Here is a 211,593-nt window from a genome sequence, read left to right on the forward strand (position 1 = left end):
GGAGAGCGAGAGGCAAACCTCCAGTTGGAATATAAGGACTACAAAAGGAATATGTGTACAATGGTCGGGGAAAATTTTTTAGAGTGTTCTTCTACCTTGAATAAATCATTTTTAAAGGAACAAGAGGAAGAAGAATGTAGGAAAGAAGCCAATAAACTATTTCTGCCCTTCTTTTCTCCCCCTTTTCCACAATACTCACAAAGGCACTTACTATGGGAGATCTTGGTGGCATTCAAAATTTGCCTGGGGCAGCCACCCCAAAGCAGTGGGACTGAATCCTTTTGGAAGTCAGATCCTGTCTGCAGAGGTGATGTGAATGCATTTATTGTTTCTGTAGCAAAGAAGATGCTATTTGGAAACTAAGCTTTTGTTGAATACTTCAGACGCTTTCCTGGGTCTTCAGGGAAGTCTTCTCTGGGTTACTTTTTGTTTTTGAAGTCAGTAATGGACTCTAAGCTTCATTTCAGTTTCTCATTCTGCATTTGTCACTTGATCTCATTAGACTCCTGGGTCTCACTTGTATATCCGATTTAGACTTCTGTCAACTCTCAAGGCAGAGATGACTGCCTGTTGTATTTTACAGAATTTAGTAAATGCTAGTTGTGGGTTTAAATCAATGAGTCTTGCACTTTCTCATCCTGCAATTCAGAACTTTCAGCATCATACCAACAGCCTATCAAAGAGTCAATTGCTGTTTCTCTTCGGGTACTGTTACAGGAAAAGAACCAATTAGAACTTCTCAACTGCAGTCCCCTTGGACATGGCTGTAGCCCTTAGCAAAGGCAAATGAGGAAGTGAAGGAAGTGACTGCATGGTTGAGGGAACTAGTTAACCCTGAAGAGGTGTTCTGAACACTTGAGTCACAATCTGCCTGTCCTTTTTTGAACTCCCAACAGTATCCTGTTCTCAGAAGAAATAGCAAATTGAAATGGATCTGGCTCTAAGGGTCTCATGCTACTGGAATGGCATTGCAGCAGGATTTTCTTTAGAAACATTTAAGAATAAAGTAGACAAACTCACATTTTCTAGACTAGATGAGTTCTGTGATACCATGTACCAGAAAACATTTTTTGAGATTATCAATTTTCCTTATTTCTTTGCTTTTGACACACTCGTCTTGGTGTAAGTCTACTTTCTTAACAAAGGGTGTGTGTGAATTTGTGTCTATACATACACATGGTGCTCAGATTGAGAAATAAATCTGAAATACATTTTGAAAACCTCAAGTTCAAACCCTTTATTTTACAGGTGAGTAAACAAAATTAGACAGGAGAAAAAATATCTTGCACAATATCTAGCTAGTTATTAGTTGTGTGTGAGGGGTGTTCTGACTCTCAGTGCATTCAAATTGCATAATTTATAGAAATCTGGTTTTATGCATGGAATGGCTTAGAAATGGTGGAGGCATCACCCAGAAGCTTGTACTATAGTACAAGTTGGAAGTAATGCTACGTACCGGCCAAGTGCAGAGAGGCGTATGACATGGATGTAGAGCCAGCTGAAAGAGGAGGCACAGCATGCGCTATCTACATGACATAATTTAGACCATAAGTAAATCTTCCCAGTCCAAAAATATTCCCACTATTACTACAGTGGCCATCCTTTCCAGTTTGCCTAGGATAATCCTGTTTTATCCCTGTTGTCCTGGCGTGATTAACTTTTACTTTAAAACATCTCCCTGTTTAGACAATACATTATTCAGTCACACTAGCTATCAAGACAGTGGGAGAGACACCATTACTTTATGTCATATAGGGTTTTCAATTTCCAAAATCCCTTACACTCATTTAATAGAAATATTATTTAGAGGTCCAAAACATCAAAAAAGCTTATCATCTACTGAAAACAATTAGCAAGACAGGACTTGATGAATGTGAGGGAAATAATGAAAGAGAGTCTTTGAAAGGGAAGTCACAAGACCACCAAAGACAAACTCCTCCCACCTTCCCTGGTGCCAGAGCCAATGTCCAGTGTGAAGACTGGTCACCTGGCAGATGGCGTGGGGCCAACATAATGTTTATTGCTCGCCTACTTTAATAAAGAGACAAATCCCCCCTCATTCTCTAAGCTGAAAAAACCAATAGAAGTCTTAGAGTATTACCAAGGCCTAAGGAAATTGTTTTTCTTTAAAACATTCCATCAATGCTTTAATTGATTGTTTAATAGTTGCTCTTTTAAAATAATTTCATATGTATTCAAAGGTTTAATTTATTCATCAGGTTGCCCCTCCATCCTCATCTTTCCTTACAACTTTTGTTGCAGAACTTGTGCAATTTCTGTAGAAACTGTAAAGCTTCTCACACTCCACCTGTTTAACATGCACCTCTGTCCTGTGTATCTCTTGTACATGGGCAGCTGGGTCCAAAAGCCTGATTGGACTATAGGTGGCAGTGTACTCTTTCATCAGGAGGCAAATACTGTCAGGTTGACTGTCATTTTGTGATGTTAGCAGCCATTTATGCTCGTTGCCTAATTCAGGGATCAGCAAACCTTTTGAGTTCAGCTATGTCCTTACTGGATCTGTCCAGTTTGGAAAGAGGGGTGTTGAAGTCTCCAACTATAATAGTGGATTCATATTTCTCCTTGCAGTTCTATTAGTTTTTGCCTCATGTATTTGGATGTTCTGTTGTTTAGTGAATAGACATTAAAGATTATTATGTCTTCTTGGAGAATCGACTCATTTATCATTATGTTATGCCTCTCTTTATCCTGATAATTTTGCTTGCTCTGAAATCTGCACTGTCTGAAATTGATATAGCTACTTCCACTTTCTTTTGCTTAGCATTAGCATGACATGTCTTTCTCCATTCATTTAGTTTTAATCTATAGATCTTCTTTGACTTACGATGGTGTTACATCCCGATAAACCCGTTGTAAGTTAAAAATATTGTAAGTGGAAAATGCATTTAATACACCTAACCTACCAAAAAACAAAGTTCAGCCTAGTCTAGCTTACACACACTCAGAACACTTACGCTAGTCTACAGCTGGGCAAAATCATCTAACACAAAACCTGTTTTATAACAAAGTGTTGAAGATCTTATGTAATTTATTGAATACTGTACTGAAAGTGAAAAACAGAATGGTTGGATGGGTACAGAATGGTTGTAAGTATATTGGTTTTTACCCTCATGATCACGTGGCTGGCTGGGATCTGTGGCACACCTCCACCGCCCAGCACCATGAGACAGTATCGTGGCACATATCAATAGCCTGGGAAAGATCAAAATTCAAAATGCAAAGCATGGTTTCTGCTGAATGTGTATTGCTTTTGCACCATTGTAAATTTGAAAAATTGTTAAGTTGAACCATTATAAGTTGGGAACCATTTGGCTATGTGTCTTTAAAGTGGGTTTCTTATAGAGAACATACAGTTGGGTCTTGCTTTTTGATCCACTCTTGACAATCTCTGTCTTTCAATTGGTGTATTTAGACCACTGACATTTATTTATTTATTATTTTTTTTAATCAAAACTCCTTTTGCATTTATTTATTTATTTGAACAGCTTTATTGAGATACAATGGACATGTTACACAATGGACCCCTTTAAAGTTTACAATTCAATGGTTGCAGTATATTTACAGATACATGCAATCATCACCACAGGCAATTCTAGAACATTTCCATCACCTCAAAAGAAACTTCTCTCCCGTTTAGCTATCACTCTGCTAACTTCCATCCTCCTCCTCCCAGCTCCAGTCCCAGGCAATCATTAATCTACTTTCTGTTTCTACAGATTTCCCTATTCTGGCCTTTCATGTGAATGGATTATATAATACGTAGACCACTGACAGTTAAAGTGATCATTCATATAGTTGGATTAATATCTACCATATTTGTTGCTGTTTTCTATTTGTCGCCCTTGTTCCTGGTTTTGTCTTCCACACTTTTTCTGCCATCTGTGGTTTTAATTGAGCACTTTATGTGGTTCTGTTTTTCTCTCCTTGTTTAGTATGTAAGTTATACTTCTTTTCTTACTTTTTTTAGTGTTTGCACTAGCATTTGCAGTATACATTTACAACTAATCCAAGTCCACTTTCAAATAACAAATAAAATGCTTCGTCGGTATTTTAACCTCCTTATAACTACAAAATAATCCTAATTCCTTCATCTCTTGTATCATTGCCGTCATTCATTTCACTCATGCATAAGCATACATAAATATATATGTGCATACATAATTAATACAATGTGCTGCTACTGTTTTGAGCAAAGCATTATCTGATAGATCAATTGAGAGTAAGAAAAATAAAAGTTTTTGTTCTACCTTCACTTATTGCTTCTCCAATGCTCTTCCTTTTGTTACGTAGACTTGAGTTTCTGACATATATCATTATCATTCTTCCTGAAGAACTTCGCTCAACATTTTCTGCAAGGCAGATCTATTGGCAACAGATCCCCTCAATTTTTGTTTGTCTGAGAAAGACTTTATTTCTCCTACATTTTTGAAGGTTTAATTTCACAGGGTACCGAATTCTAGGTTGGTGGTTTTTCTTCTCTCAACACTTTAAATATTTCTCTCTCTACTCTTTTCTTGTTTGTATGGTTTCTGGGGAGAAGTTGGATGTAATTCTTACCTTTGCTCCTCTATCGGTAAGGTGTTTTTCCCTCTGGCTTTCTCAAGATTATTTCTGTATCTGTGAATGTGATATGCCTAGATGTAGTTTACTGTTGTTGTTGTCGTTTTTCATTTATCCTGCTCAGAATTCTCTGAGCTTCCTGGATCTGTGGTTTGGTGTTTGACTTTATTTTGGGTCAATTCTGTCATTATTTTTCAATTATTTCTTCTCTTCCTTTCTCTCTTCTCAGTGTGGTATTCCTGTCCTGATGTTATAGCTTTTGTAGTTGTCCCACAGTTCTTGGATACTCTGTTGCATTTTTTAGACTTTTTTCTCTTTGCTTTTTCATTTTGCAAGTTTCTATTCGATACATCCTTGAGCTCAGCGATTCTGTCCTCAGCCATGTGCAGTTTACTAGTTAGCCTATCAAAGGCATTCTTCATTTCTCTTATAGTGCTTTTATCTCAGCATTCCTTTCTGATTCTTTCTTAGAATCACCTCTCTGCTTACACTGTTTATTAGTTCTTATATTCTGTTTACTTCATTTGTGAAAGCCCTTATCGTGTTGATTATAGTTGTTTTTTTTTGTTTTTTAAAGATTTTATTTTTTCCTTTTTCTCCCCAAAGCCCCCCAGTACATAGTTGTATATTTCTCGTTGTGGGTTCTTCTAGTTGTGGTATGTGGGACGCTGCCTCAGCGTGGTCTGACGAGCAGTGCCATGTCCGCGCCCAGGATTCGAACCAATGAAACACTGGGACGCCTGCAGCGGAGCGCGCGAACTTAACCGCTCGGCCACGGGGCCAGCCCCTGATTATAGTTGTTTTAAATTCCCGGTTTGATAATTTCCAACATCGTGCCATATCTGAGCCTGCTTCTGATGCTTACTCTGTCTCTTCAAATTGTGTTTTGCTTTTTAGTGTTTTTTATAATTTTTCTTTATAGTCATACACGATATACCGGGTAAAAGAAACTGCTGTAAATAGGCCTTCAGTAATGTGGTGGTTAGATGTGGGGGCAGGGGAAACATTCTATAGGCCTATGATTAGGTTTCAGTCTTTTGTGAGTCTGTGGTTCTGAACTATGAACTTCATATGTGGGTCTCAGTCGCCCCTTGTGTTAGGTAGGATAGGCTGGTTAGTGTTGGCTGGTGTGGGTATTTCCCTTTTGTCAGTTAGGTTAGGCTCTGATAAAGTCCCAATAGTTTAGGCTCTGGTAAAATAGTTTCTCCCAAGTGCAGACTTTGTTAAGAAGAACAGAATGCTCTGGTGTATTTCAAAATGGTTCTTTTTCCCCTTTTCCTGCCAGAAGCACCTGGGGATTTTTCTCTGATATTCACTGTAGGAACCTGGCCTACCTCCTGGAGGAGGGTCCCCCTGTAACTGGGCCCTGCTGAAGTTTTTAACTCTCAGATTCGTCCACTCAGAGCCCTGACAATTCATCAGTTACAGTTCAGGTTCCTATCCAGGCCCTGGTTCCTGCAGCTGCTCCTGCTTGAGAGTTTCTGCTCCAGAAAGTTGTGATTCTCCGTATTGCCTATCTTTCACTCCAATTTTGGGGGCAGCAGTTTACCTTGTGATCATTTCTCTGACAGCTCTAAGAAGGGTTGTTGATTTTTCAGTTCGTTCAGGTTTTTACTTGTCGTTAGGACAGAGTGATGACTGCGAAGCTCCTTACATGCCAGACTGGAAACCGGAAGTCCATTCCCTTCCTTTTAACGCTCATTTAATCTTAGGTCTAAATAAGCATATATTTAATAATCATCTCCATTCCACTCTACCAGTTTCAGTTGTCTGAAGATTTGTCTCTAAGAGATGTCTCCAAATAAGCACATGGAGCCAAAATCCTCTTAGCTCTTACATATTGATAACACTTTGATCTTTTATTTTGAAAAGTAAATTTTGCTAATTAAAAATCCTTAGATTGCATCTTCTTTTCTATAGCATCTTAAATGTTTCTCCATTTTCTTCAGGCATATCACATTGCTGACAAAAGGTTTATGGGCAACTATGGCTGGCAGATTCTAGGTGATCGCCAATAATTTCTTTCTCTTGCTGTTCATGCCTTGTTTAGTCCTCTCCTCTTGAGTGTGGGTAGAACCTATGACTTGTTTCTAACCAATAGGATATGGCAAATGTAATGGGATAAGGTCACATTTCATCAGATTTCACTTTGGCAGATTGAAGCAAGAGTCTTTCCTTTGCTGGCTTTGAAGAAGTAAGTTCTTATGTTGTGAGAGGGCCTATGGAGATGGCTACATGGCAAGAAACTGTAGGCAGCATCTAGGAGCTGAGAGAGGCCCCTATCCAACAGCCAGCAAGAAGAAAATGGGGACTTCGATTATACAACCACAAGGAAATGAATTCTGTTAACAGCCTGAAGGAGTTTGAGAACATTTCTTCCCCCATCAAACCTCCAAGCTTAGCCTATACGTTGATTACAGCCTTGTGAGACCCTGTGTAGAGCACCCGGTTAAGCTATGGAGCAGAGAAGCCAGAGGGCATGGTTGGACACCTGAGCAGAGGGAAGCCAGTTTCGGGGGGAACAGAAGCCTAGAGGAGAGAAGAGTGATAGTACCAGAGTGGCTAGATAAGCTTGCGTTTTGGTCAATGGAAAAGGATGACAGGACCATAGTGTGGAATTAATTAGACGAGGGATTGGCAAACTTTTTTCTGTAAAGGGCCAGATAGTAAATATTTTAGGCTTCTGGGCTATATGGTCTTGGTCACAACTATTCAACTTTGCTGTTGTAGTTCAAAAGCAGCCACAGACAATACATACATAAATGGGCATGTCTGTGTTCCAATAAAACTTTATTGATAAAAGCAAGAGGTGGGTCAGATTTGGCCAATGGACTGTAGTTTGCTGAGCCCTGTGTTATACTCAAGATGCTGAAAGGAATTTCTTTTTAAAAAGATATTTATGGGAAATTGCAAACATATACAAAGTAACCAGAAGAGTTTAATAAATTCCCATGTATCATCATCCAGTCAACATAATAAAGAATCTTCTGTTATTTTTTAATCAATACTTTAATCTACCCTGACAATTATATTTTATAGATTTTTGGGGTAAAAACTACATACACTGAAATTCACAAATCTTAGCTATACAATTTTAAGAAATAGATACACGTATAGCTCACTCCCCCATTATGTGTGTCCATAGAACTTTAGAAGAAGTTGTTTTTAAGAAGTTATGTTACAGCGAATACCCTGTGTGGCCTAGAGACTCCAAGGTGGCAGTCAACCACAGCCTTTTGTCTAATTTCTCAATAAAAAGTTGATGACAATGTGTTAGAATGTATCCACACATATCCTGGCTTAGAATTTAAGATAGAAACAGCCATTGTTGGTAGTTGAACCAAGGTCTCTCAGAGTAGCCCACTATAGCCTTGATCAAAAGCTTCTGAAGCAATTGGAGTTCCATTTGACATGCAAGAGTTTGCCTCTTTTGTTTGGTTCATGTAACAGCTTTCATTTTGTCAAGGACTTGAATATTAGGCTCAGATTTGGCCTACCTGCTGACTGCTTCAAAGGTATCAGTGTTGCCCTGCCTCCCCTTATTAAAGATCGGCTCAATTAGAGGCAGGCGAATTCTTCATTTGATTTTCTCAATTTCACTGAAAAAGGTAGGATAAGAACCAAGTAAAATAACCCAAATCCTAGTTCTCTTTCCATTATATCAAATAGATGTAGATTAAATACACAGTCATCCATTTAGAAGGAATAAAGGATGTTTAGTGCCTTGGGGTAGTAAACATTCTCTAATGAGATGATACTATTAAAACGTCTCCTGCCCTCTGGCCTACTGAAGTCCTGACCATACCCTTTATGGACATAGAAGAGGTGAGGAAGCTTGACATACTCAGTTGGGCAAAGGAGGTGAAAGGGTGGAGGCTCAGTAAGAATCTCAGCAGAGGCAGAGAGAAAGGGAAGGATGCCTGCTTGCCCCATCCCCTCCCAGGCTCTCTTATAATGAAGTCTCTGTCCCAACATCCACTAACTAGAAAGCATTGTAATTTGCATCACAGGGGGAAGTTGATGTTAAGTACTTACTCTCCTAATAAGGAAGTTAGAACAGAAGAGCCCCAAAACTTTAGTCTTGGAGAATTCTCATTTAGTGGCTTGGGGAAGGCGAACTAGAGAGAAATGTCTGCCTAAGTATACTTTTACTCCCATAGTCATTGTGTAGTGTAGAAGCCTTCATGGAAATTGTCTGCCTCCTCCATGCTCAATTTCCAGAATTTTGACAGAGATGAATTGAATATTATTTGAAATGCTTTTATAAAGACAAAATGAAATCTGGTCAACTAAAACTAAAGGAAAAAATGCTCGAGGAAACTTGTCCCTCTTCAGTAAATATTCAATGACACATCTCTAGTCTCATTAATCACTACCAAAAAAGAATCAATATTTTACTTTATTTTTAAGTTTGCATCCATTTCAAAATCCCAACAGTGACTTGATTATTTAAATAATTTTATCTAATTGAGGCTAATTTTTAATAAGCCTCTCAAGTTTTCATGACAGGCTCCTGAATCAGCCAGTGATTTTATAAATTTTTATTGTTAAATTTGATAAAGATTGATTTATGTATTCCTCTGATAATATATTTGCAACAAAATGTCAAATAAAGCTAAATAAAACTAAAAATTAGTTTGATTTACTTTTGATATTTGCGTATAACTGTAACAGATACTATCAATCCCGCCACATCCTGTGTTATAACTATTTCACTGTGCTCAGCTTACTTCCATCTGCTAGTATCAGCATTTATGTGCCTGAAGGTTTTTTCAGAACCACATAAGCCAACTCTACCATGTGCATGACAGGCCAAGGGGACCATTGCTGCAGAATTAATATTTCCCAAATTGAAGAGTAAACCTCAACCAATGACTCGGGAATTTCGGCATAAACATTCCAGTTCCCACGTCACTATCACAGGGTACTTTTGAGGCAGGTGTTTTACATCATTTCCCAGTCATTGTGGTAGTGATTCAATAAGGCATCCAATCAGGGTTGCCTTCCCTTCAGTGTTAGATGCTAAAATGTCCACTGAGATGCCCCTTTAGAAAGGAAAGACCCATTACCACAGCTGCAGGGAATGCCGCTAGTGGACAGTCCTCAGCTATCAGCCCCATTTGAGGATTTTCCAGCTCCCTTTAGCTGGGAAAAAACTTCTTTAAGGACATACCTCTGTTGCAGGGAAGTTTGCATCCAAAGATTGATTTATGCAAGGGTAGAAAAACCTGACTTTCTCAGCCCAATTTGGCACTATTTTGAGGGGCTATCCCAGCTCTAGAATTACTGCAGGCTTGACTGAGGCTTCACCTTGGGACTGCATTACAGCCCAGTGTTTCCCTCTGCCCCGTCCTGCTTCCTTCACTTGCCTTCCATAGGTGTAGGTCCCAAGGGCACTCCTAAATAAACCTTCAGCATACTAGTCTCCATCTCAGAGTCTGCTTCCTGAGGATGCCAGTCAGTGACACCTTCTTTGTGTCACTTTTCCACTCTCCTATTTCTATCTCCAAAATTAACTGCTTGCACTCAAATTCTTGTTTCGCTTCTGCTTCTAAAGACACTCGTCATGAAAGTAGTCCTAGAGGTCAGACCCTCAGGATAGGATTCTGAAATTGGATTATTTTTCCAGCCGGAAGGCAACTAGGACCCCATTGCTGGTGGTGAATGGAATGGTGATACCCCTGTCATGCTGTAGCATCATGATTTCCAAGGCTTTCCCCTCTATGCTGCTGGGATGGCTCTTACAAGGTGGTATAGGAGGAATGGAATGCAGTTGCTCACGTGATATATCTAATATTTGAAACACGTGGTTACTATGATAATTAAAGAACTGTGGAATTGATATTAAGCACAATCAATGTCCTGAAGGAAGAAAGTGACAGACTCAAGTCAGTCTACCAACAGTTTGCAAGTTGTGAGAGCTAGAAGGCCTTTACGACAGTCTTTGAGGGGACTCTGATCTTTTGCAGTTGGAGAGAAAATTGAAATGAAAATTAGATCTGTGGCCTGATTATAAGAACAGCAGAAATACAGAGAAGGTTTCATTTCCAGTTCTCTTATTCTAGAGCCAAGGCTCTTGATAGGGAAGGAGTGAGATATGGGACCTGGAATCAGATCATCTACATGGATGTGCTTGACTGAGAACCCTGGTTCCCACAGTCCCCTGAATGTTCTGGGCCTGAAAAAGGGGCCTCTTCCCCTTACTACAGACTAAAAGTCTCTACTTGTTTACAGAAGAAGATGCAGAGGACTTAGCTGCCTCAGATGTCTCTCAATGATATTTTGTCTTTTCAATACTTGCCTCCTCTCCTTTCCCATTATGGTTTATAGGCCAAAAAATAGGGTCAAGTCTTAGCATGGCCTGACTGGAGATGTACTCTTCCTTCCTCATGGGAAACAAAGGAATTAATTGCCAACAGAACTATAAGATCTGGCATATGTGTATTAATGAATCTTGGAAGGAATAATTAAGATGATGGATAGGGGTGATAGTGGTGTAGAATATAAGGCTTATAAGGGAGAGTTTATTAAAACAGGGTCATCTCCCAACTCTGTATTTAATATTCTGGTAAGGACACCTGGATCTGGTCCTGATACAGTGTTGGTTCTGGATTGCTTCTGGAAACTTGGGGTGGGAGGGATGATGGCATATGGTAAATGAGGGAGAGGTGCAGGAACCGCTTTGGCAGAGTATTAAGGTGTGAGGGTAGAGATGGAGCTAAACATGAGGACAATAGAACAGAATTCCCTCTTCGATTCTGATCTAGTTATTGTCAAAGCTGAGCTTGCTATATGGCTCTATCCCTCCAGACCAGCCAGCTACATGGGGGCAGATTGATCATATTGTATTCCTTCTAAGAAGAAGTACATACCCCTAAGAAGGCACAATTTTTCTTTCTGGGTGTGATACACATTTTGAGTATGGGTATGCTTGCAGTACCTTGGCCAATACTGCTCTCTGAAGGCTCAAATTGCATCTAATTTATTATTATGGAATCTCATGTAACATCTCTCGGAGCAAAGGATTCACTTTATGACACAAGGCATGGGACACTAGGCTCATTATCTCAAAGTTCTAACACATATTGCATCTTTTGGAAGTTGCTGGATCAACAGAACTTTGGAATAGCTTCTTGTAGGCACAGCTAAGAAGCCATCTAAAAGATAACATCTGTGGCGTTGGGTGTTATCTTTGGCATGCCAAAGAGTGATAGTAGGGATGCTCCACCAGGTCCTAGCAGTAAGGAGATGTACTGGCTCCAGAGAATTTAAAAACAATAATCAACCTGACTAAGAGATGGCCTAGTTTTTATTATCACAGTGTTTAGGCAATTCTAAACAATGTCAGTGATAAAATATTCCTTCCTTTTGCTGGAATGAAACATTTCCACCATCTCCCCAATCCTTTGGGACAGTACTGGGTGTCATCCTTACAGATGGACAGTTTGGACAAAAGGCAAAATGCGTGAGGTCAGGAATCAAAGGGTAGAAGCAGGAGTGGTTCTGCTTACCGTTACTCATAGTAATCCACTTGCGTGATTTGGCTTCCCATCACTGCAACTTCAGATTCTGTTGGTCTAGAGATCCTGATGTCAAGTGAAAAGATGTTTCTACCAGAGTATACAGTAAGAGGTAAGCTAAAATTTAACTACCAGCTAGTCACTTTGGGGTCTTCAGGCCAACTGACCAGCAATTGCTGGAGTAATTGACAATAATCAGGAGGACATAGGGTTGCTGTTACTTAAGTGGGAAGGTCAAAGTAGTTCTAAAAATCAGGAGATCTACTAGGACTTCTACTTGATGCTTACATGTCCAGTAATAGATGTAAATGCGCCTTTGCAGAAACGATGGGCTGACAGGGAGTGGCAACCATGATCTCAGACCACTCAGGAATAAAGTTCTGGGTTACCCTATCAGGCAAGCAATGTAGATCAGCAGAAGTACCAATCAAAGGGGAGGGCAGAAAGATGTAATATCATAGTCAGTTGCAGCACTAGGAATGTAGCTTATCCCGCTAACCTTCCTGATTTTGCTAATCTTGTTTGTTTAGACATTCTGAATAATCACCACATTGAAGAACACTAACTGGTAGGAAGGAATTTAACATGGGCATGGATGGAACTGCATAGTGCAAGGGGTGGACTGTTGGAGGCATTGTCAATGCCCCATGCATATCTTTTGGATGTTCACGATTTCAGTATATTTGAGTGGACTTCCAACTGTTAGTGTTTGCATCTGTGCATGAAGGCTTTTTGCAGAATCACTGAAGGCTGCTCCGTCCTTGTGTGTGGCAGACTGGAATCGCCATGGATGTAGTACCCCACTCTTTGGGAGCAGCCTCAATCAATGTCTCTGAGGAGTTCATGTACAGATCGCCCAGTCCCCATGCCTCTTCGGTGAGATATTCTGAGACATGTATTTTACCGCATTTCTTAGAGTTTCCTTGCAGAATGAAGCTCCAGGAACCCACGGTAGTTGCTGGCTTAAAAATGTTGTCTTACTAGCTTTCTTCCCTGTGCAGTTCTTTTTTATTCCTAAGTGGTGTTCCCTGTACGTTTCAAATAAATAACCAAATCCTTGTCTTAGGATCTGTTTCTGTGGAAACCTCAACAACAACAATAATATTCAAATAAATTCTCTGAATTTTTTTTTTAACTTTGGGCCCAGGCAGACTGTGTGGACTTCTGTGAGTGAGCATTTCTCTCTGGGCTTTAATGTTCTTCATCTGATAAATGCAGATACTAATAAGATCTACCTCACTGGATGATTATCAGTATTAAGTTAATATTTGTAAAGCATTTAGATCATTACCTGACACACATGTTATTTGTTAAAATTAAATAATATTTAAAGTTTTCTTTTTTCTTTGGAGGACGTCCTGGGAAGATTTATCTTTAACACTAGTTTTTTTTCCTGAAGATTTTAGGGAGGGATATTTTCTGGCTACGTTAAATGATTGGCTTTCCTGAACCATGCAGATTTTTGTTAGAAATAACTTGATATGGGTACTGACAAAAATAAATCCAGATAATTTTTTTGCTGAGTCATGAAAAAAATATAGCATGGTTTCTATTTCATGTGCAAATTATCAAATAAATGAGTGAATTATAGAATTTAAGACTGGCTTCCTCATGCCTTGTTGGATAGATCTTTAATTCACTAGTGTGGATCCAAGTTATTTAAAATTTCACAGCCAGTTTAAACGTGCTGTGAACACCAGCAGGTGCTTTTATTGCTGTGTTTCTACAGATCCAAGATGGAAGTGGCCCTCAAGGCGTAAAAGTATCTTTGCATGTTGTAGGCATAAGAAGCTTTGAAATGCGTGGTTTGGAAAACTTTCCCTGGCAGGTGATAGAATTCTACATGCCAATAGTATTAGAGGGCTTGGGTAAGAGCCTTTAATTAGAAGTTTCCCTTTTCTAGAGCAGAAAGATAATAGATGCAATTTCATAACGCTAGTTGTAGAGTTACAGGAACTGTCTGAAATACAATACAGGGAAATCTCTGTCCTCGTTTACACGCAGCCCCAGACATAAAATCTGCCGTTGTAAACTCAGGTTTAACTCCTCTGACTTTAGCTGATAGTTGATGAGGTGGTTGACTTCAGTGTGATAGGTCAGGCTTGGTTTAATTTATTGTGTGACCCAGCTTGCTGGAACAGAGGAAAGTTCATTTGACTTGTTTTGGTTGCCTCTTGACAAGGTTTCCTGACTTCATTCCTAGCCAAGCATCTGAGCCACTTTCTTTCTCCAGTTGTTTTCAAGCATGCTGCACTGACAGCTTATCAATACGTCTTTTTCTTCTTTTCCAGACCTACTGCTACTTCATTCTACGACTAAATGGAAGCATCAAGCTACATGAGGACTTTCTCCCGTTTCCACTGTCCTTTTCCCTCAGCACTGGATCTCCTGGGACCTCACTGATGGCTAGTGATAACCTCCATTTACATATGGATGTTATGACCATGGTGTGTCTTGCCAAGCTTTAATTAAATTTTTTTCTGATTTTTGAAAGCAGCATAGACTTAAAAAAAAAAATCCCTAAGACACTGTGAAATATGGGATGTAAAAATGGAAAGTCATCCCTTATTCTTTCCACCAAGAAGAAGTTTTGGGTGTGTATGTTATGAGAGATCTTTCCCTATGAAAATATTTTAAAAGGAATTCTACTACATATTCTCTTTTGCAACTTGAATTGCCCATCATGGTTCTATATAATATGTACAAAGTTATGAAATTTGTTACTCCCTGAGACTGTGTGGGTTAGTTCATTTATCCTTTACTGGGCTTCTTCATTTGTGTTCCTCTTTCCCCTTAAAAATATGTTCACTAATTTTCGGTAGCAAGAGGACATGTAGTTTCAGTAAAGGGATTTCTTCATTGAATTCTAGACTAAGACATAGTGCTAAAAAAAAATACACACACACACACACACACAGAGTCAGTATTAAAATATTTAATAATAGATTCACTATAGGTGTTGACCAATCAAAACAGCTGTCAGTGGGGCTGGCCTGGTGGCGCAGCGGTTAAGTTTGCACATTCTGCTTTGGTGGTCTGGGGTTCGCTGGTTCGGATCCTGGGTGCAGACCTACGCACCACTTGTCAAGTCATGCTGTGGCAGGCATCCCACATATAAAATAGAGGAAGATGGGCACGGATGTTAGCTCAGGGCCAGTCTTGCTCAGCAAAAAAGAGGAGGATTGGCAGCAGATGTTAGCTCAGGACTAACCTTCCTCAAAACAAACAAACAAACAAACAAACAAAAAACAGATAACAACCGTAAGACACTTATCCTCTACAATGACTAAAAATTATTAATCGCTACACGAACATAAGAGAGAAAAACTTTTTACAATTTAAATGAAAGTTAACTACCCAAAGGTAATATCTGGCTTCATTAACTTCTCAATTTTTTCCATTATAACTTATCCTAATCCTATTCTTCTCTCTTTATAGACCTTTGCTAGACATGTAGCTCTTGTATTTAGCTTCAGCCTCATGCTCAATTTGGTTCGCAAACCAAAACTCTTCAAATTCCAGTCAATTGATTTTTCTTTTTGAGAATTTTGCCATTTTCCCTTTGGACAGTGGTTTTCAATAGCTTGCTATTTTTCCTCACAGGGGACATTGGAAATGTTTGGAGACATTTTCCATTGTCACAGCTAGGGGAGGGACATTCTACTGGGTTGAAAACCTTGTTTTAGGATGAGGGTGTCAGCTTCCAAGCCGATCCCCAGGTAGTTTTTAAACTTTGTACACATGCAACCACAATCACAGAAGATTTATGCTTGATCCCTCACTTTCTTTTTCTCCTCAAGATAATTGAGTTGAGTAGCTGCTTTGAAAACCTCTAGCAATGGCTAGGGAGTGATTGATTCCCCCACCTCAAGCCCATGTTGAAGTCCTAACCCCCAGTACCTCAGAATGTGACCTTATTTGGAAATAGGGTCATTGCAGATGTAATTAGTTAAGATGAGGTCATTAGGGTGGGCCCTAACCCAATATCACTGAGGAAATTTGAAGAGAGGGACACACACACGCATACACACACAGGAAAAACACCATGTGAAAATGAGGGCAGAGATCTGAGTGGTGTTTCCACAAGTCAGGGAACACCAAAGATTGCCAGTAAGCAGTGAGGAGCCAGGAGAGAGGCATGGAGCAAATGCTTTCCCACAGCCCTCGAAGGAACCAACCCTGCTGACTCCTTGATTTTGGACTTCTAGCCTCCAGGACTGTGAGACAATGCATTTCTGTTGTTCAAACCACTCAGTTTGTAGCATTTTGTTAAAGCAGCCCCAGTAAACACACTATTTCCTGCTGGGTTAGGTTTCATTTAAAAAGGGCTACTTAAATTATATATTAAAGATAGAAATGTAAAGAAATAAAGACTGAGGATTTTAACTCATTGTTTTTCTTATATAGCTCTTTGTCTCTCTCTGTTCTAAATTATTGTGTTAGGAGTTGTTTTCTCTCAATACCGTCTTAATCTTTCTCATCTTCCATTTTTACCACTCAGTCTGTGCTTCCAAGGCTGTCACTTCAACGCCTACTACTCAGACCTGACAAATCAACTCTTCCTTTCCAGCCTATTTATTTTCCTTCAATTAAGAAACCTCATTGTTTTTAGTATGCCATATTTTACCCCGTACACTCTTTGACAATATATTTTGAAACACCACATGGCATGTTTGTGACTGCTTTTCATTCCCAGCCATCATCCTACCCACTTGCTTTCATTTATCATTTATTTCAAACCCCATCTTTTTTGTCTATGCATAGAGGGATTGATTTTCCCAAAAGTCTAATTTAAAATATACTATCCAACCTTCCACTTATAATTTCATGTAAATATTATCATATTATTCTGAAATTTTTTCCTCCTCGACATATACTTCTGAACCGTTCTCTTAAAACCTCTTTTAAAAATTATATTAAAACACAAAAAAGCAAAAAAGAAGAATGGACGTGAAATGTTAGATGTACTTTTTGCATTAGGGAAAAAATATCTCTGGGAATTTAATGATTTTGTCTATTTGTTGAATCATACTCGCTCAGTGTCTAAGCTAATTTTAAGGCCAGCTCTGTTAATTATATAAGTCTTCAGTTTAAGAATGATTATACTGAGACAACCAGATTAATACACGGATACTGACTATCATGCAAAGTATACGATGTGATTGAGACTTTGGAAAGAAGAGAAAATATCAAGTGGTTTCACAGATACTCCAGTCCCAGTCAACAAACCATAAATCTTTAGGGTATAGACACCCTGTACTATAACCAACATTAAAACAATAATTCAGCATATTGGGTAATGTGTAAAATGAATCCTCTGATTTCCAATGGAACTCTCTGTTACAATATGATCAAGACCCAGTTATTGTTTTCTAGTCCATGTGTATGTTTAGTTGGTACATGTGGTAAAGATAGAATTGAACTAAAGGGTATGGAAGAGTTGAATACTCGATCAAAATCAGGATGTCAAAATTCAGTGACAAGATATCATAAGCACATCCATGCATCAAAATTCATGTATTAAGTAGCTTCTGTGTTCCTCAGTCAGGCATTATGGGCTAAAAAATACAAAGGTTTTTGTGGCCAGCCCGGTGGTGCAGTGGTTAAGTTCACACGTTCCGCTTCTTGGTGGCCCTAGGTTTGCCGGTTCAGATCCCGGGTGCGGACATGGCACTGCTTGGCAAAAGCCATGCTGTGGTAGGCGTCCCATGTATAAAGTAGAGGAAGATGGGCATGGATGTTAGCTCAGGGCCAGTCTTCCTCACGAACAAGAGGAGGATTGGCAGCAGTTAGCTCAGGGCCGATCTTCCTCAAAAAAAAAAAAAAAAAGATTTCGATCTTTCCTCAAGGAAGTTACCCTTTGTTTGGAAGGCTCAAGACATATACATGTGCAACAATTATTGAGAAAGCAGAGGACACATGACAGTTTTTTTTTAGATGGTTTATACAGCCTTCATTTCCTCTTTCAGAATGATGACACAAATTCACATGTGTAAATTAAACTTTCTGTCTCAAACTACCTGTTTAACTGGCATAGGAAACTCACATGCCAATAGTGGATTAATCTTTTTTCCTCCCAACTTTACCGAGGAATAATTGACAAATATAATTGTACAGATTTAAAGTGCACAAGATGATAATTTTACATATATATGCATTGTGGAATGATTACCAAGATCAAGATAATTAACACATCCATCATCTCACATAGTTAACTTTAGTGTGTGTGTGTTGTGGGAACACTTAAGATCTACTCTCAGCAACTTTCAAGTATACACAACTCTACTATTAACTATGATCACTACGCTGTATATTGAAACCTCAGAACTTATTCTTCTTATAACTGAAAGTTTGTTCCCTTTGACCTACATTTCCTCATTTCCAAGGGGTTCATCTTGTCTTTATTGGGTTATATCAATAAATACCGCTCCCCAACAGAGCTTTGCCGAACTGCTTTAGAATGCAAAATAAAATTGAAAATGATGTAGATATGTGTTATAATATTTATAATATATATTATAGCTATATAATATCTATATTATATAATGTGCACATAACACATATAATAGTATATGTGTGTATAATGTGTATATATATTATAGCATATAATATATATACACAAAATATAATTTAATATATATTAAAATTTGGATAAACAGAATATTTCAGCATTAAGGGAGATTAGGATAGTCCCCATTTCTATCTTCTGCCATTTTACAAATGAGGAAACTAAATGAGAGTGTAGCATTTGTGAGATAGTTTTGTATATATGTGGGGTACAGAGGGAGGAGAAAAGGGGGGAATATCCTAAATCCATGTTCTCACAGATAGAAAAGTTAGAGATTTAAGGTAAGTATGAGGAAGGGAGAGCAGGGAGTCAACTTGATGGCTGAGAAAAGATCAAATAGGAGGAAATGAAAGCATCAGAATTTGAACACCCATCTCCTGTCTTCAAGTCCTGTGTTCTTTCCTACTTCACCACAGTTCTGGAAATTTCTATCTAGAATTAAAATAAAGGAATTTGTTTAGGGAAGACTTGAATTTTCCCCAGCAGTGAGAAGAGCTAACAGTTCATAGAAAAGCTAGAGTGCCATTCTCTTTTCTAGATTGAACATGATTTTGTGTGGCCGGTACATGACTTAGAGAGAAACACGTCTAAGTCTGTTTGTTTCTGATGTTTCAAGGAATCTGCTTTAATAACCAAAGAGGGTTCCTCTGCTTTTGTTTAAAAGATGAACACAGCCATCATGGATCATGGAATTTTGCAGAGGTTTGTGAAGTCTGCTGGAGTAGACTTTATCTATAACAAAGCCAACCCTGAAACAAGCATTACTTTATTTTATTTGGAAAATTAGAATTGTGTCTCTGTAGAAAAGAGATATGAATCAAGTACAAGTGCTAACAATTAAGTAGAAATGAAGGACGTATTTCAGATTCAAATATTTGGAAGATTTTTAAGATTTTTGTTTTTATAGAAATCCTATTTTCTCACATTACTGAAAATCAAGGGTATAATTAAGCTAATTAGCATTTTAAAACCTGAAATAGTTATTGGTAAAAACAGTTTCTTGAAGGAACCCTACTTTGCCACACTTTGTTCATTGCTTTTGAAATATTTTCTATACAAGGAAGTAATAAAATCATACACCTTCAAGTATGTACTCCAGATCAAACTGTCCTTCCCTAATTGGTAGATGTCAGAAAGTTGTACATTATGAATTACAATATAATAGGCACATGTTCCTAGACATATATAGATGCACTCAACTTTTTTGCACATTTTTTTCTGGGCACTAAGAGAGATTTTTATGAACAGTGGAAGAAAGAAGATTGAGGTAAATTAGTGAACTTGTATGGCTTATCGAAGTTTTATGTCAAGACAACTTATTGAAGACTACTATAATTCTTTCTCTAGTCCGGGAAAATACAGAGAGTATTTTCCACTTGTTTCTGAGAAATGAATGCAACTTATGATGAATGTGACACAAACACTAGATTTGTATATACAGGAAGTCTTTGCTTTGTAGTGGTGTGAGACTGTAGGAATGACTTTGCAAGTTGAAATTGTGCAAAGTGATCTTAAAAATCAATGGGGAAAATTATGATTGCTCCATGATCTCCAAATATTTTTGTCAAAACATTAAAAACTCTCTTATTCTTGCTTAGAAACATATAGGGAAGTGGAAAAAATAGTAATACTAATATTTATTTATACCTTGGAATTTAAAACTTTACACACATTCAGAATTAACGTGTTGCATTTCTTTATAAAGACTTATCAAGACTACTTTTATGAGTGCTTGCCTTTTCCTTCTTGTCCTATAACATAATATAGAGTGAGTATCTTCTCTATGCCTTGGTGACTTGTCATGCTCCTTTCTAAGTATGGATCAGCTTCCAACATTTTATCTTTTGTGCTTTCATTGTCATGAAATATCCCCTAGAGCTCCTTTAATGGGAGCTTTCGGCCTGCATCACTTCCTCTGGGACATCTTAACTCTTTTCACCACAACTTTTCTTGTTCAGGGCAATAAGTTCACCTTCGCTAAGTTCCTTCTGTTGCATATCTAGAGTCTGGAACAGTGGAGACATCAATAGTCCCATGATCACCTATCTTCTAATCACATCCGAATTCACTTTCAACATTATCACTTTCTGTGCTTTCATCTGTTGGCCAATTCCCTCTTTTGATTATCCATTTTTGTAAAATGTCACATGGATTTATCACTGGGAGACAAGGAGACAACACAGCCGTGAACTTTTCTGTCTTTGCGTGAACAGGTGTGTGGTAACCAATCACTGACAGACCTTGAAGAGAATGATGTGATTGGTTACCCATCAAGATGTGCATTTACGTAGTGATTTGTGAACCAAAGAACTAGCATAAAGCTTTTACTTTATATAATTATTCACATTTAATATATCATGGTGACTAAAATTTGAACTACGTTGTTGGAGGACTGGTATTACTTAACTAAAACCATGGTAATTAAAATTCATGTGTATCATAACTGTGTAAAAACTGCTTATATTGACTAAATAGGACAATTACAAATTGTAGAAGAAACTGCATAATTTGTAGGAAAACAAATTTTCGTAATATATAAGATACATATATGTCTCAATACAAATTCATATATTGAAAAATAAGGACATGGAGTAGATCCTCAGAATTCTATTCTGTGTGTTGTGTTTTGTTTTATTTTTTCAGCTGATTATTTAAACTTGGGTCTGAGGCATACACAACCTCTGTGTATTTTCTGTGTATTTCTGTATTCGCACGTTCTGTGGATTTTCATTCTCACTGGCAGATTCCTAGCTGTTCAGGCAGGGGCCAGTGCTTTGCTTTAAAAATTCTAAAGATAGATATTTTGTCATATAAACTGATGAACTGTGGCCCAGTAATTGGCTTTTTCACCTTGCCAGTACTGTTGTATATAAGAACATTACCCAATTTAGTTATTAACCTAATACACTCTGTTAACTCGAGAAGATGTTTTTCTGGTTTCAAAAGAAACTGACTCCTAGCCCTTGTCTTTCCTGATCCTGGCCTTGTTTCCCAACAAATCTATTTTATCTACTCCACTGTGGTCTAGCAAATATAGTTGAGCAAAGCACTCAGTTACGTTTTGTGGAAGGATTTTCAGAGCACTGTGAGCTTTCTCTGTGCTCCATTGAGAGTGGCAAGTGCAGAGGAGGGGCATGGAAAAACCAAGGGCTGTGGAATCCATCCAAAGACTAGGGTGTGGACTCCAGTGTGGTCACCCACTAACTGTGATCTTGGGCAACTTGGGTCAGCTGTCTAAGCCTCAGTTTCCTCAATCATAATTGTGTAAATCCTTTCCGTTTCAACACCTACCACTGACTTTGTTCAGGATAAAATGCTGTGTGAACTTGAGCACCACCTCCAATTGATTGAGGATGGCTGCCCAGAGCACTCACTCCTTGAAGAAAAGCCAGAGGCTTTCCTGTTCAGTGCAAAAGAATTTGGCCATCGATTATTCTTGTCTGTGATGGTTTTACAAAAGAGAGTGGTAACGAAACTTCCGTGTATTCTGGACTATTCTGAAAACAGTTTATCCTTCTATGGGAGGAATTTATCCAGATGTTTGGGGCAGATAGCAAAATATATCTAATACTTCCAAGATTATAGCTTCCTAAGGTGACTTTTGTGAAGACAACAGCAATTATTTGGGTATAGTTCAGTTGGTATATTTGTTAAGATCAAACTTAATGGACAATCATACCTTGAGGAGCAAAATCATATTCATGTCCTTCTGTGTGGCCCACTGAGATAGTGCATGGTTCTAGTTTAAATGCACAATCTTGTCCAAGGGTGCTTATTTTATGTTAAGGAAAAACTAACTCCTAATGAATGTTCTTTTTGCTGGTCATTTGCTAACTCTAAGAAGAAAACACTAATATTGGGAGTCAGGAGAGTGACAAGAATTAAAATAAAAGCAAGTTGTTTGCATCTTGCTTTTCTCCAAAATTACTCATGGACAACCTTCATTGGCCTTAGACATGGGATATTTCATCAAACTGAATAATTTGCTGCATAAGATCTAGGAACTGGAGGAGGAAGTAGGCAGAGGTAAAGTTGGTTGGTGCTGGGTGGATGAGGCAAATGTTCTGGAACTCTCCCTCCTCCTCAACCAGTATACTCTTCTCTTTCTTTTCCTACCCTCTTTCCCAATCTTTCCTCATTCTTCTCTCTGGTCTTTTATTTTTTTTTCTCTGTATCCTGCCCTTCATCCCGTTTAATTTTCTCATTCATGTTTTTTTTTAACCTGTTCTTAAATCCACCGGACATTATATTGTCTGAGCTGCTGTGCATATGCCCCGGCTCACATCTGAGAGACTTAGCAAGGGCAGCTCTCTGTAGTTCAAGAGTGTGATTCCTCTAACACTTATGACACCTATCACGATGCAGAGAGCTTTTCTCACCTAATCACTGAGTTTCCATTCTCTCATCTCTAATACCAACTATAGGCTATTCCTTTCTTGCCTGTTCCCACTGTCTGCTCCAGGGATCAAGTGCACATTTAGACTTTAATGTTGCAGAGGACTTGGCACCAGCCAACATGAGTTGAGCCTCACATCGCTTGGTTCCTTTGCACAGATTTAAGCCATTAAACAATCTTTTCTAGACACTCTGGCATCACCCCCTCCTCTGTCTTACCATTTCTCCCTAGACTCTTTCACATGCTCAAAGTGGGAAATCCTGCATGGTACTCTGAACTTGCTGCCTGCTCGCCACTACTCTGGACTCAGACTAAGCCTTTGACTTCGGCCTCGTTTTGGTTCCTGGACAATCTTTATTCTTGCTGGTTGAAATCCTAGGTTATCCCTCCTTTGGCTTCTGATTGAAACACTTTTTCTTTTCTTTCTTTTTTTTTCTTTTCTCTCGGCCTTCTTCACCATCTTTGCTGAAATCAGGCTGGTCTCTGACTGATTCTTTTGTTTTCCCCTGCCAATTTTGCTTCAAACCATTGTTTTCACACATTGTTTAAATTGTGATAATTTTTAAAAAGCCTGCTTCAGTCTGGACTAAGAGAACCTGGATTGCTTTGTTCTGATCTCAGCACCTTTTAGTAGAGTTTGCCCCCAGTTCTGGCATTTGGGATGAATATGGTTTGAATTTTAACAAAACACGTTTTTTAATCCCGCTCGTCTGCCTCCCTTCTCTGCTGTTGTGCATTAGCTTTGTCATTTAGAATCTCAATTTTTCTGAAATCTAGCCTTTTAATAATTCATCCATGGTCATTACCGCTGCCTCACAGTACCAAGCTGATTTGGGAAAATGACAAATTCTACGCATGCCTGACCTTTGCGTTACATCTTCCAGAAAGGATCTGAGTATTAATAGGTCTCTGTTTGACGTTGGTTCTTTCCCACATGTTTAAAAAGACGTTCTATCTGCTGTTTTGTCTTTGGCGGCTGAAATTCTTCATAAACGTTTGTTAATCTCACCATTTTATGAAAGACTTTGACCGGATGAATCACGAGCCAATGCTAATAATGTTCAGATTGATGTGTGTAATCTGTTTTATAAAACAAAGATTTATTTTCACTTGAGAACTGTTGGGTTCTGTGTGTTTATAACCAGTAAAATAAACAATTTACTATATATTTTGTTCTCTTTTCTATTCTGAAGCAAACCTTCTTATGAGAGTATGGGTTTTGCTGACAGAGTAAATATCTAATGAGACGATTATAAATGCTTCTTTCACTGGATTGTAAATTCCTCTTAGGGCATGGGCCTTATCACTCACATTTTGTAAAGTGCCTGAAACAAATTCGGACCTTATTTAATACTTGAATAATTGAAGGTATTGATGAAAAAATTTTAAGTTTCAAATTTGGAATTAATGTACTGTTCCTGTTAAACATTCTTGTCTTTTTAAGTTCTGGTAAAATTATTTAAAGTTGAACATCATATCTTCCTCAGGAAACCATGGCTTAGCAGAAGATACAGTGGACTGGGATTCAGAAGATGTGGAATCAAAGGTTAACCTTGCTACTTTCTTGAACTTTCTGAACCTCAATTTCCTCAAATGTTAATGATATAAAATACCTGACTATGTTAGTGGGAAAAATGTATGAGACAATGAGAAGGTTTTTGGCACTGTGCTGGTAGGCACATAATAAATACTTTGAAAAATCCTAGAAGCTTCTTTCTCTGATTTCCACTTTCCATTTTTTAAGATATAAGAACGAAGATTTATAGATATTTAATTCTTCTCAGGAAAAATTATTTAATTCTACCTTTATAAAAAAATCTATCTTTGAGGCTGGCCCGGTGGCATAGTGGTTAACTTTGCATGCTCTGCTTCAGCAGCCTGGAGGTCAAGGGTTTTGATCCTGGGTGCGGACCTACACACCACTCATCAAACCATGCTGTGGTGGCATCCCACATACAAAATAGAGGAAGATTGGCACAGATGTTAGCTCTTCCTCACCAAATTGGAGGGACAATCTTCCTCACCAAAATAAATAAATAAATAAATAAATCTATCTTTGATCTTTGAATATCAGTGCAGTGGAAGGAATTTTTTTCGTAGCATGAAATTATCTAGGGGACTTTTGCATCTGGACCAAAATGATGGATGAATGATGGACCAAGTTTCTAGTGGATGATTCTATTGCAAAAAACAACTGTTAAAATTAGATTTAATACAAAGCAATTACTCAATTATTTGGAGAATGAACAAAAGCATTCTTGTGTACACACTCTCAGGAGGGGAGCATGGGGCTTTTAGAAGCAAGTTCCTCATTTTTTCATCTTTTAGCCTAGGACTAGGAACAGTCTGCACAGTTCCTGCAGTGGAGGCAGCAGTAACAGTGGGAAACATATCGGCTTTCTGGCCAGGGGAACCAGAAGACTGGAGCCTGGGAAATGTGGCCACTGAGGGGAGTAGGGGAATCCCAGAAAGGAAAGAGCCAGAGAAGGGATCCAAAATTTCTGTCTATCCACATATCTCATGGATCTCTGGACCATGCTTGTGTTGAACAGGCTCAGGGTGACTCAGTTAAAGAGAAAAAGTCTGAAGAGAGACGGGAGCTGTTGCTCCCACATCAGAACTTCAATTTAAGCCCAGCCAAAATAATTGCCAACTAAAATGAAAGGAATAACCTCTGTTGGAAAAAACACAACATTCAGTATCTCTACTATGTAACATTCCAAATACCCAGCATAAAGTCTAAAATTACCTTACATATGAAAAACCAAGAAAAAGGGCCACAGTGGCAAGAGAGAAGAAAATCAAATGAGCCAGACCCTGAGGTGAACCAGAATTTGGAAGTAACAGACGAGGATTTTTAATCAGCTGTTAAAACTATCCTTAATGAGGCAAAACTGAAATATGCTCCCAGTGAATTAAAAGATGAGAAATCTCAGCACAGAAATAAAAATGTTAGAAAAGAACCAAATAGAAATTCTAGAACTGAAAATTGCAAAGGTACAATAAATCTCATCAATTTGTCTTGAAGATCAAATGCACGTTTGGTAGCTCATCCAGGGTGGTGCCTTGTATAGATTTCCTCTACTTCCCTTTTCCTTCAGTCACTCATGATGATAACATGATAGTTATTATTGTGGGTCTAAGGTAGCTTTCAAACTCAATTCTTTAATTGATCCACAAGTTTTTGGCTGGAGCAGATATTATTATTATGATTTTGGTGGCTTAAACAGTAAAACTGTGTTATCTTACATATCTATAGGTCAGAAATCAGACACTGTGCTATGATCAAGGTGTTGGCAGGGCTGCATTCCTTTCTGGAGGTTCTAGAAGAGAATCCATTTTCTCGCCTTTCTGGCTTCTGGAGGCCACCTGCATTTTTGGCTCATGGTCCCCTTCCTCCATCTACAAAGCAAGCAACAACTAATTGAGTCCTTTTCATGCTGGTGTCTCTTCTGTTCTCTGCAGCCTGGGAAGGTTGTATGCTTTTAAAGACTCATGTGGTTAGATTGGTCCAACCTGGATAATCAGGATAATCTCCCCATCTCAAGGTCATGAACCTTATTACATCTGTCCTTTTTGCTGGGGAAGATAACATATTCACGGTTCTGGGGAGTAGGATGTGGACATCTCTGAGTGGGGATTGTTTCTCTCTCCCCCATTTCCTCCATTCTCTCTTCTTGAAATCTTAATAGGTGGCTATTGCTCTTCTATATCCCTTGATTTTTCTGTCATGTTTTCCTTCTCTTTGACTCTGATTTTTTTATGTCTTGTCCAATATTTTGAAATAAAATTTTTATTTTACAACAATTTTAGGTTTACACCAAAATTGTGACGATAGTATAGGAGTTTCTTATACTCTGCACCCAGTTTTTCCTACTATTAACGTCTTACATTAGTATGGTATATTTGTTACAATTAATAAACCAATGCTGATGTATTATCATTAACTAAGGTCCACACTATATTTGGATTTCCATGATTTTTCCCTATTGTCCTTATTGTTGTTGTTGTTGTTCCAGGATCCCATCCGGGATACTAAATTACATTTAGGTATCGTGCCTCCTTAAGCTCCTCCTGGCTGTGACAGTTTCTCAGACTTGCCTTGTTTTTGATGACTTTGAGAGTTTTAAGGAGTAATAGACAGATATTTTGTAGGATGCCCCTCAGTTGAGATTGGCAGAGGTTTTTCTCATGATTAGACTGGGGTTATAGGTTTTTGGAAGGAAGACCACCAAGGTAAAGTGCCCGTCTCATCACATTATATCTAGAGAAAATACTGTCAACATGACTTGTCATGGTTGATGTTAACTTTGCTCCCCTGGATGAGGTGGTTTTTGTCAGAATTCTCTGCATAAAGTTCCTCTTTCCCCCCTCTTTCTGTCTTGTCTTCTTTGGAAGGAAGTCACTGTGTGCAGCCCACACTTAAGGAGTGGGGAGCTATGTTCCACCTCCTCTAGGGTGAAGTATCTATATAGATTATTTGGATTCTTTTGCAAGGGAGATTTGTTTCTTCTCCCCGTTTATTTATTCAATCATTTCCTTATATCAGTATAGACTCATGGATATTTATTTTATACTTTGTGTTATAATTTAATATTGCTTTATTTATTTTGTTGTGCAACTATTTCCACCTGGCCATTGGGAGCTCTTTCAGTCAGCTCCTGTGTCCCTGTAACATACTCCATCAGTGTGGCTTATTTTTGTTTGTTTATTGGTTTCCTTGTTTTTGAGCACTTCCTTATTCTTTGTCACCACACGTTGCTACAGACTTATCTAGTATACTTCCTGCCCTAACCCTGTATTCAGCCATTTCTCCAAGGAGCCTTAGTTCCTTTCACTGGGCAACGGTATAAGAAACTAAGATCTTTGCACTAAATGTGTTTGTTACTACTGGTGTGTTGTTGCTTCTATAGAGGCCCTCTCAGCTGACAGAAAAGAGAAATATATGATATACACTAATGCTTGTGTATAAATGTATCTGTAAATGTTTCTGTAGGTAATCATCTGTGTCTATATTCGCTAAAGATGAGTTTGTACTGATGTCCCCAACTCTATTCCATCAGCACATGGAACATTCTAACCTACTCCCCTTTCTTATTTGTAACCTTCCACTCCAAAACTGAGAAACCTGACTCCCAGAAATACCATTTTTTTGAACTACTCAGCTTCTGTACTTCCTTTGATTGGTAATTGTACCCATATTTCCTCTGTAAACCACCCTTCTCGTACTCCCAGTCGAAATAGTTTAGTGAAGTCGAGCCTACTCAATTGGAGCAATGGCTGCATTCATTTACCTGGCCCTGGCTAACGAGCACAACCATTCTCCTTGGCTGTGGATGCTGGTTCTGTGGGAGACATGTAGTCCAGGTTAGTCCACATTTCAGGACTTCTGCTGGAGGAAGTGGAAAACAGAAATTATCTTTCTGTTGACCTTGGAGCTGTGATGATTCCCTGGAGAATTAGACTCTGTGAGGAGAAAGCATGCCTGAGAAAGATGCAACATAAGGGAAAAGTTGACCAAAAGATAGATGGAGATACCTTCCTGATGCTATCATCTGAACACCTGGATCCAGTTATACCTCCCCATGAATAATTTCCATTGTGAACCAGTAACTTCCCTATTTTGCTTAAACCTATTTGATTTGGATTTATGCCATTTGTAACCAGAATCTCTGAGCTCTTTACCCACCTAGATTTAACTGGATTTTATTAAATTTATGATCCTGACACACTGGAGTGCAACATACACATTAAGATAATATCATTTAATCCCACAGGTCTCAGTAAACCCTAAGTTAACCTTTAATCTATTGAGAGTTCTGCTCTAACGCTAGACTTTCTTTTGTGTCAAAACTAAGTAGAGAGCCAGCCCTGACGGCCTAGTGGTGCACTCTGCTTTGGTGGCTTGGGTTTAGTTCCTGGGTGTGAAACATCACTTGTCTGTCAGTAGCCATGCTGTGGTGGCAGCTCATATGGAAGAACTAGAAAGACTTACAACTAAAACATACAGCTATGTATTGGGGTTTTGGGGAGGAAAAAAAAAAGAGGAAGATTGGAAACAGTTGTTAGCTCAGGGTGAATTTTTCCCAGCAAAAAAAAAAAAGGTAAGAAATTAAGTCGAAATTTTATGGTGACAGTTAGCACTATTTTTAGTTCAGGCCACCAGAAAATAAAGTGCCATATCTGTTTTTAGTAGTTGAAGAAGAATGATAATCATTGAACATTTCTTCCCCCTACTCCCTTATGCATCTTTTGTTTTCAAACTACCATTTGTCTGAGAACATATAAGCTCTAAATGAATCATTTCCTTCTCATTTTCTTCTTTTTCAATCTGATGTCACTATTAAATTGATCACTTACAAAGAAAAAGTGGCAGTGACTCTGAGTTCTTGGTATTGTTTAGATCTCTGTTTGCTGTACGTTAACATCGAAATATTTGCTCTTGGAATTTTTAGAAAAACATCTTTAGGGCAATTACAGTTTTTTGAAAAGGAGGATGTTTACTGTCCATCTCTTGCTGCTGAGGCTTTCCCCCTAGCATGGTCCGGAGATTCTTGGCAAAGAGAAAATAGTTAGACCTCTGTGCAGCTCTTACCCTCAGGTGTAATGGATGTACCAAGCCTTAGAATACCTGCAAACCCATTTATGCCCACTTATGAGTGAAACTCTCCTGCCTATTAACCCTTGTGGAAAGACAGCCTTGGGACTTCTACCAATTTTTATGCGCCTTCTAAGGGAAAAAGTCGGTTAGATTAGGGAGAGTAACTGATTCAAGGTCAGTCTGTGTAAGACTGGCCAGAGTGCAGTTATCTGTGTGGTCTACTTAAAGGGGGGAAAAAAAGCCAATTGAATCCTCTATTTCAGGAATTTGAACTAAGTGTTAGTTGGCAGTGCTGTTTGAGGTTGAAAGTTGGGACGTGTGCCCATAACGAACAGCAACTGTGAATACTCAGAAAAAGCATGTTGACAGAGATGGAATAGATACAAAAGAGAAGCAGAGAAAGATACCACTTTTGACACCTTGGAAAAGACACTCCCAAGACAAAGGAGACTAATGGAGGATCCCAAAGTCACCTTAGGTGCTGATAGCATCCTAGCAATGCGCCCATTCCTGTCCACGGGTCTCCTTTAAATAAGTCCTCTTTTCCTTGAAGTTAGTTGAGTGGATCTCTGTTCCTTGAATCCAAAACACTAAATTATATTTTCAACACAAAATGAAATAACATGTTTACTGTTAATTATTTCTTCAGACTTCCCCAGTTTGGCTTTAACAGCAAAATTTGTGCTTCCTTTTATGCATAAATGAGCAAGTCCACAAATTATGTTCTTATTCAACAAAATTCTTTTCAATATTTTAGAATAGAACTATCTCAACTATTTCAGGCTGTTAGGGAAGTTTCTGTTGGAACCTTCTGTTAGGGAATGTTACAGCAAAGCACATATCGTATTTTTGGCCACAAAGTCTCATGTGATAAGTACATTATTTTTCAAATTTTTCTATAAATGAACTTAATTTGAGCTTACCCTATACCTAGTGTCAGAAAACTGAATCTGATAAATTCTATAGGCTCACTGACCTCAGTGTTTTGTCAGTCATTTCAGGCTCCCCATCCTAGGTGTTATTCACGGCTTAGGAGCGCTAGGCTAGGCTACTGCTACTGCCTGGATTCCCTGCCGGGTAACGTCCTGTGTGAATCTGCTATTGACGTCCATTCTCGTTCCCACTGAGATGTCCCTGCACCTGTTTTAGTCTTCTTATGGGTGGAACAGGCCAGTGCTTCTCAAACTGTAGTGAAGGATGATTTTTTCCCCCTAATTTTTTGTTAACCAATTCTAGTATGCAGCTCATATGGCATGCAACGTAGCACACAAATTTGAAATTACAAATTCGTTTATATCTTCTTCAAAAGGAGGGTCCATTGATAACACATTTGTATGTTGTGATCATATCAAATTGCCATAAAAGTTTCTAAACGCTTACTCTCAATTTCTGTACTTTTTCATCACAGACTCTTAATAAGCAGTTTGTGAACCACAATCCATCCATGGACCATACTTTGAGTGACACTGGATAAATTCATTCTTTTCTTTGGATTCCCTTGTCAGAACCTTGAGACACCACTTAAGTCATCAGCTCACTCAGCTACCTCGTGTACCCCTCTTAAAAGCATGGAAACTTTAGGATATTTTTTGGTATCATTCCTGTAAGAAACTCAGCATTCTTTCTCAGATGTTCTCTGCCTAAGTACTCGTCACCCCTGTGATGGTGGGGCATGGTGATGCTCCTCTGGAGGCTTGTCACCTGCCTAGGCTTCATCAGGAAGGAGGACACAAGTTCTCCCCTCTCCAACTTCTTTGCTCCTGGAGGTCCAACCTCACCTTGGAATTTGTCATAGCTAATCCTCACCTGGTTTGAGTTCTTGGGTGTGTGGGAACACCAGGCCCTTCTCAGGGACTTTTCAGCAGCTAAGCTCTCTTTATCTCCTCCTTTCTTAAATTCCTTCCTATTCCAGATTAGGCAACATTTAGCTAGTATTGAAAGTGGATGTAGGTAATAAACTGGCTCTTAATCTCTCTTATTTTTAGTCTTTGATTTATAGAATACACTTTATGCCTTTACTTCTTTAAGACTTACTTTTGAGAAATTAAAAGACAAACAAAAAATATCTTTTATTTTACTCCCTCAAATTTCCTCTTTGGCAAAACCTTCTCCCTGTAAATTCAACTGTCTATTTTTAAATCCGAAAGTCAAAACTTTCCCTCTGTTTCTCTGTATTCAGCTATGATGGCCCTTGGCCAAAGCAGCAGAGTCATTTGAATGGGAAGTGGTAAGAAACTTCGGGTAATTTCACAAAAATAACCCTGCTACCTGAGTATACATGCAACATGGAAAACGTTACTCATAGAATATAGAAATCTGCCTTTAGCAGTGATTTTCTATTTCTCACTTTTCAAAGGTCTAGACAATTTAACCAGAATTTTCAGGAAGGTGTGGCAGCTATAGAGGACCTGGCTCAGATCACCCTTCTAAAGCACCTGCGGCATGGGGCATAGCTGACTGACAGTCCTAGCTGCCACATCTTTGGAGGCACACATTCACATCAGGCCGTGCTTCCCTGAGGCTGCTCCCAGCTAGTGACTAAGTAACCTGGAGGTGTTAGAAGGATGAATTTCTGCAGTAGCAGGATTCCTCTAGTGTTCAGACTTGGCTTGGAGAGTCCCCCTTAGCCTGGCTGAGACTGTCTTACAACTGTGCTGCAGTCGGACGCTCTTCCTACCTGATCCTTCCTACCCTCTCTCCTTTATCAGGTGTGACTCCTGCACTGATGTATAAATTTTCTCTCCGCCTACTCCTGCTCTTTCCTCCTCTATCCTCCACAGGTTTTTCCATAAATACATCTCTTGCACTTATAATCTTGTCTTGACGTAGATTTCTCAAAGGGCACAACCTGAAACAGATTGGTAGCTTTTACAGCCTTTGAAAACCACTGGTTTGAGGCACATAATCCCCTTCTTGAAATAAAAGGTCATGGGAAAGGTCAAGGTGTAAACTCAGGTATAAACTATGACTTCCTGATTAAAGCGAGTCTGGGTTTCTCAAAGCTGGGTGAGTTCTGGGGGAATACCACGGGGCTCCTAGACTCTGTGGAAGAGTTGGCAATAATGATATTCATTACTGTTGTTATAGATGGAACTGGTGCATGGTGAAGAGCATCCATGCACTGTTCTAACCCATCTTAGGATCTAATGTGTTGTCCTGTGCTCTGAGCAGTAAGTAATTTGAGTCCTAATTGTTCTAATATGCATGTCATTGGGGGATTAAACAGTGGTGGCCCTTGGACAGAAATGTATGCCTAGGAATGAGCCTGAAATATTGCTTCCCTTCTCATATGATGGACAAAGGGAAGAGTTTGTGTGACGTACAATCCATGTTATTGGTATATCAGCCAGTTTGCTTTTGAGCTTCCTGGAACTATTGAAAATAAATTGCAGAATAATTGGGATACCTGGTAGTCTCTGTACGATAAGGTATAACATCTTGTGGGTCACCACCCCATTCTTGAGGTGGTAGGGGGTCATTCCTATGAGAAATAGGTCATTAATTTGATTTAAGTTTCACTACTTGTCAAATGTATATTTCTCCATGTGGAGACCTGTAAAAACTATGCATCTAACATCTTTCCCCATTTTATTTTGGAATGCCCAGAGATTCTTACAGCCAGGTAGGATGATTCGGGACACAAAGCCAATTACTTTGGCAGGTTGGTGCTGAGAGCAAGGACTTTACTGCCAGGATGATCATTGACTGGGATCAGGGGGCTCCCAAATTGTTCTGTTATGCCAAAAAACAGCATTTGGAGAACTGTGGGCATTAAAAGACAGCTTGGAAATAGAAAAGAAGGAAAGTAGATTCATCTCAAGTACTGAATAGGAAGGTTAAGATTATAGACCCAGGCTCCAAGTAAAGGGTATATTAAAGCAGAAGGCATAGAGAATAACAACTCTCAACTCAGGAATGTGTAGTGGCACCTGTGAGAACTGAATGCGTGCAACAGAAACTTGTCTCCTTCCCACCATCCCTCCCTCTGCTCTACCTCCCTCTCTCTTCCTAGTGTTTTTGTGTTGGAAGGAACTAATCAGACAAACCAGGACTAGGCTATTGTTTCTGCTTTTTGTGATTGATGTAGCCTTGGACAAATGACGTAATCTACATGCCTCAGTACCTTCTCTTTAGCGCAGACAATAAAACACGTTTGCAAGGTCAGTGTGGGAATACTTGAGAAAAGATCTCTGTAGTGGGATACTGTGAACTTGGTCTACTGTAATTTGTGTTTATACGGTACGATGTAGTACTCTACGGTAGCTGGGCTTTTAAAAAGAAAGCTTTTTGGTGGGCTGTGCTTAGTGTGTTTCAAGCAGAGGGCTGGTGTAGGTCTAACAGGTTACTCTAGGGAAGCGAATCTCGGCAGAAGCCCTGAGCCAAGTGGAAGTTGGCTTCATACTACAAAGGTCTCTAACAATTTCATTGCTTTCCTGGAATACTGCTAAAGGCTTAAAGGGTTCATAGTTCTGTAAAAGTCTAAGATGGTAGAATAAAAAGCCTTAAATGATTTAAGCCTTTCAGTTCCCTTTTTGGGATCTACCTCTTATCCCCCAGGTGCTCTGCCTTGATACTTTCATGCCAGTCTCCTCAATTTCTTCTGCACGCCTAAAAGGCTTTGCGAATTATGTTAATATGGGCCTCTACTTTACGGCAACTATGTAAAATGGCCACATCTGAGGCACAAAGCTAGTTACCTGGAGTCTGATGTCCCACCTGCTTTGTCCTGTGACTTTGATTCCTTTACACTGATGGTGAGGAAACTGAGGCCCAGCCAGAGGTCTTACAGTATACGAATGGAGGTGCCCATTTGAATCCAGGTCCATTGATTTAAACTTGGGTGATCTTCCCAGGGCATCATGCCTGGATTGTTACTTTGCCTTCTGATACTTGGTCTTCCAGGCTCTTTTCTGTCTACTTGTATACTGATCTTCTATTTTAACCCTCATTCTCATTCTTTGGGCATACTCTGATTGGTTGCTTACCATGTTTTGTCCTCTAACCCCTGCTTATCCTTTAAGACTGGCTTTGGTGTTCCTGCTCAAGTCCATCACACTGTTATCAAAATCTGCTGTGCACCTGTAGTCCTCCAGCACCCAACTGCGCATGTCCTAAGGCACACCAGATTTGCAACTTGTGCAACATTTGGAAATCTTTTCTCTCAGATCCAACACTAAATCTTTTTAACAAGGCTTCTCTCCATATAATTTCGATTAATGTAAACTTTTAAAAGTTACCTCAAATTAGAGAGAAATAATGTCAAATTTAAATAAAAGCAAGAGAGTCTAAAAACGTAAAAAAATTGGATTTAACTTTCTGGTAGACTATGAGTCAGTTTGGAAACACATTTTGTTATAGGGATAATTTTCTGTATTTTTGACCATATAAATTTATATTTACTTTATGCTTTAGTTTTGTAAAACGGTCAGCAGCAGAAACATGGAGAGTTGGAAGGAGAGTAAGTGACACTAGAAAAACATGGACTTTATCGGCACAAATATTGAAGCTATAAACACTCTTTGGAGGCTGTCTAAAAATCTGAATAGAAGACTCAGATCATATTATAAAAATTATGTTCCTTCCCCAAAGTCAATTACTAACTTAAAAAAAAATTAGAAAGATGATTGTCCCATCACACTTTATATTGAAGAGGAATAAAAAAATATTTTCAGACATGCCATTAAAATAGTTCAAAATAAGATATTGAACAGAATTTTAACAAAAAACTAAAATTAATACAAAATATAATTTGAACAGAAAAGGGAGAAAGAAATACGCTTATAAAATAAGGCCAAATATTAACTTAAAATAATTGAAACTAAGAATTTGTCTATTGCTTTACAGATTGCAACTGGAGATTACAGGGTATTATTTTTTATTAATGGAATTATTTTTCTACCAATTGCTTAATGGCTATGGACTGTCTAATAGAACCTGTTAATGGAATCCAGTTAGTTCAAAGGAAGTTCAAAGGAATCTCTAAAAAGCAGAAAAAATGCTGATTCGCTCTTTTATGCACTTGGAAGAAAGCAACAAGAATGATGCTTACATTTTAGTGTTTTGACATCCATCCAGCTTTTGTTTGGGTTTATTGCACTTTCCCAACATTGATGAACTTCCAAATGTCATAACCTCTAGCCGAAAGGAGTAGTTACCTCTTATTGAAACTTTCCCAACGTGGAATACAATAAATTGTTGGTCAATTTATTGTTGGTCAATTACAATAAAGGAAGGAGTTACAAGAAGATACGAACTCTCTATCATCTGCTCAGGTGACCATTTGTGGAGGGAGGAAGTGGAGGCAGAGAGGCAGGAGAAATTGCATCATTGACTTACTTGTTTTATACCAGAAGCAGAAGGGGTACCGAGGCACTTCTGAGACAAGCTTTCCAAAACCCTTTGTTCCAACGGTGATGTCAATATTCTGCTGCAATCTGTAGATGTTATAATCAAGAAATTCAAAATGCATAAACATTGAAAGTGATTATTTATTAGTTTGGTTCAACATTCTATTCAGATCATGTAAAATGTATATTCTGACCACAAATTCTCTGAGAAACTTGCCTTATAAAATGACTGAAGCTTGTGAAGAATGGACATGATCATCTAAATGACTTGAAACCGTTGAAAGTAAATCCTAAATAAATTCATAGAGATTTTTATCCTCACGTGAATAAGAAGAGGGTTTTCAGTCTACGTTAATAGAATATTTTACTCAAGTCATTAAAAAGGAAATTGGACAAAACTCCTTTCAAAGGAAACTGAAGGACCCGTTAGAGAGGTTTTAGCATTTGGAATGAAACTAAAGACTATCAGAAATTTATAAAATATTGTGTAGGCCTAAAAAAAGGTGAAGAATGGTAAAGTTAGATCCTTTCCTAACATTGGATTTTCTTCCTAAAGTGATGCTCAAAGTTCCTGTTATCCAAACCTTCAATTTGCATGGATATGCAGTACATTTAAGCATATGACAAAGAGCTTCGCTGATTCAAACTGGTTATCCCTGGTAGCGTCTTTACCAGGTTCCTGCGCAAAATATAACTGCTTGCGATAGGCTTAGACAGTGATTCTCAAACTGAGAGATTCGCCTCCCAGGGAACTTTTGGCAAAAATGTCTGGAGCCATTTTTAGACGTCAGAACTTGGGAGGGGGCGAGTGCTAGTGGCATCTAGTGAGTAGAAGGGATGTTACTAAAAATCTTACAGTGCGCAGGATAGCCCCTGCCAGTGACGAATTAGCCCAAAATGTGAATAGTGCCGAGACTGAGACACCCTGGCCTAGACCCAAACTTAGTATAGGCACTAAGGTGAAATAGGTGTAAAATCAAGAAGAATAAAGAATGGTTTTCAAGAATGGGATAAAACTCCCATTACAGATGACAATGTAGAGTCAGCAGTGAAGAGAGTTACCATCAACACTGCATAAATACACCTGTTTACAGCTTAATTCATAGCATTCTAACACATATTGGTGCTTCTGCAAAAACTTCATTAGTTGCACATATCTCTGATTTTCAGGCAAAGGATGAGCTTTTCGCTGGGGGAAAATAAACGTTTTATTCTATGTGAGCATCTTATTGTTCTATGTGAAGCATCAGAATGTGACTAAAATGGGCATTTCTATCTCTATATTTGGCAATTGACTTTGGCTTGGCCTAATAGCAGAATTTTTATATTCTTGATATGTCTGAGAGTGAAAAATTACAAATACGGGATTTAGAGATGATTTGAACAGATGTAGGACTATTGACATGACTCTGAAAATTTTTAGAAGGAAAAGTATTTAGAGCTGGTGAAAAAATAGAGTCAATAAAATGGGTTCTACCAGGAAACACATTATTTACATGATTTAACAGAGAATTTTGACCCTGAGACTAAACTGATGTTTCCTTAAAATATATTTATTACTTGAGGATGTGAGAGAGCAAATTTCCAGCTGATACTGACAATACTTTATAGTGGAGACAAGGATCATTGATATTCTTCATGTGGTGCGAAAAAGCGTACGATTGCATTTGTGTACCTTGAGTTACTAAGATAAGAATGTCTTTGAACTAAAGGTCTGTTGGCAGCAGAATTGTTCTTCTTTGGCCTTTGTGTATTGTTATCAATATATTTCTTTTGTATTGAAAATTTATTAAGACCTCTATAAGCACTCCTAGAATTATCTCCATTTTTGTAGAAATTCACAAGAATTAGATATTATGCATGAAAATATTTTATTGTAGAGGCGGAAAATCTGATCAAGAGGTAAATAGTATATTTGACAGTAAGCATTGTTGGCTTAGTTTAGCATTTATGTACTGTCATTAGAATAAAAAATAATCTATACGGTGTTCAGAATATTTGGAAAATGTACTAGGAGTCCACTCTTTCGATGTACCCTCTGGCCTTACCTGCCATGGACTATTGAACTATGACTTTTTTGGCACAGTAATAATGTTGTTTTCTCTAATCTTTGTGTTCCCTGTCCACCTGCCCAGTAAGAATGCTCTGCTTCCTATTGAAGACTATGCAATGTGTTCCCGCTCATTCCTCGTCTCTAACGGAAGGCCACGGATGTAGAAGATGGCACCTCCATAATATGGCAGAGACCTCTGATCTCATGAAAGAATAGCAAGCTTCCATGAAGGCTGTCCTACTACAATGATAGAAATGAATTCTCGTTCTAGGTATCTCCTTCATACCTGTGGAGGCTTATTACATAGCTATTCTTTTTAACATAGTATACTATAGTTAAAATGCAAATGTTAGGGCTGGCTCCGTGGCCGAGTGGTTAAGTTCCCGCACTCCGCTCCAGTGACCCAGGTTTCGCTGGATCGGATCTTGGACGTAGACATGGACATGGCATGCCACGTCAGGCCACACTGAGGTGGCATCCCACATGCCACAACTAGAGGGACCCACAACTAAAATATACAACTATGTACTGGGGGATTTGGGGAGAAATAGCAGAAAAAAATATGCAAATATTATTCTAATGAAGTAAGGCTTAGGGGAGTACATTTTTGCATTTCAGACCCAATGTTCAGCTTCTCTTTCATTGAAGCAAGTGAGCCCATTCGAACAATTTGAGAGTGGCTGTGCAAGAAGCAGGAAAGGAATTAGGTATCTTTAGTTTACATTTGGTGGCCCTTTGAAGTTAATAATCAGAAGCCCAAACCTAAGCTCAATATGTAAATCATCAAGCTATCATTCACATTTGCCTTGATATTTTTCTTCTATGTAGAAAGGTCAGCAGGAAGTGTTCACACACCTGAGTATTGGATATTTGAGAATTTAACCCCCTTTTAAAATAATATTGTATCATCTGGAGTCGTGGTATCCAATATGGTAGCCTCAGCCATAAGTGGCTATTTAAATTTAAATTAATTAAAATTAAATAAAATTAAAAAATTCACTTTCTCAGTTGCCCTAGCCACATTTCAAGGGCTCAATAGCCATATGTGACCAGTGGCTGTTCCATTGGACAGGGTAATTATAGAACATTTTTTTCATTGCAGAAATTTCTATTGAACATTGTTGATGATCTAGAACAAACTGTTGTTGGCAAAAGTCACTGAAATGCCAATAGTCAGAAAATGTCTTCTTTCATTGTTTGTGTGAGTTTCTGAAGAAGTTTAGTGAAAGTCTTTCAGTATAATGTTGCTATATATTTTTGTGAGAAACAACCAAATGTGATGGTTAATTGTATGTGTCAACTTGACTGGGCCACAGGTGCCCAGATATTTGGCCAAACATTATTCTGGGTGTGTCTGTGAGGGTGTTTCTGGATGAAATTAACATTTAAATTGATAGACTAAGTAAAGCAGATTGTCCTCCCTAATGTGGGTGGATATTAACCCCTTATCAGAAACGTGATTTGCAAATATCTTCTCCCATTAGATAGGTTGCCTTTTTATTTTGTTGTCGGTTTGCTTTGCTGTACAGAAGCCTTTTAGTTTGATGTAGTCCCACTTGTTTATTTTTGCCTTTGTTGCCTTTGCTTTCATTGTCAAATCCAAAAAATCATCATCACCCAATCAATAAAAGGTCTGAATAGAATGAGAAGCCCGAATAAGAGGGAATTCCTCCCCCTTGACTGCTTGAGCTGGGACATTGGTCTTTTCCAGCCTTGAAACTTCAGCTCTTCTTGGGTCTCAAGCCTGCTGGCTTTTGGACTGGAACTTACACCATCAGGTTTCCTGGTTCTCAGGCCTTTGGACTTGGACTAGAACTACACATTGGCTCTTCTGGGTCTCCAGCTTTCTGATTGCAGATCTTGGGAATCCTCAGCTTCCATAACTGCATGAGCCAATTTTTTTATAATAAATCCCTTTGTAGCACCTAGCACAATGTTGGGCAAATAGGTGTATTGTTGGGTGACATCATATATATGTATATACATCATAAAATATATATTTTATATATATCATATACATTATATATTACATATGATATATTGTGTATAGTCATTATAATTGAATTATATATAATGAATGTATATAATATATATATAACATATATAATAAAAAATGTGTATATATTCATTTTCTCTGGAGAATCCTAAAACACCAAGAGAGAGAAGGAAGTCTTTGGTAAATAATTGAAAGGTGAAGTTTCCCCCTTGGATTTTCTTTATTTTGTATATTAACTTATCAAGATCCAGCAGGGAAGTGATTCAGTAAGAGAGGCAAGGGTTTGTCTGTGAAGTGGAGAAAAGTGAATGGGGCAAAAACACCAGAAGCAACCAGGGAGAGTAAATATGGAGGGGAAGAAGACATGAGAGCTATATAATAAATTACAAGTTTGGTAAAAACTGGATTCCAGTTTTTGGTAAAAACTAGAAAAATAAAATTATGAGGCTGAAGATTATAAATCAAGGTGAATCTTGGGCATTTGAAAATATGATTGATTGTTCTTAAGATGCCCGCTTAGTGCCTCAGTGATTTTAAGAATCCCATTACATTGGTTAGAATAAAAATGGATGTAACTCGGTCTTTCTAAGAAATGGTTTTTGTATTCTTGGGCCTGAGCAGTCGATCAATGATGGAAGATTTGCAGCTCTCATTTAGCCTGCACTTTATTTTATACTGCAATTTAGCAGTGTACAAAAGATCATTGAACCATCAACATGTGCAAACAAATAAGCAAATATTCATTCTTTCTCATGATTGAGGAAATAAACGAGTGGTATTAATTACCTGGCTAAAGTTAATGAATGCAAACTCATTATTGTTGAAATGGATGCATGCATAGCAGAAGGCACATTTATTGAAGTCAACATACTTAATTACATTTGAAGTAATAAAGAGAGTAGGCATGAAGTCCAATGTCTCTTGAGCCTAAACATTAATTTTGATCTAATTTTCTTTTCCTTGATGTTGAGAAAATGAGAAGGCAAATAAAATTAAGAGACCAACCTTAACTTCATTAGCTTTGTTAACAGAGGATCGTAAGCTGTTTGTACCACGTGTATCCCACATTGTGATCCAAGGAAAGCTCACTTGATTTTAAGGCCAATAATATTATTATAGGAATCAAGGCAGCCATATGGCCTTTCTCATTCTACAAGACTACAGGAGACATATATAATGCTACAAGACACACAATGACAAGAGCAGAAGATGCATGGAATGTTGACACCATGGAAGGAGAGTGTCTTAGTCAGCACAGGCTGCTATAATAGAATACCATAGACAAGGTGGCTTAAATAACAGAGATTTATTTCTCACAGCCCTGAAGACTGAGAAGTCCAAGATCAAGGTGCTGGTACACTTGGCTCCTGGTGAGAATTCACTTCCTGTTTCGTAGATAGCTGTCTTCTTGCTGTGTGCTCATATGATCTTTCCTAAGTGTGTGTGTGGACAGAGAGAAAGGAAGAGAGCTTCCTCTTCTTATAAGGACACTAATCTGATTATGAAGGTCCCATCCTCATGACTCAATCTAAACCTAATTAATTCCCAAAGGCCCCACCTCCAAATACCATCACATTGGAGGTTAAAGCTTCAATATATGAATTTGGGGGTGGGCACAAACATTCAGCCTATGACAGAGTGTCTACTTTTATAACACTTAAGCTTTCGTCCAAGGACTTTCCTCTTCTTTTAATCCCTTTCTCTTATTCAAACTATGTCCAGACTTTTAATTTTCTTTGATATATACTCCTAGATACTTGCTGTCAGCACTGGGGTTTTATAATCTTGCTTAGTCTTTCAGGTATAGTTTACCAACTAAAATATGAAAACACCAACTCAGACTTCTTCATAGCACCTAGCACAATGTTGGGCAGATAGGTTAATTGCTGGGTAAATAACTGTTAGACGAGTAAATGAAGAGTGAGACCTCTGGTATTGATTATAACAGATGACTCTGGCTGGAATGGTATTTTCCCCACTGAGAAGGGGAAAAGAACCTATCAGAGAAATGGCCCACTAATCGTTCTTGTCACACTGCTTGACTATTAGAGATTCAGGTTCTGATTCAAATGAGAGTATTGATTTAGAAGGCCCCATCTAAGACGCCTTAGAAGATACAAGACTATAGTGTCTTTTTGAATCACTCTTTCTGAGCAGCATTTTCCATATTGCTTCATCCTTGGGTACAGGAATGTGTAGCTTCAGAGGGAATATAATTTTTGTTGCTTTTCTTCAGAAGAAATATTCTACCTTTTAAAATTGTTTCATTTATCTTAGCTTCCTCATAGGTAATCATAGGACTATGAAAATACGTAAGCATTTCAGTATGTCATCCAAGTTTTAACATTTCCAATTGGTAAAATAAGAATGCATGGGTAATCTTGTAGAAAACAAATAAGGAATGCAATCTCTAATGGAGCAATAGCAAAATGTTACATTGAAAAATAGCAAAAGTAAAGCTGAAACTGGTCTGTTTATCCTATGGAAATAAACCAGAAGAAAGTCTTTGAAAAAGTCACAGTGAAAGTCTAACTGAGCCAGATGCTCTGCTGTGAGCACATTTTGGCCTGGGATGTGCCGTCAAAAGTGAAAAAAGACAGTGATCCTTGATCACATGTGAAATGAAGAAGTTGTACAATGTTCTCCCCAAGGTCTGATGGTATATGTATCAAGGGGAAGAAATTAACATGTTGCCTGATATTAGAGGTTTTTATGCTCCACTTGTCTTTGCATTGAGTATTATATGACTTCCTACAAAGTGGGTAGTTTCTTGGTAGGTTTACAGCAGAGGCCTAAAGACATTTAGGTGGAGCCCAGGTTATGTCTATTCCAATTGGGTTAGTCCAGTGCTTCTCAACTGGGGACAATTTGGAGCCCTAGGCTCCAATCCTCAGAGACAGTTGACATTCTCTGTACACATTGCTGGAACCATGTGAGAGAAAGTTGCTCACATGATGCCCTGTCAATCTCAGGCACTTTTTCTTTCTTTTTTTTTCTTTTTGAGGGAGATTAGCCCTGAGCTAACTGCTGCCAATCCTCCTCTTTTTGCTGAGGAAGACTGGCCCTGAGCTAACATCCATGCCCATCTTCCTCTACTTTATACATGGGACGCCTACCACAGCATGGGATCCCTGATGAACCCTGGACCCCGAAAGTGGAATGTGTGCACTTAACTGCTGCGCCACAGGGCTGGCCCCAATCTCAGGTATTTTAATAGGTATTTCCTAAAAACAAGGACTTTCCCCTATGTAGCCACACAATAAGGATCAAAATCAAGAAATTAACATTAATGCATTACCACCCCAGTTCACAGACCCCATTCAAATTTTGCCAATTGACCAATACTGTCCTTTGTAGCAAAAGGATCCAAGTCAGAACTACTTGTCGTGTTTAGTTGTTGTGTCTTTTTAGTCTCCTTCAGTCTAAGACAATTCCCCAATTTTTCCTTAAGTTTATAACTTGGCACTTTTGAAGATTACAAACTGGTGTGTTTTTCAGAGCGTCTCTCAGTCTGGATTTGTTTGATGTTTCCTTGTGGTTAGATTAGAGTTATGTGTCTTTGGTTGGAATATCACAGAAACGGTATTGTATTCACTTTCCTGGCATCCTTTCAAGCAGTGCATAGTTTTGAATTGTCTCATCATTGATGATGTTTGCTTTGATCACTTGATAAAGGTGATGCCTCCACAGGAAAGCTACTCACTGTACAGTATTTCTTGGGGAAGTATTTCAAAACTGTGAATATTTCATTGTTTGTCAAACTTTCAATTTATTCATTTAAATATACGTGGACTTATGATATTTTATTCAATGGGTTATAATCCAATATTATCATTATTTATTTTTATGTTGAACATGTCTCTGATTGGCCAGTGGGCACCCAGTCAAGTTGTCTTTTGTATTCTTTTGACATGTACCTGTCCTTTAAGCACTTCCTTGGTTTCTAGTGTAAGATGTTCTATGCTTCCATGGACTGAATTGTGCACCCCCTCAACCCCAAATTCATATATTGAAGCCCTAACCCCCAATATGATGATATTTGGAGGTGGGGGCTTTGGGAGGTAAAGTTTAGATGTGGTAAAGAGGGCGGGATCCTCATGATGAGATTAGTGTCCTTATGAGTAGAAACCAGAGAGCGCTGTCTCTCTGTTGTGTAAGGACACAACAAAAAGACACCTGTCTGAAAGCCAGAAAGACGACTCTCACCAGGACCTGAACTGACTTGCACTCAGACAGTGGGGCTTCCCAGCCTCCAGAACTGTGAGATGTAAAACTCTGTTTTAAAGCCACTCAGTCTACAGTATTCGGTCATAGCAGCCTGAACGGACTAAGACACAAGCCCCATGTTGTGCGTTTCCCTGTCCCAGCCCTAGGACCCAGTGGCTATGCCCTCAGCTCCTCAGAACTCTGGACAACAGTACTGCTCTTACTGTTCCTCTGGACTTCACTTCATGCTTTGGGCTTTTTGCCCCAAATTTGAAAATCTATTTCATTCCCACAGGGTTCTAACTTCTGTACTCTAGATTAATATGAACAGAAATCCACATGAACCTAATTAACGCCTTGCAGGCAGTCACTGGGAACCTGTGGAGAAAGGAGGGAATTGGGGTGGCTTAGGGCACAGAGCCAAGGATTTCACAGCTTCATGGAGAGGAGATCACTTAAATATGGCCACCAAGTCAAGTGTGATGTTCTCTATAAGAGCCAGGGATGTTAGCAGTTCCAGAGACCACAGCACAGACCTTGCAGGTGTGTTGCCTACAAAGGAGACTGATAAGATATATTCTCTCTCCTCTTGGCTGCTCACTTTTGTTGTGTTTGTGTGATGGTGTAGCTACAATTTAATTAACTGCTATTTACCAGGCACCATACAAACAGATGATGTGTATTATCTCATTTAATCCACTTAACATTTCTATGAGGTGGGAATTATCACTCACACGTCCCCATTTTGTAGGTGAAGAATCTCATCTTAGAGGATGAAATGAAATGATTAGCTTGAATTAGCACAGCAGAGCCAGGCTATGACCCAGGTATGTCTGATTTCAAAGGCCATACTTTATTTCATAGGGCTCATACTTAACAATGCCTCCAACTGCGGCCCTACCTTTTTGTTTAAGATCATAGACCACGGCTATTGAAGAGTTTGGTTCTTTAGAAATTTTGAACTCTGAACCCCAGACTTATAAGCACTATGTTTCAACTGAGACAACGAGTTGCTTGCTGTATCAGTTAACTTTTGCTATGTAGTAAACCACCCCAAAACTTAGTGGCTTAAAAAAAACACATTTATTTAGTTCAGAATTCTGTGTGTTGGCAATTTGTTTAGGCTTGCTGGGCAGTCCTTGTGATCAGGGCCAGGTTCAACTCCTCTTGTCTGGACTTTCTCACATGTCTGGGAGCTTGGCTTCGACTATGGGATGATCTCCCTCCATGGATCTATCATCCCTCAGTAGGCTAGCTTGAGCTTGTTCACACGGTGGCAGAAGGGTTTTAAGAGGACCAAGGTAAGAGAAGAATGTGTAAGCACTTTTTTTTTGAAGAAGAAGATTAGCCCTGAGATAACTAATGCTAATCCTCCTCTTTTTTCTTTTTTTTTGCTGAGGAAGACAGGCCCTGAGCTAACATCCATGCCACCTTCCTCTACTTTATATGTGGGACTCTTACCACTGCATGGCTTTTGCCAAGCAGTGCCACGTCCGCACCCGGGATCCGAACCGGTGAATCCTGGGCTGCCGAGAAGCAGAACGTGCATACTTAACTGCTGTGCCACCAGCCGGCCCCTGTAAGCACTTTTTAAGTCTCTATTTGTGTCATGTTCACTAATGTCCCATAGGTCAAGGTTAGTCACATGGCCAATGCAGATTCAAAGACTGGAGAGATAGACTCCTCTATCTAGGGGAATCTGCAGCATCGTTTTGCAAAGGCATCACATTGCAAAAGCGTTATATTACAAAATTATGATTGCAGGGAGGGGAAGAATTTGTGATCATTTAAAAAATCTACCATACTTGCCTGAATCTGTCCAGTTCTTTTACAAATTTTTGGTACTTCCCATGAAGGAAAACCAGACAAAAATTAGGGATATCTCATAGAAAACATTTATCATTATTGAATATAGACTCACAGACATGAAGCCCTATGTCTGGTTGGTCAAGTAGTGCAAAATGCTCATTAGCCTCAAGCAAATGAAAAACGTTGTACTGCCATCATAAATACTCATGCTTCTTTACAAATTTCCTTTTTTAATTGGAAGGAACACTCTAAAAATTGTTTATAAGTCATGTATGAATTTTCACAAATGACTTATAAATGAATCCAGAAAGTAAAATACCCATTGTTCTAACATGCTCTGAAACCCAAGGAAGCTGCTTACTTGAGCTCTGGGTTTTCCCCATGGAGATTCAAAAGCAGATGATTAGGTAGTTTAGAAAAGCTTCGAGAAGCCAACTTCTTAAAGGAAATAACCATGAAATGTCCCTTTAGGAAGGAAAGTTACCATTAAATGCCATGGGATAAACAAATCACTATGACAAAAGAGAGATATTTTCTACGATGTGAAAAAAGAGGGATTTTCATCAAGATTTTGCACCTCTGACGTTTGGTGGTTACATGGCAGAAATGTTTTGAGTGCAGTGTTCCTTTTCTTTCACAGTGCTCTTGACTGCTACTGAGTCTGCTTCTCTCCTCCCAAAAGCACTAACCTATTTTTTTTTATCTTGACTCGGAAACTGAGGACCCATTCACATTACGGCCAGAAAAGTCCAAGCAGAAGCACCCTCTTCTCTCTGTAGAGGGGGCTTTCTTATTCTGGGCCAGAACTCACTTCCTTGAGAGTAATGAACTCCCTCATAATCAATCCTTGTCAACAGGAGACACTTTATTATATGAAATAAAAATAAAATTCCATACTGGATATATAGATAGTTTGAGGTATGAATGTGTTCTTTTGTATATGTCTATGGAAAGCCATAAAAAGGGATTACAGACAGAGAAGCAAAACTTTTCTTGACCTCAAATCAGAAATGAGCCCCAACAAAATTCTCAATATATATATACTATTATAGTCTGAAACACGGCTCTTCCAGTTGTTTTAACAACTGAATATGTACCTTTTTTCCCCCATAGCAAACAGTTTTAGGTTATGCTGTGGGAATTGTTGTTTTGGCAAACCTTGGCTTTGAGGTGTATGGCTCCTAAGTCAAATACATTTAATAATCATGGCCTTAAGATGATGAGTAACACGTTTGATATTCTCTCGTGGCTTTTGTGAGTCACTTATTGTTGGCTATGAGTTCATTTGCTAAACGCTAGTTGCCAAAAGCAAGTTTCCAGAAACTCACTTGCCAAATTCCATTCTCTATAAGGCATGTTTGTAGTGTGGCCCATTTCTGAATTGAGCAGAATTCACGTCGCTGAGGCCATGCCTAATCTCCATTCCTGCTGTCATGGCTGCTTTGTTCATGAGCCCATTGGACAATAACAGAGGTGGCTGTGGGAGGAATTTAACTGATGTCCACAGAAGGAGGTCATCCGATCCACCTGATTACAATGTATTGAAATCCTCCTCTGTCGAGGTCATCCTTTGCTGAGCATCACGTGAGACACAACTATCTTCACATTCTGTGCCTGTTCATGGAGATCTAGCCGCATACCTCTTACGCAGACCTCCTGGTCACCAATTTTCCTATTGTGTTTCTTTCAAGTCCCTGACCTTCCAGCCAAATCATCAGCCATATAGCCCAAGGTCTGCCTCCTTCTAGGCAAAATGAACGACCAGGTTCACTGCTCAAAATTCTGCCCACTGGGGGTGGTTTTCCCTTCACCACAGTCCTGCAGAGCTGTCCTAGAATGGGGCATAGGGTTACAGCTGTCCTCTTTCATGTGATGCCTGTGTATTATGCAGGACCATCTATCTACAAACCAAGCCTGGAATTTTTTATTCTTCAGACAGATGGTCACAGGGAACTTCATATGGGCCATAGGTGTGAGCTGAGAAAAAGAAGGCAAATTGTAGGAATAGGGCGTATGTGACTTACTTGGACTTTCAGGTCTACTCTAGTCCAATTTCATCTATACCACTTACATTTTATGATGGCTATCATAGTCAACTTTATATCTTGGTGGATTTGACAACACCTAGTTCATGATTGGTGGTTCAGATCACATGGTAACTTGGTGGCCCATGATCCTGTGATCAGTCTCTGTTAAAGCTCAATCACAAGCCAAATATCTATTTCTCAAAAGGAAAATAGTTATACACAAAGAATGGTGTGGCATTGCTTTACTCCCTAGAGGTCTGTATTGTATTTACTTACAAGAATCTGCCAAAGGCCCCATATAGCATCTTTATCTGCCACTCATACTTCAAGCATCATCAACACACTTCAAGCATCATCAAATCTGTTGGATCATGTAACTCAAGTGGTGGAACAGCTTCTATGGCAGCCTGGACCTGTTATAGAGCCTTCTTTTATTCAGGGCCCCATTCAAAAGTGGGAGCTTTCAGGTCCTTCAGTAAACAGATCAGAGTAGCATGCCCAAATGAAGCATATGTGGCCTCCAAAATCCAAAGAGGTTGACTAGATATTGTGTCTTTTCCTTCATGTTAGAAAGGGACAGATGCAGCAATTTGTTCTTCATCCTGGAAGGGATTTCATTGATTGGCAGACCCCCGAGATCTTTTTGGATTTATTTCCCACCCTCTGTCATGCAAGCGTCTTACTAATGTGTGCAGAGTAGTCACTATCTCCTCCCAGTCAGCACAGTTTCATTAATGTAATGGACCAGCATGATTCCGTCAGAATGAAAAGGCAATCAAGGTCCCTGGAGACTAGATTATGACATAGTGCAGAGAGTTGATATAGCCCAGGGATAGGACAGTGAATATATATTGCTGGTTGTACCAGCTGATACCAACAGATACACAAAAAGTAGCCAGCCCTGGTGGTCTAGTGGTTAAGATTCAGCGCTCTCACCTGTATGGCTTGGGTTTCTTTCCTGGTTAGGGAACCACACCATCTGTCTGCCACTTGTCACATACTGTGGCATCTGCATGTTGCTGTGATGCTGAAAGCCATGCTAATGGTATTTAAAATACCAGCAGGGCAACCCATGGTGGACAAGTTTTAGCTGAGCTTCCAGACTAAGACAGACCAGGAAGAAGGATCTGACCACCCACTTCCAAAAAAATTGGCCATGAAAGACCTATGAATAGCAGCAGTGCACTGTCTGATATAGAACCAGAAGGCGAGAGCATGGCAAAAAGACCAGGCAGGGTTCAGTTCTTCTGTTCACAGGGTTACTAGGAGTCAGAATCAACTTGATGGCACTAACAACAATACAAAAAATAACATTCATAAGATCAGTAGCTGCATAGCAGGTACCAGGGAATGTGCTGATTTGGCCCAGCAATGAAACCACATTTGGAACAGCAGTTGCAATTGCTTGATAACATTTATGATAATCCACTGCCATTGTCTAAGATCCGTCTGTCTTCTGCACAGGCCAAGTTAAGTAAATATGGAATCTTTGCTTAGTGAACTTCCATTGATCAATTCAGCCTCAGCTATCTTTATATTCCTGCCACCCTGATCTTACATTCTTTTTTTTTAAAGATTGGCACCTGGGCTAACAACTGTTGCCAATCTTTTCTTTTTTCTGCTTCATCTCCCCAAACCCCCCCTACACACAGTTGTATATCATTAGTTGCATGTCCTTCTAGTTGTGGGTTGTGGGAGGCCACCTCAACGTGGCCTGATGAGCGATGCCATGTCCACCCCCAGGATCCGAACCCCAGGCCGCCGCAGCGGAGTGCGTGAACCTAACCACTCGGCCACAGAGCCGGCCCCCCTACATTCTTAAGATATATTACCATACATATCTCAGGCTTCTAACAGTATAAATTGGTAAAAAGTCATGCAGCTCTTTTGGTGTGTATCACCTCTCTATGAGTCATACTTTGAATTCCATTCTTTGGGACCTGCTGAGATGTGAATCTAGTTACAGGTCCAGAAGTGTAGAGAGGTGGTGAACGTAGTTTATGAGGAGGACCAGAGGTCCTGTGTTAGACATCTACCTCCGGGGAGGTCATTACAGCTGCTTCAGTAGAGGAGAGACTATCTTGGAAAGGGATGGAAAGGCAGCTTCTAATGCCAAAGAAGGTTTAGCAAAATTTAGGACTTCACAGTTCCAGCTATGCAACTGCATTGCAGTCTGCCCATAAGTTCCCACCAATTTTCAGTGTCCCACTCCTGCCCAATTCATGACCTACCTTTAACAAAGAGACCATATGACACTAGAAATTTAGTTTGTGTTATAAGTTAGCCATGCACATATTACTCTGTGGGTTTTGTTTTTAGAAAACTGGGCCCTAGGCTAAGATTTCTATGGGGGTTAGGCTATAGGATATAGGAATTTCTTTTAGCAAAAACGTAGACATTTTTAGGCCCCTTATGAGAACTAGGAATTGAAAGCCCCAAGCTCCTCATTTTCTTTCCTCAATTTCTTTCGCTCATGTAGAGGCAACCAACCAACCCCCATTATACTCCTTATTTTCGCTAAAATACTATATGGCAACAAATATTTGGTCATCCAGAGTCTTGCCTTCTGTAGGCTCTTGACTACAGGTATCTGCAGGTGATAATTTGAGTAAGCGTTTTGGCGTAGTGTGCCAGAGACTACCAGTGTCCTCCTCAACACTGGAAACAGGGTTATTAATGCTTTTACATATCACCAGATTAGGGAGCCAATTCCAGGAAGCCTAGGAAAAATGAACCAACTCAGATAACTCATATTTAAGATTCTGTTCCAAAGGAACCACTCTTGACAGCAAATTCTATATCAGTCAGGGTTACATCAAGGAAGCAGAATATATACATAAATATATTTAAATAAATTTGATTTTACACAATTTTGGCAGCTAGTTAAGTAGTATCCATAAAGCTTGCTTTCTAGCTGATATTGGAATTTGAAGTCTGCAGGACAGGCCATAGGGAAAAGCCAGAGATATCTGTAAAGGGTGAGATATCTATAAATCAAGGAAGAGCAAGGAGAAGCTAGAACCCAGAAGCCAGAGCCAGAACTTGAGAAGATGGCTTAGAACTCACGTCAGTGCTTGCTGTCTCCAGCCTTGATGCTGTGGGTGCCCTTCAGGAGGAGTTGGCATCTTTTGTCATGGAGCTAAACACAACCTGGCTCAGGAGTCAGAGAAGCTGAAGGAGGAACCAAGTGAAAGTAAACACCATTGCCGGCCTGGCTGCTGTCCCATGCCAATTATATGAGCCCATAGATAAGCAATGTGTGTAAGGACAAAAGCATCCATCCTAACCTTCCGAACAAAGAAAAGAAATTACTGACATTTCACTTCCACTTCCTGAATGTCATGCAAAAATGTTTTTTCTGTTCCACCCTAACTGGAAACACAGAGAATGTGCTTCTGGGAAACATCGTTTAGCCTGGCCAAATGGACACATTATGAAGTCACCACACAGACCAAAGAAGAAAATACATCTAATCACCTCAATAAAAATCAAAAGCAGTATTTGACAAAATTCAACATTTATGCATGATAAAGACCATCAGTAAACTAGGAACGGGAGGAAGTAACTTCTAGCTGATAAAGAGTATCCACAGGTTTCTCTTCTTATGACAAAGAGCTGGCAAGGATATGTGCTATCACCACTACTATTCAACATCATACTGAGGGTACTGGCCTGCCTAATAAGGCAATAAAAAAAAATAACCTGTGTACAGATTAGAAAAGATGAAATAAAATTGTTTGTATTCACAGAAGATATGACCCTGTGGCTGTCTAGGGATAATAATTAGAACGTTAAAAATTGACATGACCCAATTGTTGATGTATCAGTATGGACATGGGCCACAGTACTAGATTAGGGTCTGTGAGACCCCCTCTGAGGTGAGGAATTAATGTTAACTTGCTGGATCACGAGGACGTGAAAGAGAGTCTCTGGGCAGTCTGGCTGGCATGCAGGTATGCAGAGGCTTGGGGCAGTGGCTATTAATAACAGGAATAACCAAACTAGTATGAATCAGCTGCCTATCAGCATTCAGTCTATGACTGCTATGCTTGAGGTGATTCACTTTGACTTTCTTCCTGCTGCGTTCACAGAACCAAACTAGTGCACAGAGATTCTTAAATAAGCAACAGAAGTTTATCAAATACAGAGGAGAAAAATGAAAGGTTTCATTGAAAATTTCTGGTCTTAGCTGGAAGATATGACCTACATATAAGAATCTAGTGGAATACCCATGGCAGAATGGTCATGCAGTATACACTTTACATGGAAGTGTGGAGGTAACCTAAAAAATGAAGTGCTTGGGAAAAAAAAAAAAATGAAGTGCTTGGGAGTGATGAGTTTGTTTGTAGGCATCTTTGAAAGTGATTTTGGGCTAGGTCTCAAAAAGAGGATATCTTAAGCATAAAAGAGGTGTGATCAAAATCATGTATCTCAAGGAATCTCTGACAGCAGTGTTGGATGAATTAGAGTGGAATGAGACCAGAGTCAAAGCAATTAGTTCCAACAAGTCAGGAAGAAAACAGCTCTAACAAGAGAAAACAGTGCCGGGATCTGGAACCTAGGCATTCTTGATTCTGGAAGGAGTGTACCATATCCCTTTCTCTATATTTAACCCCTGCAGACACCTAGAGTCTAAGTCTCTCTTCTTCCTGGAATCCCTGGGTCTCTTTGGAACATCCATGGAGGAAGAGCAGAGGCAGGGATATGGATATGAAAGTTCCTGTCCTTACTTTGTGACATTGTTCTGTCCTCTTTATCTGACATGTGATAAAAGATCAAAGAACTATTACTTGATAACTAATATACCTTAGCTGATATACCTTAAGTCCTCCCAAAGGATGAAACAAAAGGCTTTCAAAGGTCTTTCCCTTAAATGTGTAGATATGAACAGATACAGTCTTGTCTCAGGATTTCTAACAGTGATTTTCAAAATCTTTAATGTTCATAAAAATAATGTGGGCTGCTAATTCAAAATGCAGATGCTTGGAGCCAATCCCCAATTTACTGAATTTTAAACTAACTGTCTTGGTGATTCCTGTGTACACTAACGTTTGAAAATCGCTATTCAGCTCAAGCCGTTATGCCATCTGGAAGACATGTTTCCTTCGCATCTGCAGGAAATTCTTTCCCATTCAAAATACCCACAATGTTTACGCCTGACAAAAAGAACACAATGTTCACAATCTCAGTATATCAAAATGTCAACAGTGTTATTTTTTATATTTTGTGTATATTACAATGTTCATTATATACATATACAATCTGTATATAATGTTATGATAGCTGATTACTAATGTTTCTTGATGTACCAGGCACTGCACTGGGCACTTTACATACAGAAAAGTAATTAATTAATTTAATCCTCAAAACAACCATTTAGGGCATTTGTCAGTCTTCTTGGCCAGCATTTGGAACCTCTTCTTGTATTTGGAAAATATACTTTCTTTGGCAGAGTCTGCCCCTTGCAACCGAAGTTGAAAATGTCAGACACTGGCTTTCCCAGCATCCCTTGCTGCTATGGCTCATGCATATGATACACATTCCACTCACCAGATACATCTGCTCCAGAGTTAGAATCAGAAGCTTGTGACACAATGGAGGAGAGGCCTTTCAAATGTCTTATGACTATGGTGGTGGGAATATATATCTATGATGCTGGATAAAAGCAACTCTACTAGTTTTCTAAATTATCTTTATATTAAGGAAATTAATGGTCATAACTAAGTACAGGTTTCAGCTACCTTGGAGAAAAAGCTATTTTCAAAACTTCAGTAGCATCTTTTTGGGTAGAATAATTTGTGTAAAAAGACAAATGACTCTTAGTTTAACAGACCTTCAAACAACGTGAAAAAAATCTGGTAAGAGTTCTAAATTATTCTATACCTTCAAAAGAAAAACAACTTCATTTCTTGATCAGCTTTCACAATCTGACTTCTCATTGTTTCTGGTGTCCTTCCTTTCTAAACAATCTGGATCACTGAGGTGATGTTGGATTACAAAAGAGCTTTCCTGAGGCATAGGGTCTCATTGCTGGTGCCATCCTGTGGCATTTTAGTTAGGTTAGCTTTTTTTTTTTAATAGCCTAGTATCCAAGTCTACAGTAAGCACGGAGGAGTTGGCAAAGCCAAAGACAGATCATCAAGCATTTGAGAGAGGATAAAAATGTAGTCAAACGCAGATTTTTCCTGTTTTAGCTGATTATTTAGAAAGAAAAAGTGGGTAAGGAAAGAGTAAAAAGAAAGAATGATACATAGGACTCAAGACTGATGTGATTCATCCTCTGGTTTTTTCATTAAAGGAGCAACTGTACGTGAGAACAAACCAAAGTCCTCTGAATTCTAAATCTCACAGCAAAAAGCCCCCTCCCACACACAGCTGGCAACAGACACGCACAAACAAAATGCAGATTTCTTTTGTAGGAAACATCATCTCAGGTTTGTCTGATGCTTGAAAGATAAGCTCAATCCACTTCTAATTGACTGGAAGTTGGACACTCATGGCAGCCATAAATCATCCACACTTAGTAGGAGGTCCCTAAGGCAGGCCGCTGCTATTAGGAGACAGAAAAGAAATGACAGAATAGACCCAGTGAGGCTTCTATGTCTCCATGAAGGACAGACCAAATACTGGGGTCACAAGTAGTTCAGAGAGTGAGAGATTTTGAAAGAAATAATTTAATTTATATTCCTCAATAGTTATATCCTTTTAGCGAGGGATGTTACCGTCTGTCGCTTTTGATCATGGACACTTGAAGAAGTGGTAAATGGGGGCACGGGACTTGGAACTAATGAGTCCTGTTGCTTATAAACCTGAGCCTGGGGCCATTAAGGTCAGGGCTGGTGTCCTTGGATGGGCCTGAGCCTTTCGATCCATCAACATGCTGCTCTTCTATCGTGAAGGGTGGGCTTGAGAATCCAGTCTCCTTTCATTCTGGATCAGTGTTTCTACAAAAGCATCAAACCAAAGACTCACTTTTTTGTTTTGGAACCCTCTCAAAGGCCAAGGATGGCTATCATCATCAGACTCATACACTTCCTGAAGCCTCTGAATGAACTGTCTGTACATTTTTGTATGGAAGTGGTGGAGGGGTTTGTGCACTGTGTGTACCAGCCCAGAGTTAATGTTAAATCTTATATTTGTGTTAATTAAATTTCCTAATATAGTTCTATGGTAAGAAAGCTTGTCTGGCATTTCAGGTATGCTGAGAAAGGGGGTAGGTAATATTTCACTGTTAACATTCCAAAAAAATATTACTTAGGGGAATTTGTGGAAAAAGAATGTATTGCTGAGGATATTTCACTAATAGTTTAATCATTTTTGTCCCCTTGTCCTTTTGTTGTACCTGTTAAGAAAAGCTTTGTATCCCAAGCTTTTGTACCTTACATTATCTGTAATTTTTTCTAGGCAACCCAGGACCAGTAGAGTAAAACCTACAAATTCCTGATCTCTGATCAAAGCTTGGTCTTCAAGGTTGTCAGGCAATCTTTCCATATGTTTCTATTCCCATTCACCATATTATCGTTGTCGACTCTTTTTCATTCAGACTAAGGCCTCTGACTACCCTTTATTCTCAACCACTCTCATCTCCTCTCCCAATCACAGAAAAATTAGAGGTAGTCAAGGAACTCACCATCCCCATGCTCACCTTCTCTCCTTCTCCACCTCCAACCTACCATCACAATCGAAAACTATTCTTGTACCTCTGTTTTGGTATCTAGCTATACCTCCTGCATCCAAATTTCTCAGAGGTCTCGCTCCATCAGTTATCTCCTCTCTCAGCATTCTCTTGTTGTGTTATCGATGCTCTTGAGCCTATAAACACATTCAATCTCTCTTATCTTAAAAATAAGCCCCTGACCGCTCCTCACTCTCTAACTACAGCTATATCTATTTCTTTACCTTCATAATCCAGGTTTTTGGGGTTTTTTTAATTTTAAAGATTTTTTAAAAATAATTTTTCCTTCTCCCCAAAGCCCCCAGGTACATAGTTGTGTATTTTTAGTTGTGGGTCCTTCTAGTTGTGGCATGTGGGACACCACCTCAGTGAGGCCTGGTGAGTGGTGCCATTTCTGCTCCCAGGATCTGAACCGGCGAAGCCCTGGGCCGAGGAAGCAGAGCGCGGGAACTTAACCACTCGGCCACGGGGCGGCCCCAACAATCCAGGTTTCGAAAGGATAGTCTTAACTCTGTATCTCCATTTCTTTATTTTCTTTCACTTTTTAATTTTTGTTATAAGGCACCCTTTTTCAACATTTCATTCAATCTGCTCTTAGGAATGGCTTCGTAGTTGCTAAATTTAAATGGACATATTCTCAATCTTCATGCTTTTGAGTTTGCAATATTTGATACTGTTTATGACTTTCTCCTTCTTAAAATTCTCTCCTGTTTAACTTCCAGAACTCCATTTCTCCCAGCTCTCTAGACCTTATTGTCAGTCTGCTTCACGAACTCTTCTTCTCCATCCGTTCTTTGTATGTTGGTCTTTTTTCCATGGTTCTGTTCTTGGTCACCTTCTTTTCTCATTCTGCACTTTCTTCCTTGGCTGGGGCAGGGGTGGGGGGTACGGCGTGGCACAGAGAATCTTACCAACTCAGATTATTACAATGAGTATGAGTTAGCTGACTCTCTCTATATATGTATATACTGTTTATTTACTCTGTGACGAGGCTACTGTCAACCAGATCCTCAAGGCAGAAACCTAGAAATTTTCTCTGAATCATTTCTCAAGCTTTTTCCTCACCTTACCTCTAATAATATGCAACCAGATCCCAAGTCCTATTGGTTATACACCTTAAATACCTCTAGTGTCTAGTTCTTCATATCCATTCTTCCTGCTATTGTCTTCATTTAGGCTTTAATCGTTTCTCACTTGAAACACTGCAAAGTTCTTTTTAATAGTCTCTCACCTAGCAGGCTCATCCTTTCTGTCTACCACTTGAATAATTCTTGTATAATGTAAATCTGATTAGACCATCCACTTGCTTATAGTTTTCCATTGCCTCTCATGACCTTCAGGATAAAACCCAATCTTGATCTGGCCTTTGCCTACCTGCCCTGCCCAGCTTATTACTGTTCCCTAATTCATACAATGCTCTAGTTTTGCTAAACTTTGTGCAGATAGTTCTCCCAAAGTCATGTCTTCTTAAATGTCAGTGCCTTTGCACACACTTCTCTATCATCCCAGAATGCTCTGTCTGAGCATTTTCACCTGAAAGCTAAATCCTTTTCATCATATAAATACTCAGCTTCTGTATCTCCTCTGAGAAGTTTTCCCCAACACACTCAGTCTGGGATAAATGTTACTTTCGCATCCTTTCAAGAACCTCATGCCTACACATAGCAGAACACTCACCGTGCTTTGTTCCGCGTATTTGTCTATCTTCTTCACTAAACTGATATCTTCTTTGCTGTATTACTAACATCAGAAACAGTGCCCAGTGTATTACAGTTGTTAAAGACAGATTTACTGCATGAATGAAGGTAAATGCAGATAAAAGATAAATATAATGAAAGGAAATATAAAAGACTGAGTTGAAATTTAATAATGGATGTACAATTTTTAATCATTTCTTAAAAACAGAGCCTGGTTATGAGAAGGTTTTGCTGTATAGTGAAGTAGAATTCTCAGTTGTGAGGATTAAAACTCAGGATTATAATTCATTAGGGAGACAGATTTTTTAAAAACAGGTTTTCTTTTAATGAAGCCAGGTTTAAAAAATTGAATAGATTCTTCTCCCTCAGGATGGCTTATATATGTCTCATGAGACCAAGACAAGTCATCCTGGGATGTTGAGTTTTGAAAAATTCTTCAAATAAAAGAATTGCAAAAGCAAAATTTCATAGTGAAATTATTTCTCTTCCATCTTCCTGGCCCTGGATAAAGTAAAGTTTATGGTTCACTTTTTTTTTTCTTTTTTTAAGTTTGGATCATGGAACTTAGCCAAATATAAGACAGCTAAAACATTTTGTTAGTTATAAAATTTTGCTTTGAGTACTTGAAGACTTATTAAGCTACTCAAATTTTAAGACACTGGGAACTCACTTTTGTGGATTCTTGAGTATCTTGAAAATTTCTTACCCTGGCAGAATGGGTTTTACTGTTTCAAAGCAAACTCTGTTATCCTTTACAATGAATTCATCCTATTTTCGGTTTATGTGTCAATAACGAACACAGGATAGTACCAATAAGACCCACCTGTGACATAAGAACATTAATAATACAGGAAACACTTTGTGGCCATGGAGAGGGTCAACATTCATTCTTCTTATTCTGTGTATTTTTTTCTCATTTTTCTACTGTGGGTATAAACTGAAATGGTTCTTTGAGACCTACTGTTATTCCTAAAGTAAGATTTAATACTATAAATGTTTCTCAAAGCACTGTTTTAGTTGTATCCCACAAATTTTGATGTTTTATTTTCATTTTTATTCACTTCAAAATATTTTCTAATTCCTTTGAGACTTCTGCTTTTTATCCATTAATCATTTAGAAGAGTGTTTTAAAATTTCCAAATATACGGGGCATTTTCTATCTTTCTATTTTTGATATTTAGTTTAATTTCTTTTGTTCAGAAAACATATTTTGTATCATTCCAATTATTTTAAATTTGGTACAGTTTTATTTTCTTGTTTGTTTTTTGCTTTTTATAGTGCCAGAATGTGATTAATGTTGTTGAATATCCAATTCCAATAGGAAACAATGTGTATCCTGTTGTCATTGGACAGAATGTTCTATAAATATCAAATAGGTCAAGTTGATTGATAGTGTTGTTCCAGTTTTCTCTGTCCTCACTAACTTTTTGTCTACTTGTTCTAACAATTATAGAGAAAGGAGTGTTGATGTCTCCAATTATCCTACAATTTGTCTTAGCCAAAGGCCAAGAAGTGATTCCAATTATAATTGTGGATTTTTCCTTTTTTTAAAAATTTCCATCAGTTTTTACTCCATGTATTTGGAAGTTTCATCGTTAGGTGAATATACATACAGAATTGTATGCCTTCATAATAAATTGACCCTTTTACTGTTATGTAATATCTCTCTTTATTCTTTTATTCCTGCTAATTTTCTTTGCTCTGAGGTGAACTTTGGTATTAATATACGGGTTAATCCTGATATAATACATAATTAGTGTACTACATGGGTTAGTGTTTGTATGATATCTATTTCCTTTCTTGTACGTTTTTTCTTTTTTTTTTCAGGAAGATTAGCCCTGAGCTAACATCTACTGCCAATCCTCCTCTTTCAGCTGAGGAAGACTGGCCCTGAGCTAACATCCGTGCCCATCTTCCTCTACTTTATGTGTGGGAAGCCTGCCACAGCATGGCTTGACAAGCAGTGCGTAGGTCCACACCCAGGATCCAAACACTTGTACCCCGGGCCGCTGAAGCAGAACATGTGAACTTAACTGCTGTATCACTGGGCTGGCCCCCTTTTCTTGTATTTTTAACCAATCTATTTCATCACAATTACGTAAGTTTCTCGTAGTCAACATATAACTGGGTTTTATTTTTTTAATCTAATCTGACAATCTCTGTCTTTTAATTTATATGTTTCTACCTTTTACATGTTATATACTTATCAATAAAATCAAATTTAGGTTTAACATTTTATTATTTGTTTTCTGTTTCTCTGTCCCCCATTTCTTGCATTCTTTTGGATTATTGGAATATTTGCTGTATTCTATTTTAATTAACCTCTTGTATTTCTGGCTCAATCTCCTATTTTCTTTTCTGGAGTTATTTTAGGGTTTATATTACTCATACTTAATATTTCACAGTCTCCTAAAAGCTAACAGTTTACCACCTCTAGCAAAATGTAGAAACCTTTAAATCATTTGAGTCCCTTTTCCTTTTCTACTTATGTTATAATTGCTATGTTATGTTATATGAGAATTGGTCATTTCTTGGTTCTTTGTCTGTCAGATAATTTTGGATTATACCCTGGACATTTTGAGTATCATGTTGTAACACTTTGATGTGTTAACATCCTCTCGAGACTGTTGATCTTTTATATTGGTAGGCAACCATGCCGCTTAGGTTCTGATCTGAAGTTCTCTCTCTCCTTTTCTGGATGATGGTCTCAATGTGTGCTCAGTTCTCAAAGTTTTTGTTACACTATTTGGGTCTGCCCCGTTCCTCAGCTACTTGGAGGTAAGTCTGGGACTTGTGAAGCGGTACATAGAGTAGCTCAGTTCTCAAAGTCTTTCTTACGCTGTTGTGGGTATGTTCTGCACAGGCATCTCTCAGGGGTTAGCCTAGGACTTGAAGAGTGGCTTACATTGTAGCTCAATTTTTGAAGACTTTGCTGTGTTGTTTTGGACCTGTTCTGCACAAGTGCAAGCTGGCAGTGAGCCCTGGATTGCGTGGACCTGAACCCAGGCTGTGGTGGTGAAAGTGCCAAATCTTAACCACAAGACCATCTGGGCTGGCTATAAAATTTTCTTATAATCCTTTTAGTTTGAGAAAGGTTGGTAGTGATATCCTTTCTCCTTCTTTATTTTGTTAATATTTTTCTTCTGTTTTTGTTATCAACCTAGTTTCAATATTAAGGACTTTCTTTTATTCCCTTGAGTAGAAGCATTGCATCCAACTTATTAACACTACATTTTTAAAAAGTATGTCAATTTTAAAGTAAGAATGTCTAACATTCTATTGTTTAGTTCATACAGTTCAAAGGTACAGATAAGAGAATAAGATAGACATATGCAGCGTATTCATATGGGCGTTATATGGATATAATACAGACATAAGCAGTATTGTGTACTAGAAAGAGTTGTGGATTTAGAGTCTCAGAGAACTGCATCCTAGTCTTGAATCTATGCTCCTTATGAGGTTCATGAATTTGGAACAGTCACTCTCTCTTTGTTTGCTTTCTTTATCTCTCTAATTGAGCCAAAATAAGCTACTACTCAGAATTGAGGTAGGGCTAAAAATGAAATGATGTCAGTGAATGTCCCTTGAGAAGTGTACCCTCACATGAAAATTTAATAATCATCATTATGATTGTTTAACTTTTCAGACTTCGCATGATCTTTGCATCAAGTGTCTGCAGAACATTCACATTATGTAAGCAAATTTTAAAACCTCATTATACAATGCCCTTATTAATCACAGCAGCAATACTTAAATACTACAACAGTAAACTGTAGCAAGTCTGACATAATTTAAAACTTCAAAATTGGCTTCTGACTGTAAATAATTTAAGCATAGTTTCTTTTTAAACTGAGAGAAATTTTTTCACTATTTTTCAGCTTAAGGCAACTTTTACATCTATTCTTTCTTTTTGCTCATTCTTTCTTCTTTCTTCTTTCAGTATCTCCTTTTCTTTTTTTTAATCTTATACTCTTTCTCTTTTGCCTTCTCATTCTCTCTCTCATTCTTTCCTTTTTCCTTCCTTCCTTCTTACTCTTCTCTTGCTTGCTTTTGGATCTTTTCTTCAAAAGTATCTACTTCATGCTAGTTTTGTGCTGGATCGTTTGCTAGTCACTGGACAAGCAAAGAAAAACAAAACCTTTGGGTCTGGCCCAGTGGCGCAGTGGTTAAGTTCTCACATTCTGCTTTGCCAGCCCAGGGTTCGCTGGTTCAGATCCTGGGTGCGGACCTACGCACCACTTGTCAAGCCATGCTGTGGCAGACATCCCATACATAAAGTAGAGGAAGATGGGCACAGTTGTTAGCTCAGGGCCAGTCTTCCTCAGCAGAAAAAAGAGGAGGATTGGTGGTGGATGTTAGTTCAGGGCTAGTCTTCCTCAAAAAAAAAAAAAGAGAAAAGTAAAACTCTTGACCTCAGTGAACTTGTATCTTCCATGCTATCCATCTCCACCTGAAGAGTCTTCTAATGGTTCCCACACATCTTACCAGTTGGTCTGCCTGCAAAGGTAGAAAACAGTTATCCATAGTCATGCCCCTTGGTCGTGTTGTATTTCCACATCTTGGGATAGGCTTAGTCTCAATCAATGTTTTTAAAACTGCAGAATATACCTTGTCAGTGCATTAGGTATTAACCAGCACTTTAAAAACATGAAATAGAATAGTATATGACAGAAAATATTTTGTAACATATTGTGAGAGTAAGTATTGTTTTATGAAGGCTTTTTTACTTTATATTTCCTCCTATTTCTATATCAAGCCACATTCACAAATTTATGTGTGCACTGTTCATGATGCAAAATGTATTTCTTGCAGACCATGGTTCAAATGTGTGAAAAATAATCACCTACACTACTAAGATTCAGGGCCATTCCAGGATTTCCAAAAAGGAAAAGAGACAAACATAAGTGGTGATAGAAAAAAGAATTAATAGAAAAAAAGTCACTTTAATATTCACCTGTCTGAGCTAAAATTCTCTAGCCAGGTTGATTCTTGGTGCAATCACGATAAAATTGTTCTTAAACTTGTTTTCCAAGGATGTTGATCCGATTGGAGTTGAATATATACAACACAACACTAGGCGTGGAACACCCCTTGATGAAGAGGAATCCCAGGGGGCCCTTCGAATTAACTTACCTACTGAGAGAACATAGAGCCCACCCCTTCATCTTTAATATACAATGTAACAAATCTTATGGTCCTAAAATGGACAAAGTTTCCTGGAATTGAAATTCTAAGTTCTGAAAAGCCTAAAAATCAATATCACTTTTAACTATGGGAAGAACCATAACCAGTGAGCCTAATGGCAGCTGCGTTGAGCTCAAAGGGAAGCCTAAAGCTTCAGTGATGTTTCTTGTTATAAAAACTTCACTGAAGAGAAATATGTTTGTTAAAGAGTGCTATTTTGAAACACCACATTTTTGGGATTCTAGCATTCATATCTTCCATGGTGATAAATTTCTAATAGATCATTATATCTTCTGTAATACTTCCAAAGAATTTCATCATCTACCAACAATATTTCTTAAAGCTAAATATGATTTATACACTGTTGGCAAAGGAAACAAAAGCCTCCCGTAAATTTTTGAACAAGACATTTATTTATTCTCTTGTGCTGTAGCTAACAAACATAATACAAAATGTGATAAATATATCCTGAGAAAATCCTACTTGAAAATCAATTAAGAGTAAGCCTTCTGCTAAGACACCTCTGCCATACATTGATAATGATGGTAAAAAATGTCATCATCTTTTTCTTTAAGAAAAAATAAGAAGTCATAGTTATATTACAGAAATAGTTTCCACTAGAAAATCCATACCATTAGGGCATGCTTTAGTTTTCTAGGCTGCATAACAAATTACCACAAACTTAGCAGTTAAAACAATCAGATTTATGATTTCACAGTTCTCGTGAGTCAGGAGTTTGAGCACAACCTAACTACTGTGTCCTCTGTAAGGCTGTAATCAAGGTGTTGGCAAGGACTTGATTCTCGTCTGGCAGGTCAACTGGCAATGAACTTGCTTCCAAGCTCACTCAGGTTGTTGGTAGAATTCATTTCCTAGTGACTATAAGATGAAAGGTCCTGACTTTTTGCTGCCTGTCACCCCAAGGTTGCTTTCAACTACTGGAGGTCAACTGCAGCTTCTTGCGAAGTGACCTTTTCCATACATCCTCTCAGAACATAGCAGCTTACTTCTTCAAAGGCAGCACAGGAGATAAAGAAGGAGTCAGCCAACAAGATGAAATTTTATGTGATGTAACATAATTATGGAATATAACAATCATCGGAGTGACGTCCCTTAATCTTTGCCATCTTCTCTTGGTTTGAATCAAGATATTACCTGCCTGTAAGTGAGGGGCAGGGATTACATAAAGCATTAAATATTAAGAGGCAGGGATCATGGAGGCCGCTTTAAAGTCTGTCTGCATGAGGCAGGATCACTTTTGTCCTGTTTACACTAATATCCCAGGAACCTTGCAATGTGCCCAGGACAAAGGATGTAGTCAGTGATAAATAAATGAATAGATGACTCAGTTATTACACTCATTACAATTTATGTTATCACGCTACTTGTTTGACTTGACACAATATTAGAAAATGAGTTTTTACTTAAAAAACCTTTTAAGATTAGTCTGATGCCGTCATTCCCTCCAAACAACGACTTTATGTTTTTTCTTCATTTCCATGCTTTTAATTTGGGTGCTCAATACCAAGATAAATAAGACAGTGAGTATGTGTTCTGTTTAAGTGTTCGGCAGTTTGGTTATAAGAGATCGATAAGCATAATTGCATTAATTGTGCTATTTCCTATAAAACATCTAGATAAAATAATTACTACTATGGGTAATTACAACCATTAAAATACATAATATTCAATTTAGAGCAACATTTAAAGAAACAGATATACCATGTTACATTTAGCTATTAATTCATGTAAGAATTAGTAAGCATTTATATTCCAGGCATTGTGGTAGCTGTTAGGAAGTGTTGGGAGATAAACAAATCCTGCCCGTTTGGAGCAAATGCTTCTTTGTTCTTCCCCATTGGAATGGGTCAGTGTGGACAACCTCAGATTTTTGGGGGGCATGAAAGACATGCTGTAAGATTTATAGCATGGAGAAGTAGAGCAGAAGGGCCATCCCTGTGGGTAGCTCACAACCAATGGGGAAAAAGCACAAAAGGACAGAGCTACACATTCCCATTTCCTGCTTCCAACTCAACAATCAGAGAATCATTACATCTCCCGTGGGAAGGGTAAATGAGGGGGAAGAGGAAGACCACTGATGTTATATAATGGAGATTTTATCCACCCAGAAGAAACATCAGAAGTGGGGAAGAATGAGGAAGCACTCCTCCAACAGGCGGGATCATTGTATTTATCATGCTATTTTAAAAATTGTCTTTATCCTTTATTTAACTCATTTTCCATGAAATGAGGTTGAATAGATGAATCTCAATCTGAATCTTTAGTAATGTGCCCATTATCTGAATTTTTTCTGTTAGTTCCTCAGTTTCTAATCAGTATTGTTGATATCAACCATCCCTTCCTTCTTTTGCATATTTACCTTTACCCCAATTTTCACAAAACCAAGGAAAAGCACCTATTTCTTTTTAAGACTTAATAAGGAAAATGTCCTGTGTATTTCTCCAAGTTGCCCTACTCTGCTTTTCCCTTGTTTCTCTAAGCAACAAAAGACGAAAGAAATTGTGTGTTAAATAATGTTTTTGTTCATAAATATTCCTGATGTTCTCTTCAATAATATATCTCACTTGCAGCTGGCTTTAAAAGTTTATCCAATTTTTCTCCTTTGCTTTCATAATTAATGCCCAGTCAACACAATTAGTTTCCTAACCAATAACTCTATTAAATACGCAGATCCTAAATTTAACCTACTCTGCATTTATACTGCCAAATTTTAAAGCATTAGTCTTAGAATATCTAAATAGAATATCAAAAACCAAAATTTTTTATTATGGGAAAAAAATAAGGTCTCCATCCTTTCACTATTCTTACATTCTGTCAGAATAGTAGAACGAAAAGGAGAATCAGATAAAAAACATAACTCCATCTTTAATGAAATTAAGAGACATCTGAAATCCCAAAAGATAAAATAAGAATTTAAAAGCAGGGAAATGGGGGAAGACATGTATAGAAGATGCCTATGACTGAAAATCTCAGCAAATCTGAGTGAGCATACTTCTGTTTACAACAATGAAAACACTATGTGTGGACTCACAGTGAGAACTTCTCTAGATTTGGTTATGTTCAAAGAAAAAGAAAAACAGACGAGGCAGAGTGGAATGAAGAATTATCCAGATAAGCCTCATTTACAGAAACGGATTGTTATTGCTGCAATCAGACTAGAAAGACTTTGGAAACAACCCTACAGCTGCATATCTTGTAAGCTTGGCAGAAGTAAACACTGAGAAAACTCACATGACACAACCTTGGTATATAAGGAAAATCTTCTGCTAGCCTAGAACGTAGCATTGGTCCTTCCTCCACATAAGCCTCAGGCATATTGTTGATTCATCAAGAACTCACTTTATTTAAAGACAAGTAATTTAAAAAATGAAACAGTCATGATGGATATGCAAACTGAATTCAACAGCTCATTAAAGCAATCATACACCATGAGCAAGTGTTATTTATTCCTGGGATGCAAGGATGGTTCAACATATGCAAATCAATCAATATGATATGCCACATAACAAAATGAAAGAAAAAATACACGATCATCTTGACAGATAGATAGGAGAAGCATTTGACAAAGTTCAACATAAATTCACCATTAAAACTCTCAACAAAATAGGTGTAGAAGGAACTTATCTCAATACAATAAAGATCATATATGAAAAGCCCACAGGAACACCATAATCAATAGGGAAAACTGAAAACTTTCCCTCTAAGATCCAGTACAAGACAAGGATGTTCACTCTCACTACTTCTATTCAACATAGTACTAGAAGTCCTAGCAGAGCAATTAGCAAGAAAAAGAAATAAAAGCCATCAAAACTGGAAAGGAAAAAGTAAAATTATCTCTGTTTGCAGGAGACATGATCATATATGTAGAAAACCCTAAAGACTCAACAAAAGTAGTGTTATACCTAATAAACAAATTCAACAAGTACAAGATACAAAATCAAATACATAATTCAGTCACGTTCCTATACACAAACAAGGAACTATCCAAAAAGGAAATTAAGTAAACAATTATATTTACAATAGCAACAAAAAGAATAAAATACTTAGAAATAAACTTAACCAAAGAGGTGGAAGACTTGTACACTGAAAATCATAAAATATTGAGGAAAGTAAATAAAGAAGACAGAGTTCAATGGGAAGACATCTCCTGTTCCCGGATTGAAAGAATTAATATTATTAAAATTTCTGTACTACACAAAGTGATCTAGATTCAGTGCAATCTCTATCAAGAGCCAAATGGCATTCTTCAACAGAAATTTAAAAAAAACCCTAAAATTTATATGGAACCACAAAAGATTGAATAGCCAAAACAATCTTGGACAAGAAGAACAAAGCTGGAGGCATCATACCTCCTAACTTCAAAATATATTATAAAGCTATAGTCATAAAAATAGTATGATAGGCTGGCATAAAAATAGATACATAGACCAATGGAACAGAAAAGAGAACCCAGAAATAAATTCATGCTTCTATGATCAACTGACCTTCAAGGGTGCAAGGACACACATGGAGAAAGGACAGTTTCTTCAATAAATGATGGGAAAATTGCATAGCTGCATGCAGAAGAATGAAATAGGACCCTTATCTCACATCAAAATAGATGAAAGACTTAGACATAAGACTTGAAACCATAAAGCTATTAGAACAAAACATAGGAAAAAAGCTTCTTAAGATTTGTCTGGGCAATGATTTTTTGAATACGACACCTAAGACACAGGCAACAAAAGCCAAATAGACAAGTGGGACTGCAACAAACTGAAAATACATAGCAAAGGAAACAATCAACAGAGAGAAAAGCTAACCTACAGAATGGGAGTAAATATTTGCAAACTATATATCTAATAAGGAGTTACTATCAAAAATATATAATGAATTCATACAACTCAAAAGCAAAAAGCAACCTGAGTAAAAATTGGGCAAAGGACTTAAGTAGACATTTCTTTACAGAAGACTTATGAATAACCAACAGATATATGACAAAATGCACAACATCATTAATTATCAGAGAGATGCAAATCAAAACCACAATGTGATGTCACTTCACACCTGTTAGGATGGTTATTATCAAAAAGACAGAAGATAACGAGTGTGGCAAGAATGTGAAGAAAATCCTTGTTCACTGTTGATAAGAATGTAAACTGGTACAGCTATTATGGAAACAGAATGGAGGACCCTCAAAAAATAAAAAATAGAACTACTTTATGATCCAGCAATACCACTCTGGGGCACGTATCTGAAAAAAATAAAATGATTATCTGAGAGAGATATCTACACCCCCCTCCATGTTCACTGCAGCATCATTTACAATAGCCAAGACATGGAAACAACCTAAATTTCCATTGACAGAAGAATGGATAAAGAAGATGTGGTATGTATATGTATGTGTGTATATATATATATATATACACACACACACAGATATATATGAATATTATTCAGCCTTTAAAAATAAGGAAATCCTGCTACTTGCAAAAACATAGTTTGACTTGGAGGACATTATGCTAAGTGAAAAAGCAAGACACAGGAAGACAAATGCTGCTTGATCTCACTTATATGTGGAATCTAAAATTTTCAAACTCATAGAAACAGAGAGTAAAATGGTAGTTTCCAGAGGCTGGAGAAGAGGAGGAAATAGGAAGATACTGGTCAAAGGGTACAAAGTTTCCTTATGCAAAATTAATAAGTTCTGAGGATACAATGTACAGTAATGTGAATATAGTTAAAAATACTGTATTGTAAACTTGAAGTTTGCTAAAAGATTAGATCTTAAGTGTTCTCACCACAAAAAAAGAAAGAAAAAAGGGAAATGGTAACTATGTGAGGTGATGGATATGTTAATTAGCTTGACTGTGGAGATTATTACACTATATATATATATATATATATATATATATACCAAAACATCAAGTCATATGTCTTAAATATATGCAGTTTTATTTTTCAATTATATCTTAATAAAAAAGACAAAAAGAGAAATAAACTAACAAACTCCTGAAAAAAAGAAAAGAATTCAGAAAGCAAATTGCAGACCAAAAATAAAAAATGTATCAGAAAATTATTGTCACAGAATAGATCAAACTTATGACAACACACGTCACCATGAGTTCAAAAATTAAGGTGAAGAGGGGCTGGCCCCGTGGCCGAGTGGTTAAGTTCGCGCGCTCCACTGCAGGCGGCCCAGTGTTTCGTCGGTTCGAATCCTGGGCGCGGACATGGCACTGCTCGTCAGACCACGCTGAGGCAGCGTCCCACATGCCACAACTAGAGGAACCCACAAAGGAGAATACACAACTATGTACCGGGGGGCTTTGGGGAGAAAAAGGAAAAAATAAAATCTTTAAAAAAAAAAAAAAAAATTAAGGTGAAGAAATTTTTACTGAAACAATTCAAAATAGAGATGCAAGACTTCAGGAAAGATAAGTGAGATAATCAAAGAAGATAAATCATGAGTGGACAAAAGTCAGAAAATGATAGAAGAAGTAAAAGAGAAATGTCACAAAAATAAATTGAAAACAACATAAAGCAGAATAAATTTACTTAACTTTCAATAAGAGAGAGAAGACAGGAATAAGGAAATCAAGCAAAATGTAATGCAAATGAAGATGGAGTTAAATATTAATATAGAGAAATGATAGTTATGACAGATAGGCAAAGACAATGCAACATACATGTAATTGGTGTTTTTAAAGAAAAGAATCAAAATAATGAAACAAAAAATTGCATACATTGTTGAAGAAAATTGTCAAACATTCATACTTGAATTTAAAGATTAAAGGCACATTTAGGTCCTGGGGAAAAAATGGAAACATAGCAGTCAACGAAAAGAATATTGCAGAAATGCTTATTAGACTTAAAAAGATATAGAAATAGTCCCCTGGACAACCAGAGAAAAACATTATGTCACATATTGGGGGAGAGGAGAGATAGATTAGTAATTTTCAACCGTAGGAGTACTGGAGCAAAGTCCTCAAGGATGGAAAGTGTTTCCCAATAATTTCATACTTGACAAACTGTTGTTATTCCAATGAAGAGATAATAGAAAAATATTTTAAACCTGCAAAAAATCAGGAAATTTGTCTGACATATGTATATATCAGACTCGATTCCCTGAATATAGTAAATATTTATTTTTAAATGCCTAAGTAAGACTCACAAAAACTAACCATATGCCAGGCCACAAAGAAAACCTCATTGAATTCCAAAAGGTAACAATAGTAGAGATAACATTCAACAGTCACAATGCAATAAAAATAGAATTTAAGAATAAAGTTATAAACCAAAAGGTTTTTCATCAAGGAAAATAAAAATTCTCTTAAGTTAAAAGGAAAGACAAACAAAAATTCCTGAATATCTAGAAAATGATGATCTAAACGTCACAAAAGAGCATTGAAAGGAAATTCCATGGACTTAAATGTTAATATAAGAAAATTAAAAAAAATTAATTAACTGACTCAAGACATCTGAAGAGCAATAATAAAATGAATTGGAGCAAAACAATGATGGAGATAAAAAAGGGTAAAAACAGAAGAAATAACGAGTAAAATCAAAAGCTGTCTTAAAAATAGTCATATCATGACTTTATCATGGTTATCTGTAATAGAGGGAGAAAAGTCAAATATACACAGGCACACCCAGACACAAATGTCAGGACTGATTAACATCAGAAACTGAAGAAATTTAGTGATCCATGGGAAACTACTTTGCTCAAATCCATGCAAATAAAATTGAAGTCCAGATGAAATTAAAAATTTCCAGGAAAACATAATTTATTAGAACTGGTCCCAGTAAATACAGAATACCTATAAAAATGCATTTTAATGGGAGAAATATGCCAAGTTTTACTCCCACAAAAAGCAAGAATTCAAGATGTTTTCATTGGAGAATGCTACCAAAACTTTTAAAGAGAATACAATTCTGAATCATAGAGAAAGAAAGACAATTTCCAAATTCTTTTATGAAACAAGAATGACAACAATTACAAAACACAATAATTATAAAACAAAAGTAAATCTGTAGACTAATTTAACTTATGAATATTATATGTAAACCTTTCACAAGAATGTATATTAACAAATGTCTAAAAGTGTGCTGGCATATTGTGTTGGGAGGTAGTAAGGAGAAAGGCTCTCTCATGTATATCTGGTACTATTGAAAACTGATTTTGGACTATCTATGAAAATTACACACATGTATATCTTCTTTGACCCTAAAATCCACTTTAAGAATTTATGCCACATCTACAGATATTTTTGTACAAAATTACATACAGGCAAGTTTGTTCATTGCTGCATAACAGTAAAAGATAGAAGCAGCATAAATATTAGGCTTAAATTGCCTTAAATGAATAAGTTTCTGATAAAGCAAATATGATATCTAATATAATGGATTATGGTGAAACTTTATGAATAGGTAGCTCTGCATGCATTAATTTGGATAAATATCCAGGGTACTTTGAAAAGTGAAGAAAGCAAGGTGGAGAAAAGTGTATAGCTTATGGCATAAGTTGTGAAAAGAAATGTACATAAGCTTGTTGGAAGGAAAAAGAGCACACTAATAACTGTGATGCATAAAGGTGGGGGAACAGGGCAGAGAATGGTGGAGAAGAGTGGATCTGGCAAGAGGAGAGATACTTGTCACTTCGTTCCTTTTTACAGTTCTTGATGTTTTAACTTTGTGAATGTGTTACTGAAGAAAATACAAATAAAAGATAAGCAGGATTACATCTTAATGGCAAACAAGGTTGAATTCAGGAGAAAAGCTTTAAATTAAATAAAGGAAGTTTATAATGAGGGATGCAGTCAGTAGTATGCTGGAAAATGTTTTCTGGAGGAAAATTACGCATTATTTATATACATAAATTACGAATTTTACTGCTATAAAGAATGTTTAGTACATAATTCACAAATAACAACAAAATATATAATACTTTTTGTTGTAAATCCACCTAGCCAATTGATTCTCACAGAAAACTTTCATTGATTTTTGCCAAACTCTAAGATCCATAGTCAATCTATGGTTGTAATCCAACAATAAATGGAACTGTATCCCCATCTCCTCACTTGTTTCCCAATAAATGTGCCATCATTAAATCTGATATGTTAGCTACTGTTAAATTATTTCTTGATCTCCTACAAATGATACTAATTAAGCAAAAACATCTTCAAACTTCAGCACTATATATGACCCACTTTTATTTTAATCAGTATTATTAAAAAATTTATCCATCAATTTCTTAAGTTTAAATCAGAAGTCAGCCTGTGGTCCAAAACTAGGCACCTGTTTTGTTAACAAAGTTCTTTTGGAAAACAGCCACTCCCATTTGTTTACCTATTGCCTAAGGTTGCTTTTATGCTACAGTGTCAAAACTGACAGGCTACAAAGTCTAAATATTGACTGTCTGGCTCTTTACAAAAAGTTTGCTGACTTCTTGTCTATACAGTCAAAAATAAAATATGCCTGAATGATGTCAGCATCATGGCAGAGTGAGACGTTCCGTTTGTCTCTCCCCTCTAAATTACAATGAGACAGACATCCATTGACAAACATAGGATTCCCTACTCAGCACAATAGGATGCCTAAGAGATCCAGGGAGCTATACATCTAGCCTGGGGGAGGACTAGACCCCTGGGTAGCAGGGCAACTATGGGAGTTGTCCCCTCTGCCACTCCTGGTGGCAGCAATCCAGGATGCAGATCCTCATGCAGTGGCCCACATGACTGTGAGTGGAGGTGAGGGGGGCCCAGCCCTGTGCACCCAAACATCCGGGTGGGGGGGGGGGGAGATGCAATAGCCTGCACACATGCACATGCTCAGGGGCATGTGCACATGTGCACAAATGTCTGAGGAGTGGCTGCAGCAGTGTGGAAGTAGCCCTGCCCTATGATGGTCAATGGAGTAGTAGCACAGGCAATGGCCCAACCCACACAACTTTGAACATACAGGGCAGGAGCACCCAGCCTCCAGTGGTGGCACCCCTGACACCAACTCCACCAGCAGTGGGGGCTGCATACAAGTCCTCAGATCCCTGGGCCCCCACTAGTGACAGCAATACCTGAAATCCCAGTACCCCTGGCAGTGGTGCAACCAGCACCCCCTGACAACTGGGGAATAGCAGAGGTGGTGCAGGGGACAACTGCATCTGAGCCCACAGAGAGCCAGTGGAGGAACACAACAACCAGGCAACCAGAACCAAAGTAACCAAAGCCATACTCGAATAAGAGAAAGTGATTCTACCACAAATGTGCTAGTAGAGGATCAATTCATCAAACTCCATGAAGAACCACATTAACTCTGCAGAGCAGAAGGAAAATGACAACTCTCCAGAAACCAAATCCGAAGTCATAGAAGTTTACAACCTAATTGACAGAATTCAAAATAACAGTCATAAAGAAACTCAACAAATTATAAGAAAACTCACAGTGACAGTTCAATGAGCTCAGGAATAAAATAAATGAACAGAAGGTATACTTCACCAAAGAGATTGAAGTTCTAAAAAAAGCCAAATAGGAATTCTGGAGATGAAGAACACAATTAATGACATAAAAAATAGTGTAGGGGGACCAGCCCCATGGCTGAGTGGTTAAAGTTCTGCATGTTATGCTGTGGTGGCCCAGGTTTGTGGGTTCAGATCCTGGACAGGAACCTACTCCATTCACCAGCCACACTGTGGAGGTGTCCCACGTACAAAAAAATAGAGGAAGATTGGCACAGACTTTACTCAGAGCTAACCTTCCTCAAGCAAAAAAAGAGGAGGATTGGCAACAGATGTTAGCTTAGGGCAAATCTTCCTCAGGAAAAAAATAGATAAATAATGTAGGGCCAGACCCAGTAGCATAGTGGTTAAGTTCAGTGATCTCCGCTTTGGTGGTCCAGGTTCAGTTCCAAGGCATGGACATACACCACTCACCATGCTGTGGTGGTGGCTCACATACAAAAAGAGGAAGATTGTTGGGGGCAGGCCCAGTGGTGCAGCAGTTAAGTTTGCATGTTCCGCTTTGCTGGCCTGGGGTTCACTGGTTCAGATCCTGGGTACAGATATGGCACCACTTGTCAAGCCATGCTGTGGCAGGTATCTCACATATAAAGTAGAGGAGGATGGGCATGGATGCTAGCTCAGGGCCAGTCTTCCTCAGCAAAAAGAGGAGGATTGGCAGCAGTTAGCTCAGGGATAATCTTCCTCTAAAAACAAAAAGAGGAAGATTGGCAGTGGATGTTAGCTCAGGGTAAATCTTCCTCAGCAAAAAAAAAAAAAAAAAAAAAGCACAAAAAATAGAGTAGACTTTATGGAGGAGAGAATTAGTGACCTTGAAGATAGAAACATAGAAATGATTCAGGCAGAGGAGAGAGAATCAAGATTTTTTAAAAATGAAGAAATCCTTTGAGAAATATCTGACTACATTAGGGAAAGTAACATAAGGATTATAGATATCCCAGAGGAAGAAGTGAGGGAGAAAGGAGCAGAGAGTATTCAAAGAAATAATAGCTAGGAACTTCCTAAATCTGGGAAGGACCTGGACTTACAATTACATGAAGCTAATATAACTCCTAATTACATCAATTCAAAAATATCATCTCCAAAGCATACAATATTAAAACTGTCAAAAGTCAATGGTGAAGAAAAAATATTCAGGGCGGCAAGATAGAAGAAAATAAACATCAAAGGAACCTCTATTAGTCTTTCAGCAGATTTCTCAGCAGAAAACTTAGAGGCTAGGAGAGAGTGGAATGGTATATTCAAAATACTGAAAGACAAAAAGTAATACCCAAGAATACTCTATCCAGTGAAATTATCCTTCAGACATGACAGATAAATAAAAGCTTTCCCAGACAAGTGGAAGCTGAAGAAATTCATTGTCACTAGAACTGTCCTATAAGAAATGTTGAAGGGGTCTCTCATATCTGAAACAAAAAGGCAAAAGTTTACAAAGCTTTGAGCAAGGAGACAAACAGACAGGCAAAATCAGAAAATTTCAGCTCTCAATCAGAATAGGTTAGCAAACAACTATAACAGAAATGATAAAGGGAAAGAAAGCATCAAAAATAACTATAAACAATTCTATTTGGTCACAAGCTCACAGCACAAATAAGAATGATTTGTGACAAGAAAAACATAGAAAAGAAAGAGGAATGGGGTGGAATATGCATAGGCTAAGGGAGATAACAGACTATCAGAAAAAGGACTGTCTCATCTATGAGATCTTTTATACAAGCCTCATGGTAACCACAAAACAAAAACTCAGAGCACAGTTATAAATCACAAAGAAAACTTAGAAAACCATCATAGAAAACCAGCAAATGGAATTCACAGAAGAAATACAAGGAAATATAGAACAACCAGAAAACAAGATATAAAATGGCAGTATTAAACCCTCATGTATTACTAATCACTCTAAATGTACATGGAATGAACTCAGCAATCAGAAGACACAGAATTGCTGGATGGATTAAAAAACAAGACCCAATAATATGTTGCCTCTGGGAAACATAGCTGAGCTCCAAAGACAAACATAGGCTCAGAATGAAGAGATGAAATATGATATTCCAGGCAAATGGCAAGCAAAAGAAAGCAAGTGTAACTATACTTATATCAGACAAAGCAGGCCTCAAGATAAAAAAAATGGCAGAATGGTTAAGTTCCTGTGTTCTACTTTGGCAGCCCAGAGTTTGCTAGTTTGGATCCTGGGCGTGGACTTACACACTGCTCATCAAGCCATGCTGTGGTGGCATCCCACATAGAAGAGCTAGAATGACCTACCATTAGGATATACAGCTATGTACTGGGGACTTGGGGAGGAAAAAAAAAGGAGAAGATAGGCAACAGATGTTAGCTCAGGGCCAAACTTCCTCACCAAAAACTATACTTAAAAAAATAATAATGAGAGACAAAGATGGGCATTATATAATTATAAAATGGAAACTTCACCAAGAAGACATAATATTTATGAATATATATGTACCTAACACAGGAGCACCAAGTATATAAAGCAACTATTAACAGACTTAAGGGGGAAACTGACAAAAACACAATAATAGTAGGGGACTTTAACACCCCACTTATGTCAATGAGTAGATCATCCAGACAGAAAGTCATCAAGGAAAGACTCACCTTAAATGAAACACTAGATCAGATGGACTTAATAGATATATATAGAATATTCCATCCCAAAACAGCAGAATACACATTCTTCTCAAGTGCACATGGAACATTCTCAAAGATAGGCCACATGTTGGGTAACAAGGCAAGCCTCAAGAAAAGATCATACACCATGATCAAGTGGGATTTATACCAGGGACACAGAGATGGTTCAACATCCAGAAATCAAGCAAGATGATACACCATGTTAACAAAATGAGGAATAAAAGTCACATAATTATCTCAATAGATGCAAAGAAAGCCTTGGACAAGATCCAACATCCATTTATGATGAAAACTCTCAATAAAATGGGATTAGAAGGAAAGTACATTAACATAATTAAGGACATATATGACAAACCCACAGCCAACATCATACTTAATGGTGAAAACCTGAAAGCTATTTCTCTGAGAACAGAAGCAAGACAACAGTGCCCACTCTTGCCACTCTTATTCAACATAGTACTGGAAGTTTTAGCCAGAGCAATTAGGCAAGAAAAACAAATAAAAGAGATCCAAATTGGAAAAGAAGAAGTAAAACTCTCCTTGTTTGCACATGACATGATTCTATAAATAGAAAACTCTAAAGGATCCACGAGAAAACTATTAGAAATAATCAACAACTATAGCAGAGTTGCAGAGTACAAAATCAACACACAAAATCTGTTGCATTTCTATACACTAATAGTGAACTAGCAGAAAGAGAAGTCAAGAATACACTCTCATTTGTAATTGCAACAAAAAGAATAAAATGCCTAGGATTAAATGTAAGCAAGGAGATGAAAGACTTATACACTCAAAACTATAAGATATTATTGAAAGAAACTGAAGAAGGTATAAAGAAATGGTAAAATATTTTATGCTTATGGATTGGAAGAATAAACTTAGTTAAAATTTCCATATTACCTAAAGCAATCTACAGATTCAATGCAATCCCAATCAGAATCCCAATGACATTCTTTATGGAAAGAGGACAAAGAATCCTAAAATTTATATGGAACAACAAAGGAACCTGAATAGCCAAAGCCATCCTAAGGAAAAACAAAAAAGCTAGAGGTATTACAATCCCTGACTTCAAAATATCCTACCAAGCTACAGTAACCAAACAGCATGGTACTGGCACAAAAACAGACACACAGATCAACAGAACAGAATTGAGAGCCCAGACACAATACCACACATCTGCAGACACCTAATCTTTGACAAAGGAGCCAAGAACATACAATGGAGAAAGGAAAGTCTCTTCAATAAATCTCAAAAATAAATAGAAACTGGACAGCTACATGCAAAAGAATGAAAGTAGACTGTCATCTTACACCACACACAAAAATTAACTTAAAATGGATTAAAGACTTAAATAAAAGATCTGAAACCATATAACTCCTAGAAGAGAATACAGGCAGCGCACTCTTTGACATTTGTCTTAGCAGCATCTTTTTGGATACCATTTCTACTCAGGTAGGGGAAACAAGAAAGAATAAACAAATGGGACTACCTTAGACTAAAAAGATTTTGCAAGGCAAAGGAAACCATGAACAAAATAAAAAGACAACCTTCCAACTGGGAGAAAATATTTGCAAATCATATGTCCTACAGGGGGTTAATTTCCAAAATGTATAAAGAGGTCATATAACTCAATAACAAAAAAGACAAACAACCCAATCAAAAAATGGGCAGAGGATACGAACAGAGATTTTTCCAAAGAAGATATACAGATGCCAACAAGCCCATGAAAACATATTAAACATCACTAATTATTAGGGAAATGCAAATCAAAACTACAATGAGATTTTACCTCATACCCATCAGAATGGCTATAATTAATAAGACAAGAAACAACAAGTGTTGGAGTGGATGTAGAGAAAAGGGGAATCTCATACACTTCTGATGGGAATGCAAACTGGTGCAGCCACTATGGAAAACAGTATGGAGATTTCTCAAAAAATTATAAATAGAAATACCATATGATTCAGCTATCCCCCTACTTGGTATTTATCCAAAGAACATGAAATCAACAGTTCAAAGAGATTTATGCATCACTATGTTCATTGCATCATTATTCACAACACCAAGACGTGGAAGCAACCCAGGTACTCATCAATGTATGAATGGATAAAGAAGATGTGGTATATATATATATATATATATATGTAATGGAATACCACTCAGCGATAAAAAGACAAAATTGTGCCATTTGCCACAACATAGATGGACCTTGGGGGCATTAGGCTAAGCAAAGTAAGCCAGACAGAGAAAGACAAACACCATAGGAATTCATTCACAGGTGGAAGGTAAACAAACATCTGGATAAGGAGAACAGATTAGTGGTTACCAAAGGGGAAGAGGGTGAGGGAAGGGTGAAAGGGATAAAGGGGCACAGATGTATGGTGACAGATAAATACTAGACTGTTGTTTGTGAACCCAATGCAATATATACTGAAACTGATAGATAATAATGTACACCTGAAATTTACACAATATTATTACACAATAAGCCAATATGACCTCAATAAAATAATTTTTAAAAAACCCAAAACCAAACCAAAACAAAAACCCCACAATATATAAAGCTGTCATTTGTAGCATTTGCTGAGTTCTGTGGTGTAAATGCTCCCAGCATGGCCTATTTTAAGCTGCTGCCATGATGTCACTACATACAGTGCTGGGAAAAGGTATGTAATAGCATACTATTATATAATATTTTTATTACACAGATAAAATAGATGTTAAAAAAAAACCCTCAAGAATGCAGATAAATAGTAAAAGGTAGTAAAATAATTAGAAGATGATGACTTTTGAGTATTTTTGCCTTTGTTTTTAATATAGTGTATTTAGTTTATATAGTTTAATTTTTTAAAACATTCACTGTATTCAACCATGGGCCTGCAAAATTCCTGAATGTTTAACAATCAGCCCATGTGAATGCCAGCACACCACTGAGTGCAGTATAAGCAGAAGATTTTTCTGTTATAAACCTCTATGCATCGAAGAATATATCATCATGTATAAAACAAAAACTATATAAAATAGAAGCATACCTTTTCTAATCCATGAAGATCAAATGGACAAAAAAATAAAGATCTAGAAAAACAAATAACATAACTAATAAGGTACATCTAATTGACATGTAATAATAAACTGTAGACCCTAACAACAGTGAATACGTCATCTATTCAAACCCCCACAGAATATTTACAAAAATTAACCATCTATTGGACCATAAGGCAAATCTTAATAAATTTAAAAAGTAGAAATATTACCAAAAATATTCTCTGATCTCAAAGAAATTAAGTAGAAATTTTTTACAACATCAAAAAAATATAATCATCTTGGAATTAAAAAATATTTCTTAAACAATTCTTGGAAGAAAAATTAAAATTGAACTTATAAAATATGTAAAAAAGAATGTTATTAAAATTTATTAAAACCAATGGGATATAAGCAAAATAGTGCTTAGAGGAAAGTTCAATACCCCTAATAGAAAATTAAAGTTAACTTATCCAAAAACCTGACCTTTGAAGGAAAAAGAAGCAATAAAAAAATCCATTTTTAGCTAAATTAATCAGGACATAAGGAGAGAATGCAGAAATATAGCAAATAAATAAGGAAGAAGAAATCACAGTTAATCAAACACAATTATTCATTCAGAATCTATGTGGTATCTGCATGGACTAATCTCTCAAGAGAATCTGTTATTTGGGACTTTATGAAATCAGGAAAAAAACAAAAGACAGAAATGAAAGGATGGAAGGAAGGAGAGAAGAAAGAAAGGAAGGAAGGATGGACAGAAAGAAGGAAGGAGAGAGGAAGGAAGGAAGGAGTGGAGCGGGGGAGGAAGTAAGAAAGAAATTGTTGAGAATTATTGAATTTACTATCACAAAATCAATGCAGTGAATTTTGTTCACTACACTGTATCTGGGCTGAAATAAGTATTAAATAAATATCTGCTGAATGAATAAGCAATATAATTCTCTGTCCACAAGTTCTAAAGGCTATGAAGAAGATGCTGTTACCAGTCTACAGTTCCTTCTCTTTGAACAGCTGTTGACTCGCCTTTCCCAGGTCCTCTAAGGGCAGTGTCAGGGTGAGGTCCTCTGTCTGCCTCCATCTGATGATGTCATCTTCAGCACTTGTTAGAAAAGGAAGGCACCTGGATCTAAAGAATTAGAATCTCTAACATTGGTGCCTGAGTGTTAAAAAAAAAAAAAAGGTGCTAGAGTGATTTTTAGGAGCACTAAAATTTGAGAATCATTGCTCTAATGAAGTAGTTATTAGAATAGTCATGAAATATTTCTGCTTTTCTGCCTCCCAGGTATAGGGTAGAATTGTACTTCTTGGTCTCATATATTTAGGTCAGACCACGTGACCTATTTAGCTAAGGTAATGGTTCTCCATCAAGGGCATTTTTTTTCTCATTTTTTTTTATTGTGGTCATAATAGCTTACAACATAGTGAGATTTCAGCTGTATATTATTCTTTGTCATATACCATATAAGTATGCCCCTTCACCCCTTGTGTCCACCCTCCACCCCCCTTCTACCAGCAACCACTAACTCATTCTCTTTGTCTGTAAGTTTGCTTATATTCCACATATAAGTGAAATCGTATGGTGTTTGTCTTTCTCTGTCTGGTTTATTTCACTTAACATGTCCTCAAGATTCATCCATGTGGTTGCGAATGGGATGATTTTGTCTTTTTTATGGCTGTGTAGTATTCCATTGTGTATATATATATATCACATTTTCTTTATCCAATCATCCATCAATGGGCACTTGGGTTGCTGCCATGTCTTGGCTATTGTGAATAATGCTGCAGTGAACGTAGGGGTGCATAAATCTCTTTGAATTGTTGATTTCCAGTTCTTTGGGTGAATACCCAGTAGTGAGATAGCTGGGTCATATGGTAGTTCTATTTTTAATTTTTTGAGAAAGCTCCATACTGTTTTCCACAGTGGCTGCACCAATTTGCACTCCCACTAGCAGTGGATGAGGGTTCCCTTTTCTCCATAACCTCTCCAACATTTGTTGTTTTTTGTCTTGGTGATTACAGACATTCTAATGGGTGTAAGATAGTATCTAAGTGTAGTTTTGATTTGCGTTTCTCAATCAAGGGCAATTTACCCCATGCCCCGCCCCAGTACATTTGGCAATGTCTAAAGACATTTTTGGCTGGCACACTGGGGTGTGGGGATGTGCTCCTGGCATCTAATGGGTAGAGGCTAGGGATGTTGCTAAGCACCCTAAAATGCACAGGAAAGCCCTTTTTGCGGTAAAAATGTTATCTGGCCCAAAAGTCAATAACGCTGAGATTGAAAAATCCTGGGCTACTGACTTGTGAGCTGAAGTGCTATTTATCCATTTGGGGCCATATATTAAATTGCTAGTGAGAAAGCCTCCAGGCCAATGTTCCAGATTGATAATTTCGTATCATTAAAATGATTGCAATCTCTTTGTAGGTGTAATTTCAGAGAATAGATATTTCTACGACTTACATTTTCATTCTCTGGGCTAACACACGGGCACAGCAGTGATGTGAAAACTTTATGGTGACAGGGGCCTGTTGGCGAATCCTTTATCCTGATTTTGTAGGATCCTCACATGGGCACCTTGTCTGACCTCTTGTCTCTGTATTAAAGTAGAAAACGGACATTTTCTCCATTTTAAAATCTCCTTTATTATCTTTGCATGACTGAATACTTTACTTACGTAAAGTGCATTGGCATCATTCTTCCTTTGACCAAATTAGGTTAGGCATTAATTTGCTGAGTAAGGGGAAGTCTCCAGGTTTAGAGTCTTAGAGAAAGGCACAGGGGGTTGAGGTAAACTTGCAGGATCACGTGGTCCACCTGCCTTTGTGGTGTATCAGTGATAAAGTGCGCTCACACTGTGTCCTGGCCCTTTCATGGTCTCAGGTGTATCTTAACTTTGCCTCTGGGAAATTCTGAGAACAAAATGTCACATATGTATCTTATAAGTTGATCGATACTGAAAATTTGTACAACAGTGTCCTTAATTACCATTATTGGAGCATGACTCTTTTAACTCTTTGTGATTTATGCAGAAATACTAATTTCATAGAATGTTTTGGCAGAAATTTGATATTCTAAATCTTACAAAAATAAAAGATGCACTGGTTTTTTAATTTGCGCTACCCCTTTCCATTTCATTGCTTCCAAAATTTAAATATCGTGGAGTACAGAACCAATTTTACAATGCAAAAAGAAATTTAACAAAGTTTAAAATCTGGATGTTATTTTATAATCGAATTTCAAAGAATCCTTTTTTTTCTGTGTTTTAAGAGAAGTCTGAACTCCAATTCTGATTTCAATTTAATTCAGACAGGCAAATTCAATGGCAAAAGAATGTGGAACTAATTTCTCTCTTCCTGTGTGGGAGGAAAAAAAAAACTGTTGAGAGAGGGCAAATGATCTGAGGATTATAGGGTAAGAGGTCTTCAGAAAGAAGAACTGGGGAAAAAAAAAAAAGAGAGAGAGAGGAATTTTGCCAGTTCCTATTTTGCAATCTCTCTTTCATCTGCCTCTTTATCTCCGATAGCACTTTTTCATCCAAGCTCAAACGCTTACTGCCTCTTTCTGGGAAAGAAACAAGAAAGTCAGAGCTTTTCCCATCTCCAATCCTTTCTGCAAACTGTGCCATGAGGTGTAATTCCAACATGAAAACCTACCAGGAGCTCCTTTTTGCCCATAAAATAAATTGAAATCTGATCTGACCAGTTCTAGCCAATTTTCTCTCTCACAATCCCAAAGTAAAACGATTTCTGCAGCCAGGCCTGTGTCCCCCATCCCTTTGAATAGGCTTTTATACCCATTTCAGAACTCCCAGCCCTCAGTTCATAGGACTGACCCCAAATCTGTCCCGTCTTGGTCTCCCTCCTCTCTGAGCAGTTCTGGCCTGGAACTATATGGAACCTTACACTGGAATTAGTTTGTTGTTGGTGTTATTTTTTGTTTTGATTTTTCCACTCAGGGGATAGGAATCATGTTTTACATTTCACATAGTCGAAGTGCTCGGCACAGCATATGCACCCCAACTCTGGGATAGAGAACCGGACTTAGCTCTGCCGTGTCCTCCTGGCTGCCTAGAAGCACTCCCAGGAGGCCTAGCAAAGGAGGATTATGAAGCAGGGCTCCTTGAGTCTTATCCTCCAGAATCAATTAATCCCAAGAGCAGAGTTCTGTGAACCTGGGAATATTAACACATGGAGAGTTCAAAAGACATTTTCTCAGTCTTTGCTAGTTCAAGGTGAGAGCTGCCTTAAATTCTTTTGGGAAGAAATAGGAAGAAATAAAGAATAAAGAAATAAAGGAAGGAAGCAGGAAGGAAGGAAGCAGGAAGCAAGGAAGGAAGATCCTACTTTGTACTTTGGAGGGTTGGCTAAGGAAGCCTCGAGTGTGGGAGTTGTCTCTTTTTACTAGGATTCTTTCAGACAGATCTACAATGAATTCAAACTCTGCATCTAGCAAGGGACCCTAGTCAAGTAGATATCACCCCTGCTTCCACGTAAATCCCATTAAAAAGATCATTCTGATGCTCATATTAGGCCTGTGAGAAGAGGAATTAATTACTGTATTAATTTATATCCTGCCCTAAAGTATTTAAGGTATCTTTAAAAGATGTATTAAATATAGCAAATTAACAAATTGGAGTCAATTAGGAAGCTACAGTAAGGAGTAAAAAGGAGGTAAGGATCTCTCTTTAACTACCGGAGAGGTCCCCTGTCTCTCACATTTAGCCTTTCCCGTTTGCGAACAGCTGCTGTTTCTCTTTATCCCTCTGGAGAGCACCAATACAATCTAGTGATACCCAGCGATAGCGCCACAGCCCTTGCAAGCCTTGTTCCCCCATATCTTTCAAAGGATGGAAAAATTATACCTGAAAGAGCATTTTCCTTCAATAGCATGTTTTTCCAGGTTACAACCAGTGAAACCTTCAGCAACTGGGCTGCCACCTTGTATCAGGAACCAGTGATGGCCTAAATACTACCCAGGAGAGAGTCCTCTTTGCGAGGCGAGGCCTCAAACTCCATTTTACCACCTGTTTTCTCAGACTACTGTCAATACCACATTGATCAGTTTCATCTGCTGAGAGGCAAACACCCAAGATGGGATTAGCCATCCAAGAAATTTCCTGAGGAAATGCCTGTGAAGGACAATGGGGAGGCAACGGTAATGGGCAAGGAGAACCTCCAGACTGTAATGCAGAGTCTGACACCTGTGGAAAGAGAGGGAGAAGAAAGGAGGATTGGATTGGAAGAGTCTCAGACTATGGCATGGTTTTAAGAAAGTTTTGTCCAAGCTGAAGGGGAGGCCTGGCGTCAAAGGCAACCACATGAGGAGTCCCCCATCTCCTGCCTGGATCTCTCTTAGCTCCCCACCATGCAGCCTTGGGGAGACGTGACCTCAGCAGGAAAGCAGTGGTGGATCCAGAGGAATGGCAACTGGGAATGTCAATCAGCAGTGCGTTTCCAAGGCCCCCAGAGGTAGTAAGATCTGTGTTATGGAGTATGCCATCTCTGGCCTAGAGGCTACTGTATTTGAATCTTTGGTGAGTTGAACATTCAGGATAATGAAAGTTTATATATTGTTTTGTTTTCGTACAAATAGGTCAATATTACATTTTATAGCCTGGTTAATATATGACATTGAACGCTAATGTGAAGTATGTCTGTGTATTGCCAACAGATTATCTTGGACAAGACATGAGCCATTTTAGAGCTCAACATATCTCCAAGATTTTGAGCTCGGTGAGTAGCAGGATGGGTCATATGCAAAATCAAGACCTGAGGGGTTAGGCACAGACGAGGCAAAGGAAGCAGTGAATATCAAAGAACATACACATATAAACGAAACAAAGAAAATGATAAAACAAAGACTTTTGAAAAGAGGAAATTATAGAAATGCAATGAACATATTAGACACCATTAAATTTGTAAAACAATTTCTTTTTCAGTTTGGTTGCATAAGAATTCATAATCAGATTTCTGTGACATTAATAGGTAGCCTGACTTTTCTGCCTTTGAAGCTTCATATCTTTATTATAAGTCCAATTTTAAATGAACTGACAAATTAAACATGTACTAGAGGACTGTTCATGACATAGCCTACACCCCAAGTTTGTTTTTCTTTTCTTTTGCTGAGGAAGACTGGCCCTGAGCTAACATCCATGCCTGTCCTCCTTTACTTTACTTATGAGATGCCTATCACAGCATGGCTGGCCAAGCAGTGCCATATCTGCACCTAGGATCTGAACTGGTGAACCCCAGGCCGCCAAAGTAGAACGTGCAAAGTTAATTGCTGTGCCACCTGGCTGGCCCCACCCTCCCAAAGTATTTACGTACTATTTCTACATTCTGACATTAGAACCGGTATTTTCCCAGAAATAGAAATTTGCTATGAATTAAGATTTTTGTGCCACACAATGGATGCTACCACTGGATCTTCAAGATCAGCACAGAAGCTGCTCGTGTTTCAATATTTGCTTTATTCTTGTGTCTATGTGAAGTGGCAAGGACATTTAGCGAATTTCAGAGACAGAAGTAAGAAAAGTAAAATAATTGTAACTTCTCTAAAGCTGTGAATAAAAAGCACTCTGTATTACGTACTAGAAAGATAACGTCATTTTCATTTTTTTTTAGGAAGATTAGCCCTGAGCTAACATCCACCGCCAATCGTCCTCTTTTTGCAGAGGAAGATCAGCCCTGAGCTAATATGTGCCCATCTTCCTCTTTTTTATATGTGGGATGCCTGCCACAGCTGGCTTGATAAGCGGTGCGTACATCTGAAGCAGTGAACCCTGGGCCGCTGAAGTGGAGTGCGCAAACCTAACCACTCTGCCACTGGCCCGGCCCCAAGTCATTTTAATTTTAAAACACAACTGAAGCTTGGAGAAGTTAAAGATTGGGAAATAAAAGGATAAGCTTCCTCCTTTCATTATTTAAAATGTGTTAAGAAGGGATTTCTAGAAAATTGAAAAGAAAAACAAGGTTATCATAAACTTCAGAAATAAGGAAGGCAAAATTACAGCTGCAGGCAAGGGCTGCAACTAGATAATGGGAAAGAGAAGGCAGACTCTCACCTGAAAGTCAGTGCTGTTCCTCTACCCTAAACTGCTGAAATTAGAGAATTAGAAACAGAAACAGGAAGTCCTTTGGGGAAGCTGGTCGCATATGAGAATCAAGCAATCCAAAGGTGATTATTTAAACTGTGGTCAAAGTCATCTGAAACAATTATTATATGTCAGAAGTGTCGTGATCTCTGTTTCACAAAGAAACCAAAGACGTTGGTGAGTGGTGTAGAACTGCTTCTCTTCCTGGTAGGTAGTGATTAGAGAAAGCAAGTTACCCCCACATTCTCTTCTGCTGCCAACTTATGAGATGGCCATACACGGCCAGTGACACTTCTGAGGCTCTGGGACACATCTTTCTTATTTTAGGGAAGAAGACTGATGTATAGGAGGAGCCTAGCTTCCTTGATGATGTCCTTAGTAGATTATAAATCCTTTGGGCCGGGCCGTGTATGGTCATCTTTTTCTCCATCTCCCTCTTCTGACTCCTAGTTCTGACTCCTACTACAGAGTAAATTATGATTTATTATCTGTTTAATAAATGTGAAAGGAAGTTGGGAGCATCATAGAGAAAAATCTAGTCTGATCTTCTTGTTTTGTCAAGGGGGAACATGAGTGGTTTGTTGTTGAGTGACTTGCCCATCATCACGTGGTTAGGCCTAGAAGTGTTAGGGAAGAATGTATTCATTTCTAAAAGGAAAGAAGGCAGTAACTTTGATTGAAATGCAAGGGAGACCTTCATTGTTGTGTGCTATGCCTATTCAATATTCCTGTGCCTACAGGACCTTTCATAAGCAAATAAAGTAGGTATTGGTGTGAAAGGGCTTATATCTGAAGCAAAGAAAAGCTTTCACCCCATTTTAGCACTCACCAGCAATATTTCTTGAAAAATTTTTTACCAAAGGGAAATATTAGTGATTGAACAGTGAGAAACCAAATGAAAGATGTATTTTGCTAAAAATTTGTTTTATTGAAAATCAACGCAGCATATGAAAAGTTTATTAGAGCTTATATTATCTCCTTCAACTTGCCTAGAATTATATTTAACATCCATGGGTATTAATTTATATTTGTTAATTATTAGAACTTAATGAAATTCTCCTGAAATAACATTAGAACTTCTCATTTTGAAGTATGGCATTTTCAGTCTTGGTTTATTTTTTCTCTCTCTTTATCAAACACGAAATGAACTAATCCTTCAAATCATTTCTTACTGTCTATGGATACATACTTGTTGCTAATAAAAATTACTTTTTCTCCACATAATGTGTCAAAATTTATATATCTGTTATGATAATTATAAGTCCATATTAAATATTAGGTGAATATGAGTGACTATAGAAGGAGAGCTAGCATTTATGTATACTAAGCATGTGTGTGTTTACATTTATGCATATTATGTTCTATGGTCTGTCCTAGGTTTTTTATACATATGATTTAATTCAACTCTTTACATCAAGCTTTTATATGTGTGATTATCTCCCTTTCATAGATGAAGAAGCTGGGGCTGAGATAAGTTAATAATTTGCTTAAGATTGCATGTCTAGGGAGTGACAAAGTCTTTCTTATAAGATCTTTCTTCTTCCCTAGTCCATATTCCTTACAGTAGGCCAAAAAATGTAGATGAGACCTTGGAAGAAACATACAAAGAAATAAAACTATGAGTACTCTAAAAAGCAGGTCCTGATAACCAAAAACTAATTCCCTTAAAACATCTGATTTTCAATGTCCTATGTTTAACAATAGCTTTTTCTCCTCTTCCTGTTTATTTCCCCTTCTCTCCAGTGATCTTAATTATCTTTTTCCCATCACCATGGGTTCATAAGAGCAGCTGACATAGACAAGATGAAAGTGTAACAGGATCTAAAGGTAATTAGGTCTTCATCCATGAAAGACAAGTTCAGAGAAATAGACCTGATGAAAAATGAATATCACACACTATGGGGAAAGCTTATCAGCTGTCATAATGGTAAAAGAGATAACTGAGGTGGAGGTGGGGAGCTGAAAATTATATTTATGTGTGTATCCACACATGTCAAATAATTCACATTTTTGTGTTTATTGGATGAGCCAATGAAAAAAATGAGATTTGTTGTGCTCTATCAATTTTGTTGCCAGATCAGATTAAATCGTATCACAAACAGGAAGATAAAGCCCTTCAAGGTCTACAGCTCCTTGTCAGTCACCAGCTGATTTTTAATATGTTCTCTTACAAGTAAATTATCATGGTTCAAAAAGTGAGTGTAATTGAATGACATCCTGTTAAAGTAAAGGAAGGAGGATCCAAGCAGTGAGTCTGAAAGGTGGAGGATAAAGTTGAACAGAAGATATGAGACCATAGAGGATGGTATGGTATAGTTTGTAATAATGTCAATGAATAATCTAAGTGTAGATGGGAGGGGGTGTGGCATAATGGCTGAGGGGTCTCTGCGGTCACACTGCCAGCTCTGCTCGCTCATTGAATTGGAAGACCTTGGAAATATTGCTTAACCTTTCTGGCTGCAATTTCCTTACCTAAAATGATGTTAATTGTAATTATGGTGATAATCAAGTGAGCTAATTTATGTTAAGTCTCAGGATAATGCCAGACATATAATAAATGCTTGATAAATATTAACCATTTTTATTAAGATCAGGAAGAAGTAGATCAGGAGAAAACAGGCCCTTGCCATACTCTGAGAAATTAATGGGCAGTGAGAAGCATTTCACTAAAGCTGCTGAATTTACACAGTCCTGTTTTATTTTTTTTTCCCTCCAGAGTCACTGCATACATTGAAAATAAAGGGATCTAAACAGTTGACGGCTCAATGTAGTAAGCCTATTGGTTCTTCAGAATATGGCCACTTCAGTGGTATATTTGAAAAACAGAAAATACTCTCATTAACTGAAGATAAATTGATTTTCAAAGTAAAATCTGCTTACTGTGATAGTAAAAACAAACCCTGTCACTTTGGGAGTTTTTTTAGTACTTAGGAGTCATTATTTAAATACACACACACACACACACATCAACACACTTATTCCTTTTACAGTGCCCTGTAGAGGGGTAATTGGATTGAACTGTAAAAGTTAATTCAGCTCAGGGGAGACGTTGATACTGGTCAAACCTTCTAATAAAATTAAAAATTTATTTGTGTTCCCATGCTCATTATTTATGGGACTTTTGGCACTATAGAATTAATAAATCACTGTCCAAAGACTCACTTTGTCTTTAGCAACTACAATCTATAAACACTGCTCTTGGCTACATGCTGAGAAGGGGAAAGCTCTCGTGAGTCTGGTAAGGAAAGAAAAGGACTCCTACTTGAGCTTTTGCAGGCAGAAAACAACCTAGATTTGATTTTGAGATATTGGGGGGATTGATCTTTGAGGTCTACCTGTTGTCTGGTTTTGCATCTGTCCCCTTCAAGACAAAAAGGATACTCTATGGCAAACTTGGTTTCACTTGTTCATTTTTCATTGAGTATTGCTTATGGCACATATTTTGATGTGCATCTTTTGTGTGTGTGAAAATATTCTGTGTATTTATAATGAAAAACTTATGCACGTGAAGAGAAGAAAGAAAGAGAATTTGATTGGAATCAAGAACGCAACCACTTCCACTGTGCCTACTGTTACCTCCCAGTTCCAGGCCTTCCCATCCCCGGCCAGGATTATTGCAATAATTGGGACACTGGGTCCCTCCTTCTACCTTTCTCCCTTAGACTATTCTAAATACAGCTGCCTTTAAATGTAGGTCATCTCACTTCTCTGTTCCAAACCTCCCTAATTCAGAGTAAAATTCAAAAGACCATATCGATCAGGCCCCTACAACCCCTGACCTCCTCTCCTACCTCTTCCCCTCATTTGTTCTCTCCAGCCATACTGGCTTTGTTGCTGTTTCTGCCCTCGGCAGCTCCATTCCGACAGACAGCCATGTGGGCTTTATCTAAGTGCCACCTTATCAAAACAGCCTTCCCTGACCACATTGTGTACCATACCAAGCCCTACATGCCAGCAGCCTTTACCCCCTTTATCCAGGGTTATCTTTCTCCATAGACCCTGTCACCATGCGTCATAGTATATATTCATTCATTTATTTGTTTATAGACTGTCCTTTTCAACTAACCTGTAAAGATCCTGTGGGCAAAGACAGTGTTTTATTCACTATTCTATCCTTAATAATTAGAATAGTGCCTGGCTGACAATAGAAACTAAATATTTTTTCTACGAATGCTTGAAGCCCACTTGTTCCTACTCCTAAAAGATGGAATGAAGCCAATTACTTCTTCCTGACTTAATTTCTCCTAATGAGATGGAGCTAAGTGTTATGCAGTCTCTGTTATTCAGAAGAGTAATAATGTCTGGAGGTTTGCAATGCTTAGTCTTTAAGTGCTTTTAAATTATTGTTCCAGTAGGGGTTCTGCCAGCGAAGGGCAATGTGATAGTATCGACTAAAATTTTAAAAATTGCATGCATTTCAGGACTCAGTATCTCCAGTTCCTGGCAACTTTTATAGAAAATGCTGGGAGGCATGCAAAAGGATTTTCACTGCAGTATTGTTTGTCATGCAATGACTAAAAAAGTGATGGAATTGCCACACGATGGAGTACTACTCAGCAGTTTAAAATAAATGAGGATTTATATTTATTTTAAATTTTTAATATTTCTTTTATTTGTATATTTTAATTTATTTACATTTATCTATATATTTATTTTCATGATTTATTTGTATGTAACATTTATTTTTATTTATATCTTTGTATAATTTTACATTTCTATTTATATTATTTCTATTTGTTTTTTCTTTTATATTTCTCTCTTATATTTCTACATATATATGAAATAGTAGAACTATTTTTCTCTATATATGTGTATCTAAATTTGTGTTCCTCTAATATCATTGTTTGCTTGCCTAATCCAAATACATTCCTCCTCTCCTCTCTCATTATCCTCCTTTTCTTTTCATATTTTTTTCTCTTCCTTTCCTTCTATGCCCAAATTCATCCCCCTAAAATAGTCATACAATACACTGAAGCAAATAACCTATATATTGTATTTATTAAAGAAAGTTTACAGTTTCTGTGCTTAATTTCCAAAGCCAGAATGTAACATTTATATTTCTATGTCTAGAACAAAGAAATAAAAACAACAATGAAATATTTTGAGTTTTATTTGTGTGAAATCCCAGGTTTTTTTCTCCTGTGAGCCTTGATTGAAAGAAAAATAATCCTATAACTGATTTATGCCTCTTTACCTCTTTTTTTCTTTATGCTACTTTAGCACATAACCAACAAGCAAACAAAAATTCATAAAGAGAAATTAAACAGGAAGCATGTTAAGAAAGTCTCTATATAAAGGTCTAAACAATTTGTTTGGAGGTAATAATCCAAATTACAAGTTGCTGCCAGAGATGGAAAGAGTATCTATAAATGTCTAATTTTCCAAGCTCTCCTGATTCTATTCGTATGAATACTCATTTATTCAACGGTTATACATTGAGTTCATTCTATGTATCTTGAGGAGTTTTAGGTGCTAGGGAAACAAAGCAGAAAAATAAACCCTGCCCTTTCCTACACAAGAGCAACAAGAGTGAATGCAACAAGTAACAGTTATGTATTGTGTTATTAGAAAGCAATCTATGCTATGGGGAAAAAATATAAAGTAAGTCATAGGGGTAGAGGTAGGGGAGAAGCGTATTTGCTCTAGCTTCTGTCATCACATGGCCTTCAAGAAAAGGGAAGATATTGAAAAGAGTAAAGGAGGAGGGGAGAGCACACTGTATTTTTTTGAAAGATGGAACCCAGAAATCACAAAGCCGCTTCAACTTGCGTTTTATTACCAGAACCTAGTCACATGGTCACATCTAATAGTGAGGAAGGCTGGGAAATGTAGTCTTCAGCCATGTGACTATGTTCCTAGCTGACACTTCTACTAGTATAGAAGGAAGAGAGAATGGACACTGAGGAGGTAACTAGCTGTCTTTGCTGCTGTCAGTAAACACTTCTGTAGAAAAGCGACAATGATGGGGAAGGAAAAGGAAGAAATACAATTATCAAAAACAGATGTATTACCTGTGCTAATTTAAAACAGGATATTCTAAAGAGATAGAATAGTGGACATATTCTGAAGGACCAATAGGCTTACTACATTGAGCCATCAACTGTTTAGATCCCTTTATTTTCAATGTATGCAGTGACTCTGGAGGGAAAAAAAAATAAAACAGGACTGTGTAAATTCAGCAGCTCTAGTGAAATGCTTCTCCCTGCACCACTCTTATTCAACATAGTACTTGAGGTTTTGGCCACAGCAATTAGGCAAGAAAAAGAAATAAAAGAAATTCAAATAATCAATGAAGAAGTGAAACTCTCACTGTTTGCAGATGACATGATCTTATATAGTAAACCCTAAAAAGTCCATGGGTAAGCTACCAGAAATAATCAATAAATACAGCATAGTTGCAGTCTACAAAATCAACTTACGTAAATCGGTGGCATTTTTATACTCTAATAATGAACTAACAGAAAGAGAAGTCAAGAACACAATCCCATTCACAATCACAACAAAAAGAATAAAATATCTTGGAATAAATTTAACCAGGGAAGTGTAAGACCTATACAATGAAAACTACAAGGCCTTCCTGAAAGAAATAGATGACAACATGAACAGATGGAAAGACCCTCCATGCATGGATCAGAAGAATAAACATGTTTAAAATGTCCATACTACCTAAAGCAATCTACAGATTCCATGAAATCCAAATCAGAATCCCAGTGACATTCTTCACAGAAATAGAACAAAGAATCCTACATTCATATGGGACAACAAAAGACCCCAAATAGCCCAAGCAATCCTGAGAAAAAAGAACAAAGCTGGAGGCATCATAATCCCTGACTGCAAAATATACTACAAAGCTATCATAATCAAAATAGCACGGTACTGGTACAAAAACAGGCACATAGATCAATGAAACAGAATTGAAAGCCCAGAAATAAAACCACACATCTATGGACAAAGGAGCTGAGAACATACAATGGAGAAAGGAAAGTCTCTTAAACAAATGGTGTTGGGAAAACTGGACAGCCACGAGTAAAAGAATGAAAATAGCCCATTTTTTTATGCCATTCACAAAGAGAAACTCAAAATGGATCAAAGACTTAAAGGTAAGACCTGAAACCATAAGACTTCTAGAAGAAAATAAAGGCAATATGCTCTTTGACATCAGTCTTAAAAGGATCTTGTTGGATACCATATCTTCTCAGATAAGGGAAATAATGGAAAGAATAAACAATTGGGTCTTCATCAGACTAAAGAGCTTCTTCAAGGCAAGGGAAAATAGGATTGAAACAAAAACACAACCCACCAAATGGGAAAAAATATTTGCAAATCATATACCCAACAAAGGGTTAATCTCCATAGTATATGAAGAACTCACACATCTCAACAACAAAAACTCAAACAACCCGATCAAAAAATGGGCAAGAGATATGAACAGACATTTCTCCAAAGAAGATACACAGATGGCCAATAGGCACATGAAAAGATGCTCATCATCACTGATCATCAGATAAATACAAATCAAAACTATACCGAGATACCACCTTACACCCATTAGAATGAGTATAATAACCAAGACAACAAATAACAAATGTTGGAGAGGTTGTGTAGAAAAAAGAACCCTCACACACTGCTGGTGGGAATGCAAACTGGTGTAGCCACTATGGAAAACAGTATGGAGATTTCTCAAAAAGTTAAAAATAGAAATACCATATGACCCAGCCATCCCACTACTGGGCATCTATCCAAAGAACCTGAAATCAGCAATTCAAAGAGACCCATGCACCCCTATGTTGACTGCAGCATTATTCACAATAGCCAAGAGGTGGAAGCAACCTAAGTGCCCATTGACTGAAGACTAAATAAAGAAGACATGTTATATACATTCAATGGAATACTACTCAGCCATAAAAAGGATAAAATCATCCCATTCACAACAACATGGATGGACCTTGAGGGTATTATGTTAAGTGAAATAAGCCAGATAGAGAAAGACAAACTTTGTATGATTCCACTCATATGTGGAACATAAACAAATACAAGGTCAAAGAGAACAGATTAGTGGTTACCAGGAGGAAGGGGATTGGGAGGTAGCACAAAGGGTGAAGTGGTGCACCTATAATGTGACTCACAAATAATGATGTACAACTGAAATTTCAAAAGGTTGTAAGTTATCAGGACCTCACTAAAAAATTTAAAAATTGAAAAAAAATTAAGATTATTAGAATCTCATTATGTGGTAAAACTTAAATTATGCAATATGATAAATTCATATGCTATTGTATTTTGGTACATATTTAAATTTTATCATATTTACTCACAGCTGGATTTCAGGTTTTTTTGACTAGCAATTCAGTTTCATAATAAATTGAAGTAGTCATAATCAAATACATCAGTATGTAGGTTTCTTTGTAAATATCATGTTTTTTATTTTGTCGGGTATCTAGAAATGCTCTTTTCTCTCTGTCAACTTGAAATTAACTGCATCCATTCAACGAGATACCAAAATGGACTTCTGTAACTGTTAGATCTTACTACTATTACTGCTATTTATTTATTATCACATTAACATAATTATAATCTTTCTAGCACCCCAAGTTTTCTTTTAGTTATTTCTTTTCTCCCAAAACTTATAAGTTTGCTTTTGACGTGAAGCCTGGCATTCCTAACATCCTAGGAGATTTTGCATGTAAGTGAAGGAACAATCAAGGTTTAAAAACTGTACTTAGAAAATTAATGATATTTGTGCTTCTACTCTCTAGTCTCTTTTATGTTATGGTTTTATACGTCATGGAAAGATTAGGAATTATCACTCCAAACATATGAGAGCTCTGCTGTAAACACCTGTCTTTCTATTTTCTTTCAATTGTTTGGTATCTTTTTTCCACTATGATCATGCTCTTTATATCTTGTTTTGTCTTGCCTTGTTCAGATCTTTCTCCCTCCCTCTGTTACCCCCTCTTTGGCTCCCTCTCTTCCTTCCTTTCTCCTTTCATTCATCTTTATTATTTTAATTGTGCCTAATTTTGTTCCAAAGATTAAAACTAGTGTACACTCTGTGAACAAACACAAAACAAAACAACTCTTTAGGAATAGATGGGTTAAAATCTGATTATCTTGTACTACTTTGTTAAACCCCGTGAAAGTATTATGATATTTTATTTTACTAATTTCAATTATATCTACATGCATTTTAAAAATAGATAGCATATACATGAGAGGTAATTTATTTAATCTACAGAGCATGCTTCATTTGAAGATCTCTTGTAACAACTCTGTACTCAAAACTTCCCTCTCCTACCCACCGATGAAGAGTTTATGAACCACAAATTGCAAACCAAAGATCCAGGCCAGGGGTCGGTAAACCACATCCAGAGCGTCCAGAACAGCTTTATTTTTTGTACAGCCCACAAGATAAGAACGTATTTTCACATTTTTAAATGGTCGAAAAAATCAAAAGAAGAATAACATTTTGTGACACGTGAAAATTACGTGAAATTCAAATGTCAGTATCCATAAATCAAGTTTTATTGGAAAACAGCCATGTCTATTCATTAGCGTAGTGTCTACGGCTGCTTTCCCCCATAAAAGCAAAGTCAAATAGTTGCATCCCAGAAGGTATGGTCCACAAAGCCTAAATATTTACTGTCCAGCCTTTTAAAGAAAAAGTTTTTGCCAATCCTGATCTAAGCTTTATTGTAGGCATAAAAAACCCACAAATGATTGGGAGTTGGTGTTTTCTATTGACTACAGAAAATTCACTTAAAGGAAGTTGGAGTTAATTGCACAATATTATGTGTATTTTTTTTTCAAGATATGGAAGATTCATACTAAAATAAGAAAAGTAACAAAAGCACTTCTGTATTTGTGTGAGGCATGAACTGGGGAAGCATTCACAGGGGGTGCATAATGCTTAACCAAGCACCTTTAGCTGGAAGCTGCTACTGGGTTCTCTTTTGAAGGGTCTTTGTTACATGCCTGAAAGGTTAAATGATCTAGAAAGCTACATCTAGAGTCTCTTCCTTGCCACTGATGGCTTTAGCGCTTGGAACACTGTTGCAACATACATTTTTTCATTTTTTCTCTTATTTTTCCATTTTCATATTTTAAATTGTTGTCAACCATTTTCTCATATTTATATTTGTAGATTCTTTACATTGCCAACCAAGAATGTTTGGAAGTTTTCCATTCATTTTGGTTCTCACTACCTTTTAGTTCTTTCATGTAAAGATACTATTTGGGTTAGGAAAATATTGGAAATCCATTCACTGAAAGAAGCTTTTGGCTGAATTGGAAAATGTGAAGGTAGAAGCCTGATGATAATAAATCGAAGTGTATTTTCCTCTTTTTAGTGATATAAGGTGTTATTCTGAAATACTCACATGCATACGGTTATGTATATATATTCATGTTAACCACTGTGGAAAGTAAGCTTGCCAATATAGTAGTGGGGAGGAAAAAAGATGATTTTTTACAGAAGCAACAATCAGCTAACAAGTAACTATTGAGTACCTGCAGGGAATGAACTAATGAAATATTTAGTTGGTCAAAATTGCTTCCAGCGAACAGGCAGAGTGACTGATTTTATGAGACTGTAAATTTTTGGAAATTGTTTGCAAAGCCAACAGTTCACCCAGAAAGATTCAGATTAGCTGGATTTTGTTTAAGGGAAATTTTACTGAATGTAATCAGATATGAGAAGCTGAAATTAATAGAGTAAAATAGCTCTATTTTCCCTAGACCGATCATGAGACTGCTTTTCACACAAAGAAACTGATAATGTTTGTGTGAGCCACTTGGATAACATTGAAGACAGTTTGAAGCTCAGAGTGGGTTCCTCCCAGGCAGATGCTGCTCTTGCTGCCTCGTGTCCTGCCCAGCAACCTTGAGGGGAAGAGGGGATCAATATCCACTTGATACACTGGTGGAGGAGCTCTGAGCTTGAGAAGTGACGTTAAATGTAAAGTATCTCATCCTGTATATGAAGCTTTCTCTGACCAATTCTATTTATACTGAACCCAACTTTTTCTGAATCTCTATTATAGATACAGTCTGTATCATACAGTTGAACAGTAAAAATGATAAAGAGTCTTGGAATGTTCTCTAGTTGTTTACCAAGTGTATTTCTCAACCTCCAATTGATCTTGAAATCTAGAGAGGAGTGATTATGTTTTTCCATGTCCTCCACAGTACATAACACATGCTGGGCAAAGAAGAGGGATTTATTTACTTCACTCATTTATTATGCATACTCTATTTACTTCCCCCCAAAATTTGAACTGGCTTAGTATAGTAGGCATAATAGGGTCATTAAAGTAATGATTTTAAAAAAGCAAAAACAAGAACCATAATGCACATTGACATGATTACATCGTAAGACCTGGGGCATTTCACCACAGAATTTAGCTCCGAGTTTCCTGGTAAAAGAGCTCATGAGAGCAAGCAGTGTCACCAGATGCTGGCTGCAACTCAAAGGCGGAAGGGCCAACAGGTCCCCTGTGGTCCCTGAATACTGTGCAATGGTACTCGTAGGCTGGGTCTAGTCGGATGCTCCATGGGGCTTTGCTCAAGGCAAGGAACCTGCCTCATTATTGCTCTCTCTCTTTATGAGGGGAACATAAGAGCAGTGTTGTAGGTGGAGAAAAATCAGTCTGCCAGTAGTTAGCCCCTGACAACCTGTTGGGCATTTAATTTGAGTTTCTGATGGGAGTGGAAGCCTCAGGTCCAGTTAGCTCACTGCTTCCAAGTCATTCATCCTTCTGTCTCTCCATAGCCCTGAATCAAACAGGGAGGTGTGAAGAATTACATAGTCCTCATCCCACTAAAAATGAAAGTATGAGCTTTTATCAGGAAAAACTAAATTGTCTCTTAGATTGAATGCAAGACTACTTTATTACGAGGGGAAATACAATCCAGACTTTCTGAGGTGCTAACATGGTCTTATTTTCACAGTGTAGGTAGAGTCATTTAAAATGCTCTTTTAACATAGATTCCCCAGAGAATATTTCATGACATAATGGGCAAGTACTTGAAATGAGTTCTATTTAAGGTAAAATTGCCCTTCACGGGACCAAGCTCAACATTTCAAACTAGTGTTCTATAAAGAGTTGCCATGATGAAATGAAGCAAGTAGTCAAGGGCTGTAACTCTCTGATATCTAACTTCTTAGGTACTAGGACCTGGAGAACTTAAGGAATAGCACATCCTTGAGATTACTCATTTCAAACACTAATTGTGCTTTCCAAAATAATATAAGCTCTAGATTAATTCAATAAGCCTTAATTCAGCTTTTAGCTCAATTTTCTTGCTAAGATTAAATAGGAGGCAATTCAGAATTTTAGGTGCTAAGTCCCTAAAGTGCAAGTACTTAGTATTATTGATTTAGATTGTGAGTCAACAAACTTTTTACTGCTAAGGGCCAGATAGTAAGTATTTTAGACTTTGTGGGATGTATGTCTCTGTCACAACTATTCAACTCTGCCCTTGTAGCAAAGGGAGGTGTTGTGGGACAATAGAGGAGTCTGCTGGACATACGTTATTTGTTTTGACTGGTGGCAATCTTAGGAGACATACATGATAATATACCATTTTATATATGGAGAAAGTAAGCAACAGTAATCTCCAGAGAAATCAAAAAATTTAAACACTCCTATGGAACTCACTAAAGTTGGATCTAACTTAATTAACTGTTTTCTTTGGTGAATAATTTTTCACATTTGAGATTAAGAATTGTAGGGAGCCGGCCCTATGGCGGAGTGGTTAAGCTCACACACTCTGCTTCAGTGGCCCAGGGTTTTGCTGATTTGGATCCTGGGCATGGACATAGCACCACTCATCAGGCCATGCTGAGGCGGCATCCCACATAGCACAACCAGAGGGACCTACAACTAGAATATACAACTATGTACTGGGGGCCTTTGGGGAGAAGAAGTTAAAAAGAAAAAGATTGGCAACAGATGCTACCTCAGGTGTCAATCTCTAAAAAAAAAAAAAAATTGTACTCCTCACTGTAATAGAGATTACTGGCCTACAGTGTTCTTCTCATAGAAAACACTGTGTTCTCTCAAGAAAAGTCAATTGTTTGATTTATTTTTATGAATTATTTAAGATTTGCCTGACATATTTGAGCTTATAAAGGGCTTTCCCATTATTAGCTCACTTAATTTTATGTGTGAGCTTAAAGGTCTTTTATCAGCTTAATTGTGTAAGTGTTTCTGCCTTTGCAGGGTGAGAAGCTTTATGCCTTTCACCTTCCCAGCCCTGGGAATTCATACATCCAACAGGTATGTTTATAGTGTTGCGGTGAATCATCCGTGAACTTTTAACCCAGGATCCGTCGCTTCACTCCCAGCCTGCCCTGGCTGTAGCAGTCTTCAGAATACTCCAATACTCTCTCCAAGACTGCTTTTATGCTCAAGTCCCCTGACTACCTCCTTCTCTCTTGTTTAGCAGACTCTTTCTCTTCCTCAGTACAGCCACAGACAGGTTTGGGCGAGGCTTATGCATCTGTGTCCCACCACAGTAACTTCCTCGTTCTAACAAATGTGAGCCATAAAAATAATTGCTAAAGAAAAGCCTATCAATTCGTGAAACAGAAGGAAAATAAAATGCTTTTCCAACACACCCAAAGGCTAGGACAAGAACTCAGCGTGTAGCAGTGATAATAAAAGTAGACCTTCTGCCATGTTGGAAAAAGGGAGGAACAGACTTCCCACATGCAACGCTCTTCAGAGCCAACATTTAACTCTCTGATGGAAACGTTTTCCTACCGTACTTTGTGGATGATGTCTTAAATATAGAGAGAAAGGACTTGATCTGTAAAATGAGGTATTGGCTTATGGCCTCTAAGTTTACTCCAATATTCTACCATTCAAAAATTATACTTCATGTCTTTAAATATTAGAAATATGGTTAAGGGGGACAACAAATAAAATACACTTTATTTGATATGCTGTAGTTGTAAATTAACAATGTGCTGGCATTTGATTTTTTTTCCCCTAATTGAATTATATAATCTTAGAAATTTTTAAAACATCTCCTGAAAATTGGCTAAGAAATTGAGCAAGTAGATGAGGTAGTAATTTGTGATAGAACATCTCTAGCTTTGCAGTCTGTCATCTATTTCAAGAGCTTTGGCTATCTCTACTGTCTATAACTGAATTCTATTCTCTAGCATTGTCTACCGGTGTCTACGGTTTGCTTTGTTATTGTTCTTTGTTTTAGTATTATCATTAACTCATAGATTTAAGCATATTTAGTCTGTTTCAATTTATGACAATTGTTATCTTTATAAAATTACCCTATCTTTGGCAATTGCAAACCTCTTTAAGTTGGCTCCCAGTAGTGTTTGATAAGCACCTTGCTCTCTATTATGACACAATGTTTCAGGCTCATCTTGTATATTTCCTGTCATGGAACTGAAATCAACAATAACTTTAAGGAGCCCTGATTACTTTTAGTGAGAAATAGTATTCTTCAAGATAATCTGAGCACATTGCCCCTGGATCTGTCATAATTTCTAGTCTTTTCAATGGTCAGAGCTAGGACTTAAGTTTTAAAAAAATCTTTTTCTATCTCATGAAGTGATACATTTTCCAATCCAAATTTAGATACAAAGAGTTTTTAAAAAATTTTAATCTGTACTATTTTGCATCTGTATTTACTTTCTCCTACCTCAGAATCTCATTTCCAATGACACTGGGAGCAGTAGAAATAGAGTATCACAAAAGTACTCACTGGCTTCATCCCACTACCTGCACCACCACGCACATAGATGGATATATGGAAACACAATAGATTCAGAGTAGTAAAACCAGGACCACTGCAAATAATATGATTTAAGATTGAGTTTCCAAGATGGAGGACTTTTTTTTGCAAGTGGTTGATTGAGGATTTGTTCAAGAAAAAGACAAGGGAATAAGGAAAACAGAACAGTGCAGGGTGAAAGAGATTTTCACATATTGAGGTGTATGGGGTAAATATTCAAGTTCAAAACTGATTCTACTTGAACTAAAAAGCCTGACTTATGGCCTATCAAACATATATTATACATCTGCTTAACCATTAAAGAATGTACTCTCTTAAGTAAGAATGCCTACTTCCCCTTCTACGCCCTGTTGGTAATGCCCAGATTAGTCCCTTTCCTAACGTCACAGTCATGTTGACTTGCTAATTTGAAACTGAATACCTCTGAAATTTTGACGGAAATGTATCCTGGGTGTGTTTAATGTATGTTCCTTGTTCTAAAAAGATTGAGACCGTGCAGAAATCCACGTTTCCCCAGAACAACTTCTAAGGCCTTTGTGGGTTATAATCCTCACTCTGGCTCATAATAGACTCACCCAATTTTGATTTATAGGTTCGTTATGGGTTATTTATGTCAACAAGGGGAAGAAAGCAGGCAAAGACACAGTTCTTTGTAAGTCATGCCTTTGCCTGATTTGATGAGGTACTTTGGAGCATGAGTTGCACCACAGAGATTGTCTCACCCAGACAGAGGCAAGGGGGCTAAGCTAGTATACCCAGTCATTGTCTGTAAATCGACCCTAAGGGAAGTGGGTGCATAAATTCCAAGGCATTTCTGGGCAAAGTGGCTTCCATCAGCCGCAGGCAATCCTCTGCAGAAAGCAAGAGGTATGAGTCATTAAGAGCCAACATTCACAGCAGCTGGGAGATAGTTACGCTGCCTAGTAAATGGGATCTTGACAGCATGCCAACAGTATCTGTCGAGTCCACCCTTTGCACCACTCAAATCTACCTACTTTTCCCATTAATGCTTCTCTGTTTAGCTTCTCTATGATTTTGGTTAGCTCCAATTCTGGGGACTTTACAAGAAGAGAATTAGTACGACACATGGTGTTCACTGTTGCAGTTGTTTCCAAGGAAATTGTTAATGTTTATCCTGTCTTTCCCCTACCACTTATTCTAGATTCCTGTTGTTCTCATCTAGCGGTTCTGATGGTTTAGGTGGCTTATCTGGTAGGATAAACCAGACCCTCATACCTGAGTTTCTGGTTATGATGCCTTTATCATCCTGTGGTTGCTATACTTATCTATTTACAATTAAAATTGAACATGCAAATGCAAAGAGATGGCCAGTAAATCACCTGAGTGCCAAACATACTCCTCTTCCCCTCCAACCTGCTCATTCAGTAGTAACCTAACATCCACATGATGATCACAGTCACTTAACTCTGCCAGTATGGAAACACTGTATTTGATAGTTGGTCTCCTGGCATGAGAAGTCCAATGTGGTCAGGCAATAGTTGGAACTCTAGACTCACAGAATCTAGAATTGTGGGGATGTTAAGCACAAAATCCTTAAGTGGATCACTACGAATATTAATAAGCCTAGTTATTCCTATTTCCATCACTTTGATTTCTGGACTTAATTGAATTGTGATAGAACATCTCTAGCTTTGCAACTATTGCAGACATAGTGCCATATAATAGCCATTAATTTAAGAAGAACTTCATCCTGAAAGATTGTACTCTGTTCTTACAGGGTATCATCTCCAAGCTGGTGCCTCAGCCATGCCTTCAGAAAGTCATTACACTGGTCTATCAGGCAAGCAGCTTGTGGACAGTGTAGTATGAGGTAGGTCACAGTGAAACTTATAGTTGTCCACAGCTGCCCATCTTTGGATGGAAAGCAGGTCTTTTGGTCCATGGAATTGTTTAGCAGGATCCTATGTTAGTAGCCCAGACACTCTGTGAGTCTTTGAAAGGCTGAGAAACTATGGGAAGCAAAGGCAAAACCATAACCAGAGCACTAGTCAATTCTTCACCAGGTTGAATTTTGTATTTCTGGGGAGGAAGGGGGTGAATCTCATCAACTTGCCATCAAGCAGCTTGATTTCTTCAAGGGATGACACTGTATCAGGAGGATTCATTATTAGTCTTTCTTTTGGCAAGTTAGACATTCTGTAGCAGCAGTAACTTGATCAGACTTGGTGAGACAAGACTGAGGAATTGAATTTTTAATTTTATTTAAATTTAATTAATTTAAAATTAAATAGTCATATGTGTCTGATGGCTACCCTTTTGGACAGCACAACTCTACATAGTATTCTGGAGTAGGCTCCAGCATAAGTGAAAAGAACAAGGTGGTCAAGATATATTTTATGTATGCTACCATTAAAATAGGATGGTAAACCACAACATTAAAATAAAAGGTTTCTGGTAAGAGGTGAGAGAAATTAAGTTGAAGGGGATAAGGGATAGAAGCGATGCTTTTTTGAATACACTTTGTTTTATAGGTTTGACCTTGTACATATAAGGTCTAAAATAATTAATAATTAAAATTAAATTTTAAAAAGCAATCCTTAAAAAGTGGAATGCAATGTAATACAAATGAACATAAATGTATGCAACAACCATAAAGATGGGGACTATATTCCAAATGACTATAATCTACAGTAATTTGATTGTACAACTATGTTTTCAGTAGTCACATTTTGGAGGTAGTGTTGGCATTGAGATTCTCAAATTATGTGTATGTGATGTATGATAAAGCAAACTTGGTAAAACATAAACTCAGTCTGTTGAGTATGGAAGCAAGGACATGCTGTCGGTGTTGCAATCCAATGTACACATCAGGGTAGATGTGGAGAGGGCTGATGGCCACTCTGAGTTTATTATAACCATCATTTCAATATATACATAGCTTACAGCTGTTAAACATACACAGGTGTTCTGGATGAAGTAATTAGCGAATGCCAAGAATTCTTAGTGATTTCTCAAGGAGCCCTCCCTCGGCCTCTGTTTTGATATTATCATGTTTTTGCTGTGCTCGTATATTTTTATCTCGGAGCAGGCAAGGTCTCCTAGGCAACGGCCCCTCCTGCTCCTGATATTGATATGGTGTCTCCATCTGTGCCCCCAGGTGACTGCGCCTGTCTTAGGTTGCCCCGCCCTGGAGGTCTTACCCATCATTGGCTGACCGGCCTTCTCACCTCTGGGTCACAGTTTGTTGGCAAGCCTTTTCCAGTGATTATTAACCCTTCCAGCATCAGGGGCGGCTACACATGCATATAAGATTGAAGAGGATAAGCCAAAACTGTGTATTCTGGAATTTGAATGAGAAATATCTGTACAATTTCATGATGACATTTGTCTTTAAAAGGATATATATATACATATTTGGGGCTGACCTGGTGGTGTAGTGGTTAAGTTTGAGTGCTCTGCTTCAGTGGCCCAGAGTTCACAGGTTTGGATCCTGGGCATGGACCTACACACTGCTCAACAAGCCACGCTGTGGCAGTGCCACAAATACAAAATAGAGGAAGACTGGCACAGACATTAGCTCAGGGACAATCTTCCTCATCAAAAAAAAAAGATATATATATATTTGAAATATATAGGATAATATGAATTTATAATATATAGATTGTATATTTATAATATGATTATATACTAATAATATATAATAGATGTATAATACATGTATACTATATATGATACTATATATGTATGTGTATATATTACATGATATATGTATAATGTACACATATTATATGTAATGTAATATATGTATGTATGCATGTATTCAATGTATTGAAATCCATGAATTCATAATACTACTTTAAAAACCTCTTTGAGCATCATTGGAGATACTAGAGAAGTAATTTTTTATTTATAAAATAGATAAATAAATGGAAGGAATCTACTTATCTAACATTTGCTAATAAACTATTACCTTGATGTAACTGATGAGGTGAAATTTCTATTTCTAAAAATATTTCAACTAATAAGTAGAGAAGGATAAAATTAGCAAATCATCCTTTTTTTAACCCTTAAGGAATTAATTGATCCAGGCAACGTTCATCAGTGGCTGCTAACATTACAAAAAGAGAACCAGACAGTAAGACAGTAAGTATCTACTTTTGGAAGTAACACCACCACCTATGAAGCAATTTTGCCAAAAGAAAAAGTAACATTCAAGTGTCTAGACCTGTTAAATTAGGGAAAATAGAAGAGCCATGGGAACATGTTAAATGATACCACAGGGAATAAAATCAGCACAATGCACTGTGGGAAATTTATAGGATACATGTAAGTTATTGCAAGGAAACAATTATAAGAAAAAAAAAACATGAAGTTGAGGTAGGAACCTATTCATTAATCCAACTGACATATTAACCAATCCATGTATGGGCCTTGTTTTGATCTTAATTCAAATACACAAAATGTTAAAAATTGTAACATAATTTGGAAAATGTGAACATTGGCTATTTAATGGTATTAAGAAAATGTTTTTTTGTGTGTGAACGTGTGTGTGTTTAATGAAAATACTGTGATTTTTTTGAGAAAAGTATTTGTCATTTAGATATACAAACTCAAATATTTATTTGAAATTATATGATGCAGGAATTTGCTTAGAAATGATCTGGGTGGAGAGGTAGGAGGTAGAGATGATACAAGAATGGCTACGGGTGGACAACTGCAACCTGAGTGAGGGCTACGTGTGGTTAGTTTTATTATCCTCTTTTTTTTTGTATGTAAAAATATACATACATATATGTTTTAAAATTTCCATAAAAACAGATTACAAATACAGAAGAGATATAATGGTTTTTAAAATAAAAGATCTTATATTTTCTTTTGGCCTTTGCTAAACGCAATTAGATTAAAGACGGATAGAGAAATTGTATGGATTTTTGCTTTTGCTTTCGGCTTTCTCTTCAACAACCTGTGGATCTACCATTCCATTTTTTACACACTTAATAAGAACCTGACCTTCTTTTCTTCAGTTTAAAGTGCTCTCTGTGGCATTAATGTCTTCGAGAAATCCCGGTTAAGTTGTTTCCCTTCACGTATCATCTGACCTCCCTAGAGTGAAATAAAGACCTGGCTGACTTCTTAGATGAAATATGCTTTGAAGAGGTGGGCATAAAAGCCTTTTTTTCTTTCTTTTTCTTTTTCTCTTTATCATTCTCTAAATTTCGCTTTCTCCTTGTACTCTGGGCCTCCATCTCGCATTTTTCTTAATTGCTTATTTTAACCAAGACTCCTGAACAACGAGAAATGGCTTCTTCTAACAAAGTGACCACGTTCAGATTTGGGTTGATGATTCGTTGCTTTATTGAACTATTCAGTCAATGCATATTGTTCAAGGCACTGTGAGGATCCCAGAAAGTGTGCTATGTACCTCCCGCTATTAAGAAATTTATAGTTTAACTGAGGAGAGATAACTAATATGCTCACATACACAAAGAAAAGAAAAAGCAAACAGTTTTATCCTAACATGATTTTTAAACACAGCACAATGACAAAAATGGGGCAAACAGTGTGAATTAATATACTCACAGAAGACTTAGGACTTTAGCTGAATTTTTAAAAATACGTAGAATGTATATAGTTGGAATCGGTAAAGCAGGGGAGCAGAACATGAACAAAGAAACCTGGGTTGAAATCAACATGTAAGATATGGTTAAAACTTGTTTTACTGGGAAGGATATAAATTGGAGAAAAGAGAGAAATTGTGTTGTAGAGACTGTAGAGGTCAGATTACACTGGGTCAGGAAAAGCAGATATGGATATTGTTGGCAGTAACAAGACATTATGAGTTCTTGGACAAGCAGAGCTTTTAGGAAGGCTGTCTGCAAATGATATTGAGTATGGAATGTATTACCACTTTGACTCAGGCAAGTTGGTCCCTATCCTAGGGCCCCATGTTTCAAAGGATCCCCGTACTTTTAGAGTGTCTTCCACAAAATTTTCATATTTCCTATCTAGTACCAAAACCAGCTGGAGTTGGTAGTGCTCTCAAGCAGGTTTCCCTGAGCCCAGATCAGGGTACCACAAGCTTGGTACTTAGATATGAAATATCTAAAATAGTCAAACTCATAGAATTAGAGAACAGAATGGTGGTTTCTATGGGAAGGGAAAAATGGGGAATTCTTGTTAAATGGGTATAAAGTCACAGTTTACAAGATGAATAAATTCTAGAGATCTGTTATACAACATAGTGCCCATAGTCAACATTATGGTGTTGTACACTTAAAAACTTAAGAGGGTAGATCTCAAGCTACATGTTGTTTCCACAAAGGAAAAGCAAGAGGACACAAGACGTCTTTTGGAGGTGATGGATATGTTTATTACCTCAATTATGATAATGACATCATGGTGTATGGCTATGTCTAAACTTATCAAAATTTATGTAGCAAATCCATAAAGTTTTTTATGTATTAAGTGTACCTTAATAAAGCTGAAACAAAATTGAAAGGATCACATTTTAGCAATATAGTGATTATGGCCAAAAAGGTCAAGAAAGCACGTGGTTGGAAGATGTATTATTTTACGTCTATGTATAAAATGCTGAGTGGTAAATTAACATCACCAGGAAATAATCAGCATTTATATTTTCCTGTATACTCTGGGTAAGACTTGCATTCATGAACATCATCAGTAAGGCGCAATAATAACGTGTGAGAATCAGTGGAAGCCACTGTTCACAGGCGGCACATGGAGCATCTTGAGTACTGGTGTAACCGGCATTAACTGAATGGTGTTTGGGAAGTTCAGAGGCAAGTAGATCTATACTGTCTCAGTACAAACAAGTTCTGAAGAACATTGGCATTATGAGTAGCAACAGCATTACTACCTTTTTCTCATGGTGGGAGATCTAAAGTTAGCCAGGAAAACAAAGAACCTGAAAACATGTTTCCCTAGCCTGAAAAGGAAGAGAAGTTACCCAGACACTGTGAAGAATCTTCATGAGCACTAATTATAAAATAAACAAATATGTAAGTATATCTTCTCTACTGATCTATTCTTAATAGATAATTTATCATCGATAAATCATTATACCTCACATAGGGCCATGAATTCTATAATACATTTTTTAATCAACTGGGTTATATAGACAGGGATCCCACAAAAAATATTTGCCCAGGATTCTGCACACACTCAGGTGGCCCTAAATGTGTGGTCAGTGGGAAGGGTGAAAAGCTATAGATAGGAAGATGGATTAGAAGGCTATTGCAGTAATTCAGGACAGAACTGATGCCAGACTAGACTAGAGTGAGGAATGTAAGATGAAGAGAAAGGAGATGAAGCTGAAAAACATTTTAAAGTAAAAATAAATAGAATCTGATAGCAGATTGGTAAAGATGGAACAGAGGCTAAGAATCAAAGGGTACTCTAGGGTGTCTGTGCTTAGACTGGAAAAATGAGCTAAGGTAGAAATAGCTACACATGGTAGAGAAGAAAGACCGGTTTGACATGCAGATATGTGTTGGGATATGTGGCAAGTACTCAATTACAAAGAATCCTTCTAAGGAGTAAAAGTCAGTTGTGAAACTCTCCAAATATCCAAGAAAAATGTTTGTGTCTTCTTTCACATGGCAAGACATTGGAATCTACCTTGTGATAAAATTTTCATACATGACATCAGAAGTTGTGAATTTAAATTCCAATTTTTCCCCTTGGGCAAATTATTTAACATTTCTGAACTTTAGCTTTATTCCATAAGAGTGGGCTAAAGAATGTCTCCTTCACAGTGTTATTTTGGGGCTGAAAAATGATAACATATGTGAAAGTGCCTAGGAGAGTGTCTAGTGCAGTCAGACTCAATAAATATTTGTTCAAGTGAAATTAAATGGAATCTACTAAGGTCAAATTGCTTTGTAATTCTACCAATCAGATAACCCCATCTTCATTTCGCATTGTGACAGCAGTTCACCTATCACAGTGATCCCTTAGGCCTGGGACTCAGGTCTATGATCACTATATTTAGGAGCCTATGATGAAACTTTTTCTTAATTGGAGAAAGTGAAAAATTGAAGGTGTTAACACCTCCAAGAAAAATGACGTACCCTTCTAATGCACCCACCTGCATTTTAGAAGTCTGCTTCTAATACTGCTTAAGATGCAGTCGCCAATAATATCGCATTTGTATTGTATGATGAGATGATGTCCCCTTGAAAATATAAATTAAAATAGCACTCAATGAGCCTTTGAAAAAAGGAGATGGCAGCCAAGGCAGAGAGAATTTAAAATAGGATGATAACTAAATGATTTATTTGGATAACAATGTTCTTGGCAGCATGCTAGCAGAGGATGGGTGCAGAATCTCCATAACTCTCTGGCTGCCTATTTTTATAGCCTTTGTTTAACATGATTAAGTGCCTGGTCTGTGCTTGGAGGCACCTAATGGCCTTCATTTCTCCCCAGGGCCCAAGCCTCTCTCTGGCTGTAGTTAGGATTTTAAGGAAAGGCATGCTGACTCCTTGGCCCCTGGGGAAGCAGTGTGGCTGTGTGGCAGTGCCACACTCCATGACTAGGTGGATGAGGGAACAGTGGTCTTAGGCCTTGTAGGAATGGCTCTGTGTGTTTAGTAGGAAAAGGATTTTATTCACTGTGTCTCTGAGGTAGATTGAAAGTGCTTCTTTTTCCCAGCATGAGAAAAAGATGCTCATGGTGACTTATCAAACTGTGAAATAGTTCTCCTAAAAGTTGAAAATCAGATAATTTATGACATTTAAAACTTGATTGGAAAATCTCCTTGGACATTTTGCTTCTCGTAATTTGAAATATGCTTAAAACTCAGGAAAAAGGGATGCATTTTCTCATGGTGAAAAAGAAAGACAAAATGCAACCCTCACAGAGACTGTCAGGGTAATGCAGGCCAGGTCAGGGCCAGGAGCCGCGGCTCAGTCTTCAGGTCGACAGAGGGGGTCTGCATTCTAATTTGATAGCAGCTCCCACAGGGAGTGAGTGGGAGGGAAAAGATAACCATTTCATAAAGGTATGTGTGAACCAATTCAATGACTTTCTCTCCATCTTTCACCAGGCTTCGAAGAAAATACTCACAGAATTCTGGTGTCCGCAAGTCAGAAGATGAAAAGCTTTAGTGTTTGCCATTGTTGTTTGTTGTTTTATTTTTCCCTAATGTTCAGGCAATTAGAGACTCGTGTTTACCCATTTACTTCACAAGCGCTCTTTATTTCTATTAGTGCCAATAAAAACTATTGTTACTTTGGAAACAGTGCAGAGAGACAGGGATCCAGTTGTGTCTAGTATAATGGCTCAGTTATGCAGTTGTGATTTTTACAATTCTATCATACAAATCTTGAACTTCAAACAAACTTTGGTCAATCCTGACGACCAACTAAATAAAAAGCACCAGAATCTGAATTCATACTAAAGAAGCTACAATACCCTATCATTTGTCAGTTTGAACTACTCAGAGAAAAAGAAAGTAACTTCTTGTTTTGATTACTTTTCTGAATGGGTCGTGTCAGTCAATTCTTATTTCTGATTTTATTTGTAAGCTTCATCTTCGGTTAATTCACCAAGTAAAATTTGCATTTGGCCTTGGGGATGTCTGATCTACGGTAATCTAAGTGATCAGTAATCTACAGTGATCTAAGATAATCAGATATCTTGGGTGAGAAACTCCTTGAATTGTTTTCATAGCACCATCTCCCAGGAAAGGCAGTACAGATGAAAGAAAAACTGTCCCCAATCCCTGATAGAGGGTGGCAGAGGGGAGCTAGTCCTAATTCCACAAACCTGATTTAATTTAGAATGCCTACGCAAGGTATCTTGGTGGTCTAGTGGGTAAGATTTGGTACTATCATCACGACAGCCTGGGTTCGTTTCTGGTCTGGCAACCATGCCACCCAGCTGTCGGTTGTCATACTGTGGCAGCTGAGTGTTGCTGCGATGCTGAAAGCCATGCCACCAGTATTTCCAACACCAGCAAGGTCACCCATGGTGGACAGGTTTCAGCAGAGCCTCCAGACTAGGCAGACTAGGAAGAAGGACCTGACTACTCACTTCCGAAAAAAGTGGCCGTGAAAATCCTATGAATAGCAGCGCAGAATTGTCTGATATAGTGCGGGAAGGTGAGAGGGTGGCACAGAAAGACCAGACAGGGTTCCACTTTGCGGCACACAGGGAAACTAGGAGTCGTGATTGACTCAGCAGCACTAACAACAACAACAGAGGGTATCTAGATTGTTCCTTTCTTAATCTATGCTAAAGATACATCAAGGTTTTTAGAGTGCAGTCCTTTTTAAATGGATGATTTTATACCCTTTTCATTTAGTTAAGACTCTGAAGACATGACATGTTTTAGAAATTATCATGATAATTATTAAGATAATTAAAATGAGTCATTTTCATTATGCAGTTGTATGTACCATACCTTTCTAAGACCCGTTTATCATTCTTTGGCATTGAATTACACTATAAAAAAGGAAGAGAAGCTTCCAGTCAATTAAGCAAACAAGTTCAGTGTGTAGTTTTTTATGACAACTTTTTTCTGACTGATTATAAAATTACAGTGCAAGGAAGTTCAAATCTAATCAGAATAAATCAGAAACTTTCCAAGGGAGGTCAGAGAATAATGTTCATATCTTCTGATTAAATTGTTTAATTAAAAAAAAAGATTTGTTTAGTTTAGCATATTGAATACATATGTGTTTTTCATCATTACCACCATTATTTGTGTTATTGATGGCCTATAAATGAGAGATTGAATCAGAATTAATATGGCTGGGTCAGTGGCCAGTTCAAAACTCAGACAACTACATCTTGGAACAAATTTACCATGTACTACAGAACACAAATACTGAGCACCTAACATGAAATGATTTCGTGAGGTGCTGCCTCTAAGCTGAAACAAAATGTCTAAGATATCATAGACATGGGTCAAGCAGTATGGTAAGAGCATATGATAAGGGAGAGAGTAATTAAAAATTCATGCAAATGAACTTTCACGCCACCCTGTACTGTTTCATATATTGTCAGAGCATGGTAAATATCCAGTTCCACAACATGTCCAACTGGTTTGTATGAAACTCATCCAGTTTCTATGACAGTTGGCTCTCTTCGATGATCCACATTTGTTTTGGATCCTCTGCAAGGGCCATATACATGTTTGTTTGTCTTGGGCAGGTTTTTGCAACATTTTTTCTGTGTGGGATGGCAAGATCCGCAGAGTGTTTAGATGCTGGCCAGGATTTCTTGGCCTGTGATTATGGCACTATTTCAGTATGTCTTGGTAGGGCCCATTTCAAGATTCACCCTCCCAGTATATGCAAATTCTTCTAGCAATCAACACTGAACAGCAAATTGCTTGTTTGTAGCCTTAGCAACATATTTTTGCCTCTTGGTTAAATGACGAGCAGCCAAAGAAATAAACACTATGATTGTCTGCCAAAAGGATGCTCTATACCTCCAATTGTTTTCCTAGGCAGATTATATTATATGAATGTGTCATCAAGCAAATTTTTCCTAATTAGTTACATAAAATAAGGGTTGTGGCAATAGCTTGCTTTGCTATATTCAGAGCTACACGTGATTTTATCTATGTTGTCTTAGAGCGATATTTTATGCAATTTGTAGAAGACTTTTTGGACGGATTAACTTGCTTATCTTATGTCTCTTTCAGATCTTTCTTAAAGTAACTATAATAAAAACATATACATGTCTAGGAACTTGTAAAAATTGTTACAGGGGGCTGGCCCCGTGGCCGAGTGGTTAAGTTCGTGCGCTCCGCTGCGGCGGCCCAGGGTTCGGATCCTGGGCTCGGACATGGCACTGCTCGTCAGGTCAGGCCACATTGAGGCGCGTCCCATATGCCACAACTAGGATATACAGCTATGTACCAGGGGGGATTTGGGGAGATATAGAAAAAAAAAAATCCTGTTACAGGATTTGCTGAAGAAATAATATCTTATTTTAAAATTAATGCAAAATAAAAATTGACAGTCTTTACTATTGCACTTCTACTTTCTTCATACGGCGTGTTATAGTTTGTTCATTTACAAGTTTTTTTTTTTGTTTTTTTTTTTAAGATTTTATTTTTTTCCTTTTTCTCCCCAAAGCCCCCCAGTACATAGTTGTATATTCTTTGTTGTGGGTCCTTCTAGTTGTGGCATGTGGGACGCCGCCTCAGCGTGGTTTGATGAGCAGTGCCATGTCCGCACCCAGGATTCGAACCAACGAAACACCGGGCCGCCTGAAGCGGAGCGCGCGAACTTAACCACTCGGCAACAGGGCCAGCCCCCATTTACAAGTTTTAAGTGGTAAAAGTTAATTCAAGTGATGCATATAATATTTTGAATTATGTAGCTAAAACTCATGTTTAAAGGCATAACAGTACTACAGATTCTACTGAATATCTAAGCAAATTCAAATGGTCATGAAGGAATCATAATGGGATATCGTAATGGAATCAACAATCACTAGTTTGACCCCTATTGTTCTGACTTGCACTGAATTCTTTTCCAAGCAGAAATTCTCTAGCTAGAAGGAGCGCACAAAGTCATCTACCCTAAAACATCAACTTTACACAGGGGGATACAGAGACCCAGATGGATTCAGCAAATTATTCAAGGTTACCCAGGTTGGTAACATAGTCAGAACCAGAACTCTGGCTCTGGTTAGTAGGGTCCGTGGGCTATTGGGTCAGCCAATCCTAGATTTGATTTCTGATTTTGACAAACAACCTCAAATTGCTTCATTTCTTCATCCACAAAATAGGGATAAATGATCTACCATACAGGGCACTGTGCAGATTGATCTAATGAGGCGGTACAGTGAGCGCCCAGGTCATCGCCTGGAATACTCACCAAGCCTGACTTCCCTTCTGTCCAAGGATCTTTGCAGCCCAACACTGAGAAACAGTTTCCCCTCAGCTCTTCTTTCACTTCTTTAGAAGACAAGATTTCTAGCTACATATACAGGTTTCTCTCAGCACCAAAACTTTGAGAATTTCATCTTTACCAAGCAAAGTAAATCATACTTTTACCATTTGTGTTGACTTGTATTTATCTATTCCAAACTCTAAAATGCAGCCTCACAGTGATTTCCAAGAGCTTAGGAAACTTAATTTTAGATTTGGCGCTGAAGTTTAAATTATCTGAGGTGATAACATACTCGTCACAATCTTTTAAAGTCCAGACTAATGCTATTCATTCTTTGGCTGTGAATTATATAAAAGTCCAGGGATCACCAAGATGAAATAAAACAAGAAAGTATTCTAAATGTCATGGTTGTGGATTTTGTTAACTAAGTAGAAACTTTCCAGATCAGTTAAAAGTAACATTTTCTCCTTGTAAACAGCTGTCAGGATGGGCATGGGACACAGAAAGCCCTTGCAAAATAGAGGTGCCTTAGTATCCAGAAAAAGGGCAGCTTTATTAAATAATAGCCAAACTTTAAGGAGTACTGCTTATATGCCAGGTACTCCGCTAGAAAAAACTGACTCTTCAGAGGATTAAGTTGTATGACTAAAGTCCTGTGCAAGTATGAGGCTAAGCTAAGGTTAAAAAAAGTTAACATCTGACTCACAAACCAGTGTTTGTTTCTCTTTACCAGTTAAGTTTCCAAATCAACTCTTTTAGTGGCTCCTTTTGCTAAATATAAATTCTAAATTCAAACTGAAATACTCTAGAATCAGAACTAAGTCATGATATAGTTAGAATTGAAATGGCAATATTGATTTCTTTTCATTAGGCTTGGCTTCTGAGTGTGTGAGCTATAAATTTTTTTGCTCTTGTTCCAAAAAAATTAGGTTTTCAGATAAATTTGTTTGAACTACCAGTTGCTCAAAGGTTGGCATAATAAATCAATTGGAATGCAGCTTAGTCAAAAAGGGCTGAGGAAATTCCGGTCATTTATGGATCGGGCTATAAACATTCATGTCCTGGAGAAGGAAGTGTGATACTGTGAATGCATTTTTCAAGAAAAAAAAAGTAAACTTATGCTCCAGGTCTGTGTTTGCTAAGACTGTGGTTACAAAGTACAACAAACTTTGTGGGTGGCTTCACATAACAGGAATTTATTGTCTCACAGTTCTGGAAGCTGCAAGTCAGAAGTCAAGGTGTCAGTCGTGTTGGTTCATTCGAGGGCAGGGGGAGAAAATCTGTTTCATACCTCTCCCCTAGCTTCTGGGGGTTTGCTGGCAATCTTTGACGTTCCTTGGCTTGTAGCAACATGACTCCAGAATCTGCCTTCACTTCCACATGACCTTCTCCCTGTGTCTCCTCAGTCTGCCCTCTGTGCGTGTCTATGACTCTTCACAAGGCGTTCTTTTTATAACTAAGTACGTCTACAATGATCCTATTCCCAAATTCAGTCACATTCTGTGGTACTGCAGGTTAGGACTTCAACATATATATATTTTTAGGGGATACAATTCAACTCACAACAAGGTCTAAATATAAAAGTGAAATGGTGTGGCAAAATTACGTGATAAATTTAGATCAGGTTAAAAAGAAAACACTGATAATTTAGACCAAAACAAATAGCATGCTTGTCTGCATAACTGGAACTAGAAGAGTCTGGATGGTCAACTTGGGTAACGCAGGTCAAGAAAGAGAAACGGAGTAAACAAAGGGAAAGGAGACAAGAAGAAGAAAGAGGACCAGGAAGAGAAAGTGGTAAGTGAGCGAGAGGGAGGGGAGGAGACCAGGAGAAAGATCACATCAACCAATCAACCAACGCTCTCATTTGCACACCCACTCAAATCGTCTCCACTCCAACTGTTGATCTGGACTGAGCCTGACTGCAGAGCTCTAATCTTTTGAACTATCTTCCCAATTACAGCTAGTTTACGAGTTTAATAATTACTCGTATCTTATGTTCACTCACTGAAGAGAAATGTGTCTTTGGAGTCCTTTTAAAATTAGATTGCTTCTGCAGTTTCAAACTTATAGGAGCTTTTCATTCGGACCACTTGTTCCTAGCAAAGAGAACAGGTTCTTTGTTCATACCTAGACCCCATAGCGGAAGTCACAATGTGCCCACTCCTGATGTGAATTAGCTCAGTAGGACATTACAGGGTTATGATAGCCGGTTGTTGGGGTGCTATTGTTTCTACTGCCTCAGACATTAGAGATGCAAAATCCCTATTCATTCATCCAGTACATCGTTCTGCCAAAGTCAAATTAATTTTAGCACTTTTCTTTCTAGAACTTTGTATAGTTCATGTTTTAAAGCATCAAGGTCACACAATCTCTGGAAAACCTAGTCTATCAATATGCTAAATGGTGATGTGGTCAAAGGACAGGTTCCTTACGACCCATCAAGGACTAATGTATGCGAATGGGGACTAATCATTTTTTGTACTCTATTAAGATTACTATATAGCATTTTGTATTGGATTTTGTTTATAAAGATTTTTTTCTCATATATTATCTCAGTTAGTTTTTACTGCATCCCTGTAAGATAGGCAAACAGTTGTTTTTATGTCCCTTTCACAGATAAAGAAATTGAGAGTTGTAGGTAGCGGAGCTGAGACTAACGCTTATGTCGTCTATCTATTTTCCCACTTACCTCTTTGCCTCAGCAGAGTATGAAGTATTCCCAGTTTTATTCCTGAATGCCCAGTAGTTGCTTTGAATATAAATTACATAAAAATTATATGACAGGGGCCGGCCCCTTGGCGCAGGGGTTAAGTTCGCATGTTCTGCTTCTCTGTGGCCCGGGGTTCGCTGGTTTGGATCCCAGGTGCAGACACGGCACTGCTCGGCACGCCATGCTGTGGTAGGCGTCCAACATATAAAGTAGAGGAAGATGGGCACAGACGTTAGCTGAGGGCCTGTCTTCCTCAGCAAAAAGAGGAGGACTGGCAGTAGTTAGCTCAGGGCTAATCTTCCTCAGGAAGAAAAAAATTATATGACAGAAAGTAATTAAACAAAGTCATGGAATGTGAGAAAGAGGGTTCTATGATGATGAAGAGAGAAAATCATGAAAGTGATGCCAAAGCGGAAAGACTACCTAAGCATATTTATTGTGTAGGGTGGGGTGGAAAGACATCTGTTCCAGAGAATTCCCTGGAAGATGGAGTGGAAGATAGAAACTGAGAGGCTGTTTGCAGCCACAAGCCTCCTTCTTTTCTAATCAGCCACCTCCCATTTCACTTGCTCTAATATTTGTCATCGTACAGTATTCCCATGGTGACGAACTTGCAATCACTAACCGAATCAGTCTATAAGAAGAAGAGCATAGAACAAAGGACTGCCTGTTTACACAAAAATCATCTGTTAATCACCAGTGCTGGGACACTTTAAAGGGAAATGAAAGGACACCATAAAAAGAAGTCTGATGACCATATCTCATTCAACAAAGGGAAATACCAATTGTCCATCTTATCAAAGGTCTTAGATGCAGTAAACAGGTTAGTTCTTAAATTCAGTAAATTTAACAATTGATTCTCAAGTCTGTAAACATCATCTTTTCAATTCATTTGCATAATTTGAGAGAGAATAAATTCAATGCTATTTTTAAGTGGCTAAGAAGTAGGAAAGATATTATAAGCCATGGAAGAAAAAATTGTAAATCTTCAACAACAACCACCACAAAATCCTCCAGAAGTCTGTCTTTTCTTAGAGGTTAACATACAGACACTGTTTCCTTGGATCGGGCAAGCATGGTAATTTATTTAGTAGTTTATTTGTTCTAATTCGGGTATCTGCCTATGTTTGGAGATCTTTCAGAAGATTGATGTATTTTTTGCCACCCTGAGCAAATCATCACATGTAAAAAAAATTCAACGTTTTAAGCTTCATATTAGGTGATTAACACCATTTATTTCTTATTTTCTCCTTGAACAGTGGAATTGTCTTCTGGATCAAACAAGCCTGTTGCTATGAAAGGAGTAGGACCAGTTAACCACATGTACTACCGAATTTCCAGAACAATATAGAAACTCAAAATTCATCCATGCATCCATTCATACATTTATTCACTTGACAAATATTTACACAGCGACTACCATGTCAGGCCCTGGGTTGGCTATTTAGATCTCAAATATTATAAAAGCTAAAGAGGATAGATCATAATGAAAGTCCCATATGCAGTCTTCCAAAGATAGTTCAGTGCAAATGGGCCTGTACTCCACAAACACAAGCACACGTACAAACCAACACACTGACATATTTAGTAACGCTAGAGATGTGCACTAGACTATGAGTCTATTTAGGAAGCAATAAATGCTCTACAATAACACTTACATAGAAGATAAACTATAGCCAGTGGTTCTAAGAATTTAGGATTTCATAGATAAGGAAAGAGAAAATGAAAGGACCAATATAGGGTTGCCAGCCATTTATGTTGTCAAGCAAGGATATTAAATATAACTTACTATCATTTTCATTTCTTTAAGAAAAGGGTATTAAACTCCCTCCCCCTAGAAAAGGAAAGACTAGTTTTCAGAATAAAATTAGCCATTTAAATTGCACATATTTAGCTGAATGAAAAGTTCTGTTTTCTTTGTTTTCTTAGTTCCCTTCATGGACACTTGTCTTATTTCACTTTGTAAACACCCCTCAGACACTGGTAGCAGACTGTAAACCACAATTTGGGAAACACTGGCAGTAAATGGAGGAACTGCAGCTCTGTGATCAGCCAGGAGGTCCATATCGGAATGTAGTCTCAGGCACTTATTCATGTCAGATCCTGGTCAGGTTGCTTTCATGTTGCCCAGCTGTAAAACAGAAGTTCTACTGGAATTTGTAGGGATTAAATTATATAAGCCATATAAAAAATTACATAGTGCCTTACAAGTGACACCAAGCTGACAGCTACTATTGTGGCAACACGCCAAAGTAGCTTTAGATCATCCAAATGCCCATTCTTTGGATTCTATGTCTTCCCTGACCAAAACTGTGAAGTCTGAGGGTTTACTCTACTCCCAAGCTGATAAATTAGTCTGTTGCCCTTTCATGGATGCTGGAAGAAGACATGAGACTCTTGGATCAGAGAGAATGGACAGTTAATTACTCACAGCAAGGACAGTAACCAGAGCATCAGCATTTGTGTCAGTTCCTGAGCCCCAATTCCCCAAGGAGTGATGCTACAAGGACCAGGAGACTTGAAAAACACAGTGGGCTGCCTTCAGGAGTGAAACCTTGACTTTAGGGAACCAGAATCTTTTATAATGGGTAACCAATCTGCTTCACATTTGCCCAGAAGGGAGATATTGTCTTTATTACATTAGGCAGTAAACAAATTTGCCTTTCGCTAGAGAGAGTAACACTATCTCCACATTACAAGGCCACTTCCTACGCAAACTGTTTTGAAAAGGCCAGAACAAAGGCAGTCAATGCCTCTGTCCCAAGAGCAAATGTACTAGAGATCCATGGAGAGTAGTCTCCCAATGCTCCATACTTAAAAATCTTTTTTAATTTATTTTAAGATTTCATTTTTTTTTAGAGCAGGTTTAGGTTCACAGAAAAATTTAGAGGAAGGTACAGAGATTTCTGATATATCCCCTGCTCCTATATGTGCACAGCCTCCCCATTATCAACATTCCCCACTATGATGGTACATTTGTTACAACTGATGAACCTACATTGATACATCATAATCACCCAAAGTCCATAGTTTACCCTAGGTTTTTCTCTTGGTGTTGTACATTCTGTAGGTGTGGACAAATGTATAATGACATATATCCATCATTATAATATCACATAGAGTAACATCCCCTACTTGTCAGAAACTGTACTTAATTGATCGTACCTCTTTTTTCCTGTACATTTGAATTCTTCTCCTCTTAACTGGATTAGTCCTATAAACATTTAGGAATTCTTGAATATCTACCTTCCTAAAAAGGAAATAAGCAAGTGAATATCCAGTTTTACCAATACCATTTATTGAAGGGACTATCCTTGCCCCACTGAATATTCTTGGCTCCCTTTTCAAATATTAATTGACTGCATATGCAGTGGTTTATTTCTAGACTCTCAATTCTGTTTCATTGATCTATATATATCTATATTTACACCAGTACCATGCTGTTTTGATTACCATAGCTTTATAATATAGTTTGAAATTAGGAAGTGTGATGCCTCCAGTTTTGTTCTTTCACAAGAGTGCTTTGGCTATTTGAAGGTTTTTGTAGTTCCATACAAATTTTAAGATAGCTCGTTCTATTTCTGTGAAAAATACCACTGGAATTTTGATGGTGATTGCATTGAATCTGTATATTGCTTTGGGTTTTGCCCATTTATGAGTAGTCATAAAAGGATCAAAGAAGACATACAAATGGCCAACAGGTACATGAAAATGTGCTCAGAATCACTAATCATCAGGAAATGCAAATCAAAGCCACAATGAGATATCACCTCACACCTGTTAGAATGGCTGTTATCAAAAAGACAAGGGATAGGGGCCGGCCCAGTGGCGCAGCGGTTAAGTGAACACTTTCCACTCGGGCAGCTCGGGGTTTGCAGGTTAGGATCCCGGGTACGGACATGGCACTGCTTGACACACCACGCTGTGGTAGGTGTCACACATATAAAGTAGAGAAAGATGGGAATGGATGTTAGCTCAGGGACAGGCTTCCTCAGCGAAATGAGAAGGATTGGCAGCAGTTAGCTCAGGGCAAAACTTCCTCAACAAACAAACAAACAAACAAACAGACAAGGGATAACAAGCGCTGGTGAGGATGTAGAGAAAAGGGAACCCTGTGCACTGTTGATGGGAAAGTAAATTGGTACAGCTACTATGGGAAACAGTATGAAGGTTCGTCAAAAAATTAAAAATAGAATTACCATGTGATCCAGAAATCCTCCTTCTGAATATATTTCTGAAGAAAATAAAATCACTATCTTCAAGACATATCTGCACCCCCATGTTTATTGCAGCATTGTTCACCATATCGAAGAAATGGAAACAATCTAATCATTTTTCAGTGGGTGAACAGATAAATATGATATAAGGGGCCAGCCTAGTGGCACAGTGGTTAAGTTCCAACGTAGCGCTTGGTGGTCTGGGGTTCGCCAGTTCAGATCCTGGGTGCAGACCTACACATTGCTTGTCAGGCATCCTGCATATAGAGTAGAGGAAGATGGGTACAGATGTTAGCTCAGGACCAATCTACCTCAGCAAAAAGAGGAGGATTGGCAACAGATGTTAGCTCAGGGCTAATCTTCCTTAAAAAAAAAAAAAGCCTAGAGGGTAGAGGAAATGGAAATGTTGGTCAAGGGTTAGAAACTTCCAGTTGTAAGATGACTAAGTTCTGGGTATTTAAAGTACAGCATGGTAATTATAGTTAATAAAATTGTATCGTATGCTTGAAAGTTGATAAGACAGTAAATCTTAATTGTTGTCACCAGAAAAACAAAACAAAACACTGCTAACTCTGGGAGGCGATGGATGTGTTAACTGACCTTATCATGGTAATCATTGCACAATATAACATATGTCAAATCATCATGTTGTACACCTTACCCTTACACCATATTATATGTCATTATATCTCAATAAAGCTGGATAAAAAAAGGAAAAAAGAAAACTAACTTACCCCTCCCTACTCCTCATCTCCCTCTAGTCACTATTGTACTCTCTTCTTCACAACCCGATTTCTTAAGAGGTTTTATGCTTGAATTCCCATTTCATCTACTATTTTTTATTATGAAATATGATATAAATACAGAAGAAGTGCAGAAATCGTATATGTATATTTTAAAGAGTATCTGTGTAATTTCTACCCAGATTTAGAGACAGAACAATATTGATGCCTCTGTGACCCAGTAATTCTGATTCTAAATATGTATCCTAGAGTACATAAACTGGGACACTTGTACAAGAAAGTTTATAACAACATTATTCACTCTTATGAAGATGAAATAACCATCTTAGAATTAGTATACCCATTGTACTTCCTTATAATTTTCCCCAGAAAAATCCACTCCTTGTCCTATAGATATCCACTATCCTTGTTTACACATTAATAACTTTGTTATTATTGTCTAAGTTTTGCCAAAATACGCTCCTGGTTTTTGAGTTTTATGAAAACAAAATCATAACTTTTATTCTTTTGTCTCTGCTTCTTTCACTCAACATAATGTTTGTGAGATTTATCTATATTCTTGGGTATATCTGAAGTTTACTGCTGAAGCTTATTCCTTTTTATTCTGTATAGAATTTTATTGTATATTTCTTCAACAATTTATTTACCTATCCCTTTGTAGATGTTTGTTTCCATTTCTGTAATATTAAGAAGTGTTGCTATGAACATTCTTATAAATGTGTTCTACTGTATGTAGTCCAGGTTATATATCCAGAAGCAGAATTGATGTATTACAAGGTCTATGCATCTTTAATGATCATAGATCATGCCGACTGTTTCCCAAAGTGGTTGTTTCAATCTTCACTCCTACCAGCAGAGGATTAGGGCTTCTGATTTACCACATTTTATTTTATTAAAGAATAAACACTTGATACTGTTCACTATGCTCCAAGCCATATTCTAAGCATATTGATTTAAACTTTGTAATATGATTAAAGGTAGGTAGCATTGCTATTCCCACTTTCCAAATAATTAAATTGAGGCACAGAAAGGTGAAGTGACTGACTTCGACTCACATATTTGCAAGGAGCAGAGAGTTCAGCTCAAGAAATAAGATTCTTAACCATTCTCTCTTCCACTCTCACATTTTTTATTTTCACACTTTTAGATTTTTGCCAACCTAGTAGGTCTTTAATGGTGATTTTAATTTGCATTGTCTTCAATATAGATGAGATTGAGAAGCTTTTCACATTTTTATTGAGCATTCGGATATTCTCTTTTGAGGATTCCAGGTTCAAATATCTCTTGCTTAAGTTTCTATTGGATATTTTTTCTTTTTCTTATGGATTTGTAGCTCTTTCTGTATTTTTGTGTATATAGTAAATTTTTTTTCTACTTAGATGCTTGCATTTTCACTCTCCTAATTGGCATCTCTTAATGAACAGAAGTCTTTAATTTTAATGTAGTTTAAAATGCATAAATCATTTCCTCTATGATTGTCCTTTTTGTGTGCTATATTATAAATTCTACTCAACAAGGGTACATATATAGATTATCCTGTATTATTGCCCATATTATTCTATATACATTTTATTTTTTGTTGAGCTCTCTACTACATCACAAATTCATATTTGTATATAGTGTTATTAATGGTTAATTTTATGTGTCAACTTGGTTAGGCTGTGATGCCCAGCTGTTTGTCAAACAATAGTGTAGATGTTGGTGTGAAGGTGCTTTGTAGCTGTGATTAACCTTTACAGTCAGTTGACTTTAAGTACAGCGTCACCCTCAGTAACGTGGATGGGCCTCATTCAATCAGAAGAGGGCCTTAAGAGCAAAAATTGAGGTTTCCCAGAGAAGAAGGAATTCTACTTCAAGACTTTTAACATAGAAATCCTCCCTGAGTTTCCAGCTTCCAGAATATCCTATGGATTTCAGACTCAAGATGGCAGCAACCACTCTTATCTGAGTTTCCAGCCTTCAGGCCTGCCGCACAGATTTCATATTTGCCAGCGCTCACAGCCACATGAGCCAATTCCTTAAAATAAGTCTCTCTCTCTCTATATATATACAATATATATATGTATATATATATGTTCTACTGGTTCTGTTTGCCTAGAGAACCCTAACTGATACAGATTTTGATACCTAGAGTGGTTCTAGATGAGCAGAATCTTAAGGGTGAATTTTCTGAATTGGTTCTCTAATATGATTGGATTTAAAGGCATTAATGACTCTATTGTCATGAGTAAAGAGGGCATTGATAGTTCATGCATAATGTGGTAAAAGAGATGTGCAAAATATCACTATTGGATTAGCTGATTGCTCCTAATTGTATTCCACAAAGTGAGGAAAGAAAAGGACCAGCTCAAGTGTATATAAATGCCCATCTCAAGGGCTGCATAAATACCTAAAAGTCTTAGTCTGTTCTGAAAGAAAGTCTTATCTTCTGTAGCTGGAAAACTGAGAGTTCTGAAAACTAAACCCAGAGTCTCATCCTGTGAGTGGCTAAATTACAACATAAATTGAATTCCCAAGCTTACAAGATGTCTGCTGTTAAAGTGAGAGTATCGATTATGAAGGAATAGGATCCTGAAATTGGAGTGGGAACACATGAGCAGCTTGATGAAGTTGGGGACATTGAACTCTTAAATTCTGATGCATCTTCTTTGCCAGTAAAAGCAGCCACTTTTTCCTCCTCTGAGGAGTTACCTATACTTTGCCTGAAGAACTTGTAAAGGCCTCCTCTGGAGTAGTTACTTTGCGAGACTCTGTTGATTCTCCTCAGAACCCACCTGCTAGCACCTGTCTTTGCTTTTAGATCTACAAGTAGACTCAAGTCCCAGCAGGTCCCAAAAGGGGAGGCAAACCATGTGACCCACAGGGAGGTGCATTATATCCCAAAACAACAACTTGATTTTTCCAATTTGTATACATAGAAATCTGGGAATATGTGTAGGAATGAATATTAAGGGCTTGAGATAATGGAAGCAGGAGTATAATTAGATCAGATGAAATTTATTGATATGGGCTCACTAAGCAGGCATTCTGGATTCGATGTTGTAGCTTGAGGCATTGGAAAGGGCTCTAACAGTTTGATTGGTTGGCTGAAACATGGACCAAAAAGTGATCTGCACTAAGTTGAAATGCCAGGACTGCCTTGGCATGCTGTAGAGTATGGTATCCAAAAACTTAATGAAATTGAAATTTTAGAGTTTATTTATCATGTAAGACCTGCTCACTCACTCCATGCAGACACAGCTTTCAAGAATGTAAAAAATAAATTTTGAGAAGTCCTACACCCTTGAAGAACTCTGTGGTCACTCTTCTATATAGTCAGGAATTACAGGAGGAACTGCTGACACTGAACTAGGATTCTTAAATGCAGTGGGAATAACTGGATCCTTGGGTGGCCCTTAGTCACCAAAGCAAGGTGGGCAGAGTTACTGTAATGGACAGCAGACTCAAAGCAGTAACTAGAACAGTCTGATTCACAGAGACCTATGGTATTGGCTAATTGATCATGGTGTTTCTACAAATGAAATAAATGGGCCATCTACTAAATTCTTACTTGATCTGTACAAGCAGAAGAGTTCTAGGTCAACTGAACAGACATCTAACTTGAATCATCAAAACAAAGAGTCCTGTCCCCACAATAAATTCCCATATTTGAGTCAGTTTACAAACCCAGAACCCCTTGAATGCAAGGGAAGCTGGATCTCCTTAAGGAAGAATCCTGCTATCCTGCCCCAAATTTATACTGTTAGTCTTTCTCCCAGCCTTTCCCAAGGGATTTATGGCCTTTTACCAGGGTAACTGTACATTGGGGAAAAGTAAATAGAATTTTTGAGGATTACTGGACACTGGCTCTGAAGTAGTACTAATTTCGGAAGACCCAAAGTGTCACTGTGTCCACCAGTCACAGTAGGGTCTTATGAATTTCAGAAGATCAATGGAGGTTTTGTTCAGGGTTATCAGACCATGAGATCCTGGTGTATCCTGAACCCATCCTGCTAAAGTGGTTATTTTCCCAATTCCAGAATTCATAATTAGAATAAACATACCAGCAACTGGCAAAATCCTCACGTTGGTTCCTTGACATGTGGAATGAGGGCTAATATGGTAGGAAAGGCCAAATGGAAGCCATTAGAACTACTTCTACATAGTAAAATAGTAAAGCAAAAGCAACACTGCATTCCTGGAGAGACTGCAGATAATTAGGACTTGAAGGATACAAGGATGATGATTTCCACTACATCCCCATTCAACTCACTTAGTAGGCCTTGCACGAAACAGATGGATCTTGGAGAATGACAGTGAATTATTTTAAACTTAGAGGGTAACTCAAGTTTCAGCTGCTGTTTCAGATGTGATTGCACTGCTTGAGCAAATTAACGCATCCCTTGGTACCTAGCATGTAGCTATTGATTTAGCAAATACTTTTTTCTCCACTCTAAAAGGTAAAGATGACCAGAAGCACTTTGCTTTCGGTTAGCAAGGCCAGCAATATACCTTCACTGTTGTACTGTGCAGATATATCAGCTCTTAAGCCCTATATCATAATTCACACAGCAGGGAACTTGATCACTTTTCTGTTCCACAAGATATCAAACTGGTCCATTACATGATGACATTATGCTGATTGAATCTAGTGAGCAAGAAATAGAAACTACTCTAGACATATTGGCAAGACATTTGCACATCAGAAGGTGGGATATAAATCCATAAAATTCAGACACCTTCTACCTCATTGAAATTTCTAGAGGTCCAGTGGTATGGGACATGTCAAGATATCCTTTCTTGGTGAAGATAAGATGAAGGATAAGTTGTTGGATCAGGCCCCTCCTATAACCAAAATGAGACACAATGACTAGGCAGCCTCTTTGGATTTTGGATGAAGCTGTAGGGAAGTAGAATTTGCTACTCCAAAATGTATCTCTTTGGCTTATTTTTGAGAACAAAAGACCCAGGAAGAAATTTGGATCTTCCCCATAACGACCTAAAAGAATTTAAGATAAAAGGCCTGTTCCAGGAATGAGCTGTCGCCAGAGATAATTATAGTATTATATGAACTAGGTGTGGTAGACAAGAAGGAACCCAAAAAGGGCCATTTGATCAAAGTCTTCATGTCTCCTTGTCCCCGCAAGGCATGGCAAACAGTTGTTTACCAAACATTTGCTTTTCCATTTCCATGTAAGTTACCTTTCACCCCTTTGAAGTCCCAAAGTGCTACCCCAACATCCTCTTTTGTCTTTAGCTGAAGATGGTATTTAAGGTGTTGGCTTTGGCCATTTTGGCAAGTTACTGAGTTTTCCTGGGTTTCTCCCATGTATGCATGTTATTAAACTTTGTTTAATTTTCTCCTTTTATTCTGTCTCACGTCGATTTAGTTCTTAGACCAGCCAGAAGAATCTAGAAGGGTAGAGGAAAATTTCTTCCTCCTCTACGCAACATATTCCTCATTTGGGTGTGCTAGTCCAGTCCATTTACCAAGTGAAGAGAAGAACAACAGAAGGCTCACAACAAGTCTAGGCTGCTGTGCCTGCTGCTTTACCTCTTGGGCCATTTGATCTAGCAGATCTAATTGTGGTTGAAGTGTTATTGGTGGATAGAGAAGCTGTTTGGATCCTTTGGCAGGATTCTGTGAGTGAACCACAGTACAAACAATTAGGATTTTGGAGCAAAACCCTGCCATCTTCTTTAGATAACTACTCTTTTTTTGAGAAAAAGCTTTTGACATTTTATTGGGCTTAGTAACTGAATGTTTAATCATAGGCTGCCAAGCTGATATGTGATCTGAGCTGCCCATGATGAACTGGGTGATGTCTGACGCATCAAGCCATAAAGGTGGGCTTGTGCCCCAGTACTCCTTCATCAGATGGAAGTGGTATATGTGAGCTCATGCTTGAGCAGCTGCTGAAGGCACAAGTAATTTACATAAGGAAGTGGCCCAAATGCCTATGGTCCCTACTCCTGCTGCATTACCTTCTCTCTCCAGCCTGCATCTATGGCCTCATGGGAAATTGCCTACAATCTGTTAACTGAGGGATAGAAAACATGGGCCTGGTTTACAGATGGTTTTGTGTGATATGCAGGCACCACTCAGAAGTGGGTACCTGCAGGACTATAGCCCTTTCTTAGGATGTCTGTGAAGGACAGTGGTAAAGGGAAATTCTCCTAGCGAGCAGAACTTCAAGCAGTGCATCTGGTTGTTCATTTTGCTTGAAAGGTGAAATGGCCAGAAGTGTGATTATTTACTTATTGACAGGCTGTGGCCAGTGATTTGGCTGGATAATCAGGAAGTTGGAAGAAAAATGATTGGAAAATTGATGACAAAGAGATTTGGGGAAGAGTTATGTGAATAGACTTCTCTGACTGAGTAAAAAACATCAACATTTAAGTTCTATGTGAGTGTTCACCAAAACGCGACCTCAGCAGAGGAGAATTTTCATAATCAAGTAGATAGAGTGGCCTGTGCTGTGCATACCAGTCAGCCTCTTTCTTCAGCCACTCCATTTTCCCTTCAATGTTGCTTCCACCTCACTTTCTTCTCCTTTAGGAACTGTAATAAGATGTATGGAAGACTTTCCCACTCTACTCATTTTGTCTACTAATCACTCTGCTCTATTTTTTTCCATTTTTTGACATCTTCATTCTAAATTATGGATAATTTATTCTGACCTACCTTCTTTTCTGTTTCGTATAATCTGCTAGCATTCCTATCCACTGAGTTTTTCATTTCAGTTGATTTAGTCTTCAGTTCTTAAAGTTCTCTTGATTCTTTTCCAAATTTTCTGTGTAACTTCTCATATTTTCCTATTTCATGCATATAGCTTCAAGTTTCTCTTTTGTTTCTTTTATGCATACTGAGCAACATTTTGTTTATATGCTATCTGGTAACCGCAATATTTGTAGTCGTCTTTTCTTTTGCCTATTATTCCTGCTGTTTATTGCTTGTGGAAACTTATTTCCTTGTATGCTTAGTTTTCTTTAATTGCATACTGCTCATTGTCCTTGAAAAAATTATTTATGAGGATTCCCTGAGGCTCAGGATATATGTGCTTTCCTCTGGAAATAATTTGCATTTGTTCCTTTCAGATGTTTAGGAGCACTGTTATTTCAATACTGCTTTAAATATATCACTTATGGTGTCTTGGAATTCTTTGATGATAAAAAAAAAATGTAGGCTACAGATACGCCAGCCATGATTATATTATCTCAAGATAGTTTCTTTAACATATATTCTCCCAAATCTGCTTAGTGGGAATGTAAATTTTCTGGAAGTCCTGGGGTTTGTGGGAGAGGAAGTAGGCTGGATCCTCCCTACTCTAAAGATATAGGGCACTTGGGGCTCCACTTACCTTAAAGGTGTAGTCCTTAGGGGTGCTGGTTTGAAGGTGGGTAGCCTCCTATTAGATCCTTTAACTCTAGCAGGCCCTAAGCTAAGATTTCTGCCCTCTTGCTCCACAAATCCATCAAAATTGTAGCTCACTTTAATCGGTCATTTTATCCTGGGTAGATAAAGGGCTTCTGGGCCAAAGTTGGCCTTGAGTGTTCTGCTTACTTGGTCCTCTAGGTTCTTGTTTTCTCATATTATTTTTTCTGCATTTTCTCCCCAAATCCCCCTAGTACATAGTTGTATATTGTAGTTGTGGGTCCTTCTAGTTGTGGGATGTGGGATGCCACCTCAGCATGGCTTTACGAGCGGTGCCATGTCTGCACCCAGGATCCAAACCAGTAAAACCCTGGGTGGCCAAAGTGGAGCGTGTGAACTTAACCACTCGGCCACGGGGCCGGCCCCTTCTCAAATGTTTTGAGCTGATAATTCTTTACTGTATCGTAAGCTCTTTAATATTAAAAAACTATTTTATCTAGTATTTCTTCCTTATTTTTAGTGTAGTGTGTGTGTGTGTGTGTGTGTAAATAGTCTAACCTGCCATGACTAAACTATGGAAATCTAAAGTCTTCTTTTAAGCATGTTAAATTTGGGTTTAGGGAAGGCTAAAACTTTTCACGCAGCAATGAGGATTGCCAATCACATGCTCCTAAGCTGTCATTCTGTATTGTAAACTGATGGTGCACTTCTGGTTATTTTCCCTTAAGATGACATTTTTTGGGTTTTTTTTTGGCATTTTTAATGATAACCATAGTGAAAAGGAAGAGAGTATGAAAAATCCAAGATAAGATTAGAAACAAAATAAGATCAAACATTTTTAACATGTTCTAGTATGGCATTGAATCAATAAATAAGTGTAAATGTGTAAACAGCTCTTTAGAACCAAAGCCATTGTCGACCTTAAACACTGAATATATGTTTGAAATCCAAGTGATTAGTGAGTTTTCCTATTCTGATATGATTATCACCAAGACCTCAGAGTAGGAAAAGCATCCTCTTAAATGATGGTTAAATGGGAATCTGTATCATTCAATTCTTTTTCTGTGAATTGGATAATTTAATTTAGAACATAGTCATTTTATATATATATATATATATATGTGAATATACATATACATATGGATATAAGTATAGTCATTTCATATATATTAATACTATTGCTTGTACGTATCAGAAAGAAGCTTTTGGTATTTTGTGGAACATGTCTGACCTGTATAGTTTTGCTCTTAATTCATTTCTACATATAAAAGATTTGCAAAGAACCACAAAAGAGCTAGTAAAATGATTAAAGGAAAAAGTTACAGCTCAGGGAAAAAGATTAAGCAAACTTGGGGTTATTTGGGGGAAGACGTGCCTGAGGTAAGACAACATCCTTCTGAGCAGAGGCAGTAGTGGATTATTTCTGTTTCTGATGCAGTGGTTCTCCAACCTGGCCTGGTATTATAATCACCAGTGAACTTCAAAAATATACTGAAGTCTTGGTTTCATCCCCAAGTCTTCTGACTTAGTTGGTTTGGAATATAACTTGGGCATTAGGATTTTTAAAAAATTCCGCGTGATGGGGCTGGCCCCGTGGCCGAGTGGTTAAGTTCGCGCGCTCTGCTGCAGGCGGCCCAGTGTTTCGTCGGTTCGAATCCTGGGCGCGGACATGGCACTGCTCGTCAGACCACGCTGAGGCAGCGTCCCACATGCCACAACTAGAGGAACCCACAACGAAGAATACACAACTATGTACCGGGGGGCTTTGGGGAGAAAAAGGAAAAAAATAAAAAAATCTTAAAAAAAAAAAAAAAAAATTCCGCGTGATTGGAAATTCTATGGTGCAGGGAATTATTCACTATAAAATTTCTTGAGGCAAATTCTTGTAGTTCTATGACTCAATTTGTAAAACTTAAGTTTAGGTACAACTGTCTGGCACTCAGACATACCGTGAAGTTCAGAATCCTGAAAGACGGGATTTCTGCATTCCCACTATAAACAGAACAAAACAAACTGTGCTTCAACCGTAGCATGAGGAATTTTGATTGGAAAAAAAGGAAAATACTTCCTTAGAGTTTGGTATGCAAAATTCTGGACCGGCTAACACAGGCATGTTGTAGTATCTTGTTATTTGTTGACGTTAACTTGAAGCAGTTTTGCCTCAGGCTCCAAACTCAGATAGGCTTGAATTCCTACTCCTGGACTGACTAGGTGTGCAACCCTTGGGAAAACTAAACTTTCCATGCCTTAGTTTCATCATTCATTGAATCATGAAACAAGTATTTAGCAAACAATACCAGGCAGGTACTGCACAAAGTACTGAGGACACAGCAGTAAACAAAATGAAATGTGCCAAATGGGATGACGCATCTACCTTATGAAGTTATTTGTAAGAGTCACATAAGAAGTATATGGAAAGTTAGCAGAGTACCTGGCTATTATTATTGTTATTAAAATTACGTAAAGTATTGTCTCAAAGGGCTAGGTAGTATTAGATTGGAGTTAAAATCAGTGGGAACTTTTATTAATGGTCTGTAACATTAGTTATAAGTTTTGCTGCCTGCTGTATTTCAAACAGAGCTTAAAACAAAAAATAAAGTGAAGGCACTTCCTCTTTCAAAGAAACAAACAACACAACAAACTCCAAAGCAAATGATATGTTCTGGGGCACTGAGCAGTCAAAATGGCTTAGAACCTCTTTGGAAACCATCCATAAATGTTCACCACAGGATGTAATGAATCATGGCTCTTCTCAATCGCCTGATTTCTTAGAAAAGAGGATGTTACTGAGAAAAAGAAATAAAATCCATTGTGTGAACTGTACACTCCCCAAACGTTAGCACAAAAATGCAGAGCTGATCCACTGGTTTAGGAACAGTTTGTCTATCTCGTTACAATGCAGAGAATTCTCCTCAAAAGGATGTTCTTAAACAGTGTCAAAAGTAAAAGCAAAAAATTCTCAAAAATATCTGTGTTGCCCCTTAAGATGTGGGCAGCATACTTACAACTGAATAAAATTTCGGAGTACAAATTAGTTATGTAAAGCCAAGAAGTATCTATAAAGCTCCTCATTAGCTGCAATCACTGGAAAGGTGGGAAATTAAAAACCATTTACAGATAGGGGAATCCATCACATAGTTGGACATTTAAACTTTCATGTAAAACTTGTGCTACAGCTACTGATAGAGTGAAAACATTTAAATTTTCTTTGGATTATTACAGGTCCTGGCAAACAGTAAGTTCTTGACAGTGTCATTTTCTTTTCCTCCCCCTTTTCACTGTCTTCGCACACTCTCTTCTGCGCCATAAAAGATTCCGGAAAGGATGGGGGTAAATGAATATTGCACTTAGCTTTGAATGAATCTCCAGGGCTCATGTGCCAGTAGGTTGTGCAGCAAAAAGGGCCAACAGAGGTCATACCCACTCTCTTCTTAGCTTTCTTTAAGGCTTGCTTGTGTACAGATCAGTCAGTCAACCAGATCAGTCCTTTAGTTCATCTAATTTGGTTGTCAAAGTGTTGAAAACCCTCAATATGAGCACTTTTAAGCCCGTGTTTACACTGCAGTGATATGATCTGACTTTGTAACTCATGCTGATCAGGGTAATAAAGATGGTCTGCACTAGGAAGTCATAACTCCTCTTTGAAAGTCCGTTTTAAAACTGTTTATGCTACTCATCAATGTTAGAAATCAATTTTTTCAAAGACTGTTTACATGAGTGACAAATTTGGCTGAGTTCAGTTTAATGGAATGGAAATTGTAAAAAAAAAATAATAATAAAGGAAGGGAGACTGACATACCAATTGAATGAAATTATATTCAGACCAGCTTTGCCTAATATAGATAATCTATAGAATGATATTTTAAAATGAGAAACAAACAACTGACCATTCTTTGCTAAACTGGAATTACCCAAGTGTTGAGATGAGGCCAAATTTAGATAGTCTGGCAGCCGCACAAACCCTCTTTCTGCCTACGCACATTGGCACTGAGCTTTTCTGCTTTCTTCTCCCAGATGGCCAATGTCTTCTAAGCATTTCTCCCTCATGAACCATCATTCTCACTCCCTACTTCCACAAGTCAGCTTCCTTCTTATTCCTCACACTTGACCTCTTGACTCCTTCCTTACTCAGTTATTCTTTTTCTGTTTGTATAAACAAATGAGAATAAGACAAAAAAGAAACAAAGAATATTATAGTTTTTAAATGAAAAGATGTCGATTTTTTCCTTCATGTTTTCAACTTCCTTAAAGGTTAATGAGACAAACTTTTAAGGGCATAATATTATACTTGACACTTAGGTATTTACTCAATCAAACAATAAGTACTTATTGTAAACTTACTTTGTGAGAGACATTATAATACATGCTGACTTTAAGCTCTAGGAATTTTCTTACTATCTGGATTTTTACATTATGTCACTAGTAAGTTGGACTTTAGTGAGAAATGCAAACCTATGACAGAAAGCAATGCACACACACAAATACACACAGTCCCTCTACATTCTATTTTGTTTGATCAAAACATAAATAAGGGGAAATATGTTGACTTGAAAGGGCTATAAATAAAAATCTGTGCCTCTTCATGTCTTGTTGATACTGAAAGTGGAAAAAAGACAAGAAAATGAATTGTTTGGGCCTTCTCCCTTCATTTCCCATAACCTTTGCCAGCAAATCCAGCCAACCCTCCTTGACAGCAGCACAGCAGTGGGAGAGAGTGAGGAAAGTGAAAACGTTACAAATGGTTCCAATTAAAAGTGATAGGAAGAATGTACCACTGCAAATTAAATGACTGATTGGCTTCTTACCCACTTTGACCCCCAGTTAAAACTTTGAGAACTAGATCCAGATGCAACTGCAACAGCTAATGTTCAATACTTGTTTAGTAATTAACACAGACTTGCAGGGATTCCATTCTAAGAAATTTGAATAGCATAGCTGACTTAAGAAAGACAACACTTTGAGCAAAGATTTGGGAAAAAATGTCAAGGGTAGCATACTAATGATTTAACATATATTAGGCTATATCGTGCCTATCACTGCTCTCAGCTTAGTTCTGACTGCTAATAATATCTATAAACAGGTCAATTCAGATTACATTGTCTGATATCTTCAGAGCATGAATTGCTTTCCTGCAGAGCCCTCAACTTTAGCACATTGATGGCAAAGCATCAGCTTATGTCTTTTCTTCACTGTTGGTCCACATTCAGTGCACACAGTATCCTTCAGCAGTCAGTTTAGATTTGTTCAAGAAAATTTCGTATTGACTATATTCAATGTTGTGTAGTTATAGAGAATAGGCATCTAGACACTTGGACTCTGGTCTGTTACCTTTGGAATGAAGCTTAAAATTTAGGCAAACACCCTCATTTTACAGCAGATGAAAAGAAGGCGTGGGAGGAGAGGTGACTTACCCAAGGGTAGCCAACTGGGTAACCTCAGAGGAAGCCTCCTAAGCTCCCTCCAATGCTTTTCACTCCATCAGGGAGCTTCCCTTCCCTCAACTCTTCATGACTCTACCTGTCTCAGAATTGAAGCCTCAGTTTCCCAATCTGTGAAATGGAAATAAGAAAGGTATTTTGCAGCATTGTAAACAAAAAATAGTTTTGAATGTCCATTTAGTATGGTGCCTCATATATTCATCTCATCATCCTGTAGAAGGGATCAACCATGTTCAACGCAGCCGCAGAAGAGCCTGTATCAGAGTAGACCTTTAAGAACTTCTCACAAGTTCATGTTGGGAATAATTTTTGCTAATGAATCTGATTGGTCAGAATAGAATTGAGTTTACTTTATACTACACAGTAATAAATTGTCATGTTTTTCAGGTCTTTTCCCCAATTTTTAAATATTTTTAAAAGTGCAGTCTAAGTGTCACTAAAGTGTATCTCCAAGTTCATTAACATGCTCTTGGCAGCTTCTGTAATATTATCAGTTTGATCTTGGGCAGCATAAGGAGCATGGCAGGTTGGAACTTGGGTTTATAGACACAGATCTTGGGTGTTCGTCCTGGCTCCTGGAATGTGACCTCGGCCACATTGTTTAACTGCTCTAATACTTCATTTATTTCCATGTAAAATGAGGACAGAGATGGATGATTTCTACTTTCCTTTCTAATCCTAAAATGCGGAAAAATCTCAGCTGTGGTAATCATAACAAAACAAATGTTTGTGGCATGGCATAACATTTTCTGGTAAAATAGATTGTCTAACATTTTTTTTGAATTAAAGGTACTAAAAATCAAAGTGAAAGAGCAGAGAGCCTTAAATTACTGGCAGTGGGCCTTCTCCGACAATAAAATGTACTTGCTGGAAGTTTACATTAGCTGTGGAATGAAAACAACCGTTAAATCAAAATTGACTTAGTACATTCAGAGACACAAGAATAAAACCTATTAACAGCTCAACAGAATTTAATTAAATACTATGAGTAATATAAGACAGGTCCAGGCATGAATGCTGGGAACACTTACGGATGATTCTGAGTTGCAGTATTTGACTTACTGTGAGAGTGAATAGCTGAGTTCCAACTGTGTGTGTGCTGAGTTGATTAAAGAAGATAAATTTCCACTGACATGGAGGTGTAAATGTATCAGTGTGGTTTCTTCCCCCCAGAATATTAGAGACAGCCTGACACTGCCTGGAGGAGGACAGAATGAGCTTCTGTCCAGCCCTTGGCTCTCAGGGGCCCCTCCCCTCCCAGAAACTGTGAACCTACTGACTTGACGTGTCTGCCTCTGTCTGGCTCTATGGTATCCAGTGCATGGAAGGCAGGGAGGGAGAGCAGAAAGCACATTTGGTGTCAAGTAGGATGGGGGTTTTGAATTCTGGTTATATCTACTTACTAGTCGTGTAAACTTGAGCAAGTCACTTAACCTATCTGAGCCTATTTCTTTACCTTCAAAATGAGCTCAATAAATGGTAAATGTTGTATGGTCCTGTCTTACATTTTTTGCTTAGTCTTTGCTTGGATTTATAGTCCAACTTGAGTTTCTAGCCTAGTTTACACCAGGTTTTCATGCTTTCAGATTTTGTTTGTGCAACAGATATCCCTGCCTTGTAGTAAGTGTTGTCCTCCATTCCTTTCCTGTATCTCTCCATCCAGTTTTATTTTGCATTTCTTAAGACCTAAGCATGTACAGCCAGTTCTGGTAATCTAGCTGTTAAGATTCAGGGCTCTCACTGACACAGCCTGGCTCATATCCAGATCGTAAAACCACACCACCCATCTGTCGGTTGTCATTCTGTGGCAGCTGTGTGTTGCTGAAAGCTATGCCACTGCCATTTCAAATACGAGCAGGGTTACCCATGGTGGACAGGTCTCAGGCTAGACAGACTAGGAAGAAGGATCTGGCCACCCACTTCTGAAAAAATTGGCCATGAAAACTCTATAAATAGCAGTGGAGCGTTGTCTGATACGGCATGGGAATGTAAGAGGATGACACAGAAGACCAGGCAGGGTTCCCCTCTGGTGGACACAGGGTCACTAGGAGTTAGAATCCACTCGATGGTACCACCACCACCAAACTGTGTACCCACATACATATCGTGACCAGGTAAGACAGAACAAGCCCTGAAATAAATGACAGGTATTTCCAAATAAAACATGAGTAATATAACATCAATGATTTCTTCACTAATAACATCCAAGAATTCAAAAAAAACTTACTTGATTTAATTCTTAAATATAACTATGTTTGCCTAGTATAAGTCCTAATATTGCAATCATCTTCTTTTCCAAACTTCTGAACAGAATCATATTTCTTAATACTTTATCATTCAGATAAGCAAATACTTGATCACTTTCATAAGTCACTAAATGTTCATCTTAGCTTCCTCTTCACCCTGCTGTGTTGTTTCCTTTAGCCCTTGGTGGGGAGCCTCAGGGAAATTGCCCTGTAATGGGACATTGCTCACATATATGATGTTTTTCCTTCTAACGGGATCATAGAAGAATAATACTTTATGATCAGTGTTCTTAAACAAGTGGACTAAATCCGCTGAATATTTTTCTAAAAGATAGACTGTTTACATTGAGGTAAAATAAGCAGACCTACTAATTCTTTGCCTGATGGACCTTTTGTTCAGGAAACCCACATACTTGCACTGGAAACAAGCTAAGAAGAAATTTTCACTTTAGTACACCAAATAAAACCAAAAAAAAATTATAATCGGATTTCACCGTGGACCCACAATTTCTGCCTGAGGGAAAGTAATGAAAAGCAGAAGCACACTTTCTTATATTTTAGGGACTAGTTCATCCTGCAGAATCTGGGCTGTAAGCTGAGGGCAATCCCTCTCTCTAAGGGAGCAAAGTCAGTTCGGGGGCCCTACAAGAGTCAGAACCCCAAACATTCCCATCTTTGGAAGAGGGATGGGAAGCAGAATGAGGACCACGGAAGCTGGTGAGACTCTTTAACCGATTTGTATGTCTTGGTGTCCTGAAATGTCAGTCTCATTGCCATAAGAAAGAACACAAGTATGCTTCTGCTCAGAGAGAGAAGAGGTCCCAAATGTTGCAGACTTTGAAAAACACAAGTTCAGTTTTGTTATACTAAAATCCTGGGGACATGTCTTTTCATGTTAGATAGCAAACATTTCGTTTTTAAATTTGTGTTCACAGTGCTACCCCCAAAATAGTCTCCTTTTGCAGAGCAAGAACTCACATATCTATTACAAAAAGATCTTTCTTTAAAATTCTTCTACCCAGAATATGTTTAAGAAATGTTTTGAAAAGAAAGACCCCTCTTGGAATGGCAAGAAAATCAATATTTATGATGACTCTCTTTTGCCTTTTTCTCTACCTCCTTGATTCTGACACACATACTTAACTGAAAATCTTGCTTGCCGTGATGCATAATTGTTTTGAATGATCTTTTAATACCTGAGGTAGGAAACTACTACCAAAGTCCTATTAACATCTCTCGAAAATTTCACTCTATGGAATTAAAAAGCAATGTACTTCTGCCCAAATAATTTGTTATGGATTCATGGTAGTCACTGCTTGGTTTACACTCTCAGCTAGATAATCAACATTTCTTCCAAAACCCTTTCCCTGTGTTTAATTAGCTCAACACTATGTTGAACTTTACTGCTCTGTCTACAGTAATGCACCACTCTCCTTCAATGACATTTTTGCCCGTTGTATGACAATGAGAAACGGAAAAGGCCTGAGTCTCATTTCCTGGACTCTCCTGACTTCCTTCCTCCTGCTCACATCTGAACCTTTGCTACATGGTTCCACCGTCACCATTCTATTGAATCAGCACTGGAAAAAGTCATCAACTCCTTTTTACCATGCAAAGACTTTGATCTCAGAAGTACATTCTTTAGTTTATGAACAGTAAGCTTTCTATTTCCATCTGAACATTGCTTGCTTTTCTTTACTACTGATTGATGGTTTAGCTAAAGATAGAATTCTAGGTTGACAGATATTGTTTCATTATTCTGAAGATATTGTGCTTCTTCTTCTGCTTCCTTTGGTTGATGAAGAGAAGTTTGCTATCGATCAAATTGTCCTTCCTTTCAAGAGAATCTTTGTTCTTCGGCTGCTTTAACTCCTGGTTTTTGATGTTCTGCAGTTTCATCAGGCCCTTTTTGTGGATTTGTTTCTCTTTATCCTTTTCAGGGCTTATTGTATTTCTTCAAGCTGAGGGCATGCATTTTTCTTTTATTCTGGAAAAATCCTTGCTATAAACTAAATATTTGTGTCCTGCTCAAATTCATATGTTGAAATGTGATCCTCAAAGTGAGAGTATTGGATGTGGGGCCTTTGGGAGGTGATTAGGTCATGAGGCTGAAACACTCCTAATGGGATTAGTGGCCTTATGAAAGAGACCTCAGAGAGCTCCTTTGCCTCTTCTGCCATGGGAGGACACAGTGACAATTCTGCCGTCCAGAAGAAGCCCTTCACCCAACCATGCTAGCACCCTGGTCTTGGATTTCCAGCTTGCAGAACTGTGAGAAATTTCTGTTGTTAATAAGCCACCCAATGTGTGGTGTTTTGCTATACCAGCCTGAACGGGGTAAGACGGCACCCTGTTTAAATGCACACTTCCATGAACTCTGCAATTTTTGTACTCCATAACTTCCACCACAGCCGAGATACAGAACATTCCATCACCCTAGAAAGTTTCTTTATACTCATCCCAGTCAATCCTCTGCAGTCCTTGACAACAGGCAACCACTGGTTTGTTTCCTATCACTAACACAGGTTAGGCTTCTTCTCTGGAGTTTTATTTGACTTTCATCAATTTTAAAATTCACTGACAATTTGAGGCAATGGACATGTTGCCAAACAAGACTGAAGTAATGGCTGTACCACTGTACACATTTACTAAAAATTATTGAGCTGTGTCCTTACAATGGATGAATTTTCAGATATGTATCAATATGCTTATAACAATTTAATGACTGTATTTCCTTTTTAGAAATTTTACTTGGTTCTACTTTGTCTTTCATATTTACCTATTCTTTCATTAAAGTTTTTTTCCTTTCTTGTAACCTTTTTAAGCATTTTTTTTTTTTTTTGAGGAAGATTAGCCCTGAGCTAACATCTGCTGCCAATCCTCCTCTTTTTGCTGAGGAAGACTGTCCCTGAGCTGACATCCATGCCTATCTTCCTCTGTGGGATGCCTGCCACAGCATGGCTTGACAGGTGGTGCATATGTCTGCACCTGGGATCTGAACCAGCAAACCCCGGGCCACTGAAGTGTATGGAACGTGTGAACTTAACTGCTGTGCCACTGGGCCGTCTCCAAGCATTTTTAATATACTTTCTTGATGGTCTTTTTCCAATTACTTTATTGGTCCTGTGTCTTAGAGTAATAATTCCATTGATTGCTAATCTGTAGACTCTCCATTCTTATGGTTTACTTCATTATAAAATGTGCAATTTTCCATGGTCAGCTCTTCTCCAGAAGTTGTTTTCACTGTGGGAATACCTTGTTCCCTGGGTTGTAAAAGTGTCCTACTGAGAGATTTTGATATCTCTGGATCACTTTTTTTTGCTAATTCCCCCATGCAGGTAGTGTATGTCCAGATGTCTCAGGAGTGACCATTTGTCTTTCCTTCATTGCTCTATTGGAACAGAAAACTTCCTCTCGCTCTCCCATCCAGGATACAGTCTTTTTCCTTCTTTTTTAATAGACAGGGTAGCCTTTTGAGGCCCTACCTGCCTGAGGCTCTGTCTCCAGGCCTGCATGACCATTAAAAACCCAGGCTCTCATAAAAAAGGATAAAATCACCCATTCACAACAACATGGATGGAACTTGAGGGTATTATGTTAAGCGAAATAAGCCAGATAGAGAAGGACAATCTCTGTATGACTCCACTCATATGTGGAAGTTAAATGTGTGGACAAAGAGAACAGATTAGTGGTTACCAGGGGAAAGGGGGGTTGAGGGGTGGGCACAAAGGGTGGAGGGGTGCAGCTACAACATGACTGACAATCAATAATGTATGGCTGATATCTCACAAGGTTGTAAACTATCATAATCTCAACAAAAAGTTAAAAAAAAGAAACCCAGGTTCTAATCTCAGAGCCAATATGGATCTGAGCACCTGAACTCCCAATGTGAGGTTAATTTATATTTCCCATTAGGTATTTGAGTTCAATCTCCTTTTTAATGTTCTGGGTTTTTTTTTTTTTCCTTTCTTTTTTTTGAGCTCAGTTTTGTATTAAAAAATATCTTTGATTAATTTTATCCATCATTTATGTTTATTTCCAATGTGTGAAGGGCTTGACTATACTAGCTTAGTTCACCGTGTTGCTGGAATTCTTTACTCTTCAAATCATATGGTCCCTTTTCGGTTCTTATTCCCCTGATTCCTTGAAACATTGAATGCGTCGACTTCTAATTACAGTAATTCCTTAAACCTTGACTTTCATGACATCGTTCACGCTCATCTTTTCTCCTACTTACAGAAAGCAGTATAAGCTGTTGGAAAAGCACAAATTTTGTCATCAGATAGACCAAAATTCAAATACTGAATCTTCCACTTACACACTGTGTGATCTTTGAGTTAGTTATTTAACTTTTTTTTCTGCTGTACTCTTTCGTGACTTGAACCACAATTCAAGTCTGAGAAAACATAGCTGATAGCGACGTTTCTTAGCACTAGAATAGAATTCTTGGCAGCAGTGAACAATAGTGATGGACCATTTTTGTTTTTGCTTTTCTAAAATCTTCACTTTGCAATTAGTTATTATATTTTTTTAAATTGAAGTGTAATTGACATATGACATCGTATTAGTTTCAGATATACAACATAATGATTCAATATATGTATATATTGTAAAGTGATCACCACAACAAATAGAGTTAACACCCATCCCCTCACACTCATATTTTTTTTCTTGTGATGAGACCTTTTAAGATCTACTCTCTTAGCAACTCATACTGGGGTGCCCGGACTCCTTTGAGCAGGTCTGGGGCTGCCAGGTGCTTCAGTCAGGGGGCTGGAGGGGGATCACAAGGCTTGCCCTCCAGGGGGGATGACGGTGTTGCCCCTCCAGTTAATTATTTTACTTTAAGATCTTTAAAAGGGGGAATTCTTATTTTTTAAAGTTATAATGAAGAATAAACAAAATAATCTGTATGAAAGACATGGAGTACCAAAGGGTCAGTGCTTAATATTAGTAACAGCAGCAGATATTTATAATGCTCTTGCTTTCGACTTGAGAGTAATAACTCTTCACATTCTTCATTTTTCTAGATTCTTCACACTTGGTCAGTTCATGGAGTTTATGAGGGAAGATAACAGAGGCGATGCCCACTATTTGCTGCCAAACCTCTGTCAGTACATCACTGACCATTCCAACGGAGGAATTTGCTTTATCCTAGCAATTGCTTTCCTAAAGACAGGGATTGTGGACAGATGGTAGCATCCAGTTGAAAATCTCTTAGGCCACTTGAAGTGAGTTCAGTGATGACGTCAATAACAAACTCTTTCCCTCACTGGAGACATGGATGAGCAGATTTTTCATCATTTTCTGATAAAAACAGATCAAGTCAGTGTGTCATACAAATGCAGGACTTTCTGTATTCCTGCTCAGTAGAGTCTATTATCTAGGAAAGGAACAGAGATGTTGGGTTTATAGTCTTTTAGTACTATTAAGCACTGTTCACAAGAAGGAAAAAGTCTCAAGGTCCCTAGCTGCTCTCTTTCCTTCTCATTCCATACTTTCTCCCCATAGAGTCATCCTCTCCACTCCCGTGATTCCCAACAACACTTATAAACTGTTTACTCTCAAAATTGTAATGATAGATCTCATCTCTCACCTCTCTCCAGCGTTCTCTATCTAGATGCTGTTTGAAGATCCTTGTGCCTGAATAATCTCAACTATGATTATTTTCCCCTCTGGTTTCTTACAAGGAAAGAGACTTACAAGGATAATAACCAAACTAGAAAGTACCACTTTGACAATAGTTAGGTAATTGTCCTATACCTTTGTGCAAATCTCTAGTAAAAGGTGTACTGCAAGATCTGGTTTTGGAAAGGACTCACGTTAAAGCAACGTTTCCTGCTTCCTTTACCCTTAAACTGTGTATATTTCACCTTCATCTCCACCCAAGGATGGGCTCCCACAACTGCAGTGAGAGAGGTGGCCAATCCAAAGCACATCAACCAAGTCAGGGGAAAAAGAGAAAAATGAACATCCAGAAAGATTTCTCTGCCTCTAATACCTACTACTGAGCTGAGATGGACTGCACAGCCATGACCAGGGCAATATAGAGGTCACTGTGTGGGAGCAGAAAGAACAGAGAGATTTCTTGGTGTACTTTCAACACAGGAGATTAGAGGTCCCAATTTTCTCATTACACCTGCTATGTGGATCCAGGAGGTAAAAGATAGTTTTTTAAAAATACACCAGATCTCATCTGGACATTTCCTAGGTAATTTATAATCAGCATCTGATGCTCCAGTCTGTGCATCCCTCCTTCTTCTGGTGTCAGTAGCCCCTTCTGCTACAGAGCTGCTCCTCTGCCTCTCTTGGTGGTTCCAAAATTCCAGTTCCAGAACTATTCTATGCTGCTATACAACCCAGCTCTGGCCAATCATAGTATCCATCTACTTGGCAACAAGGTTTGGCCTGAGGAACGTATTACCCAAGCCAATAAGCCCTTTTCTTCAATTTCACATAGGGAGGGAAAAAATTATTTTTATTCTTGGATGGTGAACTGTGAAGATCGACTCCAGAGCTGTTAGATCATCTGGGTAGCTGCTTTGTGGCAACACCTGAAAGGAATAAACCTACAACGAGAGGCATGGTGACAAGCATAGCAAAGAGCATTGATGACGCCATTTGGATGCCTGGATCACCCCCCTTTTTTTTTTTCTATATGTAAGCCAGTGATTTCTGTTTGAAATGGTTTGAGTTAGAGTTCTGTAACTTGCAATTGAAATATCCTAATATACATCTCAGCACATCCAAAGTAGCGTTTAGCCTATGCAATTTCCAAATCTCTCCTCCCTCCTACCTATATTGGTTGATAATCAGTAAAATCTGCAGCCACCTGATCTCCCAAGACAGAAACAAAGAAGTCATCCTGATGCCCCCCTTTTTGGGGCTTAAATCTCAAATTCCCTTTCTTTTGCTTTCTTTTCCCTGGTCCTTCTGCTGCTGCTTTTCTTTGTCAATGGTGATGTTCTAGACTCAGCTGTCCCCCTATTCTCTGGTGGTGGCGGCTGTGAATTCCTCACACAATTAACATTTGAGTGGATGGCTTTGCATCTGCCTTCCAGGATGACCAGAACTGGCTGAGAAATCAGTGAGCTCCTGAGAAATGCCAGAAATATCTGAAAAGGAGACCCTCTACACAGAGCCAGCTACACATTTTGCAAGGGCCCAGTGTGAAATGAAAGCAGGTGGTCTTTGTTCAAAAGACAGGAAAAAAGTGCCATTAAAGGTACAAAATATAAAGCATTTTCCTTTCTTCTTGGGTCTCTCTCGACCTATCATGGTGTTTTATTTGCTGTTTACCCTTGAGCCCTCAGCATGGGGATGGTCATTGAGTACAGACGCTCACAGGTGCTCCGTGATTTGGTGAGTGCACAGCCCATGAACTGCAGGGCTTCCCCTCCCCCAGCCATGACTGTGAAGGACTATGTCCCACCTGGAGGCTGGGAAATAAATCTCCCCTTCCCATGACCTGCCATCTCAACTCACGGTGGACTGGAGATGGCCAAAGGTAACACCCTCAATACTTGGATGAGTTTATTATCAGGATGGAGTGGGTGAGAAGCTCACGTTTGCCTAGTGACCCACTGAATATATGAAGACACTTCTTGCCCATGGCAGGGACAGCCACTGGCATGTCTGCCCTGCGATGCTGCAGGGCACCTGCCCATTCCAGACCAGCCCTACATTCACACTCAGGCCCCCAGAGGAGGCAGTGTACAGCAGCGGTTGCTGGGTAGAGAAAGGGAGGATGGGGAATAGGGAGGCGGGGTGCCATGGGCCAGGGACGGCTGTGGAGGGCTATCCAGGGGACCTAGGAGGCAGTGGGAATCAGGGCTGCATGTGAGCAGGACTGCCTGTGAGCCGAGGCTCCAAGCTCCCAATACACACTCTGTTGTTCTATTGACTTCACTTACAACATGCAAATTCAATGATAAAATTATTAAGAATTTTAAGATGGTAACCAGAGAGCATTAAGCCCCAAGCACAGAGCCCTTCTGAGCTAGGGGCCCTGTGTGACTACACTGGTTCAACCTGCATGAAGCCCACCTTGTCAGTGAACAAATGGTTTTTATGTTAATCTGGCCAGTGAGAGCTCAACATAATTGTAATTTAGAGCATGTTTCTTAAGCATTTAAACCTGTAGAACAATGGACATCTAACTCAGAAGCCCCATATGTAAACCACATAAGACTGCTCTCCTTAATCAGACAGAGGCAGGGGACTCAACTATCGTTCCTCCCAGTCATCCTCTGCTGCCCCATCCCTACAACTCTACCTGTGGGCCCAGAAGCACCAAGTGCTCCAGGAAACGCAGTTTGAAAATTAAAAAAAAAAAAACCACTTTATTTGTATTCAACAGTATAAGAAAACTTTGGCATTTCAAGTTAATTTGCTTTCATTTTCTATAAAGATTCAGAAGGTAGGCAGCTTATATTTAATAAAATAAATAATCATTTTAAATATTTCAAAAAGAAAATAATCCACTGATCCTATATTCGACTCTCAGAGTCAAGAGTAATAGTTTTAAAATAAAAAATTTAACTTGTTCATTTCCCTCACTACACACTCATCTCCTATTCTGTTTCCTATTCCTGTTTACTTTTATCTGAGATTATAGACCCTGATTATGAATTTTCAACAACATTAAGTTTTATTTATGAGAATATTTTTGAGTTTTCACTTTAATTTTGAGAATTTTCTGAAGACACTAAAAAAATCTTTGCATATTTGTAACTAGTTTCCTTGCTCAATACTATCCAATTTGCAAGTACTTCCTTAATTTAGAGCCCTTGACAATGGTTAAGCTCCCAGTTGGGTGGAGTATGTCTCTGAGGTTTTGTTTTGTTTCTGTCATTCATGAGAGGTGCATGGGTGTTACATTTTTTGGAGCTTTTGCATATTTAAGAATTTTTCTGCTACTATCACATTGGAATGACATCTTGGCTTGATTTGGGATTCTGTGTTCCAAACCTTTTAATGTCAGATCTCTATAGACATTATTCTATTCTCTACTGGACTGTAATGTTCAAGAGAGTATCCTATTCTTTATACTTAAAAATATTTTATTAATTTTTCCTGGAACACAACAGATTCTGGTCTTTCCTGCCTATAAAAATATTATTCTATTGTATCTTGAAGTATAGTTTCTCTTTTACTTGTTTCGTTTCCATTTTTAGAACATCTTTCTATCAAATACATGGATCTCTTTTCCCTATTCTTCAGATATTATCTCACATCATTTTTATGATTTCTCCCCCTGTTCTGGGAGAAATTTTGAGTTTTATGCTTACATCATTGACTTGATTTGTTTGGTGTCAGTTCTGTTCTACATGACTCCAATGAAGATTTTACTTCTGTTATTACAATTTTCAAAATCTCTTCAAAGTCTTGTTTTACTTATTTGTTTGTTTTTTATCTCATCCTGTTCTTACCTTACCCTTTGCAGTTTTTCATTTTAGTACGAAGTGAACTCTATCTAGACCTAGGGTTTGTAGACACATCGCTGGCATAGATTGTCCCTGGCCATCCTTGCTGTCACTTGTGTATTGGCAAAAACCATCCTCTCAACTGTGCACAGCCCAAGCTCTACTTCTGACACTTCAGAGACATCCATCTGGTACTTAAATGGACATTCTGCTCTTACTTCTCAGTTTCTTTACTATAAGAGAGATAACATATATCCTAAGATAGACTTCCATTGTCTTATCAGGTACAGTCCATGAAAAATGGTACTTCCTCGCAAGCACCATTCCCAGGGCCCTTCCCATCTTTGCTTCTATTTGTACAGCTTTACCCAAAAGGTCATTTACAGGGATATTAATGCCATTCTCCGTTGTTCTTCACCCCTAGCCTTGTTATATAAGGGGCACTGTGTTGGACAATTGAGAAGGGAGGGACAAGATCGCAGCTATCTCAAAAAATAGCACAGGGTAGCCCTCAGTTTCCGACTAATGTAATATCTGTTGCTTTAAAAACAAGCAGTAAAAATGAGTCAAAACCTCTTTCTCCTCTTTTCATTTCCAGCTGTGTCTTTCTACTTCAGAGAGTAGACTGCATGCAGGCCACTGATAAAGCTTCTTCATCCAATTGATGCAAGATTAAAGTTCATGGACGTGCCCATCAATGTGTAGCATATACATTTGATTCTTGTCTTTATTTTTTCAGCTATTGTTAATTATTGCCTTTCCTTATGATTCTGCCTAGAATTTACTTGCAAGTTGAGAGGTAGCCTATCATGATGTCAACCCAGAAGTCAGGGTCTTCTAAATGCAAGTGTAATTAACAGGCTAATGAATGCCTTAGTCATTTTATTATTTATATGGAAACAGTTAACAAGTCCAAGGTGAAGCAGTGTTCTTGAGGAGAAAGAACACCAGTGTCAGAAAACTTAGAGTCGAGTTTTTGCCCCCATTTATTAATTATGTGACTTTAAACACGTCACTTAACCTTTTTTGAATCTGTTTAGTTTTTCATAAAGCAGCAATAATCATGCTTGTTCTAAGGACTTCACACGGGTGTTGTGAGGACCAAATGGGTTAACGCTTGCAAAAGCCCTTTGTAGTCGTTAACACTTTAGACTCAATTATTACTATCACTCCCATGCCTTGGCCTCATCAGTGGCACATTGAAGCAGTTGAGCTAAGTGACCTAACAGGTCACAGAATTGATTCATTAATATTTATTCCTGATTTTTAGCTCTTACTTAATGTAGGTTTTGGACATAAAACTTAAATGGTAATTGTGGATGTTCCGGCCTCTGTCCTTAAAAGAAAAAGGAAAAACAGACATCTTTTTTGTCAAGTTGTTAAGTCTACAGGATTTTTACTTACCACCTCCTACGGATCTATAAATAGAAGGTTTCTTCCATGATTTTTTCCTTTTTACCTATAAGAACATGTGAATTTTCAGACTCTCATTGTACTACCTCTTAGCTATGTAAAAGATAGACCAAATGAGACCAAAGAATCATGGATAAACTTTTGTTGTTATTAAATTTGATTAGAACAAAAAAGTAGACAATTAAAATTGGAAAGCATTATGTAGAAAAGGAAGCAATGAAAAATTGTTCTTTAATTGTCTTTAAGGCTAATTAAAGGCCAGGACTTCTAAATAGAGTTATAATATACAGGCTAATAAATGCCACAGACATCTTGTTATTAACATGAAAATTAGCAAATATATAAGGAGAGACTGGTTTGGAATATGGCAATTCTAATCACATGGAAATAAAACACACATCAATTATATATTTTATTTTTAATCAGTGCATAATAAGAGAAGAGAATAATAGAATCTTCTAGGTTAGCCCTCACTGCAGTGCTATTGAATGAAAGGGCTTGCCTTCATGGCATAGCAAACAACTTTTTTAAGACGCCAGATCCAAAAATAAACTATTTTTTTCCTTTAGCCCTAAACTATTGAAGGAAGTCTGTAAACCTGTCTTCTTTTTCTATGTAATATGACTTTTCTATTAATTTTGCAGATAGGAGAACTGAGATAAAGAAAAATTGAAGAATTTCTATGTCCTCATCATTTTACATTTTGTGTTATTCTTTCATGTCTTTTCTTCTTAATAAGCTAATTATGCCTTGAGTTAAAGACCATATCTTATCCATCACAGGCCACCCAGCTGTGGATATGGTCACCCAGTGTGCAGAGCTCCACCCCTCTAATGCATCTTGCTAATGCACGCAAGGAAGGAAATGGCTCATGGTGGGTCTGTGATCCTTCCTTTAGCCTCTGAGAGTCCTTGAAACATCAACTTGTGCAATTTGTAGGATGATTTTGCAAGTTCTGGAAGTTCCCGAAGACCACCCTCACATGCCAGCATTTGACAGAAGGGCTCATAGAATTCAGAAAGGCTGTTTTACTCATGCTTACAGTTTATTATAGCAAAATTAGCAAAGGGAAGAACACATAAGGCAGGCTCTAGGAGAGTTCTAAGCATCAGCTGCCAGTTGTCCCCTCCCAGTGGAGTCTTGTGGACAGTGCTTACTTCTTCCAGCACTGATGTGTGACAATACAGACAGAGTATGGCCAGCCAGAGAAGTTCCCCCGAGCCTCAGGGGCTTTTTTTTCAGCCTTATTGAGGTATAATTTACAAATAAAATTGTAAGATATTTAAAGTGAACGTAGTGATTATTTGATACATGTATACGTTATGAAAGGATTCCTCCCACCTAGTTAATTAACACATCCACCATCTCACATATTTACTTTGTTTTTTTTTTTTTTTTTGGAGAGAACATTTAAGTTCAGCTCTCAGCAAATTTCAGTTATTCAATACAGTGTTATAAGGTGAGGTTGGTAAAAGTGTCCGACTTTCAGTTTTAAGGCTAATAAGGTTTGAGGATGTAATGTGTAACATGGTGCCTATAGTTGATAACACTGTATTGTATAATTGAAGTTTGCTAGAGAGTTCAGAAATTTTTGGGGGGATCAACCAAGTAGAAATAGCTGATCACTCATAGCTGACTTTAGTCTTAAGTAGTGAAGTACTTTAGCATCAAGAAATGAAATAACAATGGTTGAATTACTTTTGTGTAGCATTTCCATTACTCTGTTAAGAGCAAAATACATATGCATTTATGAACTACAAAATATGAATTATGTAATTTCAGTGAGCCTGCATAGAAGTTACATGCTCTTACATTTTTATTTAAAACTAGCATTGCACAATATAAAGATGCTAATTATTTAAACTTTTAATATTTCTTTACTTAGAAAGACATTTAAATAGCAAACAAAAAATAAATTGTGGAGGATTCTGGGAATATGGCAGAGTAGGAAGCACGAGGAATCTGTCTCCTCATCTAGGCAACAATTGAATTGGCAGAATCGTCGCGTGTAACTATTTTGGAACTCTGGAGTCTCTTGAAGGCTTATAACTTCCAGGGGGAAGCATTGGATAGTAAATAGTGGTTAATTTCATTCAATTTCAGCACTTATCACAGTAACAGCTACCCATCCCCACCCCTCAGCCACATAGCCAGCAGCTGTGTACATGTTCTTGGAGCAGCTTACACACAGCTTACAGGAGAGAGGGAAGGCAAAAAGGACCTTGTTCTCCAAATATCAGGGATCTGATCACTAATTGCTGCTTCTGATCACAGAGGTGCAGACAAAGGTGGGAGGTTATTGTTATTGCACCTCCCCGCAGTGTTGCAAGCCCCTCCTCCTCTGGCTGAAGTGACTTCCTGGAGATTAAAAGGGCCAGTACCCTTTTATCTTCCCTTCATTTTCTTCTTTTTCCCATTTTTGGAGGCATATTTTAAAGACTAGAACATTCAAATACAACTGTGGGGGCCAGCCCGGTGGTGCAGCAGTTAAGTTTGCACATTCCGCTTCAGTGGCCCAGGGTTCACTGGTTGGGATCCTGGCTGCAGACCTATGCACTACTTGTCAAGCCATGCTGTGGCATGTGCCCCATATATAACACAGAAGAAGATGGGCTGAGGGCCCATCTTCCTCAGCAAAAAGAGGAGGATTGGTAGCAGATGTTAGCTCAGGGCTAGTCTTCCTCAAAAAAAAAGAGAAAAGCAACTTACATATGGAGAAAATTAGAAAATGACCATGCATGCCCAGATAAAGGCTCAGAAAAGACCTAAGAAAACTTAAGTTTACACCTCAGGCTGATCCTCAGCATGGAGACAGCCTACAAGAACCAAAAATAAACAAAAATAATAACAAAGTACAGCAAACACTGGGGAAAGGGTAAAATCTGATTTATGGAGTTACCACATTATTAGATTCAAATGTCTGGTTTTCAAAAAAAGAATCACAAAGCATACAAAGACAGAAAAATATGGACCATTGCCGGGGTCCAGCCCCAGCCGGAACAGGGTCTCCTGAGGGATGGACAGCGTCGGCGAAGGAGGAGGCAGCGAGACAAGGAGTTTGGTGTCCAAGTCTGACTTTATTTTGTGTATGTATGATTTATATAGGGCTCAGGATATGCAAGGATGATTTCGTGAAACAGTCCCAGTACATATTTTTGGCTCACGTAAGCGGGTTTTTGCAAGGTAGACAATAGTCCTAAGAGCAATGGATTGCAAGGTAGACAATAGTCCTAAGAGCAACTGATGGTGTGTAGGCCCGGGGGGAGTCAAGCTTCTGTAATTCTTTACTTCAAGGAGGCTACTCCCAGCGGCCTCCTGACTCAATGGGCTGTGGCAACCACCGTCCTCCCAGAGAGATCTGTGGGGGCTACAGATTTCTTTGTTCTCTCTCCACTCCCACCGCTTTACCTGACCAAAGGACGGGTCAGAATGTTCTTTCCCTAGAAGATGTTTTTTCCCCAGAACTTTCCCTAGAATATTGCATTGTATCATTCTCATTCCCAGGGCCAGGCTGACTTCCCCTGAAATAACCCCAGGTGCAGAACAGAGTAAGCAGAAGCAGGAAAGTCAGAAGTACCAGGGAGACTTGTTGCAGGAGCAGCCTGGTAGACTCCCTTGAGGGTCGCCGTGCGTCCCCTCATCTCTCTCCCAGACCGTGTCACAAGGCAGAGGCTTAACTTGTAGGCTGACGGCTCCCAGCAGACCATTCAAAGAGAAAACTAAATCAACAGAAACTGTCCCTGAGAAAGACCTGATGGCAGATGTACTAATCAAAGACTTTAAAACAACTGTCTTAAAGATGCCCAGAGAATTAAAGGAAGATGTGAAAAAAGTCAAGAAAATGATGATGAACAAAATGAAAATATCAATAAAGAGATAGAAAATTAAAAAGAAATCAGAACGAATTTCTGGAACTGAAAAGTACAATAACTGACATGAAAAATTCATTAGAGGGATTCAAAGGCAAATTTGAGTATGCAGAAGTAGGAATCAGTGAACATGAGGACAGTACAATGGAAATGATCAAATCTGAGGAACAGAAAGGAAAAATGATTGAAGTACACAGAGGCTAAGGGACTTGTGGGATACCATCAAGTGGACCAACATATGTATCCTTAGAGTCTCAGAAGGAGAAAAGAGAGAGAAAGGGACAGAGAGGAAATCTGAAGAAATAGTGGCTAGAAAATACCCAAACCTGATGAAATGTATGAATATACACATCCAAGAAGCTCAAATAACTCCAAGTCAGATGAAGTTAAAGAGACCCACACCAACACATTATAATCAAACTTTTGAAAGATAAAGACAGAAAAAATTGAAAACCACAAGAAAGAAGTGACTGTTCACATTCAAGGAATCCTCAATAAGATTGTCAATAGATATCTAATGAAAAACTTTGGAGGCCAGAAGGCCGTGGGCTGGTAGATTCAAAGTGCTGAAAAAATGTCAACCAAGAATTCTACATCCAGCAAAATTGTCCTTCAAAAGTGAGAGAGAAATTAAGACATTACCACATAAACAAAAACTGAGGAAATGTGACACCATCAGATTTGTCCTGAACTAAATGCTCAAGGGAGTCCTGCAGGTGAAATGAAAGGATGCTAGAGAGCCATATGAAGAAATAAAGACCTCAATAAAAATAAATATGTGAGCAATTATAAAAACTACTATTATTGTAACAATAGTTTTTGATTCCACTTTTTGTTTTCTACATGATTTAAGATACTAATACACTTTAAAAATCCAATTACTTGTATAAAATCTAGTATTATTGTAACTTTGGTTTGTAACTCCATATTTTTTCTGAAATACTTTGTTTTTAAAAATTGACACCTAAGTACCCACAACATGACTAACAAAAATGTACAACTGAAATCTCACAAGGTTGTAATCTATCATAACATCAATAAAAAAAAAATTGACACCTAAGCTGACAACCGTTGCCAATCTTCTGTTTTTTCTGCATGATTGTCTTTTAAAGATTGGCACCTAAGCTGACAACTGTTACCAATCTTCTTTTTTTTTTCTGCTTTTTCTCCCCAAATCTCCCCAGCACATAGTTGTATATTTTAGTTGTGTGTCCTTCTAGTTGTTTCATGTGGAATATTGGCTCAGCATGGCCTGATGGGCGGTACCATGTCCACTCCCAGAATCCGAACTGGCAAAACCCTGGGCTGCTGAAGTGGAGAGCATGAACTTAACCACTCGGCCACAGGGCTGGCCCCCTTTGTTCTGCATAATTTAAGAGACTAACGCATTTAAAAGAATTATTAATTTATGTTTTGGGGCATGCAATTTTGCAATATCAACAATCAAAAGGGTTGGAGATGGAGCCATAAAGGAGTAAAGTTTTTATATGTTATTGAAGCTAAGCTGATATAAACTCAAATCAGAGTGTTAAAAGTTTAGAATGTTAAATGTAATCCCCATGTCAACCACAAGGAAAATAGCTGTAGAATATGCACAAAAGAAATTGAGAAAGAAACTTAAACATTCTACTACAAAAAAGTTGACTAAACAGAAAAGAAGACAGTAATGCAGAAAATGAGGGATAAAAAATTTATAAAGTAGGTAGAAAACGAATAGCAAAATGACAGAAGTAAGTCCCTCCTTATAATTAATTACTTTAAATGTAAATGGGTTAAACTCTCCATTCAAAAGACAGAGATTGGCAGAATGGATAAAAACACATAATCCAACTACATTCTCTACAAAAGACGTGCTTTAGATCCAAAGACATAAATAGATTAAAAGTGAAAAGATGGAAAAAGATATTCTATGCAAATGATAATCCAAGGAGAGCAGGAGTAGCTTACTAATAAAGACAAAATAGACTTCAAATTGAAAAAAAAAATTACAAGAGACAAAGAAGGACAGTATACATTAATAAAAGGTTTAATATAGTAAGAAAATATAACAACGATAAACATTTACAGACCTAATGACAGATTTTCAAAAAATATAAAGCAAAAACTGAGAGAACTGAAGGAAGAAATAGACAGTTCTAAAATAACATTTGGACATTTAAATACCTGACTGTTAATAATGCATAGCACAACCAGATGGAAGATAAGTAAGAAAATAGAGGACTTAAACAACACAATAAGCTAACTAGATCTAATAGACATACACAGAACACTCTAGCCAACAACAACAGCATACACGTTCTTCTCATGTGCACCTGGATAGACCATATGTTAGGGCACAAATTAAGTCTCAATAGATTTTAAAAGATACGTATTGTGCAGAGTATCTTCTCTGACCACAACTGGATTAAATTAGAAATCAAAAATAGAAGTGAAATTGGAAAATCCACAAATTTGTGGAAATAAAACAATATACTTTAAAAAAAACCCAGTGTCAAAGAAGAAATCACAAGAGAAAATAAAAAATAGAGACAAATGAAAATACACAATGTGGGGGACTGGAATTGGCCACCCCAAGATATGTCTGTTTGGCATGAGGATTATTTGGGGCGGGTTAATTTTAATAAACTGCAGATAGGAAAGCAACTCTGAAAAGCAGAGTTTACTTACCCTTTGTTAAGAAACATTTACATTGTAAAGGAAATCTCCATCTGTAAGGGTGCCTTCCTCTCTGTACCAAGAAGGAGGGATGACCTTATCTCTAGAAACTCTTATCAATGTGGAAGGCAAGGACTTAAATCTGCATAATAATCTTGCTATTGTTTACAGTACTTGTCTGGTAACCTCCTGTAACTGACTCCCCGCACCCCCAACATCCTCCTTTATCTTTAGCTGAAGAAGATATTTAAGATGGTGGCTTTGGCCGTTTTGGCTAGTTGCTCAGGTTGCCTGAGCCTCTCCCATGTGTACATGTTATAAAGGTTTGTTTAATTTTCTCCTGTTATTCTGTCCATGTGAATTTAATTCGTTCTCCAGGGAGAAGAACCCACAGCATGTAGAGGAAATGTCTTCCTCCCCTACAACAACATACCAAAATTTTTAGGACACAGTAAAAATGATGCTAAGGGGGAAACATATAGCTATAAATCCTTACACTAAAAAGCAAGAAAGATATCAAATCAGCACCTAAATTTACAACTTAAGGAGCTAGAAAAAGAAGAACAAACTAAACCCAAAGCTATTAGAATAAAGGAAACAATAAAGATTAGAGCACAGATAAACAGAAGAGGGAATAGAAAAACAATAGAGAAAATTAATGAAACTGAAAGTTGTTTTCTTTGAAAAGATTAATGAAATTGGAAAACTTTTAGCTAAGTGGACTAGGAAAAAAAGAGACAAGACAATTTACTAAAATCAGAAATGAAAATGGGGACATCACTACCAATTCTAAAAACAAAAAGGATAATATGAAAGTACTATGAACAATTGTATGCCAACAAATTGGATAACCTAGATGAAACAGACAAATCCCTAGAAACACAAAACCTACCGAAACTTAATCACAACAAAGAAATAGAAAATCTGAATAGACCTATAACTAGTAAGGAGATTGAATCAGTAATCAAAAATCATCTGACAAAGAAAAGCCTTGGATCTGATGTCTTCACTGGTGAATTCCATGAAACATTTAAAGAAGAACTAACACCAATCCGTCTCAAATATTTTCAGAAAATTGAACAGGAGGATACACTTCTTTTTTTTTTATTGAAGTTATGATAGTTTACAATCTTATGAAATTTCAGTTGTACATTATTATTTGTCAGTCATATTATAGGTGCACCACTTCACTCTTTGTGCCCAACCCCCACTCCCCTTTCCTCTGGTAACCACTAATCTGTTCTCTTTGTCCATGTGTTTGTTCATCTTCCACATATGAGTGAAATCATACAGAGTTTGTCTTTCTCTATCTGGCTTATTTTGCTTAACATAATACCCTCAAGGTCCATCCATGTTGTTGTGAATGGGACGATTCTATCAATTTTTATGGTCGAGCAGTATTCCATTGTATATATACACAGTATCTTCTTTACCCAATCATCAGTCCATGGGCACTCAGGTTGCTTCTACATCTTACCTATTGTGAATAATTCTGCAATGAACCTAGAGATGCATGGGTTTCTTTGAAATATTGATTTCAAGTTCTTTGGATAGATACCCAGTAGTGGGATGACTGGGTCATACGGTATTTTTATTTTTAATTTTTTGAGGAATCTCCATACTGTTTTCCATAGTGGCTGCACCAGTTTGCATTCCCACCAGCAGTGTATGAAGGTTCTTTTTTCTACACAACCTATCCAACATTTTTTACTTTTTGTTTTGGTTGTTTTAGCCATTCTGATGGGTGTAAGGTAACATCTTAGCATAGTTTTGATTTGTATTTCCCTGATGATCAGTGATGATGAGCATCTTTTCATGTGCCTATTGACCATCCGTACATCTTTTTTGGAGAAATGTCTATTCGTATCCCCTACCCATTTTTTGACCAGGTTGTTTGATTTTTTGTTGTTGAGTTGAGTGAGTTCTTTATATATTATGGAGATTAACCCTTTGTCAGATATATGATTTGCAAATATTTTTTCCCAGTTGGTGGGTCATGTTTTTGTTTCAATTCTGTTTTCCTTTGCCTTGTAGAAGCTCTTGAGTCTGATGAAATCCCACTTGTCTATTCTTTCTATTGTTTCTCTTGTCTGAGAAGACATGGTGTCTTAAAAGATCCTTTTAAGACTGATGTCAAAGAGTCTAATGCCTATATTTTCTTCCAGAAGTCTTTTGGTTTCAGGTCTTATCTTTAAGTCTTTGATCCATTTTGAGTTTATTTTTGTGAATGGAATGAAAGCATGGTCTTTTTTCATTCTTTTACATGTTGACTATCCAGTTTTCCCAACACCATTTGTTGAAGAGACTTTCCTTTCTCCATTGGACATTCTCAGCTCCTCTGTCAATAATTAGCTATCTGTAGATGTGTGGTTTTATTTCTGGGGTTTCAATTCTGTTCCGTTGATCTGTGTGCCTGTTTCTACCAGTAACATGCTGTTTTTATTACTATAGCTTTGTAGTATATTTTGAAGACAGGGATTGTGATGCCCCCAGCTTTATTCTTTTTTCTCAGGATTGCTTTAGCAATTTGGGGTCATTTGTTGCCCCATATGAATTTTAGGATTCTTTGTCCTATTTCTGTGAAGAATTTCATTGGGATTCTGATTGGGAGTCCATTGAATCTTTAGATTGCTTTAGGTAGTATGGACATTTAACTATGTTTATTCTTCCAATCCATGTGCATGGAATCTTTTTCCATCTCTTTTTGTTGTCATCAATTTCTTTCAAGAAAGTCTTGTAGTCTTCATTGTATAGGTCTTTCGCTTCGTTGGTTAAATTTATTCCAAGATATCTTATTCTTCTTGTTGCAGTTGTGAATGGGATCGTGTTCTTGAGTTCTCTTTCTGTTAGTTCATTATTAGAGTATAGAAATGCCACTGATTTATGTAAGTTGATTTTGTACCCTGCAACTTTGTTGTGATTGTTGATTACTTCTAGTAGCTTTCTGATGGATTTTTTAGGGTTTTCTGTATATAAGATCATGTCATCTTCAAACAGTGAGAGTTTCACTTCTTCATTGCCTATTTGGATTCATTTTATTTCTTTTTCCTGCCTAATTGCTCTGGCCAAAACCTCCAGTACTATGTTGAATAAGAGTGGTGAGAGTGGGCACCCTTGTCTTGTTCCTGTTCTCGGAGGGATTGATTTCAGTTTTTCCCCAATGAGTATGATGTTGACTGTGGGTTTGTCATATATGGTCTTTATTATGTTGAGGTACTTTCCTTCTATACCCATTTTATTGATAATTTTTATCATAGATGGATGTTGGATCTTGTCAAATGCTTTCTCTGAGTCTATTGAGATGACCATGTGGTTTTTGTTCTTCATTTTGTTAATGTAGTATATCACGTTAATTGATTTCTAGATGTTGAACCATCCTTGTGTCCCTGGTATAAATCCCACTTGATCATGGTGTATGATTTCTTTAATATATTGCTGTATTTGGTTTGCCAATATTTTTTTGAGGATTGTTGCATCTATGTTCATCAGTGATATTGGCCTGTAGTTTTCCTTCTTTGTGTTGTTTTTGTTTGATTTTGGGATCAGGATGATGTTGGCCTCATAGAATGTGTTAGGAAGTGCTCCATTTCTTCCATTTTTGGGAGTAGTTTGAGAAGGATAGGTGTTAAATCTTCTTTGAATGTTTGGGAGAATTCTCCAGAGAAGATGTCTCATCATGGACTTTTATTTTGGGGGAGGTTTTTGATTACTGTTTCAATCTCTTTACTTGTGATTGGTGTATTCAGATTCTCTGTTTCTTCTTGATTCAATTTTTGGAGGTTGTAAGAGTTTAAGAACTTATCCATTTCTTCTAGGTTGTCCAATTTGTTGGCATATAGTTTTCATAGTATTCTCTTATAATCTTTTGTATGTTTGTGGCATCCATTGTGATTTCTCCTCTTTCATTTCTAACTTTATTTGTCTTCTCTCTTTTTTTCCTTAGTGAGCCTGACTAAAAGTTTGTCAATTTTGTTTGTTGCCTCAAAGAACCAGCTCTTTGTTTCATTCATCCTTTCTACTGTCTTTTTTTGTTTCAGTTTCATTTATTTCTGCTCTAATTTTTATTATTTCCCTCTTTCTACTGACTTTGGGCTTTGTTTGTTCTTCTTTTTCTAATTCTGTTGGGTGTAGTTTAAGGCTTCTTATTAGAGATATTTTTTGTTTATTGAGGTGAGCCTGTATTGCAATGAATTACCCTCTTAGGACTGCTTTTGCTGCATCCCAAGTGAGTTGGTATGGTGTGTTTTCATTTTCATTTGTCTCCAGATAAAATTTGAATTCTCCTTTGATTTCTTCAATGATCCATTGGTCATTCAGTAGCATGTTGTTTAATCTCCACATCTTTGTCCCTTTCCCAGCTTTATTCCTGTAATTGATTTCTAGTTTTATAGCATTATAGTTGGAAATCATGTTTGGTGTGATTTCAATCCTCTTAAATTTGTTGAGGCTTGCTTTGTTTCCCAACTGTATGTTCAGAATATGTTGAGAATGTTCCATGCACACTTGAGAAGAATGTGTAACTTACTGTTTTTGGATGGAGTGTTCTATATGTATTTGTTAAGTCCATCAGGTCTAGTTTTTCATTTAATTCTTCAATTTTCTTGTTGATTTTCTTTCTGGATGAGGTATCCATTGGGTTAATGGAGTGTTGAGGGCCACTACTATGATTGTATGGTTGTTGACATCTCCTTTCAGTTTTGTTAATAGTTACTTTATGTATTTTGATGCTCCTGTGTTAAGTATATACATTCATAAGTGTTGTGTCTTCTTGGTGGAGTGTTCCTTTTGTCATTATAAACTGCCTCTCTTTGTCTCTCTTTACTTGTTTTGCCTTGAAATCTACTTTGTCTGATATAAGTATGGTGACATCTGATTTCTTATGTTCACTGTTAGCTTGGAGCATCATCTTCCATCCCTTCCCTCTGAGTCTGTGTTTGTCTTTGCAGCTGAGGTATGTTTCCTGGAGGCAGCATATTGTCAGGTCTTGTTTTTAAATCTATTCTGTCACTCTGTGTCTTTTAATTGGAGAATTCTATCCATTTACATTTAGAATGCTTATTGAAATGTGGGGGCCTAATATTGCCATTTATCACTCATTTTCAAGTTCTCTTGCATTTCCTTTGTTTGTCATTCCATGTATTTCAGACTACCAATTCAGTTAGGTAGTTTTCTATGCTGGTTTTCTTAGTTTTCTCCTTATTTGTAATTTGAGTCTCTGTTCTAATTATTTGTTTAGTGGTTACCATGTGATTTGTATAAAACATCTCATAGATGAGATGGTCCATTTTCTGATGACCTCTTATTTCCTTAGATTAAGCTGATTCCATCCCTTATCTCTTCCCCTTCTAAGTTGTTATTGTCACATCTTTTTTTCTTCTTGTGTTGTGAGTTTGTGGTTACAATGACAAGGTTATATTTATTCTTGGTGTTTCCATTCCCTTTATCTTTACTGTTATAATTAAGTATTTGCTAACTTGTTTTAATGAAGAACTGCAATTTTTTGATTTTGTCTTTCTACTTATCTCCTTTGCTCTGGGTTTTGTAACCCCTATCATTTTCTTTGTTTTTCAAGTATAAGGGTCCTCCTGAGTAGTCTTTTAGGTGGGGTCTTATGGCAATGAACTCCCTCAACTTTGTTTATCTGGGAATGTTTTTATTTCTCCATCATATTTGAATGATATTTTCACTGGATAGAGTATTCTTGGCTGAAAGTTTTTGTCTTTCAGAATTTTGAATATATCATTCCACTCTCTCCTGGCCAGTAAGTTATTTGCTGAGAAATCTCCTGACAGCCTGATAGGGGTTCCTTTGTATGTTATTTTCTTCTGCCTTGCTGCCCTTAATATTTTCTCTTTGTCATTGACTTTTGCCAGCTTCTCTACTATATGCCTTGGGGTTCCTCTTTTTACATTGATAAAGTTTGGAGATCTATTGTCTTCTGTCACATGGATTTCCAGCTCCCTTCCCAGGTTTGCCATATTCTCAGCTATTATCTTTTTGAGCAAGCTTTCTGCTCCATTCTCCTTCTCTTCTCCCTCTGGGATACCTATAATCCTTATTTTGCATTTCCCAATTGAGTCGGATATTTCTCAGAGAGTTTCTTCATTTATTTTTAGTCTTAGTTCTCTCTCTTCCTCTATCTGAAGCATTTCTATATTCCTATCCTCCAAACTGCTAATTCTGTCCTCCATATTATCAGTCCTACTGTTCAGGGAGTCCAGATTTTTCTTAATCTCCTCCATTGTGTTTTTCCTGTCTAACATTTCTGATTGGTTCTTTTTTATAGTATTAAGCTCTTTTGTGACATAGCTCTTGAACTTGTTGTCTATCTGTAGTCTCTTTTAACTCAGTGAGTTTTTTATTGATAGCTATTTTGAATTATTTGTCATTAGCTTTATGGATTTCTCTATCTTTGGCATTGTTTACTGGGTGCTTGTCATTTTCCTTCTCTTCTGGAGATTTAACACTTTTTTTCATACTGGTTGGGAAGGGGCAGCTGTTGTGTAATCTGCACCAACTAGGATCCCTGTCAGCTGTTCCTGACCAAGCCACTCCTTGGGATCGGAGTGGCCCTGTGGTGTTTCCTGTAAACTGTGGGAACCATCACATGAGGGCTTTGGGTTGCTGCTGCCTGCTTCCATGGAGCTGCCTAGACACACTCCTTCCTTAAGGACTACAAAGGTGTTATGAGCTTTCATAGAAGCCATGAGTTTGTTCACCCAGACTCCTAGCTCTGCCACCATCTGGTCCCACTGGATCTCACTTGCCCACTCTGGGCTGCAGTAGAGCTATGGGCATCTAATGCAGCCAGTGGTTAGCTTCCCTAACTGTGCCACTGCTGCTCTTACGTCACCCAACCTTTGTGCTTGGTGAGTGGGGCCTCTCTACTAGAGCTGAGCAGAGATTCTCCCTGGGGCCATTGTGGGACTGTGGATTTTCACCCTGGACCAAGGAGCAGTCATGCTGGGCCTCCGGATTGTCACTGCCCACTTGTGTGGTCCTGCTGGAACTCACTTGCCCCCTCGAGGCTGCAGTAGAGCTATGGGTGTTTAATGCAGCTGGTGGGTTTCTCACCCAGCCATGTCACTTCTGCTCCTAGGTCATCCAGCCTTAGTACTTGGTGGGTGGGGCCTCTCCACTAGGGCTGAGTAGACTCTCCCTGTTGCTGCTGTGGGACTGTGAATTTTCCCACTGGTCTACAGGGCAATCATGGGGTGCTTAGGGCTGTAGTCACCTGTTTCTGGTGTCACACTTATGTGCACACCCACCCGCTGGGCCATATCAGTGCTATAAGCATGTCAGCCAGGAGAGAGTACTAGGCTGCCTGGGGGCCAGAGAGTTTTCAACTATGTCCACCTCCTCCCCGGGGGTAGTCCATCCACCTCCCGATGTATAGCAATGCAGTTCTCTGAGGCATCCTGAGGTGCTGTGTGAATATCCTCCATGGATCAATGAATGTCCATTTAGTTGTAGTTCGAAGGAGGAGAGACAAATAAAACCACTCACTCTGCCATGTTGCTGATGTTACTGTACTGTCAAGTGTACACTTCTTAATTCATTCCATGAGGCCAGCATTACTCTGATACCAAAGCCAGACAGATATTACAAGAAAAGAAAATTACAGGTGAATATCCTTTATGAACACTGATTCAAATGTCCTCAACAAAATACTAGCAAACTGAATTCAGTGTCATATTGAAAGGATTATATACCATGACCAAGGGGGATTTACTCCTGGAATGCAACAATGGTTCAACATATGAAAATTAATCAATACATTACACCACATTAACAATATGAAGGAAAAAAAAACACATGATAATCTCGATTGATGCAGACAAAGCATCTGACAAAATTCAACATGCTTTCACAGTAAAAGCACTCAACAAACTAGGAATAGAAAGAATCTGTCTTAACATAACAAAAGCCATGAATGAAAAATCCACAGCAAGAGTTATACTAATGTTGAAAGACAAAGTATTTCCTCTAAGATCAGGAAGAAGAGAAGGATGCTGCTTTAACTACTTCTATTTAACATAGCACTGGAAGTTATAGCCAGAGAAATTAGGCAAGAAAAAGAAATAAATTCATCCAAACAGTAAAACGATCTCTGTTCACAGATGATATTATCTTATATGTAGAAAATCCTTAAAAACTCCACCAAAAAACTTTTAGAGTTAATATATCAGTTCAGCAAAGTAGCAAGATACAAGGTAAACACAAAAATTAGTTGTATCTCTATACACTTACAATGAAAAAGCTGAAAAGGCAATTATGAAAATAATTCCATTTATAACAGCATCAAAAAGAATAAAATACTTAGGAATTAACTTAGCCAAAGAGGTAAAAGACTTACACAATGAAATCTACAAAATATTGCTGACAGAAATCAGAGAAGACATAAATAAATGATAACACATCCCATTTTCGTGCAACAGAAGACTTAATATTGTGCAGATATCAGTAATACCCAAAATGATCTACAGATTCAGTGAAATCCCTATCAAAATCCCAAAGATGTTTTTTGCCGAAATAGAAAAACTCATCCTAAAATTCATATGGAATCTTAAGGGACCCTGAATAGCCAAAGCAATCTTGAAAAAAGAACAACAAAGCTGGAAGACACACTTCCTGATTTCAAAACTTACTATGTAATCAAGCTGTAATCAAACAGCATGGTACTGGCATAGAAATAGACATATACACTAATGGAACAGAGTAGAGATCCCAGAAGTATACACTCACATCTATCGTAAAATGATTTTAGACAAGGATGCCAAAACCGTTCAAGAGGGAAATCACAGTCTTTTCAACAAATTGTGCTGGGAAAACTAGATACTCACATGTAAAGGAATGTAGCTGGACCCTTACCTAACATCAAATAAAAAAATTAACTCTAAATAGATCAAAGCCCTAAATGTAAGGGATAAAAATATAGAACTCTTAAAAGAAAACATAGGGCAAAAGCTTCATGACGTTGGATTTGGCAATGGTTTCTTGGACATGACACCAAAGGCATAGGCAACAAAAGAAAAAATAGACAAATTGGACTCCACGAAAATTGAAAAATTTTGTACATCAAAAGACAATATCTACAGAGTAGAAAGGCAACCCACAGAATGGGAGAAAATGTGCAAATCATATATTTGGTAAGGGATTAATATCCAGAATATAGAGAGAACTCCTAAAACTCAACAACAACAAAAAAAGACCCAGTTCAAAAATGAGCAAAGGACTTGAATAGATAATTCTCTAAAGATAATATACAAACAGCCAATAAGCACATGCAGAGATGTTAAACATCGTTAATGATTAGGGAAATGCAAATCAAAAATATAATGAGATACTACCTCATATCCATTAAGATAGCTACTATAAAAAAAAAAAACCAGAAAATAACAAGTGTTGGTGAGGATGTAGAGAAATTTGAACCCTTGTGCATTGTTGGCAAGAACATAAAATGGTACAGCCACTATGGAAAACAGTACGGTAGTTTCTCAAAAAGTAAAAATAGAATTGCCATATGACCCAGCAATTGTACTTCTGGGTATAGACCCAAAAGAATTGAAAGAAAGGTCTTGAAGAGATATTTGTACACTCATGTTCATGGCAGAATTATTCACAATGGCTAAAATGTGGAAGGAACTCAAGTGTCTATCAACTGATGAACAGATAAGCAAAATATGGTGTATACATACAATAAAATATTCAGCCTGAAGAAAGGAAGGAAATTCTGACATAGGCTACAACATGGTTGGACCTAGAGGATATTATGCTAAGGGAAATAAGCCAGTCACAAAAGGACAAGTACTGTGCGACCTCACTTACATGAGATCCTAGAGTAGTGAAAATCATAGCAACAGAAAGTAGAATGGTGGTTGGCATAGCCTGAGGAAGGGGGCAAAGGAGAATTACTGTGAATGAGTAGAAGATAAAATGGATTATGGAGATGGATGGTGGTGATGGGTGCATCACATTATGAATGTATTTAATACCACTGAACTGTATGCTTCAAAAAGCCTTTTACGTTATGTGCATTTTAGCACAATAAAAAAAAAATTGGTAAAAAAACCCCAGCATGACAAGTAAAGAGCGAGACACAAGAAAAGAAAAAACTTGATATTTCAGTATTTCTAATGATACTTTATTCCTGCCTTTCATCAGTGGCCCTGCATTTTCATTTTGCACTGGACTTTGAAAATTATGTGGCCAGCTCTGCAACGACAATTTCACTCAGGCATTAAAAAAATATATGATTGAACCAACTAAAATATAGTTGAAATAGCTGATAGAATTCTTCAAGAAGCACATGAAAACAGAAAGGATGTTACAAAGATATGATGCAGTTGGACTTGCCAGAGTCTTAAACCTGAATCACACAAGTATGGTGGGGCCTGGATAGCCTGTGTAGCCAACAACATATCTTAAACACTAGTCATTACACCGATGAAAATTATTTTAGATTAACTCACACCACATATTTTAGGCTAATTTTAAAACCCTCTGGTGTAGATTTTGAGAACAATATTTTGAAAACAACAACATCTGGAATGTAAATTTCTGATTAGGGCACTTTGAAAGCTAACCAACCAGCCCTAGAGTATAGATTAAAATTCACTTTCATGCACATGCGTTTAACCATTTACGTTGCTCTGACCAATGTAACGCCCAGGCTAATTCCTCTTGGGACCTCCAGAACCGCTTTCTTCCTGCCAAACAGGAACTGATTCTCTCCCATTAGCTTTTAAATATATTTAAGTCTGTCCCATCTTTTAAATAAAAAATAATCCCCCATCCCTATCTTCACCTCTCCTCACCATGCACACGCACACACATACACACACAAAAGCTGCCTTGAATCCAAGGTACCACTCTTATTACTACCAAACCATTTAACTTTTTCGTGCTTTCGTTTCCTTACCCATAAAACATGGACACTGATATTTACTCTTAGAGAATTTGATATACCTCCTCTCCCTTTCAGTTTAAATATTACTTCCCCTGGGAAGCCCTCTCTGACTTAGTCTTTTCTACTTCTCTTATAATCTTCAATCTCCCCTTTCATATGGTGTGTTACAACTTTCTCTCTAGTGCCTGAAGAATGGCTGCCTAATAAGTATTGATTGAATACATTTTATATTCATTTAGATATATCTATACGGTTTGCAGCTGAATCTGCTGCTATATAAAGGAAAACCTTCTTATACAGACTGCCAATAATCTTTTTAAAAGATCCATAACTTTCTTCTAGCAATTCACCTGTCTGAATGTTAAGTGCTTAGAAGGTTTAGAGATGCCTTCTGGCTAACTTTGAAAAGGACGTTTGCAATATTATATCTATATATCTTCTTCTCATTCGTATTCCACCCATCACTACCCCCTCTCAAAGAAATACATCAATTTGTTTTCTCTGGACGTCTATGATTGATAGCTACAGCAGGAGACTCTCTGAAGGTTTGGTCATAGCCGCTAGAGTGTCATTCAACCAGGACTGATGAAAGCAAGACTGAATATCACTGTTTATTGAGTTTAATTGTCCTGCAAAACCTTCAGATGTTCCCTATGGAAAGATCCAATTTCAGGAGTTGAAAGTTCTTTCAGAAGCATTTTATTTCTTTTTAAATAAGAATTCACTCATGTTAGCAAAATTGCCACACACACGCATACACCCCCCACATCCCACAGTTTTTTGAGATATTTTTGTCCCTACCTTTTTATTTTACAGATGAGGAAACTGAGGCTTAGAAGAAGAATTAACCCAAAGTCTAGAAGCTAGTGAGAAGGACCAGCTTCCAGAGGTCAAGCCCTGGGCCCTTCCACCTCAGTAAGATGCTTCCACAGAGGAGTAAGTATTCAATTCATATATGACGTTAATTGAGACTGAAGAATGGCAATCAGCTCAGTAATCTGAATTTCCTTTGGGCTTTCCTACTACTAGAAATTTTGCCCCTCAAGCTGTAGAATTATCTGTAAAAGGGCAGGGGAGTTGAAATACAAACTCAGTGCAACCCTATTTTTAGACACAGACTTGATTATTAACTCTCCTTGAAATAACTGAAATATAAGATGGAACTTTATCAATTTGGAGTGCTAAAAAGAATTTGTATTTTGGAGTTTACCTGGAAGTATCACATATTCTTCATAGTCAAAGGCCAGGATTTTTTTTTTTTTTTATATCCTTCATGCCTAAAATGGTGCCTGGCACTTAGTAGGAGCTCAGTGCACGATAACAGACGGAGGGAGACCTGCTGGCCCACCGTAACCCGTGTGCGCTCACTCTGGCAAACCCCTCTCTCAATGAGAGGCAGTGTGGATAGCTGTTGAGAGTGTGGACTCTGAAACCAAGTTGCCCAGCTTGAAAGTCCGGGCCTGACACTTTTCATGCACGTGATCTTGGGCAAGTTACTTACTTTTTTGCATGTCTGTAAAATGGTTATAAAAACAATATCTACATTATAGAGTTATATCTTTGTGAGGAGTAAATGACTTATATGTGCTTGGAACAGTGCCTGGAACTTAATGAGCACAGAATTTGTTTGCATTGATTATAAACATGTGTCCTAGGGCCATGATTGTGAATGTCAGTCCTGGTTTAACACATATTACACGTAAAGAGTTAAGCGAGTTTATGAGATACCATGTATACATTTATACAGATGCACAAATTTGAGGTTCATCATCGTAAGGAAATTTTGTGAAATTATTTTGTGGTTATCTGTCCTTTTTAAAATTGCTTCCCTCTGATCCTACAAAAGAAAACTGATCAGTAGACGTTTATAGTTAGGTTCTCGTAATCCATTGTAACATTTAGCTAATCAAGCCAAAATAAGCATTGTTAAAGCCATGCTCCTTGTGGGTTTTATGATTTGTTTAGGTTGTGCATATACAATATGCAATGATTGCTATAGTTAGGGAGAGATTGCCTGACCCAGACATCTCTCTAAATAACACGAGGAGAGGATCTTCACTCGAATGAGAAACATTGATTACAGCTGACTGAACTCTCACTATGGAATATACAGTAACAAGCATAAGTTATGAATACCTGTTAGGTGCCCAATATACACATTTCAAAAGTGAACAGAATGGTATAGAAAAAACTGGTGAAAATCCTTACCCTGCAGTATGGATTTTTCTTGACTTGTCTAAATTTTTCTTCTTTTCTTTTGTTTGTCCCCCATTGGCCTTGTCCTATATCGGTACATTCTGGAACATTACTTCCTAGTATCAGGGTCTTTATTTCCATTTGTGGAAAATTCTTAGTTCATATCTGTGTAATTTCTCAAACAGTCCTTTATGTGTGGAGTTATTGCCACCTAAGCTTCTGGAGGCAGTTCGTGCAATAAGCTGGGTCCCCGGGCCTGCTCCAGGCTGCCACACTTTTCACCACCCTGAGCCCAGTGTGTGCTGGGCTTGCCAAAAAGGCAATATCTTGGTCTTTTGCAGGAAAGAGTAACTTCCAAGTTGAGATATAAGCTGAAAACTAATTGCAGGCCACCTTTAGAAAGAAGCACGGGTGTCAGGAGGCACTTTATGTGACTCTCACACACTGCTTTGACTACCCCCATTTAAGAGTATAAAGTGTTTAACTATCTTATGGTGAATAACAATGTGCTGCTCTAGAGTTACTCGCTACTTGGAAGAGAGCATTTTCTCCTAAAAGAGGAGCATTTCCCTCCTGATGGTGTCAGTGGATACACTATATTCTTAGAGTTTGACTTTTTTACCCTTTGGAAATTCAATTATAGGTTATAACCTATAATAAATTTAAAAAATGCTGAATCATTCAATACTATGCTGAGATTTTCACCATTTCTATCAATAAGCAAGAAAAACATCTAAGAGGGAAATTAAGAAAAAGTAAAATTATGCCCATGGACAAAAATGAAGTCAGACAAAGTCAAGCATTCAGGGAACAGTGTACACATAAAATCTCAAACAATCCACTAAAACTGGTATATTTTTCTTTCACAGTGAAAAAACAATGTGTAGATAAAATAATGTAACCCTTTGATATTGAGTTAAACTGAATAGGATGCATTTTTACAGAGGTAATTTACCTCATCACAATTTTTCCATTGGAAGGATTTTTTTTACCCTTTATTCTTTACGTGAAGGATAAGTTCCTTCAAATCCTTAATCAAGTGCCATAATTCATTTCATCCACATAGTGTAACATATGCCATCAAAATATAATGTATCATAGATCATGCTACTGACAGAGCTCCATAAACCAAAGCGCCAGTAAAAATAAATTGCGTTGTCTTCTATTTTGCCTTGAAAGTGAATATGAATACTCATAGAAAAGAAACACCAAAAGGAAACCACAATTTGTAGATAAAATGTCATTAAAGACTTTAATTAACATATGTGCCTTTAATTAACATATATGCACTTCATGTGATAATAGAGTCCATCAAAGTTATTTTTATTCGCCTTTAAAGATTTACATGTGATTGACTTATGATTATTACACGTTTCTGTTCTGCAACAGTATTCTTAACTGTCTTGCTTCTGTACTGAAGGTAGTCAAAGGAGTATAAAGTAGTACAATCGCACCCCAGGCACATCCATACACTGTTGCAAAATTAACCTTCTTCCAAAAGCCAGCTCTAATCACACCACTGCCTTGCTCAAAAATCTTAGTGATTTTCCGCTTACCTAAACAATCAAGTCTCACTCTGCAGTTGTTCTCTCTCACCTTACGCTCCAGCCAAACTTTGTTATTCTCTTAACATCCCCTTCTATGCCATTGTCCACACTGCTCCTCCTGTCAACAAGTTCTTTCCCATCTTTATGTCAGGGTGGGGAAAAATCCCCTTTCTACTCTTCTTGCGTTGTTATCACTGGTGTAATAGTAAAATTGGCACAAGAGCAGATTAAGAGGAGAAACACCCAGTTTAATACTTATGTGTTAGAGATCAAAGAGAAATGATGCTTGGAGAATGAACAAAGCAGGCAGTATATATATCTTTGATACAAAGGAACAATAAATTTGTGAAGAATTGACAGGACAGAGAAACAGATTTGAGGTATGTAATTAGTGAAGAATTTCAGCAAAGTTGAGGCTTGAGGTTGTAAATTAGCAAAGTTTGTTTACTATATAGGCTTCTCAGCCGGAATCCCCTAGCTCTGGTGGTAAGCATGCAGGGGGAGCACCTTCCACAGGTGAGACGTATTTCCTGATTTCAGGTGGAGCAGAGCCAGGAGGGTCAGAAAGCCCTTTTTGCTTCTTAAGTAACTTTAATCCAAAATAATCAGTATGCTATTGTGGGATATTTTAGGGTGGCTTGCCCTGAGCCCCAACATTTACACGCCCAAATATTAGATAACCTTTTCCAAACCATTTTTTCCATGTTCAAACCTTAGATAACTTTTAGGGCTCAATCAAATGCCAACTTTGCTATGAATCCTTCTCTCTACACAAAATTCTTCTTCCAAATCCCTGCCCATGATAAATACTTTCTGTTCTAAATTATCACTATTTTCATATTTTCCTTAACTCTTTTACAAAACCATAAACTCTGTGAAAGCAGGATCTATAAGAGATTAATTTCAGAATGGCTTAGAATGCATTTGATGGAATAGTTGCTGACTGAAATTGCACTGTATATCTTTGGGATTAAAAGAAGGAATTGATTCTATTTGAGTGATTCTCTCCCTTCATGCTTACTCGGATCTGATGCTCTTAAGAGATGAGGAATGGGACAAAGCAGCTCCCCCCTCGGGTTTCTTTTGTATAAAAAATGGCCCAGCTTTCTGCCTTTGACCCAACAATCACTTGACTATTTGACGACTTACCCACATTTCAAAGTTTGAACTGGTCACTTAAACCTCGGAAAAAAGTGAGTCTAAGCAAAGCAAAAATGTCAAATAATTGTCGGTTAGAAACAATGAGAAAATATTCCTTAAGTCGAAGGGAAATATAAAATGGAAATGGAGGCTATCCACTTAAGTCCCCAATATGTAAACACATAGTTAAAACATAAGCCTGCAGAGTTAAACAAATTCTCACAATTCCCATGAAACAGCCCTGTCTTTCTCAATGAGAAAATAATATAGACACATTTTAAAATATTGCAAATGTAGAAAATTGAAGACCTGATAATTTAGTTCAGCCAGTAAAATTCATAGCAGAATAAAACTGGAAACAGTAATTATACAGTTTCACATTTGCGAGGGAGGTCACCTTTTAGAGTTCAGAATTAAGGTAAATCCCAGACTCACTAAGCAGACATATATTTTTTTCTAATTTCCAAAACCATTTGTCAACCTGTTTCATATATCAGCTGCAATAAATTCCAACACAGAAAAATCACACTTAGATTGGGAGCAAAGTGAGATTAACCTGGTAGGTGATATGTTGTTTTCAAGTACTCACCTCCAACATCAGATTAAAAAAAATGACTTTTATTACCTTGACTTTGATGAAAACAAAATTTGTTCTGGGGAGATTTCCCTCCCTTTCAATCTTTTTGGAGGAAATTTTCAATTATTTTAGGCCAGCGGAATAACAAAATCCCAAAAGTTCTACTATCCAACTCTCCCCAGAGCACTGTTAAATTAATATGTGGAAGCCTAGAAAATTTAAGGGTTCTGTCTTCGAATTGAATGACTATGAGATTTGAGTCCTCTCTGGCACATTAAATGCCCAAGGATATCTGTTTGACTCTCATTTTAATAGTAACATTCACTTGATCTAAAATCCTAAACACATGCCCTATATAACATACAACCTCTTGGGAAGAACTTTTAGTAAATTTCACTCATGAAAGTGGTAATAATATGTTCTAAATTTTCAAAGCTTAGAGATTCATATTTTATTCTTTCTTTGTACTTGGGCCTACATAACATTTTAGTATCAATCCAACCAAACATTGCCTGTGACTCTGTCTTGCCATCTTATCACATATGGCTTGTATTCTTCTGTTAATGTTTCCATTAATCTATCCACTCTGTACATAATCTCCCATTGGTTCTGAACTCACTTCAGCTTGGTTCCCATCTTCCACCACTCAAATGTAGTTCCTCCCTCAAGGGTCACTGGTGAGGTCCTAAATCCAAAACTCTCTTCTTATTCATTCTTTTTGGCCTCTCTGCAACACTTGGAACGGTTGGCCACCTTATATTTCTTGAAATTCTCTCTTCTTCTATGAATCTGATTACTGCTATTTAGCTTCCTTGATTCTTCTCCAATATATCTGATCATTCTTTCTCATTTCACTTTACTGGACCTACAGCTCGCTAAATGTTGACATTTCTCTGGGTTTCATTCTTGGTACTTTTCCTTTTATACTTATTTCCTTGAGGGACATTAAAGAAAAAACAGTTAAAGGAGTAGTTAAAGGAGTAAAAATAGATTTTATTAAAGAACTATTGCAATAGAGGAAAAGAGACTTCAGTGTATAACTGGACTCAATTCAGAATACCACATGGACAGGTAGGGATTTATAGCCAAGAAGCAGAATGAGGGTCAGTGGATGGAAAATTACTATGCAGAAACATCAGAGGTAAGAGGAGATCTGGCTAAACATATTTAACAGGATTCTTGCCGAAGGTAGGTGCAGGTGATCAGATATTAAGGATGGAGGAAGAAGAATTTGACCAGATATCAAGGGTGATCAGATATCAAGGGAAGGGATTCTTTCTAAACTGATTTAACAGGATTCTTGCTAAGACTAGGCAATGCAGACCCAACAAGAGTGGTCAGTGAAGCCCAAGGTCGAAGTCCAGAGGGCTTGGAGGAGCCTGACTGCAGTTTAGTCAAGGAGAGAGTATTTGTCAGTGATCCCCTTCCCAGCGATGAATGTAAGGCTGACCTTCCTACGAGATACTGATTCCTATTTTCAAACGCATCCTGAATATGTCCACTGAGATGCTCTGCAGATCTCTCAAAACAAATATGTCCCAAACTAAACTAATGTCCTCTTCTCTTACAAATTCACTTTTCCTCATGAAACAGCACCAATTTTATTCATGGTCTCCACCTTCTCTCCAACCTGAAGACCTCCGATTGTGTTTTACACTCACTTTCCTTCCCACTCCTCAGCCCGAGCTAATCTGTCAAAAAGTCTCATGGATTTACTTCCACAGTGTTCCTCAGATGATTCCTTCTTTGCTGCTTCCAGTCCTTGATCAGATCATCATTTTTCATCTGGCACCCAAATTACTCTCATGTTTCCCTACGTGCAATTCTTCCCCATTCCACCTTTTAAACTGCTGCCAAGATCCTCATTAAAAATGCACGGTTAATGACAATTATTTCTTTCTATAGATTCTTCGTTACTTTCTGCAGCCTGGAAAGCAAAACTGGGAAAAAGACAAAGGGACAGTGGTGAGCTGGAGCTGACTCCTAGCAGCTCTCAAGAGCCAATGGTGTGCATTTCTTTCCAACTCTGAATTCAGTGACTCTCCCATAGCTTTAAATTGACGATGATAACAGTATCTACAATCACAAAAATCACTAAATGCTGCAAATCAGGGATTTTTAAAAAGATATCTTTATTAAATAGGTACCAGCATACTACGCCAGAGGAAACATGTTTAAGTGCCTATTCCAATAAGATGGTGTTATTTGCTGTAACTCAGTAGTCTTCAAAGTTTTTGCTCATATATCTGCTGAAATAACTTTGAAAATGTATGTATCCATGTATTTTTAAGCTGACATCTGTGTGAGATTATATTATTGTTCAAAAATATTCACTTCTCCTCTTGGGAACAGTCGAGCATTAACATCAGCTTTGTGATCTGCTTTGGCCAATGAAACATGAGAAAAGGTAACGGTCACTTCTGAACAGAAACGTTGAGTCAACTCTAAGGGAAAGCAGCATTCTGTTCCCTCTGGTAACAATCTAGATAAAGATTGTTCCATCATACTGGATCCCAGAGTGAATTTTGTTCTGATGTGTTACATTTTTATTTTTGAAAGTCTTTTATTGATTACCTTCTTGTATACCCCTGAAAAAATGTATATATAGACTGTATAAATGTATAGAAAAAGTATATTTATATATTTTATGTATATGAGAACATATGTAATTCTATATATAAATGTATATAAAATGTATCTATATTTATATATTTTATGTATATGAGAACATATGTAATTCTATATATAAATGTATATAAAATGTATCTATATTTATATATTTTATGTATATGAGAACATATGTAATTCTATATATAAATGTATATAAAATGTATCTATATTTATATATTTTATGTATATGAGAACATACTAAACGTATATATAAATGTATATAAAATATATTCATATTTATATTCTTTTATATGAGAACATAATTGTTTATATACATATATTTACACACACTACATACATATGCCTATATATATATATATATATTTGTATGCAATCTGTTCCAAATCTAATTTAAACTTAATATCTTCTTAGATTCATATGTCCTTTTTAATTCATGCACCTGTACTCTAACAACACCCCCCAAAATACTTAGATTCTGGAGCTTCCATGTCTAGGCTGAGACACCACCCCACCTAGAATGTCCTTTTCTCTTATATCCCTTTTCCCACACCAACCCTACCTCCTTGCAACGGCCCTGCAAAGCCAAGTTCAACCCTCATCACCTCTATGAAGTTCTCCTGGATGTCCTTTACTTTAAACAAAAATTATTTTAGCTTGATTTATATGTATCTGCCTCCCTTGCTAGATTGTGAAACATTTTAATGAAAATATTGAGCCTTATTTTAATTTATTTATATTTATTTTATTTATATATACCATATTTTTGTATCCCCCATTGCCTAACATATTATATAGTACATGCTCTAAGTTTAATAAATCTTGAATGAATAAATGACTTTGGAAGAATTCGTTAGATTCTTATTTCACAGCAAATACAAAAGTAAATTCCAGATGGACTGAAGATTTGAATGTAAGGAGCAAATGTGTCTTTACACTTCCAAAGGGCCTTTCTAAGTAAAACTAGAAGCTCAGCAGTCATAAAGGAACTAGTGACAGATTTGACTAATTAAAACTAAAAACACGTATAGAAAAGAACACCCTCAACAAGTGAATAAACAAAGAGCAAACTGTGAGAATATATTTTTTCAACACAGATAATTTAAAAATCATTTATAATTCTAATATTCTTTAGTAGGAACTCTTTGTATATAAAAGAAGACAACCCAAAAGAAAAATAGTCAAAGCAATGGGTAATAAACAGAAGAAATAAAAATTTCAAAACCAAATATGTCAAGATGTTAAATTTTACTAATAAACAGCAAAAGCAAATTAAAGTGAAATCCATTATATTGGCAAAAATTGAAAATATCTATAGTATCCATTGCTGCTCAGGGTACTCACCTATAGTGTTGGTGGGAGTATATATTGACAGCACCATTTGTTGAAAAGACTATGTTTCCTCCATTATATTGTCTTTGCTCCTTCGTCAAAGATAAGTTAACTACGTTTGTGTGCGCTTATTTCTGCCCAGGTGTTTTTACTCCTTTAAAACTTCCTTGCAGGATGGCAAAATATACAAAAATCTCTTAAAACTCAGCAATAAGAAGAGAAACAACCCATTGAATAATGGGCAAAAATTTTAAAAGACACCTCACCAGAGAAGATATACAGATAGCAAATAAGCATATGAAAAGATGCTCCATGTTGTATGTCATCATGCAAATGCAAATTAGAACAATGAGATACCACTACACACGTATTAGAATTTGGCCGAAATCCAAATCCAAATGCTGGCAAGGCTATGGGGCAACAGAAGCTTTCATTCATTGCTGCTGGGAATGCAAAATGGTAAAGCCAATTTAGAACACAGTTTGGTGGTTTCTCACAAAACTGAACATACTCTTACCATACCATCCAGCAACCATGCTCCTTGGTATATACCCAAAGGAGTTAAAAACTTATGCTATAAAAAAAACCTGCTCAAAGATGTTTAGAGCAGCTTTACTCATAATTTGCAAAACTTAGAAGTGACCAAGATGTCCTTCAGTAGGTGCGTGGATAAATAAACTGTGGTACATCCACACAATGGAATATTATTCAGCACTAGAAAGAAATAAGCTGTGAAAAGACATGGAGTAACATTAAATGCATATTACTAAGTGAAAGAAGCCAATCTGAAAAAAAAAAAAAGATATACACTGTGTGATTCTAACTATTTAATATTCTGGGAAATGCAAAAGTATGGAGATGATAAAAAGATAGTGGTTGCCAGCAGTTAGGGGTTAAGATGAATGAATAGGCAGGACATACAGGAGTTTTAGGACAGTGAAACTACTGTGCATAATACTATAATGGTGAATAGATGTCAGCATTTATCCAGACTCATAGAATACACAACACCAAGAATGAACCCTAATGCAAACTCGGTCTTTGGGTGATCATGTTGGGTCAATGCAGGTTCATAGATTGCAATGAGTGCTCCCCTCTGGTGGGGGATGTTGATAACAAGAGAGGCTGTGCATGTGTGAGGGCAGGGAGCGTATGGGAACTCTGTACTGTCTGCTCAATTTTGCTGTGAACCTAAACCTACTCTTTTTAAAAAATGAAGTATGTTTTTTAAAAAGCATATTAAAAACCAAAAAACACTTGGGCCAATCTTTTACCTATCCTCATCTGTTATCCTGGCCTTAACTGAAACCTGATTCTACTCTGAGGACTTCCCCTGGATGCCTTTCAGGAAGAAGCTAGGTTTTTCTCACACCCTGTGAACACTGGATTTGGAGCAAAGATACTTACTTTCCTTATTCTCTATTGCTGCTTCCAGAACTTTACTCTCTCCTGGCAAAAGGCCTCTCTCTTACTGATCACACATTCAGACACATCATCCTGTTCTCCTCATTTCTGTCATCTCTGGAACTCCTTACTTGCTGAAAGTGATGCTGTCTAACTCCCAGTGACTCCTATAGCCCAACTCCTGCCGTCACTACCGATGACTGTACCAACAATGTGGATATCCACTCCACCACCTCACCCACCTTCTGTGCTACTTCTGATAGAACTAGAGACCTGTTCTGCCTCCTTTTGAAGACTTGCTCATCCGTAGGTGCTCAAGATACTGACAGCATTCTCTATCACCAGCTCAAGGATTTGTCCCTCTAGTTCTCACCTCTATCTTCAGGACATTCAATCTGTTTCTCACTGTTGGGTTGTTAATATCATCATAAAAATATCTTCCTTGATCCTGCATTTCCTTCCAGTAAATGGAGTAATCTTATTTCTCCTTTCTCTCTCAGTTTTGACTTAAAAAATAAATAAATAAAACTGTGCTTTGGTCATTCCCTTCTGTAAAAGGCTCTTATGACTAACCTTGATACTTTGCATAAAATCCAGTCTCCTAACAATGGCTTAAAACACTAGAATTGATCTGTCTACCACCCATCTCCCTAAGTCCCCCTTCCTTTAACCCTCTGCATACAGGCCACGCTGGTATTCTTTCATTTTTCTGACATGCCAGGCTTTTTCCTGCCTTAGGTTCTTAGCACATGCTCTGACTCTCTGATTGAACCTTCTTCCCTGGTTCTCCCCATGGCTAAAATATTCCATCCTCCAGGGCTCAAGTCAAAAGCTTCCTTAGAGCTTCCCTGTCACCTTACCAGTCGCATTTATCTCCTTCCACTCATTCTCCATTATTGCACTCTGCTCAGTGCTTATTGTGATTTTTAATTATAGATTAATTTGTTTATTTAATATTTTTGTCTATTTATCTCTTTAGACAGTGCATCCTTTGGCACATGCATATAGCTATGAATAACAACAACCAAAAATCTTACTAACAATGGCCTAAATATAAATTCTTTCATTTGGGTTGTAAGTTTGAGGGTAGGTTCAATGGATCACAATGTCGTGACAAAGGTCTCTGCGGATTTCTTGACCTTGCCTGTATAGTCCCAAGAAAGCTGCAATAGCACCAGCCTTCATATTTGCATTCCAGTCAGAAGGAAAAGGAGTGAAGAAAAGCAAAAAGCAGCAGTATCCTAGAAATTCCTAGAAAATTCTAGAAGATCACTAATGTTTCATTGGTTAGAATTCTGGCACACGGACACCTTTGCTAGAAGAAATTCTGGTAAGATGAGTTGTCACATGTTCTAGCCTCTATAATTTGTAAAGACTGAAAGTAATTCAGACTGAGTGAACTACTCAATACCTTTGCCACTCTTTCTTCTCCATCATATATGTTATATGGAATGCATTCACTCCTTTCTCCAAAGAAGATATCTCAAAATTACATCTAGATATTCATTCATTCACTTAAAAAATATTTATTGAAAACTTATGTAATACCAGGAATCACTCTACAGTTTTGGAACACATCAGTAAGCAATCGATGATCTCTGTCTCCATGCAGCCTTTATTTAAACCGCTCACACTTAAAATCTAAGATCTCTGGCTCATGTTCAGTCCTCTCCTTTCCAGTGAATTATGCAGCTTCTTATGGTTTCTTATAAACTAAAAGACATGTTACTTTCCCTCAGCATACTGATAGACTATATGCAGACGCAAAGGTATAGCTCCAATAAGCATGCCCCTTTAGTGAAAGTGTATGGCTAGCTTTCACTTGTTATTGAGCTGTTTGATACTATTATAATTTCTGATCCTTTGAACACAACTTATTCATTTTTTCTCTCTGGAAGCTGTTAAGATACTCTCTTTGTTTTCAAAGTTCTGAAATGTCATGCTAAATGAGCTACCTCATGCTTTTTTTCATCCATTGTGCTTGGCCGATCACAGAAATTTTCTATCTAGTTGCAAGGATTCTATTCTTTAGTTATAAACATATTTCAGGAATTTTTTGTATAATTTTTCCCCTCTGCTTTCTATTTCTAGAACTATTACCAATCAGATATAAGACAATGGATAGAATCTTTAAATTTATTCTCTTATTTTTCCTCTTTTTGTTGCTGTTCTGTATAGTATTCTATTACATTTAATTTCTAACATCAGATTTTTAATTTCCAAATGATTTTTTAGAATTTTGAAATGCTCTGCATTATAACTTTCTATTCTTCTTTCATGTATGCAATATTAATTGCAATTTTTTTATATCTACTATGTGCGTTGCCTCTGTTCCTATGAATTTTTTTGTTGGTTTGTTTTGCTGCCATTTTTGTTAGAGAAAATCTCCAACTTCTGTTGACCTGTGGCTGACAGCCCACATTAAGAGATTCACAATAAGTTAATTGGGTATTAGAAGCCAAAGAAAAGATTGATAAATTGGACTTCACCAAAATTAAAACTTTCGTGCTTCAGGAAAGTGAAAAGACAATACACAGATTGAGAGAAAATATTTGCAAATCATATATCCAATAAGGGTCTATTCTAGAATACATAAAGAATTATTACAACTGAGCAGCTGAAAGAAAAATAGCCTCTCCCCCTTTTGTTTTTTTGAAGATTAGCCCTGAGCTAACATCTGTGCCCATCTTCCTCTATTTTATATGTGGGATGCCTGCCACAGCATGGCTTGATAAGCTGTGTGTAGGTCTGCGATAGGGATCCGAATCCGCGAACCCTGGGTGGCCAAAGCAGAGTGCGTGAACTTAACTGCTACGCCACTGGGCCAGCCCCCACAAAATAACCCAAATTTAAAAGTGGGAAAAGGATAAGAATATCTTCAAAGAATATACACAAGTATCCAAGAAGCACATGAAAAGGTGCTCAACATTCTCAGCCATTGGAAAAATGACCATGAAAAACTATGAGATAGCACTTAATACTCGTTAGGATGTCCACGATACAAAAGATGGACAATAACAAGAGTTAGTTAAGTTGTGGAGAAATTGGAATCTTCAAATATGGCTGATAGAAATGTGAAATGGTGTAGCCATTTGGATGATTTCACACAATAACTCATATATAATTGTTAGTTGTAGCATTATTCATAATAACCAAAAAGTGGAAACAACCTAAATGTCTATCAAATGATGAATGGATAAACAAAACGTGTTACATACATAAAATAGAATTTTATTTAATCACAAAAAAAAATGAAGCACAGATACATCTTACACAGTGGATGAACCTTGGAAACATTATGATAGTTGAAAGAAGCCAGACACAAAAGGCCATATACTGTATGATTCCATTTACATGAAATGGGCAGAATAGGCATATCTATACAGACAGAAAGCAGGTTAATGTTTGCCAGGGGCTGGGAGTTAAGGGGGAATGGGGAGTGACTGCTAATGAGTACACGGTTCCCCTTTGGGGTGATGAAAATATTTGAAATTAGATAGTGGTAGTTGTACAACATTTTATACATACATATATATATATGTATACTAAAGACTACCGAACCGTACACTGTAAAAGGGTGAATTATATTACAGTAAAAAAGTTAATTGAAAATTCTATGAGAATAGGCAGGAATTTGACAAGTGGTAACTGTTGGGCTTCACTGCAGGATAATGAGGTGAAGAGGATGGGCAATTTTAATTTGGCTCCCAACAAATATCCTTGGGTCTTTATTTTGGGTTTAGTCTATTTCCTAAGAAAATAGTCCATTTTCTCAGAAGTAGATTTATAATCCCCCAGAATTCTCGGGCTAGTAGGGAAAGGAGACTGGAGTCTTCAGTACATATTTAACACTTAGACTTGTACTCCACTGACCTGCCTCAGCATGATACCTCATAGTCCGGCTGTGCTTGGAGTCCCCGAATCTGGAGTCTTTCTGATTCAGCCTGTCAGGAGATGAACCTAGCTTCTGAAAGAAATATGAAGAGACAGTTGCCTGGAAGCTGAAAGCTGAGAAAAGGATCTGGAGGTATAAGTTTCATGTTATAAATATGTTTAACTCACTTACTCTTCTACTTGTTAGGGTTATGGGACAGGAATCAGCTTGTCTCTACACTTTCCCACCTGCTGATGAGGATTTGAGCATTCTCTGGTCTGCCAAGTCAGTTACCACGATTCTCAGCTTACAAATTGGTGCTGCTATTATCTCCTCACTCTTTCCCTTTGGATTTGTGAATTGATGGCTTTTTTTAAAATCCCTTTACTGTCTGAGGAAGGCAGAATAATGGTCCCCCAAAGAAATTTATAGCCTAATTCTCAGAATCTGTGAATACATTAGGTTATATGGCAAAGGAAATTAAGCTTATAAATCAGCTGAATTTAAAATAAGGAGGTTATCATGGATTATCTGGGTCGGCTCAATGTAATCACAAGCATCCTTAAAAGTGGAAGAGGGAGACAGACGAGTCAGAGGGAACTATGCAGGAATGGGTAGAGATGCAATGTTACCTGTTTTGAAGATACAGTCAGGGGGCCATGAGTCAAGGAATGGGTGTCCTCTAGACCCTCTAGAAGCTGGAAAGTACAAGAAAATGGATTCTCCCCTAGAACCTTCAGGAAAAAATATATCTGTGTTGTTTAAATCACTAAATTTGTGGTAATTTATTCCAACAGCAACGGAAAACTAATAGATTGTCATTAAATTTAGTTTAGGAAGGTATAGTGTTTAACCTTCCATGTTTACCCAGAAATCTCTCCCTTTATGTTTCACATGCTGAAATTGATTTATCATACTCTAAATCTTCTCTTTGGCTTGCAATTTCTTGCAGACTATCTTTTCTATCATTTTGATTTCTTAACCGGTTAATATGGAATCATAAGATTCACCTTGTGTGACCAATGCAGACTAACCTCTGGTTTCAGTTCTATTCGGTTGGTTTCTGTGCCATAGCATTCATTAAATATTTTCAATATTACACCTGGTTATTAAAACACAGCCACCTTTCTTCTACTGCAGAATTTAACTTAGAATACTCTTTAGTCAAAGAATGTTTTTCTTTTCTACTCAGTCAACATCCTGGATCTCCCTACTCCATCCCTCCTCTGCATAAGGCATACACTAGATTTTACAGCCATTCAAGTCTACAGTGTGAATTCCTGGGATGTCCTTTGTCAAAGATTAGGGAAACCAGCTAACACTTTTCTCGCTGACTGTAAACTTCTCTGAAGATCATAGCAGATATTTCATAAGATTGGCATCTCTAAATTTGGAATGTTATTAGCACTCTTTCAGCAATTTTACAGCAGGATTCTCCTTTTAAAAATGATTTTAATTTTGCTTCTATCCTACCCCTACACTGAAATGTTGATAGCCTAGAATAAGTATGATCTTTTAGCATGCCATATTTCTGGTATTATGAATTTGTTCTTAAGTAGGTAATTTGAAGCCTCCAAAAGAAATCAGAAACAATCAGATACCTAGATTCTAAGCCTTCTGACTTCCGAAGCTGAACCAAGACAAGGTCATCTTCGCCAGCTGCCTCTGGACCAAGAAAAACAAATAGTTCAAGGACTAGATCATAAATCTGTAGTGTTCGCATCTAATCCAAGCTCTGAAGTTGCATCTTCAAACTCGATTCCACCTTGTACCTTAGCTGAGCTACGGCTAGACTTGAGCTTTTAATAAATCATTCTTGAATTAGTCACAACACAATACAGAAATTCTCCCTTCTGCCTTTGTGCTTTACAAATCCTTGAATTTTATTTTGAAATATTCTTTTGTTCTCTAAGGCCACATAATTTAATCATAATACAAGTTATTTTGGAACTTAAGAAACACAATTATCTTGATGCTAGAGCAACTTTTGGAAAAGAAACCATTCTTAATATAAAATCCATTAACTCAAATCATGCTAATCCACCACATTGAATAAAATCCTACAAATAAAGACACTTTTCAAATTTACTTACATGTAGAGTGAAGAGGATATCTCAAAATTATAGCTGGGGTATTTAGATTTTTATAGGAAAATTCAAGGAGGCCCACAGATTCCTGACAAGCATATTAAAATTTCTGAGAATTTTCAAAGCTGATTTCTTAAGTCTGAGATGAGTGGGTTGGCTTTAAACAGTGTCTTTTTTCTTTAAGTTCTTTACTCACTGAGACCAGTGCTGATTAGCAGGTTGGAACAGCAAGTCTCTTTCAACCCTGACTATGACATACACACGGTGACCACTCTGCACTCCTATTCTAGAACCTCATCTGGAGCTTTCTAAAATACACATTTCTAAATGTATTGAGTCCAAGTTTCATCGAGAGGAATTCAGGCATCTGTCCTTACAAAAGCTTTCTTGTGATTCTGATGCATAGTAGGGGAAAACCACTCCCCTTACAGTGGAGACACCAAGCTGGAGGACGAGAAGGATAAAGAAACTGATGCAAGCTTGTTGAGAGCGTAGTGTGATCTGGGTATTATACTGTGCATGTTCTATTTCTCAATTAGGACTTTGTTATAATAGAACAAGTGATAAGACTTGTGTTTTTCTTAAGTCTTAAAATATTAAATCACCTGCTCTTTAAATGCAAAGAGTTTACTTTGTCCAGGCTTTTTGAAATTTACTTTTGAATTCAGTTTGGATCTTGGATTATTTTGACTGTACTTTGTTTTCCTAATCATGTTTCTCAATTTTATTGAGATATCTCTGAGTGGATAGAATTTTATTAATGAGTGCTTATGAGTGCATTGTTGAAGGTGAAGTTGAGAGCTTTTACTTTACCAAATGCAAGTTATATATCTAATGATTAAGTGCTCAAATTTAAAGTCAGTATCTTTACCCTGAATCCTGGGAGTAGCTATGTGAACCCAGGGAAGTAACTTGACTTTTCTAAGCCTCAGTTTCTCCTTCTATAAAAAGGGGATGTCTTACTTGGAGTTTACCCAGAAGCTGCCTTTGAAAAAGGAATTTGAGTGTAAGTACTTTAGTTAAAAAGTAGAGAAAAGACAGTAGAAATGATTAAAACTGAAACAGGGAGGGGAAGGTAGCCAACACAATGTGTGTTTTGGGGTAGCTGACATGTGAGCCTTGTGGCTGAAGCCCACTGGGGAAATTTCTGGAGTCAGTGCAATTCCCCAACAGAGGAGGGTTAGAGGTAGGAGTGGGGGCATGATAACAACTCTTGTCAGTCTTTGGAAGCAAGCTGCTCCAAGGGGACTTAATTCTCTGCTAGTCTATTAGCCAACCACGTAAGCTACCACCACAGGCTTCAGCAGCCAGAGAAAGCCCCAGGGTAAAGGTTGAAGAAATGCAGGAGCTAGAGATTGGAAATCAGACAGTGTGCTCTGAAGTGGTAAGGGGAAAGAAATATGGGTGAGACACCAACAGCCCTTATTCAACAGGATTATTGGGAAAATTGAATGAACCAATGCATATCAAACACTTAAAACACACTGAATACTCAATATGTTTGTCCCTCAACCTCAGACCACTTATAAAGCTTCATACACTCATTTTCTTAAATATCTAGTGGCCTCTTTCTTATAATCACTTACTTTAACAAATATTTCCTTGTAACAATCCAAAAAATGAATAACTATTTAAAATATGATCTTCAATAATTAAACAGTAAAACCATTTCTATTATTATAATCTATTCCTGACGGTAAAATAAAGTGACAATATAGTCAGGAAAATTACTATATTTTTCCTCTTTTGTGTACTTTCCAAGATTTGGCTGTTTAAGAAAATAAAAAATAAAAAATACTGTCTTCTTGCTACTGTCATACAGCAAAGTCAATATAGCAGCAAAAGAATAAGCCATGTTCCAGTCTGCCTCATATATCAACAAAATTGCCTCCTGAGTTCAGACATGCTGCTATTCGAGATAGTTGATGATATATGGGCCTAAAGAATATATCTGGATTCCCAGATTATAGTTCAGTTTATGGCAAATCATAGTTTCATTTGTAAGGAGAATTAAATTGATACGAAAAGTATTGATAAGAAATACATTACAGCAAGAAACTATTTTAACTGTCCATCTTGGGCTATCAAGAGTTTCGAAAAACATTATTTGATCCATTATTGCTTGATAAACCTCTAAAAGCAAAGAATTATAGTCTTTCTTCCCAGTCCATTGATAAGTCACATAACTACCTGAAGAGAGAGAGTGTGGATTTTATGGCATGGCTATCTCCAATATTGGCAAGAGTCTTGCTTTACATACCCAAAATATGAAGGAAGTTTACCTGGTCCATATACAAGGTAAGTGAGGGTTTCAACAGAGCTGTAAGTTAAGAAAGCTTCTACCATCATTATCTGTTCCCTGGATCTAAGGACCAACAATGACTTTGAAAGCTTTTGGATCTCTGCTTCATCTTGCCCTAGGAGCAAGGTTTCCTAATGCACGTTGGTAAGGATCAAACTAAATTTCTCCAGTCCTGGTGAGAAGTTCCTCTCTTTCTATTCCAATCTTCTTTGCCTCCTCACTAAGCTTTTTCAAAAGAAAATTGGCGATAGTGTTAGATATCTGTTTGGCATCAGTCCACATTTTCAGGAACAAGGAAGAACAGAATATATGGAGTTAAGTCTTTTGGTCTCTATGATTCTTGCTGGGAAGTCAAATAAATGCACCAAAGTGGAAGTAGGCAGGTGTCTGTCCCCAGTCATAGCCAAATCCATTAGTATTCTGGAAACAAATCAACATGAAGGCAATAGTTATTGGTATAAACTTTGGTTTAAAATGCTCGGTGGATCTTTGTAAAGCTGATAGATGTTATATTTAGAATCCTGAATCCTGAATGGGATTAAGGTGTTTAAGAAAGCCCAGGAAAGCGTTTGGAGAATTATCTTCTGTGTTTCTGAGATGAGCATAGGGAAAGAAAAAGTATTCTATTAACAAAAGTAATGCACAAATTTGATGATAATATGAGGAAAACACCTCGTGATTACACATCATTAGGCAGATGTTCTAAAGAAGATGTCGTTTTGCCATTTAAAACAGACACAAAGGTAAAAACCAATATGCAGTTTATTTTTTATGAAAATAACGACCCACTAAGATCAGATTTGAATACCCGAAGACAAATCTCTTAAGTACTTTAATTTAGCCTCTGGCTAATGCACCACGTATACGTGTCCTCATCCATATTTAATTCAGAGCCTCAGCTTCTTTCTCCTCATCTCATTTACTTGTATAATAAATACCTAGAGTGCTTCTCTGATGTATGACATATAAAAAACATCAGAAAACACAGTTATGCTCTTTAATCTGTAGATTTTTAAGTAGGAAAGTAACATAATCAAATCTGTTTCACAGCTATAACTCTCATGGCCATGTAGACTGTGGACGGTGGCGGGGAGTACAAGGGCGTGTGAAAGGGCTCCTGAAGTCCACACTCCTCCAATCTCAACTATGTCCTTCTGTGCACCCCACCATAGTATACAGAAAAATACTTTTCCTTCAAAGCACTTACCACTGCTTATAATTAGGTGTTTATATCTGTGATGCTATTGTTAATGGCCGCCTTCTCCACTCCATAAGATTTGTGAGGGAAATGTGTTGTTCCCCACTGTATCACCAGACCCGCCCACAATGCCTGGCTGATGGTAAAAGGTGAATAAATACTTCTTTTAAAGAATGAAGGAAAATAATTTTTAAAATTCCCCTTTGCACATGAAAGACATACTTCACTTCTTTCATCATGTTTGACTTTAGTTACTCTAAGCGTTTGTTAGCATCATTATTATTAATGCCATCCTGTATTGTAATTTTTCTGAGTTAACTAGAGCATGAAGCCTCTGAGAGAGTTTATTCATGTCCCGTTCATCTTTGCACTCCATCCCAGTTCAGGGCATAAAATAGTGTAGGTACACAATTTGCTGACTGAATGAGTCATTGAGACCCATTAGGAAATCCTCCAATAATTCAAGTGAGAGGTTATGATGACATGAACTAGGGTAATAAATTGTGTGAACTGAGATCAAATAGAAACAGGGATTCTGTAGAAGTAGAAACTTAGGACTGGACAGCTTATCAACTATTTACACATAGCAAATGAAAGAATTAAAGAAGAAAATTTAAAATGCAAAGACTGAAGTTTTGGCAGGAAGATGTTACATTTTGCTAGGTTGAACCATGTGAAATTCCTGTTTTTCTAAGGCAAAAGCAATTGTTATTGCCAATTTCACATGGCTCAACAGAAACATTTGGTTTTTATTATTTTGAGCTTGAAATAATGGTAGAATCTTCAACATTCACTCCGGATTCAAAGGGGAAATTCTCCCAGATTTTGGAAATATTTAGAATTGGGCTAGATGTATCAGTTTGGAAGTCATTTGAAAGGCAGTTATGAGAGTACGGGGGAAAAAAGAAAGGAATCAAGAGAAAAATCTTGAAGAATATATGTATGGATGGACACAAGTCATTTCTACATTTTTTCTGATTATAAACAGTGTCTTAAATTTACGTATATGTTTAAGTAAACTTTACTTTTTGCATGGGTCCCTTTTTTATCTACCATAAGTTCCTAGAAGAGGCATTCCTGGAATAAATAAAGCAAGAATTTAACATGTTTAAACATGCTCACAGATTTTGCTTCAGAAAAGTCATCCTAATTTTCACTCCTAAACACAGGTTTTCTCCACAAGAAATGACATAAGACTAATAGAAAATATGTAAACTATAGAAAGTCCATAAACTATTTCACTTCCTTCAAAAAAATATTCTTTAAAACAGTGGTTCTTAAACTTTTAGATCTCAGGACCTCTTTATATTTATAATAATTACTAAAAAATCACAAAGAACTTGTGTTTATACAGGTTATATTTATTTATACTTACCATATTAGAAATTAAAACTGAGAAATTTAAAAATATTTGTTACTTCATTTTAAAATATCAATACTTAATCTATTATATGTTAACATAAATAACATATTTCATGAAAAGTACATTCCAAGACAAAACTAAATTTAGTGAGAAGAGTGATATTGTTTTACATTTGGGGGAATTTTTATAATATCTAGCTTAATAGAAGGTAGATGGATCCTCATATCTATTTCTGCATCCAATCTGTTTTATTATGTTGTTTTATTTCAATATATGAAGAAAATGAAGCCTCACGAAGATATGTAATTTGGAGAGAGAAAAGTATTTCAAATAGCTTTTCCAAGTAACTGTGAATACCCTTCTGTGATACTACACTAAAATTTGATCAATGTTTCTTAAAGATTAGTTGCAGTATGGCATCTGAAACCATACAATGAATTTTTCACACTCTATGTTAAAATCCATTGTATATCTTGCACTTATAATCAATCGTTTACTTTTACATGACTTTGTAAATGTGTACATTTGAAAAATATTAGTTCATTGAGTTATGAAGAGCTTCCTAGTGATATATTCAATTATACCACATCTTATTCATTAATATTACTGCAGATCTCATCAGAAAGTCCTTAGGTATTGGGAAGCTGTCAAGTTCGTGGTGGTTGATACAAATTCTTCAAAATTTTAATTTTAATTTGAAAATTCATATTTTATTATTGGCAATAAATACTGTCAGTTGTTTCCTTTGAAGAGTAAAATGTCTGCCAAGTACCTAAGTATGAATAATCACACTTTATCTGTCATAGTGTCAAACAAAAATAGTGTTCCTTAAAAAAGCAGTAAGGTCATAAAAGGTCTGGAAAGAAATGAAAAATACTTATACTAACTAGACTTGACAAGGAAATGAAAATATCTGCATATTGTCAAATTAAATTAGTAAAGGAAATAAAAATTGATATAGTTTACATATTCTCAAATTTAATTCTGCAAATATAAATTGGTATACACTTCTGAAGAAAAATTTGGTAGTATCTTCCATTTCTAGGAATTTACCTCAAGGAAGAAACTGTGCAGTGCTTAAAGATGTATGTACGTATGTATATATATACAAAACATTTACTTAAGTGATATAGTATTTATAATAGTTAAAAATTGAGAACAACCAGAGTATATGTCAATAAGGATTTGGTTATAGAAATTTTGGTGCATCCACACAATGGAATACTATATAGCCATTAATGATGATGATGTAGATGTTTATCATTGTCAGGGTTGGTCCAAGATACATTAAGTAATTAAAAATAAACAACATAGTACAAAAAGCCTATAAATAGTATAACCCTATTTGAAAAATAATATGTATGTATAAATGCATAGACAAAAGATATGCACCAAATGTTAGCAGAATGTATGTATATGTAGTGAAATTCTAGGTGATTTTGAATTTAGATTAACATAAGAGAGTGTTTCTCAATGTCATGTCTGTGGTGAGGAGGCAGGATTTTTTTCCCTGAGGGGACATTTGTCAATACTGGGGATATTCTTGGTTGTTGCAAATGGGGAAATGCTATTGGCATCAAGTAGGTAGAAGCCGGGGATGCCGCTAAACATCCTGCAATTATCCAGCCCAAAATGTCAATAGCGCCAAGATTTTAAAGTCATTCAAGCTAATGCAATTTCACAAATATGTTTTGGGATACTACTATGTGCAAGGCACTGGGTAAACAGCAGTAAACAGAGCAGATATGATTGCTTTCCACAAGAAATAGTGATATTTATAATACCTGAATCTTATATAATAAGTTAAAGTTATGTTAATTAAAGAGAGGAGAGGAATGAGCCTTAAAAATATGCTAGATGCAGGGCCAGTCCAGTGACATAGTGGTTGAGTTCGCACTCTCTGCTTCAGCATCCTGAAGTTTGCAGGTTCAGATCCAGGGCATGGAAATAGCACTGCTCATCAAGCCACACTGTGGTGGCATCTCACATAAAATAGAGGAAGATTGGCACAGATGTTAGCTCAGTAACAATCTTCCTCAAGCAAAAAGAGGAAGATTGCCAACAGATGTTAGCTCAGGGCCAATCTTCCTCACACACACACACAAAATGCTAGATGCAAAAATCCTCAATAAAACATTAACAATTTGAATTCAACAATACATTAAAAGGATCATACACTATAATTGAGTGGGATTTATCCCAGGGATGCAAGGATGGTTCAACATCTGCAAATCAGTCAATGTGATACATCATGTTAACAAAATGGATGATAAAAAACAATTTCATCTAAATATATGCAGAAAAAGCATGTGACAAAGTTCAACATCCATTTATGATAAAAACTCTCACCAGAGTAGGTGTAGAGGGAACGTACCTCAACATAATAAGGGCCATACATGATAAGCCCACAGCTAAAATCATACTCAATGGTGAAAATCTGAAAGCTTTTTCTCTAAGATCAGAAACAAGACAAAGATGTCCACTCTCACCACTTTTATTCAACATAATATTGAAAGTCCTACCCAGAACAATTAGGCAACAAAAATAAATAAAAAGCATCCAAATTGGAAAGGAAGAAGTAAAACTATCACGATTTGCAGATGAAATAGTATTATGTATATAGAAAACCCTAAAGATTGTATCAAACCACTGTTAGAACTAATCAATAAATTCAGTAAAATTGCAGGATACAAAATCAATATGCAAAAATGTGTTGAATTTCTTTACACTAATATAGAACTATCAGAAAGAGAAATTATGAAAACAATCCCATTTGCAATTACACCAAAAGAAGAAAACATCTAGGAATAAGTTTAATCAAGGTGGTTGAAAACTTTGAGACATTAATGAAAGAAATTGAGGAAGACACAAATAAAAGGAAAGATAGTCCATGCTCATGGATTGGAAGAATTAATATGTTAAAATGTCCGTATTACTCAAAGCAATATGCAGATGCAATGCAACCTCTACCAAATTACAATGGTATTTTTCACCAAAATAAAAGACAATTCTAAAATTTGTGTGAAACCACAAAAGATATCAAACAGCCAAAGTTATCTTGTGAAAGAAAAACAAAGTTGGAAGCATCACACTCCCTGATTTCAAACTATATTGTAAACTTTAGTAACAAAAACAGCACGGTATTGGCATAAAAACAGACACAAAAATCAATGGAGCAGAATAGAAAGCTCAGAAATAAACTCATGCATAAATGGCCAATTAATTTACAACAAAGGAGCCAAGAATATACAATAGGGAAAGGAAAGTCTCTGCAATAAATGGTGTTGGAAAAACTGGACAGCAACTTGCAAAAGAATGAAACTGGAACACAATCTTACATCATCCACAAAGATTAACTCAAAATTAGTTAAAGATTTGAACATAAAACATGAAATCATAAAACTTCTAGGAGAAAACATGGGTGATAAGCTTTTTGACATAGGTCTTGGTGATGATTTTTTAATCCAACACCAAAAGCAAAGGCAACAAAGGCAAAAATAAACAAGTGGGATTATATCAAACTAAAGCGCTTCTGCACAGCAAAGGAAAACATTAACAAAGGAAAAGGCAACATATCGAATGGGAGAAAATAATTGTAAATCATATATCTTATGAGGGGCTAATATCAAAAATATATGAAGAACTCATACAATTCAATAGCAAAAAAAACCCCAAAACAATCCAATTAAAAAATGTGCAGAAGATCTGAATAGACATTTTCCCAAAGAGAACATACAGATGGCCAACAGGTACATAAAAAGATGCTCAACATCACTAATCATCAGGGAAATGCAGATCAAAACTACAATGAGATATCACCTCACATCTGTTAGAATGGCTAGTATACAAAAGACAAAAAATAACAAGTGTTTGAGAGGATGTGGATAAAAGGGAACCTTTGTACACTGTTGACAGGAATGTAAATTGGTGCAACCACTATGGGAAACAGTATGGAGTTTCCTCAAAAAATTAAAAATAGAACTACAATATGATCCAGGAATTCTGCTTCTGGGTATTTGTCTGAAGAAAATGAAAACACTAATTCGAAAAGATATATGCACCTCATGTTCATTGCAGCATTATTTACCACAGCCAAGGTACAGAAACAACATAAATGTCCAGCAGTGGATGAATGGATAAAGAAATAGTGGTATATAAACACAATGGAATATTATTCAGCCACGAAAACGAATGAAGTTTTACCATTTGTGACAATACGGACTTTGAGGGAATTATGCTAAGTGAAATAAACTATACAGAAAGACAAATATCATATTATCTTTCTTATATGTGGAATCTAAAATAACAAACAAACAAACAAAAAACCCCAAGCTCATAGATACAGAGAACAAGAACAGATTGGTGGTTACAAGTGTTAGGGGGTGGGGGCATGGGAGAAGTGGATGAATTGAGTTTTTTAAATTTTAGATAGACAGAATAAAATTTTTAAAAAGAAATAAAAATACACTCTCTCTTTGACCTTTTAATTCCATTTATGAACTTTTTAAGAGAATAATAAGAACTTTGCACAGGGTCAGCCCTGATGGCCTAGTGGTTAAATTCAGCACACTCTGCTTCAATGGCCCAGGTTTGGTTCCCAGGCACAGGCCTGCACAGCTCTGTGAGCAGACATGCTGTGCTGATGGCCCACATACTAAAAAATAGAGGAAGACTGGCATGGACGTTAGCTCAGGGAGAATCTTCCCCTGCAAAAAAAAAAAAAAGAAAGAAAGAAAGAAAAGAAAAAGAAATTTGCACAAAGATTTATGTATAATATTTAATGAATTATTTATAATAGTGGAAATTTGGAAACAAATGTGTAAAAGGAGGTAAAATAAAGTATGAACATTCAGTTGATGGACTACTATGAAGCTTCTAAAATTCACATTTTTGAAAAATACTGATATGAGAAATGTCATTGCATTAAGTTAAATGAAAAATACAGACCACAAATCTCTAAGTACTGCGCGATCCTAATTTTTAAAAATACATATGGGGAAAAGACTAGCAGGAAATACGCCAAAATGAATTATCAGTGGCTCTCTCTTTCGTGTTGTATTATGAGCAATTTTAATTTTTTTCTTTATAGCCATGGTATTTCTAAATCATCTAAGATGAACATATATTATTTTTATTATTAGGGAAAAAGACATACCGTATTGATTACTACATGCAATGCCCTATATTAGTATAGAAGAAAAAGGGGGTAGGATTTTCTACCCTTGAGGAGCTTGTATGTAAAGTTAGAGAGATGAGTCATACATACATGGGAAGTTTATAATTAATAATAATAAAACAGTAAAAAAAAGATTACAACAAACTTATTTTGAATACCTGCTAGTCTGGCACTGTTAGGTGCATTCACCAACATTATGACATTTTATCATATCAAAAGTCCTACAAGGCTGATATTATAATCCCTATCTTAGCATGAGTAAATTGAAGCTCATGGAGATTAAATATCTTGCCCCAGGTCACACACAGATAATGAAGTGGTGGTGCGAGGATTCAGACCCAGGCCTGAGTCATGTTTCTAAAAAAATGATTGTTTCCACCTTGTGTGCTCTTCCATTAGGAAGGTACAAGAAGAGATGACATAATCATTAACCCAAGCCTTTCAATGGAAGCCATGAAACTCACTTTTCTCCAGAGAGTTAGGGATCATCACCAATCAGAAAGGCTGAGAGTATTTTTTAATTCCTTCGAGGACCAGTTCAGTGCACGTCTTATGTACTCAGTGTGTTATGGGTACAGAATTTTTATGTTTCTGAGACTTGATTGCTTTAAGAGACATACATGAATCTCTGCATAGTCACCAATTGCTTTTGGAAAAGGGGAGTTCTTAAACACCAAAGGTGAAACGGCGAGGTGTGATAAATGACTGCGAGCTAGATTACTTTTCAGGCCGTTCGCCTCATCTGCAAGTGATATAACTTGGCAGGAAGTCAGAAAATGGATGTTTTAATCAATCCTGCTTCCATCTGTGACAGATCTCTGCCTAAAACGAGTGGGCAGTCCCATGTCCTTCGTCTCCTTTGTCTATATTACAGGGTCTTGGGCTCCATTTGCTCTGACATGGGAGAAGAATTTATTGAAAATAATGGTTCCCATTTAGGTAGGGGAGTTAGATCTGTCACTGTGCCCAACAGCACGACCAGAACTAATTCTCCCTCTCTATTAAACAAATAAAACATCAGCCTTGTGTCTGCTACTGGAGAATGTCTGCCAGTAGTTCAAGATTTATTAGTTTGTTCAAGCCCCCATTACAAGAAATCTAGAATTTCTGTTGTTTAATGCAGAACTTTAAGCATGCAAAAGAGTTTGGGAGTAGAGAAAAGGGAAAAAATGTGGGATGTGTTTTATCTAAGAAAAAGGACATTAAAATATTTTATTTCACTTTAACTTTTATGCATTAAAATATGTTTATGATCATTAGTCTTATCATTTTAAGAACTAGCTTTTTATTTCTCCCTAATGTGATGTTAAATGACTTGGGAAATAGAGATTTTTCTCCCTATCTGAAAAACTGGAATCTCGTTTGGAATTTTGCCAGTATATCTAGTATTTTGAAATGAAACATTAAATTTATTTTCTTATTTTACAATACTACTGGTAATGTCAAGGTGGGGGAAAATCCCCTTTCTACCTTTCTTGTGTTCTTATTCCTGGACTCATAGTAAAATTGACAAAAGTCTAAATTAATAGGAGAAAAACCCAGGTTAACATGCATTAGAGATCACAGAGAAATGATGCTTGGAGAGTGAACAAAGCAGGCAGCATATTTATCTTTTACACAAAGAAATAATAAATTTTTGAAGAATGATGGGACAAAGAAACTTAGATTTGAGGTAAGTAATTAGTGAAGAATTTTAGCAGAGTTTAGGCTTGTGGTAGTAAACTAGTAAGGTTTGTTTGTGCAAGCTTCTCAGCTGTGAATTCCAAAACTTTGATGATAAGGAGGTAGGGAGAGCCACTTTCACATGGGAAATTTATTTCTTGCTTTCAGGGGAACAGAGCCGGAAGGGTCAGAATATCCTTTTTGCTTCTCAAATAACTTTAATTCAAAATAATCCATACGCTATTGTGGGAAATTTTGGAGTGACCAGGTCTGGGCCCCAACAGTTCCCTCTGAAAATTCCCTGGAAGTTTCACATATAAGTTGACCTGGTAGATTGTTCCATTATTTCCATTGAATTAATCTTTTAGTTTTGAAAATAGGTCAGTTCAGTTAAACATTTGTGTCTCCTTTCAGAAGGCAGTGATGCAGGTGGGCTTCCAAAGTTATGTTTACAGTGCAAGCAATCAGGTATTTAATAAGAGGCCTTTCTATGGAAATGAAGAAAAACAATTGCTAATGGTTGGAGCAAATTATAAACCAGTTTCTAAGCCTAGGGGGCAGCCAATCAAGAAGATCTCTAGATGTCAGGGTCAAAGCATCTTTTGCAGTTTGAAACGTCTCTGATGATATCATCAGGTGTTCACATAAACTTTCTGATGGCTTACTCAGCAACAGGTGCAAAGGTTGTTTAAACTCAGGCTGTTGTGGCAATCTCTCTTCAGTTTATATCAGTATATATCAGCTTCTATTTGCAGGGCTTCCGGGAAAAAGGGCAGCTTTAGTTCTTAATGATTTCAAGTCAAAAGTGGGAGGAAAATTGGAAACAGTTTGGAGAGTTGTAGCCAAATATATGAGGAAATTAGAAGAATTTAGGATCCAGTCCAGTGTTTAGATAAATAACAAAACTTAAAAGAAAATTAACACTAGAATCCAATATTCATGTGTGTATTATAGTTTTTACTGAAACATAATTTTTCTCTCTTAAATCACCCTTATTTTATCAAAGATAGCCAAATTAAGGCTAATTTGTTTGCAAAAATAAGTCTAGTTTCAATAAACTTTGCTTAGTTCTTTACATAAGTACAGCAAGAATAGTGATTGATTGTTTAGGCTCTTTAAATTTGCTTTGCTGGAACTCTTTATAACAAATCTCTAGATTGAGCTTTTAATAGCCTCTTCAGGTTAAGAAGCCAAACCAAATGCTCTGCCTGCAATGCCTCTAGATTTGGGTAAATTTCTCTCTTCTTGAGGTTCACAACATAACTTGAGTTACTCGCATCTGCTAAGAAGTGATCTTCTTTAATCACCACTTTAGGCTGTCAGGAACCCTGTAAGTAAGGTACTAGGATATTTTTCAAGGGATTTTATTGCCTTCATAGAGTCAACCTTCATTCCTTAAAGCTGTTTGGTCATATCTGAGTTTATGCATGTCTTTCTCAAACATGACATTCCAGTCAAAGCCTTGGTAATATAACTAACGTTTCCAATTGCATCCTGTTATAAGAAGAATAGATTCTTATTGAACTTATGCAAATAAATATATTGTTATGAAAATAAGAATATTCAGTGAGAGTTTCTGAATTCTGGAGGGATCAGGTAGGGAGAAAAAGTAATTGTTTCAATTCTACTTATAAAGGTATAATTCACCAAATTACTGTAAGTCATAGATAGCTTAGGAGGAAAGAAAAAAAGGTTTCCTTAAATCTGGAAAAATAAAGGATTAAAAACACAGTAATGTTTCAGAAAAAAGTCATAAAGATTATAAGCATCCTCATCAGTTCATTTAGTGCCAGGGAACTAATTCCGGTTCTGCTTGAACCTAGTTATTCCATTAGATCTCTCAAATTTGCCTGATGATTGAAGTTGATAAGGACAGTGGTAATTCCAGAAAGTTTCCAAGGTTTTTGTTAAGGCTTGTATGACTTGCCTGCAATTGTGGAAGGTTTATCTCAAGTGGAAAACACATTTTCTAAGAGTTTCTTTGCCATTGTGAGGGGGTCAGCTGTGTGGCAAGGGAAAACTTTGACCCATCTGGAAAACATTCATACAGTGACAGGAACATTTGACAATCCATACTAAGTGGTAGTTGAATGAAGTCTAGTTGCAGGTGCTCAAAGAACCCAGAGGGAAGAGTTCTGAGGTCTCTGGGGGCAGAAACATTTTTTCCTATAGTGGTTGAAAGAATGTAAAAACCAAAAGGTGAGATTTGCCAGGAAACCAGGAAAAACAAAGCAGCTGCCTGAGTACTTATTTAATTTGTGGCTATTGTTATCCATCTTAATTTCTCTGATTCAGGAGCAGACTGTTGCCATGTTACAAGGACAGTGGGATGGCAGAAGTCTGGCAATGAGAAGTCAATGTTTTTTTGCAGAAGCAGAATGAACTTTGTGCACATGTGTCATAAACTTTATAGAGTCTCTTGTTGCTGCCTTTGCTTGAAAGTCAGCTAAGGTGTATTCCTAATGCTTAGTGTGAGCTGTAATTTTGATGACAGACATTTTATAACAGGACATGTTAGACTTCCAGGAATTTCATAGAATTTCTGGAACTCTTATGCTATAAAGAAGGATTAATGTTCTTATTTGATAATTCTTTCCATGTAATTCAACATATCAAAGAAGCCTAATTAGTTTAATACCCCTCTTTTTATAAAGAGAGAAAACAAATCTTTTGAAATGTTTCAGGGATCCTCTGAAAAATCTCGAAGTTAGCTAGACATCAGATAGACTTTATTCAGAATTTGATTTGGGGAAGTTCATCAAAAATATCAAAGAAGTCTTAAAACACTTACCTAAATAGGAAGACAAGTCATTAGGAAACAACATTTAATCATCTATTTAACCAAAGTGACAAGAAGATCTCAAAGACAAATAAAGAAGTTCATATGCCTGAAAAAGCTTGTCTCTTTTTAATAGAAAAGACTCAGCTTTTAACACAATGCACAGGAAATAATTCTGATAAAGTACAAAAAAGTAAGGAAAAGTCTTTCATAATCTCTTTATCAGGAGCAGACCAATATTCCAAGAAAATGTTGTTCTTTTAAGAGACAAAGAGAAAATTAAGTTCTTGTTTTACATAAATATACTATAAAGCTGATTTTTAAAATTCTTAAAATAATTTAATTTTACCTAACTCGACCATACAAGGAAAAATTTTCTTCCCTCTCTCTCTCTCTTTTTTGTACAGGGAGGAAAAAATCAAATTTTAATTTTGTACCAGATTACTTTTGGCATTAAAAGTCATTAACTTAATTAAGTTCATTCCAGTCTCAGCCAGCCCCCAGCTCTGACTACACGTAAAATCGCCTTCCAAAGATTCCTTTTCTACAAACCTTCTATAACTTTCTCTGTCCATTTTAGTTTATCCCTTGTTCTCTCTTTTTATAAATTGAGAAAGAACAAGCTTTATATTGGGATAAAATTATTTTTTCCCTCTACAAAACGCATCTCCATTTCTCATACTTTCTTCTGCCCCAAAACATACATCTTATTTTCCTTGCATACAGAGATTTCTCCCTTATTATTTTTAGTAGCTTTAATTATTTATAATAATTAGGATTCCTAACCCTTAGGAATCTTACTTCGAGTGAAAACTAAAAAGTAAGCAATTGTGAACTGTATGTTATACCCATATTCTTTAGATAGAGAAATTTATGAATATATTTTATAATTTCTAGAAACATATTTTTTCATAGTGCAATCTTTCAATAAAGCACAAAACATGTTTATTCATAGACTGAAATGTATCTTTTAGTTTCTCTTTAATAAGAGCCAGAAGAAAACAAACCCTTATACAGTAATTAATGTTATATTATTTTATCTTATCTGGAGATTATATAAACATTCAACCTTACCTAGTAAAAATCTAAAGTTTTAAGCTATCAAAAAACTTGGGAGGGTTATGCTTTAAGCACGTATATCATAAAATGTAATTAACTATACTTAAAATTCTTTATTTTCTTAACATCTGTATAATTCATTTGTTCTTAACAATCATACTTAGATTATTCATGAAAATTTCATAAGACATTAAAGCAGTTAGCCATTATCTTAAATTATTATTATTACTCTTATTTCTGCTGACAAATTTTATAACAGAGATAACATGAGCTTATTTGATTAATAACCCGGGTAGAATAAAAGTTACATGTTTGCATTATATCCAATGCTGATAACTCTGAAGGCATAACTATTTTAATTAAACCAACAAACTTAAGCAAGCTTTTATTTACCAATGATTATTTTATATCACATTAACTTGAAAAACATTTGGGTTGGTTTCTATTATATTTAGAAATAATTTATATAAGTGCTTACTTTAATTAGCTAGAGCTCTTTAGAAATGAATTTTGCTAATACCATCTGGAGGTATAAATATACCATATCTATAAGGTACATACACATATATAGACACAAACAGAGATCTTATAGCTTTTATTTTTAAAATTTTAGACATGAATCAGGTACAATACAAAACTCACTAATTTATAAATAATTGTGTCTCTAGCAGATGGAAGAAGTTAAGATCACCTATTTAAAAGTTTTGTGGGGTTTTTGTTGTTGTTGTTAATATTCGTCGGGCAGACTTTTAAGATATGTTTACCTCAGAAAAGGAAGCTATGAATTAGATTTAGGGCAAAAGAGCCTCTCTAGCAGCCTTTATTTAAAACAAAACATTTTTCCCTTTTCTTCCTTCCAGCCTTCAGCTTTACCAATTGAGTTAGCCAGGTTAAGTCTCAGGCAATTGTAGCCTGTTATCTCCTAAGGTGGTTACATTCTAAAGACGTGGTGAAATTTATAACTTCAAGGGAGAGAGGAAAAGTGCAAGTTTTTTTTTATATCTAGGAGTTTCAGGGTAATTTCCTTCAGAAAATTTTAAAGGAAATAAGGAATTAGGGATGATCTAAATAAGAGTTCCCGGAGATGTTACAAGCTTTCTGAGATAAATAGAGGGGGTTTTGGGATTGGTGAAAAAGGAAGTGGGCAGAATCCAAACTGCCTTTAGAGCTGCATTTTCAGTTTTGTAAAGATTTGTAAGATAAAGGCAGTTACCCTCAATTCCTCGGAATTTGGGTTGTAACTTAAATGACATCATACATAGGTTGATCTACTCGTCCAATTACATTATTCCTAATTTGCTTCTTTCCTCTGGGTACATAGTCTTATATTAACTTAGGGAAGAAAGACTATAAAAAGTTCCTATCAGGCTCTGAATACAGTTTTCAATTTGGCCAATTTTTGACCATAGAGCTACTAAAAAAAATAAATAGTAAAACCTTCTAAATATCTTGTCAGTTTTCAGCTGAGACAAACAGTAAATATTTCTGGAAACATTAAAAAACTCTATGAACCCAAGAGGTGTCCTCAAAGGTTGCTACTTTCTCAAGATCCAGAGTCATTCTGGAAGATAGCCCAAAGAAAGAATTGACAACCTGCAGGCATGTCCCAGGTGGGCAGAAAGTTAAGCCAAGCCCTTAAGACACAAAATGAGGGAAGCAAGAAGGTAATAGCCATCCCCAGGAGAGAAATGATCAATAACCAATGGGTCTGGATTTGGAAAGGAAAGGACAATGTGCAATTTTTTTCTCTTGACCAGGCATTACAGAATCGCCATTAAGTGGAGCTAAAAGGGCTGTTGTCCAGAGACATAAATTCCCTGGGAGGGGGTTCTAGGATAAATCTACAAAGGAGAAGACATAGGAAGGACTGAAGTTGGCAGAGTCTGATTACAGAGCCCAGTAAAACAAGCTTTATTGCCTGTCCTAGGTGCTACTGCTGAACTTATTCTCCGGCTTTCAGTGTTTACATGAGTAATCTGTATACTCTTAGAGATTAGGCTGGAGTCCTCTCTGTAACACTTATAGGAAAAGGAAACTAAAACAAGCAGATGGAGCCAGATTTTAAAAAGGGGGTTTTAGGTTGGATTTTTGTGTTGCCTAAATTTTTGTTCTCTCATCTTGTTAGAGAGTCCCTAAGTCTAGTTGTTATATTACTTTTTTCCTTTTCCTTCTTAAGTGCCAGACACTGTACTTCCAATGTCCTGGCTTTTTACAATACCTGCAAATGTCTGAAGGTGGATAAGAAGGGGTCTGGGTGGACTTGATTCTTGTTCTAATTTCTGTCTTTCCATCTTATTAAGGGAGTCTCAATGGCTAGCCAATACAGCAATATGAGGGCTCTCAAAAAATTTTTTCCATTTTCAAGGATTCATTGGCTATTGATGAGTAGGATCTCAACAGTGACTCAAATCACTATTATGGCTTAACCATGGACACAAGAGGCATCCCCAAAGGAGAATGCAAAGGATGCAGCTCTCACAAGATCCCAAAAGTTCACTCCCAAAAATCGTCTACAAATCAAAGAACTTCGTTGCATAGGCAGTAAGGATGGTGTAGTGAAAATGGTGTCTCAGATCTCCCACAAGAGTGTGGGACAACTACAGTCACAGAACTGCTAATCTGTGACACAGGGCAGGTGCTATTGGAATGGGATTTTTCCAGCATTAACAAGCAAAGAAGGTTGAGATGACAAGGGCCCTTATGGACTGGACCCTTTATGACAAACTCCTCAGAGAACTGGCACCAGACAAAGAGAGCGCTGCTCTTGACTGCATGTCTTGGAACTCCAGTCTTTCATCAACTGGCCGCAGGTGCACTCCAGTAAATGCACCTTCCAGATGACAGAGACTAGAGAAAATATTTTCACCTGTCACAAAGCCAAGCTCTCAGGACATAAAAGGAGAAGGCAAAACCTCATCCAGTTTTTACATAGAAGACCCACAGCAAAGTTTGTCTAAATAGACACTGGTTTAGTGAGAACCATGAAACTCCCTAGTCCATGAGGCCAACTCGAATGGAAGACTTATCAAGGGCCTGTACCAGCTGTCTTACACTATGCTTCTTCCTCCTTATGACAAAGGACACAACAGAGATAGAGGAAAATAATGACCATCTCCGGAAGGAAAGGATCAACAAAACCAAGAGTACTGTCCCCAATCTTTACTAGAGTCTCTTTTGTCCAAGAAACTTGTTTCCCAAATATTTTCTTCTTCCAATCTAAATTTAGAGAGAGAAAAAGAAACTGACAACTTTTGTTCCCGTTGGACTCTAGAGACAGAGATCTGGGAGGCTGACATGGTGAGAAGGCTTACCTTTTCAGCAGGTTCTGTGTCAGAAGTCCAGGATCTCTTAGCTGCAGCAGCCTCAGGGAGAAAGCAGTTTTCCGGCCAGTAAGGTCTCCTGGCTGGTTCCCCAAAACTGCCGGGGTGGGCGAAAATCTCATTTCTATCCTTCTTGTGTTCTTATGGCTGAACTAAAAATAAAATTGACACAAGACCAGATTAACAGGAGAAAAATCCAGTTTAATACGTACATCTTGGAGATCATAAAGAAATGATGCTCGGAGAGTGAACAAAGCAGACAGTATATGTATCTTTTACAGGAAGAAACAATAAATTTGTAAGGAACGGCAGGACAAAGAAACCTAGGTTTTACCTGTGTAGTTACTGAGGAATTTAAGCAGAGTTTAGGCTTAAGGTAGTAAATTAGCGAGGTTTGTTTGTGCAGGCTTCTCAGCACTGAATCCCCAGCTCTCTTGATAAGGATGCAAGGAGAGCCCCTTTCACAGCCAAGATTGATTTCCTGTTTTCAAGGGGAACAGAGCCAGGAGGGTCAGAAAGCCCTTTTTGCTTCTCAAGTACCTTTATTCAAAATAATCCACATGTTATTGTGGGATATTTTGGGATGGCCTGCCCAGGGCCCCAACAATAACAATGACCATTATTTGAGTGTGTTCCTTACACTCTGAAAAATAGTACTATTTTGTCACTTTCTAAGTGAAGACTCAAATAGTTTAAATAAACTATTCTAGGTCATATAGTGGTTATTATTTGACTTGGAAATCTAACCTAGTCTTTCTGAATACAGATGCCATGCTCTTTCCCATACACTATGCTCACTTTTACGTCAAATATAATTGTTGAAGCATGTGAACATCTGTTCAACATCACTTGTCATTACAGAAATGCAAATTAAAGCCACAATGAGACCCGCTTCACATGTATTAGGGTGGCTATCATGAAAAAACAAAACAAAACAGAAAAACAACAACAACAGCAAAACATAGGAAATAATGAGTGTTGACTAAGATGTGGAAAAATTAGATGTATTGCTGGTGTAAATGTAATGTGATGCAGTCACTGTGGGAAACAGTACGGTGATTCCCCAAATATTAGATACAGAATTACCCTGTGATCCAGCAATTCCACTTCTGAGTATATACTCCAGAGGATTAAACAGGAACTTGACGGAGAAAGTCAAGGTAAACACATCAATATAGAATAAGAACATCTCTAGTCACACACATCCCCAAAATTTGAAAGACTGCAGAATTCAATTAAGCGGTAGTTAGATTAGTCAATGGAAATTACATAAAACTTCATTGAGGATACAGGCTTGATTTTATGCAAGTTGGGTGAAAGAACTGGATATCAGTATGGATTTAAAGTCCCTGATCATATAGTGACTTTAAAGAAGGACTAAGCATGTCAGTTTGAAGTTCAGATAATCATTCTGCATGTAGGCAGCCCTTGCATTTTGTCCCTGGGTTCTGACCCATAAGTAATCATGTCATTATCATAAATCGTCAACCTCACTCCTCTGAAATGGTGGATGTGCTTCCCTTGATGATTATGTAGTTTATCACCCAGAGAAAGTTTGAAATTAAATACAGAGGTGATGAAGTGTATTAACCCAAGATCATTTATACTTTGCGTTCAAAGTCTAGAACAAACTTTTTAATTATTAGGGCAGTTTTATATATCTGGCGTTTAAAGAATTTATAATGTTTAATGTAATCTGGTAAATTAAAGGATGTGAGTATAAATTAAAATGTGTAATGGATTCTGGAATTGCGCCTTTAAGCTAAAACTATATCTGAGAATTTGACTAAGCTTGTCAACATATGGAAACTGGAGATGCACTCTGTTTACAAGCTTTATGACATTTACAAATGTATAGGTAGGTTTTTCTTCTTAGGGTTTTGCTTTTGAGATCTCAGAATTTTTTTTTAATGTTTTAAAAATAAAATATATTAAATTTCTAAGTACAGCCTAAAATATTTTAGAATGTGTAATTTACTAAATTTGTCAATGGGGTTAATTATTTAAAGTAATTTAGTCTATTCAACTTGAATTAATTGAGCTTTCATCAAAGAAAAGACAATTATGCTTTGCTTATTAATTTTATAAATAGTAGAACAAGATTTGTTAGTTAAACTAAAAGCTTCAGAGAAGCTAGTTTTCTTTGTAATTGCAACTTTAGTAAAAACAGTATTAATTTAAAAACTAAGTAATAGGGCAAACTTCTTTCAATGCACAAAGGCTGCTTCAAGACACTTAAGAACTCCCACTGATGATCTTGACATGAAAACTACAATAAAGCAGTAGTTCCCAGCTCCAGTGGACACACTTTTGGTTTGAGATCAAGTAAATCATTAATAATAAAATTACTAAAATGTACAAATTGTTTACTTTAAAGAGTGAAGTAGATTCTAGGTTATCCCTCTTATAATATCAACCTTTTTCCTAGCTTTCCGGCATGCTTTCTTCAGTGGGAGTTATTTCTGAATTGGGGATGTGACTTTCATCCACGAAGACCATCTTCCCAGGAGCATTCCCCAAAGACTATCAAATGACTAAGGGAGCAAGAAGATTGAAGAACGGTAAAGTAAAACAAAGGTTTCACCAGGATATCCCATTCTCTTTGGTTCCTAGCACAGAGTGCCATTTCTTGCTAGACATACTTGCATGAATATTACTGCTTTTCTGTCTCTGCTCATAAAAGTTCTAGGAATTAGGACTTCATATATGAAATTTTAAGGTATGAAAAATTTTGATAAAAATTTTGATGATTCTAGTCGTGTATCATTGAATAGAAGTCAATTGAGTACAAACTATCTCCATCTCTGAGTATTAATTCCTTAAGAAAATTTTTTTAAAGGTGGAATGAAAGAAATCATAGAATAGGCCTTGTATATAACCTCTAAGAAGTAGTGCTCTCGTAAATATTTAACAACAAATTGTCCATAGAAAAAACACCCCAAAACGCTGATATGGAGCACTTGCCGATTTCCCTGTTGTAAATAATCTCACCATGGCCAATTTCAAGCTTTCAACATCAGCTCAGGTGGCAGCCAACTCCAGTACACCACTGCCTTCAACTTTTCTATTCCTGTTCCTTTCTTCTGGCAGCTGACCATGGCTGAAACAAACATATATCATCTTCAAGGCTCATGACTGCGAATTCCGAATGGACTCTTCATCTGTCATCATTCCATATATTCTGTCTTTTCACAGTCCCACTGTTTTAGATAACTATTTTGTACCTTCTCCTCTCTCCCTCCAGGCAATGCCTCTCCCATTTTCACTCTCAGCTGACAGCCTTGCTTTCAGTTTCACTAAGAAAAATAAAGCAATCAGATAAGAAGCCCAGCAGACTTCCTAGATCCCAGGACCTCTAAGCATCTGCACTCCCTTCTTGCACCTTCCTGCCTGCTCCTATTTAAGCCATTTCCTGCATTTGTAGGTGAGAACTCATCCTCTGTTTCGCTCAAGTTATCACTCCTGTCATTCTCCCGACTCTCCTATAAAGCATCAGTTTCTTGCTTCCTACTAGATCAATACCATCAAAGAGTTGCAATTACTATCGTTTTGTTAGCACTTCTCTCATCTCCACCTCCACCATCAGCTTCTGCACCATGTCTTTGCCCTTCATTCAGTAGAATTATTCTCAAAAGAGTTGTCTGTACTCATGTCATCAATTCCTCTCCTGAGGCTCTCTCTTACACCCACTCCAATCTGGCTTCCCCATAATCACCACTCAACCAAGAGTGCTCTTGTCAAAGATACTGTAGTGCCCCACCCATGCCCTTCAGATCTTAACCATTTCACTGTGCTGGAGTTCAACCTGAAAAATACCAGGAGCTGCATCTCTGCCTGAGAGCTCTTTCCAGATCCTCAGAAAGTCACACTCATATGAGAGGGAAGTGAGAAAGATCAGGAATTAATATCACCCACATCCGCCCCCACCCAGTGTTAACTAATTCTTGAGAATGTAAAGTCCCACAGCTCCTTTGCCCCTTGAGTAGACTAATTCTGAGCTGTGTTTTATACACTTTCCTAGAGTTTTCTCTTGGTTAAGCTCCAGTTGTCAACTGTGGCTGAACAACGCATGCTTGGCTGCCTCCACTTCTCTTCCTTATATTATTTCCCCACTGCACCTCTCAAATAAACTCCTTCTCTCATGTTCTTGTTTAGGGTCTGCTGCTGGGGGAACCAAAACCAACACCATCACCAGTGACCTCCATGTCACTAAATCGAATGACCAATTCTCAAATTTCATCTTTTGGTGACTTAGCAGGATCTGACACAGTTGTTTTTTCTCTTCTTCTGTAAACATTTTCTACTCTTGACTCTAGCTCAGCACATCTTTAGATTTTTCTCTTAAATCACTGATCATTCCTCCTCAGTCTCTTTTCTTAGTTCTGTTTCTTCTCCCTACTTCTGTATTTGGAGTACCACAAGTGAGCCATCTTTGGTCCTCTTCTTTTCTCTATAAGTGACTCTCAGGGCTTTAGATACTACCTCTGGGACAATGACTAGCAAATTCATATCTCCAGTACAGACTTCTCTTCTGAACTTTGTGGGGGATCAGAATTTGCCTCTCCAAAATGTGTTTGTTTGACTTGATTACTTTTTTAAGAACAAAAGACTCAGGAAGAAATTCTGATCTTCCACCTAACTGCGTAAAACAATCTAAGACAGAGGACCTGTTCCGGAAAGGTGACAATACCATAAGATAAGAAGAAAGTCCCAAACCATTACTCTCAACATCCTCCTTCGTCTTTAATTGAAGATGGTATTTAGGTAGTGACTTCTGCCACTTTGGAGAATTACTCAGATTTCCTGGGTGTCTCCCCTGTATAGTCGTTATTAAACTTTGTTTAGATTTTCTCCTATTCTGTCTTTTGTCCATTTAATTCTTAGAGCAGCAGGAAGGACCCAGAGGGCAGAGGAACAGTTCTTCCTCCCCTGCAACTTCGTACTCATGTATCTAACAAGTCCTTAACATCTCCACTTTCATGTCTGATTGTCATTTGAAACCTTAGATGTTTAAAACTGAACCCCTCCCTCACCCCCCGCTAATCTTTCTCCAGTTACAGAATTCCCCATCTCATTTATAGCAACATCATCCTTCCAGTTATCCCGACCAAAAGCCTTGGAATAATTCTTGACTCTTGTATTTTTCTCAGCAAGTCTTGGCTGTAGCTTAAAAATATATCCAGAATCCCAACATTTCTTACCCTCTCCACTGCTCTCAGCCTGATTTAAGCCATCACCATTTCTCATGTGGATTACCTCAAAAGCCTATTAACAGGTCTTCCAGTTTTTATTCGTGTACCACTAGAGTCTGTTCTCAACATAGAAACTAAAGATATATTTTATTTTTAAAACACGTAAATGACCATTCACTCTACTGTTCAAAAGTATGCAAAGGCTCTCTTATGTCCCCTAGAGTGAAAGCCAAAGGTTGTCCCCTCAAAACATTTCTCATCCCATCTCATATTACTATTCTCCCTTCTTCTCCCATCTCCTCCCCCATCTCACTCCGTTCCTGTCTCTCTGGCTTCCTAACTGTTTTTTGAATGCAATCGACATATTCTTGCCTTGGAGTCTGCATTTAGCTGCTTTCTTGTGCCTGAAATAATCTTCTAGGGGAGTCCTAAACCCCCTCACCGAAACATTTTTAGACTTCACTCAAATCTTACCTTCTAAATGAGGCCTCCCATGACCAGTGTAAGACTGCAACTTGCCCTCTCCCCTCCACACTTCTGATCCCTGATACACTGCATTACTTTTTACTTATTTATAAAATTTATCAATTTTCAACATACAATCTACCTTACATATTTATTAAGTCTATTGTTTACTGTCTGTCTCAGCCTGTATACCCTCCCCCAGAATGTCAAGTCTATGGGAACAGGCATCCTTGACTGTTTATTCACATATCCCAACTGTTGAATGAATAAATGAAAGAATCTCTTGGGAGGAAAAGGTTGATTAATTCAGCAGTAGTTTCACACGTGTCTCAGGATGTTTACCTTTAGGCAACCATTCTTTCAGGATTTCATTTAACATTACAGTAATAAGAAATATTTCTTTTGCCTCAGCACAAATCCAAAACTGCAACAAAAAAGTATATTTGTTCATATATGGACCAAGAAAGCCTCTCAGATATAGATTTTATACTTTGAGGGTAAAGTTACATTAACCCAGTGTGGAGCGGTGGGTGATTTTTATCCCCCAGTAGATATTAGGCACTGTCTGTAGACATTTTGTCATATCCAGGGGGAGGTGCTATTGGCACCAGTAGATAGAGACCAGGGATGCTGGTAAACATCCTACAAAAAAAGACTTATTGGTCCAAAATGTCAGTAGCATTGAGTTTGAGAAAACATGGTATAGCCAAAAATTCTCCTAACAGGTCATTGATTCAACAATTCTATTCAACACATATTTATTGAGGATATGGGTTATCCTCTCTGGTAGGACCTATCAGTGAACAAAACATTCTTGTCTACATGATGTTCTATTGTATCATCGGTTTGCAATAACAAAACAGGGAACCACTTCTGTAGTTCTTACTTTGTGCCAGACACCAACTTATTTAAACCTCAAAAAAATCCTAGGGAAGAGGTGTTACTATCTTCATTTTAAAGAAAAGTGACATACAGAGAAGTAGAGCAACACGCCCACGATCACACAGGCAGTGAGTGGCAGAGAAAGGAATTGAAACTAAGCTGTTTGGCTCCAGTCTATGCTCTTGATCACTACGTTATAAACTTGAAATATAAACTCAGGAACATTACCTATTAAACAAATAAATGGATTTAAAAAATTTTTTTAATTGATTTGATACAATATTCCCAGTGCTTTAGATTCCAGAAAATTTTAGAATGACTCCAGATATCTCAGCAATTTCTCAGCTAATAGATTAAACATTCGTAAGAACCTATCAGTCTAGAGTGAAAGTAATTAGAGGTATCAAATGTGAAGAAGATACTCATCTCTGCGTCATTTCAGATAAGCCAGTGAAAATTAAGCAGAAATGTCTGATAAATGTTTCTAATAATACCGCACAGAAGCACTGTGAAGGTCAGTTGGGAAAAAAGCAATCATATTTGGTCAATCCACAGGAAATCAGTTATTGTTGTCGTTTTTTAACAAACAAAATCTCAGTTCAACCTCTTCTGGAATTACAAAGGTCATAATAATCATGAACTGTGTGAGAATGTAGAGTTCATTGGCTTTACTTCCTTCAACTTATAGACCAAAGAAAAGAAATGTAAAGAGATTCATTGACTTGTCCAAAATGAAACAAATAAAAATTGGCGGAGCCATGGCAGTCTATTACTACAATTCATAATTCAGGTATTTTTCCATTATTAGCACAAGAAGTTAAAAATCTCTTCAGGGAAATATACAAAATGTATCCATTCAACTCTGTATAACACTCACTGTTAGAGTTTATACATGCATTATACTTACTTGGTAGACAGTAAGTACTCAATACATATTTTTTAAAGGTATGATAATTTGAGAGAAAATGGTTAAGCATTAAATTATGTGGTAAAAATTTAAACGCTTTTGAAAGTTGGAGAAGACAAAAAAAAAATGAGAGTCAAAATGTTGCAGAAGGATTTCACAGAAGTGAGACTCCAGTAGTACATTTAAAAGACCTTTGCTCAATATAGAAACCCTTTCCAAATGCAGTATTCAGATAATGCAAAAGCATTCTTGCTAAAGGAATCAGTATAATATTCAATGGAACAGAATAAAAGACAGAAAATAATCAAATTAAAATAGTATATCAAAATAACATATATAGTAAAATGGGCATTGTTTTAACAGTGGGGAAAATTATTTAATAAATGATTGTAGAGTTGACTAGCTCTTTATTAGAAAAAGTGAATTTTTATTCCAACCATAAACAAAGAAAATAAGAGAAGAACAAACAAATCAAACAGTATTAATTAGACTTACTGTGCTGATCATTTTGCATTATATACAAATGTGGAATCATTTTGTTGTACACCTGAAATGAATATAGTGTCATATATCAATTATATCTAAATAAAAAAAAGACTACCTCAGCAATAATTTCCCTAATGAAAAAAGAAAACAATTTGTTGAAGATTAATATTTGAAGAATAATATGCCCTTCTCAAAATCTAGAAGAAAATATTCACAAATATTTCAAGATTTTGAGCGCATAAAAGGTTTTTATAAGTATGCAAGCAAAGAGAGAGCTCACAGATAAAAATGCTTACAGAATTATGACATAAATTAAAAGAATCTTTGCAAGTCAAAAAATGTCATAAACTAAATTTAAATTGTGATCTGAAAGAAATAGTCATACTATATGTAACAAAGAAAGGAAAATATCCTTATTGTAAAAAGAGTTCTTCCAAATAAGTAAGAAAAAGATGAACATAGGCAACGTAAAATAATGAAATTCCATCTTACATAAGTTAGAAAACTCTTTTGCATATATTATCCCAATTGACTTCTCATACCGAATCATATGATCCATCGGGGGAGAAGTTAATTACAGAGATATGCGTAGAACACAACTGCCATATGTATGCTAAAAATAAAGACAGGGGATTACTTTATATTTGTGAAAGTGATATAACTGAGATTTTAAAAAGTATATTACTCAGATCATTCATTAACATACTCACTTTTTCTCTTCCATTTGATCGCGTGTCAAATTTTATATTAACTAAGATTAAATTTAGCTGTGTCTGATAGAAACTCCCAAATAAGAGTGGCTTAAATACCATAGAGCTTCATTTTCCTTTACATAAACAGAAACCCAGAGAATCTTGGGTAACTGGGGTTACTGTACAATATCAAGACTTCACAATAGCATTAGGACCCAGATTAAACATGCATCTATCCCATGACCTATCAATTGCACTCCTAATTGGAGAATAGAAGTGAAAAATATGTCACAACAAACTTATACACAACATTTCCTAGCGGTTTTATCTATAATATCCCCAAACTGGAAACAATCCATGTAGGGACAATAATGAAAACCAAAATGAGTTTATACTCTAAGTAGTCACTTATATTGAGCTCTAAAAAGGCATAACTAATTTAGGATAATATAAATCCAAACAAGGTTGCTTCTGTTGAAAGAGTTGCTATTTACCAGAAAAGGGCAGGGGAGAACTCTCATGGAGGAGGGAAATATTCTATATCTTGATTTGGTTGATGGATACATGAGTCTATACATTTGGCAAACTCATTGAACTATACATTTCAGATCTGTGATTTTTACTACATGAAGTAATATATCCCAATAAAATAAATATAAAAAAGGAAAGAAGAAAGAAAGGAAGGAAATAAATTGGTGAAAATGTGTATACAATATTTTTGAAACGTTTATCTTTAGAGAAAGGAGTGAAATGAAGCAGTAATGTGAGAGAGAAGTAGAGATAAAATATTTGCTGTTTTGACTATTGCTGATGTCGTTTAGTTAACATATCTGTTGCTGATGTTGCAACAGTGGAAATATATTATTTTCTTGTATAATGATAAGAAATATCCAGGAAAAGGCAAAAAAAACCTCACCCAACCCTGATGATACAGAAGAGCGAATTGGTAAAGGATGTCCTTCCATAGCTATGTGAATATGACAGCTACTACACAAGTGGAGTCACTGGCTTTAGTTAGAGCTCAGACTGTTCATCCATATTAACATGAGAGGAGATTTATTTGGGCAACGATGTACAGGGATGCACATATGTTAGAGTGGAATTTTGCGGACATGCTCTTGTTTGCCTCTATTTTATTTAGCGTTTTTTGGTGATTTTCTTTCTTTTCTGGGCTACCAGACAAAATGATTTATTTAATCCGAAGCTTAATTAGGATATATGTCATCACTGAGTTTTCTCCATTTGCAGAATCTTTTTTGCCTTCGCTTCAGGGAATTTTTCATATATTATATCTTACACAACTTTTTATGTTTCATTTGTTGGGTTCTTTCCTTCAGGGCTACCTGTTATCTTTATGTTGGATCACCTTTCTCAGTTTTCTTTCTAATTTCTCACTTTTCCTTTTTTAACTGTATTTATTGCAGTTATATTAGGTGTTTTCTATGACAAAAATTTGGTTTTTATCAGTCTCTTCCATTCCTTACTGATTTTAATTTATGTATTAGTTCCATAATGATTTCATTTTTGTCCTCGATTTATTTCCTTAAGTGTGCAATTTCTCTTATCATCTTATTCGTTTGTGGTATCATCTTGTATTTGAATTTCTATTTTACTGAATTCACAGTCTTATTACCTTTTTCTGTAGTAGAAAGTATCTCTGTGGAATTTTCTTCTATTTCTGGTTTTCTTCTAGGTTACTAGTCCAAATTTTGCAAACTATTCTTTTTTTCATCTTTGCCACATTACGTTTACATCGTTACCACAAAATTTCTTTTCATCCAGCTCATAGTTAGGCAGCTCTTCTCCCCTGAGTCATCACATTAGTGCTGATATAACGTAGCTTTCTTTTTGACTCCAGGGTGACCACATATCTTTGTGCAATTCCTTTAATGCACAGGGCATCGTATCCAAAGGGCCTTTAGGGTTGATATTTAGCCAGGTCATCGTTCATGGTGCTGCACATTTTAATGGTGATCTTTTATCTAATTGGCATAAGTTGCCTTATAGTGGTCCTGCTAGAGTCTCTTCCCATCATAACTGAGATCCGGGTTTTTTTGTCTCTTCCAAATTGTAGTTTCAAATCTACTTATTTTGTCTTCTAGTTGTTTTCCTAAAGTTTGAGAGAACGGGGTTGAAAGGAGATCAGCTGAGGCAATATGGAGATATTTTTGGCATACCTTCATACTCAAGCTCTGCTCTCCTGAGAGTTCTTAAATGTCGTGTGCCAGGATCTAGACCACGTACTTGGGAGCAGTGCTGGGAATGGTTTTCATTCTCACAGGGATAATCCTTAAACTGTGAATTCTGTCCCCAATTTGAGGAGAGACTCAGAGCCATTATGCCAGGCACAGAGTCACCTGCTTTGTTCCTTATAGAAAATGCTGTGTTTCTCCCCAGCAGCCATTTAGTCAACTTTCCATCAGTAGGTAAGAAATAGCAGGATCCAAGCCAGTTGATTTTCTCAAAATTTGGAGGGTCTCGGTGAGAATATTCAGAAATTTCTTGACTGAGTAGCATGGTTTCTTTGGGGGATGGCAGTGATTCATTACTGAACAATATTTTCTTGCTCAGTCTGGAATCATGTTTCTTCCTTGCTTAGTCACCTTGAGTCACTTGATTGCTATTACAAGTTTTGATTTTTTAAAAGAATTAGTTATGTTCACTCCGTTAGGGAAAGGAAATTCTATAGTAGCATTTCATCCATTATTTTTAAAACTGGGATACAAATGTCAAACTTTAAAATAGAAAAGTGATTCAAAAATAAAACTATTATTGCATTTTAAAATCATTGCATTTGCTGGTCAGAGCTGTGG

At 37.4% G+C, this 211,593-nt stretch overlaps 1 protein-coding gene across 1 annotated transcript; it reads right to left on the reverse strand.

Moving 5' to 3' along the window:
* Positions 1-24,152: 24,152 nt before the first annotated feature.
* Positions 24,153-211,117, reverse strand: LOC139044932 (uncharacterized). The gene is made up of 6 exons (XM_070506524.1): positions 211,025-211,117; positions 200,491-200,637; positions 200,148-200,308; positions 36,003-36,100; positions 28,360-28,457; positions 24,153-26,467 (listed from the first exon to the last, which is right to left on the reverse strand). Exons 1-6 carry the CDS (start codon positions 211,115-211,117, stop codon positions 26,351-26,353), a joined length of 714 nt encoding a protein of 237 aa, XP_070362625.1. The 3' UTR covers positions 24,153-26,350.
* Positions 211,118-211,593: the final 476 nt, after the last annotated feature.

The sequence above is a fragment of the Equus asinus genome, chromosome 3 (assembly GCF_041296235.1).
Source record: "Equus asinus isolate D_3611 breed Donkey chromosome 3, EquAss-T2T_v2, whole genome shotgun sequence".
NCBI lineage: Eukaryota > Metazoa > Chordata > Mammalia > Perissodactyla > Equidae > Equus > Equus asinus.

Bases quoted from the DNA above. Each gene is read 5' to 3' on its own strand.
- LOC139044932 (XM_070506524.1), bottom strand. From the start codon at position 211,117: ATGGCTCTGAGTCTCTCCTCAAATTGGGGACAGAATTCACAGTTTAAG. The intron at 200,638-211,024 runs GTACGTGGTCTA...CCTTGAAAACAG, and splicing joins ATTCCCAGCACTGCTCCCAA to GAAATCAATCTTGGCTGTGA. The intron at 36,101-200,147 runs GTAAGCCTTCTC...TAACATCTACAG, and splicing joins ACACAGAACCTGCTGAAAAG to ATTGCAGCAGAATATTGACA.